A 287,830-nucleotide genomic window follows, 5' to 3' on the forward strand; every position below is an offset into this window, starting at 1 on the left:
ACACAAGATAGGCACAGAAGTAATAGACAAAATCTATTAATATTGAACTAAATGGGCAGGTATTTGGGGGTGTGAGCAGCGATTTTCTTTTCAGCTTCCACGTGACCTGGTGACCTGGCCTGGTTTGGGTCTCACTTGCCTGTGTACTGAAGAACCCGCATGCCCAGAGGTCTCTAACCCACTGAATAATTTACAGGGTACTGCACACTTGGTCCCCCACGTGGCCTCACAGTCACCGGTCCCCATCCCCCTCCACGCTTGCTTCCCCTGGAGGTGACCCATCAAATGCCTGGGGACAGAGATGTACCCGCCCTAGTTCTCCTTTTTTCTAAGAGAGATGGGAGTTTTCCTGCTTCGGGTCTGGGGGATGGGGGTGGATGGAAAAGTCAAGATTCCCACCCAAGCCGGGGAAAGGGAGGGGGAAAGGGTGTGTCTATAAATTTTAGGCCTCAGGCCTGCAGCTTGCCCCAGAGGCGGCTGGGGAGCCAAGTGACGGGGTCGCTGCGGGGTACCTACTGGGAACCTCGGGTGGAAAACCCAGGGCTAGGGCAGAGTGCCTAAGCCCCCACTCCTTTACCTCGCGGCCCCCTCCTCTCTTTGGGAAGCCTGGGGGCGGGGTTTGTTTACTCCTTGCACGCACCGACGGCCTGGCCAATCCGTGGGGAGAGGCGCCTTACGTCACTCATCCAGAGGGCCAATCGGCGCTGACCGTGCTGCTCCGCCGCCAAAGCTCGCGCGGGGGAAGCGGGGCAGAGGCAGGCAGGGCCGGGCGAGGGCGGTCGAAGCCGCCAGCAATCTCGGCTGCAGCCGCCGGCGCTGCTCTGTACGCGGGGCGCGCCCTGACCCTTCCTCTTTGGGCAAGCTCGAGGGCGCGCGCGCGGTCGGCGTCCCGGGGCCTCGAACTCCAGGGCGGCGATTGGGCAGGCCGCGGATTGCTCACCCTGCCCCGAGCGTGAGTCCGCCGGCACTCGGCCGCCGCCAAGCGCGGGCGCCACTGGAGCGGCGGCGCCCGAAGACGCGCCTCGGGCTCGAGGAACAGCCCTGCGTGGCCACCTCGTCCTCTGCAGCCGAGCGGCGGTAAGGTCCAGGGCGCGGGCGCGGGCCCCGTGCAGAGGGCCTCTAGACCCGGCCCGGCGTGTTCCGGGGCAGGTTTCCCTCCCTGCGCCTCCGGGCCCCGTGTCACCCGAGTCCCATCTGTTTATTCCCTTGCGTTCTTCCAGGCCTAGCGAGTAACCCTTGAGTGTCTGGAAGGGGGTGGGAGAGTCGGAAATCGGAGACCCCCGCCCCACCCCCCACAGCAAATTGTGGGGAGGCACTGTCCCTGAGTCACGCCTCGTGGAAGAGAGGAAGGGCTTCTTTCTCCTCTCGGTACCTTCAGGGGAGGAGGATGGCTTCTAAGTCTGGTGTTCTGACTTTTCCTCCTTTCATGATCCACACGTCTCCATCTGTATTTTAGTTGTATTTCAGGTGTGTTTCAGAATTCCAAAGGCTTGTGCATTTGGAAGAGCCTCATAGCCCGCATAAGGGAACTTTTCTCTGAGACAGAGGATCACTTTTTGGGCCCAGATGCCTCTGAGAAGTCCAGAGACCCAAGGTCCCTCTCTACAGAAAAGTGTAAAAGGTTTTTGTAGGATCTTGCAGAGACAGTTCAACTAACCGATGAGCTCTCGGCGTCTGGTGCCAGCTTGTGTTACCTTGCCTTGTGCGGTCTCAGTTTCTTCATCTGTAAAATAGTAATATCCACCTATTGGGGGTGTTGCTAGACGGAAAAGGACTAATCGGCAGAATCATTTGGAACAGAGCTTACCCCATATAATGTTACCTGCCCTGCATGCGTTAGGCATTTTTGTTATTGACCACCGTGAAAGATGGTTTAGAAAATTTCCCCGTATTGTCTTTTCTCTTTTTCTGTTGAAATGGTTAACGCTCATCCCTTTCCGTATTCACTGCTGAAGCTCCCTTGAGCCTTTGAATACTTTTCTCTTCCTCATTCTATCTCAAAGGACTCAGACTCCCTGTCCGACTTCTTTACTCTCTTTTTAGTAAATCAGTAGCTCATTCCCTTCCTTCCTCTTTCTCCCCCAAACCTTAATGCTGTGTTTTTTCATTTGCCTTTTATAGCCTAATTTTTTCTGGGCCACTTTTCTTTCCTCTTATTGGCTTGAAATCATCTTCACCTAATAGAGATATAGTTGATCTCTATATAGATCTGTCCTCTATGTGGTGTAATCATGACCCTACCTTCTGTACAAAATTAAAGAGAATAATTAAGTTGCTCTGATATTGCATGTTGCTTTTCCATTTCATGGGTTAGCCTATAATTTAGCTGAGGCTTTATCACTCTCCTCTTACTGTAATAAATCTTTAATGACAGTGTCCATTCTCAAGTAGCACCCGGAGAAAAATCAAATGCCTAGACCCCGGATTCTGTCACACTTGAGTGCTGGCTCTGGATGCATTTGTTATTTATTAGAACATCTTGTGCCTGGAACTAGAGTCTAGGCTCAGGGCAGACATGGTGTCTGTAGCACTGCTCTGGCAGTGCACTTGCAGCTTCAGCAGTGTGGCACTTATATTGAATAAAGGCCCAAGACTTATTAAACTCTCCTTTTTCAGTTCTCTTTATTTCTGGTTGTTTAATGAAGAGAGAAAACAGAATTTTCAAGTGTGTGATAACTTCATATTACCATTTTGTGATCATGTAACTTTCCCCCCAACTCTTGTAAATATGTGGTCCATTTGGCACCTTCAAGTTTTTCCCTTGCAGCCAAAATTCTTAACTGTCTGAGCTATGTCCTCTTAATACAGCTTGAAATTGGATGTACAGATATGTTTCTCCTTAATGTGGAAAGCATTTGTGGATGAAAATTATACGCTGAAACACACCCTGAAGGATTCAAAGATTGGTTTTTGTAATTAGGAATTGAAATGTGAATATACCTTTACTTTTTTTTTTAACGTGGTAGAAAGACTGCTTTGTTTTCTTGCTGTTGCTGTGTTATGTTTTATAAATCATGCATGAGTTATTCATATTTACGTAGCACTTTACCATTTTTGAAGCTCTTTTAGGTACATGAAAGTTCTTAGAACATGGAGAAGAAACAGACTAAGCCAAAATTAAATTCATGGCAAAGTTAGTGAATTAGAACCTAATATTCTGACTTCTAGTCCACTGTTTCTTCTTTTGTCAACCTTAACTGTTAACTACAGATAAAACTTGAAAAGGGGGAGTTTAAGATGAAGTCTTAAAGAGGGGGAAATACCTAATTTGGCCATTAAATGTTAGATATTGAGTAGTATATTAGTGCCTTTTTTTTTCACCTTTACACTGAGGTATGTTTCTTTTAAAGATTAAAATAAGCCATCCTATATATGAACTTACTTACAGTCAGTTTACGTTGTCACTTAGCAAACTTGATTTCACTGTTTTTCTGAACTTACCATATTTTAAACTCTTATTGTAAGAGGTGTGTATCTTAATGTATCTTAGAAGAAACCAGAAAGCATAGAGTTGAGTTTTCGTATGTCATAAAATTTTAAGTTGTAATGAATTTTAAAGATAATTAAATACATTCATCTCTTCATACTTGAATCTTTTCCATTTTAACCTGGGATATATGACTCTAGGTATGGGACATGAATAGATTTAAAAAGTAGATTTGTGAACCCTTGGAAATTTTATACAAAATTATATGCATTTGTATATTTTTCTGGAGAGAAGAGCCATAGTTTCTTAGGCAAAGATATTTGGACAACTCTAATTTTTATAAAATTATTTCTTTCACTGAATTAGAAGTTATATCTTCACTGGTGCTAGTTCTGTCTCCTCTATATGTTTTCAGATATTTAAAGCTACTTCATATATCCTACTGATTCTTTTCTTCACTAGACAAGATATTCTCAGTTTTTACCTTCTAATGATTTTTGTTGTTTGATCTGCATCTTCTCACAATACTGATGGCTTATTTGTGGGTGTGTCTGTTCGCCCAAATTCTTCTTAAAAGTGTAGTAGCCATAGGGGTTGGGGTATAGTTGGTAGAGCACATGCTGAGCCTGCCTGAGGTGCTTGGTTCAGTTCCCAGTACCTCCATTTGAAAAATAAAAATAAAAAGAAACTGGAAGTGTAGTAGCCATAATGAGACATTAACCAGTAGAGAAGACCATAAGTTATCTTTCTGATTTTAAAGCATGTACTTTAAGAGTAGACTTGCTTCTCTGGCAATGATATTGCACTGTTAATTCATGATAATGTCCTGTCTAAGAAGATGAACTCTGGGTCTAGCCTGCCTGGGTTTAGATCCTGGCTGTACAGTTTATCAGCTGGGTGACCTTGAGTAAATTTTGTAAACCTTTTGGGGCCTCAATTTTCTCATCTGTAAAATGGAATTTATAATAGTACCTATTTCATAGAGTTGTTTTAAGGAATAAATGAATGCATATAATGTAGAGCATTTAGAGTGGTCCCTGGCATTTAAGTGCTATGTACATTACCCATTATTGACACTGTAATCAATTAGAATCTTTGAGTTGTTTTGTCGGTGCTCTCCCAGGTCTTTGATAGAACATTTTTTGGTAGGACTTTGCATTTATCTAAATTAAATTGTATCTTGTCAGGTTGGTTCCAGTATGTTGACTCTAAAAAAAAAATCTTGATTTGGTCATTCAGTACAAAAGACTTGAGAAACTATACGTTTGATAATGCTGACAGCCTTCATTTAAGTCTTACGAAAATGTTGCCTAGGCAGGCCTAAGAACAGAGGTCTTGCCCTGCTGGAGACCTCTCTTAGGATTGATTTTTAAAAACTTGTTTATTCTTTGGTTCAAGTTGTTCAGCCAATTAGAAATCCAGCTAATTTATCATTATCTACCTCAGATAGTTCCAGGTTTTCACAAGGAATATGTAAGAAATTTTAACACTTGCCTTCCTAAAGGCCAGATAATTTTATATACTTCATTTAAAAACTCCTGTCTGTTCAGTAACTGTCAGGAAAAGAGCATTAATTTGTCATTACTTGTCCTTAATGAAACTAGACTGGTTTCCAGTGGCGTGTGTTGGTTACTGCTTTTTTGTGTTCATAAAGTCCACTCAGTAATTGATTCTAACATCTTGCCTAGAGCTACATTTAACCTAAATGGTCAGTAGTTGGCAAGACCCCCTTTCCCCAGCAGCGGTGTGGACATTCCATCTGGAGTGATAAACCTCACCGAAGGTTTGCTTGGAGCAGTTAGGAACTCTCTTTAAAAATACTCTCATCCGTATTGAGCTTTGGTTTCCATTAATTCATTGATTAAATTTATTACATGACCATTTTGCGCAAGATGCCAATGCTTGTTTAACCCCATCCAGTCTGAAGAGAGTTTTTCTTGATAGAGATGCTGGAAACAGGTTAATCGACACCCATTTCTCTCCATTTCTACAGTTGTTACTGTAGCCTGGGCCTCCATCTCTACAGTAATAGCTTCCTATTGATCTTCCTTCTTTCCATCTTTTTCTGTCTCCAGTCCCTTAATCATTGCAGCCAGAGTCATCTTTGTTTTCAAAATGCATGTATCTCTTTAAAGTCTTTTCTTCCCCACTGGAAACATCTATAATGATCTAATGAGATTTTTTATTTTTGAGTACTTTCCAACTTCCTTATTCTGTTTTCTGTTTGCTATCCTTTTAAACTCAAGGTCCTCCCCTCACCCTTTTTTAACCTCCCTTATTCTTAAAGATAATACAAACCATCAGCCAGATAGCAAGCATGGAGAGGTGGTGTTCCCCCCCCCCCCCCAGCTGGACTTTGAGCTGGGCTTGTGCGTCACTCAGCTGACAGATGTGCAGTGCCTGCTATGTCACAGGCACAATGTGAGGCCCTGAGTTGACAGAGGAACATGACATTGCCTCCACCCTTGACGAATTCTAAGTGCAGGGAAAGATAGAATAGGGGAAAGTATTTGGAGAATCCAGAAATCTTTTTTTTTTCCAAATACTCAAAAGCATAATAAGTTTATGTAACAGATTCCATTTTACTTTGAAAACAGCCAAGTTTTATTAAAGAATGAGCTTGTTAGGGGGAGGTGTAGCTCAGTGGTAGGATGCAAGCTTAGCATGCAGGAGGTCCTGAGTTCAATCCCCAGTACCTCCATTAAAAAAAAGAGTGCGTTTGTTAAAGTGACCAACTCAGTTCTATGTAAGTTAAATCAACAAAATAAACGTATTTTGTAAAATAACAAACCTCTAAGTGTGGAAGAACAGTGTGTATTTCAAAATTACCAAAATAAAATATTTAATAAAAACTGGAAGCATTAACTCCCCTCTTAGACCACTTGAGAGTGAACAATTAAAAAAATCAATCTACTAAGTTTTTTTTTTACTGCATCCTTGAAATTGTAATAGTGTGATATAAAACTACCTATAAAAGAGAAAGATTTATTACATGCTATTGGAAGACGTGGAGGGAGAGGGAGAGAAAGAAAGGGTAGGGGAGGAGAGGAGAGGATGATAACCAGCCACTATTAGAACTAGGGATGTAATGTACAACATGATGAATGCAATTAACACTGCTCTATGTTATATGTGAAAGTTGTTAAGAGAGTAAGTCCTAAGAGCTCCCATCACAAGAAAACATTTTTCTCTCTTTCATTTTGTATTCTATGAGATGATGGATAGTCACTAGGCTTATTGTGATAATCCTTTCATAATGTACGCAGATAAATCATCATGCTGTCTACCTGAAAGTTATACAGTGCTGTTTGACAATTGTGTGTCAGTATAACCGGAAGAGAAAAAAGAACGTATACAACTAACAAATAACAAGCTAATGAAAGTTTGGAAAAACTGTTAGATAAGTGATTCTGCACTAATTGTTACATTTTTAGCTATAAAGTCTTTACAAGTAGGAACATTATCTGAGCATGGTGATTATGTATTTTTAAGCTGAACAGATCAGTGTTCAAAGGTAACAGAATATATTACCTGTGCAGTCATTCTAAGAAACATCTGCTGAAAATCTGTGAAAAATGCCATCATATGTGAAAAGCAATAGAATACTTACTGATGTTAACATTTTGCCTACAATTTTACCGTTAACTTCATACTGTTTAAGACATTCTGTATCACAGTTGCTGTAAAAAATAGTTACTAAACATAGATCTTTAAAGAAAATAATTTGTGGAACATTAACAATAGTGGTCAAAAAATGATTTCAGAAGGGTTTTTTTTTCCAAGAGAGCTTATACATAGGTAGTTTTTCAAATAGATTTTCGTAAGAACTATTTTGGTTGGAAAAGAAGTGGATGAGGGCAGCTTAAATTCTTATCTAAAAAAACCAATTACAATATGAATTCCTTGATTATTATATGGAAAAAGAATCATGAGCCTTGTTCTCTTGAAATCTTTGTACTGTCATAATAAAAACTTTAGATAACATGTCAGACAATTAAGATAACTTATTAAGCTTATTTTGAAATTGCAAAAATGAAAAAGCAAAAGGCAAACAATCATCTGATTTTAATTCAGGTGCCAAACGCTAATCATTGTTTGGAGGTTTTTGTCTTTTTAAAAAAGTGAAACATTTAATAAAGCTCAGGGATAAATGGAATAAATGCAGCTGTCTGATTTTCAAATATACAGAGTGCATGGTTTCTGTACATGTGTTTTGCTTCTTTCAAGTTTCAACTTTTCAGAGCTGGAACTCAGCAAAGCAGCTGTGAATAAGCAGGATTACTGTGGAAACAAGTAACGCAAAAACATTGTCAAAGAAAAATTCAAAACTGAAATTAGTTCAGTAGTACTATCAATGAGTTATTTTAAACCTAGAAAATGCTTTAGCATACATTTCTGTTAGGACGTAGCAGTATTTAGGTGTTAGCTGATGTTAGATTCTTTTCCAATTCATATCAGTGATTTTAGGTCTCTCAGTAGTAATAACTTCTTCCATTGACCTTAAAATTTGAGCAGAGATTAGCTAACGTAATTAGTAAGCTAGCTCATTACAAGGTAAAAGTGGCTAAATATTTTTTTTATAAATGGGCTCTCTCTGAAAGAACTAAAAAAAGTACTCCCTCTTCCCAGGTCAAATTAATTTCTTGTATTTTTACTATATCAGGTCCAACAGTATTCTTGGGACAATATGGACTATCAGATTCTATAACTCTGAGAAAGATCTACTCTGAGAAAGATCTGCTCTGAGTTGTTAATTTCATAGGCTAATTGAAGTTTTACTCTAGGGAAAAAAGTTCAAGACAATTGAATTTCCTCTCTTGACATAAGTGATATAAAATAAGAATAAATTTCAAGAAACTGAAACACTAAGCAAAAGCGTGTTAAACTAATGCTGAGGAAAAGACTTTTTAAAAAGGGGTCACCACATACAAAACCCTTCTTCCCCATAACAGAAAGAAATTTTAAGGGAGATGAGAGAGATTATAGTAAGTAAAGAAAATAAGGGATTCTGTTAAGATAAGCAGCTCGTTGGAAAAACTGAAATCCTATTTCCAAGGCTATTCTTTCGTAACCTACAAAATGTAAAAGACTTTAACATGTTTTCTAGGATTAAGTTAGAAAATAAAGATCCATAATCTGAACACTCTGTACTTACTATGAATGTTAATGGATTACTTTACCCAACACGTGCAATGTGATAAGGATCTCGTTTAATCCTCCCTGAAGTGCTTGAGATATGTTCAATTGTTTTTCATTTTACAGAGGACATACATTGCTTTACTGGAAGGAGAAAGACAATGATGGCAGAGTGGGGCTCAAACATGAATGTCTGTGACTGTGGAGCTAGCCATCCCGCTGTACTGCCTTGTTCAGATACTTAGGCCTTCAGACCCTGCAAGAACCCAGGCATCTTTATAGCTTATTCTTAGTTAGGTCTTCCCAGTATATAGTTTCTGTTTTCCCTAGAGTGTTGTGAGTTTATCCAAATATAAGTGTGTGATTTGAAAATTAGCCATCGTTTTTGATTGATTTTCCTTTCTCTAGTGTCACTGTTTACTATAATTCCAAAATAGACCGTTTCTGTATAATGTTGTGTGTGGTATCTTAAATTGAGCTGTATTTCAGTTAATCAGTTAAATCATGATTATGAGCTGTGTGAATCTATTATACTGACTGGTTTACTGTGAATAGAAAAAGTAACTGCTTAGATAAGTTATTAACATAACTCCTTCATAACATAAATTCATAATTTTGTTTTAATGCTGATGCTATATGTGACATGTCCTTTTGACTTGTTCAAAAATTAAATATATGCAGGCTGAAAGAAACATGGGTATTATGAAATGTTGTAAAATCATCATTGTCATGAAAGAAGAGAAGGCTAAAAGTGTTCCAAAAAGTAATAAAAATTAAAATATAATAGCAAATAATAGAGACAGTGTTTATTGTTAGTCACAGAGTGGGAGCACCATGTATCTTGTGGTCAAAGATGTGGTGGCTGTTATCAACGGTGGTGTGGACTTATCTGGGAAATTCAATATGCAACAAGGAAATGTGTATTTGAAAATAAGAATGATAGTACATATCTTTTCACTAAAGTAGAAAATATTGTTCAAAAGGATTCTTTTCTCTTCACCTTTAACTCTAGGTATGTATGGAAGCATTCTGACCAGCTGCAGAAAAGAGCTCAGACTGGCTATCCATCTAGTTAGGTATCTATCTTACAATCAAAAATCTCTGACTTACTTAATACTCCTTCCTGTTTGTGTAAAATTCACTCCCGTATTTCACCCTGGAAAGAAACACTTTGACTTGGATTTCCCTTGAGTGGAAACAGGCAACTATTACATTCGACTTATTTATGTGAAACTTTTTCTGACTATTCTTATCATCTTAACTACCCCAAGCTTAGAGTAATTCTCAGCCTACTAACTAGTTATTTTTTAGGCTTTCCATAACAATATGCAGAATAGGAAGCATTTTTTTCATGCTGTGGCTGGAAGCAACTTTGATGAATTTTTTGCATTTAATCTACATCTATTTCAAATTTTTTTAATGTACAGTCAGTTACAATGTGTCAATCTCTAGTGTACAGCACAGTGTCCCAGTCATGCATATACATGCATATATTCGTATTCATATTACATCTATCTTAAGTAACCAGATGTGTTTGGTAAAATTTTTATGTCCAGTGTCGGAAACTCTCACAGTTTACATTTATGTGTAAATCTTATTGTGTCTGATAGTCCCCCATGAAGATACTCCCTATTATGTCTGCTCTTAGTCTTAGCCCTTGGATATCTTACACGAATCCCACTTTTTTTCAAGAAGAATATGGGGGATCAGTTGCTAAGGGCGAGGAATTAAAATAGACCAGTTGTGCTTTCTGAATTCTCCTGGGTCTAGGGTCTCAGGTTTGCCTTTCTGACTTGTATTAACATTTGGCAGTTATCAATTTAAAATTTTTCTAAAGGGAAAGTCTTCCTCATATTTTAATCCCACTCTCCAGAGGTAAAATTGTCTTTTAAAAAAATGCTTTTTACTGAAAGATTATAGATTTCTAAAATTGCACAGATTCTCACTAACTCAGCCACACATCTGTGTAACCAGCACCCTAGGTCCAGAAATGGACCGTTACCTCCTGTCCCTTTCCAGTGACTGTCCCTTTCCAGTCACGAACACCTCTTCCCGAAGGGAGCTATCCGGAATCGGTAAAACTACCTTTAACCATATCTACTTTCAGTTCTTTTGATGGTCATCGCTCTTAATGGTATAATTATTGTTGTATTTCTTTTTTTTAAACTTTTTATTTTGAACTAATTTTAGATGTACAGGAAAGACGCAAAAGTTGTACAAAAAGTTTAATTGTATCTCTCAGTGCATTTCCCCTAGTGTTAACATTTTACATAACCATACTATAGTTACCAAGAGCAAGAAGTTAACATCAGTACAGTATTATTAACCAGACTATCGACCTTATGTAAATTTCATCAGCTTTTTCACTAGTGACATTTTTCCGTTGCAGGATTCTATCCAGGACCCCACATTGTGTTTAGTTGTTTCGCCTTGGTCTTCTCTATTCTCTACTAGCCTTCAGCTTTTCTTTGTTGCATGACCTTGATGTTTTGGAAGAATATTAATCACATATTTTTCAGAATGTCCTTTATTTGACTTTGTCTAATGTTGTCTTGTGGTTGGAGTACAGTTATGCTTTTTTATAAAAATACCACCAAAAATGATGAGTCTTTATCTTTCACAGAACTCATCAAGGGGTTCATCATGTCAGTGTGTTTTATTGTTGGTGATGTTTGCCTTGGCTACCTTCGTTTACCTAGGTTAAGTTGATGGATGCCCACTTTCATTTTTTACATCTTAATTTCTAATCCTTTTGGAGTTATTTGTGTGTGTGTGTGTGGTGTGAGATACACGATCTAATTTTATCTTTTTCAAAATGGCTACCCAGCACCATTTATTAAAAAGTCAGTCTTTTTCAGTTGATACAGAAAAACACTTGACAAAATTTGACACTCTTTATGATAAAAACACTCAACAAACTAGGAATAGGAGGAAACTACCTCAGTGTAATAAAGGCCACATACGAAAAGCCCACAACTAACATGACACTCAATGGAGAAAGACAGAAAGCGTGTCTTCTCAGTTCAGGAACTAGACAAGGATGTCTGCCCTCACTGCTTCTATTTAACACAGTCCTGGAAATCCTAGACAGAGCAATCAGGTAAGAAGACAAAATAAAAGCTATCTAAATTGGACTTATATGTAGAAAATCCTAAAGATTCTACATACATACGCCTATTAGAACTAATAAGCAAATTCAGCAAAGTTGCAGGATAAAAAACGTGCCAAAAGCACAGGAAACAAAAGTGAAAATAGGTAAATTGGACTACATCAGAGTTTAAAACTCGGGTGCATCAAAAAACACCAGTAATAGAATAAAAAGGCAATATATGGAATGGGAGAAAAATTTTGCAAATCATGTTATCTCACAAGGGGTTAATACGTAGGATATATGAAGAGCTTCCACCAAAAACCAAACAACCCAGTTAAAAAATGGGCAAAGAACTTGAATAGACATTTCTACAAGGAAGATATACAAATGGCCAAAAAGCACATGAAAATATGTTCAGCATCCACTGATCATTAGAGAAATGTAAATCAGAACCATAGTAGGATACAGTCACATATCTGTAAGTTTGGTTCCTATCAAAACCAGAAAATAACAAGTGCTGGGGAGGATTGGAACCTTGGTTGGTGGAGCAACTGGAACCCTTACACTGTTAGTGGGAATATAAAATTGTACAGACTGTGTGGAAAACAGCATGGAAGCTCCTCAAAAAATTCCAAGTAGAATTACCGTGTAATTCAACAGTTCCACTTCTGGGTATATACTCAAAAGAATTGAAAGCAGAGTCTCAAAGAGATATTTGTATACTTAGGTAAGTATCCATGTTTACAGGAGATAGAAGCAACCCACGTGTTCGTTGACAGATGAATGGATTAGCACAATGAGGTATATACATGCAGTGGAATATTTTTTAGCCTTAAAAAGGAAGAAAATCTTGACACATGCTGTAACAAAGATGGACCCTGAGAATATTATGCTAAGTGAAATAAGCCAATCACCAAAGGACAAGTACTGTATGATTCCATTTCTGTGAGGTACTTAGAGTAATCAAAATCACAGAGACAGAAAGTAGAGTGTGGTTGTCAGGGGCTAGGGGGAGGGGGTGAATGTGGACTTATTGTTTAATGATTATGTGGTTGCAGTTCTTCAAGACAAAAATAGCTCTGTGGGTTGGTTACAGGGCAGTGTGAATGTCCTTGGTGCTACTGAGCTCCAAGCTGTGAAATTGTTAACGTAGTAAATTTTATGTTATATTTTACCACAATTTTTAAGAAATCAAAAAAAGTGCATCCTTACCCAATGATTGGAGATGCCACCTTTGTCATATACTAGATTTTCGTATGTATTTGGGTCTAACTCTAGACTTTTATTCTATCCACTAACCTTTTGGCCTGTTTGTGCATGTGTACTACAATGTTTTAATTATAGTATGTTTTAATGTCTGATAAGGCTATTTTCCCTTTGTAGTTGTCCTTTTTCAGTGCTTTCCTAGTTATTCTTGCATGTTTGCTTTCCATATCAACAGTAAAATCAACTTGTCTAACTCTGTAAAGTGACTTGTTAGTGTTTTTATTGGGATTACATTGAGTTTATGAATTAAAAGTTTACGAATTAACTTAGAATTTATATCCTTATAATGTTCACTTGTCTTAGCCAAAAACAGGATATGTCTTTCCATTGTTTAGGTCTTCTTTAGTGTCTTTTAGGAGTGTTTAAAAACTAACTCAGTTGTTTTTTTTAAAGAACTTTAGTATAATTCACCTATCATAAAATCCACCTTTTAAAGTGTATGATTCAGTGTTTTTTCCTATATTCACAGATATGTGCAGCCATCACCACTACCTAATTCCTGAACATTTTCATCACCCCGAAGAGAAACTGTACCCATTAGCAATCACTCCCCCTTCCCTTCTCCCTCCAGCCCCTGGCAGCTACTGATTTACTGTTTGTATGAATTTGCCTACTCTGAACTCTAGTTCATAGAAATGGACTCATACAACATGTGGCATTTTGTGACTAGCTCCTTTCACTTAGCATGATAGTTTCTAGGTTTGTACATGTATCGTAGTTCACCTCCTTCATATTGCCAAATAATACACATTCCCTGTGTAGAATCAGCCCATTTTATTTATACATTCATCAGCTGGTGGACACGTGGGTTTGTGTACACTTTTTGGCTACTACAATAATGCTTCGGACATTCATGTGCAGGCTTTTGTGTGGATAGAGGTTTTTAATTCCCTCATACAAGTTTTATACATGTATTATTAAGTATTGTAATTTATTGTAATTACAATACTTATAATTTATTATTAAGTATTTAATATTTTCTGCTATTAGGTTTCCTTTACCATTATAATCCTCCTAGTGTTTATTGATCTCTGTGGTTTTCTGTATTGATTTTGTTACTGTACATAAGTTAAATTTGACTGTAATTTAACATACTGTTCCTTTTCTTAACTGACTTTGGTGTCCGGGTTATACTGACCTCATCAAATGAGGCATTGTTTCAAAAGAGAATTCTTCAGGAGACAGTGTACATTCTCCCATTTTGGGGGCATGTTGCTACACATGTCTCTTAGATCACACTTACTAATTGTGTTGAAATTTTATGTATACCCTTACTGACTTTCTTATTTTGTCTGCTTGGCTCATTATTATTAAGAGGTGTGTGTGTGTGTTTTGTTGTTGCTGGTGGGGGGGAGGTAATTAGGTTTAATTATTCATTTATTTATTTTTAATGGAGGTCCTGGGAATTGAACCCAGGAGCTCATGCATGCTAGGCATGCACTCTACTGCCGTGCTATACCCTGCCCCCGGGAGATGTATGTTAAAATCTCTTTTTATAATTGTAGATTTATCAGTTTTTCCATATAAATGTGTCATTTTTTTTGCCTTACACATTTATGAGCTATGTTGTAAAATACATTCCAATGTAGAATATTTGTGACTTCCTGCTGAAAAGAACTTTTAATCATTGAGTCCTCTTTATCCTCTCTAATGCTCTTACCATAAAGACCATTTGTCTATTTATAGAGTCACATTGTCTTCTTTTTTTATTCTATTACTTTCTGTGGAGGTAGGCTTTAGATAGTGCAAAGAGCGGTTGGGTTTTGTTTTGCTTTGTGTTGTTTATTTTAAACCCACTGTGACAGTCTTTCTAACTAATGAGTTAATTTATGTATTTGCATTTCTACCATCTACTTAATACTGCCTTTTCTGTGCTGCTTCTGTGCTTCTGTCCTGTTGGCTTTTGATTATTCTTTTATACTTCTCATGGTTGTCTTTAAATTTTTAGTGAGCATATTTGATTTAGCACAGTGTTTCCTAAACAGCACAGGCTGTTGGAATCCTTTAATTCTGATCAAATGCTTCCCTTCTTATGTTATTGTTGCCCTGTATTTCCTCCTGTTTTTTCCCTCACTTTCTTTGTCTTCTAAAATTATCCAGTATAGCTATATACAGATGATGGTTGTTTATGTACACTCATATCTTTTTGTTTGTTTGTTTGTTTTGTTTCTCTTTTTTGAATTCCCTTGGCAATTTCCGTTTAGTTTCCATTTTCCTAAAGTAAATCCCTGGGATGCCTTTTTATTGAAAGTCTATTGAAGGTAGACCTACGGAAAATGTTTTTTACTTCATCTTTATTTTTGAAAAATAGTTCAGAATTCTACTTTGCTATTATTTCCTTTAACACCTTAAGGATATTACTTCACTATGTTTTTGCTTTTACTGCTGTTGAGAAATCTTCCGCAGTCTAATTGTCATTCCTTTGTAGATAATCTGTTTTTCTCTCTGCCTGTGTTTTTCCCCTAACTTTTAAAAATTGTGATAAAATACACATAAAGTTTACTGCCTTAACCATTTTAAAGTATACAGTTCAGTGTTATTAAGTACATTTGTATTGTTGTACAGAATCACCTTCGTCTCCAGAACTCTTCATCTTGAAAAACTGAACCTCTGAACCCACTGAACAATAACTCCCCATTCTCCCCCTCCCCAGCCCTGACAACCACCGCTTTACTTTCTGTAGCCACATAAATCATATAAGTAGAATCATACAGTATTTGTCTTTGTGTGATTGGCTTATTTCACTTAGTCTCTTCAGGTTTCATCCATGTTATAGGATGTGTGATCATTTTCTTCTTTTTTAAGGTCAAATGATATTGTATGTATATATGTACCATATTTTGTTTATCCATTCATCTGTCCATGGACACTTGGGTTACTTCCAAGTTTTAGCTGTTGTGAATAATGCTGCTATGAACATGGGTGTACAAATATCTCTTTGAGACCCTGCTTTCAGTTCTTTTCAGTTCTACTCCAAAGAAGCGGAATTGCTGAATCACACAGTAATTCTACTTTGAATTTGTCCAGGAACTTCCATACTGATTAAACTCCACACTGGCTGAACCATTTTATGTTCCTACTACCAGTGCACAACCATCTCAGTTTCTGTACATCCTCGCCAGCACTTCCTGTTTTCTGCTTTTTTTTGTTTTTGTTTGAGAATAGCTATTCTGATGGGTGTGAGGTGGAACCACACTACGGTTTTATTTTTCTTTTTTCTAATGATTAGTGATGTTGAGTATCTTTTCACCTGCTTGGTGGCCATTTGTATATCTTCTTTGGAGGAAGGTCTATTCCAGTCCTTTGCCCATTTTTGAATCAGGTTGTTTGGTTTTTTTCTGCTGTTGAGTTTTAGGAGCTCTCTGTATATTTTTGGATATTGATCCCTTACCAGGTATATGATTTGCAAATATGTTCTCATGTTTTGTGGGTTGCTCTTTTACTTTGTGGATTGTGTCTTTGATGCCCCAAATTTTAAATTTTTCATGCAGTCCTGTTTGTCTGCTTTTTCTTTTGTTGCCTGTGCCTTGGCTTGCTCAAAGATCTCTTTATTTTGAGTGTTTTGCTGTGTCTGGGTAATTTATTTTTGTTTTTGTTTTTTATTGGAGATCATTGTGATATCCAAATCTGAGAATTTTAGAAGACCCTTTTCCCCCTGGTTTCCAGAGCCTGGAGACATTTTCTTTGTTGGTGGTTGATTTCTTTCCCCTTCCCTAGTCCATCCTTTCACTAAGTGTACCAAAGGGGTGGATCCTCAATTCCAACTTTTCACTTCATGAAGTTCCCAAGTCCTTGTCTCCTGTCACTATAAGCCCATTAAAAGCCAAAAATCTTGATTATTTGTGTTGACAAATTCCTCCATGGCAGCTAGGTTTCTTGTGAGCTCAGCATTTGAGAAAATATTTATTTTAATATATCCAACATTTCTAGATGTTTGTTAAGGTGAAGTTTACAGACCATTTAGTTCACTGTGTTGCCAAAAACAAAAATGTCACTTTGGGGGTATAATTTCTTTCTCTTTACTTTTTCTGAAATTCCCTTTTAGGTGAACATTCTGAATTAGTGCTCTCATTTTTTTTTCTAATTTTTAAAAACTTTTTGTTCTAGTTTGTAGGAGATTTCCTGCCCTTCCTTTGCTTTCTTTTTCTCTGTCTCCTGTCTTCTTTTCTTCCTTCCATCCTTTCTTTTTTTCTTAACTTGTTCTACTCTTGTTTTGTTAATTTGGTCTCTTTATTCCATGTTAGAGACTTTCCTCAATTATTCAGTAAACTTAGGTCGTCTGTTGAGATTAAAGAGTGAGGCGGTAAAAACTCTGTCCACGGAGTTGTTAACTGCAAGTCTTAGCACAGAGTGATTGAGTGATTGCGGGTCTTTTCTCTGGGGTCAGATTCTGTGTGGAGGAATCTCCTGGTCTCCTGCTTGATCGGCCTGTGTTCTGGAAGCTGATTTGGGGAAGAGGCTGGGGCCCACTGCTCAGGAGGTAAGTCTTAATCTCTTTGTGGTCTATGACACACAACCCCTGTGAGTACCTGGTTTCTACATCCTGTCTGCTTTAGTGTCTTAAGGCAAACCACTTGTCTCTTGCTGGAATACAGGAGAGGCAGTTTCTTTGCTACATGGTAAGGCTTCTGGGGGAAAACTGTTCCTTATTCGACTGTCTTCCTATTTTCAGCCCTAGCCTAGACCCCTGCCTTCTGGGGTCTCCAATTCTTAAACCTTACTATTATGTTTGCAGCTTATTGGTTTTATACCCTCACCCACCCTTCCATGCATAGTTTGGCTTGTTCTGTTTCACCAAGCCAGTTACTGTTCCACTATCCTCTCTCTGGTTTCAAAAAGCTTTATTTATGTCCCTTATCAGCTGTTGTCTTCTTTTATGATATAAATGTGTATGTTTTTGGATAGATTTATCCTTTTTTTAGTCCTTTAGCTTCATTTTAGTGTAGTTTCAGAAGAGAATGGATATAAACCTATGTTTTTATATTTAACAAAAAGAACCTTATGGACAACTACATATAAAAGAAGATTTTCTCACACAATATTTAAAAATAAACTCAAAACGGATTAAAGACTTTGTAAGCCCAGAAACCATAAAACTAGAAGAAAAACATAAGAAGAACACTCTTTGGTATAAATCATAGCAGCGTTTTTTTGGATCTGTCTCTTAAGGCAAAGGAAATACAAGTAAAAATAAATGAGACCTAATTAAACTTAGAAGCTTTTGCAAAGCATAGGAAACCATTGACAAAACAAAAAGACAACCTACTAAATGGGAGAAAATATTTGCAAATGATGTGACTAATAAAAGGTTAATATCCAAAATATATAAATAGCTCATACAACTCAATATCAAAAAAATTATCCAATAAAAAAATAGAAGATCTGAATAGACATTTTTTCCAAAGAAGACAGACAGATGGGCAATAGGCATATCAAAAGATTCTCAACATTGCTATTCATCAGAGAAATGCAAATCAAAACCTCACACCTATCAATGTCTGTTGTCAAGAAGACAATAAATAAGTGTTGGCGAGAATGTGGAGAAAGGGAAACTCTAATACACTGTTCGTGGGAATGTAAATTGGTGCAGCCACTGTGGAAAACAGTATGGAGGGTGCTCAAAAAACTAAAAATAGAACTACCATGTGATCCAGCAATTCCACTCCTGAGTATGTATTGAAAGAAAATGAAAACACTTAATTTGAAAAGACACGTGCACCCTCATTGTTCATAGCAACATTATTTTCAGTAGCCATGATATGGACGCAATCTAAGTGTCCCTCAGTAGATGAGAGGATAAAGAAGATGTGGTATATATATTCAATGGAATACTATTCAACCATAAAAAGAATGAAATTTTACCATTTACAACAACATGGATGGACTTGGAGGGTATTATGCTTAGTGAAATAAGTGAGATAGAGAAAAACAAATACTGTATATTATCACTTATATGTGGAATCTAAAAAATAAAACAAACTAGCCAGTATAACAAACACTCAGATATAGAGAACAGACTAGTGGCTACTGGTGGGGAGTGGAAGGGCGAAGATGGGGCAATGGGATTAAGAGGTACTAACTACTATGTATAAAATAAATAAGCTACAAGGGTATGTTGTATAGCACAGGGAATATAGCCAATATTTTATAATAACTGTAAGTGGAATTTATTCTTTAAAAATTGTGAATCACTATATTGTACACCTAAAACTTATATAAATCAACTGTACTTTGATTTTAAAACAAAAAGAATCTTATAATACATTTTAATTATGCTATATTCACTTAAAAATAATATTGCTATAAATTCAGGAATTTCTTCTCTCTTCCCTTTCTACTAATGGGTATTTAAGTTTCATATCTTAGGGGGAGAGTAGAGAGGATAGATAAATATATGAGGGAATGTATAAGGACAACGAGAGAGACATAAAGAGGAGGAAAAATAGGTCTGTTCACGGCAAAAGTAGAGAGGCTTAGATGTCGGTGCCAGTGAGACTTTAATGAAGTCATACTGCCATCTTCTGGCCTTTTACAACCTGTGTCCCTATAATTTTATCCTGGAGTCCCTCAAGTTGCTGCATTGCTTTATGTGTAAGACACAGTGAATTTGGTCTTCCTTAGTTGTCTTCCTTATTGTAGGAACAAAAAACTTATTTACACAGAATTTAATTACAGTATATTAATTACAGTTTTTCTCCCTAAGCAAGAATTCTATCTAAAACATTACAAAAACCATACCCTGCCCCTCTCTACCTCAGGTGATTATTTCTGCTTGTATTTTGAAAGCGGAAGTATTGTTTCTGTATGAAGGAAGGTACAGAATTAAACAATTTAAGCTGGTGTGTTACAGAGCTAATTTGTGTTTATGGCAAAAATACAGAATGTGTGAAGAGTGTAAGTAGCTCATCATATTATTTCATTAAAATTAATCAAAGAAAAGGAAAATGTGTTCTTACTCTGTCATAGATCCAGCCATTTCTTTGCCTCGGAGGTGGTCTTTTTATACAAATGCTGAAGTGCTACACGTCCCTCTCTATAATGTGCTTCCTGTCACCCAACAGTTTACACTGGGGTCACTCTGTATCAGTCCACAGAGAGCTCCCTGATTTGTGTTTTCAGGCCATGATTTGGTTAACCAGTCTACTGTTGATAAATAGGGTTTGTCTTAACTTCTGCTGTAACATTGATACCATAGTGAGTGTCCTTGTATAGCTATGGTTTCATGTGCCCCTGTTAAGAAAAAACCTCATGGAATATATGCATTTATAACCTTCATGGATGTGGTGTAGTTACCCTCCATAAAGATTGTCCTTATTTATTCTGCCACCAGCAAGTATAATAAAGTCTGTTTTCCCGCATCCTTCTCCATACAGTATACTGGTGTCTGTATTTTTGACCTTGTATATTACAGCTTTATTTTGTATTTCTCTTAACTTTTTTTTTTATGTTTAAAAGCCATTTGTGTTTTCTGCTATGTATCCTTCGCCCATTTTTCTTTAGGCTCTTGGTATTCAATTTATGTATAGGAGCTTTCATAGGTTAGAAATTAACTCTTTTTCTGTAATGTGAATTGCAAATACTTCATTCCAGTTTATTTTTCTTATGACTTGCATTATGATCTTTTCTTTAAATGTAAAAAAAAAAAGGTAGTCATATCAGTTTTCTTCCTTTGATGACTCCTGAGTTTGGGTTCATATTTTAGAAAAATTTTCTACACACAGAGATTAAAAAATGTGACTCTTATGTTTTCTTCTAATACCTAAAAAATTACCTTGAATTTTTGATCTATCTGGAGTTTGTTTGTTTGTTTATGGGAATTTATTTTGAAAGAGGTGTAAATTATGGCTCCAGTAATTCTTTTTCAGATGGTTACTCAGTTGTCACTTATCCCATTGCTATTTATTGAGTAATCTACCTAACACATTTACACCTTATTGAAGTGTCAACTTTGATACATACTAAATTCCTTTGTGGATTTAGGTCTATTCTGGCACCTGTCCTTCTGGTCTGTCAGTCTGTATGCTTTTTCATTTACAGTGTATAATATTTTAATTATTGTGACTTTATAATAACTTGTTTTAATAGTTAGATGGGGCTAATCCTTACTCTGTGTTTCCAGAATTTGTATGACTATTCTGCTTATTTTTCCATGTAAATTTTTTTATGCTCATCCCTACTTTATTTTCTGTCCATTAAAGAAAAAAAATTTTGTTGTGGTAAAATACACATAACAAAATTTACCACTTTAACCATTTTTAAGTATATAGTTCAGATTGTCATGCAGCCACCACAGCCCATATCCATAACTCTTCATTGTGTAAAATGGAAACACTGTGCATTAAACAGTGATCCCCCATTCCTGCCCCGTTCCCCAGCCCCAGCCCCTGGCAACCACCATTCGACTTTCTGACTCTGATTTTGCCCACTCTGGATACTTCATATAAGTAGAATCATACAATATTTATTTATTTATTTATTTTTGTGACTGGCTTATTTTGCCTAGCATAATGTTCTGAGGTTCATCCATGTTGTAGTATGTGTCAGAATTTCCTTCCTTTTTGAGGCTGAATAATATTCTATGTATAACGTACCACATTTTCCTTATCCATTCATCTGTCGATGAACGTGATTACTTGGGTGTTTTAGCTGCTGTGAACATGGGTGTACTGTATCTCCCTGAGACCCTGCTTTCACTTCCTTGGGGCATATACCCAGAAGTGGAGTTTCTATATCATCTAGTTATTCTGCTTTGAATTTTTAATTATTTGAGGAACTGCCATATTATTTTCCACAGAAAGTATACTATTTGACCTTCCCGCCAACAGTGTGCAAGGGCTCCAGTTTCTCCACATCCTCACCAACACTTACTGTTCTCTTTTTTTGATAGTAGCCATCCAGATGGGTGTGAGGTGATACCTCATTGTAGTTTTGATTTGTGGTTCCCTAATGGTTAATTATGAGCATGTTTTCATGTGCTTATAGGCCATTTGTGTATCTTCTTTGGAGTAATGTCCATTCAGGTCCTTTGCCCATTTTTGATTTGGGTTGTTTGGTTTTTTGCCATTGAGTTTTAGTTCTCTATATATGTTGGATATTAATCCGTTATCAGGTTTTTGATTTGCAAGTATTTTTTCTCATTCTGTGGGTTGAGTTTTTACTCTGTGGATAGTGTCTTTTGATGCACAGAATTTTTAAATTTTCATGAAGTCCCATCTCTGTTTTCTTTTGTTGTCTGTACCTTTGGTGTCACATTCAGGAAATCATTGCCAAATACAATGTTGTGCAACTTTTGCTGAATGTTTTCTCTAAGAGTTTTATAGTTTTAGGTCTTGCATTCCCAATTAACTTTGGAATCAATTGATTTGATTAGAAGAATAAGATATTATTAATTTTATTGTAATTCATTATATGTGTTGATTAATTTGGGAGAAGTTAATATTGTTATGATTTTGTATCTTGTTATTCAAGAACTTGGCATTTTTTTTCTTTTTAAAAAATCCCTATATTTTTCTGGTTGAGTTTTTCCCTAATTTTTGTTTTCACCTTTGACACTGTAAATGGGTAAATTCCTCCATTATTTCTTCTATGTTATGAGAAGGCATTTTTGTATATATATAAGAAAGTTATTAATTTCTGAGTATGAATTTTGTAATCTGCCATACGATTTGTTTGAAAGAGGTTTCCAGTTGATGCTCTTGGGACTTGTCTGTAAACAGTCATATTGTAAATAATAATAACTTTACCTCTTAGTCCACTTTATATACTTCTGTCCTTCTCGTCTAATTGCATTGGCTGGTATCTGTAGTACAGTGTTAAATAATAGTGGCAGTAATGAACACTCTTTCTTCTTATTCTTTAATGAGACTCTTCCTTTAATGATAGCTAATGAAAAATATATCCATAGATCCTGAAAGGACATTTGATAAAATTCCATATGCACTCTTCTTAAAATACAGTCATATTAAGTATTAATCATTTTTTCTATTATTGAATATTTATCATGAGAATTTAACAACTGTATAATTAATGCATGTTAAATCTTATCAAATCATTTAAAAGTGTATTTTAGCATTTGCTTGAAAGGCATTATTAACAGTTAAAATTAATAATAATTATTAGTAAATGCTTAAATTTTTTCTTTTTGATAGAACTTATTTGTAAAAGTATGGCCCCCCATTGGTACTTAGATTGGCAACCCTTTGACAACTCAATTTTTTTCTATGTTAACTTGACAGCTTAAATTTTCTGTCTTCTGAAGGTTGTTTTTGGTAACATATTTTCCTGGAAAATCATCCATTTTGTCCAGGTTCTTAATTTATCTGTTTCCAGGCTAAAGAGTAGCTCTTACCATTTTTCAGTTTCCTCTGGCTTGGTGTTATTTTTCCTTTTTTAATCTTTCATATGCTGTGTTTGTGCTTTCTCCTTTTTTGTTTTCCTATTTAATTTGCTAGTGGCTTATCAGTTTATTGTTTTAAAAGACACAGATACTGGGTTGTTGCTGTTTTTCTTTTTCTTTTGACTTAAATGTTTGCTACACCTGGGATATACAAATAAATAAATGTATGGGATAATATAAGGAACCCCCTTTGTAACTTGTAACTGCATATACATCCAACATAAAACCTCTTTTCTGCAGCTTAACTGCTTTCCTTCTTTCGCATGGGGAGGGGATTTGGTGTCTGTGATTCCCGTGTGCTTCTTATATTTTTACTCTTAAGTGTATGTCTCTAAGCATTATGTATTTTTTTTGCATGCCTTAACTTATGTAAATATAATCATGTTGTCCATATACTTTCTAACCTGCTACTACATTTGCAAGGTTTACCCATGTTGTGACATGTTACTCAGTGAATTAATTGTCATTGCTGTATAATTGCAGTGGCTATTCCGGTGCTCTGCCCAGACCTTCTCTTTACAACTGAGTTACGCATTCTCCGCCGATGCAGGCTGGTGGCTCACAGCTGCATCCCATGCTGGGAACTGCCCTTGGCCAAGGTTATGCTCCTTCCCAAAGGAGGAACTAACTTGGTGCTGCAGGGCTGTAAGATCCAACCATTTGGGACAGCTCTGAAGGGCATCAGCTCCAGAGTTCAGTAGTATCAGCTGAGGCCCCAGGTGTAACCTAACTGAACCAGTTTCTCCCCAGTGCACTGCAGCCTCCTTCTCTTACAGGTGTGTCTCCTTAGAGCACTTTCCAGGAAACTTCCTGCATGCTAGTCACCCTCTCTCTTTTTCTAAGGAATGAATTTAAGACGAGTTGGTATTTTCTTTCAGATGAATAATGAATTGCGTAATGAACCCTTTATTAAATCAGCTCTTATAAAGCATAAATACAGTGTATTATGTACCCTGTAATGCTACCTGTTTGTCATTACAATAGGTATTATGTTCTATTTACTGTGTTTCTCTGTTTATATGTTCTCTTTGCTTTGTATTCCTAGAACATTTGTTTTTAATTGAATAGTATTATTATATTAATCATTTTAATTCTGCCCTCAATCTTTTTTCTTACTTAACTTTTTACTGTCAGTTTTAAATGGTATCATTTGACTCCCACGTATTAATTATATAACAGTCAGTGATCTTATTTATTTTCCTCCTTTTTCCTCCAGTTTTTGGTTGCATTCTTTCTATTTTGTCAAGAACATACACTGTTTACACATTATTCTTTACTCCATGACCTCAATCTTACTTTATTTTTCACTTTACAATTGAATATATAAAATGATCACTGCCAGTCTTCTTGCAAAATTTTCCCAGGCATATTTTGGTTGGATGAAGCTCATTCTCTAGCAGATTCCTCAAAAGGGATACACACATCCATAGTATTACCATTCAGACTTTTTTCTTCCAGCTTTATTGATGTAATTGTATGAGTTTAAGGTGCACAATATAATGATTTGATACATGTTTATATTGCAAATGATGACCACAGTAAATTTAGTTTATCAATTCACATAGTTAAAAAAATTTTTTTCTTGTGATGAGAACTTTTAAGATTTACTGTCAGTAAGTTTCAGACATGCAATACAGTATTGTCAGCTGTACTCACCATGCTGTACTTGACAACCCCAGAGCTCAAATTTATCTTGTAACTGGAAGTTTGTACCTTTGACCGCCTTCACCCAGTCTCCTCCCCGCACCCCTGCCCCAAACAACCACCAGTGTGTTCTCTGCTTCTATGAGTTCAGATTTTTAATATTCTACATGTGAGATCATACAGTATTTGTCTTTCTCTGTTTGATTTATTTTGCTTAACATAATACCCTCAAGGTGCATCCACGTTATTGCAAATACAGGATTTATTTTTTTTATGGCTGCATCATACTCCATTGTGTATATATACCACATTTTGTTTAGCCATTCATCTGCTGATGGACATTTACATTGTTCTCATGTTTTGGTTATTGTAAATAATTCTGTAGTGAACATGGAAACATGCAGATATCTCTTTGAGATAGTGGTTTTGTTTCCTTTGGACACATACCTAGAGGTAGGATTGCTGGATCACATGGCATTCTATCTTTTTATTCTGTTTAAAATTTTATTTTCTGTGTTTTTGATAATAGCCATTCTGACAGGGGTGAGGTGATATCTCAGGATGGTTTTGGTTTGCATTTCCCTGATGACTAGTGACTTGAGCATGTATTCATGTTCCTCTTGATCATTTGTATATTTTCCTTTCTTTTTTTTTTCTTTTTGAAAAATGTCTGTTAAGATCCTCTGCCCATTTTTAATCAGATTATTTGGCTTTTTACTACAGAGTTGTGTGAGTTCTTTATTTATTTTGGGTATTAACTCATCAGATATATGATTTGTAAATATTTTCTCCCATTCAGTAGGTTGCAATTTCAATTTATTGACGGATTCTTTTGTTGTGCAGAAGCTTTTTAGTTTGATGTAATCCACTTGTTTATTTTTTTGTTTTTGTTGCCTTTGCTTTTGGTGTTAAGTCCAGAAAATCATTACTAAGACCAATGTCAAGGATCTTACCCCAAAGACTGTTTTTTGATGTCCTCGAGGCTTGAAGTACAGCTTGGCAGGTTATAATACCCTTGATTTACATTTTGTCTTCTTAAGTTTCTTGAAAGTGCTGCTCTACTGTTGTCTTGCTTTATATGTTATTTTTGAGTAATTTGATACTGGTCTCATTCCCTTGCCTTTGTAAATTATTTTATCACTTTGTCTGAATGTCCTGTTTCTCTTTCCCTTTAAGCAGCTGTACAGGGATGTGTGTCACAATTGATTGTTCTGGGTCCACTTTTCCCAAGTATCTGGTAGTCTCGTCAACATATAGATTCAGGTCTTTCATTTCTGGGAAGTTTTCTTTTATTGGTTTAGTTTTAGTGCTGACTCACTGTTTTGGTTTTCCTCATTAGAGATGCCAGTAACACCATGTAATGTCCTACCTCCTTTCCCTGTCATCTGTGTCAACCCATTTCTCTGACCCTTTTGCTTCTTTCTTTATTTCACTTTCACTCTGTTTAGTGTTTTCCTGCTTTTCTTCAACATCCTTTATTAAGTTTTCATTAAAATCTGTTCTCCCTTGTGTGCCTTACAATTTGATTTTCATTTTTTATATGATTTTTATCTTCTGTTTCCTCCTGGACTTCAGTCAACTGTATTTAATTTTTTTCTGTTTTTTCTTCCAGTTTTATTGAGATATAATTGACATACAGCACTATGTAAGTTTAAGATAAACAGCATGATGATGTGCTTACAGATAACCACAGTAACTTGAGTGAACATCCGTCATCTCATACAGATATGACATGGAAGAATAGAAAAAATTTTTTCCTTGTGATGAGAATTCTTAGGATTCACTCTCTTGACAACTTTCATATATAATGTACAGAATTAGTTATTTATCATGTTACATCCCTGTCTTTCTGTTTGTGTCCATTTTGGATCTTAGTTTTTGTGTTTCCAACTCCAGGTTTTTTTCATACCTGTAAATTCTTACTTGAGGATACTTAATTCCATGTGAGATGTGCGTTATAGTTTTTCCAGCCTTGTAATTAGATTTGCAGAGAGAAAACCATCAACAGAAAAGCTTTTATTTATATTTTTCTGACCTTTTGCCTCACTTTTACCTGCGCATTGTCTACTTTCGTTGGTGGTGCTGTCTATTCATTTTGTGGGCAGAATTCCTAGTTTGAGATTCGTTTGTCGCTCTTCCCTCTTCTTTTCAGTTTCTTTTATGAATCTGTGGTGTTAATGGTGAGGGAAGTGAGTAGACGAAGGGTTGGTAGGTTTTGTTTCTATTTCTTTTCTGCAGGATCCTAAATTTCCCCCCTCTTTCCTTGTCTCCAAGAGGTACCGTCTCTTCTCTTCCGTCTGTGTACCTGATTCTCCCCCAGAAGCAGTTTCTGGGAGGCTGCCATTGCTGGTCTAGCAATTTCTAGACACTTCCACACCACTAGGTCTCTGAACTCTCAAGTCCTAACTTGTGTCCTACTCTTTCTCTGGGGGTGATTTTGTCTGTCCTTCCTCTAAGTCCCCTAGACCCCTCTGCTCTATTTCCTGGAGGGTTTTTAGCCTCCTCTCACTCACCCTCTGCATCCACAGACTTGCAGAAGGTAGGCAGTGGGATTTCTTATGGAATTGATTTGTTTTTTTCCCTCTGCTTATAGGTAACTTGAAGGTTGCTGTGATCTGTCTTCTAGTAATGCTGCTGTTGAAGGCGTGGGTTCTGTGTGGTTTTATTTATTCTCCTTGCTTATTTTATATCTGAGGAGGCTGAGGGAGAGATTTGTACTTTGAGGGGAAGATGGGCTACTTCCATTGTTCTACAAACTTGACAGTTTCAGCAGTCTCTATTTTCATGTAGTTTTATACCTGAGAAAATCCAAAAGACCACCAAGCCCCAAACTACTACAGACAGTAAGAGAGTTCAGTACCTACTGAACTAGTAGTTTCCCAGGGCTGCCATGGCAAAGTATCCCACACTTGGTGGCTTATAACAGCGCAGAGTTTTCTCTCACCGCTCTGTACACTGGAAGTCTGAAATCACGGTGTTGGTAGGACCGCTGTCCCTCTGGAGCTTTTAGGGGAGGATCTTCTTTGCCTTTTTCAGCTCCTGGTAGTCCCGGGCATTTCTTGATGTGGCAGCATAACTCCAGTCTGTCTCCATCTTCCCTGTGGCCCTTTATGTCTTTCTCTCTCTTCTATTCTCATAAGAACACCAGTCGTACTAGGTTAGGACTCACCCTAATTCCAGTGTGATTTTATCTTAAATTGATTACATCTGCTAAGACCCTATTTCCAAATAAGATCACATTCATAGGTACCAGGGGTTAGGTATGTATCTTTTTAGGGGACATGATTCGACCATAACATCTATATAAGGAAAATGTTAAAATACCCCTGAAGGACACAGAAGCAAATTTGAATAAGTGGAAATAATGTTCTATGTTCTTAGATAAGACAACATTTTGAAGATGAAACTTATAAATTAAATTAATTTAGGGAGGATTGACATGATCCAATAAAAACACTGACAGGTTGTTCCCCACCCCCTCCCAGAACTGGAGATGCATATTGCAAAGTCCCAAGTAGACAAGTAATGAAAGTCAAATTTTGGAAGAAAAGAACAAAATAAAATTGTAAGCAAATGCCATTTTAAAAACCTATTGAATAAACACACTGTACTGGTAAGGCTATGGAGAAATGAGTACTTTTATATACTGCTGGTTGGAGTGCCGATTTGTACAATGCTTATAGAGGACAATTTAGCAATATATCTAAAAATGCATATATCATTACATCAAAGAATTTCTCACGTGAAATTACATGTATATGTATATATAAAGTTATTCATTGAAGCATATTCATTGTTCCTTGTTTATAATAGCAAAAGATTGGAACCCCAAATTCCAGCCAGAGGAAACTGGTTAAATAATGTTACAGTCTTACAACAGTACGCTAGGCAGTTGTAAAAGGGAATGAAGGTGTCCTCTTGGCACCAGTTTGGCAGGATCTCAGTGTTACATTGTTAAGTGTAAAAAAGCAAAACACAAAAAAAAAAAAGCAAAATAAACAACTAAATATTTAGCTTTTTACAAAGTGGGAAAACTAGAGTGTTTCATATTACTTATATATGCTTAAAGAAACCTGGGGCAGATACATAAGAAATATAAGTATGTTGTCCACGCAGAGGTATAGATGGGGCAGGTGGGAAACAGGCAGACAGGGGAACAATGTTGGGACAATGACATTTTACTGTGCCCCTTTTTGTACTTTCTAGTTTTCTTCTCCTTTTAAAAAATTATTTTTTAACCAGTGTCAAATAAATTAAAAATATATTGTGTGATAGCTCTTTCCAAGTGGGTAGAGGGCACATACAAATAAGACAAGTGCTCTTACACTCTGCTGTTTTTCCAGAAGTCTCTTTTAGATCATTTTAAACTACATAATAATTTATGTTCTTCAACATTTACAGATAACACAAACTTCCTTAAATGGTTTTAAAATTTTAAATTACTTTCAAGTGAAAACTGCTTGGAACTCATCTTTTTATGATATCATGGAACTTGTACTTAGTAACGTCCCACTTATCTAAACTATGTTGTAAATTTTGGTTGTGCATGACCTTGGGCAAGTTATTTAAGCTCTCTGACTCAGTTTTCCCTCCTGTGAAATGGAGATAACTCTTCTGTAGGGTCATTTTGGGTAATGACGTAGTAAATAGCTCTTATGATGATGTTGATTGTAAAATTGTTTCCTTTTCATTTGAATATAGAGTAGGTATTTATAGAAGTACAGTGCTATTCTACATGAGGGTTAGAAATTGTGCTATTTTCTTCACAGATTGTTTCCTTTTGATTGCCCCCATTTTTCTGTTCTCCTTGGACTCTTAGAGAAATTGAACATTTGCTGCTTGTATAGTTTCTGTACGATGCTTTGTCCGTAAATTATATTAATACCCAAATGATGTTTTAAAAGCTCGTTTAGCCTGTTGTGATGGATCAAGTAAGGCTAAGTCTTACCATTTGTATTACTAATCTAAAGCTACATTTATCTGGAAATGAGACTTTGCTAAAGAGCATATGGGCAACAGGTGACCTAATCCATGAAGTCATTGTGCATAAACTGATGAATGATTTAAAATTTGGCTTGTACCACTTGGTAAAAGAACCTTTCTGTTAGGTTCTTGGCAGGATCTTGAAATGTGGTTTTGTTCTAAATTCTGGTAATCTCTTCTGATGTTACTTCTTTAGACAGGCCAGAAATAAGTTTTATCTCTAAGAGATTTTTGTTTTTAGTAATTAAGAAGTAATAAATTTTTTTGTGGGGGAGGGTGTAGCTCAAGTGATAGGGTACATGCTTAGCATGCACAGGGTCCTGGGTTCAATCCCCAGTACCTCCTCTAAAAATAAACAAACAAATTAATTAATTATCCCCCCACCAAAATAAATGTTATACTCTATGAAAGTATTTGAAACAAAAGAATCCCATGGGTTTTGTCCTGGAAGCATGTGTAAGAACATGTCATTAATCCAGTTTTGCCTGGGAATGAGGGAGGAATTCTATTTCAGTGCATTTACCTAGTGAGATATAATAATAATGTCTAATTTTCCTTAGTATTAAGCTGCCAGTTGTCAATTACTGTGTCAGTGTGCTCATCTGTAACAGTGCCCAGCCCCTGCTCCATGTGATCTGCATCCTTTCTGCTGAGTATAATTGGCTTCAAACCTGAAAATCAAGATAAGCAAATTTACTGAGAATTTTATGTTAAGTAAAGTCAATAAGGTGAAGAAAGGCCTGTGTTCTTGAGTTACTGACTATGCATAGGTTTTGTGAAAGTTAATTTGAGAGTGGAGGACTGTTTTTTTCCCTTAATTCTAAGCTTTGAGTTTTGTTCCAGTAGAAGTAGGTGTTTGTTGGATGAATGGATTGTAGGTGGTGAATACACATTCGTCTGGCATAGTCAAGAAATGAGTGAGCATTTCTGTTACCAAAAAATTATAGAATATTATTGCTAATATTGCCAATTTTTAAAGGATTAGAATTCAAATACATTTTACCTAATCTTTGGTGAACATAGTATTTCTGGTTCAGATGTTCAGCTCTTAAAATGTTTTCTGAGGCTTCCCACTAATCTAATCAAAAAGAAAAAAAAACAATGTCCTGCATGATCTGGCTTCCATCCTTCTCTCTCCCTCTTGCTTCTGTCTTGCCCTTTGTTTTCATGTACATAGACCTTCCTTCAGTGCCTGGAACTGCCCATATGCGTTTCTTCATGGTTGCACCCTCGGGCTGTGAGGTACCTCCTCTCTTTGCCAACTGTTTGCTCTGTTTGTTTCTTTGTTGAGCTCTGTTCAAACTTCAGTTCCTCAGAGAAATCTCTAAAACCACCAGCGTTCCAGTCCCTTTTTGTATATGCATCCTTTATATCTTTTTTTCTTTCTGTAGTAACACTGAAAGTAATTGTAATTAAGTAGTTTAATTGAGAAATTCATTGTTTAATGCTTGGCTTCAAAGTTAAAGTGTAGGCTCCCTGAAGGTAGGGACTGCGTCTTGTTTCTCGGAGTATCTTTAATGCTCATCCTAGTATTCGACATGCAGCAGGCAGTCAAGAAATATTTACTGAATAAGTGAACCCATGAGTGGTGTCCAGACATCAGGACCCATTATTCCTCTGCACGTGTGTGGAAGACTCTGGTGAACATTGTTATTGCTAGTTTATAGTGTCAACCAGTTTTTATCAGTGTAAAGGGTCCTGGGTAAAAGCTTGTGTAAACCTGGATAAATTTTTTTCAATTCAAAAAAGTGAGCAGTGAATATAAAGGCAATTATCTTTTTCTTTTTCTTTTTTTAATGTAAGATGTTGCTGGTTCCTTGGGAGAGCAGCTTTTAGTAAATAAGTGTTTTAAAATTTATCTCTTGCCTACTCTTCTTTTCATCCTAAACATTAGTGAAATTAAATAAACTCTATTATAAAAAATTTTCCCATAATAACATTTTTGAAATTAATGAACACAAATATGATGCTGGCTCCAATATACTTTTTGTTTATGATAGGAAAGTGGCATGCAAAATTCTGCTATATATATGTGTGTGTGTGTGTGTGTGTGTGTATATGTATATATTTTGTAAGTATACACACACACACACACATAGTGATATTTCAGATGTGTGAATGTGTTAAATGTTTGTTTTCTCATTTTCTGCAGCCAAGTCGTATTAAATGAGGTTATCATACATTATTAAAGGAAGAAAGTAAATAAAATACTGAGTATATAATTAATTTAATGAATATTTCTTTAAAAACAAACAAAAACCAAGTATTTCTTGAGTTCTAACCACGTGCCAGACACGGGATATTATAGTGAACAAAATAGATAGGTCCTGGCCCTCATGGAATTTACTCTTTAGTAGGTAGAGTGGGCCAACATCTGATAATCACATAAACAAATAGATAGTGACAACCAGCTGTGTACTGTAAAAGGAGAAGCATTAAGTAGAGACCCCTGACCTAGACTGAGGAGTGGCAGAGAAAGTGACATTTGAGAAGAGATCTGAAGGAAGTAAAGTTAGCCACTGGTGAACGTTCCAAGCAGAGAGAACAGCACGTGCAGAGGCCCTGAGACAGGAGCCTGTCTTTGAGGAATTGCCGGAAGGCCAGTGGAACGAGATGAGAGAAGGGAATGGGAAAGTGATTTAACACAGAACTGGCCAGATGGTCAGAGAGCAGATTAGACTTTAAGGACTGAGTCATTAAAATATGATTACCATCACCAGTGTAGAAACTTAGGATATCTAAATGTCCATCAGTAGAGGAATAGTGGAATAAGGTATGGTGTAACAATCTAAAGGAGTACTATACACCTGTAAAAATGAGGAACTTTACTTTCTACTCAGAAAAATAAAGAAATGTAAATTTAATATTGAAATTTTAAATAAAAGAACCTTTAAAAAAGGGAAAAACCTGATCCAGTAATACATGGTTTGTCCTATATAAAAAGAATTCTTTTGGTGTAGAAAGTTATCCTTTTATATATAGATTTATTACAATAGTAATTATATATTTTGTTATCTTTTGAAGATATACTTTTAAAAAAATTGAAGTGCAGTCAGTTACAATATGTCAATTTCTGGTGTACAGCACAATGTCCCAGTCATGCATATACATACATATAATCATTTTCATATTCTTTTTCATTAAAGGTTATTATAGGATATTGAATATAGTTCCCTGTGTTATACAGAAGGAATTTGGGGTTTTTTTTGAGGATGTACTTATTATATCTCAAGGCAAATATATTTTGTAAGTTAGCATAGTAGTTAAGAACATGTCTGCTCGTTTGAGGTCCTGGGTTGATATTCTGGCCATTTACATAGCTGGTTAACTGGGTAAATCACTTCCACTCTCTAGAACTCAGTTTTGTCATCTGTAAAATATGAACAGTAAAAACATGTACCTGATAATGTTGGGGTATGAACTGTATGAGATTATACACATGAAGCGCTTAGGAGAGTGCATAGATATGTTCATCACCTAAGAAAATGTTCTGTGCTAGCATTTTCTATGAAAATATCTTCTAATTAGTACCACTTACCAAAGGTGAGAGTGCAGAAAGAGAATACTGAAGGAAGTTATGTCAAAAACTTACTGTAGTTGCCTTTGTGAAGTGCTGTTTGTGCCCCGTTTTATTGCTTTGTGTATTTTCCAATCTTTGACACGTGAGCATGATATTTAAAATTAGCATTGTCTTCTGTTTAAATATGCTGGCTTTGCTGAAATTTAATTTTTAGTAGCATCTTCTCCAGCAGTGTTAGAAAGTTTACAAACTTTATTCAAGTGATGTTAGTTGTATACATTTATCCATAATTATTTTTGCTTTCTTCCCTATATTTTGATTACTGTTGTACCATTTTAAAAGGCTTTGTGCCCACAGCTGCTAAATTGTGATTGGAAAGGAAAGAGGCTTGCATTTTGAGACCATCTGTGGGAGTTGCATTGTCTGAATCTGACAAGAGATCATGGCAGATGGTGAGGTCACTAAGATTGACTTTTTGAGCTTGACATAATGTGTTCATGAAGCTGGAAGAAGAAATCCGACTTATTTTTTTAACCAACAGAAGAGCATGGTGACAGGAAGAAGTGTGCAATTGTTGAGTCTGGATGAAACATAAATGCATCAGTGCACATGACTGGTTTGTCTCTGAGAACCACCACTACTGCCAAAGACGGCAGTTTCTGGAAACATTTGGTGCAATGTTTATTTACTTTCTAGACACTTGGTTGAAGTCATATAAATCTAAATGATTTTTAGATTAAAGGCAGTGAAAAAGAGAGATGAAAGGCTTAAAAATACTTAGGCATGTATATTTTTTAATTAAAAGGTTATAAGCTGTCACTCAGTACAGATTACTTCTTGATTTTGAATTGAATGAAGGAGATCTCTAGCACAATCCCATTTCTTTTTATAGCATTTATCTTAATGTAATTTTATACAATTTAAGTTACACTTAAAGGTTTATGCTTACTATTTCTCTCATCTCCTAGGAGGTCTCCAGTGTCTACATTGGTATTTTGCCCATAGTGGATGTTCAGTAAATGCTGGATGAATAAATTAATGAAGTTAATTGCCTACTCTTGTTAATTTTAGACTTTTTCTTAACCACAACTAAACATTTTTTTTCCTGCTTTAAAATTGGATTTATGTTGTGGTTCTTAGCACTTCTACTATATGTGAATTATGTATTATTTGTTTTGGAGGAAGAAACCTTAATTTGTCATGAGAGGTCAGTGAACCACTTTTTCCCTTAACATTGATTGAGTACTTTACCTTTTGCAAGGCAGTGTCCTAATTATTTTTCAGTTCTTGACTCATTTAATTAAGTAGGTGTACCATTACTATTTTGCAGATGAAGTAAATGAGGCGCAGAGATGTTAATGTAAATTTGCTCAAGACATTCATGCACTTTGGCTCTATTTCAAACATTTATTATTTAGGTAACATTTAGAGGTTGCAGTTTATGCTTATGTCTGGTGAGAAGATGCAAAGAGGGTACTAAACAAAATGTTTTGCCTTATCGAGCTCAGTTTTGTGGCTAAGAAGTATTTTTACTGGTGGCTTCTTGTTACAGTGTGTTGAAAAAGTAACGCCCTGTTTATTTCTTTTTATTTGCGTGATTAGCAGTGCTATGCAATAGCCCACCCCTTAGGAAATATAACCCCATATTGAATGCTGATTATAATATTGAAGCAGATGCATGGAGACAAGGAGCTCTGGCCATTACAACCACATTCTGGAAATGAAGAAACAGGGAATGGGGTGGAAAGGGCATTTGCTTGCTGAATCTGGTAGCCCAGCCCAACAATGTCTGCTTATATTTCATTGGCTGGAATTATGTCATGGTCAAGTCATCTGAGAGAGAGACTGAGAATGTAGCATTTTCAGTTGGGCACATTGCCATCTTCACCTTCTCCTAAAGAAGAAGAGGAAAATGATCCTGGGTGGGTAACAGGATCTGCCATAGGTAGATAGAAGAGGTTTTCTAAAATTTAACAAGTACTTTGGATAGAAAAGACTTCATTGTTTTTTGTTATAACTGTATTTCAGTAGGTCATAAGGCAATCTAAAAATATTTACAATTGAGTTTTTTCATGGTTTGGAGTGTTCAGTGTTCATGTGTAAATTGGTGGGCATTTGTTACATTGACTTGGGATCTGATGCTTTTCACTTCGACACAACGCCTGATTTACTCCTACCATAACCCTGAAAAACTCTACGTATCTATTTTCCCAATGAGGACACTGAAGCCCAGAGAGGTTAAATCACTTGTTCAAGGTCACACAGCTAATAAGCGTCAGAGCTGAGACAGTCTAAATTAAAAAAAAAAAAAAAATCCAGGCTGTCTCCACGTTGCTACACTGCTGCTTTACTTGCAGATGTCCACTTGCAGCAGGACACTTAGAACCAGCTGTTATTTTGATTTTTTTCTATTTCATTAATTCTTTTTTTTTCTTTTTGGGGAGAGATAATTAGATTTATTATTTTTTTATCTGTTTATTTTTTAATGGAGGTACTGGGGGTTGAATGCAGAACCTTGTTCATGCTAAGCAGACACTCTACCACTGAGCTTTAACTTACCCCTTCTATTTCATTAATTTTTGCTCTTTGTTTCTTTTCTTCTTTCTTCGAGTCCTTACTGATCTTTTTTTTAAACATAATTTAATTTATTTTTATATATTCATTTATTTTTAATTGTACATTTTTGTTAACTGATTTTAATTTTTTCATTTTTTTAAATTGAAGTCTAGTTGATTTCCAGGATATTAGTTTCAGGTGCACAGTATAGTGATTCACTTACACATATACGTATATATTCTTTTTCAGATTCTTTTCCATTATAGGTTATTACAAGATATTGAATATAATTCCCTGTGCTATACAGTAGGACCTTATTGTTTATCGGTTTTATATATAGTAGTGTGTAATAGTTAATCCCAAACTCCTCCTTTATTCCTCCCCCACTTTCCTCTTTGGTAACCATAGTTTGTTTTCCACGTCTGTGAGTCTATATCTAGTTTCTCGCTGATCTTTTTAAGCTTTTAAGTTGGTCACTTAATGAATGGAAAGAAGTGTAAATTTACTTCTAAGTGCTGATTTAGCTATGCTTTACAGTTTTTATTATTTTCATTGTCATTCAGCTCTAAATGTTTCGAATTTCCTTTTGTTCCTAGGTTACTTGAGCAATAATATAGTTTTACTTTCTAAATATATGACTTCTTGAAAAATAACTGATTCCTAATTTAATTGCATTGTGGCCACAGACCATAACCTGCATGATGTTGTCTCTTTGCAATTTGCTACTACTCTCCTGGTGACTTTGTATGTGGAGAAATTTTGTAAATACGTGTTTAAAGAGATGCTTTATATCTGTTAGGTACATAGTTTTATGTAGATCTGTTAAATCAAGCTTGCTTAAATAATTTATCTTCAAAATGAAATACATATATTTTAGCCTTAAATTCTTGGTTTGAATATGGTAGGTAGTTTGGTGAATGGAATATCAGGAACTTATGCTTCATTATTTATCTCATGTTTGTGACTCTGAAGAAGACGTAACAGATAATTGATAAACGTGAAGCAGCTTCAGTGTAGGAACATGATTTTCATATCAGGTCATGACAGACGTGAACAGATCTGCAGCTACAGTGGGAAAGCAAAAGTCACAGTTGTAGTTCAGATCTTACTTGGCTTTTTAAATATATGTTTTCTTTATCATTGAAAATTATACTGTTTTATTGAAAAGTAGAAATGTTCCCCCCCCTCCCTTTTACTCATAGATTCAAATTCTAGAATATAAGGCATATTTGGAGCCTCCATCTCTTCAGGCTCTCATTATTTATGGTCTTTTTGAAGTTAAGTTTTATTTTATCCTTCTCCTTGAATGTCTTATTAAAATTTTAATTTTGAAATAATTTTAAAATAAGAGAAAAGTTGCAGAAATAGGGCAAAGATTTCCTGAATAGCCTTTACCCAGATTCACCAATTGTCACCATTTTGCCAGACATGCTTCCCCTTTCTCTATAGATACGTATTATATATTTTTTGTCATTTGAAAGTAAGTTTCTGCTGTCACACCCTTTGACTCCTAAATATTTTGGTATATTTTTTTCTAAGAACAAGGACATTCACTTAAAAAAAGAACATGATCCTCTGATCAAAAGCAGGAAATGTAACAGTACAGTTATCCAGTCTGGGGACCATATTTTGATTTCTCCAATTGCCCCAATAATGGTCTTCATAGCAATTATTTTTTGTGGTCCAGATTCCAGTCCAGGATTATGCATTGAATTGATTTCAAATGTGACTTTAGTCTTTTTAAATCTGAACCATTTCTTAAGCTTCCTCTCTCTTTCATGATACTAATATTCTTTAAGAGTTCAGGCCATTATTTTGTGGAGTGTCCCTCAACTTGAATTTTTTTTATTATTTCTGCATGATTAGATTTAGATTATGCATTTTGGGAAGTACCTCAGGAGTGAGACTGTATCCATCTCAGAGCGCTTGAGGAGATGCATAGTGTTGGTTTGTCCCGTTGTGGGTGGTCATTTGTAGCTTTAATCACTTTGGCTAAAGTGGGATGTGCCAGGTTTCTTCACTATAAAATTCGAATTAATAGGTATTTAGTGGGGAGATAATTCAGGACTTTGTAAATACCCTTTTTCTCATCAACTTTCATCTACTAATTTTTGCATCTTTTGATGATTCTTGTCTAACCCGTTAATATCACAATGTTTATAAAGTCATGGTTTTCTACCTGCTTTATTTCTTTATATATGTAAGTTGTCATTGCATTATAAAGAAGAGCTTTCTCTTCTTTCTTATTATTTGTTTCGATCAGTATGAATTCCTGGATTATTTTATTCAGTGGGTTTAGAGTCTGTTAGTGTCTGTTGTTATCAGTATATACTTTGGTGCTCAATTGCCCCTTTAAGTTGGCTTAACTTGTCCCTCTGAGTTGTAGGCCCGTTAATCTGGCTCTTGTGGACTTTTGATATGTCGCCATCATTTTTTTAGCCCTTCTTTACTTTAGGTACAAGAAAATGTTTTAGCTTTATCTTGTATGTTTCCTGCCCCAGTGCTGGAATTGGCTGTTTCTCCAAGAAGCCCTGGTGCTACTTTCAATGGATTATGTACAACAGCATAGTTTAATATTTCAAAGTCCAGACTCTATCACTTCTTAGCTGAGTTGATTTGCTCAAAATATTTAGCATCTCTAAATCCCAATTTTTATCTGGAAAATAACAATTAAAATGGTACATAATTCATAGTGTTGTTGTGAAGATTAATTTAGATAATTTACTTAATGATGCATTTCACAGTAAATATGACGGAAACGTTGCTTATTAGTATTATTAATATTATTATTATTACATTACTATTTCCTTTTTTTTCCCTTTGACAGGACGTTCTTTTAAAGAATTATTGAAGACGAAGTTTTTTTGTTTTTTTGTTTTTTGCTCTTTGTTTTTTAATGGCTTTACAGAATTTTAAATTGAATACAGTTTGACATGACGGCAAAAAATGTAAGTATTTGTACATTTTTACATGTAAGTATTTAAAAAATGAGTTGTACTTTTTCCTACACATATTTCCTTTCACCGTTCTGATTAATCAAATTCAGTTTACTGACATTGATTTATCATTGTTTTTGTTTCTGTAAAGAACAAGGTAGTAAACTCTAATGCTATTGAATGCCCAGCTCTCACCTGCATGGTAGCATTCTTGTAAGTTGCTGCCAGGTTGCTCCATCTCCACAGCTGCAAAACTGCCGTCTCCAGAAAGTTTCCCACCCCTTCCTGTTCTGGGGACTGTAATAAGTTTGTTTGGATGCTTTCTGAACAGTTACTTGGCCTTATTGAGAGAAATCGTTTTCTTTGGCTCGATTTTTTTTCTTTTGAATTTACTCTTAGAAATGTCTGTACTCAGACATTGTTCAGAAGAATCTTGCTATCCTTCCTGAGATGATTCCTGGGGGAACATTAGACTTCAGATATTTTGGAGAAATTATTCATTTTTTTCTTCTGCTCAAGACTGTTGTTTCTGAATCTGCTTGCTTTCAAGTTAACACTCTTGTCACCTTGTACCCGTGGATTTGTTTCCAGCTGCGGTGAAGGATTATGCCATGGAGAAAGTAAATACTGCAACATACAGGGGAATGACTTATTGTAATTGCCTTACTGTTCCTAGGTTATTATGTTGCAATGTTTGTTTGCAGGTAACAGAAACCAGTTTAGGCTACCTTAAAAGGGAATTTTTATAAGGATACAGGGATTTTTCAAAGGAGTCAAGAGCGGGAATTTAGCAGGCCCTCATAAAGATCCGGGTCCAGAAACTTGAAATCTACCAGGAATCGAAGTGGGAATTTGATATCCATTTGTCATCTCTGTTTGTTTCTGTGCATCTGCTTTGTTACTTGCTGTTTCTCCACAAATCATCTTCCTCAGCATCTTAAGCTCCGTGGTACAGTACCAGCCTGCTCAGAGAGGGAGAGAGGTGCAAAGGAAGGGATGGGGCCGCCTGACAAATCCTGTCTGCCAGTGTCAGCGCTAATTTCAAACTCCTCCTTAGGAAGGACCTCTGGCCCAGCTCTAGTTTCACTCATATCCAATAGTGGTTTGGTTAGTTGTGACCAGAGGCAAGCGTTACATTGTGAGCCAGACAGGTAGTTCCAGATATGACCCCATTATACATCTAAAGAAGAGCATTACAAAAAAACACCCTGATTACTTATCTCTATCTTTTCATTAGTGACCTTGCTTTTAACCTAGTGCTAGTATCAATAAGCAGGTACAGATTTTGCTTCATTATCGTTTAATTAATTTTGTTAGGATAAATTATCAGTAGTGGTCTACTTCAGTCCGTTGCTCTTGTTAAAGTGCTGTTTGGGAAAAAGAAGAAGGAAAGTTTTAATCTGTGTATTGGGAATTTTCTTGTAGGATATTATAATGGTTTTTAGAAAAAAGAGAACATAAAAGTTATCCTGAACAACAAGATAGTGAACATTCCAGTAGCGAGTATATTTTGGCTTAAAATGGACCTGGAATCAACCTTAACCTTCCTAGCCATATGCACAGTTTGCTATATTCAAAGTTGTTTCCCTAAAGCAACAGAAAGCATTTGAACCAGTGGTAACAGTGCTCCCATTATTTTGTTTGTATATTTGGGAGAAATCACACAGCATGCAGTTCGTTTCTCCTTCTGCTACAGGAGCCTGGGGGATAGGGATGCTTGATGAGCTGACCCTCTTCTGATGCCCTGGAGCCGGGGACGCAGAGAGGTCAGGTCTCAGAGTGGGCTGAAGCATGTGGGCAGAATCGAAATAGGCTGTCTGAATAGCCAGTCATGTTCACAGGCCGTTTTGCAGTAGATAAGACCATTTTCGTGGCTTTTAGTGTATTTTGTCAAGATACTTACTGGAATGATTATACCAGTTTAGAATGCCACGAGCAGTTCATTCTCATCTCTCCCCTCCTCCTTTCTCCAACAAATATGTGTCTGACACCGTTATGCTCCTGCCTTCTTGGGGTTTAGAGTGTAGACAGAGAAGATGGTAAATACATAGATAATGTTTGGCAATGATAAATGTTACAAAGAAAAATAAAACAGGAGAGAGAGTGGTAGTCGTGAGGGAGAGCTCTTTCAACTAGGTGTTCAGGAGAGTCCTCTTTCAAGAAATGACGTTTAGACAGAGAAATGCTCTTAAGGTCACAGTCCAAGAGGAAGGTGCCAGCCATTGTGAATATCTGGGGAAGAGCATTCCAGTTGGAGGCAAGAGAAACTGTGGTTGTTCGAAGAACAGCAGAATGACCCGTTGGTAGATGGAACTAAGCAAGGGAGAGTAGGAGGAGGAGAGAAGAAGTCAGGAACAGAGCAGGAGCTAGATCATGGGGTGTGTGGGGGGATGGGGAGTGGGGGGGAGGGGAGTGGTATATATTTTAAATGTCAGTGGGGGAGCTGTTGGAGGTGTTGAGGATGGTTGTGTGACCTGACTTAGCATTTTAAGAAGTTTGTTCTGGCTGCTGAGTAAGGAGACTGAAGGGGACATGGTAGTAGGGGAGACTCATTTGGTCCTTATCCCAATAGTTTGGACAGCAGAGCTTGGTGACTTGGCCTGGGGTCATGATACTGGAGATGCGGAAAAGTGACTGGATCTAGGATGTATTTGAAGGGACGGCCACCAGGACTGATTGAGTAATTAGGCTATGGGGACAGGGAGAAGTTAAAGATTTCTCAGCATTTGGCTTGTGTAAGTGAGTAAGCAGCTTTGTGGTTTAATGAGAAGAGGAACTCTTGGGGAAGTGCAGGATTTTGTGGCAAACTCAGAAATTGTTTTGAACATATTGAAGTTGAGGGATCTGAAAACATCCAAATGGAGATATTGGCCAGGCAGTTAATATAATGAGAAATAAGTGACTCTGGAGCTCAGAGGAAAGCTTGGGGCCAGATACAGAAATTTTGGAATCATTTCATATTAAATTATTGTAAAGCAGTGGGACTGCCTGAGGTTATATAGGCCCTATGTGGCTAGAGGATACATGAGGACCAAAATCTGAAAGCTCTCCCATCAACTGGGGAGGAGGGGAGGCAGCAAAGGAGGCTGAAGGAATGGATGAAAGGAAGTCAAGAGCATGACCCTGATGGTGTGGAAGCCAAATGAAGAAAGTGTTTCAAGAAGGAGGGAGCAATAATTGTGTCACACAGCTTTGGACGATATTGCCCAGGTCTTTTTGTTTTAAAGTGTTTTCTTTTCTTTTTTTGGGGGGGAGGGGGTGGGCAGTTTATTAGGTTTATTTATTTATTCTTAGAGGAGGTACTGGGGATCAAACCTCGGGCTTCATGCGTGCTAAGCATGTGCTCTACCATTTGAGCTATACCCTCCCCCCGCCTAGGTCTTATGGAGGTGTTATTACATGTACGTTCAGGTATGTACATCTTTATTTTCTGTTCTCCTTTTGCATTCTTGCAATCTTACAAGAACAGTTTTTTTTTTTTTGTGAAGAGTCACTTTTACCTTATCACAGCCATTCCAGGTCTCTTATGGTTGCAGGTGTTAGAAACCTCATTCAAAATAGCTGAAGGCAAGAAATGGAATGTTGTGATTGACATGACTGAAAGTCTGGAGTACTCGGCTTCAAATACAGCTGGATGCAGGGGATCGAGTGGTGGCATCAGGGCTCTGTGTCCCTTTTTCGGTCTCTTGGCTCTATCTGGTGGCATAGTAGCCTACACTGGTCTCATAATGCTTATCTCAGAAGAAGAGAGGGAACTTTCTTAGCATTTATATTTCAAATTCAATGGAGGAACTTTGGTTGACCCTGCTTGGCCCACAGGCTTTGACAAGTCATTGTAGAGGAGGAAGTGGGGTACCATAAGTGGTTTGCTGCTTTACTCTGTGTTGTGGGTCCACTTCTGCTGCTGTAGAGGCTCTAAGATGAACAGTCCGCCCAGAACTGCAGGGATTGTGGGATGGATCATTTTGCAAAAGTAAGTTCTGCAGAGCTGGCAATATATTCATTGTGTCTGGGATAAAATTGTTGTCAAGTAGTATCTAGTATCCAGTGATACTCTTCCAGACCAAAAATGCAGGTGTGTTTTAACTTACTCACTCAGTATACAATAGAGAATTTGAAAGATAATTTGAGGTATAACTTTTTGTCTTGCCAAAGAATCTTTTAAAAATATGTAAGCCATAAAATAGTCCTTACAGAAAAATGAGAAAATACAGACAAACAAAAGAAACCAGTTTAGAGATTATCAGTAAAATTCTGCCTATGAAGCCATCTGGTATTACACAAATGTTTATACATAAAAACCAAAATCTATGTATGTTATATGTTTTTTAATAAAAATGAGGCCAAGCCTGTTTGTAACCTACTAGCTTAATCTCTATGATGAATGTCTTTTCTTGTCTTGATAGCTCTTCAACATCATTTTATTTATTTATTTATTTTTATTTTATTTTTTGTTGAGTGGGGAGGCAATTAGGTTAACTTATTTATTTATTTGTTTTTAGGAGAGGTTCTGGGGATTGAACCCATCACCTCATGCATGCTAAGCATGTGCTCTACCCCTTGAGCTATACCCTCCCCACTTCAACATCATTTTAAATGGCTCTTTTATGTTATCTATTATATGGACATTACACCAGTTTCCTAAGTTAAGTTATTTCCATTTTTTTAACTTTTTCTCTATTTTTGCTTACCTGTTGGATTATTTAAATGAAGCAAAATTCTTAGGAAACTACTGGCACAAGGGACGTGTATTTTTCAAGGACTTTTGATTCATATTGGTAAATTGCATTTCAGAAAGATTGCACCAATTTATATATTCACCTTTGGTGTATAAGAGTACCATTTCCCTTTATTTTCTCTTTAATCTTTGTCAATCTAATCAGCAAAAAAATGGCATGTAATTTACTACATTTCGCTGATTGCTAGTTAGGTCAGACTGGTATTCTATATGTCTATTGGTCATTTGTGCTTCTCTTCTATGAATTGTTTATATCAGTGTTGAAGTATTAAAGCCATTCCCATTTGAATAACAGCCCACACTTGAATATTGCTTTGCCATTAATGAACATGTTCACGTAATTATGTAATTTGATCTAAAGGGCTGAGTTTGTCGTACTCATATGTACTGTTGTCCCCACTTTACAGTGACTGTTTCAAGATCACGTTACTCGTGAATGAATGGTAGAGCTGAACTTTGAGCACAGATCGTCTCACTTTGAATCCTGTTTTCTTTCAGTTAATATCAGTCTGAAATGTTAAATATCAGTGAAATTATAGTGCCGTTATTGGGGAGTATGGTTTCTTAACATTTGGGCTTTGGATATTTTTTATTCAGTAGATATTTAATGACAGCTTGTAGTATGCAACATAGTGTTTGAATATTCAGATAGAAAAGTTTTCTCAGGATCTTATTAGATGAAAAATTTTGTGTAAAATGAGTTTACTTTTTTCCTCTTGATCTGTGAAACGTAGAAATATCCTTTTTAAATAGAATAAGGAAAGAAGAGATAATATTCTAAATGCTTTTCCTAGTCAACTTTTTCTATTCTCAAATAATCTACTTTTTCTTTGAAACTTTTAAACTATACAGTGTTTATGAAAGCAGAAATTCATACATTTTTGAAGTTTTAATTAAATTTCGGTAATATTTAAGCTATAAATACAAACATCTCCCCTCCATCTATGAGACTGAAATTACAGCATTATTGGTTCACAATTGACCATTATCCTCTTAGTGTATAATCTGTTGGTTATTAAGGTGCAGGTGTACAGCTACTTAGGAAGTTTCTGAATTCGTTTGCTACTTCACTCTGCAGAAGTTGGACTGTAAAAGCAGGTGTTTAAATGTAACAGTAATCCGGTAACTGTGAACTCTCGACTGTGAATATGTGGTTTTAGTTGCGGTTTTTGCCGTTGTCTTTGTATCATAACAAAGGGATATAAACGGATGCTTTTGAAGTTATTGTAATTCATGTATTTCATGATCACATTGTATTAAGCAGGGGATATATTAAAAGCTGTCTTTGCCTTCTTTGCTTTCTTTTTTCAGTAGAACACCAACAAAAATTTCGCCTTCCTCTTCTTTTTATAGGAGAAGAGCTTTAAAAGGGGAGGCATGTTAGTGATGCCACAAAAAACTCTTGGCATTTACAAACTGAACACTTAACAGTATTTGTGAGCAACTCTGGAGATCCATGAGTGATGATTTGTTGGAAATTTTGTTGCAAAAGGTTTACTTTACTTCTAACATATTACTTATAAGAAACTAGACAGGATTAAGGATCTGCACCATTATCTACATAGAATTAGGAAGCCATTTTTTTGTTGCCTTTGTCTCAGCCACTGCGATAAAAATTTAATATTAGGTGCTAGAGATTCATTTGCATCAGAATTACTTTTCTATGATATAAACAATATTTAGAAGTACTTCTGGTAGCATCTCTTGACAAAAGGAAATAGGTATTAGTAGAAATTTGAGTTACCAAATAATGAAATAGGTAGCTCTTATAAAGTATCAATTGAGTGGTTTTGAAGGGTATATAATGTTAAAGCAATGGATAGTTTAAAGACATAAAGCAAGTACATAAATAGAAACTTACAGAGCATTATGAGCCTGGAAATCCTTTCAATGTGATAGTACTTTGAAAGAATGTTTGAGGTACCGAATTAGCATTGATATTCAAGATTACAAATCTGTAAGGATTAAAGCAGCAATATAGTAGTAGTAGTAGAACCATTAACTGGATACTTTTTTGTGACAAATTTTCAAAAATGATGGGTTTTCCCCTGCTGGCTCTTTAATAAAAATTTAAAACTCCATTTGGTGGTCCTACACTGCAGTTCTATGATTTCAAGTTGTCCAGTGGACATCACATTGAAAGAAATAAATTATTTAAAGGAGAATTTATAAACACACTTGCTGTACCAAGTATCAGATAAACAGTAATGAGTGTTAACATGGATTGAGCAATTTGTGCCCAGCACTGTGCTTTATATGAATTATCTTTCTTAGTCTTTCTAACAAACTGAATTGGTGAGTACCTCTAGCATCCTCTAATTTATAGATGAGGAGATCGAGGTATAGAGAGCGTGTGTGACTTGGCCACGTCCAGGCACATTGTAGGCTTGATGAGCTGGAGTACGAACCTATGCAGTTGGACTTGAAGCCAGTGGACCTCACCTCTGCGTTGTGATAGTAATGGTCTTTATTTGATCCTTATGTGTCGTAATGTTGAAAAGCATTACAGGCAGTGATGCTGAACAGTAAAACTTAAGGGCAGCAGTGAGGGTGGAATTTTGGTCTATCTATCGGCAATTGCATGGCTCCCACATTACTTGCTTTCAAATAACCATCAGTAAAATCTGTAGATTTCATTTCTGCTCATAAGTAACATTATTTCATTAATTTTTGTCTTAATCTGGATAATTCATATTTTTCCCACTTCAAGCAATATAGCAACATTTCCTTTTTAATCTTATTCCTATAGTTGAAATAATTAACTCATCTTTATGTGGCTACGTATAATATATGATATGGACCTCTGGTGGAAGGTTATTAATAATAGCTTATTAAGTGATCATATAACATTAAGATCCTATTTTTAATTTTTTAAACTATTTTATTCAGGTTGGTTTGACTTCCACAAATGCAGAACTAAGAGGATTTATAGATCAGAATCTCAGTCCAACAAAAGGTAAGGACAGTTGAATAAAAATTTTTTGTATTGAGCTAGTTTTATTGCATTTGTTTTCTAAAATAAGCAACCACATTAATTACTTTATGTATAATAATAATTATGTAATACTGTTGTGTTGTGCTACATAATACCATAACTTAATCTTACCAAGTTATGTGTTACCATATACCAAATAACTTGTATCATGTAAAAGCCAGCTACTCTGAGAGATGGAGACAGAAGGAGAGAGCGTGTATTTTGTGTGTGTGTGTGTATTACTTTATTCCATTCTTTCCTAAGAGATCTTTAAGACCATCCTTGATTGATGATCATGTTACAATTGAAACTGACTGTTCAAGTGACTTCTTGATTTTTTGGTTTGAGAGCCTTGCTTCCTAGTGGGTTAACAGTAGAATGAATGAATATATATGTAATTCCTTTGTCTAATATGTGGTTTACTGGGGAAATGCTTATATCAGAAATCTGATCCATCAGTATAGGAGCTTATGCAGGACACTGCCATTATTTTGCAATATGTATCTTTCAACGGTATCTTTTAGTATGTAGAAAAAACATACTGAAATCTTTATGGTTAAAATGATACGATGTTTTTGGGGGGAGTGGTATAACTCAGTGGTAGAGTGTATGCTTAGCATGTATGAGTTCCTGAGTTCAGTCCCCAGTACGTCCATTAAATCAACCAATCAATCAATCAACGATCTAATTACCTCCCCCATAAATAAATAAATAAAATAAAATAAAATAAAATAAAATAAAATAAAATAAAAAATTACCTTCCCTTCACAAAATTTTTTTGAATGGTATGTTTGGGGTTGGCTTCCAAATAATCCACTGGGGGAAAGAAGAGTAAAGTGAATGGAATTGTAGAGAAAACAGAATGATCTATGAGTTGGTTGATTGTTTAAGCTGGGCAATAGCTATATTGGGTTTCATTATTCTTTTCTCTCTTCCTTTGTGTATGTTTGAATTTTTCCATTGTACATATGCAAAGGTGGAAACAAAATGTTTTCTATTACAATACAGATGGCTATGAGAGAAACATCAGCTTCCTCAAAGGCTTATGTCTAAGGTAGGCTGTATACTCTGGAGAAGAGGCTAGAGAAATCTGTTTTTCAATATAAAAATGCCTAGCTTAGTAATAGTAATGGTCTGTAGAAGTATACTAAGAATTTAAACATTTTTATGAAGTAGTGAAAAAGATACTTGAAGTCATGATGCGTCTCATTTTTCCCCCAATTTTTTAATTGTGATAAAATGCACGTAACATAAAATTTACTACATCAACCATTTTTAAGTGTATAATTCAATGGTACTAAGTACATTCATATTGTGCAACCAATCACCACCATCCATATTCAGAACTCTTTTCATCTTGCAAAACTGCAATTCTGTACCCATTAACAATGACTCCCCATTTCCTCCTCCTCCAAGCCTCTGCAACCACCATTATTCTACTTTCTGTGTCTATGATTTTGACTACTCCACATAACTCATGTAAGTAGCATCATACAGTATGTGTCTTTTTGTGACTGGCTTATTTTGCTTTGTGTGATGTCCTCAAGGTTCATCTGTGCTGAAGCATGTGTCAGAATTTCCTTCCTTTTAATGGCTGAATAATATTCCATTTTAAGTTTGTACCACATTTTGGTTATCCATTCTTTCAGATGGACACATGGGTTACTTTGATATTTTAGCTATTGGGAATAATGTTGCTGTGAACATGGGAATATAAATATCTTTTCAAGACACTGCTTTTATTTCTTTTGGATATATTCCTAGAAGTGGAATTGCTGGGTCATATGTTAACTCTGTTTTTAATTTTTTGAGGAATTGCCATGTAGATTTCCACAGTGGCTGTACTATTTTCCATTCCCACCAACAGTGCACAAGTTTTCCAGTTTCTTCACATCTTTGCCAACACTTATTCATTTTTATTATATTCATCCTTATAATTGTGAAGTAGTATCTCATTGTGGTTTTGATTTGCATTTCTCTTAATGACCAGGAAGTTGAGCATATTTTCATGTACTTATTGGTCGTTTGTATATCTTCTTTGAAGAAATGTCTCTATCCAACTCTCTTGCTCATTTTTGAATTGGATCATTTGTTTTTGTTCTGGAGTTTTAGGAATTTTTTTTATGTGTTCTGAATATTAATTCCTTATGAGAGAAATGACTTGCATACATTTTCTCCTATTCAGTAGGTTGTCTTTTCACTGTCTTGATAGTATACTTTGATGTGCAAAAGTTCTTTGTTTTGGTAAAGTCCACTTAATCTATTTTTCTTTTTATTGCCTGTGCTTTTGGTGTCATATCCATTAAATGATCACCAAATCCTGAGTCATGAAGATTTCCCCCAGTGTTTTCTTCTAAGAATTTTGTAGTTTTAGCTCTTAAGTTTAGGTTTTTGATCCATTTTGAGTCAATTTTTGTGTATGATATAAAGTCAGGGTCAAACTAACATTTGGATGTCCAGTTTTCCCAGCACCAATTGTTGAAAAGACTGTCCTTTGACTATTGAATGGTCTTAGCACCCTTTTCAAGGATCAGTTGGCCATATATGTGAGGGTTTATTTCTGGGCTTTTTATTCTATTTGGTTGGTCTGTATGTCTGCCTGTATGTCAGTACCATACTTAATAACTAGTTATTACTGTAATTTTGTAGTAAGCTTCAAAGTGCGAATCCTCCAACATTATTCTTCTTTTTCAAGATTGTTTGGGCTGTTGAGGCTCTCGCAATTCCACATGAATTTGAGGATCACATTTTCCATTTCTGTGAAAAAAGCTGTTATATTTTTGATAAAGATTGCGTTGAATTTCTGGATCACTTTGGTTTTATTGACAGCTCAACAATACTATGTCTTCCTATTTATGAACATATTCCATTTACTGAAATCTTCTTTCATTTTACCATTTCTTTTTGAAGTAATGAAAATGTTCTGGAAATAGTGGTTATGGTTATACAACTTTTTGTATATACTGGAGACCCCTGAATTGCACACCTTTTAGGTGAATTTGAGGGTATGTGAATTATACCTTGATTAAAAAAAATAAACCAACAGAACACTTTCTTTACCTTGATCTCTCCTTCCAGCTCTGATTTGTTCTCCCCATCATTATCAGACTTCTTGGAAGAAGCTATGTGCTTGGAGTCCCATTCTCGGCTTTCATTCACTCCTCTGCCCGATGTAATCTGGCTTGTTACTCCTTAATCCATTGAAACTGCTCTTGGTTGTGTCTTTTAAAAATTTTTCCTGTTTGTCAGCTTTTGACAGTTAATGTGCCCCCTCCCATGTAAAAAATAACCTTTTAAGTTTTGAACAGTTTAGGTTTACAGAGAAATTACAAAAATAGTAACAGTTTTCACAAACTCCTTACTCAGTTCCCCTACTATTAACATCCTGCATTAGTCTAGTGCAGTTTTTACAACTAATGAGCCAATGCTGATACATTATAATAAACAGAAGTCCATACTTTATTCAGGTTTCCTTAGTTTTTAGCTCATGTCTATTTTCTGTTCCAGGAGAGCTTTGAGGTTACCATGTTTCATCTCATGTTGACGCATCCTTAGCCTCCTTGGGCTTTGACAGTGTCTCAGACTTCCCATGTTTTTGATAATTTGACAGTTTTGACGTGTACTGCTTGGGTATTTTTGCAGAATGTCCCTCAACTGGGATTTTTCTGATTTTTTTTTTTGTCATACGTAGATTGGGATTATAGGTTTTTGAGAGAAAGACTGCAGAGATAAAGTGCCTTTGTCATCACAGCGTATCAAGAAGGCATGCCACCAGCATGACTTATCACTGTTGATGTGAACCTTGGTCACTTGGCTGAGGGAGTGTTTGTCATGTTGTAAACTGACTCTCCCCTTTCCGCCTTTCCCATACCATCGTCTGGAAGGAAGTCATTATGTGGAGCCCACGCTTGAGTGGAGAGTTTACTCCACTTGTTTGAGGTGTGAGTATATACATAATTTCTTTGGAATTCTTCCACGTTAGATTTGTCTCTTCTCCCCTGTTTATTTAGTTAGTTAGTTAATTCTTTATTTATAGCAGTATGGACTCATGGATATTTAGTTTATACTCTGGGTCATAGTCCAATACTACTTTTTGTGTGTGTGTGTGTGTGTTAGAGCTGTGGCCATTGGGAGCTTTCAGTTGGTTTTCTGTATCCCTTTGACATATTTCCTGCCCACTCCTCAGATCAGCCATTTTCCCAAAGGGTCCTGATTCTTTTTTAATAAAGGATGTTATTAGAAATCAAGATAATGCTAGCTGAGCTCATTGTTACGGGGGTAGTGTCTTTTGAATCACTGTATTCCTTTGTGTCCATGATACCACACTTTTTAAGTCTTTGTAGAAAGCAGTACAGTGTAGCAGTTAAGAACGAGGACTCTGGGGGCCGGGGCATCGTGGTAGAGCGCATGCTCATTATTAGCATGCAGGAGGTTCTAGGTTCAATCCCCAGTACTTCCATTTAAATAAATAAATAAACAAACAAGTTAATAATTAAATGAACCTAATCCCCCCCCCCCACAAAAAAACAACCAAACAAACAACAACAAAAAGAACGAGGGCTCTGGAGGTCTAGGGTATAATCTTGGTCATACTTCTTACACCCAACCAAGTGTGTAAACCTGAACAAGCTGATCCCTCTATGCCGAAGTGTCCACATCTGTGATGATGCAGATAATAATGGTAAGTTGCTCATAGGGTGTGTAAGGATTAAATGAGGTAATGCACACAAATCACTTAGTACAACAGCTGCCACGTACCACCGCATGCTAAGCATTCATTAAGTACTTACTCCTTTTCCTCTAAGTTAGTATTTTTGGCTGTTCCGTTTCCATCTACTCTCCTAGCTCTTCTTCTGTTTGTCTTCTAAATATTAGTGTTCCATGGAGTTTTGTCTTAGGTCTCTTTTTCTTACCTTGCACATTTTCCCCAGGCAGTTTCATCTCTTCTCATCCCCCAAGTTATCATTTACTTTGTATGTGGTTGATTCTCAACTCTGTGTCTCTGGCCTGAACCTTCATCTTGAGTTTTTGTATATTGTGTATATATTCAGTGTTATGTTGAGTTTTTGTATACGTCTTGAGTTTTGTGTATTTGAAGGTGCTTATTGGACACTTTGATTTGAATAACCTATATGCATCTCAGTCTTAATCTGTCCATAATTAAAGTGATTATTTCGTCCTCTCAAAACCTACTTTCCCCCTCTTTTTATCTTACTGAATGGTAGTACTGTAGACCCTTTGCCCAAACCAAAAACAAAAGCATCATCTTCGGCTCCTTCTTTTTTTCTCTCTACTCTCAATCAAATCACTTACAAGACTTGTTGATTCTACCTGAACCTCTCAGCCCTCGCCACCCTTTTCTCTATTCCGTTGCTATTCTCTTAGTTCAGACTACTGTGAACTGTTTCTTGGGTCACTGCAGCTATTTTATTTACTTTTAGATTTTATTTCTTTCTGTTTCATTCACTGTATTATAGCTACATATTTTTTTCTCAAGCACAAATCTGAACAAGTCTTTCCATGTTAAGAAAAGACACTTTTTGTTCCTTACTGCCCTCAAGGTAAAGTCCAAGCTCCAACTTAAAAGATCCTTTATGACATGTTCTTGCTTTCATCTTCAGCCTTTTATCTCAGACAGTTATGCTTCTGCCACATTGAACTATATTCTGTCTGTCTCCCTCTCACCTACCTTCACCTCTTCCTTTCCTCTTACTCTCCCCCTTTCTTTCTCTCTCTCTCCCTCCGCCTTTTTTAAGGCACTTCTCTGTGCCTGTAATGTTCCTCTCTGACACTGTGCTCCATTCACTCCTGATGTGTGTACATTTCACCTGGCTAATTTCTGTTCATTCCTAGCATCTAAGTTTAGGTCTATTTCCACTTGGCCCGTAGGCCTCTGATACTCTCTTCTTGTCCCTATTGTGGTATTTATCACTCTGGACTTCACTGATTTACTTATGGACCCCACCTGACTCTATGGAGTCAGAGACTTTTCATCTTATTCATCATTGTATCTCTAAGAAGGATGTTTCAAAGTATCTATCTCATAATATATGCCCTCAACTAGGAACTTTGTTGAAAGAATGTATGTCTTTTCTTCAGTCTGTAATTCTCTTGGCCACTGGTCACATTCCTTTTATTCTTTAAAATCTAGCTGACCGTGAATTCCTCTGCTTTCCTCCTTGTTACTGTGTCTCCCTTGTGTTAACCTTTGGGCCCTGTACGTACTTTATTATTGTCCTTATCACATTATATCGTATTTCTTTATACTATCGTCCTTTTCTTTTACCAAACTATTTGCTCCTCAAGGGTAGGGTCTTTTTTGTATTTTTGTCGTCACAGTCTAGCTTAGTGTCTAGTACAGTTATACATGCTCAGTGAATATTGAAGTGCAAAAGCTTGTTTTGCCATAATGTTCCTAGGCTTTTAATGAAAATGTTTATTTATCTAACTTTTGAGAAGTGTATAAAAAGAGGGAACTTATCTTCAATACTTTTTGAAACAAAGCATTAAGGTATTCAGTGAGGAAGGTTTCTGAGCTTTTTGTCTTAAGGCATATATCTAAGAGTTGGAGGTTTAAAAGTTACATAGTTAATTAAAATAAGAACAAGCCTGAAGATAATTATATTCACTCATAACCAGGGGAGTAGGAGAGGATTTAAAAGCAGCCGAGTATGTGAGTATATTCCTGATAAATCACATAATTATGTATTATTTTTTAAAAATTAAAAGAAAAAAATACTGTAACTCAGGGCTTCATTATCCTATGGTGTTGAAAGCCCAGCACAACCTTTGTTGAAGATCAGAGATTCCTCAGTTATCTGAGAGGCACATGCTGTTGGGTGGACTGTACCTTTGGATGGTTCTGGCCTGTGAAAGAGGCCATATTTGCCTGTGAGCCATATGCAGTCCTCTGGGAAGCGGCCGGCTCAGCGGCTGCTGTGGCTGAATTGTTCGTGGCCCCGCAGGTAGATGAAAGCTGTCGCGTATCCTCCTCTTGTTCCTTTATGTCCTAAGCACAGCAGTTCCACTTTGCCAGCTCATTCATTGCTTGCACATCAGATTTAAAATATGCATATCTTATACTGATTTCCAGTTCTACACCATCCAAGAGATTACAGTAGCCTACAGCTGTTACAATGACAGCCTATTAAAAGGAATGCAGCAACTCCAAAGAGGGAATATCACTGAATTCCTCCTGTGGAGGCAGAATGAATGGAAAAGGCAAGAGAAAGCATGATGTGAAGAAAGAGGAATGGAAATTCTCAAGAGGATACAGTTGCAATACAGAGACAGTTGTTTTGGAACTAAAACTGTATTCAGTATTCTTAAATCTAAGAAAGATTGAAAATTTAAAATGGCCAAAGATGTACCGTGAGCAAAACAATATTGATACCAAATAAGATGTACTAACAGCCACAAGCTATTAAAGGGACAAAGAGGAATATTGCGCATATATATTTTTTATTGAAGTATAGTCAGTTTACAATGTTGTGTTAATTTCTGGTGTGCAGCATAATGTTTCAGCCATACATGAACATACATGTATTTGTTTTTATATAACTTTTTCACCAGAAGTTACTACAAGATATTGAATATAGTTCCCTGTGCTATATACAGTATGAACTTGTTTATCTATTATATGTATATTAGTATCTGCAAATCTCAAACTCCCAGTTTATCCCTCCCCTCTCCCCCATAACCATTAGTTTGTTTTCTATGTCTGTGAGCCTGTTTCTGCTTTGCAAATAAGTTCGTTTGTCCTTTTTTCTGTTTTTAAGATTCCACATATACGTGATATCATATGGTATTTTGCTTTCTCTTTCTGGCTTACTTCACTTAGAATGATGATCTCCAGGTCCATCCATGTTGCTGCAAATGACATTATTCTTTTTTGGGGTACAATTTATGAATAAATGGTTCACATAAACATATTAATGGTTCTCATACAGATGAAGAGGCACACTCTACCTCATTCGTAAAACATATGTAATTTAACATTATACTAAGTACCATTATTCACTCTGTAAGATCGGTGAGTATTAAGAAGTTTGATAAAACACTGTTGTTGAGGGTGTAGGATAACACGTGCTTTCTTGTACTGCTGATGGGTCCTTTATGGGGAGCAATTTCACAATATTTATTAATTTAACATTCACATTTCCCATGATTGAGCAGTCCCAATTTTAGGAATATATAATCTACTGATATGCTTGTAAATTTGGGAAATAAAGCTTAATCTTTGCAGTATTGTGTGTAATAGCAAAATATTGGCAACAGCAAATATCCATCAGTGAGATCTGGTTAAATGAATTGTGTGCAATACACATAATGGCATACTATGCACATGTAAAATTGGACGTGAGAAACCTATGTACGAATATGGAGTGATCTATAAAGACACATTATTAAGTTAACAAAAGAAAAGTGGAGAACAGTGTCTTGAATATATAACCATTTGTTTAAAAAGAAGTGACATATAAGTACACGTATGTTTCTTGTAAGGATGTATAAAGACTTGACATTCCTTATCTGGTAGTAGAGAAACAGTATCTTTCACAGAAAAGTTTTAATTTTAATGAAGTCCAACATTAAAGTCCAGTATTTGTCTTTCATGAATCAGGCTTTTTGGTTTTATACTCTAAAAGGTCATAACTACACTGAAGGTCAGCTAGAGTCTCTCCTGTTTTCCTTTTAGGGGTTTTAAAGTTTACATTTAGGTCTGTGATCCATTTTGAGTTAATTTTGTGACAGATGTAAGATCTGTGTCTAAAGTCTTTTTTTTTTTTTCTTTTTTGCAAGTTCCAGCCTCATTGGTTAAAGGGGCTAACTCTTCTCCATTGAATTGCCTTTGCTCCTTTGTCAAAGTTGAGTTGAATGTATTTGTGTATAGGTCTGTTTCTGGGCTCTCTGTTTTATTCCATTGATCTATTTTCTTATTCTTTTGCTGATATCACACTGTCTTGATTACTGTGGGTTTACAATAAATTTTGAGGTTGGGTGGCGTTAGTCCTTCCACTTTTCTTCTTTAATACTGTGTTGGCCATTCTGCATCTTTTGCCTTTTCATATGAATTTTAGAATCAGTTTGTTGATATCCACAGAATAACTTACTGGGATTTGGATTGAGATTGCATTGAATCTGTACATCAAGTTGGGAATAACTGACATCTTAACAGTATTGATTCTTCCTATTCATGAACATGGGCTGTCTCTCCATTAATTAGATCTCTGATTTCTTTCATCACAATTGGGTGGTTTTCCACATATAGATCTTATACATATTTATTGGATATATTTTTTGGTGCTAATATAAATGGCCTTGTGTTTTTGTTTTCAAACTCCAGTTATTCCCTGCTGGTATATAAGAAAACAGTTGACTTTTATATATTAACGTTGTATCTTGCAACCTTGCTATAATCATGTATTAGATCCAGGAGTTTTTTGGTTTTGTTTTTGTCTTTGGTAAATGGTATTTTTAATTTCAATTTCCAGTTGTCTTTGCTAGTATGTAGACACACAGTTGGTTTTTATATTTTTCTACCTTGTGAAAACTTTATTTCTAGTAATTTTTTTTATAGATTTTTAAAGGATTTTCCACATATATCATATCATATATGAATAAAGGCAGTTTAACTTTTTCTTTCCAATTTGTATTTCTTTTTCTTTCCTAATGTCACTGATTAGGACTTCCAGTTCAAGGTTGAATAGAAATAGTGAGAACAGAAATCCTTGCCTTGGTCCTGATCTTAGGAGGAAAGCATTAAGTCTTTTATTATTAGGTATGATGTTAGCTGTAGAGTTTTCATAGCCACCCTCCATCTAGTTGGGTAAATTTCCCTCTAAGTTTCCTGAGTGTTTTGATAATGAATGGTTGTTGGATTTTGTTAAACTCTTTTTTTTTTTTTTTTTTTTGCACCTATTGCAGTGATTATATGGTGGGGTATTTTTAACCCATGAATATGGTAAATTACATTGATTTTTGCATGTCACAAAAACTTTGAATTCCCTGGATGAACACCACTTAATTATGAGAGAAGCTTGTGAATTCTCCATTTGGAGAGTATTGTTGATTAGAGCCTGTTTTGTGTTATTTTTAATCCTTTATAATCTAGAGATGATTCTGGGGTCCCTGAGTAACAGCAGGGACCCAGTCAAGATTAGAGTACATACATTTATAGTGAAACCAATTGTTCAGGTTTTGTAACTTTTTTTTTTAAAAGAGCTTCAGAGCGTGGAAACAGGAATAAAGGAAAAGCCTTTTGTGTGCAAGGCAGTAGGAACAGAAAGAAGTCAAAGTTTTCCCAAAAGTGTTGCTGGAATGGCTCCTTATAGGGACCATATGAATGTATGTCTGCCAAGAAGAGAATGTGAAAACTTCACTTTCTTGATGAGAAAAAGTTTAAAAGGAGCTGGAAAGGTGAAAGGGTAGGGAATTAGTGTTACAGATAATTTCAGTGCTCAAAATCTTAAAAAATAGAGTAGCTTGTGTATTTTGGAGTTATATGTTTAATTAATTCTTTTTTATTTTAATTCACAAATTCACAAAGCATCTAGTAAGCTTTTGTTTTATTTTATATTACTTTGATCAGAAGGTATATGTGACATTTGGTTGTTATTTCTATTACAGTTCTTTGGCAGGCTTCTAAATCTGAGGTCATGTTAGGGTAAGCTTGGCCTCTCTTACTGTGTGAGGCTTAGTGAGAGATTGTGTTTTAATAAACACAGTGAGTGGTTCTGGCTTTGCCTTTTGAATCTAGGTTTGGTTTCAGGATATTTTAAAATATCTTAATGATCTGAAAATAGACGACTAACCCATCCTACAAGTAGTTTTAGTGCCCTGTTCAGTTCAGCAGCTTGCTTTTCCTGTAGGACCTGTGCCATCTGATCTTCTCACTTGTATTTTCCTATGTTCATCTACCATATAAGTTTTATTTAAGTAAAAGTGTTTAGTTTATCATATTACATAATTAAGTACTAAACTTAAATAAAAATTATCTTTCTGAAATAAAATTTGAGTTCCCGATTCAAAAAAAATAAAGGAAAAAATGAAAGTGCTTTAGATTAGACTGTAGTTACTGCATCTTTTATCTTCCTGTGAACTGCTTTCACAGTGGATATTGTGGTCAGGGAGAATTATGTAACTTTGCTCTGTGTTTTGATTGCACTCTGTGGATTTATAAATAGTTTTGATAACACAGTATGTTATACCTGAGCCCCAGTAAATTTACATGGCTTTTTTCACTTTAAAGTTTTATTCTCTATTCTGATAGTTCATATAGATTGCTTTATTATAGAGTATCACATGATGATACCTATTTTTTATAGTTCTTGAAATAGCCATTTACTGTTTCTAAAGACAGGATGATAAATGGATATTATGATTTTTGGAGGAAAAGATTTTTGCAATCTTGTTTCTGTAGTATTTCAAAATTCACTTTCAGTGAATCAGCTTGTAACTCAGTTGGCAGAGTAGAATATTGTTGATATTAAAATATCTTTCTTTATATGATTCCTTGTTTGCTTAGTAGTTGGAAAAATGGAGTTGATCTAATTACCTGTTTTTATTTCCTCTTCCTCTATGGCCCATTGTCTTCTAGAAGAAAACTTCCACACCTCGAACTTAGCCAGCAGTCTTGCTTACTGTTGGTTAACAACTGTTGATACTGGTTAATTTCAAACCCACAACACTAAGGGAAGAGGGTAATTTTGATAGCCAATTGGAATTTAGTTCTAAAATCAGCCTCTTAAATGTTTTCTTTTATGAATTTCCTCATTTAAATTCGTCTCATCTATGACCAACTTAAAATTTGCATGAGTTGCCAAATTAAAAACAAAAATATAAAAAATCATACCATAAAGCTGTTTAACAGCTTTGTTGCCAACACAATGTTTTTAAAATTAAATCTAGCAATTTAAATCATACATGTTTATCTTTTAGGAGAGATTAAATTGCCTTTTATGAAATTTAATCTGGTTTCTCCTCTTCTTTATAAATTACATAGTAAAAAAAATAAGGTAGCCAGAATATTTTTTAAAGGTGTATATGTCTTTAAAAAGTACTAAATAGGAAAATTATTAAAAGTTGCTAAAATTTTACTAACTATATCTGTTTCTTTAGGGTTTTTTATTCACTAATGCAAACACACTGTGTTTTGCTACATGTTGTAAAGTTTGATATATTTGAAATGGTTTTGGAACCATTGAAGCACAGCTTCAGTTGTCAGCTTTGCTGTTTACTAGGTCTACGACTGGTAACATAGAAAATTTACTAAATCTCTCTTTGATTTTCACATTTGTGTTTTGGTGATAGTAATACCAAGGGATTGTATTTTCTCATCTAACTCTCACATGTAAGGCTTTATACATAATACTTAGCATGTATGGGGTGCTCAATAAAATATTAATTCTCTTCTCCTTCACTTCCTTCACTGTTCTTTTGATATTTGAGCCTTTCTTTATCATGATATTAAATATGTAGAAAATGTCTGCAAGTTGCTGGTTAAATTATTGAAGACCAGCCTGAATGCATTTAATTATAAGCCATATTTTGAAGTAAAAGGAAATTGCTACCTGGATTTACTGGTAATACAAATTACTTCTTTCATTTTCTGCCTGTGAAACTAATTAAGCCACAGTTTTTTGCACATCACAGAATAAGCTAGGAACTCTTCCGTCATCCCTTTCTTCAGTGACATCCTTTACATCCCCTGTAGTGAGTTCATTTGGGACCCATTAAAGTATGAAAAGCAGCATGACTGACTTTGCAGACATGTAAATCACAAATCTAAAGAGAGTGGAGCAAACATAAAACTACTTATCCAACAGGAAGGTCCTCAGTCTCCCAGATGAGCAAGATAGCAATTAGAATAATAGTGTCAAAAAATTATTTGTCTTTTTCCATTCCCTGATTAATAAAGGTGACGTTAAGTATGCCTGGAGGTTTAGAATGCTTTAGTCCAGTAGTTCTTAAATTTTAGAATCACTTTGAGGGCATCTTATAAAGATAGCCTCCAGACTTCTGATTCAGTAGGTCTGAGGTGGGGTTTGAGAATTTGTATTTCTAACAAGTTGCTTGGTGAAGCTGAAATTGCTAGCCCTGGACCGGACTTTGAGAACTCCTGTTCAAAGAGTATATAAAAGAAGTGGGGATTAAGCAAGAGGTAGCATCAGACTGATTTTTCTTGCCTAAAATTTTTCACTCAATTCGGAAAGCTTTTTTCTGTCAGTACCTTCTATGTGTCTAACACTGAATTACCATCAAGCTTTGCATGTCTTAGACTTTTAGACCAGGGATTTTTGTTTTACTGAGGGGCTCCACTGGCTAAGGAGCACTTTCTAAAAGAAAAGACCAGTGAAGAAAGCAGGAAGGGCTATCTATTTTGTTGCCCCCCCCCTTTTACTGCTGTTTTAAACTTGTGTCCTCTTGTTATAGTAATATTTTGTCTTTTGCTAATTTTATTGCAGAAACAGTGGCTCTTGTAATTCTACCTCTATGTATCTATCCCAAGAAAGTAAATTTTGAGTTTTAATTAATATAGACAAAGACAGATACTTATCAGCGCATTTTTTATAAATAGCAAAAAAAGTGGCTCACACAGAAGTATATCTCTAGGTCATTTTAAAGTAAACTTTGTATGTATGTATATGATAGCTAATTTTGTAGTCAGGTTTTGCTTATGAAGAGAAATATTTTAAAGATGGATAATGTTTGATATATACATAATTGTTTTATGTAGAGATATTTTGATGTCATTTAACCACCCACATGTAAGTAAAATTTTGTGTATTATATGTTCTTAACCATATGAAGTGTATAGAAAAATGAAGACATGTATCAAACTGCAGGCATCTTTCAGAAGATGAGATTATGATTGATTGGTACTATATATTCTTTTTTGCATTTTGTAATGCATCCATAATGAGGTATTTACTTTTATAATGAAAATATTCATGTCATATATTTACATGCATATATATATTTCAAATTTTAGTTTAAATACCTAGAGAAAAGTACACGTATAGGTGTACAGCTCAGTGAAATTTCACAATCCAGCACTTAAAAGCAGAATATTAGCATCCCAGACTCATGCCTTGTGCTCCCTTTCAAGGCTAACTGCTACCTTGACCTCCAACAAGATGGGCTATTTTTGTCTGATTTTGTGCTTTCCATATGGAATAATACACTGTTTATTCTTTTGTGACTAGCTTTTCTTGCTCAACGTGTTTGTGAGATTCATCCATATTGCTGTAGATATACGTTTCTCATGGCTATGTAATATTCCATTGGGTGAATAAACCATAATTTATTTGTTCTAATGTAATTGGGCATTTGGGTAGGGATATTATAGTGAGTGATCTTATGAACATTCTAGTTCACGTCCTTTGGTGAACACACATATGCATTTCTATAAGACATGTACCTAGGATCAGAATTGTTTGGTTGGAATATACAGATGCTCAGCTTTAGTAGACGCTTCCAGACAAGTTTTTCAAAGTGGTAAGGCCAATTTTCACTGCCACCAGTAGTGTAGGACGATTCCCTGTGGCTCAAATCCTTGCCAGTATTTGATATCTTTTATCTTTTTCCTTATGCTCAGTCTGGTGGGTGTTTAGTGGTAATGCATTGTGGTTTCAATTTGTATTTCCCTGGTGGTTAGTGAAGTGATGAATCTTTTCCATATTTTTGATTGTAAATTGTGAAACAATGTTGTAGTGTGGAGTTCTGTATCAGATATATTTTAGCTTCATTCCAGAGTGCTGAATACAATATTTTACTAGTATTTAATGCATTTAAGGATGTAACCCTGAAAAACCCAATCAGAAAATCAGTAGATCTAAATAGACATTTCCCAAAGAAGACATACAGATGGCCAACAGGCACATAAAAAGATGCTCATCATTGCTAATTACTAGAGAAATGCAAATCAAAACCACAGTGAAGTATCACCTCACACTGGTCGGAATGACTGTCATCGAAAAGTCTACAAATAATAAATTTTGGAGAGGGTGTGGAGAAAAGGGAACCCTCCTACACTGTTGGTGGACTGTAGTTTGGTGCAGCCACTGTGGAAGACAGTATGGAGGTTCTTTTAAAAATAGACCTACCATATGATCCAGCAATCCTGGTCCTGGGCATATATCCAGAAAAGATGAAAACTCTGGTTTGAAAAGATACATGCACTCCAATGTTCATAGCAGCACTGTTTACGACAGCCAAGGCATGGAAACAACCAGGTGCCCATCAACAGACAATTGGCTTAAGAAGATGTGGTATGTGTATGTGTACACACACACACACACACACACACACACACACACACACACACAATGGAATATTACTCAGCAATAAAAAGAAATGAAATATTGCCATTTGTGGTAACACAGATGGACCTAGAGTGTTATGCTTAGTGAAATAAGTCAGAGAAAGACAAATACTGTATGATATCACTTATATGTGGGATCTAAAAAAAAATTACAAATGAATTGATTACAGAACAGAAACAAACTCACAGACTCTAGAAAACAATCTTAAGGTTATCAAAGGGAAGAGGGAGGAGGGAAGGGACAAATTAGGAGTATGGAATTCACAGGTACAAACTAGTGTACATAAAATAGACAAGCAACAAGGATTTACTGTACAGCACAGGGAATTATATCCAGTTTCTTGTAATAACCTATAATGGAATATAATCTTAAAAAACTAAATCACTGTGCTGTTCACCTGAAACTAATGCAGTACTGTAAATCAACTATACTTCAAAAAAAGGGATATTACACAAGCCAAGGTCATGGGTGTGGATCTTAAAAATACCACACATTTAATACTTGAAGTGTTAAATATAATGACTGAAGTGTTAGTATAGTGTCCTATAATATGACATATAATTAGATTTGGTTTGAGTCTGTCAAATGTATTTTTGTAATTGAATTTTATCTTCCTGTTAACTTCAGGTATGTAATTGGAGATATGTTCTCATATGAAAATTCTTCAGTAGAACTAGTTTAAATTTTTTGGCAAAGACAGGTTAGTAAGTTGATAAGCTTTGTTGGTGATTGTAATCAGGAGTGTTGCTAGACTCGTTTAAATAATATTTATAAAGCACTATGCAGATTTTTGTATTACTTTTAGAGCTTTGATAACTTTGAAATGTTCTTATCATCTTGGTTTTCTTTTTGTTTTATCCACTGATACTCTTATTCCTAACCCTACATGTGTCCTTCTCAGAATTTATTCCCTTTTTCCTGTTGGTTGAGTCTTTAGAATAAGGTGGAAAGCACAAAATAATTAAAAAACTCTCCACCAAAAAAAAAAAAAACCAAACCCAGTTTATATACATATAATACATAAGTTTTATATATATGTATAAAATTTCATTAGCCTCATTGGTATTTTAAGATTATATCATAATGGCAAGCTCTTGAGACAAAGTAGGGCTTGTACCTAGCACAGTGCCTGACTCTTAGGAGTCAATATCTATTTGTTGAGTAGATGAAACAATGACAAAATTCCACTGTCAAGTTTTTCTCCTCAGGTTTTGTTGGAGATTCCACTTGTCCCCTCCAGTTTTACATCTTTAGTTTAAAAGGGCGTATTTGAGACAAATAGGAGAAAATTGTTATTAGTAAAACTTTTTAAAGTGGAACTTTCAAGGTAACCCCATAGACAAGTCGGAAAAGAGAAAGGTAAAACTGTGAAATCACTGGAGATATTGTGCATTTTCGTGATTTTTTTTTTTTTTTGTAGTTACTGATTTTGGAAGAATCTATTCAAATTTGCATTAAAATTATAAACAAATAGTGTCATCTTAATGTTAATTAAGATGTATCAGTGAAATAATTCTACAATATATATCGATCACTTATGAGCAGAGAACTAGGAAAAAAGTAATACTTTAAGAGGAGGAAAATAAAAGAAGTTCCAAATCTGAGGAAAGAGAGCTGGAGGCGGGAAGACCAGAAACAATGAAACTGTGTCTGACTCGCGTCTGTTGTCCCAGATGATATTAAAGAGAGTTCTGTGCTGAATGTTTTTTTCCTGACTCTCTTCTACTTTGGATCACAAAATTTTATAGTGTATTGTTTGGTTAGAAAAGACAGTTAATCCTCTAGAAACTGTTGATTATTTGCTGCCAGTTTTTAAAACTTTCCTTGGTTTTTGGTTCCAGATCTTTAAGCCTCACTCTGAACTGACCCAATTGTTGAGAAGCATTGGATACAATCATTGGAAAATCTTGACCTTATGTGTTAGAGTGGCTACAAAGCAAATGCATAGGGCTTAGGCCTGAAACTTCAGTGCTTTGTTTATTTAATATGTGTAACAATTTTATATAATCAATCAAAGCTAATTATAACTGCTGCTTAATTCTGTATCAAAATATCTAAATGTTGCTTTGTACTGTAATATCAGATACTCGAATTCAAAGATATTCTAGGTTTTATTTGTTCTGATCTCTGTGTTCTCTTTTTTAATATCTAGGATTAGTTATACCAAGGTAAGTTTTAAATGAATTAGGCATTTAACAAATAAACTATACCTGAAACTAATATAATATTGTAAATCAAGTAACTTCAATAAAATAAAATTTTAACAGACTACTTAAAAATATTAATTTATGTAGAAATGTCTAGGAAGACAGGTTAGATCAGGCTTTATTTAGATCAGTGAATTGTACTATCCCAAAGTTGTAAGCTTTTTAAGGCAATGTCCTTATCTCAGTTTCTATGAAATTTGAATTGGGGATCTTGTAAGATAATTGTGACTGTTTTGCAAGCCATAAGGAGAAAAGTAACATCTGATATTGTCTGGAACACAGATTTTAAAGGATTCCAACGTTAACACATACTAAGCGCAATTGGTATTGAACTGGCTTGCGGAATGATGTGTGTTATAATAATATATGAACTCTGAGATGGTTTGGATAAAAAACCTTATTATAAAGCCAAGAGGGCTGAGTCTGGGTGCTGTGGTCATGGAAAACTTCTAGCATCTCCCTGCAGCCACGTTTAGTTCTACAGTTATTACCCACTCCCTTCTAACTTATCCTGGATTTTTTGAAAAGGAGGGAAGTGTCTTTCTCTGAGATTTTTCTGTTCATGTTAGATAATTGGAATGTAATCCCTTAAACTTAATCTATTGGAATAAAATAATGTACTCAAAATTGTTTCAGCAAAGTACTCTTAGAAATTCTTAGTTGATTAACCACAGTTCACAGCTCTTCCACTGCACATTATCCTTAAATTTCAGAAATTCCTTTCTGGATGGAAGAGTCAAAACAACCCACCCAGGAACAAATTATTTTCTTGGTTGGCAGAGCAATCTCAATTCCTAACATACATGAAATCAAGCTGAGAACCAAGATTTAGAGTTTTCTTAGCTCTGCTGATTTTTGTTATTATTGTGCTTGTATTTCTATTTTCACACAGTTCCTTCAAGTGATTAAGCTGATCTCAGAAAAATATTTTGTATTTTGTGATTGTAAAAAAAACTTGTAAAATTATTTTGTTTCAGAAAGGCTGTGCTATTATTCATATACTTTTGTTATCCTGTGGAAGCTATGGAAATGGACCATTCAGATCTCCTGCTGGAGGGAGGCATAACTGATTGACAGTGACAGCTGGGACCCCTCTGGATCCATCACCTCATTCTTGCTGAGGCCACCCACACGAATTGTGGCTGTTCTCAATAATGAGTGAGCATGATTGTGTCCATCCTTACAAGATGCAGAACTCCTCTGATGGGCAGGGCATTTCTATTGCTACATAACAAATTATCCTGATACCTAACAGCTTAAAACAACAAATATCATCCCACACAGTTTCTGAGGGTCAGGGGTGGCTTAGCTGGGTAACTCTGCCTCACAGTCTCTCATGTATTGTAAACAAGCCGTAGGCCAGGGCTGTAGTCATCTGAGGGCTGGACTACGGCTGGAACGTTTGGCTTCCAAGATGGCTCACTAATGTGGCTCTTGGCAAGGGTCCTCCGTTCCTCCCTGGCTGTTGTCAGGAGGTTTCAGATCCTTGCCACAGGGCTGTCTCCATAGGCCAGCAACTAATACACATTTTCAGGGGCCAAATTTGTCAGGGATTAGTAATAATTTGGTTCTCATCTTAGTTATCATTTCCTCTAAGACACTTCTCTAAACAACATTCCCACCTAGGGTTGCCAGATATACCAATAAACATACAGGAAATATTTGGGACATACTTACTCTAAAGATGTATTCATTGTTTATTTGAAATTCAGATTTAACCAGATGTCTTGGAGCCCTATTTTACACCCTCTCTGGGTTTAGTTTGTCTTTTGTTTTGTTTTGCTTTTTTTAGTGGAGGTACTGGCGATTGAACCCATGACCTCATTCATGCTAAGCATGTGCTCTACCACTTGAGCTGTACCCTCCCCACCTCTCATTAAAGTTTTGATTTGCATTTCATGTGCCTGTTGACCATTTGTATGTCTTCATTGGAGAATTGCTTGTTTAGGTCTTCTGCCCATTTTTGGATTGGGTTGCTTGTTTTTTTGATACTAAGGTGTGGGTTGCTTGCTTTTTTGATATTAAGGTGTATGAGCTGTTTGTGTATTTTGGAAATTAGTCCCTCGTCTGTCGCATCATTTGCAAATAGTGTGGCACCTTTTTCTTGACCTTGAAAGGTACTCAGTAAATATGCATGGGCTATTCGAAGAAGGAAAACGCTTGGTCTTATAACTGCATGTACTTTTTCTCCTCCTCCATCTTTTTTTACTTTTCAAGTTCATCACTACCATGATGAATGTCAAGGGAATGCTAATGCAGAGAAAGGGCTAGGAACTCCAGCATTTAAAAACTTACTTCATATATAAGTGTTTGTTTCCCCTTCTGATAGCTGGAGGTAATACCTATTTCCTGCCTACCTAAGATAATACCTGCCTCCTGTCTACATTTTCAGAAGAAAAATAAAAATTATTAAGCCTACTCTCTTCTAGGAACTGTGCTAGTTGCAATAATTGGAAGCTAGCCTTTTTTATAGTGGTAGTAGGTTTTAAGTAGTGGTAAAGGTATGGAATCCAAAGCTCTGAGTTTGAATCTTAGCCTTGTTGCACTGATGTCACATACTAATGAGCAGATTACTAAATTGTGTTTCAGAATGTCAGTTTTCTCATCTCTGAAACAGGAATAATAATCTCATCTCTAAAACAGCTACCTGATAACTGATAAGGGCAATTGTAAAGATTAAATGGTAAAACGTGTGACCTTGCACATATTTTTGGCACATGGTAGGTACACAGCAAATCCCTAATGAAGCTTCTCAGCCTGCTGTATTGTAATTCCTTGGGTGACTTTGACTTTTGATTTATAGGCATTCATAATTCCACCAATTATAGATTCTCAATGGAGCACATATATGAAATATCTGATCCTATGATTTCTCTAACCGAGAGCATTACTATGGCAGCAACACATCCCTAGAGCAAAACTAACTTACTCTGTATCAGTCTAAAATAGCTAATTTTCCATATACGTAGTGCTTGTTAAATCCTGTCCCCAATGATGGAAGGAAGCTACACTGAAGAATCAAAAATGGATGTTTCTCTGATTGGTTGTCTGCCTTGTGGTTACTTACAAGACAGCTCTCAAGACTCCACTTTCTCAGTTTGTGGTTCTTCTGAAAAGTCAAGTTCAAGTGTAACTTTTGGCCCATTGCTTCTCAGGAGGTTTCTTTCTTACTGGCCTCCCATGCATTGGGATTGCTGGTTGTACCACCCCAGTGTCCCCAGTACTGTCTTCCCCCTCTTGACCCCAGAGCTTTTCAGTTTAATGAATAAGGAAAGTGAGTTTCATATGGATTAAATGACTTACCACAGGTCACCCAAGTAGTCAACTGGGATTTGAATCCAGGTATCCTGACTGCATTGCAATATGTATAGTACATTCTAGTTGTTTTATTAAATGAGAATTATGGAACCTGTGGATTGATAAACAAATCAATGAAGTGAGATGTTAGTATTGTGAAGTGCTATGCAGAGATGCACAGTAATCCCTATGGTAGAAAAGTTTGTAGTTGATTTAAATCATAAATTAAATAACAAAAGATAGTAAGTGCCAATGATTTATATAACAACAACAACAACAACAAAGAAAGCCTATTGAAAATCAGAATTATTTTTAGCCATATGGAATACTTTTGTATATTTTATTAATATCATTTGTGTCTAGATTCTTATACTTAGGATAATGCTTTTGAGATTTATTCATGTTGTTGTGTGTATCAGTTCTTTTTTTATTACCAACTAGTGTTCCATTTTATGGATTGTACCACAGTTTGTTTATCCATCCATGAGTTGATGAACATTTGTGTTGTTCCCAGTTGTAGACTTATTATGAGTAAAACTACTGTGATTAACATTCAAATACAAACTTGTGTGTTGATGTAAGTTTTCATTAGGAGTGGAATTGCTGGGTCAATAGTAAGTGTATGTTTAACTTTATAAGAAATCACCAAACATGTTTCCCAAAGTGTCTATACAATTCAGTCATGCCATTGGCAATATATGAGTTCTAGTTGCCTTATATCCTTGCCAGTGCTTGATAGAGTCAGTCTTTTTTTTCATTTTAGCTGTTCAAGTGGGTTTATATGACATCTCAGTGTGGTTTTGGTTTGTATTTCCCCAGTGAGTAATGATGTTGTGCATCTTTTCATGTGCTTATTTGCCATCAGCACATCTTTGAAAGGTAACAGTTTAAATTTTTTGCCTATTTTTTAATTGGGTTGTTTATCTTATTATTGTCTTATTCTGTGTACAAGCCCATTATTAGATATTTATTTTGCAAGTATTTCTCCAAGCCTGTAGCTTGCCTTTAATTTTCTTAACGTTAAGTTTTGAAGAGCAAACATGTTTTCTATTTGAAGGTACAACTTGTTAATTTTAAAAAGTTTGTTCTTCGTTATGTCCTATTTAACAAATCTTTGCCTGAGCCAAGATTACTAAGGCTTTTGCTTTTTTTTTTTTTTTTTTTTAAGAGTTTAACAGTTTTTCCTCTTAAATTTAAGTCTTGGGTAAGTTTTGAGTTAAATTTTTATGTATGGAGTGAGGTGAGGGGTGAGGTATATCTTTCTTACATATGAATAACCAATCATTACAGCATCATTTATTGAAAAGATTATCCTTTCCCATAGAATTATTTTGTACCTTTGCCAGATATCAAATTGAGGGTCTGTTTCCAGGTCCTGTTTTGTTCCATTGATCCAAATGTCTATCCTCATGACAGTAACACACTGCTTAGTGCAGCTCAGTGGTTCCCTGCAAAGGGCAGTTTTGCCCTCTGTAGGATATTTGGCAGCTTCTGGAGATGTTGTTGATTGTCACAACTTGGGGTGTGGAGGATTTGCCTCTGGTAGAGGACGGGATGCTGCTAAGCATCGTACAGTATGCAGGACAGTTTCTCCATCACAAAGAATTAGCCAGTCCAAAAAGTCAACAGTGCCAAGACTGAGAAACTCTGCTGTAGCTGTATGTTAGGTCTTGAAATCAAGTAGTGTAAGTCCTCCAACTTTGTTCTTTTTCAGAGTTGTTTTGGCTTTACCAAGTCTTGTATTTTTATATAAATTTTAGAATCAGCTTATAAATATCTACAAAACTGCCCGCTGAGAGTTTGACTGGGATTACACTGAAGGTACAGATGAACTTGGGAAGCTTTGACATCTTAACAGTATTGAATCTTCTGATTTATGAGCATGGTTTATCTGCCCATTAATTGAAATCTTTTATAGTTTGTCTCGGAAGAATGTAATAGTTTTCATCATACAGGCCTTGCACATATTTTATTAAATGTATCCCAAAGTGTTTCATATTCATATTTGATGTTACTATAAATTACATGTTTTTGTTGCAAACTCTGATTTTTTTAGTTGCTAGAATATAGATATATAGTCGATATTTTTATATTGACTTTGTTGCCTGTGACCTTGCTAACAAACTTACTAGTTTACTAGTAAGTTAATTTTTATAGATTCCATAGGATTTTCCACATAGACCAACATTTTGTTTCTAAAACTTACTTCTTTATTTTTGTAATGCCTTTTTTCCTTCTTCTTGACTAATTGCACTGACTAAAACTGCTGTTCGCTGTTGAAATAGTGAAAGTGGATATCATTGTCTTGTTCCTGATCTTAGGGGAAAAGCATTCTTTTTTTTTTTTTTTTTACCATTCAGTGTGACTTTTAGCTATAGGTTTGTGTAGTTGCCTTTTAGCACCCTGAGGAAATTCCCTTCTGTTCCTTGTCTGCTGAAAGTTATTATCATGTATGGTTGTTGAGTTTTGTCAAATACCTTATCTGATGATAATGTAGTTTTCCTTTTTTATTCTTTTGATACATGGTGAATTACATTGATTTTCTTATATTAAACCAATATCAGAACCAATATTAAACCAATGGATATTGCATTCCTGGGATAAATCCCACTTAGGCATGATATATTGTCCTTTTTATATATTGGGTTCAATTTCCTAAAATTTTGTTTGGAATTTTTGAGGGATATTGATCTATAATTTACTTTTAATGTTTTTGTTTGTTTTTTTGTTTTCTTTTGTTTATTTTTATTCTTTTTCTGAAGTAGTCTTTGACTTTAGTTGTCACTTTGTTTACATTCAGCATTTTAAGGGATTAACACTGAAACAAGAGGTCAGTTTACTTAATGTAAAAAGTCTGTTGTGTTTTGAGTGTCTTTTGCCAAGAACTGTGCCCAATTCTTTGTGTTCATTATTTCCTATAATCCTCACAACCTCCTTGTAAAAGAAGTGTTGCACCCATTTTAGAGATGAGAAAATGGAGGCTTTGAGCAGTTAACTAACTTTCTCAAGTGGTAGAGACAGTTCAGATCATGACTGTGAGATCAGGGATCAGTCTTCTAAACACATTGCTCCACATTCATATGTTTCTCAGGAAATTTTTGAGTAACATGGAACACTATTGACAAGACTAGAAGGAATATAGAGAACTCTACCTCTAGGTAATAGCAGTCCACCTTGATGTGCTAATTGATTATAGTATTTGTGTGTTAACTTATTTTTCAGTTTATTTTGAGAGTGTCTCTGGTAACTGGCATATTATCTCACCAGTTTGTAAGTTTTGTCATGTACATTTTATTTTGGAGGGACTTGAATATTTCTAGTTGGTTGCTGCAGTGTTTAAGTTTAAATCTTACGTCTGTTGGCAGTTTCTTGACATTTTAATCTGGATTAGAGCTTCCTTGAGAGAAACTAACACTTCTCTTTTTATTGTGCTTTATTTCTATATGCTCACTAATATCAATAAGCATATTTCTGTTTGTGTACATTTGTAGTGTGGTTGAGAGTTAAGGGAGGCAAGAGTAGATAAGAAGCTGTTTCTTCCACCTATCTGCTGTCCCTCAGTTGAACATGTGCCAGATCATTGTAGGACCTTTTAGCCTCAAGATTTCAACTGCGGGAAGGAAGCTTGGGTTTAGCCGGCAGCCAGCTAGTGGGCCCCAGCTTAATCTCCTCTGTGATCCCATGATCAAATAGGTGAAAATACACAGAGAAGCAGAGTTACAAATAGAATCAGAAACTAGAAATAAAGATCAAAATATGCCAGGCATAAGGAGGATTTTCTATCAGTGAAAAGTAAAGTCAGATCCCTGAGACAGAAGGGCAGGGACAGACAGGAAAAAGGTTGTTTTCTACCCATCTCTACTGCTTCCCTACAGTTTAAGGAAGTGGGGTCTTTGCCAACCAGAAGCGTGGCAACTACCTCCTGCGGTGTTGCAGCTGCTATCTGCAGCATCCAGGGCTCTTCTTCTCCCTCCCATCTCTTTTATCGTTACCTCTCCACTTCCTTTGGTGACCACAGTTCTGTAAAGGCGGGCAGAGCTGGACTGGTTATGGTGCATTTCCAGATGTGAAGTGGGAAGGGGCAGAGAGAGAAAGATCCTTGGGGTTGCATGCATTTTTTCAGGCCCTACTTCAAATAAACACACAACTAAAGCCTTTTATTTTGAAACTGTCAAATATTTACAAAGCATATAAACAACAGCTTAATGAACTCCTTTGTACCAGTCACCACCTTAAGCGCTCTTGGTTAGGCCCTACTTTTGACCAGGGAAGAACTATATTCTCTCTCGAAGTAATCAGGATTAAATTATCACCAGACTGCCTAACACCACAAGTTTGGGTAAGAGTTATGTGAATCAGTCTTTTTTCCAACTTAAGAAAAGAGTTAAAAGTCAAATAATACCCAGATGAATAGTAAAGGGAGAGCCTAAGTAGAATTTGCTTAACCTTTTTCTTAGCAAACACCAAACCCAGAAAGTTTTCTCAACTTTCAAGTAATTTTTTAAAAGGCATCATGGGTTTTATAAAGAAATTCTGCAGAATAAAAGAAGTTTTATATTTAAGACAGAAGAAAATCATACTTGGAAAAAATTGAGAAGGGAAATAAGATAGTATTAGATGGCATATGCTTTCTTCTGAAAATTGTTCAATCTGAAATAGTATGTGAAAGATAACAGACTGACATAGAAGCAAGCCAGCTGAGATATCAATGAAGATTATAGTAATATAGCTAAATATTTATTGAATGCCAGATACTGTGTCAAAACCCTTCATGAATTAGCTAATTAAATAATTAAATGATTATTCCTAAGAAAGTTGAAGTAAATAGGTTAAATTACTTCCCCTGAGATTATACACCTAGGCAGAGGTAGGTCTCATATTTGAGTCCCGATAGACTGAATGCAGGGCCCTGAACTAGAGGAAATAAGGATGATTGCAAAGGATCTTGAATCATTCTTTGTGCTTTTCTGCATTTAAAATTTTCCTCAAGACTCCTCAAAACTCATAAAGATAGTGAAATTCAATGCACTATTCAAATCCACAACGAAGATGTCAAAAGATAGTCAGTGGTGAAAATCAAGTAAATGATGTGGAAGAGAAGCTGGAGAAGGTCTTCCAAAATACAGCTGTTGAAAAGAGTCAAAAAGATGAAAGTGATAGGTACAGAGGATACCCAGTAGGTAGATTAAGTAGTATTCCTGAATAAAGGAGACTATAGATAGAAGAGAAGCAGTAATCAAAGGTGAGATGGACAACAACATCCTTAAGCTCAATGGAACACTATTTATGGTGTTGTTAGGAAAAAGAAAATGTCTACAGTGTGATTAGCAAAGGACAGAAAATAAAGGAGATAATATTAAAGAGCATCGAGAATAACAGAGTGGCAGAATGTGAGACCGCAGTATCAGTAATTAGAATGAAAGCGAGTACATTAACACATACGTTTAAAACTTACAGACTTGGGTTGGGTCAAAAAAAAAAAAATCCAAGATTCATGCTACCTGGTTTTGAGGCTTACTATAAAGCTACGGTATCAAGACAGTATATAGTATTAGGAAAAGAATAGAAATAGATCAGTGGAACAAAGTAGAGAGCCCAGAAACAGACCTATTTATATAAACGTATGAGTCAACTGATCTTTGACAAAGGAGGAAAGGCAATTCAACGGAGAAAGGAGAGTCTTTACAAGAAATGAGACTGGAGTAATTGAAGTCCATGGGCAGAAAAATGAACCTAGACATAAACCTTACACGCTTCACAAAAAGTATCTCAAAATGGATCATAGACCTAAATGTAAACATAAAAAGATAAAACTTCTAGAAGAAAGATAGGAGAAAATCTAGGTGATCTTGGGTGTGGCAATGATTTTTAGATACAACAGCAAAACATCTGATAAAGGACTTCGCATAGTTGGACAATTGCTAAGTTTGGGAGTGGTGCACAGAAGTCTGCCTTTACTTCTGACACCAGTTGCAAATTGAAGGTTCAACAAAACCACCTTTTAGGTTTGCTAATTCTCTAGAAAGACTCATTGAAATTCACTGAAAGTTGCTATACTCATAGTTATGATTTATTACAGATTAAAATCAGTCAAGTAAAAAGATACATGGCGCAGAGTCCAGAAAAGTATACTATACGTGGAGTTTCCAGTCGTCCTCCCCATGGAGTCCTGGACAGCATTACTTTCCTGGTGTTGATGTTTGACAGCTCACTTGGAGTATTTCCAACCAGAGAAGCTCACATGAGCTTTGGTGTCCAGAGTCCTTATTGAGGTTTGATCATGTAAACCTGACCAGCTGCTCATGTGGCCATTTTAAATTTCTAGTCCCTCAGGAGGTCAAACTGATACCACATGGCCCAAATGTCCATTGTTGATGTGACTCAAAGCCCACCCTAAATTACACTGTTACTCTGTGGCTGGCTCAATGCCCCCCGTTAAAGACACTTTTATCAGACAAGACTTCCCAAGAGTTTAGAGATTACCCTCCCCCAGGAGCTAAGGGCAAAAACCACACCTCTTTGGGTAAGGGTAAATTCTTTATTAGTTAGACTTGTATCCAGAATATTAAAAGACCTCAACAACAAGAAAACAAACTACCTAATTAAAAAGTGGGCAAAAGATCCAAACAAACACCTCACCAATGTATGTATACAGAAGGCATACAAGCGTATGAAAAGATACTCGATATCTTTTGTAGTTAAGGGATTGCAAATTTAAACAGTTGTGAAACAGTGATAGTGAAATGGTGCTGAACACCTTTTAGAATGGCCAAAATCCAAAAAACTGACAATACCAGATTGTTGGCAAGGGTGCAGAGCAACAGGGACTCTCATTCATTGTTAGTAGGAATGCAAAATGGTGCTGGTACTTTGGGAGACAGTTTGGTAGTTCCTTATAAAGCTAAACAGTTTTCTACAAGAAGTCCTTCTGGATCCCATTACCTTTTTTTTTTAATATATTTTTGTTGAGTTATAGTCAGTTTACAGTGTTGCATCAGTTTTTGGTGTACAGCACAATACTTCAGTCTTACAGGAATATACATATATTCGTTTTCATATTCTTTTTAACCATAGTTACTATAATATATTGAATATAGTTCCCTGTGCTATATAGTATAAACTTGTTTCCATTACCCTTTATATGTCTACTTATGTGATTAATCTGTATATAACCAACTTCTTGTCTCTGCCACCCTGCTAAGTGAACACCACCCTCCCATTACTTCAACTCTGACACTGGGTACCTTACAAAGAATACCCCTTCTTCTCGAACATTCATGGAACGTTTATAGAAGGTAACCATGCTAGAAAACAGGAAAATCTCAGTATAGTCCATATAGTTGAAATTTGATAGACCGTTGTATCTGGCCACAGTGCAATAAAATTTGGAATTAATTAAAGAAGCCCACTTGTCATTTCTTTCCCCCCAAATAGCTGTTGAATCAAGGCAGAAACCTGAATCTTAATGACCATCAAAAATAATAATAAATTACAATTTTATATAAATACAGACATACACATATATACAGGATATAGCCTAAGTTGTATATATGCATTTATTATTTTGAAATGAAATAAAACAAACAAGATATTCACCTCCCAAAGTTAGCCAATGGTTAGCAAAAGGAGGCATATAATAAAAATAAAACCAAAATTGAACAAAATCAGAAGATAGAGAAGTATTAAAATGGAAAAATCCAGGTAGATTGCCCATAATAAACTCTAGGAAGTCATTGAGCAAAATGTTGGAATATTAGGAACAGTAGAGAAATATTAGAAATATTAGAGGATTTTTTAAATATAGAAATGTTTAACTTTTATCAGATTACCATATAACAGTTATGTTGAAGAATTTGAAAATACTGGTAAAAATTATTTGGTGGAAAATAAAAATTACCAAAATTGATTTTTAAAAAGTAAAAAGTTTGTGAAGTCAGTAGAAATAGAAAATGTTGTCTAAAAAAAAATCACTTAAAAAAAAAAACAAACTATTCTTGACAGTTTATGGGCAAACTTTTTCTTGTTTCTGTGAATAGATAATTCAGGCAATAAAACATGAAAAGTATAAAACCAAAGGCTTCCCAGTACATGGAACAAAACTGATTTAACTCATAAGTAAAATTGAATGGTACAGAAGGTTATAAAACAATCACATAACTGTAGAAACAAAAAAACCTAAGTACTAACTAATAAAATTAACATTATATCAAGAGAACTATATATCATGAACCAAGTAGAATTTGCCTGAAGAAATGTAAGGATGGTTGATTTAATATTAAGAAATTACCAATAATATATTTACATAGGTAGATTAAAGAGGAACCATATTTTTGTCTGAAATACTTTTCAGCCTACATTTAAAAAAATTTGGTCACTTAAAAAAAATCTTACAAAATAGAACTTAAAAATACTTATAAATGTGTATTTTTAAAAGTCATTATTAGCCAGTACTGTATTTAATACATTTCCATTAGAAACATTCTCATTTAAAATAGGAACAAGATAAGGAGGTCCATTAGCACCACTATTATTTGTTTGATTTTCTGTTGTTTTTTAAAGTCAGATTCATTGAAGTATAATCTATGTGCAGTAAAGTTTACTATTATTTGGTATTTTTTGTATGTTGTATATTTTGGGCAAATCTTGCTAAACTCATTAGTTTATTAAAATTTATTACTTTTGATAGCTTTTTTGTAAATTCATTTGGATTATCTGTGCCAACCAGCATTCTTTGATAGATCCCATTTGCTCATCATGTATTACTCTTTTTTTAATCTGTTGTTAGATTCAGTTTGCTAATATTTTGTTAAGAAATTTTTTTATGGTGGTAAAATATACATAACATAAAATTTACTGTTTTAACCATTTTCTCCAGTGTATAATTTGATGGCTTTAAGTAGTCATTATTGTTGTGCAACTATCACCATTATCCATCTGCAGAACTTTTTCATCATCTCAAAATGAAACTCTGTAAACAATTGAACAATAATTCCCTATTCCCCTTCCTCTAGCCAGTGGTAACCGCTGTCTCTGAATTTGACTATCTAGGTACCTTATATAAGTGCAAACATTCATTATTTGTTGTTTTTTTTTTTTTTTTGTATCTGGCATATTGCACTTAGCATAATGTTTTCAAGGTTCATCCATGTCATGGCATGTGTCAGAATTTCATTCCTTTTTAAGGTTTGTTAAGTTTTTTTGCAACTATTTTCATGAAGGATATTGGTTTGAAATTTTCTTATATATAATTTCTTTGTCTAGTTTTGCTATCGGGTTATGCTGGCCTTATCAAATGAGTTGATAAGCGTTTTCTACTATTCTGTTTTCTGAAAGAGTTTGTATAGTGTTAGATTAGTTTTACTATAAATATTTGGTAGAAATTGCTATTGAAGCCATGTAGGCCTGGAGTTTTCTTTTTCAAGAGGTTTTAAACTGTAAATACAATTTCTGTGATAGGTATAGGGCTATTTTGGTTGTCTGCTTTTCCTTGGCAGAGCTCTGGTAGTTTGTATCTGTCAATGATTTTGAAATTGTGTTGTTTAGTTTCTAAATATTTGGGGATTTTCCAGAGATTATTCTGTTACTGATTTTTAATTCAATAATACTGTGATCAGAGAATATCCTTTAGGGATTATTTAAATTGTCCCACAGTTTTGAAGTTTGCTTCAAGATTTATTGTGTGCTCTGTCTTAGTAAATGTTCCAAGCACACTGAAAAGAACATGGATTTTGCTGATGCTGAAGGGAGTGTTCTATAAATATCAGTGATGTCAAGTTGATTGCTGGTGGTGTTCAGATTTTCTATGTCCTTTCTGTCTGCTTGTTCTGTTGATTACTAAGAGAGGAATGTTGGTCTCCAATTATGATGTTGATTTCTCTATTTCTCCTTTAAGTTCTATCAATTTTTCCTGCATATATTTTGGAACTCTGTCATTGGGTACATCTACATTTAGGACTGTTATGTGTTATTTTGTTCATTTGTTTGTGGTATTTTCTTTTATCATTATATAATACCTGTCTTTATCCCTGGTAACATTCCTTGTTCTAGGAATCTCTAGATTTTAATTCGAGTCTCTAGATAATTTGTATTTAAGGTAATTATTGATATGGTTGGATTTAAATATGCTGTAGTGCTTATTTTCTTCTCTATGTCCCATCTGTTTCCTGTTCTGATTCTTTCTCTTTCTTGACTTATTTTGAATAAATTGAATATTTTTTTCTGATTCTATTTTATTTACATTCTATCTTTGCTTATTTGTTATACTTATTTTTAAGGTTTTGTTTTGTTATATTCATATGTTTATTTTTTAGGTTCTACATATACGTGATACAAAGATTTGCTTTTCTCTGTCTGACTTATTTCACTAAGCATGATACCCTCCAGGTCTATCCATGTTGTTGTAAATGGCAAAATTTCCTTTTTTTATGGCTGAGTAGCATTCCACTGTGTGTGTGTGTGTGTGTGTGTGTGTGTGTGTGTGTGTGTGTGTGTGTGTGTGTTTGACGTCTTCTTTATCCATTCATCTATTGATGGACACTTAGACTGCTTCCATTATCTTGCCTATTATAAATAATACTGCTATGAACATTGGGGTGCATGTATCTTTTAGAATTGCTGTTTTCATTTTCTTTGGATATATACCCAGGAGTGGAATTACTGGATCATATGGTAATTCCATTTTTAGTGTTGTGAAACCTCCATACTGTTTTCTATAGTGGCTGCACCAATTTACATCCCCACCACCAGCAGTGAGTGAGGGTTCCTCTTCTCCATATCCTCATCAGCATTTGTCATTTATGGTCTTTTTGATCATAGCCATTCTGGCAGGTATGAGGTGATATCTCATTGTGGTTTTGAGTGTATTTCTCTAGTGGTTAGTGATTCTGAGCATCTTTTCATGTGACTGTTGTCCATCTGTGTGTCTTCTTTGGAAAAATGTCTTTTCAGGTTTTCTGCACATTTTTGATTTTTTTTTTTTGATATCGAGTTGTATGAGTTGTTTATGTATTTTTGAGTTTTAACCCCTTATCAGTCATATCACTTACAAATATTTTCTCCTATTCAGTGGATTGTTTTTTCGTTTTTTTGATGGTTTCCTTTGCTGTGCAAAACCTTCTGTTTTATTAGGTCCCATTTGTTTATTTTTGCTTTTGTTTCCTTTGCCTTAGGAGACAGATCTGAAAAAATACTGCTACGATTCATGTCAGAAGTGTTCTGCCTATATTTTCTTTTAGGAGTTTTATGGTTTTAGGTCCTACATTTAGGTCTTTAATCCATTTTGAGTTTATTTTTGTGTACAGTATAAGAAAATGTTCTAATTTCATTCTTTTACATGTAGCTGTCCAGTTTTCCCAGCACCACTTATTGAAGAGTCAATCTTTTCCCCATTATGTATTTGTGCCTTCTTTGTTTTAGATTAATTGACCATAAGTACATGAGTTTATTTTGGGACTCTCTATTCTGTTCCATTGATCTATGTATCTGTTTTTGTGTCAGTACCATACTTTAAAAAAAAAAAAGTACCATACAGTTTTGATTACTGTAGCTTTGTTGTATCGTCTGATACTACCAGCTCTGTTCTTCTTTTTCAAGATTGCTTTGGCTGTTCAGGGTCTTTTAGATTATTTGTTCTAGTTCTGCAAAAAATGCCATGGGTATTTTGAGAGGGAGTGTATTTAATCTGTAGATTGCCTTGGGTAGTTGGTCATTTTAACAATATTAATTTTTCCGGTCTATGAACGTGGTGTATCTCTCCATCTGTTTGTGTCATCTTCAATTTCTTTAATCAGTGTTGTATAATTTTCCAAGTACAGGTCTTTTACCTTCTTAGTTAAGTTTATTCCTAGATACTTTGTTGTTTTTTGATGCAATGATAAATGGGTTTGTTTCATAATTTCTCTTTCTGATAGTTCATTATTGATGTTTAGAAATGCAACAGATTACTGTGTATTAATTTCATATCCTGTAACTTTACCAAATTCATTCATAAGTTCAAATAGTTTTTTGATGGAGACTTCAGTATTTTCTGTGTATGTCATGGCATCTGCAGACAGTGACAGTTTTACTTCTTCCTTTCCAATTTGGCTTCCTTTTATTTTGTTCTTTGTCTGATTCCTCTGGCTAGGACTTAATATTATGTTAAATAGAAATGGCAAGAGTGAAGTGGCAAGAACAAGTGTGTCTTGTTCCTGATCTTAGAGGAAATGCTTTTAGCTTTTCACCGTTGACTATGTTATTAGCTGTGGATTTGTTATATATGGCCTTTATTATGTTGAGATCTGTTCCCTCTATAATCATTTTAATGAGAGTTTTTATTGTGAATGAATGTTGAGTTTTGTCAAAAGTTTTTTCTGCATCTATGGGGATGATCATATGATTTTTATTCTTCGATTTGTTAATGTGGTTTGCTTTAGGGTTTACCGTGTGCATCTTTATGTTGTCACAATCTACCTTCAAAGAATGTTATATAACATACTATGTTATGTTTCCATTTCCTGTCTTCTTTTTGTGCTTATTAGCATATATTTTATTTTTACATAGTTATAAATCCTATAATACATTATTAGTATTCTGGTTTAGACTCTCAATTATCTTTTCAAATGATTAAAGATTAAATATAGGAAAAATTTTTCCTTCCAGTCTAATAATGAGAAAGTTGAAATAGTTAAATTTAAGCCCCTGTCTGATACTTCCAACCTCCAGGTCATATGTGAGTCTATTTCTATTGGTTGTTCTATCTTTTGCAATGAGTTTTTTTTCCTTCTGTGTGTGTTTTACAATTTTAATTTAAAGCCAGACATCTTGTATAGAAGAATGGCAGAGATTGACGTAAATAGTATTTATACCTGGAAATGGGCACACTTCTTCTGTTAGGCCATTTGTCTGTAGAAGATGAGTCAGTTAGTTGAGCTGGATGTGGGTTTTGGATGGTCCCGTGATTGTATTTAGTGTACCTCAGAGGAAGAAAGACATTGAACCTTTAAGAAAACTCTTGGTCTTTAGAAAGGGGAAATGATCCTGAATATTGCATGGTGCTCATTACTAGGGTTTGTCTTATAGCCAGACCTGTTCAAGTCATGTGTGAATCCTATGAGAATAGGGTGGTATATGCTTTTATGAAAACAACAAAACAGTTTTCTTTTAAATAGAATTTAACAGGAATCATCTCATTAAGTTACAAGCAGTGCTGCTTATGTGTATCTTTTATAAGATAAACTAGTAGGAAGCAAAATTTCTTCCTTATTTCAAAAAAGGAAGAACTTGAAGCTTTGGCATCTTAGGGATGCCCCGTGTTTCTGCAGAGGAAGAGAGAGATGGTCTGTGCCTAGTGGCAGCAGCATTACTCAGCAATACTTACTGGCAATGAGCCTTTAATGAGGCCATGTAAAAAGACTTGGTGGTGTTTCTCTAGCTTAGATACACATTGGAATCACCTGAGACCTTTAGAACTCTGCTTCCCACCTGAGATGCCGATGGAGTTGGTTTGAGATGTGACTTGGACATGAGATTTTAAAGGTTCCCAGCTGATTCTAATGTGCAGAAGACTAAGGATCCTTCCTCTGAAGGCTCACAGAAACCCTGTGGGCTGTTGGAGACTTTGGAAGATCTGGAAGATTTACATTAGCAGTTGGAGGAAATATCAGTGATATTGAAATTACTATCATTGCTGTGATATACAGAAAAAGCAATTGTTTTACTAGGTACTAAGAAGCGTAAAAGACAGCTCGACAAAGGAAAATCATCCAGTATTCCTGGAAGAGAAAAATAAATATTTCAAAGTTGACAGTTCTTTCCAAAGCAAATAAAAATGATGTAATGCTATTTCAACTAAATATTATTAGAGTTTTTAAAAGCCAGTAATGTCACCTACCAGTTGGATCTCGGTTTCTAATACTATTCTCCAATAAAAGGATCCAAGGCTCCTTGGAAAACTGGCTAATCTGGGTTTGGGCAGGAAATAGCTAAATCAACCTGGAGTGTCTTTCTAGTACCAGAAAGTAAGGAAATGTTGAGAAAGAAGAAAAAGGTGGCGCATGCCAAAGCAACACAGAAGCCAACCTGAAAAAGATCCCAATGGCCAAAACTGGAGCAGTTTGAGCGACAAAGTAAATAACGTAATGTTGGATTTTAACCTAAAGTATAAAATAAAAATACACAGGTACGTACTCATGTATATAAGTGACTGAATAAATAAGTTGGGGAGAAGAGAGAATTATTCCATACAGAATTCCAAATGATTTATGTAGTTACTCCCCACTCAAGGAGGTAGAGCTTAAACCCTCCAACCCTTCCTTGAGTGTGGGCTGCATTTTTTGCTGTGCTTCCAAAGAGTAACTTATGTCAGCTAAAGGTAATGCAAATAAATAAATTAAATATTGGCATTACAGGAAAAAACTGGGCTGCAGAAGGGGAAGTTCACAGAAGAAGTGCAGATGGCTCATGAAAATATGAGTGTGTATTTAATTAGCCAGTAATCAAAATGCACATTTAAATGATGAAAGTCCATGTTTGCCAGTCACATTAGCAAAGTGATTTTTTTGTTAATACTTTGGGGAGGTAGAGGAGAGTATGGGAATTCATGGAGGGATACAATCTCTTTAGAGGATAATTTGCTTAGTACCTATGAAAAAAATCTTTAAAATATGCAAACCCCTAACTCAGCATTTTCTCTTCTGTGGGTTTCTCCTAAAAACTAAAAGAAAGATCTGTGGGAAGATTTTAGCAAAGTGTGTTCACCACGACATTGTTGATAAGAATGCAACACTGTAAACAGTGTGATAAATAACTGAGTATATTGTGACATTCTTGTCTGGGGGTATTCTACAGATATTATAAACTGAACAATTTATTAAGTTCAAAACATTACACCAGCATGTATAGTATGATTCCTCCCCAACTCCCCCTTTTTTTGGAAAAAAGGTAAATATGTAGCATAGAAAAGGACTTGATATATGTGTGTAAGACATTAATTACAACTGTTTCTGGGTGTTTGAATTATAGGTGATTTTTACTTTCTCCTATATGCATTTATATATTTTGTAATATTTCTGTAATGTGCATGTGTAGTATTTTGTTCATCATGTAAATAGCTATTTAAAAGCAAAATCATCTTCTATCAAGTTAATAAGATTTTTTTCTTAAACTTATGACCTGTGTTGAAAGGTAAGAAAAGTTGGTGTCTTCATTTCATATCAACTTCTTACTCCGTTTATTCTTCTTACCCACTTCTGTTACGAGGGTGAAGCAGCACAAGCACTCTGGGGAGCAAATTGGTAACACCTGTCAGTCTGCTCAAAGACATTTATGTTCTTTCACCCAGTAGAAGCCCTTCTGAGAGTTTGTCATTAGAGAAGAATAAGAGATTTGAGTGTAGAAGTGCCTTTTCCATAACTGTTTATAATTGCAAAATAGGGAGATTGTGTAAATATCCATTTATGGGGAGATAAACTATGACACATCCATACAGTGGAGTATGAGACATTCATGATAGTGTTTAGAGAATATTTATTGAGGTCTGATGATCTTCATGCTCCTTTTTAGTCTTCTGCTCAGAGTGGCATTCATAATCCTGATTTTTTTTTTAGATACCTGGAGTAAAAAATTTATTGATAGCTGCAACGTATCGTTTTATAGATGAGGAAACAGAAACCTAAAAATGTTAAATAAGGTGCCCAATTCACATGGCTAGTAAGTGGCTGAAGTACGACTTTTCTTTTTTTAATTGAAGTGTAGTTGACATACGGTAGTGTGTTAGTTTCAGGTGTAGTACATAGTGACCTGATATTTGCATACATTATGAAATGATCACCGTGATAATTCTAGCAACCATCTGTCCCCATGCAAAGTTACTATGATATAATTGAGCACGTCCCTTATGCTGTATATTACATGTCTGTGGCTTATTTATTTTATAACTAGAGGCTTTGTAGCTCTTAACCCCTTTCGTCTATTTCATGCCCCCCACCCCAACCCCTCCTTTTTGGCCACCACCCGTTTGTTCTCTTGTATCTATGAGTCTGTTTTCCGTTTGTTGTGTTTGTTTGTTTTGTTTTTTAGATTCCAGATGGTCCTAATTCTTTCCCTGTGTTCTTTGCTTTAGCCCCAGAGAAGACAGTAAGAAGTGGGTTCTTTCTATTTTGTGTAAATAATCAAAATTAGTAAATTACTTTTTCCCCGAAACTTTCCCTTATGTATATTTTATTTGTCTCCTTCAGTTTCAGTTTATTTAGCTTTACTTTTAGTTATGGGTGTTCTGTGAGCCTTTTCATGGTTCTGTTCTGCATGAAATGCTCTTTCTTCTCCTTGTTTTTATCACTGCTGACACCTCCTCATCTTCCAGATTGCAGCTTAAATCTCACTTCCCTCAGGGAAATCTTCCTGGACTACCTTGTCTAAAAGAGCTACATGTAATACGCCTTCCCAGCTCTCTAAGGTCCACTCTAATGCTTCTTTCGTAGCAATGAACACAACTGATATTTTTGTGTGTGTTTGCTTGTTTATAGTGTTTCCTCCAGTAGACTGTGACTTCCTGACACTTTTCCTTCACCGGTGTATTTTTAGGTCCCCTTCTTATGGCTAGCATGTTATAAAAAGTTTGTAAATGTGTGTAGACTGAACCAACAAACTTGATTTTACAGCTTTGACAACAGCTCATTAAGAATTCATCATATAGGATCACTGGTTGCCCGGAGGGTAGGGGTGGAGACGGGTGAATAGGTGGAGCGCCTAGGATTTTTAGGGCTTTCAAAATAGTCTGTATGATACTATGATGATGGATACCTGTCATTATACATTTGGTCCAAACCTACAGAATACACAACACAAAAGCAAACCGTAGCACGAACTACAGACTTTGAGTGATTATGGTGCATCAGTGTAGGTTGATCAGTTGTTACAACTGTACCACTCAGATGGGGGAGGCTATGCATGTGTCAGGGCAGGAGGGATATAGGAAACCTCTGCACCTTCTCTTTAATCTTGCTGTGAACTTAAAACTGCTCCAGAAAACAAAGTCCTAATAAATGGGGGGAAAAAAGAATTCATCATGTAGTTTAATTAAGAGTTATTATATCTTAGATTGTACCAATGTTATTCTTGCACCACATATTTAATTTATATTAGCTAGATTGGTCTTAATATGTTAATGTATTTTATGTGGGAATTTAGAGGAAGTAAGTTAGGTTAGACTCAAGGGGTACGAGAAGCTCTTAAGAGTGGAGGTGAACTCTTACGGGTGGCTGAGGAGTGCGAGACTTTGAAGAGGGAAAAGATGTTTTGGACAAGAGTGTTGTATACTTTTTAAAAATAGACTTTACTTTTATTTTTTTAAGCACAGTTTTAGGTACACAGCACAATTGAGCACAAGGTACAGATATTTCCCATGTACCCTCTGTCACCACTCCTACAAGAGTTTTTTAAATTGTGGTAAAATACACACAACATAAGATTTGCCATCTTAGCCGTTTTTAAGTATGCCGTTCAGTGGTACTGAATATATCCATAATGTTGTGCACCCATCACACCATACTTCCCCGTAACTCTTTTTCGCCTTGTAAAACTGAAGTCTATACCCATTAAACAGTAACTCCTCATTGTCTCCCTCTCCCGAGACCCTGCTAACCACCATTTTACTTCCGTCTCTGTGATATTGATGACTCTAAGTACCTCATGTAGGTAGAATCATACGGTCTTTGCCTTTTTGTGGCTGGCTTATTTCATTCAGCATAATGTTCTCATGGTTCATCCATGTGCATTTCAGAATTTCCTTCCTTTTTAAGACTGAATGCTGTTCCATTGGATGTATATATCACATTTTGCTTAGCATTTATCTGTCAATGGACAAATGGGTTGCTTTTATTTTTTAGCGGTTGTGAATAATGCTGCTATGAACATGGGAGGACAAGTATCTCTTTAAGACCCTGCTTTTATTCTGTGGGGTATATGCATAGAAGTGGACAGTTCCCAGCAGAATCATATAATAATTCTATTTTTAAAAATGTTTTTATTTTGAGAGGGTGGGTAATTAGGTTTACTTATTTATTTATTTTTAGAGGAAGTACTGGGGATTGAACCCAGGACTTTGTATATGCTCAGCATGTGCTCTATCACTAGAGCTATACCCTCCTCCCTAATAATTCTATTTTTACTATTTGAGCAATCTACAACCCAATTTCAGCAGCAGCTGTACCATTTTACATTCCCAATAGGGTTCCCAGTTTCTCTGCATCCTCACCAACACTTGTTTTCTGCTTTTTTTTGATAGTAGCCATCCTAATGGGCATAAGGCAATATCTCATTGTACTCACTGTAAATTTTTTTTAACTTCCAAACTTACAAAGGAAAGGGTTTTTTTAATTGAAATATAGTTGATTTACAATGTTGTATTAGTTTCAGGTGTACAGCAAAGTGATTCAGTTATGCATATATGTATATATATGTGTGTGTGTATATATATTCTTTTACAGATTCTTTTCCATTATAGGTTATTATAAGATACTGAATATAGTTCCCTGTGCTATACAGTAGGTCCTTGTTGTTTATCTATTTCATATATACAGTAGTGTGTATTAATCCCAAACTCTTAATTTATCCCTCTCCCTCACCCAGTTTCCCTTTGGTAACCCTAGTGTGTTTTCTATGTTTCATTGTAATTTTGGTTTGCATTTCCCTAATGGTTAGCAGTGCATCTTTTCATATGCATATCAGTCATTTGTGTATCTTATTTAGAGAAATGTCTATTCAAGTCTTTTGCCCATTTTTTAATCAGGTTGTTTGCTTTTTGTTGTTGTTGAGTTTTAGATTTCTTTATATATTCTGGATATTAATGCCTTATCAAGATGGATGATCTGTATATGATGATTCACTTTTTGCTTGATGCTTTCACGATCCTCTCTTTGTCTTTTTCAAGTTTGATTATAATGAGTCTCTTTGAGCTCATCTTTCTTGGGGTTTCTTGAGCTTCTTGATGTTTATATTCATGTCTTTTATTAAATTGGGGAAGTTTTCAGCCATTATTTCTCCAAATATTCTCTCTTCCCTTTTCCATCTTCTCCTCCTGGGAGCCCCACAGTGCTTCCTGGTGTCCCACACATCCCTTAGGTTTCACTTTTCTTCATTGGTTTTTTTTTTTTTTCTTTCTGATTCTCAAACTTGATAGTTTCCATTGTCCTATCTTCACGTGTGCCAATTCTTTCTTCATTTCAGTTATTTTACTTTCTTAACTCCAACATTCCTTTTCAGTTTCTTTTTGGGATTTTTCTCTATTGATATTTCCATTTTGTTCATATATCATCTTCTTGACTTTCTCCACATCTTCCTTTAGTTCTTTGAGCATCTTTAAGACAGTTGTTTTAAAGTCTGCCTGGTATATCTGCCACCAGGATTTTTTCAGGGAAAGTTTCTGCTGATTTATTTTTTCCTTTTGAATTGGCCATAATTTCCTATTTCTTTGTGTGTCTTGTGATTTTTTGTTGTTGTTGTTGAAAACTGAATGTTTAAATCTAATACTGTGTTAACTCTTGAAATCAGAATTTCCCTCTTCCACAAGGGTTTGCTGTTGTTATTGTTTTTGTTCATTTAAAAAAAAAATTGTTGTAGGTTGTCTCTGTGCTAAGAATTAACCCAAGGTGCAAACTTAAGTTCTTCTCAGGTCTTTTCGGAGCCCTTCCCTGGGCACGTGTGGTCACTTTCTAATTATCCCCATATATGCAGTTGTTTTTAAATGTCCCAGGCTATAATGCCTGGCTCCCAAAAGGGTAAAAAGAGAAAAAGGAGGGAGGGAAAGACACCAGTCCTTTAAATCCCCTGGAAGTCACTTCAGCCAGAGGGGAGGGTTGGCACCGTGGGGGCAGTCACAACAGTGGCTGCTCGCTTCTTTGTCTGCATCTCTGTGAGCAGGAGCAGGAATCCCCAGTCAGAACACAGATGTCTGATATTTGGAGACAGGGTCCTTTTCGCCCACCCTGGCTCCCACATGCTGTGTGCAAACTGCTCCAGGAACACGTGCACAGCTGCCTGCCACATGGCTGGGTTTGGGGGAGGGGCGGCCACTACTGGGCCACCAGCCATAAATTGACCAAAATTAGCTGCAATTTACCATCCAAATCTTCCCCTGGAAGTTATAAGACTTCATCAGGCTCCAGAGTTTCAAAATAGTTGCATGAGACAGATCCTACCAGTGCAGTTGCTGCCCAGCTGAGGAGACAGATCCCTGATGCTTCCTATCCCGCTGTCTTCCCAGAGTCCTCTTTCCTACGTGGGTCTCTAGGACAGGACCGCAGGAATATCTGGCATGTTTAGGAAATCGTGACAGAGCAGAAGACAGCTAGTTGATAGATGGTAATTAGTAATGGAAAGGTATTAGTTATAAAAATTAATCTGTGTCTAATAATTAAAAGCCTGGAAATCAGGTCAAAGTAGTTGGAATTTCTTCTGCTGTCAGTGGAGTTCTTTCAACAGATGGGAAGTGACTCGCGGTATTTGATCAGTAAAGGATACTTGTTCATTCATTTATTTGTTTAATAGATATTGTTTGAATACACACTGTGTGCTATCTGGTTTTCTAGGCAGGAAGCGGACAGGGATGGAACTGGGGGGCTGGAGAGTCAGAATCCTGATGTAGAGGAATTCACATACTATTGGAAATGGCATACACCCAGAGGAGTATGATAAATGTTATAATAAATGTGTGTCCACAGTGTTATGGGAACTGAAAATAGGACCAGATCTGCTTCAGGGAATTGGGAATATTTTAACTGAGCTGGTGACATTTTATAATTTTGGAGTGATACTAGTTTACAGGGTGAAGAATATTAAGAGCTTAACGGTAAAGTCCTGGGCTGTTCAGGGTGTGGTAAATAATTCATGCATCTGGAGTTGCGGGAAATAAACCTAGAAAAGCAATTTGGGACCCAATCACCTTCTGTGATCTATTTGATGAGGGAACCATCAAAGATTTTTAGACAGGGGACTGAAATGATTTTCTTTATGTTTTTTCTCATCTGGAATAGTTTGGCATTAATAAACTAATACATGACATAGAAAACAATACTAGATTTTTAGTAACCCTTTTAATTACCTCTACTCATTGAGTTTATATTCATCATTAATACCCATAGTCATTAAATGTGTGGGTTTTGAGAAGTTACGAGCTGGATTAGAATCGTAGTTCTACCACTTTGTAGCATTTATACAAGTTATTTGATGCAGTAAACCTCCATTTTCTCATCTGCATAATGAGGCTGCTGAGTAGTTTCTGGGCCTTGTTGACTGGGGGAGTAATGAGGAGTTGGGCGGAGAGGACAGTCAAGGGAGACTCTGCACTGGACATGACATAGTCTGCGTGTCCTCAGAGGACTGAGTGAAACAGGCTTTGAGGTAGATTTGGGAGTCAGGCATGAAAAGGTGTACATTTAATCTATAAGAGGTAATTAGTTCTAAGTAGGTCTTTGTATTCTATATTTAAAGATTTGGAGAAGGGAGCCAGGGAAGGTTTGAAGGAGGAATCCATATGATCCAGTTTTCCCAAACAGCTTCAGTTCTATCCCAGCATAATTATTAATAGTGTGACCCCTTTCACTCTCAATGGTTAACCCAGCTTGGATAATAAATTATGTGGTCAGTCACCTTCTAAAGCAAAAAGATACTAAGAACAAAGGGCCACGGTTGAGCCATTTAGAATACAAGTAATGAGAAAAAAAATAAAGGAACCAGCCTAGAAGGGTTGGAGTAAAACAGAGAAGAAATAGTCTTGACAAAAGCCAAGAGAGGACGGTTTTAATGGTATTAAGATGGTGAGATCTGTAAGATCAGCAAGGTCAGGTGGAGGAAGGTTACGGAGCAGAAGCATACATTGACTTATCAAGGTGGAGCTCCGTGTTTACTTTAGACAGTGCAGTTTCATTTGAGTACTTGGAGAGGAGCCAGATTGGGTTGTTTCTTTGAGGAGAAGGACTGTGTCTTTTATTTTTATATCCCCGGTGCCTGGCACAGTAGTTATCATGTAGGAGGTACTTGGTGCATTTTTGAAAAATTGAAATACAATTAATAGTTGGTGAAAAAGGTGAGATAGTAGCCGTGGATAATCACTCTTAAATTAGGAAGGGAAAGAGAGACAGAAAGAAGGATGTTTTTAGTTTGGCAGCAGTTAGGAAATATCTCTGCATTTTAAAAGGTAAGATGAACTCAGTGGAGAAGGAAAAATTAAAGTTTCTGAAGATAGAAGGAAGTTTAAAAGCTAAAGTCCTTGCTGCTTCGGGAAGAATCTGTTACAGAGTGAACAGTGTGGCCTTAATGAGGTAAGTGGCTAACTCCCCTCACCTCTGCCCCACAACCCTTTGATGATTTAGGAATATTCTAATGAGAAGAGTCCAGTCATGGAATCAGAAAACCCAGAGCTAAGTGTTGACTTTACCTCTTACTAGATTAGTGGCAAATCATTTACTCTCTTATGTTTCAGTGACTTGGCTAGAGATTTTAGTGGCATCTGAGGGGTACCTAGAAGCTCCTCCACCATTCTCTTCCTCATCTCCCTAGCTATTACATTTTACGTGATTATGTCCTTCTGGACAGTTGATTGTCCCAACACATCATTGCTTTGACAACATTTCATTGGCCAGGAAGAGCGCCTGACTCACATTCAGCCAATGAATGTCTTCCTGGTATTTTAAGGCGCAGGATGAGAGAGGGTTAATGGAATCTGTAAGAATAAAACCAGTGACACATCAATGGCCATGTTTCCCACCATTTAAAGAATGCTGATCTATAGTGAAAGAGAATGATGCTGACAGGAGAGAAAATCAGAGACAAAAGAAAGGGAGAGAGACAGACAGACACAGTCCTAGCAACCGTAGAGTTACGAGACCTGACTGCATCCCTGACTCCCTAGTTTGGTTCTCTGACCCTTCTTTGCCTTCTGTGAGCCAGTGGAACCAACCAATTTCTTTTCAAGTCAGACTAGTTTGAGTTGAATTACTTTACCTTATGACTAAACTAACATGTCGAATTTGACTCCAGTGCTCATGCTTTCTCCATTTCCATCCCTTCCTGACTCGTGAGGGCTTTAATGAACTGTTTCTGTCCTCTCTCACGTCTTTGGTTCCTTCCCTTTCCGTAGAGCCTTCTCCGAGGGCCTGGCAAATGCCTCCCTCATCTTGTAAAGTCTTCAGCTTGATTCTTTGGGCTCTACTAATTCAGTTGTGACTAAAGCATGCATAGGGATTTTGGTAGAAGATAAAGTTATAAAGGTGGTAGACTGGGGCCAGACTGAAAAGCATTGAGGCTGCAGTCTTAAGTAGTTTGCTGTTATTGTCTAGACCAGAGATGTTTAATAGAACTTTCTGTAATGATGGAAATGTTCTGTATCTGCAAGTTGTTGGCCACATGTTGAGGACTTAACGTTTGTCTAGTGCTACTGGGAAATTGAATTTTTAATTTTATTTAACTTTAATCAATTTAAATTTAGACAGCCACATGTGGCTAAGGCTACCCCTGTAGATAGTGTAGCTCTAGACACCAAGAGTTCATCAGAAGTTATACTTCTTAATTCTTTTGATTTTAAATCAGGGAAATGATGAGTATTTTAGGAAAAAAAAAGTAGAAACAATGTGAGCATCAGATGGTGAGGAAGAGGCAAGAATAGAAAGTTACTTTCTATTCTGGATAATGATGCCTTTAACATGGATGGGGAACATAGGAGGATGAGCTGGTCTGAGGCTGTAGACTTGGAGTTCACTACTACACAAGTTGCATTGGCACTGTGGGAGTGTAGACATAGACATCCAATAGACGATTGTGAATAAGAGTTCAGAGCTGAGCAGAATAGAGAAGGCTAAGACTAGAAGTGTAAATTTTTGTAGTTATTTCCACAGAGGCGATGAGCCATAGAGATGGGTAATGTCCTCCAAAGAGGGAAGAGAAATCTCGGGGGAAAGGAGCATCAAGGAGAGAACCTTGAACAATGTCCAAATTTAAAAGGTAGGAGGAGGAGAAGGAGGAGTGAAGGGGAAATCACTTACCGTGTGATAGTCTGAAGAAACCAACACTTACCCATGCGGGTGGTAGCAGTACCCTTTGCTTTAGGCATAGACCTCATCAGGGAGATTAGACATTTTACTTGCAAATGTGAGTAAGTGTATTGTATCCCTCATAATATGGATCTGGCAGGTAGTTATGCAGGCGTGGGGCATGTAAAAACTGACTGTGCTATCATAGTGTCACTTCTGCCTATAAAATCATCAGTGTATCTGTGAAAGGTGGTTAATCTTTGGTCAGGTTGCCAATAAACATAGCAAACCCTAGTGCAAATGAGCTTATAAACAAGCCCCCTTTGGTGTTTTCTAGATAATCAGTAGCTGTAAATAATATGATGCTTAGGTGGATTTTCTGTCTAAGATTAAGGAGAAATTGTCTGAGAGAACCTACATAAGATGTATTTTATTATGCCAGTGGGAAGACTCACTAATTTCCTCACAGTCTGGCATACACTTACGAAGGCATTTAGAAGGTAGTGATTAAGCTGCCTCCCAAGAGCGGCTTGGGAGTAGATTGAAGGGCAGTGAGAATGAAGAGTTCGGGGCTGGAAAAGCGTCACTGGCAAGGAAGGCAAACGGAGAAGAAATGTGGAAGACTAGAGGGAGGCTCCAGGTCAGGTCTCTGGAGTAGACAGGAGGGAGCGGGTCAGTTTGCTGCCTCGCTCAGGTGCTGGATACGTAAGAGGTGCTCAGGAAGTGTTTGTTAAAGGAAAGATGAATGATGGTTAGGGGGAAGAAACGCTGCTGCTGCAGGAACCGTGGAATCCTGCTTTGACCCCGCTGATATTTTATCCATTAGTTGACCGTTGCCATCGCCATGTCTTCCTGACCTTGGGTTGCTGTTCATTTATTGAAGGTGTGACTATTCCAGGTAGAATATTTGAATTAGTAAATCAACATCCAACTCCAGGAGTAGGGGCATGGGATGCTGTGCTGTTTAGAAGTAGGGGCGAGTGCACCTCAGTACGGGAAAGTTTAATTGCCTTTTGTTGTAAGACTCACAGAGTAGGTGTGACCGTATCTAGCCCCTGCACATCCTGGCCTTGGGTGACATGGAACAAGTGCTTCTGGCTGGTCTGAGAGGTTAGAGGGGTGTGCTTACTCTCTCCGTGTGGGTTCCAGTAAGGCAATCAAGAATGATGGGAAGCAGCATGAGGAGACAAAATTAACTCCAAATGTGGGTATGTGAATAGATGTAAGCATATTAGATTTTACTACACAAAAATGATTGGATGCTATGTAGTTTTCAAGTTTCTTTTTTTATTCAAAACTCCTCTGAAGTCTGATAGTCCACAAAACCTTAGTGTATAGAATTTTAACTGATTCTTTTTTTTTTTCCCCCAAAATATAAGTTATTTGTTTGGTCACAGAATCTGCGGTCTGACCCTGCATAGAGAGGGCATTCAGGAAAGGAGGCAGGGGCATCGCCTGGGCTCCCACCACCCCTGCCGGCACCAGCGAGGTACTGAGTGATGGCCCAGGGCCGGGCTCAGTGAGAACCTCCTGTGACCTTCGATTTCCTGCTCTGGGGAGGTTAACTGATCCTTTTACTCAGGTATTTTAGTGACTTCATATCTGATATTGAAAACAGATTTTAGAATAAGAAAAGATACAGGGCCATATAGATTGTATTTTCAGTTTTAAGCTAATATGTATTTGCAGCCTAATTTAATTTATACCCTGTGCTGTATCATTTCTGATATCTGTGTGTATATACGTGTAATATGTGGTGCATAGTCTGTTTACAAAGAAAAGTTTGACTAAGGAAAAGCTCTGTTTGATGTTTCATTCAGTATATATTTATTTGAGTGTCTAACAGGCACTGTTTCAGATGCTGGGGATACAACAGCGAACAAAGCAGCATATCCTTGCCCTGCTGGAGTTGTCATCAAGACATACTTTCAGAGAGGAATATTTCAGATTGGGTGATACCTACTCAAAGAAGGAAAGGTTCCTTAATCATCCAGCAGAATTGTACTTGCAGGGAACTGAGACATAAGCTAATAAACCCCCTGAAGACAGGGATTTTCATTTGGCTTTTGTCTCCTGTGCTCACTGCTGTGTCCCCAGAGCCCAAAATAGTGCTCGGCTCATATGTCGTCGATTGACATGTTTATTGTTGTCAGTTTGTATAACCAGAGTTGTACTTTAGTAAATGATTTCTACACCTAGCCAGTTGAAAATTTTACAATCTCATTTACCTTATTTTTGTGTCTGTTGCCTACTTCTTATTTCTCTTTGTGCCCACATATCAGGACACAGGAGTAGCTTATTAACATTAATAATTAGTCATATGGTAATTTGATACTGCAAAGGTTAGATTTGGGAAGGAATTTAAGAGGTCATCTTTTGTTCCGCTTCCTGCCTAGGAAAAACTGACTAAGATAATTAGGTATGTATTTTTAATTAATCATTTAAAAAACTAGGACAACATAATTGTGTTTTCTCATGAGAAAATGCAGAAAGGTACTTAACCCTAGATATAAAGGTACTAACCTGAAAAACTTAGAACTTCTAACTGTGAGGGAAAGTGAAAAAAAAAAAAAAAATCGAGCACCGCTAAGCTGCTCTTTGTTGATATCAGAAATGGGCCTGTCATTCATTTTGGCATTGAAGCATAGCCTCCTATCTCACGGGGCAGAACCAGGGCTTTTTTTCCCCTCTCAGAAGAGCTGGACAGTTATTACAGGTTGAAAAGCCTGACCAGTTTTTCAAGAGTTTCTCCTCCTATTTTTTTTTTTTTGAAACTCATGGTGCTTTTGCTCCGCTTTCAAGATGCACTGAGGTCTCCTGCTTTGTGACTGCTTTGGAGCCAGCAAATGTACAATTCGAAATATGCAGGTTTCATGAGTAAGTTCCATCTTATTTTTTTTAGCCAGTTAAAATTCAAGTGATTTTCAGAAAAATGTTAGTGTGGAGTCCGACATTGTATTGTTTCACCACTTTAAGCCTATTTCTGAAACAGTCTTTAATAAGAAAGCAAGACTCTACATAAAAAGACCCCTTGGTCTTTTAAGACCTGTACTTTTGGTTCCTTTTTAAGTGTCTTTGTTGCATCAGACAGTGTTCATGTATCTTTTAAAAGCCAGTAGCTGAACAATTTTCTTGAGCATCTTTTTAGTTTTACTGAGAAGTATTTTAAATTGAGCGTGTCTGAGCTCGATTGCTTATGTCTGACACAGTCTCAAGTTTCCACTGAATGGTAACAAAGACTGGAGAGTGTTGTTGGTACTGCAGTGAGAGGCATGCTCCTTTAGACCAGGTAAGAGAGATCATTTTGTTTCTTACTGCTGGGTGCGTTTTTTGTGGCGTTTATTTTATAATCTTTCAACAGCAGCAATGTTAAACTGATAGATAGCCAGGAGCACGCTGAATTCAAGACGTCCTTGCTTGTTGCAGACAGGAAAACTACAGGGTATGGGGGTTGGGATGGGGGGAGGGGTAAAGTAAGCTTAGTTTAACACTCAGTTACTTATATAAGTCAATTAAAATGTAAAAACAATTCTGGAGCTCCATTTTCTCTGTTCAAGAACTAAGGAAGCAGTTGAGGAAAAAAATCTTAAAGGTACTTCGTGGTTACTTACTTGTGAGAGCAATTCAGATGTGAGTTTTTACTTTCATTTCTTTCCAGTAGTGAATAAAATAAGCTTTGCCTCTAACTATACATTTTTTTTCCCATTTATGAAAACTTTTAAATTGTCAGTAGCAAAATGAGCTTCCTCGGGATCTTTGGAATAAACCTGACACTTAAAAAAACATTTCAGCTTTTATAAGCTGTTTCATTCCCTTTTTTCCCCCCTCCAAGTACATTTTTCTTAAAAGTATTTGTGCTTTGAAAATGTCAGCTGTATTCTAATGAGGCTCAGGCATTGTTTGCTCATAAAGGGGTCGGTGCATTCCAGTGCTTTATGGTTTATTATGAGGCACAGTGTGAGAGTGGGTGGCACCATTTGGTGTCTGCCTCTTGGGGTAGTGACTGCCATTATGCTAGCGTTGGAGTGGCAAAGAAAATATAGCATGCAAGATCCTATATGAATCTGGGTGCTGTGAAGCACAAACAATACTGAGTGAGCCCAGAATGTGTGACAACTTAAGTTGATCACTTCAAGTGTGCTCTCAAAGCCTGCATTTTAGTTACAATGAATATTCTGCCAGTCACATCTCTTGTTTTTTGATGTGTCTATAACATTTCCTCCTTCTTTGAACTTTAATAAAAAAGTACATGTTTCTAGGTAAACCATGACATTTTAAATGGAGACAGTACGATTTTCAGTAATACATTGTCTTTGAAAAAAGTTTTAAGGAACTTGGGGTGGGTGGGGAGGGGGTGGGAGAGGAGGTCAGGCAAAGAGGCTTTCTTTCAGTTAGGAAAGCCCTGCTGAAGAAAAAAGCAACAGATGTTTCTTCTGTTACAATTGAGGTGGTTTCATTCAAAATTCACAGTAGCTGGAATGGGGAGGGGAGGTCATAAATCTGACTTAATCAGTGAATAAATACAACTTAGTCATTTAACATTTATTCTTTAATATTCAGGGTTTAAGAAACTGTATAGAGTAACATATTTGGAGTTAACAGACTTTTTGAAGAGGCTTTTTAAAAAAATTATGTGTAATTAGAGGAAATGTGAGAAAGTTTAGTGCCTTTAAATGATGGAAAAATTAAATCGTATAGAATATTAGTGAAAAAACTAAGCCATTATAAAATATATAAAGATTACTTAGGTGGCAAAAGTTTGTCATTGCACGATAGGTTTTAAGTCTCAAAATGAAATTGCAATATGAAACATTATTTGCATTTAGAGATAGATTATTTTACCTTCAATGAGAAGCATGAGACTTATTCCTAAAGATCTTTGAACAAGAAATGTGGGGAAAATATTTTGAGTTTCATTGAAATGCAGGTTGCAGTTTCCTTCTTTAAAAAAAGATATGAAGCTTAGAGTAAGTAAGCTAATCGAAGGAGGGGAATGTTTATCTGCTGAAAAGAGTAAGAAGAAAGAGCTTGGAAGCGATATGCATGTAATGAAAACAGTCAAAAAGTAGTTTTTAAGTTTGTGGAGTTGCTAATGAGTAAAGTAAAAATCCGTTCTTTTACAAGTAACACAGAAGTTCTGTGCTCTCAGAGTGTGTGTTTATATACATTACAACTGTATGCATTTCTTTAAGTTAGCTCTTAGAAAACCTGTACTGAGCACCAGATCTTTCACATATGAGGCACTTAATAAAATTTTGCCCTACCCTACACTGTAAAGTTAGTAATAATATATAAGAGCCCCCAAAATTCTTTGAACCTTCTTCTTTCAGAATTTACCTATGGAGCAAATGTTAAGCAGTTTCCCAAATGTTTAATTGGTCTAAGCAGAAGACTGGGAAAGATAGCAACATTCAGGGGGATTATTAAAAGTTTCTCTTGTTCTTAGCTAGGGCCTGTGAGCTCCCCTGAAGATTTCTTTGCTTCAAATAATGACAGCAGAATTTAGAGATACTGAAACTTTTCAGATCACTATTTGAATTAAGATTGAGTCTAAACTGTCTATGTACATTTTGCTTTTTTAGGAATAGCAATATGTAACTATTCCTTATTTTTTTTTCCTCTCTAAGATAACTAACTTACATGGAGTTTAAAATGGATTTACAGAGTTGTGGATTTGATTAGAGTAAGAACTTGTATTATTTTGCACAAAGAATGTGTAATTCTAATGGAACAGACAACCCTAAAGAAAGCTGGTGAGCTCGCATGTGGTGTGTAACTATGACAGCATCATAGGTCGTAGTTATCAAAAATGTGTGTCACTTACAGATGTAGGCACGACAGTCCTGTACAGCAGCAGTGCAGAAAGAATCGAGACTGTTAACCCTTCAACTTAAGAACAATACACTGAAAGAAGACTTGTGGGGTGAGGTGCGCGTGGTTCCTGCCTTACGTATGAGCTCTAGCACAGAACTGAGGCCTGGGGGAAGGGGGGCCTCCCCCTTTTGTTTTTCTCCAAGTCAGAAGATGCAGAGAGTGACTGATTGAGACGTTCTCTCTGTCTTACATACTTTTATGGAGTTGGAAGCTATTGATGGCGACCTAAAATATCGCATCTCTGGTGCAGAGGTCAGAGGGAAGATTTGCCTGAAGCCTGTATTTTTCTGAGAGGAAAACCTTTTATGTTGCTGTTGAGGAGCAGCTGTGAGTGTTGTGCTTTAAGTGTCTTCTGAGTTAACTCTGTTTTGCAAGTGGCTCCAGGAACCTATGAGGTAATAGCATTATTTCTTCCCACCAAGTTTTAAGCAACCAGTTTTCAGATGAACTTCTGGGTCTTGACTCTAAAGCTGGAGATCAGCAGCAGGGGCTTTGTCTGTGCATTTTGCTCACTTTTGCAAAGGTTGGCAACTCTTCGCAATTTCTTTGACAGAAACATGAAGAGACATCTAACTGAGCACTTACTGTGTGTCAGGTAGACCCAGTGGAACTTATTTATAAAAGTCTGCAGAATATTTTAATAGGTAAGATTTTAATACAAAAGATTTTGTTGATATTGATGTAGAAGATTTCTTGCTCTTGGCAATATGCTTTAGACGTAGCTTCAGTAATAGCTCTCCGGTGGAACACGTTGTTGAAATAAGAATATTGATGGCAATGCAGTTGTGAATGAGCTACTTGGTATGGCAGATGGAATACAAGGATCCCTTTTTTTTAATCTGTTAAGTAATGGAACTGCTTTGAAATTCTAATTCACAGGTGGCCTTCGGTCTTTTTGAGTGTAAGTGTCCTAAAGTTTTAAAATTGATCTTAAGAAGGCAACTTCTAAATACTAGATCTGTCTGCAGTCGTTGCTGCCTTTTGTAACTTTTAGAAAAATATCTTCTGACTGTAAATTTAAAATGATTTATTTGTTAACGCTGTCTGTGGCAGGTTACCATCTCACAGGGGCTGTGGGCTTATTCATGAGTGATGTCCACTTAAGTGCCCTGGGTGGCTGGGTGTTCTAGTGCTCATTGGCTCTGATCCTTGTGGCGCACCCAGCTGCGATGATCTGCTCTAGCCATTCAGGGCTGTTGGTACAAGATAAAATGGGCTACTTTCCGCTCACTCTTTTCTTTTGCAGTCAGCGTCTATGTGCCATCTGTTGGGTGTATCGGCCGTGGTGACGGTGCTAAAAGTAGTGGTTGAAAATAGGCTGAACGTTGAAAAGATACAACATTTAAGAACAAGCGACTGAATAAATAAGGGTCACTCGGCCCTTTCTCTCTTTAAAATGAAAACAGAGATAAGTGGAGTGGCATCTACTTAGATGCTGTTGCTTCTTTAATTTGAACACAGAGAAGACGGGAACTTGAAGCAGCCTGTCCCTGTCTCGCTTGAGCCTAAGAATCATCTGAGGCACTTGTTTAAAATGCGCATTGCCACCTGGTTTCTGATTCTTTAGTGTCTAGTGAAGCCCACAAGTATGTATTTTGAATAAGAGGGACATTGCCCTCTCCCACTTTTGTCGCCGCTTTGTGTCTTATGGCCAGGCACATGCGGGAAGAGTTACTGGGAAGGCCTGGAAGAACCAAGTTGTTTGAGGCCATATGGCAAAAGCTTCAATTACTAATCAGAAGATACAGTGTCCAGAAATGGGAAGATCTAATTAGGCAGGTGGGAGAGAAGTGAAAAAATTAAGAACGAAAAGATTTCCTTGTCTGAGCAAGGTAATCGAAAAGGGACAAAATTACATGTTTTAACTAAAGATAAAAAAAGCCAGGGAAGAAGCTGTGGGATCGGACTTCTAGATGAGACAAACGTCTTTGGATGGACATTTAAAAAATACTGGAAGGGGAAGGTTCTGCAAAAGAGACCTAGTGGGAATGGACTTCATAGTGTCTAAGATCTTTTAGCTTTGAGGTTTGATAAACTAAATGAAAACAATGATAATTTTCCAGATACTAGAGCCTGAATTAAGGAATTCATTTGTGAAGAAGCACTATTTAAGTCCCAGCATGTGGGAAGATGGAAAAAGAAAATTTTTTCTCCTTTCAAATTGAAGAATCTGGGGCATTTATGGTTCTGGATACCAGAGAAAGAGGGAGGTAGCTAATTGTTTTAAAAGGTGTCCTCCAAGTGAAAATGCTTATCAAAGCCAAGAGAACAGACTTGATCCTCTAGGGAAAGTATGTAGGAAAGACTGACATAAAAGATTTATTGTCCCATTAGGGCTGTGCCCTGAGGGCTGGAGAGCTGTTTTTTGTTACGGTCATTTCAAGGATCCTTTCTGTGGTTCGTTGGAGATTCTGGTTAGGTGGTCCACTTGGGGGAATCCTAGAAGTCCTGTGTTCTGACCGCTGCAGAAACATCCGCGCTTTGGCTTCCATGCCCCTGATATGAAGGAATATACATTTCAGATCTTCTGTCTATCTGTGCACGAAGGATGCTTGATTGCCATTTTTGGAACCACATAGAGAGAAGGAGGTCACTTTAACCATTATACTTTGGAGCTATTATGAACTTTTCTCTTCCTCACCGTCCCTATTTATAGTGATGTGGTCACCCACGTTAAAAAGTTTAGTAATGATGTTGGCCTTTGGATTTAATCTTAGCAATTTCAGTGAACCTGAGTGAGTCCACATGCAACAAAATAGAACGTAACAGTATTACAAGGTGTGTGTAGTTAATGCATGTTATAACTTTACTAGTAGCTAAGCTATAAATAGAATAAAAACTTAAAAAAAAAGATCTGAACATATTTAAAGGTAACAATGAAGGAAGTCAGAGTGACTGCAGTATTTATTTATTTATATTCACCCCCCCAGTCCTGACAGGCACATTATACATGGATGTGCTGTATGTTACTGATCTTCCAGATTTGCTATTTCCAGTTGGGTATGCTGTCTTTTCAAATTAATTATGAGTTGTTTATATGTGTTTCATTTATGAAGGCAAGTGCTGTTGATCTACTGGGCCTGAGTTATTTTTCAAATAAAAGTGTTAACTAGCTATCCCCTGAGCCATCCATATTGTTTCTCCTGCCTCTACTCTGTCTCCAGTGACATCTCTTGCTTTCTAGATGGCCGGCTGAAATTAGAAGTGCAGTCTGAAGGTTGTGGAATCTTTGCTCTTTGCAAAATGAATTGGCCTATTCCAGAATTGACCTGGGACTTAACCTCATTAGTATTATATTTGAAACTGGTCAAGTCCTTTATAACAGTTATTAACAAATAATTAAAAGGTATTATAATTTGTATAGTTATATAATATAAGGGAAGGAAAAAAGTACTTGACACTTTCTTTTTCTGAGTCTCTCTGTTCTCTGTTGGAAATGTTAATCATGAATAAAATAAATCTGGTGATACTGTCGCGTAAATAGGCAGATCAGTGGAGCAGAATAGAAAGTCAATAAACAGACCTAAATAAGTAAATGATCAAGGTAGACTCTCATATTAGCATGGGAGAAGGAGGGTTGATTATTTATTAAAAATAGCCATCTAGGAAAAAAAAAGATGGATCTTTCACTTGTCACATCAGATAAATTCTAGATGAATCAAAGATTTATAATTTAAAATGAAGTCATTGAAGTATTATAAGAAAACATGGGTGATGTTTAATACAACCTTTAGCATGCAACTAATGATAGGTAATTTCAAAGAACAGCATATCCAACTGGAAATACCAGACTTGTAAGAGAAGTAAAACACAACACATCCATGCATGATGTGGCCCTCCAGGGTGGGGAGCAAAGATAAATACATAAACTGTGCAGTTACTCTGACCTTCTTTATTTTAATATTTAAACATCCTCACGGACCTTTTTTTTTATCATGACACTAAAGTCATAAAAGGAAAGAACCATAAAATTGATGACATTCTTTAAAAATGTGCGAAGGAAATCATATATAAAAGCAAAAGACAGGTGTCAAATTGGGAAAAATATTTGCAGCAGGTAAGAAAGAATATACTCATTCCTTCAATATTTAAAGAGGATCTACCAATTTAAAGAATCACCAACAGCCAAGAGAAAGATGGACATAATTCTCACAAAGGAAAATTTAGAAGATTTTTAAACCAAAAAAAAAAAAGGCCAGTCTTACTCATAATAATAAGTTTAAACCAAAATAAAATAAAATCAGAATGAGGTACTTTTTTTAACCTAAAGGTTGACAGAAATAAAGTTTAATGACACACTGAGTAGGTAAGGATATGTGGAAATGGACAGTAATGCATTTCTGTACGGAGGGTTGAATTGGTGTATCCAGTTGGTACAACCAGTATGTGTGACGACTTATGCGTAGTCATTGCAGTATTGTTTGTAGTAGTAAAAGATTTTACTATTAATAATGTTTGTAATACTGAAAGCTTTCCATTTTAAGGGACTTAAACTGTTCGAGCCATAAAAAAAAATGCTATGTAGCTAACAAAGTAAGTATTAAAGCAGAACTACATTATACAGGATGGGAAAGACATCTAACATAGATACAGTGTTATGAGGTGGGAAAAAAGCAACATGCAAACTAATATAATATTCAACCATTTGTGTAAGGAGAAAGCATATTTAGGTACATATGTTTGTATATGCCTAGAATATTTCTGGAAGGTTATGTATAGACTGGCACCAGTAGCTGTCACTAAGGAAGAGATTGGTTTAAGTGGTGGTTGGGGATGGGAGGAGACTTAGTTTTCACTGTCTACTCCTGTCTCATGAATTTGTGTCGTGCGCTTCTCTGCAGACATTCAAGCCTTCATTCATGTGTTCAACAAATACTTGTTGAACTCTGCTAAAGCCCAGGCACTATGCTCGCTGCTGGAGATAAAGTGGTGAATGAGATAATGAATCCCCCGTTCTTGTAGAACTTAGCATTCTGGGAGTGGGCAGGCTCTGGACAGATAATAATCACATAAGAAGTAAATATAAATATGCCATACGTTGTATAGAGAAAAGTGCTCTGGTGAAAAATCGTAATGAGTGAAGAAGTGTGTATACAGTGGGGTCAGACATCTCTGATGCAGTGACAACCTAGTGGAGACTTGAAGGAAGCTGGAGAGTAAGGGCTGTAGATAGCTCTCTGGAGAAAGAAAGTTCTAGGCAGAGGAAACTTTTAAGGACAAAGGCCATGAGGCAGAAACTTGCTGGGCATAGCTTGAGGAATAGCAGAGAGGCCTGGGCGAACGTGGTGGAATGAAGGGAGAGATTGAAGAGAGACTTGACAGATGACAGGGTCATAGAGGAATGAGTTGGGTGGCATAGGGCTCTGTAAACCGTCATGAGGACTTACACTGCCTGAGATGCAAAGCCAGCTGGGGAGTTCTGAAGAGAATTACTCCACAAGGCAGGATCACACTGCCTGCTGTGTGATGGTGGGTACTGCAGTGCTGTTTAGTAGTACAGTGTGAGTCACGTCGTTTTAAGTTTTCTAGTAGCCACATTTAAAAAGGCAAAAAAAGAAACAAGTAAAGTTAATTTTGATGATAGATTTGTATGTAACCCAGTATATCATTATCATTGAACATGCAATCAGTAGGAACAGATTTTTAATGAGATATTGTACACATTCAAGCACTTAGCCTTCAAAAATCTGTATTTTACACTTAAAGCACATTTCAGTTTAGATGCTAAATTTTCAACAGTTGAGGTGAAATGTAGTTCTACCAAAACAATAATACTGTTTTTTAAAGACTTACTTTAAATAATATTTTCATTTTTTGTTTGTTTTTTACTTTTGTTTTTGTTTGTACATCATAATCTTTTTTAAAAAAATAATGCTGTTTTTAATGGGAAAATATTTTATACTGCTTCAGTTTTTAAATTTAAATTAATTAAAATTCAGTAAATTTAGAAATTAGGCCCTTGATCACACTAACTACATTTCAAGTGCTTAATAGCTACTGTGTCTAGTGACGACAGTATTCGAAGGCTGGGAGCAGAGCTGTGGGGTGAGGTGGGCCTAATGCAGAACAGGTTGATGAATCAAGAAAATATTGCAATAATTCAAACAAGAGATGGTGACTTGGATCAGAGTGGTAGCAGTGGAGTAGTGGTTGTATTCAAGATACATTTTATTTTATTTTTTGTAAATATTAAATCATTATTTTTATTGTGGGTATGAATACAGATGTATAACAAAGAACTAAATAAGATTTTAAAATAAGGACCATCATCATAAATGTAAACCAGTGATGTTCTGACCCAGCCACCTCTTGTTACATAGGTTTTTTGTTTTGTTTTTTTACATTGTTCATCTGCTTTTAAAAAAATTGTAATACAATTTATAAAGGTTACTTTCCATTAACAGGTATTACAAAATTGCTTGTATTCCCCGTGTTGTACAATGAATACATCCCTGAGCCTGTCTTACACCCAGTATTTTGCCTCACACGCCCCACCCCTGTATCGCCCCTCCCCACCCCTCCCCACTGGTAACCACTAGTTTGTTCTCTATTCAAGATACGTTTTAAAGTCAGGGCCAACAGGGTTTATTAATGGATTGAATGTAGGGTATAAGAGGAGGTCAACAGTGATCTCTTTTGGTCTAAACAGTTGAAGAATGGAGTTGACATTTACTGAGGTGAAGAGATGGGAGAAGGAGGTTTCTGGTGGGATGGAGAGTGATCAGAAGTTAGATTCTGAATATGTCAAGTTTAAGATATCTGTTAAACATCAAAATGGAGATATGGGAAATGACATTTGATATGTGACTCTGAAGTTCAGGAGAGAGATGTAATCTGGAGGGATGTACACAGGAGCCATCAGATCACCTCGTGAGGAAGAGTAGACAGAGAAGAGTTGGAGCCCCGTTATGAGAGGCTCCTGAGTTTTTAGAGAGGGGATCCAGCAGTCAAGACTGAGAAGGAGAAGCCAGTGGGTTAGGAGGAGAACCAAGAGAGAATGGTGGCTTGGGTGCCAAGTAAAGAGTTTTTGAGAGAAAGGTGAGATTTTGAAAAGTGTCAGATATGGCTGGCAGGTTAAGATAAGTTGAAAACTGAGATTTGACCGTTGGATTTAGCAAAGCAACATGGAGATGATCTTGGAGGAGCAGTTTCAGTGAAGTTGGGGTGGGAAGTGGGAGTGGGTTAAAGAAAATAGTGGAGAAGTGGAGACAGCAAATGTTGACAGATTTTGTGAGTTTTGCTGCAGAGGGCAACAGACATGAGTTGGTAGCGGGAAAGCTGTGCATGATTAAGAAAAATTGGTTTTGTCTTTTGTTTTTAAGATGAAAGAAATAGTGAGTGTTTATGTGCTGAGGAGAATCATCCTGCAGAGGGGGGAGATGGTGATGCTGCAGGAAGACTTTCAAAAGAGAGGGTAGCTGGAGGAATATAATTTAGACAAATACATGAACTTCCTGTTTATAAATTAAACTTAAAAAGTAGACAACAAGGTAACAGAAGAGAAAAAAGCACAAGGATTGTATAATCCATAATTAACTTCTTACTAATAAATATGAAATTGCTTAGGTCACTTTTCCCCCTTTTTTTAAGGTATAATTTACATGTAATAGAATTAATCCTTTTTAGCCTAGAGTTCTCTGAATTTGACAGACACATACACCACCACAATGTGGGTCATTTTTAAACATTTATTTAGGGCTGCAGGTTTAGCTTGTGAAGTTTGGGCCCTGTATAGAAGTGATGTGGGATATACATTATTTCTGATTTGAGATATTTATAAACCCATAAAATAGGTGTATTCTTTCCTACAGTAAGTTACTAATTTGGTTCTTCTAGGAGGATATGATACAGGCTTGGGTAAAAAGGTTTTCTCCAAAACTAATTCAGACCCCCCCAAAATTTTTTTCCCCCAGAAAGTCAGTGCTGTGAATAAATAACTTATACTGGCATCATGTAGGCAAACCACAATTATTTGAGTGAACTTTTTCTTTTTAATTGGACATATTGAAGGTGATTAACTATATCTGGAACCCCCTAAAGAACTTTGAGGGAAAGAAATCTTTGGTGTCTGGACAATTCTAATGGAAAACAGAAAGATTCCAGTTACTCAAGAAATTGAAATAAAATTGGAGCCAAAATTTGGTGCCTGTGCCAAGATTTGGCATAAGTTTTTAGCTCTTTTTCTAGCCCTTTTCGTAGGTGATTGATCTCATTTAGTCAATTCAGGGACTTACCAGGACCAAACTCCAGGCAGGTCTTTAAATTTTTGTTTTTTAATAAATACATCAAGTACCAGGAATTGGCTTCTGGACAGTGTCAGGACCCTGTTGCCAAGGAGCTGTGAATTAAGGCCAGGTACTTATGAAAAATTGTTTAGACTTGGTTTGGGTTACTTCTGATGTGGCTGAAATTTCCAGGAGACCGGATGTTTATAGCCTACTTAGATGTCCTTTTGAGTCCAAAACATGATGTTTCTGCTGCTGAGCCTAGTTGATTTGATGAAGGTAAATTGTATCTAAATACATGGCTTTTATGTCTGGGTATTACAATTACTGACGTCCCAGAAGAGCCCCTTTAACTGCTTCTAAGGCAGATTTCAGTTTTACTAATCATAAAGCACAGATCCCTCACTTATAAGTGCTTCAACTTGCTTCAGGGGCTGTGTGATTCTCTCTCACTCTCATTCTCACTTTGTTTTCCCCTTCAGAATGGCAGTAGCTTTTTACATTATAAAACAAGTGAATGCTTGTTCATAAAACATTTTTTAAAGTGTAATTAAAAAGTATAAACCAGGGTAAAACATTTCTCTGTATTACTCACCCAGAACTAACCTCTATTAAATTTGATGTTTATCTTGCCAGACTTTTTGTGCACATGTAAACTCGTGTGTACGTAGTTTTTAAGGTAAATGGTAATCCTACTGTCTTGTGATAGGAACATTTTTTCCATGGCAATATATACTTGTATTTTTTTAAGGCACTTCATAATATTCCGTCATACACATGTACCAAAGATGTTTAAACATTTAAATTGTTTCCAGGTCTTTGCTTTTATCCACAGTACTGCAGTCCTTGGACATGTGGAACTGTTCTTATCTGCTTAGTTTATTAGGCTACATAGCAGACCTGCGATACATAGCAGAGGACCTGCTGATCGGGGGAAGGCACGTTATTAATTGTGGCGTTTCTGCAGGGCCAGGGGTCAGTTGCCACTTAGGTGACAGAGGGCAGTTGAAAGAATATTTGTTGAGATGGAAAGAAACTTTAACATGTGTATCATTCTTTTTAAAGCACTTATTTAAAATTTTATACTCTAACACAGAGTCCCTAAGCCCCTCAATTACACTGTAGGACTGCCCTCCAAAAAGGCTCTCCCGTGGATGTATTAGCTTGAGTGCAGTGGACAGTTCACTTGTCCTGAGTGTCTGTTGGGCTTAGCATTTGTACTTGACAATCAGTAGGTGCCAAGTAAATATTTTTTAAATGAATCCATTTTGCCACTTCTTTACTAACTCAGGACATTATCAAACTTCTTCATCTTTTATCAGTCTGGTCCATTGAAACGTTTCTTTTTTTTAGAGTATTAATTTTTTATTATTGAAATTCATCACCATTTCTGTGTAAATTTCTTTTACCAAGTCTGTGATTTGTCTTAAGTATATTGGGTCTTTTGCCATTTAGAAAATATTTATATTTAGGTAGTCAAATCTGTTTTCACTGAAGATTTCTAAATTCTGTAATGTACTTAGAAGATCCTTCCTCATCCCCAGATTTAAAAAAAAACTACTATGTTTTCTAATACTTTTAGGGTTTAATTTTTATATTTAGATATTTGATCTGTCTGGGATTTATTGTTTGCAAGATGAGAAATTGAAATCTAAGATTTCTTTTATCCAAACGGACAATTTCTTGTCTCAACAACATTTCTTAAGTAATCTACCCTTTCCCCATTGGTTTGAAATGATACTTTTACTGTATATAAAATTTTCATATATAAATGAAATAATTTCTGGACTCTGATGTCTGTTTTGTCAATTTCTTTATCTGCTTCTTAGCTGTCACATGGCCTCAATCCCTTTAGCTATGTAATAATTATGAAATCTGGGAGGCTAAAGTTTCTCTCTTCCTCATTGTTCCTTTTTTTCAAATTTTCTTGGCTGTTCTCTGTCTTTACTCTTCCAGATACACTTTTGAATCAATTTGTCAGATTTATTAAGTTCCCTCTCAGTTCTCTGATATTAACTGGCATGACAGATCTGGCTCTAATGATGTTTTCCTTTTTGTTTTTGACCTAGTTTTATATTCTTCATTTGCCTTTACTGTTAGGTTTACAATTAGGGTCAGTCTGTTCCCTAACCTTAAATACCTTATTTTGTGTGTTTCTTATTTCACTGTTCTCAAGCTTTCAACTTTTGCTTCCAAAACAGGGTATCAGAGATGATCTTAAACATTCAGCCTCATTACAGTCATTTTGAAAAACCATCTGAGCCAGACTTTCTCAGGGCTGGGTCCTTCCTCTCATGAATCAGTGGCTGGTCCTTCTCCAGCCTGGACCGAGCTTATGGCATGTGTCTATCATTCCATAGCTGTGCCTCCCTCTAGAATCACAGATTCGTATTCTCCAGATAAGTAGATTCTTTAACAGGTGAATAACCATAGTTGGGGAGTTTTGACAACAACCTTAATTTTTAATCTTTGGCAATTGATAAGATTTGCATGTTATGCATTTAAGAAATCAGTTTCACAGTCTCAGAGTAAGGAAACTTTATTTGATAATACTGATTGTTCAGTCATGTTTTAAAAACAATAAACAAAGGTCCTGGTGTTTAAATTTACTTCAAACTCAGTGTAAGTTATAACACCTGTTAAAAAGTAACAAAAGATACAATTTAGGCCATATTACAGGAAGTGTGGTATCCAGATTAGGAGAGGTAACAGCTCCAATCTCTGCAAGTCAAACAGTTTTTGTTGTTTCATGCACCTATTTGGTGCCAGGGACCAAAACCGGGTGCTAGGATACGAAGCTGAGAGACACAGCCTCCTTACAGTAGGTCATAATAAGAGTAATAATAGGTTTGATGAAAAATCAGAAGAAGGGCATCCAAGACCTAGACCATTGAGGCTGGAGATGCCTTGTAAGGAGGAGGCAGCACGGAGAGCAGGAGCTGCGGCCCTTTGCTCCCCGCGGGACCTCGTACAGATTCTTCCACCTCCCTCTGTCTTCATTTCTTCATGTGTAAAATGGAGTCAGTAATCATGTATTTCACACTGTTGTCCCAAGTGTTAGTGAGATGATGTATATAGGGGAAGCTTCTGGAGCAGACCCTGGCACGTAGTAATCGCTCAGAGAACGGCGTGGAATACCAGTTTGGAGTGCAGGAAGGCAGCAGTGAGCTGTCCCAGCAGAGAGAGACTTCCCAGCAGGAGGAAGGGTGTGCACCAGAGCTGGAGCTGTCGATTGGGGGTCTTTCTGGAACTGCAGAGTGTTTAATCTGATTGGAGCAGAAGGTGCCTGTGGAGGAGCAGTGGGGAAGAGGGGCTGGGGTGAGAGCTCCAGACGGGCTTTTGGTGCCACGATGAGGAGTCTGAAAGGCCTTGAAGACATGTTGTGGCATCTTGGAAGACCTTAAATATGGGAGTGTCCAGAACAGTTTCACTGGTAGAAAGACTGGTTTGTCACAGATGCGCGGAGTGGCTAGGAAAGCGGTTTGAAGTAGGGCATCCAGTTGGAGAAGTAATGCTCAGATCCGGCTGTACCCTGGAACCATCTGGAAAACTTTTAACTGTCTGATGCCCAGTTCACTCCGAATCTATTGTATCAGCAGCTCTGGGGGTGAGACTCAGGCATTGGTGTTTTGATTGCTTCCCAGATAATTCCATTGCACAGCCAGGGCTGTGAACCTCTGAATTAGAGGGTAACTGTATTCAAACCAGATCTGATAAAGTTTCAAATTAAACAAGTGCTGGCCACATAAAGGAACCAGGGTAAGGAGATAGCAGGTAGGATACGGTGGTCAGTTGAATGGGGAGGGGTTGATTATTTCTGAATTGTATCACTGGGTGCGTGATAATCACATGTGACACCAAGTTCAGTCCTGTACTAAGACTGAAGGAGAAGCAGATTTGGGTCCTAGGCCTTGCTGGGTGGGCATAAGAAAGACAAAGAATTTGATTTTTGGAATGTGGAATTGGAGGGGAAATGATAGATGACAAAGGGGCAGAGAGAGAAACTGAAAAGAAGGAGCCAAGGCTATAGTTGAAAACTCAGGAGACAGAATAAATAATTGATGGGTGAGTTCCCTTGAGGAGACCAGAAGTACAAAGCAGACATGGAAGAAGTAATTTATATGAGACTTTCTATTCAGAGAGAAATACGGAAAAGTATGTGAGAGCACAGATCAGGGCACAGGTTGAGGAAGAAAAGCTGTAATTTAGCCTGGTGGCCTGAGCTCCGTGCTGCAGGCGTTGTGAGCATCTGCTGAGAGTTAGGAGATCAGAGAAGGGCATTAAGGAGGTGGACAAGCTTTGGAAGAGCTAAGGTGGGGAGCCAGCTGAGGAAGGAGACTGAGAGGAAGGCGTCTTTCTGGTCCCGCTCTTCAGTGTTGGTTTTTCCCCAGAGTTTCAATATTGACCCTCTTGCACACATTTCCTGTGTGACCTCCTTTGCTAAATTGGATCCCTACTGTTACCTTCTAAGAGAAACACTGATAAACTGAAGTTTGTCGGGAGGAGTTAAGTAGTTGATATGGGAGTTTAGAAAATTATTGGTTGGTTTTTCATTTGGGAGGATAGCACTTTGCTACCTTAATTTGAAATTTAAGTGGTTGAAATCACTTGAAAACACTATACAGATCCCACGGTTTCCAACATCAGTAACTAGGTGGCTTGTTTATTTCTCTACTAGAATAAAGCCTCAGAAAACTACCAAGTCAACATTTTCAAAACGTGTTAACTTTTAGTATAAAATTTTGTGTTATACTGTAAAGAAATTCTAATAGATATTTATCTTATTTCATGTTATACTTCATGCATTTTTTTCTTGTTCTATGATTTCTAATAAAGATCTAACTGGAAGTCTCAACTCTGATATAAACTACGATTTGCATTATGTGTTCTCTAAATATTTTTTCCTCTAAAAAACCAGCTGAAAGTCCAGTAGTTGTCAGATAGACCGAACTATTTATTCTGCAGATTTGCTCTTCAGCAGAGCTAATTGTATTCCCTACAACAAAGCGTTACTTAGTATGGCTTTTCAGTATGGCTTCTTGTTTCTAACTTCCTTATTAAGGTAGTTGGAAATTACTTAAGCAAAGCTAGGCTTAGGACCAGGGATGGATAGGTGGACAGAAGGTGCCCTTGATATCGCAGAACATTAACCTAGTGTTTTGATATCATTTCAGGTAACATTTCATTTGTTGCATTTCCAGTTTCCAGCACCAACTCACCAACAAAGATTTTACCAAAAACCTTAGGACCAATAAATGTGAATGTTGGACCCCAAATGGTAAGAAAATCATCAAATCTTGGGATTTGAATCTTCGCTTAGGCAAAGCTAATTTAAAGGGTAGTTGTCCTAAAGATGCGTGGTCAAATATTCCAGTTAATTTCTTATCTCAGTCACTTATTTTTTAAAGTTTGGTTTTTATCTGCATGTAACTGATTAGTCTTGAGAAAAAGAAGGGCATTATGTTCCTCAATGTTTAATTTTCATGTATTTGAATGTGTTAAAGTTTTTGCTCCCTATATGAGGCTTCTCTTGTTTTCAATTGTTTAATTAAATGGATTTGAAATCTGTTTTATGTTCTCCTTTTTGCTTTTTCTTGTAAAATAATCTTTATGGTCTAAACTGTGTACTCTCATATAAATTGAATATGACCCAACAGTTAATCTATCTGAAGCTACTAATTTAAAGCTCTTTAATTAGAGAAGCAACACACCAATTGGGAAGAAGCAACACACCAATTCATTTTAATCTTTAGTAGTAGAAATAATGGATGAAAATGGAAAATATTTAACTATTTCTCTGAAGATAGCCCATTCATTATACTAGAGTTTGAAATATATAGCACTTTTAAGAAAGCCTTATTTTTAAACAAAGTTGCATGCAGCTACAAAACAGCAACACAACTAATTTAAATGGCTTCACCCACCATTAACAAAAGTACATACATGTTGGAACAATAATTCTTCATTCTGAGTGCTTATATCTTATCTATAGAGCAATAAGTATAAACTTTGTAATGTTCGGGACTCTGGACTATATTTAGACAAAAATCTCTTTGAACATACTTAATGGCTTCAGAAAATCTTTAAGAGCTTAAGACATTCTAGACATGACATTTCTCTCTATCCCTTGAGGACTGTTAATCATCTGCAGAATTCAAGCTAAAGGTGTTGCATAATACTGTAACTATGTGAAGAATGTAGTCTAGCTCCAAGCTTCCTAGAAACTTCAGTTCAGGTAGAGTATCCCCATTTCAAGGTAGTTCAGGGTATATTTTCAAACATTTGCTAAACATTTGCCCCTCACCAGCCTCTACGGTAGGTGTAGATGGGATTGCACAGCTGACTTGAAAGTCTGTATTTTGAAATGTGATTGTATAAACATCGAAACCAAACAAACATACCCAAACTTTCATGAGTTTGGCCCTTACAGTATTCCTCTGTTTTGAGAGACTGTTTCCTCTGCGTATTTTAGTGATGCTGCTATGGCTCAAATTTGATTCTTCTTTTGGAAGCATAACTTGTCTTCCCACTGTCAGTTTGAACTCATGTACATGTAGGTCTTTATGCACTTCGGTTCTGACACTGAGAAGCAGTCACATATATTACCTACTCAATTGCTGCAAACCTCAGAGTCAGCAAAGCAAAGATGAGGAGAAGGAGAGGAGATCATTTGATTTCCTAATATATTGTAGAACCCCAACGAGAGCCATTTCTCTCTTCTCCTCTTGCTTGTCTCTTATTTTGGGGGGTTAGAGGAAGTGCTGGGGATTGAACCCAGGACCTTGTGCGTGCTAAGCGTGCGCTCTACCACTTGAGCTATACCGTCCCCCTCGCTTGTTTCTTGAGTGTTGTCCTCTCACCTTCAATCTGCCATCTGTGATTGTAAAAAACATTTTGTTGTAAAATTCTTAAATAAAACCTCACCTGTTTGTTTCTTCCAGTTATCTTTCTCTACTTGCCTTTTAAATTCTACATGTCTCTTTGGAAGCCAAACCTTACTGGTAGATAGAAATTTCAAAAAGTCTCAAGAAATACGTTTTCTGTGTTTGTAGGAAGTAGTTTAGCGGTAACTGTTTTAGTTTGAGATACTTGCCCTTTTCTTAAAAGTACTTTTTAAAAAAGTGGTTTTATGTAAGTAAGATAATCTAATGGTTATCTTTATTTTAACATGGTTAAAAACTGCATATTTCTTACAGTGAAAACAAAAACTTTGTCAAATCATGAAACCCTTTAATATAACACTTTATATAGATTCTTTCTCTTTGGAGTATAGATGCCCTCTTGGCTTTTCTTACTGTAGATGGCAGTAGTACATAAGAGATCTTGATTGAGGGCAGAAAATCTTTAGAGGAGGTTCAGTTGCTGTGTGATTTTTCACAGGATAACTGTAATCTGTTATCAAAAAACCCACATAATTACATTTAAATTAAGGATGTCTTTGGGTTTTTTTGGTGAGGAGGTGGGGGAGACTAAAATTTAAAATGAATGTTCATTCTCCTTTATCAGGTCAACTGAATCTTATATTAATTTGGAATTTCAAAATAATGGTTCAGTTTTATAAAGCATGTATGATCTATCACCTGTATAAACTGTTCTGTGTTCGTTGGTTGACCAGGTTCTGTTGACTTTCCTTTGGGTTTGTTTCTTAAGGCTCACTGTCACAGTCCTCGTTTAAGAACCCATTGCATCTCCTACGAACTTCTAACTTATGGCTCCAACGCAGGTCTACCATGCCTCCAGTTTGTTTATTCACGAAATGTTTATTAAGGGCTTGCTGTGTACCAGGCTCTGTGCCAAGAGAAAGGAACAGAGAGTGTTGCTGGTCACTCCCAGATCAGCAAAGAAAACCAGCTGACAGTCTGATATTGAGGAAGAAAAACCAAACTAGAATATAACAATTTATTTTCCAGAGTCATTCCCAGTAAGATAACTAGCTTTTCTCTATGCCCCGTTTGCCTTCCCCTTTTCTTCTTTTTTTCTTCTTTTTTTTTCTACAGTGCCCTTTAAATCAGGTAAAACAAAGCTTGTAGGCTCCTAATAACAGATAAAGAAAACAACTCCTTAGTAATAATACTGCACAGGTAATGCAGTCTGTTTCAGGGGTGAGTTGGAATGCTTAGAGCTGATTTGTGGAGACTGCTGTTCTAGGAATAGAGCAGACCAGAGACTGATCAGATACTCAGAGTGTCCTTCTTAAGCCGCCACACTCAGGGTCAGCATGATAGAGAACATTTAAATGTGTGATGCAGTAATTGATGGGACTATGCCCTTTATATCATATTTCCTTACTGGATTTTATATGAGCCTTTCTAGCATATCAGTGAACAAAGAAGCAACTTTTCCCCCATCACTTTAAAAGCTAGGTGTTCTGTCTCAGTGCAGTCATGTTTACTGCACCTTTCCTGTGAGCGTCTCCTAGCACTACGGTTGGTCCCGCAGACACTGTCCACCCTTGAAAGATCTTGCGTTGAAATGGAGGTGGGGGTGCAGGTGGCGCACGTGGAGGGCTAGGCGGCATAAACACATTGTGTAGTGTTCGTGTTTTTTCATGAGGCAAGCTTCTGAATGCCCTGTTTAATAATCCTTGGTGTATTATGAGAATCAGATTAGGGGAACCAGACGTCTGTCACTATTTGTTGTATTTTGTTTTTCTATTTTTCAACTATAGAATTAACTTACTAAAATGATTTCTGAAGCATTTGTATGTAGCAGCACCTCTCTGGCCCCATTAATTCCCCCATTCCCTGGAGCATGCCCTTACTGGTTTTTTTTGATGAAAATATTTGTAAAGATATTCTTATGGTGCCAGATTGTTTTTTTGTGTTGTCATAAACATTTTTGGAAAAAAATGTGTTCTATTCACCAATGAATATTCTAAGACCTGGAAAGCAATTTGATAACACATCTCAAGAAATTTCTTAAAAAGTCAATATCCTTAGTTCCATTAATTCCCTTTCTGGAGTCTACCCTTAGGAAGTAGAAGTTAAGGCCAAGATCATTGTACAAAAATGTTTATCACAGCATTATTTATAATACTGAATAATTGAATAGTCATAAAAATCTAATAATAGAGAATAATTAATTTACATGGTGAAATGTTTTGTATCTTTGAAGAGTATTTAATAGCATGAGAAAATGCTTTAAAAAAACAGATAAATTGCATCTATATAATAATACAAATTGTATAATGTCTTTGCATGTATTTCTGGACTGTGAGGACCTAATTTTCTGTTACCCTAGTTCCAGTAAATCAAGTTCAACTGCAATTAGTTTTCATAATTTCAAAGAAGGCTTTTCATTTTTCTAATTTTTAAGATACTGTCACTTGCCAGTTTAATCCTTCCAAATTGCTGTTCACTTGCTGCAACTTACAGTATAACTTCACAGCAGTATTCAGGATACTTGTGCTGTAAGATCTCATGACATAAGTGAGTCAAAGGCATCGCTTACATTTTAGGTGATTGATATTAAGTGCTTCTTAGACAGGAAGTGTTCCTCCTTGTACATAGGTTAGCCTTCAGCATTGTTTTCTGCCTGTAAGCTTTTCTTAATAACTAAGAATATTATTTTCTTTGTCCTGACTTTGCAGATTATAAGCACACCACAGAGACTAACCAGTTCAGGAAGTGTTCTGATTGGGAGTCCGTATACCCCTGCACCAGCGATGGTTACTCAGACACACATAGCAGAAGCCACTGGCTGGGTCCCAGGGTAAGAGTGTTGCTCCAAACTGCTATTTTTAAAAACATTTTTTTAAAGTTCTGATCTTTTTTTCCTCACTGTCTTATCTTCTGTTCTTGTTTTATGTTGTTGAAAACTAATGTGTCTCCTTTAAAATCGCCTGTTTTATTCCACTTTGTATCTTAGATATAAATCAGCTTTGGAGCAACCATTTTTAAACAGAAGAATAGAACAGTAACTTGTAACTGGATCTTCTGACTTTCTGCAACTCTGAAAGACCTCTTTATGATTATGACATTTAGCTGCTTTTGAGATATAAAAGCTGCACTTTATACTGATTTAACAAACATAAGAAAGGAGTGATATGCTGAGTTGTAGACGTACTCAGAATTTCTCCAATGCATTCTTATTTCCTTTAAAATCAGAAAAAGAACTAGGAAAAAGAAGCCATATTTAAAACTTTCATTGAATTTTATATTGATTCTTTTTAAACACTGGGGTGTTGAATCAGTACCCCTTCTTTGTTACTCATTTGCCACTTTTAGTATCAAATCTCTACCTTTCATCCTGACCTGTAAAATACCCTTACCCATCCTTTCTCCACTCCTTTATCATTTCAGCATCTCAGCCTTCCGTAAAAGAAAAAGAAATAGTGAAATAAATGACTCAAGACTTCATTTGGTCACTTTAGAAGTTACTTCCAGAGTGGCATGCCGCGCTGGTGGCTCCACCACTGACTTATAGCTGTGAGGTCTAGCAAGCAGACAGTAAAGCTTGGTCGAGTAAGAATCTCCTTGCTTCAGGAATATTGGAGAAATGAATGAAATAACAATCCTAGCAAAGAGCTTTAAGAAACACACGCACACACACACACACGTACATGTGTGTACATATTTTTCCATTATCAAGTGAGATGAAGCGACAGAATCACCTGTAATCCCATGGCCTTTATTCAGTCCTTAACAACGTTCTCTTGGAGATCTAAAGGTTACCTTGGATTTTTGCTTGGTCTTGAGAGAGAGTTACGTGAAAGCCAAGCCTGTGCCAGCAGTGCTGGCCCCCTTTGGAGATAACCAGGGCTTGGGTATTTTCATCACCAGCTGTGCTTTATATTGGGGGTAGTATGATTATCTAGTGTTTTCATGGCCATTTAGTCTAGACTGAATAAAACTTTTCTGTGCCTCCTCCTCTATAAATCTACAATAGTTTCGTTTCTAAAGATTCATTGAGCTCATTTCAGACTATGAGTATTATGTTGGGATTTCTTGGTCCAGTGAGTGATAAAATTCAACTTTTTATTTTAAGTATCTGTCTTTTATATTTGTTGGTTTTGTGTTTAGATATATTCAGTGGAGGATTAGACAAGTTACAAGAAATTATTCATGAAATAATAATGCTTGTGCTCTTTTGACGGTTATCTTTTTTTCTTTTCAGTGACAGAAAACGGGCTAGAGAATTTATAGACTCTGATTTTTCAGAAAGGTGAGTAAAAGTTTAAGTATTTTGTTTGGGACATGCTGCTGCATAGAAAGGGGTTTGGTGCCCAGACTCTTAAGTAGTGAGATATTTTTCTTCATATAACTTTTAACTTCATTGAGTTTCTACCATCATTTCATTCTACACTGAGTATTCTACATCGCTCATCATTACTTAAACTTACTGTATTTGTATGATTTCAAAAGATACTATTCTGTGAGTAGCTTGGCCATTGGCAGTATGGCATTTAGCCCCCTTCCTCCTTTTGGGAGTTGAAGTATTCTGTCAAAGTGAATACTCCACATTACCCTAAGATTCCCAAGCTTTTTAAAAACAAGTTTTATTGAACATATATAAAGATCATAGTAAATTCTCACTTTTTTTCTTTCAGTTTTATTGAGATATAATTGACATACAGCACAGTGGAAGTTTAAGGTGCATAGCAGAATGGTTTGACTTACATGCATCATGAAATAATCAAACCCTCCTCATTCACATATATCATGGTTTACATACATCATGATACAGCCTATCATCACAGTAATTTTAGTGAACCCCTACCGTCTCAAATAGGTATAAAGTTAAAGCAGTAAAAAATATTTTGTAAATATTTTTGTAAAAAAATGCAGTAAAAAAAAATTGTTTCTTATGATGAAAGCTCTTAGGATTTAGTCTCAACAACTTTTGTAAATAATATACAGCAGTGTTAATTGCATTTATCATGTCATACATCACACTCACTTCTTTCTTAACTAATGCATCAAGTATAATATAGCCTTTCCTGAGACTGTTACAACAGTAGTTCTCAGCTCTTATGCATTAGAATCACAGGTGGTCTGGTGAATAAATTGTAAATGCCTGTGAAGTCAGAAACTCCAGGATTAAAAACTATCACTTTAGGGTCGTTATTTGAACCTCAGTTCAATATTCCACGCAGACCACTGTATTGAGTATCATACTAATACCACACGACGTTAAGACACACAGTTGTCTAAAAGGCAGTTGAATTTTGTAAGATTGTTGCTATTTTAGATAAAATCTTGCCAGCAGTGCTTTTTAAAATTTAATTTTGATTCTGAGATTTTGTAATTGCTTTTTTCCATGATGGTTCTCCTGTTAGGTCACCTGCTTTCAATATAATAGTTTTCTCTCTCCTCCAGTTGCTCTGTCTCATTTGCTATGTACTGAGAAACTGGATGGCCAGATGTGTTAGAATTCTGTCTAAAATAAAAGTGAATAGGCTCTGAGTGAGGACCTTGGGGCTCTATAAAAGATCGTGTGTTTTCTTACATTGAGACTAGCTCTGCTTTAGTTCCTTGGTGGCCTTTGTTGCTTACTTCTTGGATCTTAACTGTTTTGAACAGACAGAATCATGTCTGAGGAACTGCTGTAGGTTGTACAAGTATATGACGAGATGGTCTTTCCTGGTCTTCGTGTTAATCCTTGGAAAGGGCAGCAGTACAAATTATAAACATGTATTTAGCAATGTTTAAGGCCTTAAAAGAGAACTGTTCATTAGTTATGATTGGTGGCACCTATGTATTGCGAATATTATTAAAAAACAAGATTTTTTATTCTCCTTGAGAGAAAACTCTAAAGATCATGTATAAAACTACCAGATTAAGTCTGTTGGTACAGACGTTGATTTAACTTTCCCTTTCTGCATTTGGTTCAGTGCCCCTTTTTCCTGTGCTTTTTGTTCTCTTTTTATTCTTTAATATAACTTTCCTGTAATGAGTCCCATCCCCCTCCATAACCAAATCTCAGACGTCTGGTTTTCTTTTTTGTTCCTATTCTTCCAAATGTTATTTTCCTCCAAAGGTATGGGTTTTTATGTAACGCTGTGGTCTTCAGTTTCTTTCTCCCACAAGCTGAACTTCAAAAAGCCAGCTCTCAACAACAAAATAATCTTCCTCTCTTCATTGTCTTATATGTTGATTTGGTATCGTATGTAAGTATTTGTATTAGTGTTTCTCAAGGATATATGTGTCTCTCACACACACAGACTCCCACATACATAGATGTATATAAGCTTTTTATCCTCATCTTAACCACTTGGGTGTACAACTTTGTTTCACACAGCTGTCTCTTTGTCAGGTCCATTTGCAAGAGCAAGTCAGTTTCTGAAGAAGTTTCATTGTTTTTTCCTTATGTTCTGATTCATTGGACTTATTTGCAAAGAGCTTGTGGATGGAGCTGTGAAACCCCCCTTTCTGGTCTTTTCTGGGGTTTTGATCCTGAAAGATGTCTGTTCACTTTCTCTTTCTTCCTTTGGACAGAAACTGGTGGTGTCTTCTAAATGTATCTCTTCCAAATAGGGAAGGGGGAGACCTATTTGGGACCTTTGTTGGGGGAGGAAGGTCCTGGGTATATCGTGGGCAGCGGCGGTACCCTATGTGTGTTTTACTTTATTCCTGCCTGAAATCAGTAGAATTTACCACAGTGGTGTGTCACTCTTCCTTTGTACTCATGTAAGCTTAAGATCTTTCTTATTCTGTTGGAGTATAATTAAAACCCTTTTATTTACAATAAACTAATAATCTTCTAAAAAACTAATATAATTTAAACTATAATAAAAGTTAGTGTAATTAATATCTGTACTGCTTCAGTGAGATTTATGAATTTGTTTGTTTATCCAACAAGTATTTTAAATATCTGCTAAGCATTGGTATGTTCTAGGCATTGGTGGGAATAATAAAATAGATACGTCTCTCCTATTAAAGAGCTTATATATTTGGGGTGAGAGAGCAATAAATAAATAAGATAATTTTAGATTGTGATGGGTGGTATGCAGGAAACTAAGAAGGATGATTTGTAAAGTATTGGAAGGATGGTGGCTACCTTAGAAAGGCCTCAGTAAGGAGGCAACATTTGAATGCAGAGAAGTGAGGTATGGAAATAGCTGGGGTGAGATGAGGAGGCAGGGCTTCTACGCACAGGGAATGGCAAATGTAGAACCCCTAAGTGAGGAAGCAGATTATACCTGGGGAAACACAGGGGCTTGGAGATGGTGAGAAAGTCCGAGTGATCAGAGATGAGGATGGAGAGGGAGGCAGGGTCAGAGTGTAGGCCTTGTCGGTCATGCTAGAGAATTTGGTTTTTATTCTAAACAGGGTCTTAAGCAGGGAAATGACATGACTGCTGAGGGGAAAACAGATCCTAAGGAGACAAGGGCAGAAACAGGGAAATAAGTTAGAAGGCTGTTGGAGGGGGCAGTGGCCTGGCAGTGGAGATAGGGAAAAAATGGGTAAATTTTGCAGGTAGAACCAACAGAATTTATTGGTAGATTGAATGAAGGAAAGAGAGAAATAAAGGATGGGTTTTGGGTTTTTTGCAGTAAGAGCTGGGTGAATGTTGATGCCATTATGTTTACTGCAGTTAGGAGTAGGTTTGGAGAGGAATCAGGTTTTGTTTTGGACATACGAAGTTTGAAGGGTTTATGAGGTATCTAAGTGTTGAAGTCATTAGTGTGTAAGTAGTATCATCAGCATGTAAATGGTCACAGGCCTGGATGACATGACCCAAGGAGGGGAGATAGTGAAGACCTGTAAATGATCAGCATTTATTTCCCACTCCATGTCCCCCACCCAGAACACACACACAGTGGATGCATATTTACAGGAAAGTGGGGTTTGATTTGGGTTTTTCCCTAAATTATTTTACTAAATTACTGAATTATTTCATTGATTTAAATATTCTGGTTGACTTATTTTAATGGGAAATGAAGTTTTTATTGTATGTTATATATAATTTCTTATTTAAGTGGAATATATTTATTATAACTTAAACCTGGGGTATACTGTTATACTACAAATTTTAGTTTTATATTACTTTTGTAAATAAATTATTATGGGAAAATATAAAAAGACAGTGGTTGTGGATTCTAGTTAAGTGCCTGGAAAGATAAATACTTTTTTATTCTTTGGGAACAGTGCCTTTAAACATTTCAAATGAAATTATGAATACTTCAAATGAAACAAAATGTAACATGCTTTTCAAACTATGCTGTATTTATAGTTTTATTTTCTTAAAAACTTAAAAAGTTCTCAACTTGGTTTTATTTGTTAAAGAATGCTTCCTACTAGTTCCCTTTTTTTGACTTAGGGACTAACAGAGATGATAATGTTTACATCCCTGTGGCCAAATGTTGGTGTTATTTGGAAAGAGGGTCTTGGTGTTTCAAAGAGCTCAGGTTTTGAGAAAATGTGTAAACTCTATTTAAGATTTAGATAGAGAGCTTCCAGTTTGAGATGATGGACTGAACACTAATTTCTTTTATCGCGGTATAGTTGATATACAATGCTGTGTAAGATTTAGATGTACAGCAAAGTGATTCAGTTATACATATATATAGCATTTATATTCTTTTTCAGATTCTTTTCCATTATAGGTATTATAAGATATTGAATATAGTTCCCTGTGCTATACAATAGGTCTTCATTGTTTATCTCTTTTACATATAGTAGTATAAACACCCATGTTTAATCCCCAACCCCTAGGATCATATTGAAATTTTTGTGTGAAAAAATAATAAAAGAAATCTCTTAAATTGCCATAAAACATGGTAGAGATATAGATTTTCCAAAAGTTGGAAGATGAAAGGTGATGTGATTAGTGATGGCAAGGAAAAGTAGAGACATCCACGTCCCAAAGTATCTATGGGAGAAGTCAGAGTTGGAGCCAGAAGCCGTTCTCACCTGCACTGACATGGGGAGGCCCCACGCTTAGAGCTGACAGGTATAAAAAGCAAGAATGATTCGGTGGGGGAAGTACTGAGGGCAATGAAATGAAGACATCCAAGGAGCCCTTGGGCCAGCAGAACCTTCTTAATCCTCCAGATCCTCTGTACCTACCATCCCATCTCCACACACAGAGAAGTTACATGTTGTGGCATATGTTAGTATTCATATATTCCATTGTGTGGCTGTACCAGATTCTGTCTATATTCATTAATGATGGACATTTGGGTTTCTCCTTTTTGGCTATTATAAATGATGCTGCTTTGAACATTTGTCAACAAGTTTTTGTATGGACATAAGTTCTTCTGTCTCTTGGATATATACCTACAGTAGCTGTACCATTTTATATCCCCACCAGCAAAAGTTTCCAGTTTCTCCACATCCCTGCCAACACTGATTATCCATCTTTTTTTATTATAGCCATCCTTGTGAATGTGAAATGGTATCTCATTGTGGTTTTGATTTGCATTTCCCTGATGGTTAATGGTGTTGAACATCTTTTCATGTGCTTATTGGCCATTTGTATATCTTCTTTTTTTAATATCTTCTTTTTTTAAAACTAGTACAAATATTTTATAAATAATTCTTGGCAGTTTCTAACCAGTGGAGTATATTGTACAATAAGCCACCTTATATCTTCCAGAAAAAAAAAAACCAAAACCTAAATTTGAATAGTAACAACATCACCCACTGAATTAGGACACAATTAAAATTTGCTTTAAATCTTTCTCTGGGGGAGGGGACACCACACTTCTACTCAATTAAGAGAAACAATTTTCAGTTCAGAGGTCTTAGTTTTTTCACACTTATCATGCCATGAATTCATAGGGACCGGGTTCCAGCTGTTCAGGCTCCTTTCTGTTGGTTCTTACAAAGTGTACATCTCTGGGTGGAGAAGGCTAGTACTTCAGTTGAAACCCAGTGCCTTTCTCTTTGGCTTTTTTCTTTTTCTGATCATTTTCCTTCTTATGTTTCAGAAAGCTATCTCAGCTCTTAAGAGTGCTTAATATGCTCTGTATGTACATTAATTCTCTTGGCAGGGATTCTCTTGTGCTTAACGTGGTTGTTTACAACAGTGCCAGCAGTGGGCTTGGTAACATTATAGACTCTTCCAGTTTTGCCATGATAGCATTTGTGGGGCCTTCCTTTTTAGACAGGGCCCATTCCCTTGATGTCTGCACTGACACCTTGTAGATTTGCGTGTTTGTGGCCAAAGGATTTGTTTTCTGAAAGGCCTAGAGAAATATATAGCAGGTGTCTCTCCTCTTTCCTTTTGTGTTGGTCATTTTGGCGAATTACTGGAAGATGGCAGTTCCAGCCAAAAGGAAGGCTATTATGTCTTCTGAGAAGAACTCTATCCAGATTCTTTGAGTTTTGTTTTTTATTTTATTTGTCTTGCTATTGACCTGTGGGAGTTCTTTATGAATTATAGTTACCAGACCCTCATCTGATACATAATTTGCAAAAAATTTCTCCTATTCTATGGATTGTTCTTTCAGCTACTTGAAGCACAGAAGTTTTAAATTTTGATTACGCTTATCTGGTTTTCTTCTTGTGTTACTTATGTTTTTGCTGTCATTTATCATACTTAAAAAAAAAATTGCCAAATAGAAGATCGCAAAGACTTATACCTATATTTTCTTCTAAGGGTTTTATGGTTTTTGCTCTTATGTTTAGATTTTTGACCCATTTTGAGTTAATTTTAGTAACATGTGACATTTTAAGGTTGATATATCAAATGTAACCCAAAAGCATATAGAAGATCTGTGAAAATGTAGGCATTTATTTTTATAACATTTTTCAACCATTTAAAAATTTTAAATAAGCCTGGTTTTAAGTTTAGTATTTTAAATTATTAGCTAAATTAGAAAAGTAAACTTTATGTTATTTTTTTTAACCCTCATTTTGTGTTGGGGAAACAAACATTCATGAACTATTTTTGTCAAGAAAAGGCACATCTTTTCTGAATGTGGTGACAGTAATAGTAAGTCAAGTGTGACAATAGAAGAAATTTAAAGAATGAAGAACAATTAAGTTTGTATTTGTTTTGCTCAGAAGCATGATCCCTTGTATATTGAATTTGGTTTTTTTTAGCAATGATTAATGATGAAATGCTAAAACCACAACATCTTGTTTTACAGAGATATACTGGCCCATGAAGCCATCAACAGTTAAGCATAAAAGATGACAAAGCATAAATAAGTTCAAAACCAAAAAAAAAACAAACAAAAAACAAACAAACAAACAAAAACCTCACACAGAACAGAAAATAACCCACTGAGAAAACAAATTATTGTCCACTATCCATCTCTAGAACTTGTCACCATTCCACACTAAAACTCTTTCCAGTGTCTAGTAACCATAGTTTTACTTTCTGTCCCTATAAGTTTGACTGTTCTAGGTACCTCATATAAGAGGAATCATACAATATTTACCCTTTTGTATCTGCCTTATTTCACTTATCATGTCTTCAAGGTTCATTCATGCTGTAGCATCTATCAGAATTCCATTATTTTTCAAAGCTGAATAATACTCTGTTCTGCGCATATACCACATTCTGATTATTCATTCATCTGTTGTTGGATATTTGCATTGTTTCACCTTTAGGCTATTGTGAATATTGCTGAAATGAATATAGGTATACAAATACTCTGTCTGAATCCCTACTCTAAATTTCTATGGATATATACCCCAAAGTGGAATTGCTAAATCATATGGTAATTAATATGCTTAATTTTTTGAGGAACTGCCATAGTATTTTCTATAGTGGCTGCACCATTTTACATTCTCACCAGCAGTGCACAAGGGCTCCAATTTTTCTATATCCTCCCAACATTTTTTTTTTTTTCAGTAATAGCCATCCTAATGGGTGTGAATGGTATCTCATTGTGGTTTTGACTTGCATTTCCCTAATGACTAGTGATGTTGAGCGTCTCTTCATGTACTTATTGGTCATTTGTTTATCTTCTTGAAAGAAATGTCTGTTCAAGTGCTTTGTCTATTTTTAAATTGAGTCGTTTGGTTTTTTATTGTTGTTGTTGAGTTCTTTATATAGCTTTTTACCTTTTAATGTTCTTTTCCTAGAGGCATTATTCACTTAACTTTCAAAGAAGTGGTTTATAGAATTGGTTGCAGAATCAAATCTCCTGTCTGTCTACTGCAGGTATTAGCTATCCTAAATTCTGTTGAATTTTAACGTAGACATTGATTGGGTTTTGGCATAATGCTCTACAAACCGTCCAAAGATCAAACTTAATTTCTTGATTCAGCGATGTTGAGTAGTATCCTTTGGTTTTGTATTGCTTGTGAAAATGTAGCAGCTTATGAAGAGAAAGATCATCCATAGTCTACCATAGTTTTATGCATGGTGTATAATTTAATCCTCACAACAAGACAGGTATTTGTATCTCTTTTTCAGATCAAGGAGGATTGTGGGTCGAAGTTAAATGAAGTAAACTGCTCAAAATATATAGCTGATAAATGATTTACCAGTGTTGATATTTGACCATAGTAATTTTCTTCAAGTCTCTCATTTCGTATACTGAACCTAATCTTATAAAATGCTTACTGTAGTCTTGTATCTATGTTTTAAGAATATGTTTATATGCATTTAGTAGTTGTTAAAAGTCTAGTTGTTCCTGTTTAAGGACTGTGTTTAGTTTCTTTATATATTAGCCATGTATGACTGTAGAGTCAAGTAAACACCCCAAAAAACTAACCCTATGATTATCTTACTACTTTCAAAAAAAGACCTAGTATTACGAAAAACAACAACCCTCCTTCGTCCTTGGCTTTTAATAAGTAATGTAAACACTAGCTGAGAATTTTATTTACTTTAAGCCATTGTCCAATTGTTAGCATAACTATAAAATCCCATACACAACATACTTCTTTCAGAATAACTCCTGTGCTCTGATTTTTAGCAATTCTTAATTACTTTTGTCACCTAACTTGTACTAATTATATAAATTTATCTGTGATTAGCCATTTGTATCTAAATACACTAAAATCTAAGGGCAAGTCAGCATAGAGTGGGCTTTGCAGGGAAATGTACGTAGCAAATGGGCATTAATGGATTCTTGTCCAAAATGCAATTACTTAGCACAATGACTGGCACATCCTTAGCATTCAGTAAGTGTATAGTATTGACCACACCAGCACTGGGTTTATCAAGTTTATGTAGGAAGATCCCCCTAATGGCCACATGGAGGAAGGGTTGGAATGCCTCTAGGCAGCACAAAGGAAAACAGTTACACAGCTCTAATTATTTTAGAGAGAGATTATGGGGGCCTGAACTAGGGCAGTGGGAACAGAGAGAAGAGACTGGATTCAAGAGCTGTTTTGGACAAGACTAGAATTAGATTACATACGATAGCAGCAGATTGGTTAGATAGAAAGGGCGTTTGAAGAGCATGGATGACTGTGTTGTTTCCTGTTTGGTGATTGGGTGGCTGGTGCTGTCACTCATTCAGATGAGACCTGTGGTAGGATCAGGAGTTACATGTTGTACATGTGGAGTTCTCCCTTGTGTTTATATCAGACTGATGTATGAGGACCCCTTCCTGAGAAGGCTGAGCTGAGTGTTGGAAACTGAGCCTATGAACTAATAAGCCTGTGTAAATAACCAAGGGTATGCTAGAACCATTCTTTTTCTGTTAAAAAAAAAAAAACTATTTTAGAGAATTTTAAATATAAAAATAGATGATTCATGTTGTGAGCCTCCTGTGTGCCTAGTTCTGAACTTCAGCAATCATCAATTCATGGTGTCTTGTTTTGTGTATACCCCTTTTATATTATTTTAAAGCAAATCCCAGACATCCTATCATTTTCATCATAAATACCTCAGTATTTATATCTAAAAATCTTCCTTTTTGCCAGGAGGGAGGGTATAGCTCAGTGGTAGAGTACGTGCTTAGCATGCACGAGGTCCTGGTTTCAGTCCCCAGTACCTCCATTAAATTACTAAATAAATAAATAACCCTAATTACCTCCCCCCAAAAGCAAGCAAAAATTTTTAAAGATTCCTGTTAAAACATATCAACAATATCATTATTAAACCTAAGAAAATTAACAGTAAATCCTTAATATCAAATATCTAGTAAGTATTCAAATTTTGAGTTGTTTCAAATGTCATTTTGTTTGCTTTTTGTGTGTGTGTGAAATAAAATACCAGTACAGAAAATCACCAAAAAGCAAATGGATAGCTAATGAGTTACTTTAAGGCAAGCACTCTTGTAAACATCACCAGATGAAGAAGTAGGACCCCAGAAGCACCCCCATGTACCCATCCCAGTCACTACCACCCTTTCCCCTGTAAATAACTATTATCCTGATTTTTATATTATCACTTCTTGGCATATTTAAATAGCTTTATCCCCTAAACGTGCATCCTTAGGCACTACATTTTAGCCTTGTTCATTTAAAATAAAAGTTGATACATCTTCTATGTATAGGATTTTCCTCTGTTTCATTATCTTCCTATACTTAAATCATTGAAGGAACTAGGCTATTTGACCTGTTGAATTTCCCACAGTCTAGATAGATTTTGCTGGTTGCCTACTCAGGTGCATCTCAATATATTCCTCTATTTTCTGTATTTCCTGCAGTTTGGCAGTGAGATTCAAAGGCTTTATCAGACTGATGTTTGATCCTTTGGCAAGTATGTAGATAGTGGTGTATTCTTTCATTAAAAGGCACAAAAGTTTTATTTGTCTTTCATTTTATGATGCGACCACCACTGATGCTTAATGCTTGTATCTGTGAATTCGTTGTGGGTGGCTCTTAGTGTTATTCTAATTCTGTCACTTCCGCTTCCTTTACTACTGGCACTTCTTTTATATAAAGACCCTTCCCACTTCTGCTATGAGTTTACCTGGAGGTATAGTTTATATAGGAAAGCAGAATAAAACTTGATCTCTTCCCTTTACCAGTTTTCAAGACGATGAGTTTGTGCCTGTCTTCCTACAAAGGTGAAAAAGTCCTCCCTTTTAAAAATAGCATTATAAGCTCATGAATTTAACATAATTTGATGGGTTTCATGAATTGTAGTTATTACCACTATTGAAACAAAAATTGTCCCATCTTTGGCCTGTGGGAGCCTCTTCTAGCTGGCCCATTGAGTCCTTTTGGCATGACCCTAGTTGTCTTTGATAGCTTCGCTGTCATCTGGTATGACAAGATGTTTCAAGTTCATCTTGTACATCTCCTGCCCTGTATGTGGAATCAGCCATTTCTCTTCAAAGACCTGGTTTCCTTTAGGGAGAATTATATGTCAAGCTCAAATTAGGGGCTGGGGATGCTCATTACTACTAGGTTGCTCATGTTTTCTAGTCCTTTTAAGTGGACAGAACTTAAGATACACAGAATCAAAGATACAGTACTTCGTGGGTTCCTATTGAGACTTCCAGTTCAAATCTTACTAAACCTCTTCTCCATTACATCCAATTTTCTTTTTTCCATATGGAGAATCCTGATTTTTTAAGGACATGGAGGATGAAAAGGATGATAGAAGTAGTGAATATGGTAATTACTCATTGACTTTGTCCCATATTATGTGCTTAGCAGTCTCCAAAAGTAATCCTAATATTACCATTAGTACGATTATTGAAAACATTAAAAATTTGTTTTTCATACGCTCTCTCCATTCTCGCCCCATTTTTCTAACAGTCATACATTAATAGTCCCACAGTGTGGGAGCATATACCTATTAATATGTTATACCCTCTGCCTCTTAGCCCTTTAGTCTGACCCCTGCAGGTAACTATACATTAAATACTCATCAGGCCTTCATGTCAGTGTCCCTCTAGTCATTCTGATTGCCTAGGTCGGTTTTGCTGGATACAAAAATCCTTGGCTCACACTTTCCTTCCATTTCTTAAATATATTGATTTTCTTCTAATGTAACACCTTGCTGTTGAAAAATCTGATACTCTTTTTTCCTAGGTGCCTAAAGAATTCCTTTTCTTTGAAACCTAGCAATTTTACTAGAATGTTATGGTATTTGTTGTTCTGGGTTGATCTCTTTTTTTCTTTTCTTTCATGAATGTTTTCTTGACTCACAGCATTTAGTATTTATTCTGTTCCCTTGCCTTGATTTTCTTCTTCAGATACTCTTGTTGTCTGTATACTCTGCCTACCTCCAACATTTTTCATTTTCTCTTGAATATCAGTTGTGGGAGTCATTCAGACTAGATTGTTGCAGTCGCTTCGGTCTTTGTTGTGGCCTCTTGCACTCAGCTGGTATTGAAGAGGGCAGAACGCCTTCTCATTCTCAAAAAACAAACAAACAAAAAACAAAAAACTGCTCTCAGATTGGCCTGTTGTGCTTTTTAGCAAATTCTTTTTTTTTTTTTAATTGCAGTATAGTCACTTACCGTGTGTCAATTTCTGGTATACTGCATGTCTCAGTCATGCATATACACATATATGTTTGTTTTCATATTCTCTTTTTAGCAAATTCTTGTTGGCTGTTTTGGGATTATCCTGTTCTGAGTTCCATTAGATGCAGCCGCATTGGGTATTTCTTTTTCTGCCCACACAGACATTACTGTGTAGGCCTTTTGACTGTTGGTAGTTTGTATTCTGAGGTTTGTTGAAGATCCCTTGTCATCTAGGTTTGTTGTAAATGTTGTCAGGGGTTCAGGTTTTGCTGTCTAGTTGCTCCGTCTGTTTTCATGTAGGGATTTAGAGGGTTTGAGAGCGCTGCTGCTGTTGCTGTCTTCCCAGACTTCCCCATAACTGGTGTGTGTGTGTGTTTACAGTCTGTATGAATCAGAATTTAAATAAATTGGTAGGTCTTTTATAATCTGTAGATTTCCCCTCTGCATCTCTCTCACTCTTTCCCTCCTCTTTTCCCATATAAATGATTTGTTGAAGAAACCACATTAGGTCCTGAAGAGAAATCCTAAAGATTTTGCTTGTTGCGTCCCTGTAGTATAGTTTTTTCTGTCCTCGGTATTCCTTTTAAATTGGTAGGTGGATCTGGAGTCCCGATCAGACTCAGGTTCCATGATAGGTTGTACTTTAAACATACAAACAAACAAACAAACGAGTGGGCCAGCTCGTGGAAAGCAAACAATACAGAATTAAACACTGGAGTGAAAAATTCAAGTTGAAGAGTTGACATTGAAGACTAGGCAAATCCAAAGAAACAGAAAATAGAATAGTGGCTTGCCAAGGGCTGGGGGTAGGGGGATGACGACTGATTGCTCATGGGTACAGAGGTTTTTTTTTAGGGTGAAGAAATTAGATTGTGGTGACGGTTGCATAATTCTTAAAAACCACTGAATTGTATACTTTAAAAAGAAGTTTATGGTATGTAAATTGTATTTCAATAGAACTGTTATCTTGAAAAAGGAAGTTAGATTTGAAAAGGAAGAGGGTTACCTAATCCTCTGAGGCTGATAGGAAGGAAGTCAGCTTAGGTACACAGGTGGTGAGTTTGTTAGCTCTCCCGCAAGCCATAGACTTACATATTCAGCTGTCTGTTGAATATACCTACTTGGATATTCTATAGACATGTCAAACTCAACATCATTGCTGCCCCATAGAATGTAATAAAGCCACATTTTAATTTTCTAGCAGCCAATTTAAAAAGTAAAGTGAAACACATGAAATTGATTTTAATATTTTTTACATAATTCTGTATGTCTTAAATATTATGTTTCAACATGTAATTAATATAAAAATTATACATGAACTATTTTACATTCATTTCTCACAGAAGTCTTTGAAATTCTGTATGTATTTCACACTTCAGCATATCACAGTTCAGACTTGTCACATTTCAGATGCTCAGTAGCTACATGTGGATTATGCCTAAAATATTGGACAGTACAAATGAGAAGGTTTAAAATGGAATTCATGGTGGGTAGGTATAGCTCAGTGGTAGAGCGTGTGCTTATTATGCACAAGGTCCTGGGTTCAATCCCCAGCACCTCCATTAAAAAGAAAGAAAGAAAAGAAAATGTCATATCATATAATAATGCCTGCAATAGAGAAAAGAAAATAACATGATGAAATAGGGAATGATGAGAGTGGAAACAGTTATTAATAAATAAACAAAATAAAATAAAATGGAATTCATGAATTTGTTCCTGTCTCCTTGATCTCAGTAAATGACCCCTCCTTTTAAGGGTCATTGTCCTGTTTCCCTCTTCTTTAACAACGACATCAGTCAATCACTTGGTTTTACTGATCTTTGTCTTTAATGTTTTTGCAAACCTGTCTCTTCTTACTCAATCCTACCTGTTGCCCCAATTCCAGGAGTAGCATTTCTTGCCTGGACTGTTACAGAAGCCTCTCAGCTGGTCTTCCTGTTTCCGCTTTTGCCCTCTGTAAACTACTTTGCAGCCAGAATCTCTACCTAACAATTTCCCACTTAATACCATTTAGTGGTATCACAGAATGTCAATAGTAATCTGTGACCTCAATGAGTACACAGATGATTCTGTGGGAATGTGGGGGAAAGAAGGTAGATATCTGTCTTTACCTCATTCTTCTGAAAAGTACATTTAGTGTCTATTTCTTAATGGACATGACAGAGTAGAACATGTGAACAAATTATAAATGAATATAATTATACTGATGGAATATGATAAAGTCTAGGTTCCTTTGCAAACTCTCCATTTCCCCATTCCCTCCAGCCTCTGGCAAGCACGGTTCAACTCTGCTTCTGTGAACTTGACTATTTCAGATACCTCATGTAAGTGGAATCACGCAGTGTTACAGGTCCTTCTGTGACTAGTTTATTTTACTTAGCACATTGTCCTCCAGGTTCATCCATGTTGTTGCATATGGCAGGATTTCACTCTTTTTTAAGGCTGAGTAATATTCCATTGTAAGTACATACCACATTTTCTTTATCCATTCATCTATCTATGGTCATTTGGATTTTCTGTATCTTGGCTATTGTGAATAAAGCTGTAGTGAACATGGGAGTGCAGATATCACTTTGAGATTCTGATTTCTGTTTTTTTTTTGGATATAGACAGAAATGGGATTGCTGGATTATATGGTAGTTCCACTTTTTATTTTTTGAGGAACCCCCATACTCTTTTCCATAGCAGCCACACCATTTATATTCCCACCAGCAATGTACAAGGATTCTAATTACTTTACACCCTCACACTTTTTTTTTCAATAATACTCATCCTAACAGGTGTGAAATAGTACCTCTATGTGGTTTTGATTTGTGTTTCTCTTATGATTAGTGATGTTGAACATCTTTCTGTATACCTGTCGGCCATTTATATCTTTTCTTTGGAGAAATATCTATTCCCGTCCTTTGCCTATTTTTTAATTGGGTTATTTGTTTTGCTGTGGAGTTGTAGGAGTTTTTAGGTATTTTTAGATATTAGCTCCTTGTCAGATGAAAGATGGGTATTTTCTCCCACTCTGTAGATTGCCTTTTCATTTTGTTGGTTGTTTTCACTGACTCTTACTCCAGCAAGTCTTCATCCTCTACGTTAGACTAGGTCTCCCTCTCCCCAGTTCCCATAGAACGTTGTGAACAACTCTACTTGGCACCTATTATATCGAAATTACTGACCATTATGTCTGTTTTGCCTCTCTTCCATCCCTAAGACTCATTGAGGGAAAGGATTTTGCCTCAGTTGTCGTTTTTGACCTTCCAGTCCCAAATACAGTTCCTCGCATGTAATTGGTACACAGATATTAGTAGAACTAAACTGAATCTCTGAAATTTTAATGATTAAGTTACCCAAATTTAGGCCATGGCATTAACCAAACTTAAGATAATTGAAGATGTAGATCCATTATAATACCAATAATCTCTGATTGAAAATTGAGCAGATAAATGAAACTGAGAATAGTATACTTTTAATTTTCGGTGAAAAAAAAACCCGTAGCGTACATAGACTACAGAAAATTAGTATTGAGAATACAGACTCTGCACGGGCCGGGCTTTTGTCTGTTGTTTTCACAGATCTTTTCCCGATGTGTAGAACGGTGCCTGGCACGTAATAGTAACTGGTCAGTAAATAGTAGTTGAATAAATGAGTGATGGGCATAGAAAAGCACTCTAGCTTCATACTTTATTGGGCTTTTAAAGCAAAAATTAAGTTTAAAACACTCATCTCTAATTCAATTTAGAATTTACCACATGGGGCAAAAAATCAAATTGCTGTCTTCTCACATTATTTTACAGCTTTGTAAAGGAAGTCTCTAGTAAGTATAATAGAATATAGTTTTGTTCTCTTTTAGCAAACGAAGCAAAAAAGGAGATAAAAATGGAAAAGGCTTGAGACATTTTTCAATGAAGGTGTGTGAGAAAGTTCAGCGGAAAGGAACAACATCATATAATGAAGTAGCTGATGAGCTGGTGTCAGAGTTCACCAATTCAAATAACCACTTGGCAGCCGATTCGGTAGGTAGATCATGCACTTGACATTGCCTGTGATGCGTCATGCAGCGGGACATCTCTGGGTTGTGTGTGTAAGTCTGAGGACTCAGACAAGCCAGGAAATCCCCAGTTCCTCCTTTATGTGAGGGTTTCATACTGTCTGTTGGGGAATCTTGTTGTTCTGTTTTAAACAGGATTCTTTTATTATTTATTTAAATATAAAGATGGACAAGTCTTTTAAAAACATCCTTTTGGGGGTTACTGAAGCAATATACTTTTAAAAATATAGTTTTTATATTTGAATAGCTTGGGATACATTTCTGAATCTTTTAGTGTTTGTTCTGTGTCTAAGTCAGTAAGAAAAGTTTATCTTGTTTTTAATTGAAAAAAAAAACTACATGCACATGTTTATAACAGTTCAGTTGTACCAAAGAGTATATAATGCAAAATATCTCTCTTCTACCACAGACCCTAATGTACCTCCCCAAAGGCACTATTCACTATTACTGGATACTTGAGTATCAGTCTAGAAATTCTTTATGCATATATATAATAAAATTTATTTCAAACGCAAACATGATTGTGCTTTGCCTGCTGCATTTTTTTCTTTTTGGCGGGGGGGAGGTAATTAGGTTTATTTGTTTATTTTTAGAGGAGGTACTAGGGATTGAATGACCTCGTGCATGTGCACTTTACCGCTTGAGCTACACCCTCCCCCTGTGCCTGCTGCTTTCTCAATTTTATTGTCTTAATGTATCTTAGGGGCTCTTTTTAGCACATAGAAATCATTCTCTTTTTTTTTAATGGAGATAAAATTACATACAGGGAGGGAAATGTACATGTCTTAAGTGAACAATTTATTATTTTTTTCCTTATTTATTGTGGAATAGTTTACGTATGATAAGATGTATCCATTTCAGGTATAAAATCCAGTGGGTTGTGACGGTTGTTTGCGCCTGTGTAGCCCATAATCAGGACACACAGCATTTTACATCACTCCCAAAAGGTTCTTTCCGCCCTTTGTAATCCATTCCTCCCTCTCCCCCTGTCCCCAGGCAACTGCTGTTAGGCTTTTATCATTATAAATCAGTTTGCACTTTACGTAAATGTAATCATACTATATGTATTCTATAACAATATGAAATAATAGGAGGAACTCTAGTCATACTGAGTCTTTAATTCTTGACGTTAATGGAGATACTTACAGTATTGCAACCTTAATTATGATAAAGGTTTTATTTTGAGATGTTAGTAACCATAATTTGATTTTTCAATAACAAACAATTATTTATTTTTTCTTAATTAAAAAAATCAGAAATGGATGTTGAATTTAATCAAATTCTGGATAGTTTCCTGAAAATTAGGATTTTTACACTAGCGTTCATGAATGAGATTGGTAGGGGGTTTTTTGCTTTTGTTTTTACCATCTTTGCAATTAAAAAAAATTCTTCCCCCTTTATTCTGCAGTTAACATATGACAGTCCCAAGCCCAACCCTTGGTTTTTCTATTCTGACTTTGTTATTCTTTCAGCGTCTGTGTCAATACAGACTATTTCTCGCAACAGCGTATGCAGTTTGATCCTCATCCAGTGGGTACACGTAGGCCCTCAAAGATCCTGCCTTTCCAGTATCAGAACCTGGGTCCTCCCTTTCCACTGCACCCATGTCTGTCTGTGCTGGGGCTCTGCCGCCTTGGTCCCAGCACCGCTAAGGCATCTTTAGGCTGGGAATGCCAAACATGTTAGGTGCCTTCTCTGAATAAATACAAGGGCTACTTCGATCCTAGGACTGAGGGTAAGGAGACAGACTGTGTCTGGGTTCTGTTACAAAGAAGGCTGTGCTCCGTCAGCAGTGTCTGCCATGGCAACACTCAGTAGACACTCTGGCCACTGGTTCAGAAAGGGACAAGGCATGTATTCCATCCTTGCCTTAGGGTTGTCCTGTTTCCCAGGCTGCATTGTCTCACTGGCCAGGTGTCTGGGGAGGCAGGCTGAAGGCCACGAAGCTTTGAATGGTTTCCCAGGTCCTGGATGGAAAAGCATAAGCCCCAAGCTAGAGGGAGCTTAGAAGGGCAGCCCATGCAGGGCCCTACAGGGGTCTACATGCTGCAGGCCACCCTGATAGCTGCTCCTTATCCTCTGGACTCAGCTTCATCCAGGTGAAGCTAGCTGGCCAGCTGTCAAAGAGTTAGATGGAACTGACGGTTAGAAACACTTTTCCATGGCACTCACACAGAAGTAACCTTAATCTCTGCGTAAACTTTCAAAAATTTGCAGTCCAGACTGAAATGGTTTGTCTCCTATATGCTAATGAGAAATCAAAATAGAGTAAAAGAACGGCCTTGATTTAATCAAGTTCCAGAATGAGAGTGCACTGCTTTACAGAGCACTGTCTCAGCAGAAGATGCAAGAGTGTGTGTAAAAGAATGTTTCTAGAAAATACCAAAGGCACCAGACGCAACCCCAGCTGCACCTTCTGCTTCCCCTCGGTGCCGCTCCGGACCTGGGGCAGGAGGGTCCTGCGTCCCGCTGACTCTGGGAATGTCATCCATGAGTGTGCCCAGGAGTCTGCTGAGTCCTCTGCTGTCTGCTTGTGGGTTTGGATGCTTTCTTCAGGATCCTTTCCATTTGCTGCTTCTCTTGCATCTTCTCAAAGGCCACCTGGGCCATTTATTCACTGCTTTGTTATTTTTCTATCACTATTGGAAGGGGTATGAATTCAAAGCAGATGAACCAAGTAATAGTTTTGGCATAATATGTTCATTTAAAGTCGTAAAAACAAGTATAATAACAACTATAGTAATAAGATTCTTTTAACAACTGCCACTGATGTGTATAATCTGAATCCTGCGGTGGAGGGAAAGATGGGAGATGGGTGTAGATACAGGCATGTTAATTTCTTTTTCCATTCATAATCAACACGTACTGGTCTATAGGTGATAACTCAAGAAATAAAATAATGAAGTTACTTAAATTTATAAAAATAACCAAGAATACAGACTACAAAACTTCCAAATTATTTTAGTTCTCTCTCTATATATATATATTCTAGACTCCACAAGATGTCATGGTTTATACCGTGAATATTAATTGCGATTTACCTTTTGAGTTGGTCTTCAAGCCACCCTATGTCTCCAAGCTCCCATCTTGGATTATCTGTCTTTTACCTACAGAAGGCCCTTTAGTGTTGTTGAATTTAGATCTGTTGGTAACATACTCTTTAAGATTGTTTTCTGTTTTAGGTTGTTTGAAAGTGTCTTTATTTCATCTTACCTTTTGAAGGATACTTTCACTGGGTGTAGAATTCTTTCAGCACTTTGAAGATATTGATGATAATATTAATTAAAAATCTTAGTACCCTGTGGCTGTATCTTAACCTTCAAAATGTATCACTCAATAAAAATATTTTTTAGCAGGCTTATGACCAGAAGAACATCAGGCGAAGAGTTTATGATGCTTTAAATGTGCTAATGGCGATGAACATAATTTCAAAGGAAAAAAAAGAAATTAAGTGGATTGGCCTGCCTACTAATTCTGCTCAGGAATGTCAAAACCTGGAGGTAAGTCAGGAAAATCTGTTTGCAAATAGTAGTTTACTTTATTTTACATGAGACATTTTAATTTAGAAATATTGTCACATAGTATTAAAATATTCCTAATTGTTTATGTAGGCTATACCTTTTTTTTTTTTTTGTAACAAACTCTTCTATGTAGAATTTTAGAACTGAAAGGAGATTTAGAGAGGTCTAGTCTGAGTGATGTCCTGATGAAACTGAGGGATGGAGAAATTAAATGACTTGATTTTTACTGTATTTTTGAGATCTTTATTTTATTCTGACGTAATTCTGAGCCCTCTCCTAATAAATGCTTGGTGACTCATGTAATAGAAATGGTATCGTATTTGACAAAATGCCTGCTGTGTGCATCCCCCCAAAAGAGCATCAAGTTAGCTATTTATTTCTTGTATTTAAACTTCGACCTTTGACTCTAGAACCAGTGTCAACAGGATGGTATGACATTTCATTTGAATTTCTGTCAGAATGGAGAGGATATTCATTTTACGTGAATTGGGGGATGATGTGCGCAAAACTTTTTTATTCTGTTAACTTTAGTTGTTACAGAAAGTCTCTCTGAAATTAGCATATGCCCTGACATACTGTTTCTAAATTGATTTGACATTATTTGACTGTCATGGCCGTAAATGTTATAAACCCTGGCTGACTGTAGCTTATAGAGCTGAATATGGTTGATAATCATGTTTTGTTTTTTAGTCCCTTCCCCCCGCAGCAAATCAAAAAATTTTGGTATTACTATTTTTGTGGATGGAGGGAGAAGCCAGGCAGTCACCAGAAGTTATAGAATAGTGTTACTATAGAATAGTGTTACTCCTGTGCTACAGTGGAAATGTCCTTTTTTCTCCTTCTGACAGAGTGGAATTTGAGGGTCATTTAAATTACCAGTAATATTAAGCTGATGATTTACTGAGACTTAGTAAGCAAAAATCTGCTAGCATCTACCTTGTGCTTAACCGAAGATTATACAAGACAAAATACTTGACCCCAGGGGGCTTTCATTCTAACTGAGGAGAGGAGAAATGTAAAAAGAGTCACCAAAAATGTGATGACTCCTGTGAAAGAAGTAGGTAGAGATTCTCTGGAAAGGGAGATAAGGGAGGGCTTTACCAAGAAAAAAACAGTCTCTGTGCTCAGTCACGAGGGAGGAGTGGGAGTTTGCCAAGTGGTGTGGGGCAGGGAGGGCTTTCCAGGCAGAGGCGCTGTGTGGGCTGAAGCTCGCCCACAGCCAAGTGGGGCCAGAGTCCAGGCCAGGAGAGAGGGCCTCGATTTCTGAGTGCTGAGCAGTTGGGACCCGAGGACCCTGTAAGCAACGGGAAGCTACTGGGGAATTATAAAGAGGAGGTCCATGAGGATGTGGTCTAAAGGATCCTCTCCTAGGGTGTTGGAACTTGAACTGACAGGAAGATGAGGAGGGAAGTTGAGGGGTGGGTGGACCAGCAATGGTCTGAGTCACGGTGGGGGCAGTGAGGCTGGAGGAGTGCTTTAGAGGTAGAATCAATCCAGCTTGGCCTGCTTGATGTGGGGCACGTGGGGGCCGCCCTGCCACAGCTTCGGACGCAGGGAGAAGCTCCTGCAGCATCCTTTCAAGTGCAGAAGACTGCCTAGACTTTACAGTGGCCCTTAAGTGTTTTAGGATTAAAGTGTGGGAGTGGTTAGAGGAAACCGTGAGAGGAAACTCCTGGTGCAGAGTAGATGGGGAGCGAATAAGGAAGGACGCCGTTGCAGCAGACAAGAAAATGTCTTACTTGATGTCACTGGCTTTTGCCCAAAGAGGCAGTGAGGAACTGGTCTACAGGAAACTAGACTCCAATATATGTTTTCCAGCTCATTGTAAGAGTGAGGGAAAGAGTTGTTTGAAGCTGGGAAATTTGTCCCATAGGCCTGTTTCTGACTACAAGAGGAATTGTATATTGAACACGTAGGCTCTCTGTATTAGCAGCTGTGCCCGTTTAAAAGTCAGTTAAACAGATCTTAAATGAGATCTTCCCTCATTCTTTCTTTTTTCATATCCTTTTCCATTATAGGTTACTACAAGATATTGAATATAGTTCCCTGTGCTATACAGTAGGACCTTGTTGTTTATCTGTTTTATGCATACCTTGGGGTGGGCGGTGGTCACTATAGCAAAGTAATTAGTGATAGAATCTCCGAAACCGGCTGGCTGAGGTTCAGATCCCAGCTCTGGCCGTTCGCCAGCTGTGCGACCTTGGGCAGGCACTCAGCCTCTCTCTGGGCCTCCATTTCTGTAGGTGCGAAGAGGGTCACAGGAGGCCTCACCTCGTAGAGTGTTGTGTGTGTGAGGTGCTTCGCTGCGCGCTGGCAGGCGAAGTCTTGCCGGGTGTTAGCTGTAGAACTCGGGCCATTCGTAGTAATAGGTCCTGCGGAGCGAGCATTTGTCAGGTGGCTGGATTTCATTACTGATGACAGTTGCCACAATTCTGCTGTCTTGCCTGCTTGCCTACCAGCCCCTGCCCCCCGGAAAGGGTGATTTGCCTTTATTGATGTTAGGAGTTAAAATGGGTTGAATTTCTCTAAGGAAAATTCTTGACATCTCAGAACCGGGGCCAGAGAGTGAGCAGCGCTTTAATACTCTACACACGTTCATGCTGTTTTGTAACCTATGTTTTAAAGATCGAGAAGCAGAGGCGGATAGAGCGGATAAAGCAGAAGCGGGCCCAGCTTCAAGAACTTCTCCTGCAGGTAAAGAAGCTGGGACGTGTTTCATCACCTTCCCTACCTATATTCTGTTTCTTCCTTACTTGATTTTAGTCAGTGTTTTCTACTTTGGGTGCCTTTGAGCGTCTGGTAGGGGGAGCCACATTAAGGCAGCCGCCTCCACGTCGAGGTCATTGCCACCGTACCGTCTGCCTTTAAGATGGTCCCAACCTCCCACTATCATCGGCCCCGAGGCAGCGCCGATTTGTGACTTACATTATGCAACAGTTTACTTTTGACTCTTCTCCTTACTCTGAACCGTAATTATTTTAGCCCTAATTTGAAATATCAAGGAGTCAGTATTACTAGTTAATTTTAGTTGCTTTGAGTAAAATAATTCAATCCACGTGTAATACTTACTTTCTGTAAATGACATATGATTAACAGCTCAGCTTCGTAGAAATGCAAAACTTAAAATGCATTTCTGTTTAAGAAAGTTAAATTGTACAATATAATAAAGATCTCTGTATTTATGCTTTTTTGATAATTGTGTAGAATTTGGATAATTTTTAAAAATATAATAGATTCTTTGGTTAGCCTCTGAAATAGATGTTAGTAAGCCTGGAAAAGAACAAAAGGCTGAAGGAAATCAAAGGGCAACAGATAAGGAAATCAGTCCAAAACAAATGGGAAGTGATTTTTCTTTGTACTCTCAAAATAACATTATATATGTCTTTATTACTCTCCTCGCATGAAAAATCTTTGATGCTATTAAATGTACACAGTATTGAACAGTGAATCAAATGTATAAAAACTAGAGGGGTGGGTATAGCTCAGTGGTAGAGTGCATGCTTAGCATGCATGAGGTCCTGGGTTCAATCCCTAGACCTTCACTGAAAACAAATAGTATGACTGAAGCACTGTGCTGTACACCAGAAATTGACGCAACATTGTAAACTGATTATACTTCAATAAATATATATATACAAGAAAAAATTAATAAACCTAATTACTTCCAAAATAATAAATAAATTGTACAAAAAATAAATGTTATAAATAAATAAATATGTAAAAACTCTTACTTATCAATTGTTTATATTCCCCCCATAGCGAGGCCCTCTTATGGCCCTGGACCACAAAGCTAGGTAAATTATGGAAGTGTCTCCGAGATTCTTCTTCTGGAAGGGAAGGGAAGCTAGGCAGATGTATTCAAACATAGAAATCTTTTTCCCAGTTTTACAGTTTCAGCATACTTTCCCTGAACATTAAGTGAATTAAGCATTGACCATAAAGTAGCCTTAGTTCGTTAACAGTAGAAAATAACAAAAAAGTGCGGCGTAGGCCATGTTTGGTAATGAATGATATTGATAGTGATGGTTTTTTGATAGTGATTTTTTGGACCCACATTTAGGGCTAGAATAAATTGGTGTCCCATCTGTTTTGTGCATTTTAAAAGAGTACATGTTCACTTTCTAGACAGAGAGCACCCAGCCCTTTTAAGATAACAATAATTTTAATCAAACTTCAGTTAAGGCCCAGAACCTAAACAGTCCTGGGATAAGGTTGCTAAAACAGAAAAGAACTGAAATTCATCACCAGTGGGTGAGAAGATGGAATGAGCTGATGAAAGGGATGGAAGGCTCTGACTGCAGGAGCTTTTGAAAAGCAGTAAGCAGGATCTGTTTCCAGCAAATGAAAGACTTCAGCCGATAAGGCCTTTCTAGCTGTGGAATGCTGCAATACATCTGTCTTATTACAGACGGGAAGGGAGGGTCGCTTTCTTTTTCTTTTGCCTAATGGTTGTAACTAAAAGTAGCAGCAAATTTCAGTATAAAGATTCAGGCCTCAGTATACCTTGGAATCAGTGCTAAGTGTCAGTTTCCTCATCTGGAAGATGTCAGGTGGGGAGACAGTTGGGCCAGATTCCAAACTGTGCCCTAAAAGATGCTTAGAAGTTTTTCTGTGAAGGAACCAAGGTGGGTCAGGGCAGAACTGACAGGGCTCAGCCCTCAGCCCTCAGCCTCACTGCAGCCAATCAGAGCAATGCTACTTCCATCTCTTTTACAAACAGTGGGTGGCTCGTAAGATTTCATTTGAAGAAAAGGTTCTGGGGCTTTGTAAAGTTTGTATATTTCTAGGCTGAACAATCTAAGAGGGATATTTAACCCTAAACTCTCAGGAGTCTGTGTTAGAAAAATGGAGAACAAGTTCACTGGGTGTCACTTCGCTGTATCACTCACTCGAAGAAGAGTTGCAGGTGCCACCAGGCTCTCACAGGTTTGGAAAATCCTGTTTCTGTGGCTAATGGAAACCATGGGCCCCATTATTTATACTAGCATATGTTAGACACGTTTAAATGTATATTTTCCCCTTGATACATAGAGTTGGCTAATTCTGATCTTTTTCTGAAATGTTTAATTTTAATTAATTCACAGGTGGAAGACCTCTCTAAATGCTCTAATTTTAAACTATATTTTAACTGTATTTATCTTAATTCATTTAGTTCCAACTCACCTATCCACATTAAATGACTATATATGTTTTTTTTTTTTTTTCATTGATCATTCCAGCAAATCGCTTTCAAAAACCTGGTACAGAGAAATCGGCAAAATGAACAGCAGAACCAGGGCCCTCCAGCTCTGAACTCCACCATCCAGCTGCCATTTATAATCATCAACACAAGCAGGAAGACAGTCATAGACTGCAGCATCTCCAGCGACAAGTAAGTGGAGAACTGGGGAAGGATGCAGGGCTGGCCTCCTGTGAAGGCATTCCTTTCATTTGCAAAATAAAGAAGGTTGTAGTCCATTATCTGAGCCCTCCAGGGCTGACTTCCTAGGGCAAGAGGAGGAGGCTTTGCAAACGTGGTGCACTGTCATGTACTAGCACATGCTTCGTCATGCACGCTCGCAGCCCCCTCCCTTGGGCCTGCCACCCTTCTGCCTGTGTTCCATGCATAGCGGTGCCTGGGCCGAAGCCAGGAGGTGTGTGTATGTACGTGTATGTGGTGTAACTCCAGGCAGGTACCTGCAGTAAGGTAAAGCATCATTGAGGGTCTAGGACAGGGTAGGTTCGCTGGTGACTCACTACCATAGTTCATTGTGGAAGTAGTTTAAATCAGCATGTGGCACTGTAGCTGTTCTTTGTTTTGTTATATCATAACTGAGTGTGCTTCTGCTTACTAATGAATAGATGTGAAAATGCTAGATGCATTCTCTGCTTGCTTGCTTTCTATCTTAAGTTATCTGATTACTTGAAGTTTTGTTTTGTTTTTTTGACCACCTTCCTTCATTTCACTTACCACCCTCATCTCTGGCCACCACCAATCTGTTCTCTGCATGTAGGAATTCAGTTTTTTTTAGATTCCACCTACAAATGAGACCATACAGTATTCGTCTTTCTCTGACTTATTATTTCACTTAGCATAATATCCTCAAGGTCCATCCATGTTGATGCAAATGGCAGGATTTCATTCTTTTTTTAATGGAAGAATATGCCATTGTGTATGTACACCACATCTTCTTTATCCATTTATCCAGTGATGGACACAAGCTGTTTCCGTGCCTAGGCTGTTGTAAATAATGCTACAGTCAATGAACACATGTGTGCAGATATCTTTTCAGGATAACAATTTTATTTCCTTCAGATAAATATCCAGAAGTAGGATTACTGGATTATATGGTAGTTCTATTTATAATTTTTTGAGGAACCTCCATACTGTTTACCATAGCAGTTGCACCAATTTATATTCCCACCAACATTTAAAAAATTTTAACTAAGATTGATGGCGATATTTATCATAGTGAATAAGAAGAAGCAGTTTTCAAAAATACAGAATTTGTAATTTATTTTACCCTTCCTGACAATAGCAGTGGTCTTTAGGCCGTGACCACTATGGAGGTGGTTAAGGCATAGGGTGCAGAGTGAGGCAGGTGCAGGTGTGGATTGTAGCTGCCTTGTGAAATTGCTCCAAAGCCCTGTTTCCTGAAGAACAAGAAGGGCTGAACAAGAAGGGCCTCTGTTACTTCCTCAGCCTTGTTGTGAGGGTTAAATGAAATAGTGCCTGAAGGGGTCTGACTCAAGGCAAGTGCTTTGTAAATATTATCTGCTGTTGCAAGGAGTCAGCATATAATGAATCACCCCAACTGGGGTATGTTTGAGAGTAAAAGAGGGCTCAGTGATCACATGAGTACCAGAGGCACAGCTCAGGGCTGTCCCGGGACCACCTTCTGGTCTCCTTAGACCCACAGCGTCACCCTTGGGCTTTACCATCCCTGGTTTTTCCCACTGTTTTCTCTGGCAGTGTTGCTTCCCTGTCTGTCTTGATTGCATACAGAGATTCTGGTTCACTTAAATAAGAAGGCACCGAAAAAAAAAAAAAAAAGATGAGGAAGATAAATAGTGAGCAGGGATTTAAAAAGCATTTGATAATTAAGACCGTAGACACAGAAACAGTAGGGACCACGCAAGCTGTAAAGTCTGAAGACCCACCTTCCGGTCTTCCTGCTAGCTCCATAGTTTCCTAGCTTGTCTGAGATCTCATTTCTTCCTCCATAAAAACAAGAACTGTAGTACTTAACCTGCTGGTTTACAAGAGTTAAATTTGCAACAGACTAGCCCAGGGCTCAGAAAATGGCAGATGCCTGTATTATTGTTCACATACTTAAAATTCTTTACAGAAACCTATGACTAAAAGGACTGTTAACATTATCTCATAAATCTGAGAATTCTGGAGAATGGTTAACATATTTTCGGGAAAAACAAACTGTTAAGAGTTCTAGTTACTCTCTCTAGTTAGTCTCTTGTTTTGTGGGGAATTGTTAAATTCTCTTCTTTGGTTAGTTATTTAAGTCTTAAAAGAGTAGCAGCAAGGTCGGGGGACCAGTGGCCCAAGGGAATGATGGATTCTCTTCACTCCAGGCTGGGGTCTAGTGAGGCTTCCTTCTTGGGTGGTTATTGACTCGTGCCCTTTCCTTGCCTTCTCCTGGGCGCAGTGAAGGAGGCTGTGAGCTGCCTGTACAAGCTTGTTATTCAAGGTGGGTCCTAAAGTCTTGTCTTTCAGTTACTTAGATGATGTAACCTTTCCCCTGAGGTAGCCAGGGGGCTTTCCCACAATGAGGATTAAATTTACAAAACCATCAGCTTTTAACACATGCCTGTCATCCTTGGGGTGGCATCTCTCCAGATTTTGGGAGGTTTTTTTTTTTCTCTGAAGATCTGTTAATGTACTTTATTCAGATTCATGTACTTAACTTAAATATGGCATTCTGCTTTAAATTGTAATTTTTGCCCTGATCTAAGATCTAGCATTAAAAAGTTTTACCCTTATGTGATTTTAATAGAATTTCATGACAGCATTTAAGTCCACCATTGTCCCAGAACACCCACCTGCACCCTGTCCTGGAGGGGCCTCGGTCTGTGAATGAGGTGCCCCGGGGCCGAGCCTGGGAGTCAGGACTGTTTCTTCTTATGTTTGCCTGTTTATTGAAAGCCTGTGCCAGGCAGCTGGGCATCTTGATTTGGTACTTTTCAAGAACATTTGGAAATGGGCTGTGTAGGATATGGGGCACTGTTTTCTTAAGGCATTTTTACTTCTTAGGCCCTCAGGGCAGGATTTGGGGGCTGGTTAGTTTATGAGAAGTCTTCCATTTATTGATCATCTTAAGTGTGGTGTAGCTAACACTTGACTGTGAAAATGAAGTAGTAAGCATCCAAAATGCTTTTTTCTCAATCCCAGTACGCGAACTCATAGTAGAAATGTTAGATATTAAATTGGAAAGGCTTTCTTTGTGTGTGTGTTTTTAATGAGTGCTTCACTTGCTTTATATATTTTTATTGAAGTGTAGTTGACATACAATATTATGTTAGTTTCAGGTACAACTTAATGATCCGACATTTGCATACATTACAAAATGATCACCACGATAAGTCTAGTAACCATCTGTCCCCATACAAATTTATTACATTATTGACCGTGTTCCTTATGTTGTGTGTTATATCCCCGTGGCTTACTTATTTTATAATTGGAGGTTTTCACCTTTTAATCCCCTTCACCTGTTTCACCCACCACCTCCTCCCACTCCGTTTGTTCCCTGTAACTATGAGTCTACTCTCATTTTACTTGTTTTTTTAGATTCCACATGTGAGTGAGGTCGTATGGTATTTCTTTCTCTGTCTGATTTCTCTTAGCTTAATACCCTCTAGATCTATCCGTGTTGTTGCAAATGGCAAGTTTCTTTTTTTCATGGCTGAGTAATAATATTGCTCTACGTGTGTATGTGTGTGTGCATGCGCGTGTGTATATATGTGCACACTACACCTTTTTTTTTTCCACACTACACCTTCTTCATTCATTCGTCTGTTGATAGACACTGAAGGTGCTTCCGTATCTTGGCTTTTGTCAGTGATGCTGCAGTGAACACTGGTGGGCATATATCTTTTTGAATTAGTGTTTTTATTTTCTTCAGGTAAATACCTAGAAGTGGGGTTGCTGGATTATATGGCAGTTCTATATTTAACTTTTTGAGGAGCCTCCGTACTGTTTCCCATAGTGGCTGTACCAGTTTACATTCCCTCCACAGTGCTCCCTTTTCTCCACATCCTCGCCAGCGTTTGTTACTTGTCTTTTTGATGATAGCCATTCTGAGAGGTGTAAGGTGGTAATTCATTGTGATTTTTGATTTGCATTTCCCTAGTGACTGGTGATGTCAAGGTTCTTTCCTTGTGTCTCTTGGCTATCCCTAGGACTGTCTTTGGGAAAATATCTACTTGGAAGGGCTTCCTTAATATTTCACTTTTTGTGACAAAGCTATTAGACAACTTTGAAAAGTATTGGATTTAGACCAAAACTTCTGTCTCCAGTTTGCAACAGCTTAATGAGGGCTGAAATTTATGAACTCCTGTTGTCTGTCGGAGGAAAATTGTTTTAACTGGGAAAGTAGTTTATTTGAGATGTCATTCTTCTGAACGCAGCAGAATGACCCATTGCTCTCAATGGTAACAATTTCTAGTATCATAGCTGAGCTTGGGTCATTCTTTTATTGACTATACACAGAGAACAAAACTATTCAGGCCTCTCCAATACCACGGAAAATCCCACACTAACTTTGTTTCCTGATGCAGGTTTGAATATCTGTTTAATTTTGACAACACCTTCGAGATTCATGACGACATAGAAGTACTAAAGCGGATGGGGATGTCCTTTGGCCTGGAGTCAGGCACGTGCTCCCTGGAGGATCTGAAACTCGCTAAATCGCTGGTGCCAAAGGCTTTAGAAGGTTATATCACAGGTATGTCAACTAACGCTTTCACATACCAGACCCCAACTTGTTAAAACCTTTCTCGTAGGAAATGAAAGCTCACTGAGTGCCCGCCCTCGAGTCTGTGCTGTCCCTGTCCCCAAGTGTTCCCACGCTCCGCTCCTGAATTTCTTGTTTATCACCACCTGCTTTTCTTTAGACAAACACAAACACAGTGAGCTGGAAACAATTTGTTAGTTTTGCCTACTTCTCACCTTTATATAAATGGAATCGTAATGATAGATTCTTTGGTGACTTGATGATTTTGTCACGTAACCTCATTTTCTTCACGTTTGTCCACGTGATGTAGGGTAGCTATCACGCCTACACTTTCACTGCTGTGTAGAATTCCATTATGTGAATATGTCGCAATTTACTTGTTCATTTTACTGATGATAAACCTGTAGTTTTGTTTCCAATTTCTTGATAACAGCGCTACTTTGAGCATTCCTATTACTGTAGCCCTGGGACCAGGTGCAGGTGTGTAAGTGAGCCTGCTGGGTCAGAGCCGGGGGCATCTTCATTTTCACTAGATGACGCCACAGTTTTCCAATTTGATTTTGCCAAGTTACACTCTCATCTGCAGAGTGGAAAGGTTCTACCTTCCCAGTCAAGTGGATGCGAAATGATATCCTTGTAAATTTTTTTTTTTTTTGAGATTTAGCTCACATAAAATGCACCATTTTAAAGTGTAAAAGTCAGTGGTTTTTAGTATATTTACATTATGCATTTCTCACGTCTAATTCTAGATCATTTTCTCTCTCCAACAAGAAACCCCATATGTATTAGCAGTCACCCCCTATTTCCCCATTCCTCCCAGCTCCTGGCAACCACTAACCTATTTTCTGTCACTGTGGATTTGCCCATATAAACAGAATCATACAGTATGAAGCCTTTGCGACTGACTTTTACTTAGGATAATGTTTTCCAGATTCATCCATGCCGTAGCACGTATCAGTACTTCATCCCTGTTTATTGCCCTTTTGTGGATATAGCACACATCTTTATCTGTTGATTGGAGGATATTTTGATTTTTCTCACTTTTTGATTATTTACAAATGATGTTGCTATAAACATTCTTGAACATGTTTTTGTGTGAATGTAAGTTTTCAGTTCCGTTGGTGTCTACCTGGCAGTGGTGTACTATTTCCCAAAGCAGTTGGACAATTTTACAATCCTGCCAGCAGTGTAAAAGGGTTCCGATTTCTCCACATCCTTCTCAACACTTGTTACTGTTCATCTTTTCTTGGTGGAGGGGGGGTAATTAGTTTTATTTATTTTCAGAGTAGGTACTGAAGATTTGAACCCAGGACCTTGTGCATGCTAAGCCTGTGCTCTAGCACTTGAGCTGTACCCTCCCCCTGTTCATCTTTTTCACTAGCCATCCAGGTAGATGTGAAGTGGTATTTCACTGTGGTTTCCACTTGCATTTTCCTAATGACCGATGATGGTGAGCCTCTCTTCATGTGTTCAGTGGCCATTTGTATATCTTCCTTGGAGAAATGTCTATTCAGATGCTCTGCCTATTTTTAAATTGGGTTGTCTTTTCATTATGAGTTATAAGAGTATGCTGAGTAAGCAGCACTGTGGTTTGCATGTTCCAAAATGCACATTTTTTTCCACTAATTCAGAAATCTTTGTGATTGTCCTCTTTCCTCAGACTGTGGTATATTCTGGACATCTAACTGACAAAAGCATTCTTTTGCCTTTGCTTTGACCAGTTTCCTTCATTTATAAGTATTGCTACCTAGAATTTAACATCATGTTTTAAAGGCATTAGTTCTAAGGTGCATTAAGCCAAATATAACCAAAGAGGTGGTTTTCACTTTGTTTTGGTTTATGAGTTTTGGCCCTTTGGTCATGACGCAAGAGTCCGTTGATTCTTTTGGTCACGACACAAGAGTTTGTTGATTGAGATTTGGTATCTGTAGGATTTAGTTCTGAAATTCGCACCATCCACCTCCTCTAAGTGTGAGTCCTGTTTGCCTCCTCACCCGCTTCATCTTCACCCCAACCCTCTCCGTTTTCCCTCGCTCCCCACAGAGGAGGACCTGCTGTTTTAGTAGCAGCTCAGTCATACTGGCAGCCTCGCAGGATCTGCATAAAGGTCTTGCTCCATAAATCACCAGAACTTTATTCTAGCTTATTCTCAGTGAAAAGACTCAGGGCCATTAGGCAGGCTCTGTGGTTTTGATCTGTGTGTGACCTCATTTGCAGACTAGGATAGATTCTTGTTGGTTCAGAAGCAGAAACGTGGGCCTTCAGTGTGCAGAGTGGCCCGTGAGGACGATTGTGAGAACCAACGTGTGGGCCCCGTGACAGTGTCAAAGAAATGCCGGCTTTTCAGAGCCACGGTGAAAAGACAACGTGAGGCAGCGCGCTCACAAGTCAGTAGCTGTGTTCTGACAGTGAGTTTCCATACGTACTAATTAATATTTAGCACAGGATTCTGGCTTTAATTTCATCGTGTACAGACTTGCTCTTATTTAATGTATTTGAAGTCTGCTATTCTTAGCATTGAAGGCTTTTGGGGTTTTTTTTTCTTTTTTGTTTTTTTTTCCCCCTCTACGGCTGCCTTAGCCTGTGAAGAAAAGGTTCACAGGGCCGTTCTAAGATTAATGTAGTCATTCAATTTATTTTATTTTTTTAATGGAAGTACAGTCAGTATTTTTTAATAGATTTTTTTTAACTTTGGGGGGGTAATTAGATTTACTTATTTATTTATTTAGAGGAAGTATTGGGGATTGAACCCAAGACGTCATGCATGCCAAGCATGCACTCTACCACTGAGCTATTCCCTCTCCCCCAAAATTTACTTTTTTCCTACATGGGAAGCCTCTCACTTGGGCAAATAGTGCCAGGATAGCAGAGTTTCCAATCCAAGTACACACTTTATTTTTTGTTTTTATAATTTTTGCACAATAATTATTAAGCACATTTTGATTAAATATAATAAAAGCTCATTATGGCAAATTACCTTTTCTGAGCATACATTTGGTCTTACCTTACAATGTAAGTCAAATGATTTCTTTCTAGGAATGCATTTCTAATATATTTACCACCGACGTAACCTCACTGTTGAAAGAGGATACTCACTCATTCACTAACATTTCCATCATACGTGTGCCAGTCACTGCCTTCTCTGAGCTAACATCCTAGATGAGGAGACGAGGGTTACACAAGTCCAATGACAGTGAGAATTGGTCAAGGTTGTGATGGGAGAAATGTGGTAAATGCATAGCAAATGAGATAGCAAGGAGATATCCAAAATATGTTATGCAGACTAAAACTGTAATGCCTGTCTCACGCTCATGAAAATCTGACTGCCTGTGGCATTTTAAAATAAGGTTTAGTTCAGAGTTGTAAAGCAAAGGATACCAGGAAAAAGAGTAGATCTTTGGCGAATAATAGCAGAGTTCACCAAGGGCACTTAAAAAGATGGTGCCGTGGGGGGTCTGGTAGAAATGTGTGTGTCCTTTCGGCCTGAGGTATCCTGACGCGGCTGTCTTCCCCTCCTCCTGCTTGGTTGTTCACACCCCAGTCAGAGGCTTTCGTGCTGAGTCCAGCAGGTGTCCAGGGATAGTGCAGCAGTCCTGTACTCCGTGAGCTGCCCTCTCGAGGTCTTATGTAAGGAAAAAGAATGAAAAAGGTCTGTGATTGGTTTCATTTGAATTCTTTCTTCCTGTATTTATTTCCCCCACGCTCATGTTCTAGAAGTTTCTTTTTCACAAGCTGAAGAAACCTGGGTTCTTCCCTGGGCAGGAGACCCATCTCTCCAGCTGTAATTTAGAACAGGCTGGCTTCCTTCCTCGTCTGTGCTTTCTCCAGGCTGTAACAAGGGCTACCTCTGTTTTTTGGCATCTCCTGTAGATATCTCCACAGGACCTTCTTGGTTGAATCAGGGACTGCTCTTGAACTCCACCCAGTCAGCTTCAAATTTAGACCTGACCACTGGTGCCACCTTGTCCCAATCAAGGTACGTATTTTTTCAGGGTGAAGCAGGCCAGCCGTGGAGCCGGGGCCTCTCTGGAGGGGGGAGCCAGCGTGTTGCTGCCAGCGTGGGCTCTCCTTCCCCCGTGCTTTTATTCCTGTGTTTTACCAAGCTTAAAATGGCCAGCGCATTAATGAGCCTGTGTGTTTTTAATTGTTTGCTAGCGTAAACCAAGGGTTATGCTTGGATGCTGAAGTGGCCTTAGCAACCGGGCAGTTCCTTGCCCCAAACAGTCACCAGTCCAGCAGTGCGGCCTCTCACTGCTCTGAGTCCCGAGGCGAGACCCCCTGCTCATTCAACGACGAGGACGAGGAAGAGGACGAGGAGGACTCCTCCTCCCCAGAATAAAGACAGGCCAAAGCCCGCGTCTTACTGTTTGATGCTCATGTGTGTTTTTAGTGTGAGCTCTTGTTTTTGAAACGATTGCTTCAGTCTTTGCCTTTGTTTGCACTGTGTGTTCAGTGAAAACTAGGGAAACACAATAAGCAAATTACACGAAGGCTGAGATGATTGGGATGAAAGTTAACGTAGTGTGAATGGAAACTCTGGACAACAGAGCAATAGATCACATCGCAAACAAAGCGTGCTCTCCTGAGGTGGCAGAGGGGACAGTCCCCAAGGAACTGGCAGCATGAAAATAGCGCATTTATCTTCCGTGAGGTGGGGCCTCTGTGCCCCCCGCACCCACACAGCCCTCCTTAGCACCGAGACTGCCCCGGGGCCTGTCCCCGCCGCTCACGTGCCTCCCGCCCCCGGCCTGGGCCGCCTCTCACCCGGCGGCCGTGAACGGGAAGGGTTCCCGCGGGGAGGGGATGGACCGTGAGGGTGAGACGCAACCCCTGTGGCCCGCGGAGCGCAGACCGAACCGCTGAACTAGTTGAAAGCCTAGTTGAGGTGCTTTACGCATCAGCTGCCTTAGACGGCTTCTAGAAAGGAGTGAGCGTGAAATCTTAAGTACTTAAGTGACATTTAGAATAATTTATAGTAAAACAGAAATTACCATTAGCCAATGCATTGGTGCATAGAATTTTCTAGGGCTACTTCTGGAAGCCAAAATAGAATAGCATTTCCACGTGCATTAAACACTTTGCCAGCACTGCCTTTCGCCAGCATTCTAAATCTGGAGTTTTAACAGAAGGAAATTGTGTCTCGTTTTAATCAAGGTCAAAGCTATGCATTTCACACAGCTTTTTCATTTAAACAAAACAAACTCCTATGACCGAATTGCTTGCTTACAGTTCCCCATAATAATTGTATGACTTCACCCAATGTGCAATTTGTGAAAATGAACCAAATGTCATTACTTTTGTCTTAAAAGTATTTCAAGAATATGAACAGCAATTTTCCTGTACATGTCACCTTTCCTACATTTTCATCAATCAGAATGACCATATTGGGTTTAGTCTGGGGTACATTGCATTTCATACTAACCCGACATTCGGTGTTCACAGAAATACAGAGAAACGTTGACCACTCCAAGTGACCGGGTGTGTGGTCGTGGGTGTTTAGACAAATGTTATCTTGTAGCCAAAGGTGCCACCAGGACCCTTGTGGTGCTGGGCTCGCGGTTACCGCTCCCCTGAATGGGGCATGGAGGCAGGTAGGAGCCTCTGTCCCTCATGGAGACGCCTGCCCCGTGGCCAAACCCTGACCTAAGCTTACATTAAGGCCTTGAGAATGAGGAAATGACCATGGAAAATGAACTCCAAATCTTTGACTTGAAGCATTTGGATTTGCCCCTAGATTCTGCATCTAGCGTCTGTGGCCTGGGCCCTGAGCTCAGCCCCAGCCCCAGCCAGCTCTTTCTAAGCCCCTGGGAGTGCAGGAGCTGTGTGCAGGCTCTTGCACAAAAGCCCTGTGCCTGTAGACAGTGAGCTGGTGGGGAAGGGGCGCCAGCCAAACAGCTGACACCCTGGGGCGTGCCGTGTTAAGTTCCTTTGAGACAAAGCTCAGTCTGTCAAAAATAAGCCATAGTGCAGACCCAGAGTGTTCAGGGCAGAGGTGGGGCAGGTGGGGAGGGGTCTGAGCACACTCCGGGGGCCTCCCAGAGACAGGCAGACTGGAAGGTGGTTGGCTGCACAGTCAGGGAAAATCGGGTGGCCCTTCAGACTCTCCTGAGAGGCCGCCTTTCCCTTCAGCAACCCTCACCTTCCTCATCCCTGTACTTGGAGGGGGACCAGCAGGGACCCAGAGAGGCCAAGAGCCACAGCTAGCTTTTCAGATTCTGAATTTCGTGCTACAGGTCCCAGGCCTGCACATCAGCATTGGTGGCAGGCCTGCTCATCATAACCATCGTGCAGAGGAGCAGGGTCCTTGCCCGGGTTCTAGGAGAAGGCTCCCTTCTCTGTTCTCTCTGCCGCTGTAGTGCTGTACATTGACGAACTGTGGGTGTGGAAGAAAAAGCAACCAAAGACTCCTGTCATTTGTTTTTGGTGGTGGTGTTTGGCAGGCAGGAGCCTCTGTCCCTCAGTAAAGTTTGGCTTCCTGCTGAGGACACCCCACAGAGCCGCACTGTGGTCACCAGGACACATCACTGTGTAAAGCTTTACCTGAGCAGAAAGCTAGATGATGAAGTTTAGAAAGAGAAGTTTTGTTATTCTGTTTCTCCCCTAAATAGGTTTATCTGGTCTCAAGTTTATAGAAATCGGAGAGAAGAAATGTTAGGAGATTGTGATCACAGCCTTCAGGCTTCCTCAGAGGAGTGGCTTGGGGTTACTGGCCCCACGGACACCCCTCTCAGAGGGTGCTGGTCACAGTCTGCTTTGGGGGCAGTTCAGGAGGCCTTTCCCTCCCCCCTTCTCGGGCCAGCTTAGCTGGTGACCTTTCCGGCACATAGTATCACCCAGTCAGTGCATTCTTGCCCTGTTAGCACTCGTGCGGGTGGCACACAGCCTGCGCTGTTTGGCCCTCGTGTGGAAGTGTCCACAGCAGTGCTGACGGCGCCCCGGCACCTGCCCAGCCCTCCCTGCCCCTGCCCCTGCCCCAGTGTGATTCTGTCTCATCCACTTCATGTTGTGATGACACGCTGATGAAGGCAGCTTCAGTAAGTGTGGATATAAATTGTGCCTTATGATCGTGGAGGTCCTGGGGAGGGGCCAGGAAAGGAGGTGCTAACAGTGACTCCTCACCGCTTGGTAATGCCCATCACTCCCCCCGCAGAACTTCACCAGTGATGGCACTGGGTTTGTTCCCTTCAATTAAATGTCTTACAGAAGCAGTGGGAAGAAAACTATACACGGCTTCTGCCATTTTACCAGGTAAAGAGGGTAACTCCTCATAGTTGTAACCACACTCGCCATACGTGAGATGATGCCGGGTGAGCCCCAAACACAGGCGAGCCCCTGCAGGCGATTCAGATGGAGCGCTTCCACCACGGATGGCCCTGTTCAGCTGTGCAGACAGCAAAAACCTGGCTGTTTGCTCAATCACAGCCCCTCCTTGGCTACTTGGGTTGTAGAGACAGCAAAGTTTGGATGAAACTTAGGCCCTGGTCGGGGTGGGTGTCCGTGGGGGCAGGGTTAGCCCAGGAAGGGAACTGCCTCAGCTGCTTATGCTGTGACCACACTCAGGGAGAAGCCTGTTTGGCTGTGTCAGTGATTGAAGGCCTGTCTGGCTCTCTCCCCTCGGGCGTGTCTGGGAGGTGGATGCAAGACTGCTGTGAAGTGGTCCATTCAGGTGGGGGTTGGACACTGAATGTAGAGATTGAATCTTTCAGTAAGTGTTTGAGGGAATACAGAACAGAAAACATTCAGATTGATTAGTGCTGAGAAAAAATGACAGGGCCATGGGACAGTGGGGGAAGGCTCCTATGGTTGGGGGTGTCCATGGAAAGCCTCCTGAGAAAGTGACATTTGTCAGGCAGGTGAAGGACCCCTCTGCCACGCCACCCTGTCCCATGACATGCACTTGGAGTCACTACCGAATTCCAAAGGCCCCACCGTTCCAGCTTTAAGAATACATTTTGGAGTCTGTTTTGGAATTTTTAAGATTTAAAAGAAAACCAAACCTAGCTACCAGCAGTATCCACAAACCAAGAGAACAGCCTCCCTATGAAGTTCTCGTCATTGGCTTTGTCACCTTCCAGCTGAACCTACACAACAGAAAAGTGACTAAAATTGAGAACTTTTCTAGGTGTTTTCTTCTAGTTTTACAAGTTGTTAGATACATAAAGATCTACTTTTTATATTAGATACACAAAAGAGAACCTTTTATTCTGCATTTGGACTGGCTTTAGTGGCACTCAGGACTATCTAAGGACCATTTTCCCAAATAGGTTCCCCATTTTCAGGCCCCCAAGGCAGTGGTCCCCCAGCACTGACGGTCACTGGTGTGTTTATCAAGCCCCACGGTGTGTGCGCCAGGGGCCTGCACCATGCCTTTGACCCTCAGAAACGTTGCCTCCCTGCTGTCTAATTCTCAGTTCATCATTTGTTAAACTTCCACTCAAGCCAAACACTGTTACCCAAAAGGAAAGAGTCTGATGTTTTACCTTTTTCTAAAAAATCCAAGCTACATGCCCACATAAATGACATTTCTCAGGAATTAGTCAAGATAGCTCTGAAATTTACACTTAGATAAGCTTCGGGACCCAGTTTTCCCGCATACATCTAACACACACTGTGCTAAGAAAGAGAAGGCAGGGCCACGAACTCTGCCCCTCCAGTTACGGCCTGCGAGTCCCTGGCGAGCGCAGGCACGAGGTGGCCGCGGACGTGTGTTCACCGTGTGCCGAGACGGGAGAAAGCATATTCACTTGTGTGCAGCTGTTCTTTCAGACAAAACCTTGTGGTCTTACCTGGCCTTTGCTTTACACTAAGGTCCATGAATTCCATGCTATCCTGACCCCTTGCTGTTCCAGCAGACTGGACTTTGGTCCTCCCTGCTTATAGCTGCCTTAGAAGCCAGTGTAGCTGAAACGGAAGGGCAGGACTCGCCCCTGCTCCACCAGGGGCCTCGAGCCGGGGGAGAACCTCTCTTCCACCCGCTGACATGAAACAAGCCCAGAGCTTGACTTGCCGGACGTCCGTCAGCCTGTCTGGCAGAGTCTGCACCACATCCAGAATCTCTTCCTCCTGTGGGGGCTGCACTGCCCCCTACCAAGTGTGCTCTCACCACCATCCTTCCAGAGGGCTTTGGTGTTGGCATCAGCCCCTGTCACAGCAAGTGCTGAGCAGCTGGGGGGCAGGGGGGGACTTTGCTCACAATTGCAGCGTCAGGCTGTGGTGTCAGCTCTGGGTCTCTCCACTTGGACGGCCCAGGCTTAGACGGTCACACCTGGGAAGAGACCTGTTCCTGGGCAGGACCAGCCTGCACATCGGAGGGGACTTGAGAGGTTAAGTTACCGACTGACCCTTCTGTACCACGTGAGCTTGGTGTCTGTCTCAGCATAACAAGGAAACGTCCTCAGATCATGTTTGGGTTTTAAAACCCAGCGGTTTATCACTTCAGACTCCCCGTTTTGTCACTTACCGTGTGTCATCTTTGACATGCCAGGCACCACCTAGTAACAAGTGGCCTGATGGTTCTGCTGTTCGTGACCGGAGTCAGAGGTGGGCCTCACGCTAAGTCCCTGGGGATGCAGGCTTTTCTAAAAGGCTGCCCCGAGCACCTCGCGGTTGTGTTCCCGGGTCGCACCACGGCGGGCCCAACCGTTCAGCGTCCTGAAAAAGGGAACCGCTGGCCGTGCCCAGCCCGGAGGAGCGGTTCAGTACTGCACGTTCCTCCAGGCGGCTTGTTTGCCATCGCCACCCTGTTAGACGAAAAGGAAAGGTCGTGAGCCCAGATCCCCAGTTAGCTCACCTTTTCCTTTGGCGATGCCGTACTCTGACCATATGCTATTAGGTTTTATTTCCAGAAAATGTAGTTCTGCTTTTTTCTGCATGAAGGAAACATCATGGTGCCACATGCTTTAAGCAGTTTAAACAAGAGAAATAAGGGGGAAATGCAAACACCACATCTGACCTGCCTAATGTAGACTTTATTAGATTGAAGTACCTAACCTAAATGATGTATTATTTTGTAGCATCTCAAACTTTGTAAATAAATACCATTATTTTTATATGGAAATTTTATAGAAGAGCTATTTCTGTATACTTAATTATTCCTGGATTTTCTGAAATTGCTTCCAGTAGGTAAAGGACAAGTCCTCACTTGTGTTCCTATGAGGATGGTTCAAGGACCACCCGCAGCAGAATTGATGGGGGTTAGTTTTTAAATCTTGCATCCCTGAGGCCCACCCCAGAAGCTCACTCAAAATCTCTGCGGGTCGGGCCTGGGAAGCTGTATTTTTAATAAACTCTGAGTGATTTTTTTTGTCCATTAAAAAGTGAGTATCTCTGTCCATCCTGTAAGATTAAAAGGGATGAAAGAATAAACATTTGAAATGAGTGTAAGTGCCCGAGGAAAAAAATGTTACCAGATTGTTCTGTGATTTGAATGAGATGTACTATAGAAAAAATAAATAATTTAAAACAACAGTGGTCTCATTATTAGCGGGCTGATGGAGGGGGTGGTTAGTGGCTACTGCGGTGCATGCCCAGCCTCCTCCCCGAGGAATCGCCCTCACCCAAAGTCACACCACACGCAGCCGGTTAGGGAGTACAAAAGCCTGGCCTCCTTCCCCAGCTCAGGGTGCCCGAGGGGCTGCCTCATGGGGATTGGCCGACTCCTCCCACAGCTGTGTCAGGGCTCAGCTGCCTGCACTGGCCGTTTCCTCACACTCACAGGGCGTATTCCCCGGGCACGCCAGTTCACGCACACCACCTGTCCCACCTGGGATGGAAATAGATCAGGTACTTAAAAGGCTTCCTGTATTAGGGACCTTTGACTTTACCTCCTTACAAGGTCACTACAGAACATAATTGCATAAAGAAGAATAATGTCTTTATAGCCCCAGAAACAAATGACCTGAATACATTAGTTTAGGGAAAATGCTTCCTGATCTTCCCTTTAACCAGGCCAGCATCGGGAGAACAAGCACCGCGATGAGTGCAGCACTCCCAGGCTTCAGGTGGAAGTCGCCTGGCCTCCGCAACCGCAGCAGCCCTGGCACCTCCTGCTCAAGCAGTCTGCCTGCCTCGGGGAGAAGCAGGGCCCTTAATAATGCTACCTGATACCACAGCCTGAGCTGGGCGCAGGGTGGGCACCTGGGCAGTCGGAAGCAATTGGGGGATCACAGAACAGGGCTGTGGCTTAAGGAGGCACTAGGAAATGGTTAAGGAGGCACTCACTTGAATGTTAGTGTTAGGGAAGAAAGGCATCGTCCCTTGAAGGCTCTCACTTGAATCCAGGAGACCAAGTAAGGATGGTGGTGTGGAGAGGGCATGACACCCGCTCGGGCTCAGCACTCCAGGGGGCCCTGGGGTGAGGGGGAGGGCTCTGGCTCCCCTCTACCACACCAGACATTCCACACCAGCATCCTACTTGGTACTTCCTAGGGCCATTTGTCAATGTATCCAAGGACCCACGTGAGTAGCCACCAGATCATTTATTGGCCATGAGAAAATGCTTTTGCTTGTGGCCACAGGGGGATATTGTGAATGACTGTTGAGGGTGTCGTTGGTGGCAGTCAGCATGGCCACTGGCCACACTGCTGACCAGGGAGGATGTCCACAGAGCCCATGGAGTTGTTTGCTTCAGCGCCCAGCTGCCTGCTGAGCTGGGCTCTGCTGAGGTCACAGAGCATCAGAGAGAAGCCAGCCTCAAACAAGAGCGTCGTCTTGGTAAGACAGCTCATCTGACAACCCACTTGCCTTTTTCGGTTCCTACTCCCAGAAGCTACTTTTGGCCCATACCTTTGGACGGACGAACTGCTTCTGTAGTCCCAGGCTGCTTCCATCTCTGTCTTCCCTGTGAGCGCTGGCTCTTGCTGCTGCTTACGCCCGAAGACACCTCCAAGCTTCCCTGCACTCCTGCCCGGGAAGAGGGCCCCGTGTGTTCTCCCTGGGGACACCTGCCAAGGGCCCGGGGCCGCCGCTCACTGCCAGCTCAGCTTTCTTCCTGAGAGGCCTTTCCAGCTTCTTGCTGAAACTTGCTTTCGGGAAATTGCAGAGTATAAGATGCTCTGTGGTAAAGGCAGGCCTGCTTGTATCAGGGTGGGTGAGACCAGTCCCCATTAATGCAAAACACACTTTGTCATAACCTCTTTCACTTCCATGCAAACCACTTCCTGGTATTCTTGCCACTGGGGCACAGCGCCCGCGCCACCTCCTTCCTTCTTGCCGGTCTCCTGCCTTGCTCAAGGGCCTCGGGGACTATGCTGCCTGCCACACTGAGGTCAGATTTGTCCTCATGCCTGAGCACTTGGCTGTGGCCCCCCAAAAGCTAGAACTCAATTAGAAATCCTGAGAAGAGAGAGCACTAAAGCCCCAAAATGATGGCCCTGCAAGGTACCATCTCCACAGGAATTATTTTCAGGTCCCTTTTTTGCTAGTAAAGACTTGATTTTTGAGCCTCCAGTTAACAAAGGTGTGTATTATAGGATCTTCCATCTGAATACAACAAAAAGTGCTTTTTGCAGATGGTGTTTTTAGAAGGTCCAGGAGCTGTGTGGTGGGTCCGTGCCATGCAGACCAGGCCATTTTGTCACTGGAACTGTGCTGGGCTCCTCTGCGTGGAGGGCTTCCCGCATCCTGCAATCACCTAAAAGATGAACCTTCGTCTCCAGAAGTTTTATCAAAAATTAGTTTATAAATCACTATTAACAATTAAAGATGGGAACAAGAATGATAGGTTTTTATTTCAAAAAAATACTTGCGGAAGTTATTTTTAAGAACAAAAACCAGAAGAGTGGACACTGTCACATGTCAGATTAAAGGCACGTAAGATATCGACCATCAAACTGCAGGTCATGGGGGGTTAGCGTCCCCCACGTCCTCCCACCTGGGGCAGGCAGCGGGCGGGTGGTCAGGGCGTGGTGCTGACTCAGCCCCGGGCAGCAGGGCACAGCAGGCAGGCAGGCAGCTTCAAAGTCCCGGGCTCTGGCCTCCTCACCTGGATTCCTGGATGGAGCGCTTTGGCGGGGGAGGAGTCTGTCTTCAAAGACAGACAGCGCCTGTGAACGGACAGCACCTGCTCCAGGGCTTCCAGAGCCGGGTTCTCCAAAGACATTTCTAAAACCTCTTGGTTAAGGATCGGTATCAGCGCAGCTGGTACCTCTCTGTTGGGCCTGCGCCAGGAAACTTGCCTACACATGGATCGTGTGGGTTAAAGACAGGCCTGGCCAAGGAAATGCGCAGGCGGAGTTCCCCACCCCTTCCCTTGTCCTACCCACCCTGAACCCCTTTGAAAGGCTTCTCAGAGCCTGGAGGGCAAAAGCTTGAGCAAGCGGCAAGGCCAGGGTTAGGCCTGGGAGGTCGGTGCCTGCTAGGGCAGGCTGGGACCACTCCCAGTCATCATGACAAATGAGACAAAGAGCAGATGGGAGAAAAAAGTTTGGGGAGGAATACCATGAGCAGAACAAGCACAGAAATGAAAAACACCCACACATCATTAGCTCTGTGGGCCTTGGAGGCGCTGCTTCTGGCACCAGGTGCCGAGGGAGCATCGGGCTGCAGCTGGAGAGCAGGCGCGCAGCCTCCCGCCTGGTGCTGGTGTGGTCTGTCTGGGCTTGTGTTTGTAACAAACACTTAACAAATACCAACTGCTGCGCTGGGAGTCCCTGCACGAGTGAAAGTCCTGCTGGGGACAGTTAACGACCTGACGAGACAAGCCAGTAACACAATCTACTCCTTTGATGATGCTGGATGAGCTGCCATTTGAGAAATTTTAGTTGCCATTTCTTTACGGACACACACACACACAGTCCAGATCCCATAAAAGAATTCCCATGCATAATCCTACAACAAGATTCCAATTTTTCTGTAGGCTTTTGTCATGTTCAACAAGCAGTATTAGAGCGCACTGTGCAGCTGCCAGTCTGTTACCTTTCTCAGCAAGTGTTTAAGTGGTGACGCTGTCAGCAGGGAAAGTAGGGAGTGTACTTTGCACACCTTGATTTGTCTTCCTCCCCCGGACAAGATTGTGTGTGTGTGTGTGTGTGTGTGTCGCACATGCCTAGAGGCACAGACACTGTGGGTGGCTGGGGATATCTGGGACCGCCATGGCTGGGACACTCACTCACATGGACAAGGAGGGAGGGAGGGAGGTCACTGCAGCGCAGGGCCGGCGCCCACCCCACTCAGGAATCCTCAAGCTTCACTGTGAGTGTGAGGGGACCCAGTGAAAACCTGTTTCTCAGAAATCAGAAATTCTCTGAAAGTAACCTACAATCAGGAACTTGTTATATATGGACTTTCATCTTTGTAAATTCAGGGCCTGGTACAGTAGCTGGCACGGAATGACTGGTTCTCAGCTTTACTGAATGAATAAATGAATGAATGAGTAAGTGCATTACTCAGTCTTTATGTTGACCTTTTTGTTTGAATAAACAAATGTCGCTCTCACCTTCAGCATGGATGGTCTGGCCAAAGCCTGGGTCGGCTGGAAAGCCTGGCCCTTCATCACCCTATGTTGTGCTGGATTGAGTCAAGAGAGGCAAGGGAGATGGAGAAAAGAGAGAGACACCTGTCTGGCTTAGGAAGTGACTCGGGGTAGAAATCAGCTGATGCAAGGAGAACAACATGGCCTCCTGGGTAGGAAGCCTAGGGGCCCAGACCTCAGTCACCACGTCCGGGCAAGCCCTCCTAGTACCCACCTGACTGCGTCTCCAACCAGCCCCGGCCCTGCAGCCGCACCCCTTCTCTCCCCATTAGGAAGGTTGGGGGTTCACTGTCTATGAGCCAGGAAGAGACCACGGAGAGATGAAGGCTACACATCTTTGATAACTAAGTACCAAATCAGTATGGTCCGTGTTTCAAATTCAGAAACAGCGGCTTCATCCCGCACCCCACCCCAAGGCGAGGACCAGCTAGTTCTGTCTTCCCACTGCTGCCACTGACACACATGCTCTAATCCGCAGCCACTGATTTTTCCATTCTTGAGTGTGGGCAGCTGTTAACAAGAGAACACTTGCCCAGAGAAGCCAGCAAGCATGGGAGGGATTGAGCTTTTTATGCAAAGACAGATGAGTAGGCACTACATCAAGAAGTCCATGACACCTCCAGCTGCTTTCATGGGAATTTATCAGTAGCATCTCCCCAGGGGGAGCCTGAGCAACAGAGAAGGTGAGTGACCATCCCAAGGTCATGAAGAAACCAGATCACTTGCAAAGAGAGAGTTCCAGCCAGAGAGCACCCACCACCCAACCTCTGTATCCAGGGAAGGAAAGGATTAAATGCCAGAGGGACCAACACGAGGCTCAGGCCACTGGTCCAGGCCTGAGTTCTGAAGGGCATGTCAAACACTCCCCCCAACCTTACATTCAAAGACAGTCATGTTTGAAATGCCTGGTTTAAAAGGTGAACCCAGCCCAAGAACATGCACTTGGAAGGCCACTGAAGAAGGCCTCCCGGGCCAGGCTCAAGCCCGTTTTCCTATCCTCTGCACTCACAGATGTCTTCACAGGCCAGGGAGGCACCTCTCTTAGGGCAGAACTTTTAGTCATTTGTATGTTGACTAGTGACCAGTGACTAGTATTTGACAGGGCAAGATGCTTCTCTGCTACCCCAGGGAACTGCTACAAACCCTGTGAGTCTCCCAGGCTGAAAATGAAAAGCGGGTGCACTGGCTCCAGACAGATGCCCACGGTGGTGAGTGTAGGGATGAACCCAGGCCAGGGACTCCTGGAGCCAGGGCAGATGCACAGGAGGGGAGAGAGGAATCACTTGTTCCTAAATGATGAGTCTTCTGAAACAGTAGTAATAGGTAGCTAAGACAGCTCGCACTAATTGCCAGGCACTATTCAAAGCACTTAGCCGTACTTTACACACAAAAACTGAAAAACAGAGAGGTTATTATTGTCCAAGATCACACAGCTCGAGCAAGGGGCACAGAAAGGACAGAAGGCAAGCAGCCTAACTCCAAGTTGTGCTCTTAAGGATAAATCAGAATCGCCCCGGTCCCCTCCTGGGAGTCTTTTCAAATCTGGTAAGTGTAAGGCTTAGTTTTTCACAAAGAAATCCAGGTCAAACAGGCTGTCTGTCATTTGGCACAGTTAGTTGTGGGAAGCCAGGGGAAGGTGAGTTTGGGGTCCAGTTTTGAGGTCTGTGCAATTTTAGTTGGGATAGTTGCACAGCAAAGAAAGACTAAGGCCTAGACAGAGCCCTTTCCTCCTCCCCCAGTCTCTCCCAGGGAGGGCCATGTCTTTTCGAAAATGGGGTCCCCAATAGGCAGTGTCTGAAGGTGGCACGACTGTGCCCACCAGTCTCCTGTGTTGGCCTCCCTGCCCACCTCTCGACCCTATGGGTTTCCTTCTCAGACAAGCTCTCCCAGGTTGGTGATAGCATGGGTCCCCCACAGCTGTGGGATTACTCGCTGCCCTCCGGTCCTCTAGCCCAGGGGTCAGTGCTTCTCCTGGCCTGGGGTTCACTCTCTGTGGACCGGCCTGGTCCAACCCGTGTGGCTGGGAAGGGCACGCAGATGAGCTTGGTCTGGGAAACAGGTCTGTGTGGCACCCCACCGGGACCGCGTGGACTGAGGTGTGGAACTCCAGGGGCGGTGGGTGACCAGGCCTGGCAGGAGTGAGTCAGGGCAGGCAGAGACCACGAACACCCCCACTCACACAGGGCAGCCTTGCTGGAGAAGACCCACTTAAAAGCAAAAGCATTTGCATCCCAGCAGCAGCACTGTTTTCAGGTACTGCTCTGAAGTTAAACACAGTGGTGGCAGATCAGGTGCTGATAAAAATACACATACTTTTCCATAGCGCACTGCAATGCTGGAATTCATGGGCCAGCAGGTCTGGAGCACCTGAATTTCTAGTGTGGCTCCACTAAAAAGTCAGAGGGTCCTAGGCTGGACTAGTCTCCATCCTTACAGAACGACAGCCTCACCTCTGCACTCCCTGCGTCACAGGCATTTCAGGGTAAACTATGAATTCCTGTGCAGAAATGTTGACTTCTGAGCAAAATCCCTCAGGAACAGGGGCAAAGTGAATACGGCCAGAAGTCAGCCTGGTAAATGACGAGTGCAGGGACAGCTGGATGTCACAGGTGGCACTAGGTCAGAGGGGAGGAGACCAAAGGCCCAGGCTTCTGGGCTCTAGGCCCTGACAATCACAGCTTAGAAAAAAATACACACTGCACAGACTTGCTAATCCGGCATCACAAAACAGCACAAATGATCAGGTCTAGATAGAACAGAGAAGGGCCGCTGCCTGGACAGGCCTGCGAACACAGCAGGCAGGCACAGAGGCAGTGGACAGAGGCACCCTCCTGGCAGGTGGGGGACAGTCGTGTGCTGCCTCAGAGGACCACTCATTTCAGAGTGATTATGAGACACACAAAAGATGGCGCTTTAGTACGTGGAGAGAAGTGAAAACGGTACCAAGCCAACCTCTAGAAGATCGGACTGGGTGTGCCTGCACCCGGCCCAGAGGACAGGCTGTGCCCAGCTCCCGTGCGGCCCGGGCCACCCCTAATCACAAGGCTCATCATGGAAACCCATTCAGACTGTAAGAATGGGAAATGGGCCGGGGGCTGCTGTGTGCACCTGCAGTTTGAACACAGGAGAAAATCACTAGCTGGGGTTCTTCTAGTAAAGCTGTCACAGAGGCTGGGCTCCCCGGATGTGGCTGATGCTTCGGGTCTGTTAGGGAACCGCTTTACTTAAAATGCCTCATTAACAAACTTCCTCAGATGGATTTTGGGACAGAGCTGCTTCTCTGAGGGATCCAGATGACAGTCAAAGTACCACTGGTGAGGTTTTCAAGGAGCCCTTGCACTACTTTTAAACCCTAATACGTTTCTTAGACTTGCAACACAACTATCAGCATCACAATGTTCTTTTCCAACTAATAGGGATTTTTAAAATTCTGCATGCTACACAGGCTAACCCTCTTGTCCACTGGAGCTATCTGTTAAGGATCTGACAGAATCTTCTACAATCCTTTGTCTCAGAGGCAAGGGTCCTGAGGACTGTGTGTGCAGACACGGTACTGCCAGCTTTCTGAGCGGCTTCAGAGTTAAAGCCATTGGAAGTCAGTTTCAACATGTCTCCTCAGAAAGAGGCTCCCCAGACCTGCTGAGCGCGGGCGGCCGAGGGAAGCACAGCATGCGGACCCACCCACCCTGGCCTCGGCACTGGCGGCCAGAGGCCATCACCTCCTGGAAGAGCAGAGGGGACACCACCACGCACAGAGCCCATGAGAAGCACTTTCGGCCTTCCTGTAGTTGCCCGTCTACTGTCGGTGCCACGGGGCAGGGGTCGTTTTCACTCCCCAGTGTGTCCCAAGGTCCTAGCACACAGTGCCTGGCACACACTGGGCGCTCAATAAATATTTTTTAACGAATGAATCCATTCATTCCCATTAACTGCCAGCAACTTTACAGAGTTGTCTTTGTTGATGAGGTGGGTTCCCTTTACCTCCAAGCTGGTGGCCTCCAGAAGCTGACCTTCTGTTCAGCTGAGAGAAAGGGGGTGCTGGCAAGGAGTGCGCTAACTGAATCGGTGGTCACCTCCGTCAGCTTCTTCACCTGCCACACCTCATCAGTCCCTCCTCCCTGGCCCTCACCTTCATCCCAGGCACCACTGACCACCCTCCACCCTGCCATACAGTCCCTCAACACATCTCAATTCCCTTCCCCACCAGGAGAGCCCTTATTTGAGGACACACATAATTCTGCAGAAAGTCCACCCTTTTCACACCATCCCCAGCCATTCTCAGCCACCCAGAGGGAAGGATCACAAGGAACGAGGCTAATGCCAAAAAAAATTCAGCACCCACCCTGCCACTTCATGGCAGCCCTCACTGCCCTTGGGCTCTAGCATTAGAGATTGGAGGCTCTGACCTGCAGGACAGAAGGGGCACCGGAAGCGTGTGTGGCAGCAGAGTTCTCAGGGAGCTTGGTACCATCCCAAGTTCACCTGAGCCAGCAGCCCTGCCTCCTGGCTTTCCCAGGGTCTTTTGCCACCAGCAGGACTGTGTACTCTGCCAATTCCAGACAGACTCCTATCTGAGTGGATAGAGTGGCCTCGTCTTCAAGCAAATCCAAAACTAATGCTAGCCTGTCACTAGCTGGTTGGTTACCAGTCAAATCCAATTCATCCTTCAGGCCCTTCTGAGTCATCCCCAGGCCACACAAGTAATCTAAGTGTGGGTTAGGAGACATTCTCTTATCAATCTAGGCGATGTTTTTCAACCAGCCCTTGCCATCTTGACTCCCTAGTGAATTCTGATTGTTTCTAAAAAGCAAGTCCATCCTCGATGGACAAATCCTGCCACTTCTAACAGTGGTCAAATACTGCCCCACGCTCCTGTAAGCAAATCCAAAAACCATTCCTGAAAAGTTCTCAAGGGACTTACTCGAAGGACAAGTCTCGGATGTGAAGAAATCTGTTTGTTTGCAAAGCACTGACCGATCTCTGTGACCTCAAGCGTGAAGGAAGCCCTCCTGGGAACAGGTTCCCTCTGCGGCACCAGCTACCCCGTGGGCTGGCCTCAGGAGGCACACACAAAGACTCACTGCTCAAAACACAGCCCTTCCGTGCGGGAACTGATGGAGCTACAAAACTCTGCTCAGCCTTCTTTAAACTCCAACCTGACAACTTTATTAAAGCAAGAAAAAACTCCACGTGGACTGGGTACTTCAAATTCACATATCTGTGACCCCCGCCTTCCATACAAACCCGCTGCACAAGGCTGTAGGCGGCCAGGAGACTTTCAGCTCCTTTCCTACCCCGCCCCTCTCTGAGCGATAAACAATCCTCCAACATAGCAGCAAAACCGTAGTTACACACTGTTTCCAGACACCAGGAAGGAAACACTGGCAGGAAAATCTGCCAGCCCAAAGGGAGGGGGAGCCCTTGGAAACTCTCCTACAAGTTGGCTCTGAAGGCTCAGCCCCCGGCCGAAGGCTTCTCAGCAGTCAGATGCACATCAGGATTTCACACCGATTCCTCTCCCTCTCCTTCCACCATGACTGACCTCGAGTTCCACCTGAACGTCCCCTCTTTTGGCAGACTCCACACACAACCTGGGAAGTCCTCCTCACGGGTGGTCCTATTACATTTGGATTTTGCAAAGAGGGCAGACCAGCCTCCCGTATCTCATCACTGCACGCACGGGGGGTTTCCACTAAGAAAGGACAACAGGGCTTATGCTACAGGACAAACGACACACATTCGAGGTAGAGTATCTTGTACAAAAAACCCTACTAAGAGACCCTCTGACAGTCTAAGGCTGAGGGCCTGTGTGTCCAAAGTGGGACAGACTGAACTCCACAGTAATTTGTTCCCTCCCATCCACAGAAGTGATCAAAATGAGAGTTCATTTGTATTAAAAACAGAAAAAAAAGCTTGGAGATATAAGCCATAATTTTCTTGGAGCTAGAAATAGAACATACCTGCTGAATTTTAAATATCAGCAAAAGTCAACCAACAGTTGAATCTTTTCCATCCGGTAGTCCAACTAGTGCCAGACTCGACCGCTGAGGGCACGTGGCTGGTTGTCTTGAGTCCTCTGTCCCTTGCTATTTGAATTGTGGTCTGTGACCAAGCAGCCAGGCATCGCTTACGTGGTTGCTGAGTGTACAGAATCTCTCCTATGGAATCAGAATCTATGTGTTAACAAGATGCCCAGAGAAGTTCTGAGGAAAACTTGAAATGTAGCAGAAACACAGACCCAAAGAACGTCCAGGGCCCCCTTCATTCCTAGTCAGCCTCTTCACGGGGCCCCACACAGATCCCACCCCTCCCCAGTCTCCAGCAACCTCTGGAATAACCCGGCCTCCCCGCCTTCTCGGCCCCTTGCACGCACCTGCATCCTGTCGACAAATCCATCTCAGAGCTGCTCCCTCCTAGTTTAAGATCTTCAAGAGACCATGGCTTTTTCTCTCTTCACCCTCAGAGTCTGGCATCTCATTACCTGGCCCACAGCAGGTTTGTGATAAAGTTGCTAAACTCCCCTAATTTCAGTACAAAACAGAGTCGGGAAGAGTTGGGTAGGTGAGCTCCAGTCACGGCTGTCAGGGGCTGAGCCACACGCAATCTTCAGAACCAAGGAGGCACAGATGTGTATCTCTTTTAAATTTCCCTCCAAAACCCACTCACCCATCGTGGATCTCTCAATTCTTGTTACATGTCCTGAGAACTAGTTTGCTTTTACCTAAGCTTATTAAAACAGAAATTCCATCCACACTACACTTCAAAAGATACAAAAACACAAATTTAACCAGATATTCAATAAGCTGACAGCTACTGAGGACCTGGTTACACTGGGCCAACTGAAGTGCTGTCCTAGTTGCAGCCCATGACCCCACTTGAGCAGCAGGGACAGGGGAGAGAAAAAAATCAAGGAAAAGGTCTGCTTTAACAACTCCAAGAATCATTCTTTTCACTTGCAAAGGAGACTGCTAAAATGAAAATCTGTTATCACCAAGATCTTAGTGACAGAGCAGTAAGCAGGTCTGCAAAGGGGGCTGAGTGCCCACTACCAGAGTGTGGGGGCTGCCCTGGGCCACGGAGGCCCTTCTGGTCAGCCAAGGCCACCGGAGCATGCGTGTTTTCTCCAGACAGCCATTCCCAAGACAGCTGGGTCGGGTCCCCCTTGTCCTGGCTCGCAATAATACAAAGAAAACCTCAAGAATATATATATATATATATATTTTTTTTTTTTAAGGAGAAAAGTAACAATAAAAAATAGACTTTAAAAAAACCAGAGATCACATGGGATACACACCCTTCTCAACAAAGAAAGTAGCTCACGTTGTGAAAAGAACCATGCCAAACACCTTAGACTGAAGGAGGATGTATGTCACGACACTAATCAAAGAATACTGAAGTAAAACTACAGTTTGGTTTGATGTTTTGAATGAGTTCAAAGGTTTTATATTTCTTAATTTGTATTTTTATTAGGATCCACAGTCTGCTAAATAAAAGCAGTAATAAGAAATTTCACAAACTATTATACAATTTAAATCTTAAGAATTTCATTTCATAAAAAATCAGGTGCATATTCCTACTGGCTAACCTAAAAATGTTGTTTTTAATCTATAGTCTAATATACTTTAATCTTAATACTTTAAAATATTTAGTCCCAGCACTAAAAATAATCCCATTTTTTTTCTGTTTTGTTTTTACATGTTTTGCAAGAAAAACGTTATACTCTTAGTCAAAAAGACCCACAGGCTGATTCAGTATGTAAAAAATAATTTTACAAAAAACCCAAGACAACCTTTCAAATCCATTTTTATTTTCCTTCTACAGAATTTCTTCACACACCACATTTCTTGCGGCTATAAAGTCATTAGATGTTGGCCAGGTATCATTTTATCCCCTAAAACTTTGCTGGCATCAAAGTATGACAGTTAACCAGTGTTAAATCTATAAAATATTTACATAGCACAGCACATTAAGCTTTAGACACTTGGCAATTAAACCACATAAAAACTGGACAAGACCTCCCCATCCTCCATGTTCAGAACCAGGTGCTCACAGTCCCCATCTGGTGACTGTACAGGGTTCAACATGGTTCAAAAGGCAGCAGAGGCAACAGGCAGTTACTTCAGACGACACTGAACACTATGATCTGGAAGCACGTTGTGATGTTACCCCAGTGTCATGTACCACTCCACCCTTCTCCAAGGTGGTCTCATAATTCTGGAATGACAGGTCCAGCTGATACAAAATGAAGACAGACAACACAACATTTACTCTGTGGAGATACTGTAATTCCTACTATGGACGTGCGGTGATTTTGAATGCAACTCGTCCCAAAAACTTGTCGCGATCATCCTGGTTTTTTAGGTTGGGTGATCCATCAATCTTGCACTCAACTGTGGCTTCATTTATGGCATTGTTAGTTTCAAAGGTGACCTGGACAGCAACTAATGGCTGTAGATAGTTCACCTGGCAGATAAAGGAAAATACATTAATTCAAATTCTACAGTAACTTTATCTACATTTTATCAAGGAGTTGGGTTTTTTGGTAAAATTAAAAACAAGATTTTAATTTATTAATTAGATCTATTATTTTCTATCCTCAACCTTTTTTCCCTTAGCTGGATATTAATTTTCACTTTAATTTTTATTGATGAAAGTGTTTATGACTGAATTTTCCTCTTAGCGCTGCTTTAAATGTATTCCGTGATTATGTTGTGTTTCATTATTATTTTTTAGATATTCTATAATCTTGGTTTGAGTTCCTCCCTTAACCCAAGAGTTGTTTACAATAGAAAATTTCCACCTCCTCCTTTTCTGGAAGGGCTCATTTAATAATTTCTAGTTTTACTGCATAGTGATAAGAATGTACTGTAACATATTTCTATTTTATGAAACTTTAGGATGCATTTTTTAATAAACTTTTGTGACCGTTCCAGGTCTGCTTGCCAAGGATATATATCATATTATCTATCTATTAGTATGTTTGATGAACATGCAGAAGATCTACCTTACTGATTATGTTCCTTAGGTCTCTCATATCCTTACTAATGGTTGATGTGTAACTTGGTACAAATATACTCATAATTGTTTTGTCATCACTGTGGTTTCTAAACACAATTCTTCACTAAAAGGAACTAGGGGCTGATTCCAGGGCTTGAGGCAGGGAAGTACAAAATGAACCTGGAACATCGTTGTGCCAGAAAGTAAAGAAATGCTATAAAAAGCACAGGAGCATGTCAAAAGGACACAGGAACCAGAGCCAGCCTGAAGGTCTCCCACCAGCCAAATCAGGGACAATTTGAGCACCAAAATAAATTATTATAACCCCTGAATTAAATAAAAATCCATGAGAATATACTCATATAAATGGTGGAGAAGGAAAAGTGCTTCCTTATAGAGGAATGCCAAGTAGTAAATGGAAAAAGGAAAGACAGAGTCAGAAAAAAACATTTGGGAACAATTCTATTGGAACTAATTCAGGAAAGAATTAACAAATGCTAAAGCTATAGGAGAAACAATTTTATAGACTCTCAAACTACTCTCCCAATATGATACTTATTGATTACAAAGGAAAAAAAGAAAAAGAAAAACCGTACAGTGGAGAAACCTGGCTGACACCACCACAACCAAGTGTTTGAGGTTAACATCGCCATTAATGGGACCACTCAGCACATCTCTCCTGATACGCTATTCTGAAAAGAATTTAACATTTCTTCTGAGGCATTTTTGCCAAAAATGTACAACCTACACTTACTCATGAAAAACATCAGATAAACTCAAATTGAAGAATATAAAACAACAAAATGAGCCCCCAAAAGGGCCCATACTCATCTCTGAAGAGTACAAGGGCCTGAAACAGACAGGCTGAGATGTTTCAGGCTATATGTGACGAAAGATGCAACAGTGTAACACCTGGATCAGAAAAACACCTTTTCTTTTGCAATAAAGGACATTACTAGAACTGGTGAAATTTCAACAAGGGCTGTAGATGGGGTAATTATAATAGAGTTATCAATGTTAATTTCCTTTGGTAACTATATGATTATATACGATAAAGTCCTTATTTTTAGCAAATTTAATGTTAAGAGCATTTAAGGTACTTAGTATAAAGAGGTATCATGTTTATAACTTAGTGCCAGTGGTTCAGGGGTTGCATGCAAGTGGAGACTGGCAAGACAAATGAAGGAAAATAGTAACACTGGGAAATCCAGGCAAAGGGTCTGTAGGAATTCCTTGTACTATTCTAGCCGCTTTAAGTTTCAAATAATTTCAAAATAAAGTTTCAAAAGTATGTATATAAAATACTATTTACATACATATTCTTAAAGAAAAAATATGGAAGAAATTACACTACAATACAGTTGTCTCTGGGTATTGAGCTTTTTTATTTCTTTACTACTTCCTTATATTCTTTAAGTTTTTAAAATTTTTTTAAATTGAAGTATAGTAAATTACAATGTGTCAATTTCTGGTGTCAATATTCTTTAAATAAGCACACTCTTAAGTAATGAAAGAGAAAATAGTATTTTGAAAATAATAATCCTTTAAAATCTACTTGAGTTTTGTGTTCTCAGCTGTAGATCTGGAGTCTCCGTTTGCCATCACCATTTGTACTTAAAAACCAGAAGAGATGATGCACAAGTTACACACGTCTACCTAACCCAGACAACTGACATTTTAATACAGATGTGCCAATTTCCCAAGAGTCACAACCACTTAAGAACTTCTAAATACTTACATGCAGTTTCTTTCCATAATACGGAAAATATTTTAAGTCTATGTTTCCATTGGGAGGGTAGGTGGCTAGAACTGTTGTTTTTTCACTCTAAAGTTGAAAGCAAAAGAAATGTTATTTAGGTCACAGAAAAGTTTTTCAAAAAGCATTTTTATTAAAGCAGTATCAATTAAGGACAGTATGGAGAAACTACAATGTTGCTCCAAATGCAATAATTACAAGTGTATTTTTGAAAAGAGACTTACTCATGGTGACTTAAACCCTTTGACACAAGCTATGCTGATTTCCTGATATATCCTATACACTTCTCCTTGACAATCCCTTTTAACTTACAGCCAGATCTACTCATGTACTGTCTGTAAAATCTTATCTGCCTTCCAACTACCAAATGCCAGTTCTCCAGCCTGACAGCAGGAATGTACCAGTAGGTTAGGGACCAACGTATCCCTAAAATGAATGAAATATTGTGCTTCCAGACTGGAAAGGAATAGCCTCCCCAACCTAGAATGTACCACTCGGGCCTGGGAGGCAGCAGGACCAAAAGTTTCACTTGATTAACAACCATGATAACTGTAACCAGAAGGAGAAATTATGATACAGCTAACAAAAACTGTTAGGGAAAATTTAAAGTATTCGAAGAAATATCCTTCTTAACCAATTTAAATAACACATTTCCCTTGAAGTATTCTATGACCATACATAAAGCAATTAAAAGTATTATATGTCTACTGCAGTTACATTCCATGTACTTAAAAAACTGATGTTAACAAAAGAAACAGACTCTCAGATATAGGAAATGAACTAGTGGTTACCTGTGGGGAGAGGGAAGGGGAGGACAAGGGGGTTAAAAGGTACAAACTACCATGTATAAAATAAAAAAGCTAAAAGAATATATTGCACAGCACAGGGACTATAGCCAATATTTTACAATAACTATAAATAGAGTATAATCTTTAAAAATAGTGAATCACTGATGTACACCTGTAACTTATATATAATACTGTATAAACTACATCTCCAAAAAACTGATAAACGTGATGAAACATATACAAATCCAGTATTCTTGAAACGTAAACAATTTATGCAAACTCTCATGTAACACATTCTCAATAGGCCTAATATTAACGACTAAGTTTAACACATACTGAGTAGGTAACAGAGGAACAATAATTAAAATCAGTGGCAACTTTATTAACACTAATTTAAAATAAAACATTACTAAATGTTTGAACTCCAGTTTTGAATAAACTGATGTCTGTTTTTGAAAGCAAACATAAACACTATAGCAAAACTAAGACTCTCCTGTAAGGGAAGCCCTACTCTCCGCTTACTTCACTTAGCTCTCATGAAGGAGCACGTGGACAAGTGAGTCAGGCAAGACAGCACAGAGTGATGACACCCACAAAGAGGGAACATCGCAACAGTCCAGGTCACAGACATGAGAAAAGAACAGGAGACAGCAAGGCCAAGACAAACTGCAGGAGCCACTGTCAATCACTATTCAGACACCACCCTATGTTTGTACTCCTTAATTTTAAAAAGTTGCAAGTCTAAAATAGCATTCACTTAGGAGAGAAAACAATAATCACTTACACGTAAGTGCTTTTTTACATTAATTACTTTTGTGTAACCTACTTTCCCTTAATATATTGAGCTCAGTTCACAGCAACACAGAGACGTTCCCCTTAACTGGTCTTCTCTGGGCTACAGTTCAGAGCACTTCAGGGTGTACTCCAGCAGATACCACACTCAACTGATATCTACCTCATTTGGGCCGAACAACCCTTAAGTGCATGCGATCAACCACAGCGAGGGGAACGGAGGCTCCGAGTTAAGGTCACATGCTCAATTAAAGGCTCTCTTGGCTTGTACCTAGACCATAACGTTGGCAGGCTTTTACTTAAACTTGTGTTTTATACCTTCTGTGAAAACATTTAGAAATTGCAAAATAATAAAATGCATATCTGAAAATGATGAGATATTTTAGGGGAAAACTACACATCACGGTTTTTCTACACAATACAAATGGAATGATACTGGAAACTATGAACTAAGTCCAAGAGCCCATTAGCACTAAGTTCCACTGAAAACAAAATAAAGTTTTAAATTTAATGTATTTTGTTTCTTTTATACAGTCATCACCTGTAAATGACTTGAAAAATATAAACCGAATGTTCTAAGCAGTGGTAATCTCTGGGTAGTATTTACCTATAATTTTCCTTCTGCATTTTTCTAATTTTTCTTAAATAAAGTTTATTTTGTAAGAAGATAAAATACCGGAAAAAATTCATACATATGAGTGTTACATCTTTTGCAGGAACCATTCTTTAAAATTAAAGGCCACCTCTAAGAGCATGCTCTGTCATCAACGTTCTAGTGTTTCCAGGACTCTTAACTTGTATAAAATCAATTAAAGCAGATCAAAGTTAAGGATGCAAGACAAAATAAAAGACAAATGTATTACATAAAAAGTAATTCAGCTAAAGAATTTACAGTAAAGAACACCTGATATAGGCAAACCTAATGGAAAACAGCATTATAAAGATACACAGCACATGTTTCCGTCTGTTCAGAGCCGCGTCTCTAAACTTTAATAGATCCCACCTGATTACTCCTTTGCGACTAGCCTGGGAGTAAAATGCAGTGTTTTACGAACATTTCTTCCAATTTCACGTTTTTCTAAAAACAAAAATATTCCACAACTAAATAAAACAAAACCCCCATCTATTTTGGTTATTTTCTGTACTTTCCACGTAATTCTTCACAACAAAAGGGACAGCAAACAGATATCCAAGTCCAGAAAGTTTCATTAGCATTTCCCCCAACTATTCTAGGAGTAAAGGATACATAATGGATAAACAAGGAGAAAAATCCATTTAAAATCTCAAGGGAAGAGTTACATGGAGTTGTTTATACCAGCCAAAGGCTTACAGAATGGAACCCTTAGGAGAAGAAAGCTTTTGCCCTTCTGCAAAATTCATGTGTGTATGTTTCCTTTCTTGGTGGTGTTGGCTCCACAGACCCACTGTTTCAAGAGTATCTCAGGGGTCTGCTCACATGCAGAGGCAAAATCTCCTGTACACAGGATACTGGCATAAAACCATCACTTCCACCTGGCTGAAGCCCTGTGTCCAGCCTCGGGAACTTTCTATTGGAAAGACTTGCAAGCAAGGGGGATCACAGAGTTACACAATACTTTTCTAAATCTGTCTTGTGGCCGTAATGTTTTCTTCTGTCTTAAAAAGATAACACTAGATGCTCACTAGATTTTTAGAAGGATTTGTACACCAAGAAAAACTCGCCTTAGACATAGCATCTGGTTTTAAGTGAGATTCTGTTTTTTTCTCCAAGTTTCCTGCTGAGCTAACTATGGCATAAGGAGATAAAGTGAATTGTCTATGATCCCACATGCATACTTCGACTCAGATGAGAACCACAAACTTCCTGGCTTTTTATTCTACCCTAAACAGTGAATAAATACTCCACATAAATAAATAAGGATACTCTGAAATGGGAGTTCTCAAAAGTGTGGGTCCCAGACCCGCAGCATCAGCAGAAACTTCAGTGAGAAATGCAAGTTTCGGGGCCTCACACCAGACCTACTGAGTCAGAAACTGTGGGACTGGGACCCAATAAGCCCTCCAAGTGATTCTGACGCATGACCAGATTCGAGAACCACCCAGCAAGAAGCTCCTGGCTAAGTGAGAAATCCATTCATAGTTAAAAGGAATTACAGCTGGTTTTTTTTTTTTCACAGACAACTTTAGAAGTGATTTCAACGTAACATTTCAAGTAAGATATTTCTAACATATAACGGAGTTAGAATGCTAGTATTTCACACAACGATAAAATTAGGAATGTACAATTTAACAGTCTCTCCTAAGAACTCTTACCCATCATTTACATATCTGTCTTAGTTGCACTTTGCAGCATGGAGAGAAAACAAAAGAAATTATGAAATGAAAACTGCACAGCACTCTGGAAAAAATAAAGTAAGGATAGGAGACCAAAATAATGCCTATACTCTAAGGAAAACGTATCATGTTTCATTAAATCTCAGATGCCATGGATATAACGGATCTATGTACTATTAAGAAAGAAAAACTCTTATACACCATTAAGACACTATGAATTATAAGGCCAACCCCAATTTCAGTGTTACTAAGCCAGAAAAAAAAAAAAAGAAAGTGAATCTCAGAATCAATGAAACATGGTATATCTAAATACAAAGGCCAAATATATGAAATCAAATGCAAATGGAAAACAAGTCTTTTTGAATTATCAATAGCAAACAGAGAGGGGCTACCCCCTAGGCTGGTAAGGTTGGTGGAGTTCTTGTCTTCTAAGAATGGCAATACAATGGACTTGGGAAATGTGACAGGGAAGGAAAAAAGATGACTAACCTCGTTAGACTTTTAAAGAACTCTTAAGACACACTAAAGCTTTAACAGAAATTGGATTATTTTCTGAATACTAACCTTCAAAATACATTCTATCCTTGGTTCTCCTTGAGGCTTTAATCCAATTATCTATGGTAAAGAAAAATTGATTAATTGAAACATCACAAATGTATACACAGAACCTCTTCCTTTATTGCTGGGGACCAGGGATGGAAGGGCTGAGATGACTACTAACACTGTATTAAAACCCCGTTACATCTGCCCTTTAATTTTATTTTAGAAGATTAGAATGGGCTTTTCAAGACAATAATCTCTACCAATTAGCCATCTTATTATAATACTGGGGCAATTTAGAAAATAAATCAGTTACCCAAGAATTGACCAAAACAGAGTATTGCAATTTGCTACCCTTAAAACAGAAACCTTTAAATTTCATTATATATATGAACAAATCATTAATGAAAACAAGAACTGCAGAGGTAGTTTAATGACTAACTGGTCTTCATGAAAATATAGTTGGTCACAACCCTACCACATGCTTCCATAAGGCTTCCACAGAGCCCCACCATATTTCAAATCTGTCTGCTCTACAAAACGCATACGTTGGGAGAATCCCATTTTAAGACTCTCAGCGTCATTCAGTTCTATGTAACGAGGCTACTTAGTGTGTAAGTAGTTGATATAACTAACTCTGTATGAATGATAACATATTTATCTATTTTGTGAGAGGACTTTCTAGCATTTTGATCTTACGTGCATCTTACATGTGAATGCCTGTAAAATATAAATACTCCTCCCAAAAGACAAATACTGTTGCAACCTAAATAATAACTTCAGGAGCAGTAACTATCCTTGCCCTTGTAATGACTTTGGAACAAACTCTACTGGGACTAAATGCCCTGCCTACAAATGTGGGTAACATCTCATCACTGATTTCCCTGTGCCTGATGTCTTCCTGCCACACCTATAAAGGTCTGTCCTTATCAGCAAGAATAATCTTAGACCCTGAACATTTAAAGGACATACTGACAAAGAATATAAACAGAGGACTGGTCCTAAGGGAGAAGGCACTGGAACTTCTCTTGCCTTTACACTGGAAACAGATTTTTCTATCAATCTAGGTGTTGTGAAGATACTCCCAGGAGTATTACATGGATTTAATCCTGTTAAAAAGAATACATTTAATTATCTTAACAAGCTGGATCATCTAGTTTCACAGTATAGTTGGCCCTCCCTATTTACAGGCTCCACATCTGTGAAGTCTACCAACACTGGATCAAAAACATTCAGGGGGAAAAATTCCAGAAGTTCTAAAAAAGCAAAACTTGAATTCGCTATATTGAATTAGGTATTATTAGTAGTCTAGAGATGATTTTAAGTGTATGGGAGGATATGTGTAGGTTACATGCAAATACTACACCATTTTATATAGGGGCCTTGAGCACCCCCAGATTTTGCTATCCTTAGTGGTCCTGGAACCAATCCCCCACAGATACCGAGGGATAACTGTATATGACTACAAGGATCATCTCGTGTGGATTATGAAAACCCATTTCTATTTTATTATAGAAGCTCCCACAGCATTTCTGGGGAAAGAATAGGCATCTCCTTGAAACAGTTGTTTACTTGCTCCTACTTCCCTGTCTACCTAGTCTTCAGCTCCATCTCCACTTTGTTAACCTTAATTCTTTCTCTTGCTAAAACATCCCACTCATCATTTATTGAGCACTATGTATCAGGCAATGTTTCAGAATGATCCCTAGAGTGCTATGGCATAATCAGAACCTAATGGTGGGGGTGGGGGAGGAGAGGATGGAGTCTGTTTAGGAAACTGCCTTTTCTCTGAGTAAATGAACAGGAATGACCTCCCTCTTCAAGGCAGACCTTGCAGGCCTCAACAGGTTAACTGTACCAGAACACAACTCTGCAATACATTTATAGAGCAGCACGGGGCAGGGTTGGGGACACTTCATGACGCAAGGGAAGCGCCTTCCCTTGCACAATGACCCCAAGACATTACTACTTAGATGCAGAGAACATTAGCTTCTTGATGTGCTAATGGTGATACAGTTTAGGCACCCCCTCTAGACCATACAGTAAAACACTGCTGAGCTCATTTTAACACAATTCTATTTGTACTTTTACTATTTAATTACATAGACATATACTATAAAAATATGCTTTGCTACTAATCCAGAGAAGGTTAAGCAAGACAAAACTTTATAGATTTGCCGTGGGATTTTAAATTACCATACAGGATGCAAAGATGAGCACTGCACATTAATACAACGATGCTGTGGGCGTCACCCCCAGAACACCGGACCCCTGAAGCACTGATCCATGCTTAAGTGCACATGGCTAGTTCCAAAAGGAAAAAGCTAAAGTTGTTTTCCTCTCTAATCCATGACTAATTTATGAACCAACTGGTTTTTTTCTGTATTAATTTTTCAAAGGTCAGTATCACTGCTAGCCTTTTACACAAGCTACCCCTAGGTGAGACAGCATTTAATAAATAGTTGCCAGCTTCTTAATAGAGGAGATTAGAAAAAAGCAGCAGCAGCAATAAAATATGTACATACTCTGTTCATTTTCACAAGAATACAAGGGCTTCCTTTGGAGTAGCCAAAGTCGGGGTCATCCACACCACTGCATGCTTCAAGTAAGGCACGAGGAAACGGACATGCAACGTAAACTGGACCCTTCTGTTCATTCAGTTTTCCATCAGTACAAACTGTGAGATTCTTCTGTTCTTCTAAGTCATATGCTAAAAAAGGAAACATGTATGTGTGTATAAATCAGCCAAGAAAGGACCTTAAACACAACCAGAAACATATCATCCTTTGCATAATATTCTTCAAAGACAAAAACAGCACTGCTAATTACTGGATAATTTTAGGGAAAGAATGTTAAGTTTGTTCCTTTAACTTCTAACAGATGTCTAGTGCTCTGCACTGTACCGCACTTCAATGATACAGAACTGGGTTACATATCAATTTCTTTTGTCACCATTAGGTGGCACCAGCCATAGCTACAGCATTATCTGAATGCCTTTGATGTTCTTGGCCCAAAAGATACAAAGTTGAGGACAAGGGCATCAGAGTCTTGCCCTTACGGAGCTTATGGTGTAGTGGGGAAGACAGGTGTTAAGTATAAAATCATAACTGCAGGGCCTGAAGACACACAGGGCTATGGCAGCCCACACTACAGGGGGTGCACAGAGATGAGAGGTAAAGGCGAACGTGTGAGTTAATGTTAGCTTACAGAAGGGTGTTTTCAGCAGAGACGGAGGTAACTAGATAGACTCGAGGATTACAACTTGAAGATGGGAAAGAAAGGAGAGTGAGACATATATAATGGTTTTTAGAAATGTGCTGTGTACTGGAACAGTGTGGACAAGTGGCACAACAGTGAGCAAGTCTGCTGTGGTCCCTGCCTCGGTGAGTTTGGGCTACTGAAAGACACTCACTAATAAACAGGGAAGACAGGGTGCCACAATGTCTCGTAAGAACTGTGGATGTGTGGGTGTAACTGGTACCAGGAAGAGGCCACCTAAAATGAATTCAACCCAAACAGGAACCAAAAGTAAATGCATTTAAAAGGAAGTGTGGATCCTTCCCTTGGGAAAACTTTGTCAAAATTTTTGGTTTCATCTTAAATTTATCAAAAATTAGAATATCATGGGGACTATGTACCCCTGTGAAAGCCAAGAGTGACTCAGGTATTGGGATGGGGGGATGGGGGAAACTTTCACAATAGAATAGCACCTTATGAAATTCATCACTTCCTTTTGACTTTCGTGGCACAACCATAAGGTCATTTTGCAGGAAACACTCAAGGCCTACACCAGTTTCCCCCAAGGGCTTCTCTCGCATATCCCCTGCTGATAGAGGCCAGTTCATCAGGGACCATTTTTCTATGATGTCAACTTTCACTTCTACACAAAATTGCTCTAATTACAAGAGTTGGATGATGAGTGTTCAGAATGAAGACCACTCATCCAGGGCACAGTGGGAATGGAAAGACCACTGACCCAGAGAGTGTAATCAAAGAGCCCCATACTCCTGAGGAAAGCCTAACATAAGAGAAAGAAAGGTGGAAGGGGAAAGGGAACAACAGCTCAGTGGTAGAGCATGTGCCTAGCAAGCAAGAGGTCCTGGGTTCAATCCCCAGTCCTTTCATTATAAAACAAACAAACAAACAAACAAACCTAATTCCCTCCATCAAAAAAAAAAAAAAAAAAAAAGAAAAAAGGTGCAGGGGAGGGTAGGGAAGATCTGAAAGAGATAAACTAAACAAAATAAAACTTAAAATTGTACTTAGCATTTAGAGGAAAAAGGAAAAAGAGAAAATAATGTATCTCTTAACAACAGACTGTATCTTTTAAACATGAGAAAGGCATTTCTAAGAACAATGACAACTGAAAGTTTCGAAAAAGAGGGAGTGGGGGTTCAAACATTAAATTAAGTAATTAAGTAAATCCTCATTATAATAAAGTAAAAACAGAAAGTAAGAGAAAAACAAGAGATCCAATATCCAATGACTAATGAATAGTTCTAGCAAGAGAATCAGAAAGCTGAGGTGAGGGAATTTTGAAGTAATAATAGATAATTTTCCTCAACTAGAGAACCCAAGTCTTCATCCTGAAAGACCTCAACAAGTTTCCAGCAAAGTGATGTTTTAGAAACTGACACCAGTATACAGAACTTTTAGAACGCTAAAATTTTAGAATATTTAAAAAACAGACAAAAAACCAATTTTGCAGAGAAGAAAAAGGCAAACACAAAGGAACTAAAGTCCTATTCAACTTCATAGCTAAACTATGAACGATAAAAACAGAATTAGGTCACATTCAGAAATAAAGGGACTAAAAATTTACATTTATCTGTTTAACTTCAATTTTTTTAAACTGTGATATAACCCACATGTAACATTATATTCATTTCAGGTGTACAACACAATGAACGACTGAACATTTGTATACGTCGTGAAATGATTACCGTAAGTCTGTTAACAGCTGTCCCCATATAAAGTTACAAAATGTTTTCCTTGTGATGAAGACTTTTAAGACCTGCTCTCTCAGCAACTTTCAAATACGCAATCCAGTATTACCAACCATAGTCACCATGCTGCACGTTAGATTTTATAATTGGAAGTTTGTACCTTTTGACTCCCCTTCATCATCTCATACAACGCCCACCCCCTGCCCCTGTCAACCACCAATCTGTTCTGTGAGCTTGGTTTTTGTTTTGTTTTGCTTTGCTTCTTATATTCCACATGTAAGTGAGATCATGTCTTTGTCTTAGCATCACGTCACTTAGCATCAGGCCCTCAAGATCTGTCCAAGTTGTCACAAACAGCAAGACTTCATTCTGCAAATACTATAGTGGTAATAATATATATAACGGAATATTATTCATATATCTTTTCTTATAAAGTTACTTGAGAATATGCCATCAAAACTAGGGAGTAAATTAAGAAAAAAAGGCAGGAGCCAAGAAACAGGTGAATCCAATCCAAAAGTAACCAAGGGTACAAATAAAGGAGTCAGAGGACAGTCTCTACAGATGATAGAATAGGTCGCAAAGACAAAGTACAACAAGGCAACCAACAATGAGACTAAAAATAGTAATTCAATTACCTTCGAACTGATGCTAGGGAAAGGTCTGAGTCATGTGAGCTAAGTCCTCTTCTAACATGGCAGGAAGTAAAGACAATGCATAAAAGTGATAAATCAAGAACCATCAGAAAAATATAATAAAGACATAGAAGAAAAATACAGTAAGAAAAAGGTAAAAAACATGAAGGTATTTCCTATTGGAAATGCATCCAAAATCAGACAATTTCTCACAGCCTCCACTGCTCCCAACCTTGCCAAGACACTACTTCCACTCATCTGGACTCTAACACCCTCCAAACTAGCTCCCCTGGTTCCCCCTATAGTCAAGTCTCAAAAAGCAGCCTAAGTGATCCTTTAAAAATTTTTGAGTGAGATGATGTTACTCTCTGCTTAAGAACCTCCATCTTGGTCACTATGAAAGTCAAAGAACTCAACAAAGGCCTCTAAGACCTGCAAAACTGGTCCTCCTTTAACTCCCTGACCTCAGTCCCCTACTATTCTCTCCCCACTTACTCCACCCAGCCCCTCTGGCTTCCTTGATGAACCTTGAACACACTGGACATGGTAAGCCTCAGGGCCTTTACACCTACTGCTGGACAGTTCCATGGCTAGTTCCTTCCTCTTCAGGTCTTCCCTCAACATTCCCTTTCAATGAAGCCTTCCCAAACCACCCTGCTTAAAACTGCAACCCTCTGAACTCTCCCTACCACCCTTCTCTGTATTACTTTCCTCCACAGCACTAACTACATTCTAATACACCACTGGATTATAAAAATTCCATGAAATTTCTCATTTGTTCATGGATAGAAATTAGAAGAGTGCATGACACAAAAAAAGGCCCTCAAAATATATTTGTTGAATAAATTATTAACAGGACTGCAGCTAGCAAGGAGTAGGGCAGGGAACTACTGTTTTTACCATAGACCTTTCTTTACTATTTGGTTTTTAAACCATGGATTATACTCTCACAAAAACATCTATGAGTTATTCAAATAGTAAGCGGGAAAGAGCTTCAGGAAGGTAGCCAGTAGAAGATGTGGGATCAAGAAGTTTCTGACTTGAGATAGGAGACAGTTGAGGATGTCTGCATGTTGACAAAAGGATCCAATAAAGGCATGATGCTAAACATACGTGAGAAGGACCTGTAATCAGAAAATGTTCCTGAGACAGTGAGAGGGGATGATGCAAAGCATGACAGGGACAGGGGGCCTCAGGTGAGATAAGGGCAGCTCCCTTGGTCAGAACAGGAGGATGTCAGACAATGGCTGCAACTGAAGGTGTGTTTCACTGGTAGTGAGAAAACAGAGGGAGTTTCCACCAAGTGTTTCTGTTTGCTCTTGAAGGAGGAAACCAGGTTACGTGAAGAAAGTGAGTTAAGGGGAAAAAGGAGCTATAGGCTTGAGTAGAGGTTGGCAATAATCCCTTCAAAGAATTATCCAGGGAAATCCAGGGTTTGCCAGGGAGTGGATCAGGTCCATTTGAGGGAGGTGTTCAAGTACTCACAAAGCTAATCAGTCCTCCAGATCAGGTGCAAAGGAAGAGCTCCATCCAGGAATTAAATGGTTTCGAGTAAGAGCATCATATGGCCCCATCCATTTGCAAGTTTATGACAAAGGGACTGGGAGGCAAGGGGTTTTAGAGTACTGGCAAAATTAAAAATGAAATGGGGGGGGTATAGCTCAGGTGGCAGAGTGCATGCTTAGCATGCATGAGGTCCTGAGTTCAATCCCCAGTACCTCCTATAAAAAATAAATAAGTAGACCTAATTACCATCCCTCTCTAAAAAAAAAAATGAAATGAAAAACTATGGGACTGATAAGCTTGACAAGAAGGGAAGCTGGGGGTGAGTCAGGGAGCTGGGATAAAACAAAAGGGTCAGTGAACAGGAAGTCCCAATGAGGTAGAAGAACAGCGAGGGCAAGTGAAACAAGGAAAGGAGAAGGTCATCTTAGGGTAGCCCCATCAGCGATCTTGGCAATGGAGTCCCACACGTTCTCAGGGCAACCGCAGGTGAGGGTGGCTGAGGAAGAGCTGAGGCAATCAAGAACCAAGAGGTCAGGACACTGATGATTATTTGTGTGAATGTTAATACCACGGAGTTAAGCCAAGCAAACCAGAAGGGAAAACTGGGCCAGGATGGCTATTATAAGCCAGTTAACTCCAAAAAACTCACAACTGATAAAGACATTTTTTTAAAAATGATAACCACCATTCTTTGCACCCACCACCACAAACACTAAATTGGATCTAAAGACCCAAATACTTAGAGGCATTATTTTATAATATAGTTTTGCTCTATTAGTCAAGTACTTTTCATTTCAATGCAGATATAAATGTTATGTCTCAATGAGCTTACTCATGTAATTATTACAGGAAAAAAACCAATCAATTGCCCATTAGGTTTAGGCCCCTGTGCTTTCCGTAAGTTAGAATATTCTCATGACTAATCATAAATCCTACTTGCCAAGTCCTTGGTTGACTGTGTTTTAATAGAAAGAGAGAGAGAGAGAAAAGATAAAATGGACTCTTAAGAATAATGTTTCTAAGAAGTAATCGTAAGTTGGTACTGGTTTCTTTAATAACTAAAATCTTTCACCTTACTCTAAGAAAACATACTTACGCTTTAGAAACTTCTTAAGGTCATCAATGTACCCTTTATAGGACTGTGGATCAGACCTGCTGAATGAATAATCCAAAGCAGTCACTGGTTTTGGAAAAACCATAAGTCCTATAAAGAGATAAAAGAAAAGAGGGGAAATTAACTGTAGCAAATTCCTTTCTTCCTTTCTCCTTACTCTTATCTCTAAAAGGGACGATCTCAGTAAATTATGTGAAAATTGTGTTCACAAGTAGGTTGAAATTATCGTGAACTTCCAACTTCTGACTTATGAACTACAGACATCTAAAATGAAGAATGCCAAATCTTCAAAATCACCTCATTACCAGTTAGAAACCTCCTCTCAATCTGATTACCTACAGTTAATTGGAACTGCCCTGTTCCGTACTTTAAAAGATGCAAATTTTACTTTGTACATTCATTTTTCTAACACACATTTTAAGGTTATGTCTGAAAAAAAAAATCCTAAAATTTTCCCTAGCCTCAACATTTTCCATGTAGCAAAGTTATTACAGAGATCACCCTTGCATTGACTTTAAAAATAAATAACAAGTGTTGGTTTAGTTTTCATTAAAATTGCTGGTCACAGACCTCTAATTCATTTTCAGTGAGATCCAGATTCTTTCAGATCCTAAATACTTGCCTGTGTTATCTGCATGGCTCTTGAGTTAAACTAGGTCGGGTGCTACCCAACAATGGCAGAGCAAATCTTATTTACTCTACATGCAGCACAGAGGAGCTCCAATTAAATTCCCCAGTCCACCACTTCTACATGCCACATCACTTGGTTTGGATGATCCCATATGGCTATTTTTCCTTACCACTCTACCTACTGCAAAATCAGTGGTAACTTTCTAATTTTTTAAAAAAATGTTCAATGTAGGAATAAAACCTGACCATCCAGCATACGGAGCAACCATCTGTGCATGTCTGAAACTGTTTTCATTGTTAAGGTTTTATAGCAGAAACAAGACAAAATATACTGTAAGTAAAAAAGTAACAGAATCAAGGCAGCTTACACAACTGTACAAAGACATCTAACTTTAAGAAAATCCAACTTTTTATAAAACAACCAGATGTAAACTAAAGAAATTTTTAAAGAAAAATATAAAATTATCTATAAATGTTCTATAAAATGTTCTATAAATGAAGATTACATTCCTTAAGGGATAAATTTCCATGGGAATTTTTAAATGACTCAATTTACAAAAACCTTTGTAGATTTGAATGTCTAAAACTGAGTTTCTGATACAAGGCACTTCTTAGACCTTGCCTAGCTAGCAATGCTCTTGGAGCCTTAGTTCCTGGTATTTAACAGCCTGCATGAAACTCTTAAGTAAAAAACCACAGCAGGAGTGTGCAGTACAGCTGCATTTTTGACACAGTACACTTCATTCCTCCAAATAAAGTCTTGGCTTACCCAAAACCATGAACATCAACCGAATGTGAAGACTACAATAACTCTTACCTCTTCACAGCATGCATGTGCATGTGTATGTGTGTGTCCACGGGGGCGGGGCGGACAGCATATTTATGTGATATGTATGTATATGTTAATATGCATGCCAATTTCAAACTAGCATTTATTTTACTGGGCACAAACACATTATTGAAATGATGCCATTTAAAAATAAAACTAATATGGCCATTGTTTAAAAAAGAAAAGAAAACCTTAGAAAATAGAAGTAGAAAGAAAATTTTAAATTACCCATAATCCCTTTATGAAGAGAAAATCATTTTTGACAAACTAGTGTATATTCATCTAATATATAATATGAATGTGTGTGCATCTATATTTATTTAAACTAGTAAGGTTTTTGTTTTTGTTCATTTTTTTTGGAGGGAGAGGGCTCATCAGGTTTACTTATTTATTTTATTGATGGAGGTACTGAGGATTGAACCCAGGACCTTGTGCATGCTAGGCACGTCCCCTGCTACTGAGCTGTACCCTTTCCCCTTATGATAAGTTTTTAAGTACTACAATATACTTGGTGAATAATTTTAAGGAACTCAGTTTAAAACTATACACTTAAAAGTACACTGAACACATTTTACTGCTTGTATCATTCATGTAATTAGAAACAGTTTAATATTTCTGAAATAGATCAGATTATATTCAATGGTAATATAGTCACATAACTTAGGCAGCAAGAGGAATAATTATCTTAGAATTCGTCTAGGTAGAAAGAAAACAGGACTCCAATGAGACAAGGGAAATATTAGCATGGAGCTAGTCTCTGATACATGGTCAAGTAGACTGAAGGAGTTATTCATGATATTTAGATAAATACTAGCTGCAAACAAAGGAAAAGCCGTGAGAACAAACTACTCTAAGAACATGGGTTGGGGAAACTGGTGCACTTGGGCTGCTAATGTGGCTGAGAAGTCCGTGCAGTGAGCAAGGCTCTAGATCAGGGTTTCTTAGGCGTGGCCCTCAGGACACTTTGGAGTGGATGATTCTTGGCTGGGATGGGGGTTGTCCCGGGCACGGTAGGCATGCTTAGCAACACCGCTGGCCTCTACTCAGTAGCACCTCTGCAGTTGTGACAATCAAAGACACCTCCAAACGCTGCTGAAGGCCCTTAGGGGCAAATTACAGCTGGATGAGAACCACTGGTCCACACAGGAGCCCCCTGCGGACACCCACCTTCCCTGGCTGCACGATCACCCTGCCAAATTGCACTCCTCCACAAGAGCCTTCCGCTCGCTATCATCTCTGCAAGCTGTTCACGTTTTTGGGAATCAGATACACAGGTGTTCTGCACATTATTGTTATCTTACTTCCATAAAACTTGCCAGCCCCTCAAGGATAAGAGCCGTGTCCAACAATGAAGGCAAAGCTGGCATTCAAAGAATAAAACCAGGAGGGAGAGAATGTGATTTAAACAAGTGTTTCAGTTAAGATTTTTTCTGTACTAAAGTATATTCTCCAGTATCCTGGAGGGTTTTTTTTTCTCTTACTACAATCAAAAGAGAATAATTAAAATATTGAGGATACTCATTTTATTCTCTACTGATACATCACTATTTAATACTTCTTATCATTTCCATACTAAGCAATTAAAATCATGAAGCATGTGTATTTTATAAGATCAATGCTCTAACCCAAGCTAGAGCTGAAATATATACTTTATAAGTAAATTACTCAGGGCAAAGTAATCTGCTACACAATATTCATAAATGCCACTCATAACTATAACTATATTTGTCAATCTGGCTTCACTTTAATTCTCAATATTCATTTCTGCTTACCTGGAAAAGAACTCAAGACTTATCAGCCATGTTTTTGTATCAGTATGTAAATATTAAAGGTCTTTACATCAGTGTGTAAATATGAAAGCTCTTTATATCAGTATGTAAATATTAAACAAAATCAAAACTTTCACATTATCTAATCCTATAGTTTAACATCTTTTATCTGCTATATAATAGACATATGGAGAAGATAAAGTATAATCTAATTTTGTTAAAAGCCACAATAATCACAACATGATTACCTGGACTAGGAATCTGGTCACGGTATTTTGGAACCTCATCATTCAGAGTCTGAAGCATAACCCACATTGTGAATGAAAAGAGTGCAGCCAGGAACCCATAAAAGACTAGGTAGAAGAGCAAGATCAAACCTGTAAAAGAAAATGAAAGTCATAAAATTTGGAGATGTACACGTTGCATGTGTCGGGTGAGGGGGCCAGGTTAAAAAAACAAACCAGCCATTGCAAGGCTAGGATTCCAAGCTCTGCCATGCACACAGCCAAGCATCTTCATATTCAGACCGATATAAATTTGTCCAAGCAAGGGGTATTTCAGCAGGCAGCACCCCCCCATCCGGTGACCCCCTCCTCTCCTGATGCTTGAGAGTACAAGCAGTTTCCACAGATCATTCTGATTCAAGGTCACAGCTTTAAAATTCCAGCATATAAGGATGTGTTTCCCAAAATGGGCTATGTCCTCTAGAAAGGTAAAGGATGATTTTAGGTTGGACAAAACTCCCAATATGTATATGTCCTTTTAAGCAACAAACAGAAAAGAATTAGCACATCAACCCCACATTTCACACAGTAATTATCTGCATAAATTGGGTTTTAAAAAGTGAGTTGGTTTAAAGACTAGCCAGGAAATGTACAGAGAAGGCAAATCATGAAGATGGTATTCAATGAGTAAAGTTTAGGAAACACTGGTTGAATGGAAGCCTCATGCAAAAATAAAGAGAGGACAAGACCAGAAACAAGCCCCCGACCCAACGGGACCTCGCAATTCCACTGCTGAGCACAAAGCAAGAGCTGGCAGACGCAAGTTTCAACATCGAGGGCTTAACTTTTTTTCCCTTCACAATCTGGAAACACTAAGATCTATCCTAAGCCACTGATTTATTTTGAGAACATCTAGAATTATTTTTCTCAAATGTCTATATTCAAAGTTCTAACATCACAAGTGGTCACCATCTAGATTATACTAGGATACACTGTTAAAGTCACACATTTATAGTTGAACGTTTAAAAACTGATCAAATAATGTTAAATCCCCAGGGACAGCAATAGTAAAGAACACTTAATTCCCCAGAGATCAGCTTTATTTTCCAGTCTTAACAACCTGTCATTAATATTCGTTTGCCTCACTCGCTTCCTAGCAGAGGGGCTAGAGCAGGGGTTCCTAACCTAGAACCTATGGACTCCCTTTTCACCCTCACCCCCCAGCCCCAGCAAGGACTAACTTAAGAGCTTCTAAGATTTCTGTAATGATACATTTCTGAATATATCCCTTTTTCTTCTGGAGAGTGGCTCTACAACATTCTTCTGATGCTCAGAAGACCCCGTGATCCCAAACAGATTGCACCAAAAGCTAAATAACTTCATTTCTTAACTGCAGGCCAGGAAACTGCCTCCCCTCTTTTTAAATAAAGAGGTAACAGTTAAAGCAATTTCAATTTAATTTAGACTAGCATTCCCCGTCCTCCCCCTGCCCCAATTACCAGAAGGCCAAAATAGGGAGCAAAAGGACAGAAGGAAGAAAGGCACTCAGCACGGCACCTCCAGACAGCATCACTTCCCTGCCACAGCAGGGGTCCTGCTGCAGAAAAACAAAGGAAGACCAATCTCAAAGAAGTGATCAGTTTACTACAGAGGGAATGAAATACGTGCAAACCTCAAAGGCGGGTTTAATGAGATACAGGAGGAAAATGATTCTTTCAGATCTGGATATTTGTAGGAAACCAATGGGTAAAATGCTCCATACAGCAGACCATGGCTGACAAATACATAAATGTAACGAGTGGGGGCTGTGCTCCAATAAAACCTCACTTACAAAAACAGGCAGATTGAGGCCACAGCAGTTTATCAACCAATGCAAGAGATTTTGAACTGGAGAAGTTTAAAACAAAAGTACTAAAAGTTAAATTATTTGGCAGTGTTTTTAGGTCATCTCAAAATATTCTTATTACTTTCAACTTTGATTTTAAATTTCTAGGAAAAATAATATAAGTGAAATTTATAAAAATGGTTACAGAGCAAATGAATGTATAGCAGACAGGAACAAGCTGTATCCAAATATGCTTTCTAAAGAACCATCACACAATGAAGAAAGTGTTAAAACTTCCTATGAAGAGTTTCATTCACAAAACAGATACACAAATTAACAGCCATGTCCCAAACCTGCCTCCACGCACTAAGTGGCTATAAAGTCAGTTTTGAATGTAGAGTGTACAAACTAGTAAATAGTGATTTCCATTGAAAAGATTTACCTACTTGCTAACATCCTTCTGCCAAGACCCCAATTAAACACTTTAAAATTAAAATTAATCTCACTTAATAATTATCATATTATGAAATGATATCATATATGAAATACTACTCACAAGGGTGGCAGTACTTTATCAACTTAACCTCCTTTTCCCTAGTAAGAAAAAAATACGGGAAAATTTTTAAAAAGTTGTAAATGGCTGGCCTCATACAGGGGTAAACCGGCATTCAGTGACTCAGATGCAGATCTGCTAATGGGCTTAACACGATGAAGGGATGAAACTGGGGGTGCCCTGGCTCAGCAGTGGGTAGTGCAGACGGGACCTGTTCAGTGTGCCACATCTGCCTCACTGCTCGTTAACGTGAGTGGGACACAAATGAAGCTTTAATAGCGCTCATTATGTTACTAATGTTCCCTAGCATAAAGCCCAAGCATTTTAAGTCATTCACCAACTAAAGAAACTAACATGGACTAAAATTCTGATGAAACATCAGTATTTTAAACAGTCTGAGGTCAACAGAATCATAACCAAAAATGTTTACTCAAAATAAATACCAAAAAGTTGAGTGTAACTGGCATTCCACATCAACACGCTGCCATCCTAACAGTAACGCAACACAACTAATGTTACCTCTATACTTTCACTCTGACATCTAAGGGCACATAATGGAGAGCAACTGTCAAAAGACTCCACCCTTGCCTGATGCAGGAACTGACCCTCCTCCTTTCTCCATTTCTGGTCCTTAAGAAGCCTCAATTCTTAACCGGCTTTTCCTCTCTCCCCCCTAGTTTGGAGGGGTCAGCTACAGGATAGACACCGCTGGAGGCCGCGCATCAGGGCGGTCACAACGGGCTGCGCAAGACTCAGGCTTAGGCTCAAATCCCAATGTGACTTGGGGCAAGTACCCCAATCTACTCCCACCTAGAAAAAAGGTCTAATAATACCTAACTGAGCAGTCACATTATAAAGGAAAATAAGAGATTTAAAGACATAAAAATGAAACTGTCCGGGGGTTGGGGGGAGTGGGGATCAACAACAAACTAGAAACACTGCTGCACTGATACTGCAACTAGGCTTTAAGGCTAAACCCCAGGTTTAATGCTTAACCTAGTCAATTGTATTTACATTCTCAAAAAATGTTTTCGCAAATGAGATTTGATTCATGCAGACTCTATAAAGGAAACTAAGCAGCAAGAAATCTGGCCAAGGTTTAAGCTGTATCACCCAGGGGAAGGAGAAATGGATCCTGTCCAAACCCCCAGCTTCAACCCTCAGTGGGCGCCCGACGATTTAGTTCATGCACCAACCACCTGGCGTAGCAGAGACCCCACTAGGGCTTGGTCCTCCACAAAAATGCCCTCACTTCAGATGACACCCAAACTTCTGACAAACTGGCTACCAATCTGGGAGGGTCCCATTACCCCCAGGGGTTTGATAATTCACTAGAATGACTCAGAACTCAGGAAAGACTACATTTAGGATGACAATTTTGTTACAGAGGATACATGTGAAGTGAGGTCTGGGAGGGAATGCAGTTTCTATACCCTCTCTTGGTGGAATGTGAGCACAACACCCTCCAAACACATCAATGTGTTCCCCAACCTGGACACTCCTCTAACCTTCAGCATTCAGAGTTTTTACTGGAGCTTAGTTGTGTCTGTCTGATTAAATCAATGAACTTTATTTCCAGCCCCTTCCCTGACCTCTTGGTCAGGCTAGCTTCAAGTCCCAACCCTCTAATCACATGATCAGTCTTTCTGGGGAATGGCCCCTGTGGAAGGTACCTATAGGCCCACCAGGTATTTATTAGCAAAATGAGATATTCCTATTACTTCTAAGGGTCGCTCCCCACCTCACCAAAGCTCTCACCAGGAACATGAGACAAAGACAATACAAATTCTTCGCAACACCAGCACACATCTAGACAAAGGGCAGTCCTCATGCTTCACTGGGCTGGACACACCTAGCTCAAGATGCTCTGAGACCCTGTAATCTGACTCCTTACTTCTGCAACCTTCCTAGTTACCTGAGATCACCTAGAAACTAGAAAGACTGCACCTCTCCTCAGAGAATTCTGGTAAGAAACTATTCCCCCTTGGTAAATAAATATGCATTCTGTTTACACCTCAAAAAAAGAAATTAAAGCAGAGGCAGGTATGTTTTAAAAATCAATTATATGGACAAGTATAAGTTTAAAGTCCTTTGTATATTAAAATTTTTTAAAGGAAGTTTTTATTGAGGTGGAATTCACATTCAATTCACCTGTGAGTGGAAATGCTTGGTCATACGGTACCTCTCTGTAGCCTTTTAGGTTAAGTGACAGACTGTTGTCCAAAGCAGCTGCAACATTCTACATTCCCACCAGCAGGATTCCAATTTCTCCACACCCTCACCAACACCTCTTATATTTTTCAGAAAGCCATCCTACTGGGTGCGAAGTGCTATCTCACTGTGGCGTTTAATCTGCATTTCCCTAATGGCTAATGATGAGCATCTTTTCACGAGTTTATCGGCTCATCCAAATGCTTGGCCCATTTTTATACTGGGTTATTTGTCTTTTCCTTTGAGTTCTAAGAGTTCTTTTATACTGACACAGGCCTCTTATCAGCTATATGATGTACAATTATTTTCTCCCATCCTGTGGGCTGTCTTTTAATTTTCATGATAGTGTCCTTTAAAGCAGAAAAGTTCTTAATCTCAGTGAAGTCCAATTTATCTATTTTTTTTTTTTGCCTTAGTTGCTTGTGCTTTTGGTGTCATATAAGACACCACTGCCTAATCCAAACTCATGAAGACCTGCACCTGTTTCCATCTAAGAATGTTCAGTTTTAGCTCTTAAGATTGGATCTTTAGTCCATTTTGTGTTAATTTTTGTATACAGTATGAGGAAGGGGTTCAAGTTCATTGTTTTGCATATGGATACCCTGTTGTCCCAGTATCATTTGTTTAAAAACCAGTTGTTTCTTATTGAAAGAATTTTCTTAATTAATATTTACTATAATTAAAAAGTGTGTGTGTATATAGGCACATACACATTTATATTTTTTTTAAAATCATGGTATTATAAAAATATTAAACAAGATTTAAAAACTTGCCTAAGAATAACCTTCCAGTAAGAGAAATGCCCAGACCAGTACTTCTCCATGTGGTACCTTACCTGTCCTGCTTTCCCTGCGAGTCTCAAGCTGTTACCTTTTGTAATTAAAACTCCCATTCTCTGAAAAAATATCATTCACGCATTCTGTGTTACTCCAGGTGATCAAAATCTACATAGAATGAGATACCTGTTCCTTCTCTCCAAGAGTCTGGTTATCACAAGTGGCAGACATATAAATAATTACAGACATCGAGTACTAGAAAAAAAAGAAAGAATTAACTGTCTCTGGCAGAAAGAGGAAGGAAAGGGATTTCATCAGAGGACTCCCAGAAATAAGCGAGTTGGCTCAGCAAAGATGGAGAACAGGAGAGAGTTCTGGGTCAAATACTAGATGACTCCACAGCAGGAGCAGACAGATGCGTGTAAATCTGACCCTACCTCTAATACACGTATGCCTCTGGTGCCCAGCACCTACTAACAGTAGCAACAGCGTCTGTTTTGAAGTGGGAGCAGGGAGCATGGGTGCTTGGAAGAAAAACTGGGCAAGGTCTCAGATGAGGTGCTGAAAACCTAAAGGAGCAGAGAGTCTCCATACTTAGACCAGCTCTTGGCGGCCTATGCCTCTTTTCTGAATGCTGTGATGGGAAAGTCTAAACGCGAAGAGGTGGCAGGTGCACAGAACCAATAATTATCAAACATTTGAGGAAAAAACTAATTAAATAAAGTGTCAAACACAACAAAGAAAGTAACGCCTGAAAAAAATGGGTTATAGCAGCATATAGAGCAAAGAGGGAGAAGTGTTAACTGTAGCTAAAATACAGAGTAGAAGCTGAAAGGGTAGTTTTTAAAAATCAGAGTTCCTATTCTTACTGTTGAAATAAAAAAACTTAGTAGATAAGCTGAACTGGAGAAAAATCAAACTAAAGAAAAATCCAGACACCTAAAACAAAAAGCAAACCAAAGACTGGGAAAATTTTTTGCGTAACATGTAATCAATAAAGGACTTGCATCTAGAGTACATAAAGAACACTTACAACAAATTTCTAAGATGAGCAAAAGTTTTGAACAGAAACTTCAAAGATGTAAAGATTACAAAAAATAAAGCTCATGAAAAGGTACTCAACATCACTAGTCATCAGTGACGGGCAAATCAAACCACTACATGTTCACAAGAATGCTAGGAATTCTAAAGACTGACCATACACCAAGTGATGGCCCAGGAGTGAAGCAACTGCAACTCTAATACACTGCTGGTAGGAATGTACCAAAACAAACGCTAAAACAACGACCCATTTTGGAAAACAGTTTGACAATTTTTTGAAAAGTCAGCAGTATACACCGATGATAGTATCCAGCCAATCCATTCATTCCTTGATATTTAACCAAGAAAAATGAAAGCACATGTTCAGAAGGAAAGGGATATGAATATTCATAAATGCTTTATTTATAATTACTAAAAACAGGAACAACCCAAAAGCACATCTACAGATGAATACATGCCTGGCATATCCATACACTAGAATACTATTCATGAACTATTTCTCAACATAATCACGTTGAATTAAAGAACTCAGCTCCCTCAACCCCAAAGAGTACACGCTACATGATTCCAAGCATTTAAGTTTTCAGAAAACACAAACTAATTTAAAGTGTCAAAAACCAGATCTGTTTTTGCCTGAGGAAGTAGGGAAAGAGGAAATTCAGGGGGCGATGGATGTTTTGATTATTTTGATTAGAGTGACAATTTCATGAGTACTGTATGTGTATGTATATAGGTTAAGTATTCATCAAAACTCAATTGTATGAATATGTGCAGTTTACTGTACATCAATTATACCTCAATAAAGCTGTTTAAAAAACAAAAATTAGGAAGAAGGTCTAACCTAGAGAACTGGCCAAGCTGAAGAAAAATTCAGTGAGCTAAAAGACCAAGCCAAGGTGTTCTAAAACACTAGGCAAAAAGGTGGACAGGGAAAGTATGGAGATAGTTTGGATAGAACATCAACAAATCTAATAGGAATTCCACCAGAAAAGGGGTGGGGGTGCTCAAAGAAATAACCCATTTTGTGTCTATATTGGAAAAGATGGAAAAATACTGGAAAACATCCTATACCTAGACACAAACAGGTAAAATTTCAGAATGCCAAAAATAAAATGATGTATTCCAAGTTGAGGAAAAACGATTATAAACTAAAAGATGAACCAACCAATAAAACAAAAGGACTTCTCCAGACACACAGGACTCAGAAAATCTACTACCCTCAATTCTGCCTGAAAGAATTGGTCATACAACACAAAAAAACTGAAGCATAATAGCAAAAAAATGCTAACAACCTAAGTGTCCTCAAACAAAGCAAAGAAGAAATGAAATATAATATATAATGGAAAGCTATACACTGTAGTTAAAAAAGGAATGAAACAGATCTCAAAAACTCCCAGTGGGAAAAAGTAACTTCAGAATGATACATACCACATGTTTAAATTTAAAACACTCAAATGAGTTACAGAATTCTATAAATTTATGTATAAATTTACAAATCAAATTCATAAACAGTGGTTATCTCTGAATAAGGGAGGAAGGGATTGGAGTTGGCAATGTGGTAAAGGAAGATGTGAGTTTTGGCTACATTGTCTTCATTCCTTTTTTGGGGGTGGAGGGTGGAACTTATATATTATCTGCCTAACCTGGAAAAAAGGACAAAGTTCAAACACTAAATCCCAGAAAGTTAATATAATTGTACATTTTCTATTTTTTAAAGTTTTCTTTTAAAAAATCTAAGGCAAGAAAAATATATAAAGCAATGGTGAGCAGAGAAACCAGTAAGACTTACTGGTAACATCTAAGTAAGTGTTGGTAAACATTTTCAAATCAGAAGTTCTTAGAAAAAACAATCAGAGCTCTATCTCTTATGTCCAAATGCCTTTAGTTCATTCTCCCAATTTTCAAGAAATACATTCTTTTTCTAAACATTTTTTCTTTTTCTACAAGTTACCCAAACAGTTTTAATAAGGCTAGTACTATCCAGATACCAAAATTGGAAAGACAGTACTCACACAAACTTCGCACATTTATTTTATTTTACAAACACTTACACAGAGGTTACACACTACAGTGTGACAATGACATAGAACAGAGATACAAATTAACAAAATAGAACAATGTCTAAGAAAGGATCCACATAAAATGGAGTTTTGCATGTAACAAAATTGGCAATTCAAATAGTGAGGAATGCTGGGTTATTCCATATATTTTAGGGTAAGTGATTAGGAAAAGCCCATAAAAACTGAATTTGTAATGTTAATTTAAAACAAGTACAATTTCTAAAACAAAGGAATTATGAGACTAAAGAGAGCAAAAAAATGAGCAAGTCACTGTAAAGAAATGGAAACTGAGCAAACAAAAATATGCTCAGTTGCAGTCATCAGAGATACTGCAAATCAAACCAACCAGATACCAGCATACTACCAAACTAGCAGAAAAAATTTAAAAAGGGATGATAACCAATGCCCAGAAAGTTGAAGGGAAACAGGCAGCAATCTCTGCTGGTGGGAGTGTACACTGGTACAGCTTTACAGGAGGACAATCTCAGTAGAAAAATAAGCATATACTACAAACTGGTGATTCCATTTCTCAGTGTCTACCCAAGAGAAACAAATTGCAGTGCAATTTGTCAGAGGAAAAATGGAACAACCTAAATATTCATCACCAGGATATACATCCCTACACTATGGAATACATCCCTACACTATGGAATATTATGCAATGATTCAAAGGAGATAAATATATATAAAGAAAGACATGGAAACACAGTCAAGACATATTAAGTGGGGAAAAAAGCAGTTTAAGAACATACATTCTTCCTATTACTCATGTAAAAGTGGAAAATTATTCCTACACATTCCATACACACACACACACACACACACACATCGACATATATAAATGTGTTGGAAAAGCACTGATAGTAAAACTGATAAGTAATCATTGCCTGCAGGAAAGACTCCATAATTGGTAGAAGACAGTCAAAGGAAATATGAATATATTGATTTATTTTTTCCTGCAACATTCAATTAGGAATATTTACAAATACACACGAAGGTTAGAAGAAACATAAGTGAACATCCATAAAACCACTCATATTCTACAGTAAACAGTCTACTATATATATTTCATATCTATTCACCATCTGTTTTTTAAGTGCATTTCAAGTTGCAGATATCCATACATTTTACCCCTAAACACTTCAACATGCACATTAACAAAAACTGAGGAAAAAATTACATTCAGTGAAATACACAAATCTCCAACGTACCATTACTTGAGTTTTCACAAATGCATTCACCTACATGATCCAAACTGCTATCAAGACAGAGAACGTTACCATCACCCTACAAAGTTCTCTCAGGTCCCTTCCCAGTCAACCCCCATGCCCACCATCCTAGAGGCAGAAACAGTTTTAGGCTTTTTTTTTAAGCACAGGTAAGTATTGTTTGTTTTAGAATTTCATAAAAATGAAATTATATATATAGTATGTTCCTTTTGGTAAAGCTTCTTTTCTGCTCGGCCTAACTGTGGGATTCACACATGTTTTGTGTATCTATAGTTCGTTCTTTTTTACTGTTGAGTGGTATCCCACTGTGTGGACATACCAGTCTGTCTGTCCATTCAGCTGTTGGACACCTGGGCTTTTCCAGTTTGGAGCTACTGTGAATATTTCTGTGTACTTCTGTGGACACACGTTTCATTCTCTTGGGTAAACACCTAGAACGGCTGGGTCATGTGGTAGATGAACACTTACTTTTACAAGAAACAGATCTTTATCCAAAGTGGATATACCACATGTTTTAAGAAGTATCACAGGTAACAGTGGTTACCCAGGGAAGAAGCTGAGGATAACAGTGGACATACTGACTACTCACATCTGTACTGTAAAAATTCAAATAATGATGTTACTTTTGTTGTATGAAAAGTACAAAGCCAAGGGTCCACATTCCACTTAAGACTAGTTTGTATTTCTTGGGTCAGCCTACATTGACCATCAACTTCTAAAGCAGAGGTCAGCAAATCATGCCTGCTGCCTGTTTTTGTAAATAAATTACTGAAACACTAGTTTACATATTGTTTACAGCCACTTTCAAGCTACTAACAGCAGAGTCGAGGAACTGCCGCAGACACTATACAGCTAGCAAAGCCTAAAACACGATCTGGTCCTTTAAAGAAAAAGTTTGCAGCCTCCTGTTCAAAAGCATTTATACAGGCTTTTTCATTCCAAACTGACTTTTATTTTTGGAGGGGGGCGTAATTAGGTTTATTTATTTATTTACTTGTTTGTTTCTAGTGAAGGGACTGGGGATTGAACCCAGGGCCTCATGCATGCTAGGCATGCACTCTACCACTGAGCTATACCCTCCCCCCTCAAACCGACATCTTGAAACTATCTTATGCAACTTTTCCCTTATAGAGGAAACTAAGACCAAAAGATTTTAAATGACTTGTCTAAGCTTAGATGGAAATGTAGAATTCGAATTTAGGTCTATATTCTGAGTCCTAGCCTGACCATCTACTCAATATACCGATAAACTTCTATGACTTATCAAGTAAAAATACATATGCCCACTGGCTCACTTTGACTATGATGCCCTATCTGGAAACTTCAAAATGAATTAGAAGTTTAGTGGAACAGAATCATGGTAAGCTAAGGGAAAGTATGCCTTTACTAACAAGTTTCTCCACAAAGAAGACTTTCACAGTGTGGAGCTATACCAATGAATCCACAATACTCTCAACTTAAACAGGTGACTCACAAGCGGAAACTGATTAAATGACAATTTTTTTCATCAAAAAAATAGTGTTTACTATGTGCTAGATGCTGCAGGGCTCTAAGTCCTGCTCTGTGAGACTATCCAGTTATTAGGAGTAGTGTATAGAAACAACTATAATCCAGGGCGCAAAGTTTTAGGTGTTACAGGTGATAAATGTGGTATTATTTTTCACCTGGGCATGTCAGAGGCGGCTTATGGCAGAGCTGGCACTAAAGCGTTTATGACACAGAGCAGGGCGGGCACGGGAGAGGGAATGAGCCAGACCTCAGAAACACCCACCTGGATCTGACATGCAGTATACAGGGAGGATGGTATAAAATGACAGGTTAAGAGGTTGGAAACGTAGTTCTAAGCCAATGTGTAATACACCTGGAATGCCAGGATATCTGGAACTTATTTAAACTTTCTGAAAGCAGTGGGAATCCAAATAGTCCGGGGTACAGGGAAGTAGTGTGATCAAAGCTAAAGCCTTAGAAATAATCTGAGAAACGCTGGTTTAGGTCACAACGATTCTGACTGATTCCTTGGGTCTTTCCCGGGATGTACCAGTAGTTAAGAGCCTACCTTCCCCAGTAAACAACATTACCCTTCTTTTAAGCAGCAGATAAAAGCTGGAAAGCCAAGGGTCTATTTAAACTTGGAACAATTTTGAAAGAAAGTTACGAAAGATCTTCTGGTGCTTAAGTTTTTTAATCAGAGAATTTACATGAAAAGGCACTATCAGATCCTGATAAAGAGGGGCAGGATTGGTGGGAATGTTAAGGAAATTTGCAACAGGTGGTTAGCATTATGAAGCTAGGAAAAACAAGCACCCCGGGATTCCCTGTGAATGTGCGCCTTCACAAGGTACTGGAGGATGGGGTGAGGCGGAAGAGTGGTGAGCGGGTCAGAAAAAATTAATTCCTGAACTAACTGTAGTAGGGCGTGGGTCGCAGAGAGATTCAAGCGATGTTATAGAAGTTGAACTGGCATGATTTGGCCAGGTTCAGAACCCAGATCACAGCAATGATAGTGACAGTCTACAAAAATTAAAAATATAGGAGTAACTCAGAACTCCAGTGAAGGAAGGGGAAAAAGCTCTGCTTAATCACTTGATACATAAGGTACTGGAGTTATCTAAGCCTCACTCTCAGGTTTATGGGATATGTAAGAAGCAACTGGAATCAGAGATGATGCCAAGAAGTAAAATGTGTCAGTAATCTCTGCAATTGTTTTGAGATGAAGATGAAGAGAAAACAAGGCCAAAAACAGCACCTGGAAATACACATTCAGGAAATAAGAGAACCAGGAAAGAAATGACTAGAGAAGTGTGGAGTGGGGGTAACGGCCACTTTTTATGGGCCAGATACTGCCAATGGGTCAGAAACCACAAAAGAAAAGTACCTCATGCTGTACACAAGGGTCAATTCCTTACCACAGCATTAGCAAAATACTAAGAGGAAGTCATAAATAAGAGCCAGCTCCACAAATGACTCGGTAACAAAGTTTAAACAGATATGGGGAGGTTGTCAGGTTAGAGAATTCTTTTCAAAAATATTATTAGCTAACAGCACCTTGTAGGGAGAGGATGACACTATTAAATTAACCCCCATTAAGTCTGAGAGCAGATAAGTTAAAAAAGAATAAAAAGCCTTTATGAAGTTCTCAGAAGAGCCAAATAAGCAGCTAAATACAACAATAAACCAGGACACAGGAGACCTAGATAGTAACTTTGGTTCTGTTATCCTAATCAGATGCACCACCCAGGCATGTCAAACTCTGCTGAGTCTCCCATGAGAAAGTTAAGGGGACGCTTCTTCTGAACACTGAACTATGAACCCATCAGTGCTGAAGTCAAAAAGAAAAAGAAAGGACACTGCCCAAACACTGAGTGAACCTTTATGCTATTATATGTCAATACCATCAAAGACATTAAAAATAATGTTGTAGAAGACTAATTACATCTAATTAGACTGGGAACATTCCATAATACTGCTCACTCATCCAATCGATTTTTATTATATTCCTGCTAAGGGCCAGGCCCCAGGCTAGGTGTTAGGAAGATGTGAATAAGAAGTTTATGTCTAGTAAACAGGCAACAATAATACTATATGAAGTGACAAATGCTACACTAGAAAAAGGTTTCACAGGACACACTGAAGCACTCATTTGACCCAGTCTTAAGGCAAAGAGGGGCTCAAAAACATTTATCAGAGATCAGGCTATGAAAGCTGACGTCTGAGCAGCCAGGCTAAGGTGAAGGAAGGAGAGGCTCAGAAGCTAAGAAACAGGCCCAGAAGGGGTGGGAGAGAACTCTGTGGAAAGTAAGATGACAGGAGAGAAATACACAAACGAGACTGCAAAAAGTCTGCAGGTCATGCTAAGGAGCCCTGGAGGACAGTAGAAATTTACATGAAGAAGTGCCTATAAAACATCCAACTGAAAATTTCTGACAGACAGTTGATTAGCAGAATATAAAAAAGCCTCAGGGACTAGAAATGCAGATTTGGAGTGCCAACACAGAGGCAGTTAACTAAAGCCACAAGAACACCAAAGTTCCAGCAGGCTGTGTGGACCGTATCCACACTGAGAGGTGATGGAGAGGCCCGGGGATATCCCCAGCACGTCAACCTCTAAGGAGATGGCCCAGGAATGAGAACCATTCCCCTTACATGTTAAGTGATACAACTAGGAATCTAGCTGAATATTTTAAAATTTTATTTATACATTAAAAAAAACTTTATACATAGGTAAAAAAAGTTAGCACTGATTATTCTAAGTGGTTAAAGATTACAGATGTTACTTCAAAATCAATGTAATAAATGCAGATTTAGAAAATAATAAATTTAACTTTCAAAGTTAAAATGTTTTTTTCTTCTACTGCAAAATCAGTGTTAAATGGTCCTTAATCAAACATGATGACAAATCATGGTAAAGTTGTTATTAAAGATAGGAGGGTTTTTAAACTTCTTTTAATACAACTAATTTAATTCTATAGATCAAAATTCAATTTCAAAGAAATCAAGTTATTTTGGGAGTGAAGGGAGAAGCTCTTTAACATAGTAAAGCACATACTACACTCATTACAAAGGTACCTGGAACACAACATACACTCCCTCCCTTCCACTACCAGTCCAGGAAATGCTGCCCCCTGCTGGGTGGTGGCTCAGTGAGCCTCTGCAGCTGCCGGGCCACACCCACCACTGACCTTCACTTACAGCCTGCACACGGGGTAAGGCACGTCCTGTTACTTTCTCAACAGCGCAAATTTTTGTAAAGTTTCTCTAAAACGTCACTCCACAGGACAAAGAACACCCTACAAAACTGCGAAAATAAACACATATGCCTTCTTGCCTACAGTCAAACACCTAAGATGGGATGGAGTCTGATCTCCAAAGCATTTACTGAGGCATGACATAGAAAGGGAGCAGGTGACTGAAAATAATGGCACTTCATGGATCTATAATAAAAGAAAAGCACATGAACAAAATGGAGATGTTAATAGTTTTGGTCCAGAATTTGGACCCTGCTTGGAATCAGTAACTTGAGTTTTCAGTTAATTTTAACATAAAATATCTATTAACAGATAACCTTGAAGATCATGAATGCCAAAGAAGCCCACAAGTGGATGTCACTAAATGACACCATGTCATTACATAGTTTAAAAAGAAAAGCTCTGTCCTTAGAGGGAGTCAAGGCCAAGGATTCTATTACTGAGTGAGTGAACTTTGATAGATCAGATCTGTGGGTTCAATTTTTACACCTATCAAACAAATCAGGGCACAAGGCTAGTTTAGTAACTTTCGAGATTTTTTTTTTTTTTTACTGTAAGAAACACATTTTACACCAGAGTATATGAATATACAAAACAAACAAGTTTCATGGAACATTTCCCCTAAGATAAACTTCTTTAGGCAAAATAAACTGATGTTTTTACTATTCTACCTTATTATTTTTTTAACTGTTAATTGCAATACACTGTCCACTCCTTATAGTTTAAAAAACACTAGATAATCTCTAAGCTGTCTTTCACTCTTAATTCTTTATAATGCATTTAGGTTTAATATTTGCAACATCAGTCACAAGGTGCTAAATTTTCTTTGTCCTCTGTTTTTATAAATGGCAACTACTTATTCCTGATGTGTCCTTACTGTTCAGCTTGAGAAGCCAGCTCTTAGGTACACTTTGATCATCTACATAGTGTGCATTAGAAAGTTGTGAAAATCGAATGAGTTAAGTACATATATGTAAGCATTTTGAAACTGCTGTAACCAAGTGTAAGGTATTAGCCAAATATACAAGAAGCTACTCAAAATCTTTACATAGTTGTTTTAAATAAGATGATGCGGTGGAACATACAGTATTTTCACTTTAACCCAAATGTAAACAGCAAAATTGCTTTTTAAATGTGTTTTTAACATACATATTGCACTTGGAGAGGAACCTCAGATTAAGTGGGACAAATGTACTAAAGACTTGAATGTAAAAAAATAAATTTCAGGAAACATCTTAAATCAATATCTTTATAAAATCTCTGTGGGTAGAGAAAGCCTTTCTCTATATGCTGGCAGGCCCAGCAGCTTTATCAAGGTCAAAAAATATACAATAATCCCCACCCAGACCCACATTAATTTCAAAAGCAACTAAAAGAAAACATTTTGCACAAATGAGGTTTAAAAAAAAGGCTGTAACATGTTTTCAAAATGCAATCGGTCCATATATTATCCACGACCTAGAAATATCACCAATAAAAATATGTCAAGGAAATAAATTTGCAAAAATGTACAAGAATGAAGAAAATGGGACGAGGAAAAACCAGGACATACAATGCTGCACTGGTTTAAAAAAAAAAGAATCAGGAGTTGCTCATATTACCCCAGGTACCTCCCATGTATATATCAGGTACACGTATTAGTAAACTTGTTTAAAAAAAAAACTTCCAGTCCATCTGACCATATAATGGAATACTAATCAGCTTTTTAAAATGGTGATATAGACCTTTATTAACGTAGGAAAATGCCCACAATATACTCAGAAGATTATAAAGCAACATTCACTCTATGACCTTTATGTTAAAGAAAAAAAATTAGCATTATATACATTTCTTAAGTCTTCCTCGACATATATCGAAATAGGAATCCTGGACATCTTTGGGGTGATGAGATCAGGCAGCTAGCCCACATACTGCCTTTCTGAGAAGTACAAGAAGATACACTTTGTCCAGGCAGACCTCACCCTGTAGGGTACACAGCTCGGTGAGTTGAGTATGGATTTCAACCTCCATGCACCATTCCTCTGCACTTCCTTGGAGGTGTGCCCTTATGTTGGGATAGGGTTATGGATAATTTTCATCTATTTATGCCATTCTGCACTGGCTATTATTACAATAAGCCCTGGCATTTACTATTTGTTGGTATTTTCAATTTTGGAAAAAAGGTCTTGCCTTAATCCTCCTAAAACTAATCCCAACCTGACCTGTACTACTTCTACTGCCCTTATATAATGATTCATACTTGGATCATTTGTGCACATTATCTGTTAAATGCACATACCTAATAAAACCCCTACCTCAACAGCATACAATACAAAGGTTCGAAAAGGAGCACAACCCGCATTAAGAAATGTCATTCTAACACAAAGTGAAGATACTTATTACTGGAAATGAGAAGGCACTTTGGAAGGTAGTATACACAAACTAATCCCTCTCCACCACTAAAAAACTCCCTCAGCAAAAAGTTAATACACTCTAGAAACAATAATCATTGTTTACCATTTTTTCCCTATTTAATTCCTGATGCAAGATTTATTTCCTCATCACACTAGTGGGCTCCCCAAAGACAGTCATTTGAATAAAAATCGTTGAGTGATTACCATGCAGTTAGGCAAGGCATCTGTAAAATAATACAACCGCTGGACTAGGATTAAAGGACAACTGGGTTCTTTTCTTGGCTGTGGAATATGTAATTTTACACAAAGCAAAATCACAACCTCTCTGGGGCTCATTTTTCTCGTCTCAAGCAGAGTTTGGGCTAAAAAACCTCCAAGGCCTTTTTCAGCTTGTGATAGGACTTTAACCAGCCTTTCTACTCAGGAGGAGCAGGTTTCAGGCAGCAGCAACAGTTTATTTTCTAAGTCAGAGTTAATTTACTCTCTTCATGCTCCTCTTGAAAATGTCGTGACCAAAGAATTCTCCACTCTAGAAATTTACTCACTCAGGGGAAAAAAAAGTCTGTCATGACCAACTAACAAAATATTTTTTTAAAAGGAGGGGAGGAGAAAAAAAGTAAATCAGTTTACGTAACTATAAAGGGAAGAAAAAACACTAGTCCTTATTCAGACAGTAACATAATTTTTCCAAAAAAAGAGTCATTCTAATGCAGCACCGCACTGGCGGATGGTTTAAATATTTCTTTTAAAACAAAGAACTCATGCATAGAAAAACTGTTAATACAACCATCACACGTTTTGAAGGCACAGGAGAAAACTGTGCCATTCAGACAAGATTTACTTTCCCGCAATGAAGCACGCTGGTAAGGAAGAAAACCAGTGTAATTAAAAAGGAATTAGGGAGAAAGCAACCCTTTCAACGCTCTTTTCACTGTTCAAATTCAAGTGCATCTTCGTGTGCCGAGGACTTGTGTGCTCAACACGCTCACGATGCCCACCCACACTTAACCCTCACTTGCGCTCTTCCGACCAGCTGGGGCGGCAGCGCGGACGAGTCACAAGATAGCGGCGGGAGTGGAAATTTCCTCTCCGCGGGCGTGGGGCAGGGTCTGGCTTCCCCGAACCGCTCGGCGCCGCCGGCCGCCTCCGCCAGGGCCTCTACGGGCCGGCGCGCTCCGTACAAAGAAGGCCGGGCGTACGGCCCCCACGCGCTCGGGACTGGGCTCCGGGACCCGGTCCCCGGCTTCCGGCGCCGCAGGCCGGGGCAGCACGTGCGCCCCGCTCCCGGCACGGAGGAAGGAACCGGGGCGGCCCGGCGGGGGCTGCCAGTGGGCCCCGCACCCTCGCCCACCCGCCGGCCTTTCGAGAAATGAATGGGGTCGCCCTGCTCCGCCGCTGCTGCAGCCGCCGCCCGTCTTAAACCCGGCGGCCACGGTGAAAACCGCTACGGGCGGCGGAGGCGGAGGCGGCTCCCGGGCCCCTGCGCGGGGAGCCGCCTCCCGCCTTTCCCTTCCCACTAGACCCCGCCCGGCGTCCCCCAGGACCGCGACTGGCCCCGGCGCCCAACAGCCTCCCGCTCACCCCAGCTCTTGGCGGTGCGCCCCAGGAACTCTCCGGTGGTCGGGTTGTAGATGAAGAGCTTCCACTCGGCCAGGCTTTGGTTGAAGGACTTCTTCTCTTTCTTCGTCATGGTGTGTGTGCCGACGGCGAGGGGAGCGGCGGCCGCGGGGGTGGAGGCGGCGAGGAGCTCGGAGGCGCGTCCCGGCTCGAGCGGCGCAGCCCGGCGACGGCGGCGGAAGGCGGGATGGCAGAGGAGACCTCCCGGTTGCCGTGAGCGCTAAAGCCGACTGCGCCGCGCCGCGCCGAGCCGGGCGGCCGCTCAGGCCGCGGGAGCCTGACGTCTCCGCCCTCCGCAGCCAATCCCCGCGCCGTTCAGGCCGCGCCGCCGCCGCCGCTACCGCCTCCCGCCCGCGGCGGGGCGCAGCCCTACGCGGCCGAGACGCCCCGCCCACAGCCCCGGCTCCGCCCCGCGGTACCCGGTGGGGCCGGGACGCTCCGGGCTCTCTCGGCCCTGGCCAGAGGAAGCAAAAATTGCGCGTAGCAACTTTAAAAACCATGAGGGCTTAATAAGAAGCAGATTGACAATGACAAGCAAAAGATGAGCGTCCCTGATCCTCAGGTTTTTCAGAAGGAGGACTCGGGAGACGCTTCGGGCAGCCGGGATCCGGATTCCCCCCCAGTTCCTTGGCTGCGGCGGCGCGGGACCAGGAGTGCGCGGCAGCGACTCGGGTCCGCTAAGTCGCCTTCACCGAGGAGGGGACTTCACCACCCTCTCCCCAAACCGTCTCCGGGCGTTCTCCTCTGGGCTCTATGACGTGACTAAGAGAGTCAGCTGTAGTATCCCGTGTGTGATGTATTACAGACTGCTGCTTAGAGAATGTCCTGACTTGGCTCTTTTGAAGGATTTACGTAGGATTCCCGAGTCAATAGGAATTTCATTCTAAATATGACAGTATTAAGTAAATGCAGTATAATTTTCTCCAGCTTTAATTGAATTTATCAATGAAATCAATTTACATGCTTTCCTGAGGTTCCTGTCAACTGTAAGAACTTTTTTTTTTTTTACCACTCGGTCTCTTAATCTACAGGAAATCAATTCCTCGTTTAGTGTTGATGCCTAAGTAATTTTCCCGACTTTTCATCTTTTTCACTGCATTGCTTGCTCCCCTAGGTCGGAGCTGAGGGTGCAGTCGATGCTTTCCTACACGAGATGGAGCTGAAGAGTGCAGTGCTCTGAAACTGTTGTGACAGCATGAAATGACTTAAAGAGGAGTTTAGGCAGAAGGTGCTTTTCTTTCTTTTTCTTTTTTTCTTTAAGAAAAATGAAATGAAGCACTGCCTCTGTTTTATTAGCAAATAAAACATTCTGAATGAAGAAATGTAGCCCACATCTTACTGTTTGGAACATTGCATTATAATCCATCTGAAAGTTTAAACACAGCCTGCAAATGCTTTAAAGGAGTTAATGGATAACGAAATTCTGGAATTTCTCTTGTTTCCTTACTTTGCTTATCATAGCAAGGAATTATGAATTACGCCTCCTACAAATGGAAAAGGGATAGAAAAATATATTATTATAAAGTGACTTTTTTCCCTGCACGTAGGAAAGCTAAGTTTATAATTATGACCTTGGGAATGATAACCAAAATCTAGTTACTTTGTTGAGCCAGTGACAGCAAAGGATTTGCAGAAGCGTTTTGTAAGATTTGGCATGGAAATAGTATTAGAAATAGCAAAACACCATGCAAGCAGACTAGAATGCATTTCTCTAGTTCATAAATAAGGTTGAAAGGGAACTGAGGAATGGAATTTAGTTAACTATTTTTGTCATATTAAAAATCTAACTACAGATTAGAGGACAGGTGAAATATTGGTAGAATTAATAACAGGCTTTCTAGTTTCGGTAAGAGGAAAGACACAGAGTCTAGAATAAAATCTAAAACCGTTGGCTTTACTGCGTGTGTGTGCGTGCGCGCACGCTAATAACAAGCACATTTTGAGAAATAATTACCTGGCACACACAAAGAAAACATGGTAAACAAGAACATTATGAAACAGTGTTTCAATGATATTGAATGCTGTCACGTATTTGTAGTTTGTATATTTTTAGTGGTCATTAATATGCCTTTCATTTGTAGTGCTTTTCCAAATAATTCTGTAAGCAAGTATAATTCAGTATTTTCAAAACTCATGCCCAGCTTAATATAGTAACTGATCCATCAGATTCCAGGCTGGGGAAAAGTTTACATTCTAATCCAAAATACGGGAACTATTTGTTTCTCTGATACATACTTGAGCACTACCTAGAAGAGAAAATACTGAGTGTATTGGTGGGTATTGGCCTAACAAGTATGAGCAGATGCAATATCAAATTTAATCACAGCTTTATTCCCTGCAGATTTACTTTACCAGGCCTAAGTCTCCCTTTTAAAAGAGAAGTTATTTTGCCAGATAAAATGCAGGATGCTCACTTAAATTTGAATTTCAGACAGGTGATGGATACTTTTTTAGTGTAAGTATATTCCATGCAATATTTGAGACATACTTACACTAAAAGAATTATTCTTATCTAAGATTCAAATTTAACTGGATATCTTGGTTTTTTTTTTTCATTTGCTAAATCTAGCTACCCTACTGTAGAGGATACCTATGAATCAATCCCACAGCAATAATGACAATGATCATTTATACATATTTAAAAGTCCTAGGCCCTGGACTACTTGCTTAGTATGACTTATTTCTTAATCTTTACAAATACCCTAAGAAAGAGGTGTTCCCTAATTTTGTAAATGAGGAAACTGAGGTTAGGAAAATTAAGTAACTTGCCCATGGCCAAAAAGTTATCAGACAACAGCACAGTGATTCAACGCCTATCTCTCCTCCACCACCCAGTACTGCCTCCATACTGAATGATGACAGAGTTCTGGGGAAACTTCACAAAGCTGAATGGGGCAGAATGAGAGAAATGGTTGTTGACCACTGGTTGAATATGCTATCCAGTGGGCAGAATCCATTTTCTATTTTCTGTGGGCATAAACAAGATATTTTGGTGCTTAATTGCTAAAACTCTTCATTTTTTCCTGAAGTTTAGAATCATGTATACAGATAAAAAGTATTTGCATAGCAGCATCTTATTTATAACCTGCTGTTATAATGATGATTGTGGTACTAAATCACGGAAAGACCATTGTCTCTCAGAGAATAGATATTAAGTTTTCCTTAGAAATAGTCCTTCCTTTCCCACAAGCAATAGCTATTATTGTGTTGGCATTTTATTGTATCTGAGAAACACAGTCGTGAATAGATGTTCCTCGTCACAGAAAATGTCCTTTTCCACAAATTGATTCTAATATTGAATGCTTTTACTAATCCTTTTAACAAACAGCATCTCTACATCCTTTGCAGGTTAAAGGACAGACACTTGCATTATTGATCATCTTAAATTAAATGAAACAGTGCTTTTGTAAAGCATGGGCACAGTGTCTGGTATAGAAAATAGTCTGTAAATGGTAGGAGTGTTTTGGTTATGATTTTTAATACTGGCATCCACTGTGTTAGGTGTTTTATGAAAAAGTGTGTGTTATGATCTAAAAGGCTTATTTACTAAATAAAAAATAAATTAGAAAAAAGTAAAAAATAAAATAAATAAAAACAAAAAATAGAAAAAAAGGGAGAAAAATTAAAAAATAAATTCAAATAACCAAGTCAATGAGAAAGATTATTAATAATTTGATTATAAAAATTTACAGAAGTGGATGGAGTTATAGGTACAATAAGAATGGCAGAATGTTAATATTTATTGAAGCTGGGTGATGAGTACATTACATGAAGTTCATTATACTTTGTTTACTTTGTACATCCTTGAAATTTTCCAGAATAGAATGTTTTTTAAAAATGAGGGCAAAGGATAAGTAATTTTCTTGTTGCATATTTTTCTGGTTCACTTAGTTGAAAAGTAACCAAAAGAAGGTATAGATGTAATGTTTTCAGAAGAACATTTTTTTTTTAAGAAAAGCTGGACTAATAGGAAACAGATAACTCTGGAAACATAAGATAATTTCCTTGTATTCTAATTAGTAACCTTAGGTAAATTTGAGATGCTATTGTATCCATAAAACAAGAACAAGTGTGTGTATCTGAGACCAAAAAATTATTGAAAATTTAAAATATAATGAATTCCTTTAATTAAAAATCAAGGTAAGAGTTGAAAAAAAAAAAGGTCAAATGACTCTCCCAGAGTGTAAAGCAAAAAGACAAAAGAAAAGAAATACTGTATTTTTAAAAATTCAAAGACTATCTAGGATCAGTCCAGGAGGAACAATAGTCAACTAATATTTCCAGAAGGAGACAAGAAAATGCAAGGGGAAAAATAATGAGAGAAATACAGAGAAAAAGATAATTCCCGAGAGTTAAGGGAAGATAGGCGTCTTCAGACCAAAAGAGCTTACTGAGTGAGTGCCAAGCAAAATAAATAAAAATAGACCCATACTTAACTATAACCTTGTGATTTTATAGTACATCAAATACTAAGAGAGGATCCTAAAATCTTCCAGAGAACAAATAACAGGTCAACTACAACAAAACAGAAACCTGACTGGCACCAGTCTTCTCATCAACAGTATTCAGTGCAACAGTGCTCAGACGGCAGAGCACTGCCTGCAGTTCTGAGCATCAGAACCCCACACCCAGCTAAGCTACCACTCAGCTCTAAGGGTAAAATGAAGACACGTTCAGAACTCAGAAAGTCCACCTCTCACAAATCCGTTATGCAAACATCAATTAAGCATGGACCAGTGAAAAGAAAAAGGAATCCAAGAAAGAGAAAAACCTGGGATGCAAGGAACACTGGTCCTAACCTAGGAGTACAATGAAGGGAAGGCCTAAAATGACAAGTGTACAGCAGGTCAAGAGAGCAACTGGTTTCAAAGGCAGAAGAATGTCTTCAAGCAGAAGGTCGATTCCATGGCCACAGAGACTGGGATTAAGATCCTGAACATATTTAGTCACGTGGTTGAAGGCATGTGCTGCTTTTGTTCAGAAGGAAAATGGAAAGCAATTAAAATGAGCAGAAAATTATGTTCCAAGTATAAAGCTAACTAAAATGTGGTATTATTTTGAGCAATTCATGGAGTTTTGAAAACGTAATTATAGAATCTCAATGTTGGAGCATCCTTCCTAGTGGCACAGTGCTATTGATATAGATTTACTTTTTCTAGTCTAATGGATGCATTTTGCTCTACAATGAGTACTATGTTCATGATCAAAATAGTATAATTGCAGTTTATTGACTTTCAAAACTCAGAGTCAACCAAATAACCATTCACAGAACAAAATATAATTGTTATAAATTCAGACAATGTAAAAGTGATGGTGGATTTGACAGAAGCCAAGTGTCTCTGGAGGAGAGATCTGAAGGAAGAAAGTTGAAGGGAAATGTTATCCTGTACTGTTTTCTTAGCTCAGAAATTCACCATCAAAAATATCAGGGTTTTTTTTTTTTAAAGAAAGTAATTTAAAGTGGACTTTTGTAAAGCTGGAAAATCATGATTCTCCAGAAATTCTATAAATTAAAAAAAAAAGTTACCCATCAGAGGTCAGGAATAAGGATGGTAAACAAAATACTTTCCATATCCTGAAGTCTAGGGCATCGTCCAATGAATAAGGAAGTGTGGGCTAAAAGAATAGTAGGTCCTGTCTTTCCATATTTTATCTTTATTTGAACAAAGATGTCTCCAAATAGTGATTGGGACTCATTTCCCCCTATTCAAATAAGCTGTAGTCTTCTGGCATGTTTGCCAGACAACTTCTAGGGAAAAGTTGGAACAATTCAAAACTTGAATCCAATTTTCTAGTTGCCAGGGTTGCATTATCTGATAGCATTAACAGACAACTGACATTATTTAAACAATCTCTTTTCCTTTCAGTTTGATGGTTTGTTCTTAGTGGAAAATAATTGTGTCAGAGAATTGACTGTGTTCCTTTAAGCAGGAACTATCTGTCATAATCTAAGAGGAACATGAAGGAAAATTTAAATGTCACTTGAGGCAACATCACAACATTATTTCCTAAGAGATTCGACAATGTCTCTAGGGACATGAGAATTCAAGCTCCTTGATTCTAATTTACTATGTTGCAACCAACTTACTGTATGACCATAGCTTAATTACTTTTACACAAATTCATTATCTCCAATGTATTATGTACAAGGATATAACTCTGCCTGGCTGAGGATATTATGAGGAGAATGATCTTTCGGTTAAATGACAGTTTGGGAGTTAGGAAATCCCCATAAATGCATATTGTGTTTCAACTTCCTGCAAATCACATAAGCTTATATTAGTTAATGATCTTTCCTTAGCAAGAAACAGAAAGTAAACTCTAATTGACTTAGACAATAAGGAAAATTTATAGGTGAACCTAGCTTAAAGTCCAGCTTTGAAAAAGGTTTAACCCAGGGCCCAAAAGAACTCAATAAATCCTGGATTCTTGCTTTTCATTTATTGGTTCTATAACTTTAGGGTTAGTTTCCAGAAGCTTCTGGGTCTTCATAGTTCCAGGTTCAAATCCAGCAGAATAGAGAGATTCATCACCCTCAACAGCTTAAATAAAACCCCCCAGTGTTGTCTCATTGGCTCCCCCACTGCCCTGACTTGGGTGCTGTGTTGACTTAAACCAACTATGAAGGCCAGGGGGATGGGATATGCCAATTGGGTCAAGGCCAGGAGGGTGTACGCTTGCCCTGGGGATGGGGTCACTCCCTTTCAAAAGCTAGGTTCAGAAATTTGGAATAGTGTTAGGAAGGGGCAATAAAGCCTACAGCCTTCTATCTAAATGCCTCCAAAACCTAATGTTTCAACCTAGAGTCATTCTTGTCTTCACTGATTCACTCAACTAACATTTCTTTAGGGCTCCCTATATGTGAGGTCTTGACACCATTCTGCTTCACTCCATTTCCAGGCTCCCTTTTAAGGGAAAGCACCAAGAATTAGAGCTCAGACTGGAGGCAGAATTATGAGGTTAAGAAAACTGTTCTCCCAAGAACCTCCTCTTTTGGGGGCTTGTTCCTTACATTTGTGGGTTTCTGGGAAAGAAAGAGAAATAGCTACCCGACCATCCACATACCCTACCCACACACACCTTCCAGCTGTGTATTTACAATTTGGGGGTTAATAGACTCCTCCTAGCCCATTCACAGGCCCAGGTTAAGAACCTTTGGGCTACAGGATCATTAAGATATATAAGTAATCATCTTCTGGATATAAGATTTATAATGATACTATGATTTGATAGTGACATTTGAAACAGAGCCTTACTTTTCTGAGTGACCAAGGAAAGATAAGCACATTCTACTTCTTGGGAGAGACCACCCCTTTACCTACACTGAGGGGAGGGGTGGCTACAGCATCTCTGGCCTGTGGGTTGTGTACAACATAGGAAGGGACAGGAATTGTTCCTCTATTTCTGATGTCCCGCTGGCTGAGTAGGAAACACAAGAGAGATAACAGATGATTAAGGCCTCTCCCCAGGTTCCTTTGTGAAAGCAGCCTTTGGGAAAACACAGAAAATGAGAGACAAGTACAACTGAAACGTTTTCAACCATGCTTTGACCTGTGCCTGCCCCATTTACAAGGCACTCAAACAACCGCATGAAGTTGCTACACATCTAGGATGTCATGAAACGAGGGAGGCCCTGGTGATTACCGGACCAACCATGGCTTGGTGTTAAGCGCAGCTCTGACTCTGTGTCTCTTTACTCACTAAATCTGTGGACCCTGAGGATCCATTTGTATTTTTTTTTCCTAGGGGGAAGACAGGTTTTCATGTTCGACAGGATGCTCTGGTCCTCCTAGTGTAGACTTTGGGGCTTGTTCCTATGCCCTTGTAGGGGGGCAGCTGTACCTAAAGTGAACTTGAAAAGTGGGAGAGAAAATGGAAAAGTAGAAAAAGACCTGCTGATCCAACTTGGCAAAATAGCAGAAAATAAGACGTCCTTGGACTCTCACCAAGATTGGACTCTATGTCTGCAGTCAACATTTCAGTGGAAGCCCTTTGGGTGCTGTTGAGGGAGAAAATGGCAGAACATTAGAAAGATAGGATCTTATTTCTAAAACAAACGCACGTTGGCTGGGAGGAAACAATCGCAGCTTTAGTTCCCACCTTGGCCCCGCGCTCTTCCTCTGCAGGACACCCCCCAGAAGCCTGGCTTCTGGGCTTCCGCTCCTGCTCACTAACCGGAGCTGTGAGGGATGGGTTCTTTCAAACAGGCTAATCCCATTGGAGATTAATTTCCTTTTGTGTTCCCAGATTTAGAAATAGAGCTGGTCCTCAAAGGTTATTTTGGAAGTTAGGGCAAAGCGTTTACTTGCAAATCCTTGTAAGTGGGGCTTAGTCAAGGGGTATCCCACAGGCACTTTGGACTTTTGGGATGAGCCAGCCTTCCAAAGTGAATGTGCTTTGATTTCTGAAGTTAACTTGTAGGTTGGAAGAGGGTTTACATGCACTGAACACAAGACTTTGTCTTCAGAATTTTTTTCCAGATTTCAGCACTTTTGAGACTCAGGAGAGAATTAGGTCTTTTTCTTATACCAGTAGTTTGTCAGCTAGCTGAGGTGCTGAGAAAGCAGTTCATTTGTCTTAGAGCTTTTCCTTGGCTCCTGACTCTTCCCCACCCCATCCCGCACCCCCACCGCAGGTTCAGTGCTGCCTCTCACTCCTGGGACGATGCGGGTGGCAGGAGGTTCCAACCCTCACTGGAAATTCACTGGCTCAGGATAGAGTTGGTCTTGCTCTTTCCTGCCACTGCCTTGATCTTGGTTTCTGGATTTCTAGTAACCAAGCACCTGCCTATCTTCTTGTTCCAGGCTGACCCTTGCTCTGTTCCTGAGTTTCTGGTAATTATGTTTCCTTCCCAGCTTCACAGGGAGGTTATTGCCCTCTGTTCTCTCCAGTAACTCCATTTGTCTGACCTTGACTCCTCTTTCTGAGTTATCTGCATCCATTTCACGCCTCCTCGGCACATAATCACTCACCTACCACAGGTGTAAGACTGTTCATATTTTCATTGGGGGCACATATTTTACTGAGCTTTAATTTTTTTAATGAGCAGAAAGTCCCCCACCTGAGCTATTAAATTTATTGAAGGCTCTAAATCTCACTGAAAACAACTAGTTAACTTGCTAACATTGAATTGCATCAGCTGACAGAAACACAAACAAGATGAGCTTAAAAAAAAACAAAAAATCACCTAACACCTCATAACACAAGCAGAGGGAAACTTAACTATTTTAGTGTGACAAGGCAACAACCAGCGCAAACATTTCAATAAAATCTGAACCAGCTGTAACAGCCACCCAGCGAAGAATCCCATTTTAGTTTTTACGAGAGATCCAAAGTTTAAGATTAAGAGTCATAGTCATAACAATTACTATAATCATCTCGCTGTTTAAAACCAAAGGAAAAAAAAGACATTGATACACTCTGTCTTTTTCTCTAAGTTATCTTGGCAGGAAAAAATGAAATGTGGTTCAACTTTGCAGATAAGAATGTGGAGCATCTTTCTTAAAGACGGGGGTTTCTTCCTCTATTTTATCATTGAAACGCTTCAATAGACCAATTGCAGTATAGAGTTTAAAAGACAACATTCCCTTTAGAAATGGTACAGGAAAGTTTCTAGTTGTAGTAATGGGATTATGCAAGACCAACACATGCAAAATTAGCTGTAAAGCTCTTGAACTTTTTCCTGGCCTCTGAAACCATCGATATTACCTGGGGTACTTATGCGGTCAAAGTCTGATAGAGCTCACGTAGTTTAGTTAGGATTTCTCAGCTGCCATTCACCAAAAAAAAAAAAACAAAGAAAAGTGGTTGATACAAGAGTATATTTTTCTCATGGAGGAGGGCCCAGCGTTGGCTCAGCACTCAACATCATAGAGAATCTAAGTTCTTGCCATCTCTTTCTCAGTGGGTCCGCTGTGTGTTCCCTCGGGGTTTCACGATGCCTGCAGCAGGTCCACAGGGACAGGTCCCTAACCAGCAAGGGGGAGCAGGGACTCCTCACATATCCCTTTTTATTGGAGAAGAAATCCTTTCCCAAAAGCACCTACCCTCTGCCCTTCACCATTCTTTCATCTCATTGACCAGAACTTGGTCCTACAGTACATTTTGCTAAGAAGTGGCAATCTGCTATGAGCAGATTTCCACCTTTTACTAACCCATGGAACATTTCGTAGCACATGGGGCTTATTTCCTCCTCAAAGAAGTCCATAGTACTCAACCTTACAGGCCACGTGGATTTGTTTTCTTTTTTCAAGGTAGACCTTTATCTGTTATGATTAGCAATTTCAGGCTTTCTATTTATGTAGTCCAGTTTGGAAATGTATGTTTCTCTAGAAAGTCATTGCCCATGGTCTGGTTTTTCAGTCACTGGAACAAAGCTGTACCTAAAAAAAAATTGAAATCCCTGCGTCTTGTTTTCATTCCTCATGTTACTGTGTCTTTTTGCTTTCTTTCTTTTCTGGATCACACTTGCCAAAAGGCTTTCTGTGTTTTGATCTGGTCAGAACATGGAATTTAAATCTATTGTTTTGGGGTTTCTATTTCATATTATCTATTTTATCTTTATTGATTCCTTCCTTCTGCCTTCTTTGGTTTATTTTTTGTCGTCTAGTTTCTAGAGTTGAATGCTAAGTTCACTTATTTTCAAGCTTTCTAGCTTTCTAACATCTGGTTTTAACATCATAATTTGCTCCCTGAGAAGCTACTTTGTTATGACTCAGAGTTGAGATGATTTGTTCCCATTGTCACTGGTTTCTGAAAAGCTCTACTGCCCCACCCTGTGGGAGAATTATACTTCCTTACCCCATTGTTGCTAGACTTGGCCATGCGACTCATACTTTAGCCAATCAAATATGAGCAGAAGTGAAGTCTACATTTTAGGAGTCACAGTGTGGTTGCATCATCTTCCTTTCTCTTTGACAAAAAAGACCAGCGAAGTCTTAGATAGGGCTGCTCTTTTGGTCCACAGACCAGACTGAAGAGGACACGAGAGAGGCAGCTGACCTGGAAGAAGGATATGGTATGAGTAAGAAACAAAATTCTGTTGTTCTCAGCTCCTGATACAGCCTTAAATAGTTCAACATGCATTTCTAAAGAATAAGAACACCTTCCTCTATAGCCAAAAATAACATTTCACATCTAAAAAAAGTAATGATGATTTCTTAATATTAATCTAATACTTAATACATATTCGAATTTCTTCATTTCGCCCAAAATGTCCTTTAGAGATGGTTTGTACAAACCATGAACCAATCCAGAGCCACCTATACCATGTAAGTGTTATGTTTTTAAACTGTCTTTTAACCTAGAAGAGTCCCTTTTCTTATTCCAGTGATCTGTTGAAGAGCCCAGGCCAGTTGTCCTTTTTAGGACACCTTTTAGACTTGTTTGTTTCCCCATGCTGTTGTTCAGCATGTCCCTATATCCCCCACATTTCAGTAAATAAGTTAGATGTAAACATTCGGTTAGATTGAAGTTAAACATTTTGGCTAGAATACATATACATGATATTGTGTACTTCGTATTGTATCACATGGGAAGACACACAGTTGGTTATGTCACCATTAGTCATGCTAATGGGATGGAGGACCACAAGGTTCAGGTGAGAACAGCCTGATCCCTCTGATACATAGTCATGTTTTTATCTTGTGACCAGAAAGTAACCCAAATGTTATCACTCTGATACCATATGAATAACCATTACCCATCCACAGAGGTTTTAGACCAATTGATAATCCTTGCTTGAATCAATAATTTCATTAGGGATTATAAAATGGCTCTTCTGTAGAGCTTCCCCTTCCTTGTTTGTATGGGTTTTGGGGGGAGGGAGAGATAATTGGGCTTATTTATTTACTTTTAATGGAGGTACTGAGGACTGAACCCAGGACCTCATGCATGGTAGGCATGTACTCTATCACTGAGCTATACCCTCCCCCAGAGCTTTGCATTCTTAATGGAGCCATTTGGTTTCTGCCGTAGAGTTGCTACCAGCAAGGCAGGATAAATACTTAATTCTTTCTTCTTAGTTATCCACTTCCAAAGTACAGAGTTGGTTTAAATGTGACAAATGAGTTTTTCCCTGGATTTCACTTGTCCTTATGGGCTTCTGAATTCTCTGAGAGTTGATGTGTTTCAATCAACAATTGTATTCCTCTTTTCAATGTTCTAATTGTGTCTAATGCAATCCCTAATGAAATGATTGATTCTAGCAGGATCCTTCATGTAGGGGAAACAGAAGCAAAGAAACCCAAGACCTTGGACTCAGTAAGTCAATGGAAAGGTCAGAAGGGAGAAAAATGGGACAGATAGCCAGGATATAGCCACAGGTCTCCATTTTCCTGAGAGGTTCACAGTGCATCACTGAGAATAAGAGGGATCTGTTTTGTCCCTTTGTACAACAACCCAAAGAAGGGAAGTTTATAGGCACCATTAGTTCTCAGAAGGAATCACTTGATGGGACCAAGCATCACCATCATTTATCAGATGTACCAAAATGGCCAGTTTCCATCAGCTCTTGCTCCTGAGCCAGGGGTGATGGGTTTATTTCTGGAATGTAGACGGCAAACATCATTGGGAAAAATCAGTCAATTTATCAATCACATCCCCTTCAAAGTGACACGTCGTGTTGGTGAAATAAAAAACTGCTTACACACGTCCAGTGATTTACAGTCCACTTGGGAATATTCATTCAGTTAGCATATACTTATGAGATCAGATGATGGGACAATAAATGTTAGCTATCAAACCATCAATATAACTGAGATTCATAAGAGGGATTCTTTAGAGGTCAGGGGACTTTCACTGAGAGAGATGGGGTTGGAATGAGGCCCTAAAATCTGGGAAAGAGCTTACTGTAGGAAGCTGAAGGCACCAGCTGGAGAGGGCAGACAGTTTCATACAGGATCCTGTAATGCCTAAGATTTCAGACACCAAGAATAACTTGGAGGACTGAGGAGCCCCTGCTGGCTCTGGCTGGGATCTAGTACAGAAAATGGTACCATGTACTCTGAATCACTGGTCAGTCACAGTGACTCTGTGATAAAATTAGCTACAGGAGGAAGTCGTACTTAATTTCATTTTGGTTTAGTTTAGTTTTTAATCACAGAGAATGGGCATTGTGCAAGAACAAGGGACTTGTCATCAGGGGGCCGATCTGGCCCAGCCTCTGCTCCCCTCTTATCTCCATGTGACCTTAGGAAAACCACAACCTCTCCGAGATTCAAGTCTCTCATCTGTAACATAAGCATGAGGATGCCTTCCTAGGGGCTGTGATGAGAACCCAAGGAATTTGCTGTGAAGCCCCAAGTAAATGAAACTTGTGAAAAGTTAAGTTAAAAATGTTTCGGGTTCTGGAAGTGCCTGGAACTTCTGGATTCAGTTCTGATTTTTTAAAATCGGGACTTGCCTGTGACTTTCTGGTACAGAATGGTGAGGGTGGGTGGGCAGGTTGGCAGAGTGCCTTGGCATGCCAGACTTGGTGGATGGAAACTCAGAAAACCATCACAAAGGGTCTCAGGATTCCCCTCTCCTAGAACAAGTCACTTATTAGGGATTTTTTTTTAAATTATGCACAGGTGGAAGCTTTCTAACTGATAGGCTGGGTTTGGGTTCTTATCTAGCCATGGGGAAGGAAGAATCACTTACCTCTTTTCCTAGGCTGAACTTTGACTAGCAGCTGTTCCCTCTCAGACTCACATTTTAAAGGACTGTTTAAAAGAACTCCTTAGTTTATGGTGTGAGGTTTGAAGAATGATTTGCGGGGTGTCCCCTCTGGAAAGTAAGCGGTAATACAGAGCACAAATTTCATTCTTCTGCCCAGAAAGTTCTGCTTAGATATCTCATTATAGATGACCTTAACGGAAGCTATTGTTTCTCTGGGCACTGCTCTGAAAATGGTGTGAGAAAAATGGAACATTGGAAGGACTGCCCCAACATCTCTCCTCTTTTTGCCATTTATATAGAAGTCCTTATTAGGCAATAGGAAAAAACTCTGCAGTTTCATCAACTGTGATCTCAAAAGTAGCCACACCCTCCTCTCAAGACTTCCCTCTTCCCACACAAAGCTTTTTCCTTTTGGAAATGAGATTTTTATCCTATTTATAGAAGAAATGTGTGCTCCTTTCTCCAACTATAGTCTAAGATTAAATCAATTCCACATCACGCCAAAGCTGATCCTTTCTTCTGAAAGGGCAACATTAATGTTCATGGAACCAGTGAGTTTTGCTAGTGAATTGGGTCCTAGAACAAGGGCACAACTAACAGATTGCTTTCATTTATCTGAGAGCAAGGCCAGATGAAGGCACACAAAGGAAAGTAAACACACAAAGGAAGAAGATATAAACAAAAGAGAAACCAGTGTGATTTTAGGAAATGATTTTTATGTAGTCATTTCTACATGCTAAATATTTTATAGGTATTTTAGCATTTAATACAGCAACACTGTGAGATAAATATCATTATTATCCCTATTTTAAGATAAGGAAACCTCAAACAGGATGGTTAAATAATTTGGCTATGGTCACACAGTGAACCCTAGTCTCTGATAAAGACAGTGCTTCCCCAGAAACACTCTCAGGAGGGGTTTTTTCTCTCACCTCCACTGCTTGGAGCCTTGGGCCTGGGGGCAAGACAGGTGCCTTCACTTCTCCTGATTGCTGCTTCAAGGTCATGATCCCACTCTCCTCAAAAGCTTTTAGCTTAGAAGCACATTATCAGACTCTGTTGCTAAATATTCCTCTTGGTTGAGTCAACTGTAGACCCTGGGGGTCTTGAAGATTTTTGTTCTCTGTCATTTTTTTCCAAATTCATGGTCATTTCAAAACCCACATGGACCAGCTTGCCAACACCTGTCTGCCAGCACCTCGACCTTCTCTTTTCAGTGGTCTTGTTCATTCACCCTATCTGTGCCAGAGGCCGGCTTGTGACTCCTCAAATCTGTTTCCTCTTTTTCCTGGGTGGATGGCACTTCCCCTCCTCCTTTGTAGCTAGATGTGGCATCATGACTGAATTCTGCACAAAGGAATATGGAAAGAGCCTGAGCAGCCCTCTGCTTGGTCTTGCTGTGTCTGCCGGCCAGGTGGAGAGCATCTGATGGAGGTTTCTGAGGCGCTAAAACACCACTGTTCAGCAGAAATGTAATGTGAGCCACATGTGATTTAAAATTCTCTAGTAATTGCTTTAAAAAAGAAAAAGAAACAGGTGAAATTGATTTCAATAATAGATCTTATTTAACCCAATATATCAAAACCATTATCATTTCAACATGTAGTCAATATAAAAATTATTAAAGAGGTATTTCGTATTCTTTTTTCATATGAAGTCTTTGAGATCTGATGTGTAATTTACACTTGCAGCACAAATCAATTCAGATGCTAAGTTCCCATTAAAAAAAGACGCTCTATTTATAATTTCATAAAGCAGATGCACATACTGAAGTCATTCCAAATATTCTTTCCAATTTTTAAATGAATGAAGCATAAATAAATTCAGTTTCTGAGTTGCACAAGTCACATTTCAAGTGCACAGTACTGCAAATTGTGGCCCTAAAGTCTGAGCTGCATGGAAAGACCTTAAGACTGGAAATGACTTCAGGGAGCCAGCTTTCACCCCCACCCCATCAATAAGCATAGGGCTGTGGTGTGAGCAATAAGTAAACCTTGTGTGCCAAGCCCCTAAGCCCAGGGTCATTTGTTACAGCATCTGGTCTGACCGATACACAACCTCAGCCACCCACTCGTGTTTGGATGTTGTTATTACCATCAGCTCTGCCTCCTCCATAACCTTCATTTCAATCTTCCTCCTCTCTTCACTTGCTATATTTTCAGCTCCCTTCTTCTAATATTAAAACTCTAACGATTTGTCACCCCCAGTTTCCTCCTCATTCTCTGGCTTTTATTCCCTTCTATAGACCCTTAGCTCCCTTGTCCCTGCCTCTGAGCCAAGCTCCACTGGAGTGGAGTCCACAGAACCATGATGAGTTGCCTCACTTTAATGAATGACCAGATACTTCAGCTGGGCATTTAGTACTGCTGGGAATCTTCCCACATGTCCATCCGACACTGCTCTTTCTCAATTGTTCTTCTTTTCAACCCTCCACCTCTCCTCCCTCTCCCCTGTATCAGTGCTGACGGGCTACCTGTTTCCAATGAGAAGATAGCAACAATCCGAAGAGCAATTCCGTGCCTTCCCACCACCACACCAACCAACCTGTGCACTCATCCCAACCCTTCTTACCTCTTACACAACCTCCCAGCACAGCCCACTTTTCCTGCATCATTTTTGTTTTCTTTTAGATTTAAAAAAAATCTACTTTAAATACAGCAAAGAACACCTATCATAAGTATGATAGTTGGTGAATTTTTGCATATGTATATACCTGTGTTATTACCATCCAGATCAAGACAAAGAACATTTCCAGCACTCCTGAAGACCCCCCATGCTTCATCCAAGTAAATACCTTCTCAAGGGTATCCACCATTCTGACCTCTATCAGCCTAGATTGATTATGCAGATAAAATTTCATAGAAATGGATTATTAGGATGTATTCTTTTGTGCCTCACATTTCATTTAACATCATGTCTGCAAGATTCACTCACTGCAAGTAGCAATAATTCACCTTTTGTACAGCACTGCAGTGTTCCATTGTATGAATATACAACAATTTATTTTCTGTTTTACTGGCGGTGGCAGATATAAGATGGCTGAAAATTCTTTGACATTCCTCCCATTAAGAGTGGGATCCATGTCCCCTTGAATTGGGCTGTCCTGTGACTGCTTTGACCAGTAGACTATGGTGGAGGTGGGTCTAAGATGGTTCCAGGTCTAGCTTTTAAGAGGCTAGGTAGTTTCTGCTTCCTTCTTCTTGGAGCCCAGAACCACTATAAGAGGACTGAATATTTGGAAGGAGCCACGCTGCACGGAAGCCCAAGCTTCCAAGAGGCTAGGGGTAGAAAAAGAGAGTTTCCTTGCCAGTCCCCACACGTTCAAGTCATCCTACCAAGGTCCCAGAGATCATAGAGCAGAGATGAGCTGTCTCTGCTGTGCCTTGTCTGGTTTCCTGACCCTCAGAACCATACGATATAATAATGCTGACATGTTGTTTTAAGCCTCTAAGTTTTGGAATTGTTTGTTACACAACAATTAGTAGCCAGAAAACTACTGGTAAATATTTGAGTTGTTTCCAGTTTCTGGCTATTATGAACAAAGTGGCTATGAACATTCTTGTATGCGTCTTTTGTAGATATAAACCCCCATTTCTCTTGGGTATATGCACCATCACCAGTTTTTCCCTCTTTCTTGGATGCTTCCCATCAATAGGCAAGCATGCTGCAATTTCTCCCATTTAAAAAAAAAGAGGGAAATGTTCTGAACCCCAGCTACTGCCCCCTTTCTTTGCTCCCTTTAAAGCAAAACTTGAGTTTTCTACACTTTCTGTCTTCACTTCTCTTCCCTTGCATCCACTCCAGACATGCTTTTATCTCCTTGGCTCCACAGAAAGAGCTCTTGTCAATGTTCCCAGGGCCCTTATGCTCCCAAATCCACTGGGCATTTCTTAGTCCTCATTCTCACTAAACTTTCTCAGGAGCATAGGACACACAGGATCCCTCTCTCCTTGCTGTCATACGTTCTTTGTCTGCCTTCTAGACTCCGTTCTTAGTTCTTCTTCCACTTTTCTGCCCATTCCTCTTTAGCCTCATCATTCCAAATCGCTGAAGACTGACATTTCCCCAAGCTCTAGCCATACTCAGTAGATGTCACACCCAATCTCAAGGCCTTAAATACCATCCGTTTGCTACTGACTTCCAAATTCATACCTCCAGCCTGGACCTCTTCCCTGACCTGTATTCAACTGCCCACTCGTATGACCTCATCTCTTACCTCTCTTCCCCTCACCTTCCCATGTTATAGATTCGCTGGTCCCTTGCTTTCTCAGGAACTTCCAAATGCAATTACACTTAGACCCTTTGGTTTTGCTGTTTCTGCTCTCTGAAATGCTCTTTCCTAGATCTGTGCATAGCTGGCCCCATATCTTTCAGGACTGAATGAGTGAACAAATGAATGAATGATTTGAAAGATGTATTTTATAACTTTAACAATATTCTGTTACTAGCATCTATTTTTTTAGCCTATATCTTGAATATAAAGATGAAAAGAGTGACTTCAATCAAGCAGCTATTCAGGGGATTTTTGATCTTCAAGACACCAAATAGCTAGGTTGATGGCCATTTTTATCTGCAGGGTGTTTTGGATCAGAAATAGACTAGAATATTTAAATCAGACATCATTAGGGGAGGGTATAGCTCGGTGGTAGAGCTCATGCTTAGCATGCACGAGGTTCAGGGTTCAATCCCCAGTACTGTCATTAAGTAAACAAACAAACAGACAAACAAACCTAATTATCTCCCCCCTAAAAAAAAACAATTTTTTTTTAATTAGACATCATTAGATCTCATACTTCTTGTTTTCTCATTTATAAAAGGAATATAACTTGGAATTTTCTACCAGTCTTGCCAAATCATCACCCTGAGTCACTGAATCTCATTTGGATACTGCCCATTTGGCAGATGTTTGTACATGTGTGTGTGTGTGTGTGCATGCATGCGTGTGTGTGTGTGTCACTGAATCTCATTTGGATACTGCCCATTTGGCAGATGTTTGTACGTGTGTATGTGTGTGTGCGCGTGCATGCATGTGTGTGCGTGTGTGTGTATGTAGAAGGGAAAAGACAGCATCAAGTACTTCACTTTACGATTTGGTATAATCAACTAACCTCCTTCTGGTTCCACTAAATCAGGAGGAAGCTCAAGGAAAGAACAAGAGCTAAAAGTCAACCAGATATTTCATTAAAAAGTCTGCTTTCCTTAGAGGTAGAGACCATTCAGCCTTTACAGTGTATCCCTTTGTAGCCCCAAAGAAGACAGGCATTTACCAGGCTGCCACTTAGCTAGCATGGTAGATTGTGTGTAAAAATTGAGCTCCCACATCCTTTAAGGAGACTGGAGACCTTTTCAGTGAGATGTTTAATACAACACAAAGATATAAAAAATAGTGCAACAAATGCCCAGGAACCTACTATCCTTTATTAATGCAGGTAAAATCCCTTGTGCCCTACCCACAATGAACAAATTACAGGATAGAACTTGCTTCCAGTGACTTGTTTACATGGCTAATTAAAGCCAAATTGACAAGGAAAAGATTCAATGCACCATACATCCAGAAATATTAACTGGATGGGAAAGGACATCTGACCCTTGCAGGGACATCTTATCCTTGCAGGGGTGTTTAGAAGAGAAGATTAAGGTGAGTCATGATGGGAGGAGGGGTGGTGTATAAATACTTAGATTGCTCTTATGTGGGAGAGCGGGCGAATTTCTGCATCGTTCCAGAGTGACTAGCCCAGTTTTATGCAGGGCTCGATGTTGGATGCTGTCCAGCACCAGCATGCTTGCCTTAACACACAGGCAACTTCTGAACAGTTTTTTAAATTTTTTCAGCCCCCAGTTCATTAACTCATTTTTCATCTGGGGCTTGGAAGCTGGCTTTCAAACCTGACCCTTGGTCCAGCCTTCGATCTAGCAACTTCTTCCTTCATCAAGACTGCATTTTCTCCCTAGAATGCTGCCTCCAGCTCTCTGGGTAAGTAGCTTGCTGGGTTTGCCAGGACTCACCAGTAGGACTTGGACATTTGAAGAGAAACTGAGGCCAAGGAATTCAAGTTGCAGAGGGCAGGTCTCAGCCCCATGAAGTGAAGGAGGCTGTCCTTCACCCTATCACTGAGCATGAGCAAGCAATGGCTGGAGGGCCGCCTCCCCAGATGGAGCAAAGGAAGCTGTGAAGGGGTTGAAGGCCAACACCTGTTCCAAATCTAATCTCCCAAGGGCCCAAGAACTGACAATACAAAGTGGTCTAGAACCAGCCAAGGATATGGCTTTTTATGTTGATGTCCATTTTATATTCCATAAAATGACAGTGTTCCAGATCTAACCTTTCTGAGTCTGTTTCTTGAGCTGTAAAACTCGGGAAAATAAAAATACTATACTCCTGGGGTTACTGTGAGAATTAAAAGATGTTTGTTTTGTACATTGTAAAGTGCTTGAAAATATAAATAGGTCTGGATGGAAACAGACCAAACTGTTGACAGCAGTTGTCTCCAAGGAGTGGTCCTGAATAAAAATCTTTGAATTTTTTTCTATGAGGATGTATTAATTTTGCAATAAAAAATTAATATTTTAAAATATTACATATAGTATATACTGATTCTGTAATTATATATGAATCCACAGATATGTTTCTATGAAAATACATCTCCTTTCAGTCTTTTTCCCCTTTGGGGATGATACATTATAATGTGAGTTAACATCATTTCAAGCTATTAAACATTCTTTGATAACATTCCTATAAGGATGTACAGAGATTTTTTATTTTAACTAGTTCCTTATTGTGGCTGTCTGGGTTGACTCCAGTTTTTCCATATTATAAGCAATATTGTGATGAATATTCTTGTGTCTATTTCTGATTATTCCCTTAGAATGGCTTCCTAGAAGCAGAACTGTCAGGTCAAAGGGAAAGCATACTTTTCAGCCTTCTGATTCTCATTACAAAAAGCCCTCTAGAAAGATGGTACCAATTACGTTTCTGCCAGCAGTGGACTGTCGAAAAAAAATTTAAGTCTGGCGTACTGAAACAATGAAAATTTAAAATAAACAACAGCAGTTGGATGGTTTCTATGTCAGGTGATCCAGGAAACTTTGAGCTGAGGAGGGAGCTTCGTGGGTCGGTTCAGGCCCTGTAGGAAAGACTTACTCTGCTTAAAGCCTTGTCATCCATAAACTACTTTAAGCCCCCCCATGTTTCATCTCCCCAATGAGAAGCCTGTTGGATCAGATACACTCCCTCTCCTCTTAGCATCTGCAGGAGAGTAGACACTCTCTCCAGCTCATCCAGGCCCACCTTCTCTGAGCCAAGTTGATAGAGTGAACTGATGGCCCGGCCAGCCTGGCCAGCTTCCTAGAATGAGCCCCTTTGCTGCTGGTCTCACTGTCCTCCTATCCCCCCAACCCCCAAATTATTCGAAAACTGGCTGTGGATCAGGCCCTGCATGGGAGTAGCCCAGCCCTTTCCCCTCCTCTTGTGCAGAAGTGGGTCCCCACAACCCTGCTTGAGGTTTTTGTGAACCTGGGTGCAGCCCCACCAGCAGTACTAACATGCTCAGCGCTTTCTCCCCTATTTTCCCCCAAGACCTGGAGGAAATGAATAGGAATTCTTTTCATGCTTGTAAGTATTTTTTGTTGTTGTTGCTTTGTTATCAGAAGTCCAATCTGAAGCAGAAAGGAAGGGAGGCCTCCGGAAAGTCTTTGACCTCTTATTTCTGCAATAGCTTTTGGTTCCCAGCTTGTACGGTAATGCTTTGACATTTCCAAGCTAAACAGCAGACGATGTGGTAGGAGTGGGGAGGTATGTGTTGGGGAGAAAGTATTTCTGGACAGTGGAGAGATAGAAGACACCTGTGGATTAGTGAAAAAGACCCCTGGACTCAATAAACTAGGGATCTTCACAGTATTATTCATCATAGCCCCAAGGTGGAAGAATCACCATGTCTATTCACAATAGAGTAGATAAACAAATTGTGGTATATTCATGCAACAGAATACTATATAGCAATGAAAAAGAACAAATCCATTCACACAGAACATGGGTGGCTCTCACAAACATAATGTTGGGTGAAAGAAGCCTGACCCAGAAGGATACATATCTTATGACCCCATTTATATAAACTTCAATAACCGGTGAAATGTAACTATAGTGTTTAGGAATGCCTATCGGGCAATACACCATTAGGAAAAACAAAGGAGTGATTTCCATAAAAGTCAGGATAGTAGTTGCCTCTGGTAGAAGACAGGGTTATTGGGAAGGGGCATGAGGGGGCTTCTGGGTACTGAGGATGAGCTATTTCTCTCTTCTTTTATTGAGATATAGTTGAGATATACAATACTATATGCTTCAGGTGTACAACTTAGTGATTCACAATTTTTAAATATATGTTCCATTTATAGTTATTATAAAATATTGGCTCTCTTCCCCATGTTGTACAAATATTCCTTGAAGCTGATTTATGATGATGAGCTATTTCTTGAGCTGGGAGGTAGTAATTAGATGGATTTTCACTTTATAATAATTCATTAAACTCACATTCTATGCTTTGTTCATTTTTAGGTATGTGTGTTTTTTTCACAATTTAAAAAGTATGTCTGTGTTTTTGTGTCTGTGGTTTAGAAAGATTAAGGGTCAGTATTTTCTGGAGTCAATCACTAGTTGATGCAAACATTCTCTGTCTCTGATGTGTCTCGGAGGACCCCTCTGAGCCCACACCTGTTAGACCGCCCTGGTGAAGGAAAATTAGGACTGTGTGACAGTGCAGAAAAAGAAGACCAGCCAACTACTGAGTCACAAAGCTGTTTACATACTTACCTATTTTACCTTCTCAAAGACTGGAGCAGCAGAAGTCACAAAAGAATCCTTTTGTTTAAAAGGTGGAGGATATCTATTACAAAGATAGTGATTGCAGTTCAACAGCCTGGAGTCAAAGCGTGTCCAGGCCTGAGAGATCTGTAAAGCCGAGCAGAATGCTTCCTTCTTCTAGGGCTTTGGGGAGGAATGAGTGAGCTACTTTGTAAAGTGCCTGATACATGGAGATAATAAATAGTAGAAATATTATCCTCACTTTACTCAAGAAGACACGGAGCCCGGGTCTGGCTGGGACTTGTCCAAGGTCACCAGCTGGCAAGGAAAGGACTAGAGATTCAAGCCTGAGTGTTTCTCTTTTGGAGGTCATGTCCCATCAACACACACACACACTCTGTGGGAGGTCAGGGGAGGGAACAGGTACCTGGGCTGGGTGGGAAGGCTTGTCACAGAGGATGTGACTTTTGAGCTAACCTTTGAAAAGGAGGAGGGAGTTGTTAGGCCGAAGAATGAGCACAGACCAGCCGAGGAGGTATGAACGTTTGTAGAATCATAGGGAAATGGTGGGTGCATGGTGGGTGCACGAGTAAGTCATTGAACTTTCCTAAGTGTCAAGCTCTACATGCGTCGGGGTGAAGGTAAGGATAGCTGCGCTGCTTATTTCAAAGTGTTATTCCAAGGACTGAAGGAGAGTATACTTCAAGGCTCTTTATAAATCCTTCAGCATTATGCAAACTTAAGACTATGCATGGGTTTCTGCGCACGAGCCCGTGCATGTGTACCCTGGGGAAAATTAAAAACTTGGCTTATGTCTATGGGTAAAAGAAGAAATCAAGACCTTATTTTTTGCCCTGTAGAGACCACTCCCAAGCCCAGGGCACAGGAGAATAAAGAAAAATTCCTGTGAATACTAACCTGGAAGATACTTAGCACATCCAATTAAACCTAGTGTGTGTGTGTGTGTATATATATATATATATATATATATATATATATATATATATATATATACTGTTAGGTCATACATTGGTACTTAGAGTTTATTATTAATAAGCAAGGAATTGTTAACACACTTTCGGATGTCTAGTATCTGCTGGCAGCAAATTTAAGGAGCCAAGGATGAGCCCATCTTCTGGGAAAACTTTATGGACAAAGGACTGACTCCATTAGCAAAATCATTCACAATCTCCATTCATCTTGTGATCCTCTGAATGTGTTAATTGCTAACACTTTTTCTGTGCTTACTATGTCAGACACTTTTTATAAGTACTTTATATGATTTCTTACTATTAAATTAATAATTATAAACACATTGTTAATCATCACACAATCCTGTGTGAGATATGCTATTCTGCTCCCTCCATTTTAAGATGGAGAGTTTTTAGGTAACCTGACCAAGGTCAAATAGCTAGTAGGTGGAATTTGAACCTAGGCAGGTCTGATTCTAGAGTCCACATGCTTATCCAGTTCCTGCTACTATCTTTCAGCCTGGTTAATTTATCAATGACAGTGACCATTTACAAGAAGAGACTGATAATTTATCTTTTTCGAATTCAGCATAGACTCTCTACACTTCTTAAAGCCAAACTTTCATCACCAATTTTGAATTCGATGCAGCATATAGAATACAGGTGAGGGTCACCTGTATCTCTGAGAGGTGTTTCTGAATGTTTATTTACTTGTTCAAAGTTTTGAGAGTTTCAAAAAGTATAAAAATGGCTGACCCATGTTCAAGAACGTTGAGAAATCCTATCGAAACCACTGAGGAGAGAGGAAATGGACAGGACAGAAATGGAGCTCTGTGATGATGGTGAAGACGGAGGAAAGAGAAAGAGGACAGAACAGAGCCAGGGAATGATTCAGAGCCTGAGAGTGGCGGGCCCCACGTGAGCTGTAATCAACAGGCATAACTCCTGGTAACGCGGGATGTTGAAGACCGCATTGTACTCTTGGACGGAAACAATATTTAATTAATAACCATTAAGAGTTGCCAGAACAGCCCACCAGAACACGTAGATAGCTGAAGGCAATTTAGTTGGTTTGTCTGAGATATTTTCTATCCTGCTTTCTTAACACCCCTTTTAAAATTGCCTTCTAAGCTTCAGCCAGAAGTGGGTGAATTGGCAACTACCCCATGGCAAGTGAGCTGCGTGGCTGGCTCTGCTGATGCCCTGGAGAAAGTGGGGGTGTCCAGGCTCTCCGTCCCCCAGTTTGCAGCCCCTGACATCACTGAACCTGTGGACCATGACTCCTTTCTGCCACAGATGATTCAGATGTGCCCTACCTGGGTTGTGCTGCTGGCAGGCTTTGGCACCAGAGACAGAAGATTTAACTCAAAGTGAGGTTTTTCCTCCAGTAGGAAAAAAAAAAAGTTGGCAATTGACAGAACTAAGGAAACGAGCTGAGAAAAGGCCAGACAAAGAATAGTGGTCAGATGATTCATGAGGTGGGGCACTCCGCTCTAGGGAAAAAAAAAAAATTATTATAAGATTGGAATCTGCTAGTGGTTGTCTTGTTCTTTAATGACCATGTTCTCCTTCAGAATTCTAAGTGTAGGTTAGGTCTGGAAGGGGGAAAAAGTTAAAATGAAGGACTTTTATTATAAGCCCGTCCCTTGCCTCTGCCTTCCCCTCCTGTGAGCACTGCGGACATGACCACGTTGTCAGCCCTGCGACTGAGTTGCGGCTGCCCCTTCCCTGGAATACGATTCACGCTGCCACCTTGGAAGACACAAGGTGGAAAGAGCTTTATAAATTTGGCCTTGGTTTGCTCCAAAGAGACCTGGGGATTATTTGCAGGTTACATGATTTCCAGGTCCAGTAACTTTTTCCTCTGCCATTGTGAGTACTTTCATTGTTTTAAGCAACTAATAGCCCAGGAGTGGCCAGGACTCTTTCTTTCTGACAGGAAAACCCCAGGAAGAGCTGTCAATTAGTAACCATTCACAAGGTACAGTTGCTGGGTGTCTGTCATTTCCAGAGTTACTGAAGAGCTTAAAGTCTGGACATCCAGCTCTAACTCGACTAAATCACACACATTGTCCCCTCAGGCTGTACCCTGAGATGGTTTGCTTTAAGAATAGGGGGTTTCTATCATCAATCAGAAAAGAAGTTTAAAAACCACGAAGTGCCATAAAAATCTTTCCCTTAGGAGGAGGTGAGCAGTGACAGGCATGAGGGTAGGTAAAGGTGAAGAGAAGTGGGGACAAGATTCCAGTTACACAGGTGTTCCTGGAAAATTGGGTGGAGACCAGCCTGGCCTGAAAGGAATTATTAGTCATTAAATTTCCCTTCCATGATTGAAAATAAGGGATGTGCTGATAATCTATGGTTCCTTTTGGGTTTTGGACGGTATTTGTCTGGATTGGAACCTAGGATCTTCAAAGTATTTGTTGTGGGTCCTTTGTCTAGCTGCTTCACCTCCTAGTGCCTTCTTAATTTAAATGTAAAATGAGGATAGAATGGTAGCAACTCTAAGGGGATGGGGAGGGATCAGGTAATTAATTCATGAAAAGCGTATAGAGTTGGTGCTCAACAGATGTTAGCCATTATTATTAGGGCTACAACACTGTAGTAAGTATTCTGTAGCACAGAAATTCCAGAAAGTTTTTAGTTAGCTGTGCGAACTTTGGGGCTGAAGTTTCTCTTCAGTAAAATTAGGGAGTTGGATCAGATAAGGTCTATACTGGCTGTAAAGTTCTCGAATTACATACTTTGTATTTTCCTAATGGAAATACTGAGACATGCATACAATTAGTACCTGTTCTTGACACATCTTAGCAACAGTCAGGCTGGGGATGTAGCTGGCCACCGAGCCTTTGATGCTACTAGATTTCTACTATCAGAAGATCACAGTCCATGGTTCATGGGAGTGCAACCTGGCATAATCTTACTAGAAGTTTATCCAAAGCCATAAAATTATGTATTCCCCAGAATTCCATTTCTAAGACTATATACTAGGACAATGATAAATAATAAATAAGGGTGCTGCAAGATAGCTACAAGGATATTTATTACAGGACTATTTATAATAAGGAAAAACTGAAAAAAGTATTGATAATCAGAAGAGAGGGTTGATTAAATTATGGCGCATCTGTGGAATGAAATGCAGTTGCAAAAGTGATTAACAAGGAATGTTTTGACATGGTAAGATGCTTCCAATATACTGTTAAATGGAAAACAAGTTATCAAATAATATATATACTATGACCCTAGAGTGATTAAAAACCAATCTGGTGGGTTGCGCATAGCTCAAGTGGTAGAGCACATGCTTAGCATGCACGAGGTCCTGGGTTCAATCCCCAGAACCTCCGTTTAAAAAAAAAGTTTCAGAAGGGAGAACTTACTGGTTAGGAGGGATTCTAATATCTTCTCAGTGATGTTCAGCAGCCCAGCAGCTCATAATTGTGGCTTTGGGGTCTTTGGGTTTAGGTCTGTAGCAGATACTTGGGGTGGTGTTTATGCCTTCAGGACAGAATTCGTATCAGAAGGAAGTCTTTCTGTGCAGTACACTTTTAACTCTGTGTGTTTTGTATTTTTGCAGATGAATGAATCATGTTTGCTTTAAGTCAGTGCGTATGGAAGAGGTGGCAGATCCCACTAACGTGAATAACTTCCAGCCCTCTTTAGCTTCATCATCTCTTTAATGAACCCTCACTGTGGCGTGATGATTCAAGCTCTCGGGACATTATGCAAATATTTTCTTATGAACTTATGGACCACTTAGCCCATTTCCCTCTCTCTGACTTCTTTTCCTGCCCTCTGGTTTTGGTGCCTGCACCTGGTTTTCATGTTCTCTTACTGTCCTCTGTCAGATGTTGGTAGCCTCCAATCCTCCGATCCAGCTTCCCCTGGGATTTCTCAGCCTCTGAGTCTAGTGAGTGCCTCCCATGAGCAGTGGCCTGTGACTGGAGCTGATGTCTCTCCTCTGGGCTTGCCTACCCCCTGCAAATGGAAGCAAAGCTTGGGGCAGACCTTGTGGGGTCCTGGACAGAGTCACAACCTAACAAGCCACCGTATGTCTCAGGGGGAATTCAGCCAAGTCCTGGTAAATGCTTAACAATCCGCTCTCCAGAAAAAAACAAACCTGATGTGTCAGATTTGCCAGTTTTCGTGATGCAGCTACACCCACTGTGGTCTAAGCCCGACTACCAAGGTGAGGTCATCCCGACCGCGGAGCTGGGAAGAGGTGCACATGCCGCAGGGCCAGAGCAGGCACGTCCTCATGATACAATATTTCAATCGCCCTTGTCTTCCAAAACAAGGAAGAGCTAGTCAAGCACATTCTCGCTGGAATTTTTTCCAGAGAAAACCTTCCTCACACTCACATTCTCCCTGAGTTAGTCTGTGGCCAGGGGGATGATTAGAAGGAAGCTTTGATTTGGAATTGCCTTTTGCTCTTAGTCTCCCCAGTGGTCCTCCTTCCTCCTTGAGTGAGGAAGTGCTGGCTTAGAGTCACTTTTCCTGGCAAGACAGTCACCATGCAAGGGAGGAAAGGGGCTAAATACAGGCGATCTAGCCCTTGTGTGTCTCAAGTGTTAACAGGCGAGAGATTGCCAACTTAATGTAACATCCAAGGTGAATTAGCTGAGTTATCTGTGGCCATGACAGAAAAGGGTGGAAGACGTGAGCAGATAGAGTATGTCATTTAAGTGCTCAGAGAATCCAGATTTCAGTGAATGGTTTGTGCCCGCTTTTAAAATTCCTGTTCCTGAAGCAAATAGATGGATTTATTTCTCTTCCTTTCGGTGCCCCTACACAAACCAGGGTGGGACACGGTCAGTGACACAAGGACCAAAGGTGGACTGTGGGAAGGGGAGGCAGGGTGACAGAGGGACAGATAGTCCACAAACTGCGTGAATTGATCACTCAACCGTGACAGGAAGGGTGGCCGACAGAGTCATGAAGTAATAACAAGCCTGAGAACTCCACATGCCTGGACCGAGCTCTGCCCTGCAGGATCTGCTGTGCGGTTTTACGGGCCCAGCCCCGAACACAAGCAAGTAGAGGTGAGGGCCGGAGGGCACCCCTGGGAAGTGAGGCACAGACAAGGCATCGGAATGTTTGGTTGAGCCGCTGTTTCACCATTGTCTGCCTCGTTACCAGTTATGACATGTGCCAGGGCAGGCTTTCCCCTTCATTCCACTGGCATTTGTTAAAACAACACACACCAAGACCCGATCTGGATGTGTCTTTTGGCCTGCCTGTAACTTTCCACTTTGAGACATAGTGAAGCGCTTACACGTCTTGATTTCACAGCTTTGATACCGACTAACAGAGATATCCAGCCAAAGGGGGACACCTTCAGGACAGGTGTGGTCTGTCTTGGGCCATATTCCTACAAGGCCCAGTACGTGATAAGCCCGAAATTAGAATCTGTTGTATGAGTGAATGAAGATGATTGTTTTTGAAGATGCAAAGAAATAGAGAAATGTAGTTTCAAAAGGACTTTTCTAAGTGTCTACACCTGAGCTGGCTGGTGCACAGGCCGAGACTTACAGGGAGCAAAGTAAAAGGTCTAAGGCGCAGAATAGAAGGAGGCACTCAATTCTGGTTTTGTGCAAGTTCAGAGGCTGTGCTTCCTTGCGTGATCCTGAGAGCAAGTGCCGTCTTAAAGGTCCTAAACCCTGTGCTGCAGCTGACTCGCTCACCTCACTCTCGTCCTGGCCCTGCTAGTCCATTTAGGGCCAACAAAATATATTTCTTAAAATTCTCTCCTCCTTGGGCTCTGTCCACTAACTCGTGCCCTGAGTCCCATAGGAGATATTTCAGGGAATAGGGAGGGATGGGGGCAGTTCCTACCTAGGAAACCAGTGACCCCCAGACAAGAGCTACCAGGTACACCTGGGTTTACTCAAAACTTACAGTGTACTTGGGTAAGTCTGCTAACCTCTGAAGCTTGTCTTCTTCCTTGATAAAATGCAGGTAATAATACCCACTTCACTGACGAGTGTGCGCATTGGGAGTAACACACAAGAAGTGCTGAGGGCAGCACTCCACACATGGTAGGTGCTCAATAAAAGGGAGCTTATTATTAGTCATTATTAGTGGTGATGCTGGTGCCGCTGCCCAGCCAGCTCTTAGGTGAGACAGAGCACACATGTGGGCTTGTAGAAAAAAATTCATAGCAGCTGTGGAGGAGGACAGACCCAACAGGTGTGTAACCCAGGCAGCGCTCTGACTGTGTGCCAGGTGTGGTGCTGGGGGTTCTCCTGCATTTTCTTTCATCCTGGCCACTGACGATTCTTATTCGATGATGTGTACTTGTGGACAAGAGATATGTTTTTATATAAGTATGTCCCATGCAACATTTGGGACATACTTATACTAGAAAAAATGAATTGGAAAAAAATTAATGAATTTCTGCAATTTAAATTTTACAGGACATTCTGCATTTGCATTGGCAAACCTCGGAGGGGACTCATTAGTTCAGGGACTCTGAGATGCTGGGTGTGCCTCTGGAATGCATGTTTGTACGGATGGCCCTGGCTCAGCAGACGGCACTACCAGCCGGTGAATTTCTGAAGCTGTCTTTGGTTCTTGTGGCTCCTGGGTTTCTCCTCCCTGCCTCTTCTTCCCTGAGGCTTCTCCCGCTGCATGTAGGAATGGTGGGCATGGCAGGAATGCACATCCAGCTGGCCGTGCAGATGGGAGAGTCAGGGTAAGGCGAATAGGTTTAAAAATAGAGAAGAGTCAGCTGGCCCCATGTACCTCAACCAAACTTCCTGGGAAATGCCAGGGGCTTTCTGGGCTCACCCCTACTCCCACCAGCCCTCTGGTTAGGGCTCTGCTCTTTGCTGTGTGTTTCATGAGAGAACAAAAAGAGAGATGGCTCTTGCTGAGAACTTTATCTCATGGAAGCAGAATTTTTAAAATAGGCCCAGGTTCCCTGACGGCCTTGTGACATTCTGTGTTGTGTTAATGGATAATCCTCAAAATAAGAAAAAGCCAGAAAGAGAAAGAAAAATACCATATGATATCATTCATACGTGGAATCTTAAAAAAAAAGAAAAAAGAAAAAAGGACACTATGAACTCATCTACAAAACAGAAACAGACTCTCAAACATAGTAAACAATCTTATGGTTACCAGGGAAAGGGGGTAGGAAGGGATAAATTTGGGAGGTTGAGATTTACAAATGTTAGCCACTATATATAAAAATAGATTTAAAAAGTTTCTTCAGTATAGCACAGGGAACTATGTTCAACATCTTGTAATAACCTTTAATAAAAAATATGAAAATGAATATATGTATGTATATGTGTGACTGGGACATTGTGCTGTACACCAGAAACTGACACATTGTAACTGACTGTACTTCATTAAAAAAAAAAAAACCATGACTGTTATACAGAAACAAAAATGAACACATGTTAAAGACTTTATTTAAGTCTTTAATGAGGAAACTGGCATTACAACCAATTCAAAGAAGTAATAAAACCCACACATTTATATGAGGTAAAGGAATGTTGAAATGAATGAGTGGACATAAAATTGGCTTGAGGGACTGTTATAGGCTGAATTGTGTCTCCCCAAATCCATGTGTTAAGTCCTAACCCCCCAGGTACCTTGGGGTACCTGTGACTGTATTTGGAGTTAAGGTCTTTAAAGACGTAATCAAGTTAAAATAAGATCATTAGGATGGGCCTTAATCCAGTATAACTGCTGTCCTTGGAAGGAGAAGAAATTAGGACAGAGATCACAGAAGGAGGACGTGAGGCAGAAGAAGGTGGTCATCTAGAAATCAAGGACAGAGGCCTCAAAAGAAACCAGCCCCAAGGACACCTGGATCTAGCTTCCAGAACTGAGATAAATTTCTGTTGTGAAAGCCACCCTGTCCATAGAATTTTGTTATCATGGCCCTAAGAAACTAATACAGTGGGGATGGGTCATTTAAATATTTATAGACAAGAATTATTTTATATCTCAGTTAGTTACCTATAATCTACAGAGCTGTAAAAAGCTCTGTTAGAATCAGATAACCCAGTCAGTTTAATCATGAGACTTACGACTATAAGCAGTAAACCTGAGGGTCAATCCAGCTCCACTGCCTGTTTTTGTAATTAAAGCTTTATTGGCACACAGACATATTCAGTCCTTTCCATTGTCTAAGGCTACTTTCCCACCACAAAGGCAGAGTTAAATTGTTGCATCTACACAGTCTAAAATATTTACTGCATTGTCCTTTTTTTTTTTTTTTTTTTTTAGTTGTTTGGTAAAAACTTCACCACCAACCAGCCACAGTTCATGGTCTGGATTGTGGAACCACTAATTCGGCTCAACCTTAGGCACCAACTGCTGGCTCTGTCCAGGGAGAATCTGCCGGCTCAGACCAGGAGCCCTAGACTTACTCCGCCCCACCCCCATCCTTTCAGCTGGGGAGGGCATCTTTGGGGGTTGGTTTTGGCCAGATCCAGCTTGGGCACACATCCAGATCCAATTAGGACAGTTCCTGCCTTGCTTTAAATGATATAGTTTTTGTTGATTCTGAAAAGAAAGATATGTTCAGTGCAGAAAACTTAGGAAAAAATGGAAAGAACAAAATTTATCTCTACCCAGAGAGATATAAAGGTTTACTGATGCACAAGGGGAACAAAAGCACTTTCCAATCTAAAAATTTTAAAGAGGCAAAACCCAGCATATCTTCCCAAACTGAAATGGGCCTGGTGCATGGCGGGCACCAATATTTATTGAAAGAATAGTTAAACCTAAATAACTACAATTATTTTTCCTAGATGATCCAAAAAATTTAACAAGTCTTTTTAAAATTTTTTTTTGATAATCAAATGGCTAATATGGTCAGTCTTCCAGCCCCTTCCCCCCTAAATATTCTTGTACCTATTTTTTCCTTTATCATATTTTTTCCTTTTAGGGCTTATAACTGCCAAGAACAACCATTCAAGAAGCAAGGATTATAGGGGGAGGGTATAGCTCAGTGGTAGGGTGCATGCCTAGCATGCATGTGGTCCTGGGTTCAATCCCAGTACCTCCATTAAAAATAAACAAACCTAATTACTTCCCCCTAATAAATAAATAAATGAAAGATAAAAAAAGAAGCAAGGATTATATATTCTCACTATTTCCATCATGTTTTACTGCCCAATTTACTTAAGTTAAACTGCCCTAATGATAAATACAACATAATAATGATCTTTAAAAACTGATCTGGTACTCATTCATGATTTCAAATGTGTAATTCCTAAGAAGCAAAGTTAATATTCAGTTTTTTTCACTTCCATGCCTGGTCACCTAAATGAAAAACACCTTAAATTTGATACTCAACATAAACAATTGAGAATATTTTTTAACACTTTGTGGCTTGCAGTCCCAAAGTCAATAATTCACCACTGTTTCCTTTCAAAACATCATCCATACCTTCTGCTTTGCAAGGCACTTCTAAGCCCTTTCAAGAAGTTTATGAAATCCATCTCCTTCTTAAAGAAACAAATATTTCAAATAATCCCTAACAAGCTAGAAGAGTGAAAATGACTTCTCCCTGGTTCTTCTTTGTCTAAATACTTCACTCATACATGTCTTGGTTTCCCCTGATGTTTTTATTATGTTTATAGAATTTTTCTCTAAAAACATAATCTCATTTTAACTTTCTAAAAATCAGTAAGCATCATCTCTTTACAAAAATCACTTCTTTCCTTTGATGAAATATCTGGTTGCATCTTTTTTTTTAAATGGAGTTATGGGGTTTGAACACAGGACCGCTCTACCACTGAGCTATACCTTCCCCCCATTTTTTAAGTGGAGGTACCTGGTATTGAACCCAGGACCTCATGTGTGCTAAGTGTGTGCTCTATCACCTCCCTCAAGTTTGCATCTTATTTAGGTCTCGAATCCGACCACAACCTGCACAGATCCTTCTGCACTGGCTTATTTCTCTCCATTTCCAATATTTAATCTCTGCGCTGAAGTCTGAACCTCACCTGCCCTGCCCTGATAGAGATGAATCTCTTTCCCTCTGACTTGGCTCAGGTGGATCCCGACCTGGCATAGGATGAGAAAGAGGCCTGGGATGGGCCCCCATGTCTCCACTTATTCCAATTCGATTTTTCTTTTGCTCTGCATAAAAAATTTCCTTCTCAACCACTCCCCAGGAACCAGCTGTCTTGCTTCTCTCACTTCCTCTGAAAGTTTTAATGAAGGTGACTGGGTTCAACTCTTAATAGTTTGTCCTTCGACCTAGAGTCATTTGACCTGCTGCCACTTACTTACCATAGTCTTCAATTTATTTTGCCTAGTCAAGCACTATTTGCTTCCTATACACTATTTCTGGTCTTCACAACAACCCTGCAAAGCTGTGTGACCTTGGGCAAGCTATAAAGCATCTCTGAGCATCAGTTTCCTCTTTTAAAATGTGAATAATTACACCCACAGGAGTCTGCATTCTACACTACGCCACAGGGACTTTCACAGATGGTTGTCTTGTTTCTCTATTGTGTCCTCAACACCACTCAGTATAGGGCTCAACGTATAGTTAGAGCTCAACACATACATACTTGGTGACTGTTTGAATAAAATTTTCTTATTCAATTGTTTTCCTGAGTTACTTCTAAAACATGAAAACAGAAATTTGTATATTTAAAATTTATCAAAAGCAGTTGGCATTCTCATGAAAGAACCAATGCAAGAAAGAAAACGTCACTTTTTAAATGTCTAATGTTTATAAAGTTAAATCCTGAGGCCTCTACTCTTGGAATACTCTGGTTAATTGGATTTCTGTTAACTGTTGATTCTTTTTTTGTTAAATAGACTCAGAAATTTTATCAATTTTTGAGCTATTTTCTTGCCTTAGGAAAAAGAACCTGCTAGACACACCTGAATTCTGCTTTGGTGACTCAGGACTCTGCAATATTTATTTCCAGGGTGGGGTTTGGAGCACCCCGAGCTCACTGAGGATGGAGGAAGAGCAGGGGGGTGAGTGGCATGTGCGCTAACCCAGGACTCAACTCCAACGGAGTGTCTTACGCCTTGTTTCAGATACGGGTGATGCTGTCTTATAGCTGAGGATTGTTGGTAGCTGGATCCCAGCTGACCAACTTTATTTTATTTATTTATTTTTTGGCCAGTGTTTTTGTAACTCTTGTCAAGGATTAAAACTTTTTGAGTAAGTTCAGCCAGGTTTCTCACCATTGGGACAAGTGAGATTTCCTTACGTACACATGTATCTTTTTAAAATACATATATATAATCACCCTAGATTTATATTTGTGTCATCTCTCTCTCTCTCTCGTCAGCCTTAAAATTCTCACTTTGGCTGTGCTTTTGAGAAGTGCTAACCCTACAATAAGGTGCTGGCTGGGCAGCCACCTGAAATGAGGGCCACTGTTTGTTCAAATCATATTTCTTGAAATAGCCAAGAATACTACTTCCCAAGACAGGTGTGAGGAACTAAAGTGTGCAAAGACAAGGAAATCTACAAGATGAATACAGATCATCTTCAGTTTCATTGGCACTACAATTGCCAAAATTACATTTTTAGGATATTTGAAAAGTTGCTATCAAAATGTATGACTGGAGTTTTGAGCAACCAAACAAGGTCCCATGTGTAATAACATTTACATCTACATGGTCATGGTTCCCAAACTTTGCTGCACGTTGGAACCACCTAGGGAGTTTTGAAAATCTAAGTGCCCAGGTTCTATCCCAGACCAATTAAAGTCTGGGGGTGGGAGTCACACATTAGTATTTTGAAAGATCCCTAGGTGATTCCAAAGTTCATCAAAGTTTGGGAACCAATGGCATATGGAATTACATGGCTAAGCAGTTTGTAGAATGTTATTTAAAGGACTCAACATACAGAATACTTTAATCCACAGACCTCATGTCTGTTTACATGCTGTTTAATATGCTGCAACATTATAATGGTAGAATATTTCAAAAATATGAAAAAGAGACATTCAGTAAATTAAAAATTAATTTGTAATCTGAAATATTGCCAAAATATTACAATCCACTCCTTTTTGGGGGGGGTAGAATATCAGGAATATTATTTCCAGCTTCAAAATCCTTTTTATAAGTACAGAAGCAGAAGACATAGTGAAAGATGAAGGGAATAAAAGATATAAACAGAGAAAAACTAAAATGATTATTTACTAAGAATTGCAAATGCTCATTTTCTGAGTACACCACAAAGTTCCATTCTCTGTTCCTAGGACTTTGCGTAATTTTCAGGAACACAATGGTGAGGGCTCATGCTTTTAGTTTATCAAAATAAATCTGAGCGTTCCTTTTCCTAGCTTTCAGTGAAAACTGAGACTTTACTCTTCTTTATGAAGGAAGAAAGAAAGAAAGAGAGAGAGAGAGAGGAACAAGGGAAGGAAGGCAGGAAAGAGAGGAAAGAAGGAAAGAAAGAAAGGAAGGAAGGAAGGAAGGGAAAAGGAAGAGAAAAAAAGGAAAGGAGAGAGAGAAGAAGGAAGGAGGAAGGAAGGAAAGAAAACACATCCTACTATTGAGCTTGCCTGTCCTTTGAGCTGTTCTCTGGTTGAAATGCCCCTCCTGATTGATCGGTCCTCAGTCAACAAATTTTTGTGGGTTAGGATTCAAGGATTACACATGTCAGCCGAGACTCCTACTGCCTGTCTGGTGGAGAGAACAACTTACAATAACAAACATACACCAGACTTGGATGAATTACCCTCCCCACAACCTGCGGGCCTGTTGGGGTCGTTCAATTCTTCAAACAGTCCTGTTTCTATAATCTCTTCCTGCCACGCAATGGGAACGGCGCCTGTTGCAAATCTTTGGAAGAACTGCTTATCTTTGTCATCGAATTCAACTCCTCGAACCTCAGAGAAATCTTCAATTTCACCGATGTCTTTGGCATAAACCACTGAAGGGTCTGGCACAAATGGAGGTTCAATGAGGCCAGCTTCCAGGCGAGGAAAGTTGATGGTTTTGAAGAAATGGTGTTTCCTGGGATCATCAGACTTTTCTCTGGGAAGAGAGGGGATGGTCAGCCTAAGACACAGTAATAAACCAAAACAGGAGATGTTCTAGCAACACAAAGTGTGTGGCACTCTTTTCCTATGTTTCATTTTTAATTGCAAAGACGATATAAGTGAAAAAATAATTTAGAAAAATAACTTTAAAAATCACCCACAATTCGACCATTCACAGACAGTAGCATTTTCATTGCTTGCAGACAGCCTTCACCTGCAGATGTAATTTTTGAATAGCCAAGCAATTGACATGAATTTTATTCTTGGTGTTTCATGGAAACACCAGCAAAATTCAACAGGGCCAGCATATATTTGCCTGCAACTTTCAGTCACTGCCTCTTGCTCTGTCCTTCAGGGTCACACAAAGCAAGTTAAGCATGTCTCTTCTCATCTGACCACCACTCACATTTTAAAAGATAGCAGTTGTATCTCCTCACTCTTCATATGACATGATTTCTAGGAGCCCCACCTACCTCTCCCAACGGCCACAATAATCTTTAAAGTCCTTTAGAAAATTCATTCATAATATTTAGCAGCATGAATGAGCATACCTTCAGTGCTCAAGACTATGGTTATTTGTTACCAAACCCTCCTTCCCTATGCTAGAAATTTTTCTAGTATTTGACTTAAAATAAGGGGGGAAAATGTGTGTTTCCAATTGTGTAACCTCTTGTATTAGTTATCTATTGCTGTGTAACAGATTGGCCCAACATTTAGTGGCTTAAAGCAACAAACATTGACTATCTCACAGTTTCTGTGGGGCAAGAATCTAGACTTGGCTTAACTGGGTGCCTCTGCATCAGGGTATCTAGTGACGTCACAGTAAAGCTATTGGTCGGGGCTGTGGTCTCATCTAAAGGTTCAACTGGGTGAGGGGAGGTCAGCGGTGGGGGAATCTGCTTTCAAGCTCACTCATGATTATTGGCAAGCTTCCATCCCTCACCATGTGAGCCTCTTCATAGGGTTGCTGTATACCATTGTTAACAATCTTTCCTCAGGACAAATGGTCTTAGTGAGAGAGACAGAGAGAGAGAATGTGAGCTCAAGACAGAAGACAGTATTTTTATTACCTAATCTTGGAAATGACATCTCATTACTTCTGCCATTTTCTATTAGTTAGAAGCAAGTCAATAAGTCCAGCCCATCCTTGAGAGGTTACTCAAGGGCATGCATGCCAGGAGATGGGGATCTTTGGGGACCATATTAGGGGTGGCCTACCACACTCTTCTCTTGGTTCCTCTTAAGTCCAGTTTTTAAAGAAAATGAAAAAGAGCTCAGTTTTGTGGCATCAGATTCAAATGATTTTTTTTCCCCTTTTTCTTTTATATGAGAAGATATGCTGGTCTGTCTGAGAAATGTCTTTCTTTTGGAAGAAGTCAATTTCTGTCATGAGTCAATCTTAATAAAACTAATCACATTTATGGTCTTCCCTTTTACATTTTCACTCCATTTATCAAAAAAAAAAAACTTTTAGGAAAAGACTGAGAACTTCTCACACATAACCCCTTCAGAGACTCCCCACCACGTCTGATGGTTGCTGCAGCAGACTCTGCCCAGGAAGATGACTGGAGTCTAAACACAATAATGACATTGCCAATAACAGTAGTGAAAATAGGTAGCATTTATTCAGAGCCTACTCCTGGCTAACACAACATTAAGCTCTTCACTTACTTTATCACAGTTAACCATCACCACAACCCCATCTGTCTTTTAACTGTATTTTTTAATCTCTTTATACTTGCTTTTGCTTTTATAAATAGCTGTGCATCTGAGAAAGCCAGAAAATACAGGTGAATTTTTCAAAGGAAAAAATTGTAGTCAAATGTTATTATGGAAAAGAGAAACTCAGTTGAAGGTGTCTGATGTCCAGCCATTCCCCAGTGGTTGTTCTGGATTGAAGCCCAGCCTTATCCAGAAAGACCCATCCAGGATTCCTTGGACTTGCCCCACTATAACCCCGCTGAAAAGACAGGTATGGAAAGCTGCAACATCATAAGATACTACAGGGTATCTCTTTTCTCCCCAAACCCACTGAGTCTCCATCAATTAAAAGAAAGGAAGATGTAGGCTTGCCATCTACCAGAACCTACTGACCAATTTCTGTGTGATTCACAGCCTGGAGAGTAAGAGCCTTGACGGAGGGTTACTGAGATAAATTGAAGCTTCAAGGATGGATTTTTTTTTTAAAGTCGGATTTACTGAGGTATGATTTACACAGCAACACTTTAAAGTATCAGATAGATCCAAGGAATGGGGGTTGGTATCACATAGATTTTAAATGTGATAGAACAAGGATAGAGTGAAAATTCCACCCAAGGAGATCAGGAATGAACCCCAGGCCTGTATGTCTCAAGAGAACAAAGGAGTTGGAATGGGACTGGGTGCCGGGAGGAAGGAACTTGTACCACGCTGATGACCACTGGCAGGCATGAACACCCTGTACCAGAGGCCAAGAGCGCACCTTTAAAGTCACTTTGAGCAGATCTAACGTGGACAAAGGAGAGTGCCTGGGGGTTCAGTAACCTTGGGGAACTTGCCAGGCCAGTCTTCACATCAAGATGCACTGTTCTCAACTAACATCTCAGCAACCAGGCTCCGATGGCCTTGGCTTGTCCATTAGGGATGGCCAACCACAGCCCTTCTGCAACTAGTCACAGAAGACAGGGAACGATGGGCCACTCAGAGGTTTTCTTTATGTTCTTCAACATCCCCACCTGGATGCCCCTGGAGGGCAGAGCCCACGCCTTATGCCCCTTTCTAATAAATGTCTGTGGTTGTTGATGCAGATCACTTGGCTCTTTTGCACTAGTTCTCAGTTCTGTAGTTAGAAATAGCACGAAGGTCATTTTACTGTTGAATTTTTCCCTGGCAGCTTTTTTGTTCAGGGCTCTTTTGGCCCGCCCTCGTGCAGTGCACTTTGGACAAATAGGAGAGGCCATCGGCGAAGGCAGCACCTTCTGTAATGGTTGGATCGGCAGCAGCAGGAAGACTTCTGCTTGCTGAACACATTTCAGAGCACTGACGGGGGCTCTTGTGTTACCGAACTCCATACAGAGATTACAGTGGGTCTTCTTATAACAGTCAGTGAAGAAAAGATACCAGCTGCCCATACACGAGGGCCACAGTGTGGGATTTGCCAAGAACAATGGATTTTGGCAAACTGTGTGTTGGAGAAGCACTTAAGTCAGAGACTTGCATGGTTATTTGCCATTGTTCTGCTGCGTTGACTGATCAGAATAAACCCTGAAAAATACTTAAGCGGTCTTCACCTTTTATTTTATTGGAAAACACCATAGTTGACCTTGTCTGGAGACCCCATAAGATGCTCAGAAAAGCTTCTGGCTTTCTCCACAAAATTCATTCACAAACTCGTAAAAGCAAAGGAGGAGATCATCTTCAGTGATGTCTAAAGAAGGAGAAGAGTTTTTAACTGATTTCAAATGTTTGTGAATGCAACAGGGAGGGGCACTTGACCTCTGCTGTGTAACATGCTGTCTAGGCATTTGCTACACTTTGGAGGACGCGCACAAAATGATTCAAATGTTATCTCATTTGAATGAATGTTTAAAAACATACAAAGAGTTGAAATGAAAAAGTTGGAAGGTTTCCTGTTTCACCGAACAGCTGGTTTTTATATGCCTTCTCTCTAATGTTGTAAACAGTTTTATTCAAAACAGTCACAACATCAAATGCTTTAGCAAAAGGTTTTGCTGGATGGAGCAGCTTCGGGCCATGATCTGGTATTTTAAGGTGGCATTTTCCTGAAGAAGTTGGTCAATATTTCATTTTATAGACTCAAAGTGTGCTTATAAAGGACTGAGATAGATGTGTATTCAAACACACCAAGGGGGTGGTGTTCCCTTCAGGGAAGTTGTCTAAAGAGACCATTCGCTTCTTCCACTGCCTCGGCCACGGTTGGTACCGCCTCTGATACTCCCCGAGTGCACTTGAGAACAGGATGTTGGGGACGGTTAGTGGTCACCATCTCAAGCTCTCCTCTCCTTCCTGGGCAGACAGAAGGTAACACTAGCCAGCCCCTTGCCCTTAGGCAGGGCCTGAGGACGCATCTTGTCTGACAGAAGTGTGTCGGAAGTGATGTGCTTAGTGGGTCATTGCTGGACAAAGCCCTTCAGGTTTCTGCAGGCTCTTGTGTTGCCATAGCAACTGAAAGCCACCAGTTTCAATGGAACCTAAAGATGCAAGCAGCCTGTAGCTCTGAGTCACTGCTCAGAAGGGAGATATGTTGGAGGAACACTGGATCCATAAAGGACTTCGTGGGATTGAGAAATAATCCTTTGGTTTTAAGCCGCCGAGACTTTGGGATTTGCTTGTTACCACCACATAGCCTATTCTGACCACACTAATATGACAAAGTTGGAATTTACATGAGAAAAGCCAGTTTCATGTTTTCCATCTGATAAATGTAGAACTCCACCTCGTTTCAAAAGACACATTTGTTTGGTTATCTGTCACGCTTGGGAAGTTACTATACATGAATTTTGTTTCGCTCCTTAAAAAAATCAGGTCAAAAATAAAAAGCTTGCCTCCATACACAAACATTGTGAGCTAAGGCAGCCCTGTTCTAGGGCCACACCTGGCAACTACTTGGAAGATTTGGAGTGACTTGGCTCCCTAAGTTCTGGTGTAATATTAAAAATCAGTCATATTATTTTATGGTGTATCTTTCATATTTGTATGTATTTTTAGATTTTGAAAATTCAGTCTAAGGAATTTAAGACACTCAAACTCATAGTTTAATCAAAATACTACCTGATATCACCTTTAGAGCAAATTAATAATTGCTATTACTTATTGAATGATTCCTAACATAACGTTATATGTAACTTTGCATACATTATATCTAAATCTCAAAATACTCCACCTGAATTAGTCAGAGTTCTTTAGAGAAACAGAAGCAAAAGGATGTTGAAGGGGTCCAGGATGCACAAGAGTGGTCTAACATTATTTTGAGCCGAAGGTATTTGAGAGTTAACAGGTGCCGGTTTTGAACTCCCTTTGTCTGCCTTTAAGATAAGCAGAGCCTTGGAAAATAACTGAACTCATAAATCCTCTCCCCAGGAGTTTCAGGAGTTTTGGAACCAGGAAAGATTGACTCTTATCACCAGTGACAGAAGTCAGCACCACACCTAAATAGACATTGTCAGAAAACTATCATATCTCTCATCTATTCTCCTAAGGGCCATTTATCTTTTCTAAAAGTCAACTGTTCTCCCATAACTGCCCTTCCCCCACCATTTCTAAGAAGTCATTTGTTTTCCTGTAAGTGATCTTCTCCCAGTCCCTTCCCCTATTAAGATGACATAAACCCCCAATTCTAACCACCTCCTAGTCACATTTTTCTGTGAACTCATTTGTGTGTACATTAATAAAAATCTATCTTTTCTCTTGCTAATTGTCTCTTGTGGGTTTAATTTTCAGCCTCCATCCCTAAACCTAAGAGGGTGGAAGAAAATTTTTCCTCCCTGACAGTGTGTGTGTATGTATATGAGAGAGAGAGAGAAAGAGAAAGGTTTACGTTAAGGAATTGGCTCACAGGTTCATGGAGGTTTGGCAAACCCAAATTCTTCTAGGTAGGCTGTCCAGCTGGAGACCCAGGAAGAGTCACAGTTCAAGTCCAAAGGTGGTTGGCTGGCAGAATTCCCTCTTCTCCCAGTCTTTTTCTGTTAAGGCCTTCATCTGACTGCACAAGGCCCAACCACATTATGAAGTATCACCTGCTTTACTCAAAGCCTACTCATTTACATGCTAGTCTCACCTGAAGAATCCCTGCACAGAAACATCTTGAATAATGTTCGATCAAAATCTGAATGTTGTGGCCTCATCAAATTGACACATAAAATTAACCATCACAATCACAAAACCCCATTTTATATATGAGGATACGAAGACACACAGAAAGTAATTCAATTGCTTGAAGTAAAATGACTAGTACATAGCAGAGCTGGGATGTGGGTCTGTCTGTGACTCGAAAACCCTTGGTTTCCTTCCTGCATAACACAGTCACCCTCTGCCAAGGGTCTTTTCATAGGTCAGCTTTTCTTATTTTTTTCTTTTGAAATATCTTGATCTTGAGGGGAGGGTATAGCTCAGTGGCAGAGTGCATGTTGAGCATGCATGAGGTCCTGGGTTCAATCCCCAGTACCTCCTCCAAATATAAATAAATAAATAAACCTAATTACCTTTCCCCCTCTTAAAACAAACAAACAAAAAATCTTGATCTTACTATTCCATTGTAAGCAATAAAGCTTGACTTCCCTCAAAAAATTTCAGCTGGACTTAATATAGCTGGCAACATCCTCTGTATTCACTAAATATCTGTTGACTGATTAATGATATGGTACAGAGATGTATAAAAGGGACAGAATTTTCCAGAGCGTTGGCTATCAGTACTGGTGGTTTTTACTTCAAATTTTCATTTTACTCATTTTCGAATAGGTAGTTTATTCACACGGTTCAAAATTTAAAAGCTAATAGAATTAAGTAATGAAAATCCTCATTTGCATAGCTGTCACCAGCCCCCAATTTCCCTCTGTTAAAGTTGATGAATCCTATACATTCCTTGTATACTCTGATTGAAATATTCTATGCAAGTATTTGAATTAGTATTCTTTTTCTTCTTTTTTTATGTATGCTGTTTCCACTTCACTTTTTCACTTTAAAATGTATCTTGGAGGTTGTTCCATATCAAGAGTTCATAGGGTTTGAAAGTGTTGAAAATACTTAATCACATAATATACAAATAAAAACAGGAAAACACTACTAATACTTAATCACAAGGCTTTGTCATTAATCCAAAGTATTCTCCAAATCCCTGTGGACAATGCTGACTTCACTAATCACGTCTGTTATACAACAGTTTACCTGCTTCCTAAGCGTTGCTCTGGTGTCTTAGCCAAGAAGAGTCTGCAAATATCTTTCACTTCCTCTGTGAAGTTATCGTGTTGGAATCTGACTTCCTCTTTCAGTGTTCTTTGCTTTAAATCCTCTTTACTGACTTTTTCCTTGTAATCTCTGAATGGTGTTCGTCCAGCAACCATTTCATAAATACTGCATCCCATTGCAAACCAGTCCACAGGATAGGAATAACTCGCTTTTTCCATTAGGATTTCCGGAGCCATATAACCATTGGTTCCAGCCTGTAAAGCCCCAAACAAAAACAAAACAAAACAAAAACACGAATGTGAGCGTAACAGACGCTGCTGATTGCCTACCCAACCCCCCTTCTCCTTTCCTCTCCTTGCTGAGGGAGCCCTCATTTATTGGGAGAGGCCACGTGTCTAACCTATTGTATTCCCTGCTTTTCCAGCAGCCTCTGGTGCAGTCAGGGCCCTGGAATCCGTTCTGGCCAATGAGACACGAGGATCTGGCTGGAGTGCCCTCTGAAAGAGACAGATGAGGCTGTTCCTGCAGTGGGAAAATCACCTGGACTCTCCCAGTCTCCTCACCTCATCTCTCAGGTGAAAAATGGTTGTCTCTAAGCTCCCCTAAGCTCTGCCTCTGCTTTTTACTCACAGAAAATATAAAATTAGATGCCTGATTTTTTTTAAGGTTGAGCACTTTATTCCTGGATGTTCACATAATATTATCCAGTCTATGATGCTTCTTACTCTATGTGCTACGTAATGACATTGTTATGACACATTTTTGCCTCTTTGTCTCTGCATTGAAAAATTAATACTGTCATTTTAATCCAGAAAGTTTCACACATTTAACTTCATTTAACATGCATGACTATATATTGTAGGTACACTTATACTGACAATATATACCAAATGACCATTGGGGTAATATACATATATTAATTTATATATAATATATAATTATATATTAATACAACATATACTTTTGGTAAAGTATGCATAACTTACAGTTTAACATCTTACCATTTTTAAGTGTACAGTTCAAGAATATTAAGTACATTCACATTGTGCAGTGAATCTCCAGAACTTTTTCATTCATCTTTCATAACTGGAACTCTGCACCCATTAAACAATCCCCCATTGCCTGGGTTCCCCAGGCCCTGGCAACCACCATTCTACTTCCTGTCTATGAATTTGACTATTCTAGGTTCCTCATACAAATGGAATCATGCGGCATTTGTCTCTTTGTAACTGAGTGTGATTTTGTTACATCCATTCATTCAACAAATATTGAATGAACACCCACAACGTACCTTGTAATTATAAAGTATGTATTTCCATTATAATATGTTTTCACAAAAACTAAATTGCATTTGGTTAAAGTATAACGTATAACCTCTGCAGCATTAAAAAATGCAAACAACACTCTAAAATGACAAGAAGCTTCTAGGAGTACATAAAAAGGAGAACACAAATTATTGGCAAAGTTGTGAGAAAAAAATACGCTCTGTAATTTGACTCAGATTTTTAGGAGTGCAGGAAGACACAGAGCAATAGAGAGAGATGCATCAACGGTCCCTGTGTTTTAACCAGGTCACTTAACTTGGGAGCACATATCTCCAAATGTACACAATACCTTAGGAATATTAGATTATATGGATAAATTTTACATGGGTAACAACAATGAAAAACACAAATGACCCAAGCACTAATGAGGAGTAATTGGCTTATGCAAGGAAATTCTGGAAGTGACCAAGATCTGACAGGCTGGGCATGAGTCAGCGTGGCACTGCTGTTTTCATAGAAGTGGGTATGTAATTTGGGTGACCATATGTTCCGGTTTGCCTGGGACAGCCCCAGTTTACATCTGTTGTCCTGGCATCTCGTCCAGTGTTGCATCTGCCCAGACAAAAGGGTGCTGTAGGCTCCTCTGAGGCCCAGGATCTAGTCTTACTCATCTTTGTATCCAAACCAGGTATTTACCTCTGGGCCTCCCCTGTTGCCCAACAAGACTTTTGTTATGTAAACAACAGTAAAGATGGTAACGAAATGTTTTCCATTCACCATCCAACAAATATTTGTTGAGCCATGTTCTGCAGTGATTTCCAGGGATTCCAAGACATATAAGACCTGGCCCCTGCCCTTGAGGATTTACAAGCTGGTGGAGACAGGTCAAAAGGTTAATTCAATATAGGAGGGTCAATGCCATAATGGGAGTGTAAAACAAACACAGGGAGGCCAGAGTGTGTGTGTGTGTGTGTGTGTGTGTGTGTGTGTGTGTGTATGTGTGTGTTTGTGTGTGTGTGTTAAGGATATGTCACTGAAGGGCAACCGCTGAGCTGAATTACAAGGGAAGAACACAGAGAAGGCCGGCCAGGTTAGGGGCAGGTACAAGAATGGAGTCTGGAAAAATGTGGGGTGCTCAGGGAACTTTAAGAAATTCGGCCTTTCTGGAATATAAGATCTGTAGGATGCAGTGGTGGGAGGGGTGACTGGGAGGGGAGACTGGAGGGGGAGATGTGGATGAGAGTGAGAAACGCCATCTACCAAGACAGCAAAAGCCTGTCCCCAGGCTCCCTTTTCTCTTTGTTCTTCTCCTGTAGAGCCAGGAGGCTAAGTACTCCATCTCTCTGCCTCCTTTGCACCTAGGGTGGCCACGTGTATGAGCTTTACTTAAGAAGTGTGCAACGCACAGAAGGTTGGGGAAAAGGGAGGTATGCTTAAAAAGAAAAAGGGAAATACATAAAAGTTATAGGATGGATTCATGGATCAATAGAAGGAGGGATAGGTGAATAGACACACGATAAAGCAAGTTTAACAAATGTTAATAATGTACAGTGGAATACTGTTCAGCTACAAAAAGGAATGAAGTATTGATACATTGATGAACCCTGAAAACATTATGCTAAGAGAAAGAAGCCAGCCACCCAAGACCACTTACTGCATGATTCCACTGATAGGCAATGTCTAAAATAGGTGGTTCATAAAATGACTATACTTCAATAAAAAATAAATAGATTTCTTTTAAATGGGGGGGAGGGTATAGCTCAGTAGTAGAGTACATGCCTAGCTTGCATGAGGTCCTGGGTTCAATCCCCAGGACCTCCATTAAACAAATAGATAAATAAACCTAATTACCCACCCCCCTCCACCCTCAAACAAAAGGTAACAAAACAAAAAATAATAATACCACCACCAAAGTAAAAAAAAAAATTTAAATAAATAAATAAAGCGATTTCATAGAGCCAGAAAGTAGATTAGTGGTTGTTTAGGGTTGGGAGAAGGGGAATGGGAGTAGCTGCTACAAGGTAGGAGGTTTCTTTTGGAGATGAAGAAAATATTCTAAAATTGTGATAATGTTTGCATATCTCTGGGAATATATTAAAAGCCATTGAATTGCACACCTTAAGTGGGTCAATTTTATGGTATTTAAATTATATCTCAATAAAGCTGATTAAAATGTCAGTGGTAAACTCTAGCTAATGGGTGTACAGGGGCTCTTGCTGTGAATTCTTGCAACTGCTGTATGTTTGGAAGTTTTCATGATAGAATGTACAGGGATAAAATGAATGAGGGATGGGGATGTAAGGCTAGGTGTTGCAAGACTGGCTGCTAGTTCACCAGGCACATGGGACTCTTCTGGAAGGGTCACAAGGAGGAACCACAGGGAGAGAAGGCGGGGAGATGCTATCTCCCCCTCCCTCCCATCTCCCATTTCCATCAGTCAGTAGTTACCCTGTGTGATATCACTTACATGCAGAACTTAAAAAATACAACAAACCAGCGAATATAACAAAAAAGCAGCAGACTCACATATAGAGAACAAACTCATGGTTACCAGTGGGGAGAGGGAAGGGGGAAGGGCAATATGGGGCAGGAAATTAAGAGGTACAAACTACTATGTATAAAATAAATAAGCTACAAGGATACATTGTACAGCACAGGGAATATAGCCAATATTTCATAGTAACTATAAATGGAGAATAACCTTTAAAAATTATGAATCACTGTATTGTACACCTGTAACTTATATAATATTGTACATCAACTGTACTTCAATAAAAAAAAGAAATGTCCCTTTGAATTCTCTCACATGTAAATGTTTAATCATATTTTGAAATTATATATTATTAAAAACAATAAAGAATAGAATTGTTAAAGCAAGAAAAAAAAGTAGGGTTACCCCAAGGCTAGCTTGTCTATATTTCCAGGTATGTCATCCAGAGCCTTAGCACGTGCCCTGGAAGCCGGGTCCCACACCCCACAGTGTGGCATTTCATCCAGTTGTAGAGGTGGAGGAGCACCTTAGCCTAGAAGCTGTGCCAACACCGTGCTGCTTGAGAGAGAGAAAAGGAGGCAGTCGAGGGACTGTAAGAATGGGTGTGCGGTTTATGGCCCAGTGCACCAACTTGGTGGAATTTCTCAGTGACGGGCTTTGGTGTGGGGCACTTTTCATCCACAGTGCTGGCAACTGGCTGGTCTCTCAATCCAGAAACTAATGGCTGTCAGTACTGGGGAATTTTCTCAAATTATTTCTTTGATCATTTTCTCCCTTCCATTTTCTTTCTTCTCTCTCTCTCTCTCTCTCTTTTTTGAAATCCTGAATTTATCCTTTGTATTTCTTATCTTTTGCTCCTATTTTCATCTCTTTTGTCTTTTTTCTTTTCTTTTTTTTTTCTGTGAGACTTCCTCAATTTTTCTTCTAATTCTTCCATTTTTTTAAGTGCTTTATTGGGAAATTTCAGACATACACAAAAGAAAAGACACTAGAATAATAAGCCCAGTGTACTCTACATCCAGCTTCAGCAATTATCTATCTTATTTCGTGTGTCTCTACTCACTCCCAAAGCTCCAGTCTATCCTAGATATCATTTTTATTTCACTATGAACCTCTAAAAGATAAGGTCATTTAGAAAACAAACCCAAAGCACTACAAACACCATTATCTCACTTTAAAAATAACAATCATTCTTTATTATCAAATATCTGGACATGTTTACCCTCTCCAATTGCCCTAGGAACTTGTTCTCTAAAGAATTTGTTTAAATTTAGATCTAAATAAGGTTCATGCAATGAGATTGTTGATATCTCTCTTAAATCTCTGTGGATATATAAGTTTCTCCTTTATCTCTCCCTTGCAAGTTTTTGCTGGAGAAAACTAGTTAAACTGTAGTTTCCCACAGTCAGATTTTGCTGACTGCATTCCCGTGGTGTCATTTAACATGTTCCTCTGTTCTCCATATTACCTGTAAACTGATAGCTAGATCTAGAAGCTTCTACTGAATTTTTTTTATTGAAGTATAGTTGATTTACAATGTTGTGTTAGCTTCAGGAGTACAGCAAAGTGATTCAGTTATACATATACATATGTGTGTGTGTATATATATATATATACATGTATGTATGTAAGTATGTATGTGTGTGTGTGTTTATGTGTATATATATATATATATACACACATACACTTTTTCAGATTCTTTTCCATTATAGGTTATTACAAGATATTGAATACAGTTCCCTGTGCTGTACAGAAGGAATTTTTTTTAATCTGTTTTATACATAGTGGCTAACATTTGCATCTCAAACTCCCAAATGTATCCCTTCCCACCCCCTTTCCCTTGATGACCATAAGAGTGTTTACTATGTCTGTGATCTGTTCCTGTTTTGTAGATGAATTCATTAGTGTCCTTTTTTTTTCTCCTTTTAGATTCCACATATGAGTGATATCATATGGTATTTTTCTTTCTCTTTCTGGCTTACTTCACTTAGAATGATGATCTTTAGGTCCATCCATGTTGCTGCAAATGGCATTATTTTATTCTTTTTTATGGCTGAGTGGTATTCCATCATATATATATACCACAATTTCTTTATCCAGTCATCTGTTGATGAACATTTAGGCTGCTTCCATGTCTTGGCTACTGTAAATAGTGCTGCTGTGAACACTGGAGTGCATATATTTTTTGAATTAGAGTTCCCTCTGGATATATGCCCAGGAATGGAATTGCTGGATCATATGGTAAGTCTATTTTTAGTTTTTTGAGGAATATCCATACTATTTTCCATAATGGCTGCACCAAACTCCAGCCTTTATTAATTGTAGACTTTTTAATGATGGCCATTCTGATTGGTATGAGGTGATACTGAACGTTTTTATTTCTGCAAGTATGTTTTATTAATGTATTATTAGCAGAGAATAATGTGCACAGATCTTATATACTCAGTATCAGTAAATTTTGATAATTGAATACAAATTGAGTACAAAATTATCAGTGAGTTTTGATAACTGAATACACCCATGTAAATACAACCCAAACAAGTTAAAGAACATTTCCATCTACCCAGAAAGTTTCTTTGTGTCCCTTCTAGTCCATCCTCCTCCCCTCTTCCCAGGCAACCCACTTTCTCACTTCTGTCACCATAGATTAGCTTTGTTTGTTCTAGAATTTCATGTAAATGGAATTGTATGGTAGATACTCTTTTGTGTCTGACTTCTTTTTTTTAAAAACATTATGTTTTTGAGATTTATCCATGTCGTTCTGTAAACATATTTGTATATTTTTTTCTTTCCAAATGTCCTTGTTCTTTTCAGAATATTCTTTGTTTCCCAGCATCTGTTCTTCTTTCATGGACGCAATATCTTCCCTTAAATCTCAAAAGATACTAATTGTAGGTTTTAAAAAATATTATTTTCTATCCCCACATTGTTCCTGTTTTCTACAAGTTTCTTTCTTCTGTTTGTTTGGGCACCATCTTTCATTTTGGAGGATTTTTTCAAATGACAAATGATCTTTGACTCTGTTTATATTTAAGAGGGCAACACCAAAATCTGACAAGAATCTTGTCAACTGATGGGCATCACTGCAGGGTGATTATGCCAAGCCACTTCACTGCGATCCCACCTGTGAGTATCTGCAGGCGTTTTTTTTCAGGCTGCTCAGTTTCCCCAGAGGGAGATCATCAAACACCCCGCCTGAGGGTGTCAGCCTGCTTGCCCTCACCCTGGGAACTGAGGCGGGGAAGGGGCTGAGGGTCTCCCTGTACGTAGTCGGTCACTCTCCACAGCTCTGAGTTGGGCTGTCTGTTCCTAGGGTAGGCTTCTCTCTGGTTCAGTCTCCTGAGCTGGGGTGAGAGAGGCATGAAGAAAGACCATAGTGGGGGAGGGTACAGCTCAGTGGTAGAGCGCATGCTTAGCATGTACACGGTCCTGGGCTCAATCCCCAATATCTCCACTAAAACAAAAACTAAAAATTATAAGGAAAGACTATAAACAACATCCCACTGCATGTCTGACGGTGGTGATAGGTAAATTCTACTCAGCAACAATTACTGTGAGCTTGCTCCTTGTGTGGCAAGCTTCCAAAGAGCAGATTTCAGAGGCGAGTGACTTTAAGGATTAACATCGCTAATCAGAGCACTGGATAAACATCAGTCGCTCAGTAGAAGGTGTGGGGTAAAAGTGGAGAGCATATGTCAGTCCTGAACAAAGGATTGTGAGACACACGCTGGGAGAAAAATTGGCAATAATAGTGGACAATGCTTATTGAGTGCTTATTACATGCTAAATATTTTCTCAAGTGCTTAAATGAATTTCCCATTTAATCTTCATGATAACCCTATGAGATAGAGGATGTTTTATGCCCCATTTTTTAGACTAGAAAACTAAACCACAGAGAGGTTAAATCTTGCCCAAGGATACCCACCCGAGATTCACACACACAAGCCTCCACTGTGAACCAATACACGACACTGCCTCTGAGGAAACAGGTGAGGTAGATTTTTTTTTACCCCTCCAAATTCCCTTCAGGATTTCTGTTCTCCCCTTGGAGTGCCCTCCTTCCCTCTCTCCCTTCTGCCAAATAATACTAAGTCCTCATCGTGGTCCATTCTTGCTTAAGCTACTTCTCTTCCTCTTTTCCTAACAAGTTCTCCGTTCTCTGCCCATATCCCTGCTCACGAGTCTGGCCGCACTTCTCTACACGACACGAGGTTGCTGCTTGGTGGGGACCAGACCTTGAGCCCTGCCCTGGGACCACCTTGCTCTCCCCACTGGGGAAATAAGCTAAGAATTGGCCAGCCGTCTTTACAGTCCCATAGCCCTCTCCGTGTAATGGGAAGAACACTGACAGCAACCAGGGTAGCCTTAGTTCATTCCAAATAATTTTCAGGACTAAATTTACCTCTTGGTCCTAAAAACAGAGAATGTCAGTGATGGAATTTTGAAGGGCACCACCTCCTTGAAGAGTGGAGGTATTTCACAGATGAGAAGAATGGAATTAGAGGCGCACGCCAGAGTCTAAGCACCCAAATTCCATCGCAGCCTCCAGCTGAAAAAATTAATTGCCTGCCCTTTATGCCATTTGTCTTCTGCATGTGAACTGCCTCCTCCAAGCAGGGTGGGAGGAGAGACCAGGCCAAGCAGCATGGGGCAGGGTCCAACCACGCTGACCTCTCGCGGCTCAGTTTAACTCCTGCAGTTACAAAGGGTCCCCGCACATCGGTCTCTGTGGCATCAAAACAATCTCCTTCAGTCGGGGGACCAGAACAGCCGTGGCCAGGGCTGTGGGGATCACTCAGTGTCAGCAGCAACAGAACTCAGTGGAGGTTTTTGTGTAAAGTTTATCTTTTTGTTTTTTTGGCTTCATTTTGTTTTGCTCCGCCCCCCTCCCCGCAGCTTTGGTTTCTACAGTGCCCTTTGATGGATCTACGGAGCCAACACCTGGTTAGGGTTAGGCAAAACAAAGGATATCCAGCACTCAGGGCATCAAGCATCAGACCTCACAGGGTTTAGGAAGCCAGATGATGTCTGAACTCCTCCCCCCCCGCCCCCCCCCCCCCCGGGTGGGCAGCAAGTCCATCTCCCACTGTCATCACACATGGATTGCTTAGTCCCTTCAGGGCCACCTGTCGCCTACAGGTGTCCAGACTTTGAGGAAGGTTGACAGCCTAAGCCGAGATCAAAATCAGAGCCAGCTTGTGGGGACCTGTGCCGACACCCCCTGACTCTCTCTTGCTGTTGGATGCTGGCTTCCACTGACCCTGCAGTTGTTGTCCCTCGCATCCCTGGGGGACCCATGGGAGCTAAATGGCAGGGCCCAGGCTGGGCGGAGTCTACGCTCTGAGGAGTCCCAAGGTGGCTCTGGGCAGGAGTGCACTGTGACCTCGCAGTGATCAGAACAGGGAGTGGCCTTCCAGTGGGGCTGAGAGGGCACAGTTCTCATCTTAATAGTTTCACAGGTCCATAAAAAAAAAGGTTGCCTCCCGGTGCAAGCATGCAAGTGTCTGTGCTGGTCCTTCAAGGTCAAGGTCACCTCCAGCTCCCCGTGAACTTGAAAAGTTGACAACTTTATATTCCATCATTAAAAGAAATGCCTGTATCATGGTGCCCTTGGTAAGGCTGGATTTATTGGGCCGGGCGGGGAGAAAAACGCAGTAAAGGAAGCTCTCTGCGTTTCCCGGTGGCCCAGCAAACTGGCCAGCGGAGCAAGAAACCGCCCGCGGATGCCTCTTCCCCACAGCTCATCACAAACCAGATCCACTCGAGAGCACAATCCAAACAGAAGAGGGAATCAGAATGTACATCTTTTGTTTGCCGTGGCAGGAGAACTGTTGAGCAGAGGAAAAAAACAAGCTGAGCTTAGCGCTATCAGCTGTTTCCTGGGGCTCCCTCCTTCCTTCCTCCGAGGGGGGCCCGGCCGCTTTGTTCTCGTTCCCAGCTGCTCCTCTGCGCCTTTAAGCGGTGGCCTTTGCAGACCTCGGAGGAATGCAGCCGAGACCCCAGGGGACTTTGCTCTGAGGCTCCGCCCTGTGTGCTCAGCCCTGGGCTGCAGCCTCCAGAGCACCCGCCCCGCCAGGGCCTACTTTTGCTCCGCGCCCACACCTGGGTCCACTTCCTGGGAGGGAGCAGGAGCCTCCCCCATGGGGCCTTCCTGCTCTCCCTGACACCCCTGGGAGAACTGACATCTCTAGGTTCTGACACCCAGAGAGCACCCACCCACTCCCCTCCAGGGGATCCAAAAGAAAGATAAATAATTCTTTTTGCAGCTATACAGTCTGGCATCAGTCTGCTCTGGTACAGATCCCAGCTCTACCAATTATTAGCTGGTCACCCCAGGCCAGTTACTCAACCTCTCTGAGCCTCACAGGACTGTGATGAAGATTAAAGCAATAAGACACACTGCGTGCCCTTCCAAAGCCTGACACATAGCAGGCCCTCAATAGGTGTTAGTGATGATGGTCACCAAGCCAGGTTCTGGTTGTCTCAGGCAGGGCAGCTACACAAAAAGAAAACTCCAGGAGGCTCTAAGGTTGAAAGATGGGCCTGTCACATCATCAGAGATCAACAGATATGATTCCTCTACTAGAGTGTGTTCTTTGGTGGTTTCGTGTTCTGCGAATCTGCCCAGAGGCAGACTGAGGCCGATTTTCCGTGGTGCCTGTATGATGCTCAGAATAAAATCACACACGAAGTTCCATGCGCCTGTAAGGAAGCAGGACAATGGTGTGTGCCTGCCCAGCTCAGCCTGAGGCCCTCACCCACTGCCCACTCGGCTGCAGCCTTGGGGTCCTGCTGGCTCCTCGTGTCCCTCAGAGAACAAAGCACAGCAGCAAAGGTCCCCTGAGCAGCGATGGTGCCTTTCAGGTGAGGCAGAAACAGGGCAACAGTGGAGATCGTGACAGAGTCTGGTGCTCTGCTTCTTGCAGAATAATCAAAGCAATCAGTCCTTGAGCACCTACCAAGCGGCTTACCCTCTGCTAGGTATTGATCTAGGCATTTCTTAATCTTTTCATCAAGCCCAAGAGGTGAGCAGTATTAACCAGACTCAGAGAAGAGGCACGACCTCCCTGGGGTTAAGTGCAGGGCAATGGCCAGCCGAAGTGGCATATCTGGGCCAATGAGAAGAAGGCACTCTGCATGGCTTGGTGGGTGGAGCACAGGTTGGTCCTCTGTCCTCACTGTCCCTGTGGCCAGGTGCCCCAGGTGCTGGCACATCAGCCTGCACACCTGTACACAGCAGCCATAGTAAGTGGCAGACCCAAATTGGCACGCTCACCACCCTTCCATTTCGTTGATCCTGTGGACCATATCTCATCAGCTGCATTTGATCTGAATGGATGCTCTGAACTTCCAATACATGTCTACATCAAATCAAATGATACGGCAACCGTTTGTTCCCCGGGCTGCACCATCCTGCATGATAGCCCCCTTCTGCCATACCCTGCAAGCCTCCTGGCTCTCTCTCCTCACTGCCACAACTCAACAATGTGCCAGCCTGCCCAGTTCCTGGCTGGACCAAGGGCCAACCCGTGCTCTGTTCACCAAGCCATGCAGAGTGCCAGACCCTCTTCCCTCTCCCCTTTGGTAACTACAGGTTTGTTTTCTATATTGGTGAGTCTGTTTCTGTTTTGTGCATACATTCATTTGTTATTATTTTTTTACATTCCCTCTATAAGTGGTATCATACAGTATTTGCCTTTCTCTGTCTGACTTGTTTCACTAAGTATAATATTCTCTAGGCCCATCCATGTCATGGCAAATGGCAGTGTTTCATTCTTGTTTATAGAGGGGTAATATTGCATTGTATATTTACCACATCTTCTTAAGCCAGTCGTCTGCTGGGCACTTCCATGCCTTGGCTACTGTAAATAGTGCTGCTATGAACATTGCACCCCACGCCTCTTTACCTTCATCCCAGCTCCCTCTTCCTGATCATCCTTCCAAGGCTGATTTTGTCGCTTCCCTGCCTGGAAGCCTTCAATGGCTCCCCAACACCCTTGGCATTGAGTGCAATGCCCTTGTCTGACTCCTCCAGCCCCCGGGGGCCTGTCATATGATACACTTTCCAGTTGCACCCACTGTCACCCCTCACTCCCTGTGACTGCACACTCTAGGCAGCTGCAGAGCCACTCTGTCCTGGGACTAAGCCCCAGGCTGCTGGCTCCAGGCCTTTACCTCAGCCAGGGCTTTTGGCCCTACGCAGCACTACGGACATGGTAGATCCTTCTTTACGGTGCAGGGCTGTGCGGTGCATAAGATGTTCACAGCATCCCTGGCCTCTAACCACTAGATGCCAGTAGTAGTAAACTAGCCTTAGTCGTGACAACCAAAAATGTCTCCAGACATTGTCAAAGCACCCTGGGGGCCAAACTGCTCTTAGGTAAGGACCACTGCTCTGTGCTGACAACTTTGCCAAACCTACTCTCCTTTCTCTTCACCTGTTTCACCTCCGTTTGCCTTGTAAGTCTCGACTTGGTTGTCATTTCCTCTTGGAAGCCCTTCCTGGCCCCGTGTCGGGCTGGGCGCCCTTCCTATGCACCCAACTTGGACAGCTGACCACCGTATTGTCACTGCCCTTTTACTTGTCGGTCACTTCCCTGTCCTGGGCTTATGAAGGCAGGCATTTGGTTGCCTGGTATCCAGTTGTACTCAGGGCTCAAGTCTGTACCTGTGACATGACCTCACCTAGTAAATCATCCTTGACACCCTCTCTCCGTTACCCCAAGTCCAAACCATCACTGAGGCCTAGTCACTCTGAAATCCCTTCCCAGTTCAAACACTGTGCTCTGGCTCTACTACCTGCTCTGTGGGCAGAGCTGCCGTCCTCTCTCACCTGGATTACAAGTGACCACAATCCACAGGAATCCCCTCCCGTCTGTCCTCACTTCAGATGGAGCGATTTGTTTCAAAACCGAAGTCTAAGCTTGTTGCCCCCTTGGTTAAATGCTTTCAAAGGCTTCCCAGTGTTCTTAAACAAAAAACCAAAGTCCCTAACATGGCCTGTCACACCAGGCTTGGCCTGGCCCCTGCCACCCTCCAGTTTCATTAGAACCACGCCTCCTCTTGCTTTGTGCTTTCCATGCCCTGGTTTCCTTTCATCTCCCCTGAGCAGCCGGCACTTGGCACTGGCTGTTCCCACTACCTGGCTCTGCCCCACCTGGAGGGGATACTGCGGTCCTCTGCCCAGTTCCCTCTTTGGGATCTCAGCCTCCACCCAGCAGCTGCTGAGACCAGGGCCAGCCTCCAGTGCAGTCGAACTGGGCCCTGTGCTCAGGAGCAGCCCGGTGCTGGGGGTGAATGCTGTGGGAGGCTATCTCGACAAGTTTTTGAATTTGTATCTTGTAAGTTAAGTCCAATGAGACCACGGAGCAAGAATCTGGATCTTGGAGTCTCAACTCACACATGCAGTGCTGTCTCCTGAACTTTCCTGCCTCCCAGTGACGGGGTCTTGGCTGTCTGCTCCCCCGAATCTGCTCAGCGACTGTTGGCTACCCTGGACTTGGGGCAGGCAGGGCTAGGGGCAGACACGTGCCTCTTCAGGTCTAGTTGTAGAGCAGGGCCCTGGGTGTCTGTGAGTGTCTCCACTTAGTCCTTGCACATCTCAGAGCCTGAGGGAGTGCAACATTAAGCAGCAAATAACAAAAATGCCTTGACTTGTTGAAAGACTGAGCATGGAAGAAAGGAGAAGGCTTTTCCTTGATATTTGAAGAAGAGGCCCTGCATTTTCATTTTGCTATGAGCCCTGAAAATTACGTAGCCAGCCCTGGCTGGGACCATGGACTGCTGATGGCTCAGAGCCTCCCCCTGCCCCCCGCCACTCACCCTCCAGAATTGCCCTCTGCATCAGGGAACAGCTTCACTCAAGCTTACGCCCCCTTCTGGCAGCTGACCAAGGTCACTGACTGACCTTGGCGAGACACAAAAGCCTGGACCCCTCCTCAATTTGGGACAACTTGGAAGGGCCATCCCAACTCTAGAGCTTGCTGAAGGATTGACTGGTATCTTAGGTCCCGCTCACTGTGGGTTGGCTTCTCCCTCTGCCCAATCCTGCCTTCCTCAAGCATGTATCTTAAGAGAATGAGACCTAATAAATCTTCCACATGTAGCTCTGTCTCAGTCAGTTTCCAGGGAACCCAATCAAGACACCACCCCAGCTGCTTTACTGAGTGAATTCCTCTCTGTCTTTCTGATATTCGTAAGTTGTATTTCCCCTGGGCTTGACTCTCTGATCCTCACGTGTTAAGATCAATCCTCCCTGGAGAGCCCCCTGTACCACATCTCCACAGCATTTATCATGATTGACATTTTATGTTCATTTGGGTGATTATTAAGTTCTGTCTCCCCCACGAGACTGTAATCTTTAGGAGAGCAGGAAATCATCATATCTGTTTTTGCTTATCATTCTGTGACTCTTCTTTAGCACAGTCCTGGCATGTGGGAAATGCTCAATTTATATATATATATAAATATAAAAATTTTTTTATAGAAATATAGTTGATTTACAATGTGTTAGTTTCTGGTATACAGTGTAGTGGTTCAGTTATATTTATATATATAGATACACACACACATATATATACTTTCTTGTATTCTTTTCCATTATAGGTTGTTACAAGGTACTGAATATAGTCCCCTGTGCTATACAGTAGGATCTTGTTGTTTATCTGTTTTATATATAGTACTGTGTATCTTTAATCCCAGACTCCTAATTTATCCCTCCCCTACTTCCTCCCTGGTAACTGTAAGTTTGTTTTCTATGTCTGTGAGTCTGTTTCTGTTTTGTAAATAAGTTCATTTGTGCCATTTTTTAGATTCCACATATAAGTGATATCATATGATATTTGTCTTTCTCTAATATATGTTGAATGAGTGAGTGAATGAATTGATGAATGCCTTTTTAATGAGGAATGATAAAAATAATCCTAACACTGTAATGAACATTTTTGAACACCCTTAATAATGGTAAACACTTTAAGAATGGATTTGAAACTTTTGCAGTGGTCAAAAGTTACTAGGAACTAAATTTAGTTAATGATGATGGTTATGATTTTGAGGGAGACCATCATGTAACCATGAAGTAACCAGAATGCCTGTCCTGTGTAATTTGTCAGAAGTAAATTCTCGAAGAGAAAAATTTTGGGAGCAGGGTCATGATGGTTGTGATGTATGTAGGTGTTAACTTCTGATGAAACACATTCAGAGATCTTTTTGTTGTTGCTTTTTGGGGGGTAGGTAATTAAGTCTGTTTGTTTGTTTGTTTTAATAGCGGTAAGGGGGATTGAACCCAGGACCTTGTACACGCTGAGCATGTGCTCTACCACTGAGCTGCACCCTCCTCTGCCTCAGAGATCTTTTAAAAATCACTTATTCAGTGTCCCTAGCATGGTATTTGATACAACAGAAGCTTCCAAATAAAAATAATGCCCGGACTTTGTCACCCATTATCCCTCTGAATGTGAGGAGTTGGTCAGAGGCAGGACAAGGTAAGCAGATACATGACAAGGTTTTGGGTCACTGCTGTAACTTCATCCCAATTCCTGACAATATAGCAAGTTTTAAGGACTGACTCATATTCCATAAAATCTGAAGGTCACTGAGCTCCAAATAGACTGTGGTACTTGAAAAGTCCCAGCACGAGTCCCACTGCTCGATTTTCCTATTATATTGGAATATATATCTATATTTCCTGGCATCTCTAAAAATGCTATGAGTTCATTTATTGTGTGCATGTGGATGTCAGCTGAGAACAGGCAGAAATGCTTATCACATTTATTAAAGGTGGATGTCGACAGTGGCTGGGAGCACGTTTAGGCATACTGTGCCTGTGTGTGGGAGGCTGGCTCTGGGATGTTAGTCACATCACTCCCTGAGAAGCTGGGGGCACTCCTTTCTGAAGCCTTAACTCCGACAGACGTTCAGCTAGGCTGAAGGCTGGTGTCCACATAAGACCAGACTGAGGAAGATATGCTATGTTATCACATGCCCTTGCTCTGAGTTTTACTCAGTAGAGGGCCTTTCATGGCATTAAAAACCAGACGCCACATTCTGCCCCGTGTGTGAACTTAACAAGGTGGAGTCAAAACCACACATGCTCTTGAACCTGACATACCTGGGTTCATCTCACATACGAGCGCTGTGACTTTGGGTAGGTAACTTAACCTCTTGGAATTTCAATTTCTCCATCTGTAAAATGGAGCGAATCATAGTCCCTACCTTGTAGAATCTTTTTGTAAAGGATCTCATCATCCCTTGATTAAAAGGTCAGAAAGAAAGAAAAATAAAGGTCGGAAACTTCCAAAATTTTCAAACCATTGAGACAACAGCAGTCATTAAGTGTGTCCACTGTTTTTCCCTATTTAACATCCATTTCTCATTCTCTCCCATCCCGATTTTCCTTTGGAAAACACTCTCCTCTGCCCTCAATCTGTGATATATATGTAGGGCAGATCATCTCCCTGGCTCCTGAGGACAGCAGTGATCTCATCCTGGCCAGTGGAATTGGCAATGGTTGGGCACGTGACTTGAGCTGTTACTGAGAGTCTCCCCTGGGAATCTGAGGGAACTCTCTGTCAAGAACTGTTCTCTTTCCACGGGATTACTCAATGGGTAGGACATGCATGGAGCTGCCAGTGGCCTCCACGCAGGAGCCCCTGAGAGTGAGAGTGAGGTCAATACTGAGGACAGCAGGGCTGGGACACAGAGGGACAGCTTCCAGGGACACTGTGGGCTATGTAGTTACGTAAACCGTCAATTTCATTTCCTTAAGTAACTCCATTTTGTCCCATAAGAACCCTGACTGATAGCCCAGTAAATCATAGTAAAACTTGTTCCATATGTTAATCTTTTGAGTTTACAAGTCTTTTCCTACAAATAATTCAAAGACTATCTTAGAGACTCATAAAATCTCAGAGATTAGAGCCATCCCGGGGCCTGCCTGAGCTGGCAGACACAGTGAGTCAGTGATGAGTCTGGGAAAGGACCCCAGGTTTTCTGCCTCCCGGGCCAGTGCTTTTAAGCATCCCTGCCTCTCTTCATGTGTCTGCCTCAGTCCTTCTCAGACTTGGGCAGAGTTACCCCCACCTCTCCTCCCTAAGTCATTGCCCAGCTACCAGCAGCCAGGGGGCCCCACAGGGTAGAAAGCACCAGTTTTTAGAAGTGGCTCCAGCCCCCCCCACAACCCGCCCCTTCCCCAAGGACAGCCGTGTTTTAAGAGAAGTAGGTACCGATGTGGGTCTTGATGGAGCCTAGATGAGGCCAGGGGGCTGAGCTCTGGGTATAAGACTGTCCAGAGCCCAGAGCCCTAATTCAACCCTCATTACTGCATATGTGGATTCTTACAGCAGCACCTTACAGCCCCACCCCGTTTCTCCTCAATCCCCATCCCTTTCTCCTTCAATTCATCATATATAGTGTCAGCGTCACCTCCTTAAGGAATTACTCTGGTCATGCTATTTTCCTGTTGAAAAACCTTCAGTGGCTCCCTACTGCCTATAGAGCAATGTCCAAAGTACTTCGCCTGGTGTCCCTGCAATAGGCTGTCAGGGCCTGTGTCCCTCCAGGGAGGCCCAGCTCATATACCTAGGGAGGGGTTACCCACTGTGAGAATCACATCCGCAGCTTTAAATTCAATTAACAGCTTTGAGTTCTGTTATAGAGGTGTGTCTCGTTTCATTGTGCTTTGCTTTATTGCGCTTCCCAGATACTGCGTTTTCCACAAACTGAAGGTTTGTGGCAACCCTGCATTGAACAAGTCTGTTGCATCATTTTCCCCAACAGCATTATTTTTAAGTTGAGGTGTGTACATAGTTTTTCAGACATAATTCTATTGCATACTGAGTAGACTATAGTACAGAGTAAGCATAAATTTTATATGCACTGGGAAACCAAACAATTTGTATGACTCACTTTACTGCAGTATTGGCTTTACTGTGGTGGTCTGGAACCAAACCCACAGTATCTCTGAAGTGTGTCTGTAATAGGTTGTAGGTGTTCTGATCTTCGTTGGAAAGGAAAGCATCGTCCCTAACAGTGTCCAGTACTTTGCTATCATCTCCATTAATTTTGATGCTATAATACAAAAAATCTTTCCACTACCTACCTTCTGTACTAACGACTTGTATGAGTTTTCTATTGCTGTGTAACAGATTACCACAAACTCAGTAGCTTACAACAGCACCCATTTACTAGCTCACAGTCCTGTAGGTTTGAGCACAGCATGGAGGGGTTCTCTGGTCAGGATCTCACAAAGCCAAAGTCAACACATTTGCTGGGCTGTACTCTCTTCCGGAGCTCAGGATCCTCTTCCAGGTTCACATGGTTATGGCAGAATTCAGTTCATTGTGGTTGTAGGACAGAAGTCCCTTTCTGGCTGTCAGCCAGAGGCAGCTCTCAGCTCTGAAGACCACCTACGTTCCTTGCCACATGGGTCACTCCATCTTCAGAGCCACCAGTGGTGTGTTGAAGCCCTCTCATGCTTTAAATTTCTGAGTTCTGCTGCCTCTGACCCCTATACCCATATTTAAAGGACTCATGTGACTGGGTAAGGCCCACCTGGATACTTTCTCTTTTGATCAACTGAAAATCAATTGCTTGGTCATCTTAATTGTATCTTTAAAATATAACCTTGGGAGTGACATCTCATCATATTCACACTCAAGGGGAGGAAACTCTACAAGGGTCATTGGAAGTCATCTTAGAAATCTGCCTACCACATCACTGTAACAATTATTGTCTAGCTTTAATGCCTATGTGAGTTAAGAAGTTGAATCAGATTTCCTCATCCTTGTCAATATTTTTTTCCTGGGGGCAAATGTGACAGATGCCATCAGCTCACCCAACACCTAATCTTACTCCTCCCTTATCATTCCCTACAATAGAGGCTGGGAAACTATTTTTCAGGCTCCCTTGCAGCTAGAGGTGGCATGGTCCTGGCCAATAAGATATAAGCAGAGTCTGTTAATATTGTTCCTTTCTACCTCTTTCTTCCATCCTGGAATGTGGACTTGATGTCTGGAGTTGCAAGAGCCATCTTGCAATAAGGAGGAAAAGGCCAGAAGATTTTCACAGAGACCTTGGTTCTGAAATTGTTGACAGCCTGGTATTCTTTTCTATGTAGCAGAAAGCAATCCTAGCTGACACAAAGTTGAATGAGAAGCATCTAGCCACGTCTCCAAAGCCATGATGCCTTGACTTTCCTGGAAGCTCTGCACAGGAAAGAATCCATGCAGGTATCAGCCTTCATAGTCAGAGTGATTTTCCCTTTGCACTTTCTTCATAATGTTCATGGTAATTCTTTTCACAATCTCTTGACATCAAAACAATGTTAGTGGTTACAGAAGCTCTGTAAATGTGTTCCTTTTCATTTCTTCTATGAAATGTTGTGAGTATAATAACTTCAAAATCCACTTGGGGGCCCAGTTATATGTGCCGGAGCTGCAGAAAATAGGAAACTGAGGGGCTCTGCTTAACTGTATAGAGGGGTAAACAGTGAAGGAGAGAGGCTTTCCTTTTCTCTGTCTTTCTTTTTATGGTTTCTTTCTTTTTTTAAAATCTATTTATTTCTATTGCTTTTTTTGGGGGGTAATTAGGTTTATTTATTTATTTATGTTTTTAGAGAGAGTACTGGGGATTGATCTTAGGACCTTGTACACACTAAGCATATTTCCCAGTGCATATAAAATTTACAATACCACTTGAGCTTACCCTCCCTCCTTTTTATGGCTTCTAAACTTTCTCTCTGACTCTTTCCCCCCACCCTTCCTGATGATCATCTGGACTTCAGAGGCAGGCTTGGGGACTAGGGTATAAAACTTCTTGGAGAGAGCAAATGAGTTTGGTCTTATGGAACAAAGAGGGACTCAGGAAAGGCAAAAGGGCCAGAGATCTCTAGGCAGGAAGCTTCTCCACCAACTGCATTTGTTATAGTGGACGATACTGAGGAGGCACAGAAAGTTTCCTGCGGGTTTCACAAGTGCTGGAGAGCTGGACACAGGAGACACTGAAGGAACTGTACAGGAAAATTCTCTTGGCCCGTGAACAGAGCTAGAGGAAGACTGAGAAGGGATTTACAAGAGAGAGCGCTATGTGTCTCCTTAACCTCCAGCAAGGCAGAGATGCATCACCAATTAGCATGATACACACTTATGGGACACTTAGAAGGAACATTTCCCCTCTGCATAACTGACAATACAAATTCAAAACCCTGAAGTAATACACTTCGATTTTTTCATGCAGAGACAGATACAGATTCATGACATTTCTGTTTTTATAGTAAAGTCCCAAGGAGGCAAACACTCTGCCTCCTCCCTATCTCCCCATCTCTGCTCTGCCCTCCCCCCACGCCCCACTTAGGAGATAGTGAAACTTCCATTTCTCCACCATCATTCAGCCTCTTTCCTTCCTACAGAACCAGCACTTTCTCTCCTGAATCTTGTCTCAGCATCCAAATCTCCACTCTCCCCACCTTAAAACTCCATTCTCCTCCCTGTGTCCTCCTCTAGCAATGAACCTCCCTCCTTCCTTAGTCTCACTTTCTTTTTCAAGCCAATCAAACTTCCACTGTCTGAGTTTTGACCTTGAAAATTACTCTTCCTAATTAATATTGTTAAAATGGCCATACTACCCAAAGCAATCTACAGATTTAATGAGATCCCTATCAAATTATCCAGGACATTTTTCACAGAACTAGAACCAATAACCCTAAAATTTATATGGAATCACAAAAGACACAAAATTGCCATCTGCAATACTGAGGGAAGAGAATGAAGCTGGAGGAATAACCCTTCGAGACTTCAGACAATACTATAGAGCTATAGTAATAAAACAGCATGGTATTGGTACTAAAACTGACATATGGATCAATGGAACAGAATAGAGAGCCCAGAAATAAACCTACAGACCTATGATCAATTAATCTTCAACAAAGGAGGCAAGAATATACAATGGAGAAAAAACAGACTCTTCAGCAAGTGGTGTTGGGAAAGCTGGACAGCCACATGTAAATCAAACTCAAAATGGCTTAAAGACTTAGACATAAGACAAGACACAATACACCTCCTAGAAGAAAACATAGGCAAAACATTCTCTGACGTACATCTCAGCAATGTTCTCCTAGGGCAGTCTACCCAGGCAATAGAAATAAAAGCAAAAATAAACAAATGGGACCTGATTAAACTTATAAGCTTTTGCACAGCAAAGGAAACTACAAACAAAATAAGACAACCTATGGAATGGGAGAAAGTATTTGCAAATGATGTGACTGACATGGGCTTAATTTCCAGAATATACAAACAACTCATACAACTTAATAACAAAAAAAAAATCCAATCCAAAAATGGGTAGAAGACCTAAACAAGCAATTCTCCAATGAAGACATACAAATGGCCAATAGGCACATGAAAAAATGGTCAATATCGCTAATTATCAGAGAAATGCAAATCAAAACTACAATGAGGTATCACCTTACATCAGTCAGAATGGCCATCATTCAAAAGTCTACAAATGATAAATGCTGGAGAGGGTGTGGAGAAAAGGGGACCCTCCTACACTCCTGGTGGGAATGCAGCCATTATAGAAAACAGTATGGAGATTCCTTAAAGAACTAAAAATAAACTTACCATATGATCCAGCAATCCCACTCCTGGGCATATATCCAGAGGGAACCTTAATTCAGAAAGATACATGCACCCCAATATTTGTAGTAGCACTATCTGCAATAGCCAAGACATGGAAACAACCTAAACGTCCATCAACAGAAGACTGGATAAAGAAGTTGTGGTATATTTACACAATGTAATACCACTCAGCCATAAAAAATAATAAAATGTTACTGACAACCACATGGATGGACCTGGAGATTGTCATTCTATGTGAAGTAAGCCAGAAAGAGAAAGAAGAATACCGTAAGATATCACTTACATGTAAAATCTTAAAAAAAAAAAAAAAAAGACACAAATGAACTTATTCACAAAACAGAAACAGACTCACAGACATTGAAAACAAACTTACGGTTACCAGGGGGAAAGGGGGTGGAAAGGGATAAATTGGGAATTTGAGATTTGCAGATACCAACTACTATATATAAAATAGATAAACAAGTTTCTACTCTATACACAGGGAACTAATTCAATACCTTGTAGTAACCTATAATGAAAAAAGAATGTGAAAAGGAATATATGTATGCATAGGTATGACTGAAACGTTATGCTGTATACCAGAAATTGAAACATTGTAAACTGACTAAACTTCAGTTAAATAAAGGAAAAAAAAAAAAAAAGGTGCTCTCTTCCTGAGGACACTGTGGTTTCCTAATTGTCAAATCCCACAAACTACATGACCACTTGGCTGCATTTGACAGAGCTGACCACTCTCCTCCCTTAAATCCTCTTCTCCTTTGGCTCCTCTGGCAGAGGCTGCCAGTTACTGCTCCACATCCTGCCTTTCTCCTTCCTTACTAATGAGAACTCCTTTCTCCTCAAAAAAAAAAAAAAAAAAAAAAAAAAATTAAGTCATTTATCAGCTTCCCCTGCAGATAGGATGGCCAGATAACATTTCTAGACAATGAAATTTAAATGGGAGCTGTCAGATGGGCTTTCTAGGGAAGCTCCTTAAAGGAAGACATATTCAGTCATTGTGTGCATACCCATTTACTCCTGATCCTTCCTCCTTTCTCCTGCCTAGAACATGGACATGATGGCTGGGGCTAGAGCAGCCATCTTGCAACACACAGGAAAGGTCAAAATCACAGAGATGTCAATCCCATCATCCTGTAGCTACAGAATGAATGCCAGCTGTGCTCATTTCCACACTGTTTGTTACATAAGAAAAATAACTCCCTCTCTTGTTCAATCTAGTGTTATTTTGGTTTTCTATGATATGCTGCTGATATCAACCCTGAACTGATACAGCTCCCATGACTATGCCACTCTCGCCCTACTTCTTTAACGTCTTCAAGGGCCCTCTTCTTCCATACCCCCTACATGTTGATGTCCCTGGTCCTCTTCCTCCACTGTTTCCCAAATGACCCAGTGGTGTCCACTGTTTCTCAAGCCACAATGACTCCCAATCACGATGTCTAGCCTAGGCCTTTCTCCACAGCACCAGACTTTAGATCTAAATGTCCACCTGCCTGTCACACAGGAACCTCAATACAATACAGTCACAATTAAACTTGCCAGCCTTCCCAAAATTCTGCTCCTCCTTCTAGTCACTGGAGCTAGAGAGCCTCCCCGTCCCTCACCCTCATACCAAGCTGGCCCTGAAGTCCCATCAGGTCTCTTTCCAACTGCTCGAATTTACTCCCACTTTTTCAAGCCTACTGTCTTATACAGGCCCCATCATCTCTTCCTGGGCCACTACCTAAGCCTCCTAACTAGCGCCTCAGCCTCCCATCTACAACCCAAATTGATTCAAAAATGCAAATCTAATCATGTCATTCCCTTTCTTAAAACCCTTCAACAGCTCCTTGTCCCTCACAAGAGAGAATTCCAATGCCTTTGCATGATCTGAGCCCTACGATCTTGTCAAAACACCCCTTACTTTATAGCCACATAAAATCATCTTCAGTTTCCCAGACTTGCCCTGATTTCCCCCGCTTCCTTATCTGATTGTCCTCTCTGCCTTATAAGCTGGAAACTGTGCAAAAACAAAGTTTTAAGAGAAAATTTAGGACCCTGACTTGAGCCCTTGCCTTCCTGGGAATTCTCCCACCTTTGTGCCCAGAAACTGAGTGGTAAAGACATGTCAGAATTCGAGAGATTGTGTATTATTCACTTAACATGATTGCTTAATTATAATTCTCTTTTAATCAAAGAATTCTCTGCAAGTCACTTTGAACCAAATTGATCAAAATAAACATCAGTTGCCTTTGTTCTCTTGTATATATTTTTTCATTTAAAATTTCACCTTTGTCCAGAGTAAAACATTCCCCCATTCCATGCTCAACAGGGAAGGAGATATTTGCTATAATGTGCTAAGTGCTGGGGGATTCTTCTTTTTCTTATCCTGTGAATTTTTACCTCCTAGAATCTTGGAATTTTAGGGTCCAGCCCCTATAATTTTCCAGAAGAGGAAACCAAGGCTCTATGGACTCAGGAACATGGCACCAGAGAGTTGGTTATTGGCAGGACCTACCTAGGTCCCAGCTGTGAATTCACTGTGAAGGCACAGACCATCTCTAACTCACAAAGTAGGATCCCATATGCTTCCGATGAGAGAAGAACAAAGTAGCCCCCAAAGAACCAGTTAAGCTAATCCTCTTATACCACTCTACTTAAAGCAAGATGACAGCATAAGGGCTTTAGGTACAAGGAAATTAGAAGCATTAAGTCCAAGGCTCTGTTCGCCCTGGGAATAGAACAGCTCTCTCCCCATCTTCTCCAACTCTGTGCCCCACCCTTGGGGCCAAGGGAGAACCACTCACCCTCTGCGTGATGGGCTTGCCGTCCTGAATCTGCACGGCCAGCCCCAGGTCGGACAGTCTGCAGTTGCCGAGGTCATCCAGAAGCACGTTCTCAGGCTTCATGTCCCGGTAGACGATGCCGAGGGAGTGGAGGTGCAGCACGCCACAGGTCATCTGGGCTGAGTAGAAGACCACCCTGCTCATGTCCAGGCCCCGCTCGCCCACGCTGTAGATGTGGAACTTGAGGTCTCCCCCGTTCATCAGGCTCATGACCAGGCAGAGATGGGACTTGCTCTCAAAGGCATAGGCCAGAGAGACAATGAAAGGGCTGCTGACCTTCTCCAAGATTTCCTTTTCCAAGAGAGCCATTTTCTCTCCATTTTTCTTCTTCAGCCGCTTCTTGTCCAATTTCTTACAGGCATACATCTTACCAGTGTTTTTCACCTGGACAGCACATACCTTAAGGAGAGACAGAAAGGGCGAAGTAGTCAGCACTGGAGGGAGGAAGGGGAGGAGGTGATAGGGGAGGTGGAGGGGCAGAAGTCAACCAAGGTGGGACGGCAGGCTTCTGAGAAAAGAGATGCTGTGAGTAAGAAAGCTTCTTTGAGAAAGAGCTGGGACCACAATGAGATATCACTTCGTCCCCCCACTAGGTGGGCCATAATACAAAAAAAAGAATGAAAAATACTAGTGCTGGCAAGGATGTGGAGAAATTGAGACCCTCATGCATTGCTGGTGGTAAAACATGGAAGAGTTTGGTGATTCCTTAAAAAGTTAAACATACAATTGCCTTAAGATCCAGCAATTCTACTCCTAGGCATATACAAAAGAGAAATGAAGACAGGTATTCAAACAAATACTTACACATAAATGTTCACAGCAGCACTATTCACAATAGCCAAAAGGTAGAAACAACCCAACTATCCATCAATAGATAACAGATAAATGAAATGTATGCACACATACAATATATATATACATGTGACCTGCATATAACATACAATGGAATGTTATTTAGCCCTAAAAAGGAACGAAATACTGATACGTGCTACAACATGAATGAAACTTCAAAACATTATGCTCAGGGAAAGAAGCCAGACACAAAAGGTCACATATTGTAGGTCACTCCATTTATGTGAAAAATCAAAATAGGCAAATCCACAGGGACAGAAAGCAGCCCAGTGGTTGCTAGGGGATGGGAGCAGGGGGGAATGAGGAGTAACTGTTAATGAGTTCAGGGTTAATGAAAATATCTTCTAACTAGATAGAGGTGATGGTTGCACAACACTGTATTGAACTAAATGCTATTAAGTTGTACACTTTACAGTGATTAACAGTTAATTTTATGTTATGTGAATTTTAACACAAAGAATTTTTTTTCTACTTTAAAAAAGAAAGAATTGAGCACAGCCGTGGTGCAAAAACAGATTCTAGGCTTTACCTCAAGGTGTTTTCTTAACTGAAGATTTTCTCAAATTAGCTCCATTGCCCCAATGAAGGGAAAAGGGAGATCTCCCATCGCATGTTCCTACCATTCTCCAAAGGGGCATCTCAGCGTGTTCCTGCCCGGTGTAGACCCCACCATCAAGATTCTCGGCCAGTTCCACCTTTTGTTGGCTTTTCTTATGACATTAGAGTTTTATATCACATGGTGACCAGAAAGAAGAGGTGAGAGCAAGCTAGGAAAGCTTTCTCCACATGTGGCACTGAAATTAGTTCTTTAATTTCAAAGTAAGTTCGAAAGTAAGTAAGTTCGAAAGTAAGAAAGGAAGGAAGGAAGGAAGGAAGGAAGGAAGGAAGGAAGGAAGGAAGGAAGGAAGGAAGGAAGGAAGGAAGGAAGAGGCAAAACAGAACTCTATTATGCTGTATATTTTATCTTCCAGCCTGGCTATTCTGAGATACTTACCTCCCCAAAACCACCTTTGCCCAGAACACGGAACTCTTCGAAGTACTTTTCTGACACCGGTTGCATCTCAAAGACTTTCCACTGCAGAAACTTGTCATAGAGGGGGCTGGCCAGGAACTCTCGGAAGGGCTGGTCCTGCAAAAAGGCCATGGCCTCGGCCTTGGCCAGCTCCACCAGGGAGGCCCTCTCTTCCTCGGTGGCGGCTGCTTTGCACTTGGTGACCAGAGCAGGGCTGAGGAAGGGGTGTGGCTGCTCGGGGGCTGGGGGAGCCGCGCAAGTGGCCACCAGCCCCTGCAGCATGCTGCCCTTGGCGGGGCCCTCCTCGGCCAGCTCCCAGCTCTGCACCTCCTCCAGGAAGCCCATGGCCTCCTGGTACGCGGGCACCGTGGCGAGGAAGTCCCGGAAGAGGCGGCGGCCGATGGGCTGCTGTTCGCACAGGCTGTGGAAGTCGGCGGGCAGCGCCTGGCGGAGCTGCTCGCAGCTCTGCGGCCCGGGCAGCATCAGGCTCCGGCGCCGGCGCTGCAGCTCCTTGCTGTCGGCGTCTGAGGTCTTCCGGGCCTGCAGGTAGGCCGTGTTGGCGATCAGGTTGTCCAGGCCCCCCATGTCGACCATGGCTGAGCACCGAACGTGCTCTCCCGGCAAAGAAAAGGAAGGCAAAGAAAAGGAAGGCTGGTGGGCGATGGCGGGGACGCGGTCAGGCCTGCGGCCAGCCGGCTGCTTCCCTGTTCCGAGGTTCAGTAACTTCCAGGGGATTTACAGCGAGTCTTCTGGTCGCGGGTGGGACTGGTGGAGGGTGAGGAAAGAGGTTTCTCTTGTAAGAAGCTTTGCTGGCTATGTATAGCCGGGAAGGGCACATCACAGGTCACCCACCGGGGTGAAGGCAGCCTGAAACTCCTGCCGGGTCTACCGGTCCATGATGGAGCCTTTCTCCCTACGCACCTGCTCCCTGAGTCCACCGCTACCAATTTCCAAAGGAAAGGAGTCACAATGAGGTGGTGCACGCTTTGTTGCTGACAGTGGTGTTTTCAATTGAGTCTAATTTTATGTGTTTGCCAGCCGATACAAGCTCTGTAAACTCCTAGGAATGACAGGTCAGAAGAGGAACTTTGAAAAGCTGGAGAGGTTTTCTTCCTCATGTCTAGCAGCCTGACACAGAGCAGTTACAGGACAGGGTGCTCTGAGCGGTGAGTCCCAAGACTTGTTCCCAGAGACCCTTGGGGACCCAGGTCGTGGTTCTCAGAGGGGGCTGTGGCTCTGAAGCCACAGATCCTCCAGCCATGGCCTTCTTAGTTCTGAGGAGTCTGTGACCTAAAGTTAAATGGGTGGGGGAGGGGGTCACCTTGGCCCCCCCCAAAAACGCCAAAAAACATCCGGGGAAGTTACATCAGCAGGAAGAGCACCCCACTGCACAGCACGTGGTGGAGACTGTTCCAAGGGCACAAGCCTAACAAGGGGAATCTGAAGGCGAAGGAGCCACACGTGTGTGGAGACACCAAGCAGTGAAATTCCAGGCGCAGCCCCCCTCCGCATGTCAGCCCAGGCTCCCTCCCGAAGCCGAGAAGCGTCCCTCCAGGAGAGATCGCTCAGAGCCGCCCCAGACCGCGACCTCACAAAGTACAGAAATTGGTTTAGACAGAGATCAGGCTAAGAATCTCTGCTCCAAAAATAACACTTGTGTCCTCCAGGGAAAGAATACTCAGGCTTTTTCTACACAAAGCAAGGCTCAGGGAGCTTAAAAACAAAGTCATTCAATCTTACGCCAGAGTGTTTAAAAGGAAAAAAGAGTGGAAGGAGAGGGAAAAAAAAAAAAAAAAAAAAACCCCAAAAAGCTGGTCAGTCTTTTTCCAAGCAAACAACCTCCAGCACACACTCTGTCCAAACATCATCATGACGGCCATGGTCTGCCTGACAGAGCCGGCCGGCCATCCTCTGGGAGATACACACTTGGCCTCACGGCTACCAAGAATTATGTAATGAACTCGTGGGTGCCCTTTGGCTTTGCCCTGCTGCGCAGTAAATCATCAGCCCAGTGGCAGAGATGGGGGCTCTGCACGAGTGACCACTGCTCGGAACCATGCCATCTGCTTTGAAATCCACACAAGAAATGTTGGTCCTTTTTTTTTTTTTTTTTTTTTGGTTCTTGATATGTCATCCTGGGGCCCACATTTCCGAGTAAAAATCAGTCTGAGACTCTCTCCCGAGGAGGAAGTGCCTTTTCCCGTGGTTCTTATGAATACAGTGGCAATCCAACAGGGCAGAACTTTGAGAAAATGGTAGAATTGTCATCACATCACTATTTAACCTTATTGGTGAAAAAAGAACATTTTTCACTGATGACTGCTACAAACTGCTTGATTCCACTCACACTGATGGATACTTTATTTTACCCCTGGGTAATCACTTAACCCAGCACTGTGCAATAGACACGTGCAAAGCTACATACGGAATTTCAGATTTTCTAGCAACCACATTGAAAAGAGAAAAAGAAACAAGTGAAATTAACTTTAATAATATATTTTACTTGGCCCAACATATGCAAAACGGTCTCATTTCAACATGTAATTGATAGAAAAATTGCTAAGGGGATATTTTACATCCTTTTTGTTTGTGTGCCCTGAGTTTTCCAAATCTGCTTTGTATTTTACTTACCACACCTCTCAATTCAAACCAGCCACATTTCAAATGCTCAGCAGCCACATGTGGCCAGTGGCTACCTTGGTGGACAGCACAGACTTAGCCCTTCTTTTTGTAGCTTTGTCATTCATAAATAGGAGGAACTTTTTCTTCTGTTTTGTTTTCTAATCAGTCATACCACAGATCATCTGGGTAAAAACACTCACTCCCTTAGTAATTAAAGATGATCTAACTGATGAGAACAGAGTTTAGGTAATATTTGAACACAAAGTCTAGAAGTTATGTTTTTATGTTGACTGCTGGCAATTTTAAACAGAGTACCATTATTTTTAATGTTTTACCTGCCTGAAAAAGAAAGAGATCTATTTAAAATGGAACACTTTATTTGATTCACTAACAATTAGGGTTCAGGGCTTTTCCCAACTTAATGAAATAATAATTGTAGATCCAATGAAGAAATAACACTGAATCCTTAGGTTAGAAGCAGAACTAAGTGCTGGGCACATTCAGGATATCCTATACCACTGGGGAAAAGTATCAGAAGTCTTGGATTGGAGATGTGGCCCTACGTTTACAAGCACTAACTCCAGCACTGCTTAGGAAAGTGAATTCTGGCTCTAGCAAGTCCTAGCTGTGTGACTTTAGCAAGTTACTTAACTTCTCTGAGCCTCAGTATAATTATGGGAAAATAGAGAAAATCAGTGTTGATTCTTGAGTAAGTCCTTGGGAGAGTTAAATGCCAAATAGTGCCTGGCACAAAGAAGTGATCAAAAAGCATTAACTTTTAAATAGTGACTATCAATCATCAAACCCTGATTCAGAATTATGCTTTTCTTATATGCATATTGGAGGCAGGAGAGAACTAGGCCAAGCGGTAGAAGGTGGGTTCTGACGTCCCATGCCCAGCTAGCGCAGAGCTGCCAACTCAGGGTCTCACGTGACTCTGGAAAGCTGTGGGGCCTGGTGGAGCTGGAAGACAGGGAGGTCACACTCATCAAGTGACATGAAAGATTTGTAACAACAAGCTATTGCAACCAAGCAATTTACTATATGCTGCCATAAAAAAAGATGACCAAACTCTGTCATGTGAAAAGCAGAGATATTTCACTTTGAAAGAAAAAGCAACTGTGATAATAGAAAAAAAAAAAACACCCCAAAAACGAAAATATCTTTGTATCTTTTAGGACTAATTCTGTAACCTAAAGAAAAGGAAAAATGCTCTTTACTCAGGTCTTCCATTGCATTTTGCCTCGTGTGGTTTAAAGCATTATTGATGACATGTATGCTTTTAAATTTTAAAATGCTCTGATGTCATACAACACTTAAAACATAAGGACCATAAAAAAGGAGTTTAAGTTACTGATTAGTAATTGAGTCCTGGTTTGTTTCTCTTTCTAAGGATTTTTAATTTTGAAAATACCCCTATGATAAGGTTAATGTAAAGCTAGGTCTCTAAGGAAGAATATGACCATCCTTTATACTGCACAATTCTCTGCATGGTCCAATAGCCCATCTTTTTGAGGTTCAAGAATTATGAAATAATGTAGCTTGATACTGTGTGATCTCAGAAGCAGAAGCTATGTTGAAATGTGTAAGTTCTGAAGCAGACCAATATGTCAGCATTAGGATACCCAAAGAGTCTGAATTATTCTTTTACTTCTGATTTAAATTGGCTCACAGTGAAGATTTTGCTTTTTTCGTTCAGTAGCAGCCGTCTACTGGAAGAAAAAGCAAAAGGGTCTTTATCTTTCCAACAACAGCTGACCGCACTGCACATTTTAATAATCTAAAGAAATCAAGTGTATCCTTTGTTGGTTAAAACATGTTGACACTAAACAGAGAAGAGGTGGAGCTAGATGAGTTTTAGACTGTTGTTTCAATGTGATCGTAGTTTTCTCACAGAAATTCAGTTTCCAAGCAGTTTGTCTTTTCTATTGAAATATTGAATAGTAAGACCAGTTGGTGGTCCTGCTAGATTTTCTTCAACAGAATTCTACAGATAATTAAGGTTTTCTTAGTGAAATTAGAAAGGAGTGATACACAAGTTATTTTCGGAGAACTAAGTATAAACATCATATAAGGGATAAAATCACCATTTTATCACACCATTTTTGGAGATCTTTTTGTTACAGAAAACCCCAAATGTGCATAAAAGTAGTGAGAATAATAAAATAAACTCCCATACACTCATCCAATTTTGTTAAAAGCATTATTAGCATTTGCCAATTTTCTTTCATCCAACTTTCATCCAACACACCCACTCATTTTTTGTTTTGTTTTGTTTTAAAGACTTAATTTTTTGAGAGTAGTTTTAGATTCACAGAAATATTGAGAAGGTAGAGATTCCCATCTATTCTCTGTCCCCACACATGCACAGCCTCCCATATTATCAACATCCCCCAACCAGGTACTTTTCTTACCATTCATAAACCTACATTGACATATCATCATAATCATCCAAAGTTCACAATTTACATTAGGATTCCCCCTTCTCTCTTGCTCTCTCTCCTCTTTTCTTTCTTTCTTTTTTTTTTTTTTTTGCTGGAATATTTTAATTTTTTAAATTCTTTTTTTGGAGAGGGGAGAGATAGTTAGATTTACTTACTTATTTATGTTTAGAGGAGGTACTGGGGATTGAACCCATGACTTTGTTTATGCTAAGCACACACTCTACCACTTGAGCTATACACTCCCCTGCTGCTGGAGTATTTTAAAGAAAGTCCCAAGTCTACATTTGTAAATAATTTGGTCTCTGTCCTAACAACAATGGGAGGCTAGAGTTTTTAGCCATGGTTATATTTGTGTTTTTAAAAAGATCTCACTGGCTGCTGTGTGGTGAAGAGAGTGGGGGCAGGGAGTCTGGGGGCAGGGAGTCCAGGGGAGGCAACCTCGGCAGCCCAGTGAGTGGCAGTCACGGTGGCAGTAGAGATGGGACAAAGCAGAACGAGCCTCAATCTGTTCAGAAGGCAAAATGGACAGGAGATGGGGAGACAGCGGGTGAGGAAGAGGAGATGACTTCTCCCTGCAATAGAAGGACTTTGGCTGTGACGAGAGAGAAACGATGGGGGGTGGGTGTGCTGAAGGGGATGTGGGGGAGAGGGAAAAAATGAACAGTAGTGTCTTCTGCATGGGAATAGCTGATAAAGACCCAGTGTAGAAGCCAAAGTTATAGTATGAGAATAAATGCATAGGATTCCTGAGAAGACAGGGGGAGTTCAAAGCACAGGTGAAGGATTTTAGGATGAAGGACTGATCAGAACAAGATAGAAGGAGGGTGGGTCTGGGTACTGGGGTTTTATGTTTGGTAGCTCCATTTAACATACTTACCATGGTACCATGTGGTTAAAAGTCATCATAGAGGCAAGTACCAAATCCAACAGGAGCATTGAGGAGGGAGCAATTCATTTTATAGCTTTCAGGAAATGTCAGTTTAAACCAAGAATTTTATTATTAATTTCAAACATTATCTAACAGTCACAGACTCAGAGTTAAATATAATATAAATGACCTTAGTGTTGACCTGGTCTAAGCTCTCACTGTACATAAAGAAAACAGACCAGAAAAAAAACCCCAAAGCCAAAAACAAAACAGGTGCTAGATTTGGACTAGGAACTTGGGGGTCCTACCTTCCAGTCTAGGGCTTTTTTCACTCTGCACTGTCTTCGTGGCACAGAGAAGCTATGGGGTCAAAAGAATCCAGTCTGGACTGGAAGACGCTAGGGTTGTGTTTAGAAACGATTCTTGGGCTTTGTTTCCTGTCAAAATGGCAGATTTTCTAGTTCTAGGGCTTCCATGGTGTCACGGTATAACAGTAAGCATTTAGCTCAGTTCTGTTCCGACTGACAGTGAAACAGTTACTGTGCATCTGAAGGAAAAACCCTTTTGTCTACAGAAATCCTGACCTTCTTGAAAAGCCATACCAAAAAATTGTACTTTTGAGGCTACTCAAAACAGAAGAAGTTGCAAATACTTTAATGAGGCCCAAAGAATCTGCAGACCATTTTAAAGTCTCTTGTTTTTATCCTAAATTAAATTCATAAATATTGAACCTTAGGATCCATAATCTGGTATAACATCAACATCTTCCTCTCTGAACAAGTCTCTAATTATTTTAATAATGACTATGCACTCATAAAAGAGGGTATTCTTCTTAAACAAGGAGCCACGGTAGCTGAGAGAGAAAATTAAGCCATTGGTTCATTTGAAGCACATAGAAAATACTTCCTGATAGGGGTTCCATTTGGAAGTGGATCACGGCAGATGTACAGAAGAAAAGGACTGTATGTGTTCACACAATGAGATTTTAAACAACTCTCCAAGAAGTAAAGAGATTTTATTACAGAGATTATTAGAGGAGACGAAACAAGTGTAATGTTAACAAAGAAAAAACAAAATAACATCCACAAAACATATTTTTGATATGTGGAGGAAATGGTATCGCCAGGAAAAAGTTCCGGGGGGTTATAAAGAAGAATGAAACAAGGGAATAAAAGTGAAAGTTATTTTTGGTAGAACATAAGAGACTGTATTTGGAATGATGAAGCGTTAAGTTTTTGTTACAAATTTTGTTAAGTCTGCTTCTAAAATATTTCCTTTTTTCCTGGTCAGTAAAGAATAAAAATAATGGTGAGTTGAGAGAATAAGAGGATTGTAAGGAAAGGTGAACCACTCAAGCATTAGACCCCAGCTCCGTGTCCACTGGTAAGGTGGGAGGGTTCTGTTAACGATATTTTAGTGGGGAGGGTATAGCTTAGTGGTAGAGTGTGTGCCTCACATGCACAAGGTCCTCAGTTCAATCCCCAGCACCTCCACTAAAAATTAAATAAAAAAGATTAACTACCCCCCAAAATATTTTAAAGTATATGAGCAACATCAAATTTAACAAATAATGGTGACAGTAAGGTCACTTGGTAATAGCAAATGAGAGGAAAGCCTTACTTCCACATATCTTAGGGCCATAATAGAAGGCTGGACTCTGACATGGGGTAAGCTAAAGAAAATGCAACACCAGATTCAGCTGGTGAGACTTTGAACATTGAAAACCTGACATGACATTGCAAGTAATGACCCTGATGTACAAAATCGATGTAAAAAGAATTAGTAAAGGTAGAATTGAATACTAAGTCATACATATCAACTAAAATCCACACATAATTCTTCTGACATCCTTTCATTTGTCTCTTCAGTCTATTCATTCACCCCACAGATAGAGAGAGGGGACACATTATGTCAGTTATTGTTCTAGGCACTGATGCAACAGAAAACAAAATTAGAAAAAAAAATTCCTGCCTTGATGGAGATTACATTTTAGTGGGTGAGACTATCAATAAACAAAATAAGTAAAAGATATAGTATATTAAATCGTGGTATTACAAACTACCCCGAAACTTCATAGCCTAAAATCATGATTTAGAATTTCTCAGAAGTCTGTGCTTCGAGGTGGCAGCTTTTTGCTGGTTTTAGTGGCTGTTCATCTGGGGTGTTGATAGTTGGCTGAGCTCAGCCGGGAGAGCTGGGAAGCCACTGGAAGCTTTTAGCAGAGGAATGCTGTGAGTAGATGGACGTTTTGACAGGATCTCAGGTGGAATTGGGCAAGGGTGAAAACACAATTATTTGTTTGTAAAAAGAAAATTTGGAATTGATGGCAGGAGCTCTGATGACAGGTCAGTGGAGGGCGTAAGAGGGTTTGCTCAGTAGCTGAATGTGGGGTGTGGCAGAAAGACAAAGGACAAGATCAACTCTTGGGTTTGGGCCAGGGTAACTGGAAGGATGAATTTCCTATAAACTCAGCTGGAAATCCTCTGGAGGAGCAGGTTTCAGGGACGATGCGGAACTCAGTCTTGTACCTGTAAAATTGGAACTGCCTATGGGACATCCAAATGCAGATTCTTAGTTAGTCTGCTGGATCTATGAGTAAGGAGTGCAGGGGAGGGGCCTGGGCTGGAGATATTCATTGGGAATCACCCAGCATATAAATGGCATTTACTTAAATCTGTGAGACTGGATGCAGCAAACGGGGTGAAAGCAGAGAAGGCTCAGGACTGAGCCTAGAGGTTAGGAGGTGAGAAGGGCAGCGAGGAAGAAGGAAAGACAGCAGAGGATGCTCTCCTAGGAGCCACGTGACAAAAGGGCATCCAGGAAGAGCGTGATCAGCTGTGACAAATGCTGCTGGTAGACCAAGTAGTATAAGGACTGAGAATTGACTGTCCTTGACAGTTTTATTTACTGGCTTTTTGTGAAGCTGAAAAGGAACATTAAATGGAATGGAAAAGGCTTATTTTACTTGTAAAAGTGGGTACAAATGAGACATTATATAGGGGGTGGATATAGCTCAGTGGTAGAGTGTGTGCTTAGTATGCACGAGGTCCTGGGTTCAATCCCCAGCACCTCCATCAAAACAGTAAATAAATAAAAAACCGAATTACCTCCTCCTGAAAAATTTAAATTGAAAATGAAAGGAATTTTTGGAGAAAAATGAGGATGGAGGTTGTTTTGCTGGTTGAATATCAGGGGGCAGAGGAAGAATTTCAGAGGCTGAGGAGGAGTGGGAGATAGAGGAATAAACGGGAATCTAAGGAACCATTTGGGATTAGATTTAAGGGAGTGCAAGGTAATCTGGGAAGCCTGGGCTTCTTGCTCTGACTAGGGATGGAGGGCTGGATGAGACTGCTGGTCTCAAAGCAGACGGTGGTGGCCAGACCCTGAGTTTTCCGGGCAGGGAGGTGTGCATGCAGGGTGCTGGAGCTGGAGCTCCCACTGGACCAGTGCAGCCAGAGTGGAGGGACGTATTATGCAGAGCCCTCGGGCCCCTCCTACCAGGTCCATGTAAGTGGAGCTGGCAGAGGGTTGGTCTGACCTGAGCTGGGAGGACCTGGGCATTTGCATGTGTTAGATGGTGGGTTTGAAGGCTGTGGTGGAGACCTCATAAGGACTTTAAGAGTAACTCCTTTGTCTTTGCATCTGTCTCAAGGACCTAACAGCAGGGCTGTGGTGGAGTTGGGGAGACTCAGCACTCCTAAACTTTATTAGGGTATCTGTATGCACTCACAAGACCTCAATTCTGGGCCATCTGTCTGAGACAAACCCAACACCACAGTCTCAGGGCTGTCAAGGGCTATTTTAAGCATTAGGTCTGGGAAAGACGCATATCCATACCTTTCATCCTTAAGAAGATCTAAGACTGTTGAAAAAGTTCAGAGTCTGTGTTGTTAGAGTCTAGAGCTCAGTGAAGAATTTCAGGCTACCCTAAAATTCCCATCTTATGATTGGGGGGCAGCTCCAAGATTTTGTACATTTAAAACCTGGAAAACATTCTAGAAGAGAGTTGGAATGAATAAAACATTTGCTGTTTAAAAGATTTTTCACTTCTTCCTTTACTCATTTCTTCTGCATTTGGATAAACTTCTTGAAAATGTAGCACTTCTAATGAATTCCAAGGAGCTTTCTCAGATTACCTCCACAGGGGACCAGAACAAGATGAGAAACACAATTATTTTGATTTGAGTGCTCTCTTGAAGAGTTGAACAATATGACAAATGGAACAACCATTAATGCATTTTCTTGCATTTTCCACTTAATGGCAAATATAAAAGGGTATTGGTTGTGATCTTAAATAATATGTTTCTCTTTTTAAAAAAAATCAGGTTTATTTTATACAAAGTAAAATTTGTAGATCTTTAAGTGTACAGTTTGAAGAGTTTTGACAAATGTATCAACTCTTGTAACCATCACCCAAGTCAATTTATAGAACATTTCTATCACTATGGAAAGCTTCTTGTGCTTTTGCCAGTTAATAGCCCAATTAGAGGCTTCCAGTCTTCTGATTTCTATCTCTGTAGGTTAGTTTTGTCTCTTCTTGAACTTCATAGGAACAGAATCATACAGTTTAGTACTCTATTATGCCTGGATTCTTTTGCTCAATATAATGTTTTGTGATTCAACCATGTTGTAGCATGTATCTGTTTTTCCTTTTCTTACTGCTATTCTATTCATTCCACTCTATGAATAGAACACTATTCTTCTGTTGATGGACATTAGGGTTATTTCTAGTTTGGGGCTATTATAAGTACAAAAAAAAGCATCTTTGAATATTCATCTATGTCTTTTTCTGGGCAGATTTTTTCATTTTTCTTGGGCAAATACCTAGGAATAGAATTGCTGGGTCATAGGGTAGATGCATATTTAACTTTTTATGATACTGACTTACTACTTTCCAAAGTGGCTGTTCCATTTTTCATTCCCACTAGCAATGCAGGAGAGTTCCAGAGCCTCCAAGTCTTCACCGAGACTTTGTGTTATCAGTCTTTTTAATTCGAGCTATTCTAAGGGGTGTGTAGAGATATTTCATTTTGATTTTAACTTGCATTTCTGATAAGGAATGTTAGGCACCTTATCATGTGCTAACTACCTATCTGAGGTGAATGAGCAGGGCCGTCTTAGATGTGGAGAAAGGTGATTGGAGGTAGGGAGAAGGTGAGGTCATTGGTGATCTGCACTGGTGTATCTGGTTAAATGCTTCTTCAGGGATGCAGGATCAAAAATGGAGGCACTTAGCATGATGGAAGAGTAGAGATTTTGGTCCTCTGACATCAAAAGATTATTCATGGGACACCTGTGTTGGCTCAGTTTTAAGATCAGTGGTCCTAACCAGTCTTAGCTGGCTTGAAGTGGACAAGAGCTGACTCCAAGTTCCTAGAAAACAACTTAAGCCTCTGTTAATAGCAACCCATAGTTCAGAGGTGTTATCCACAGGGGTCGTTAATGAGTTTTGTGATAGATGACCTAGGCTATGTGAAGCTTGGAGGGTGGACAGTTAAAAAAAAAAAACCAGAAGAACTTAAAGCTAGCTTAATCAGTAAAAGCAGGTTACAAGCAGTGGGGTCTTAGCAAGCTTTTCCCTTATTTGTTGTTCTGTAAGACAAGCTCAAGAATTTCTGTTAGTCACCAGCTTCTGTGACCCCACAGGGCATCGTTTCACAGGGAGCAGCAACTCCCCAAGTATAAACAATTGTTATTTGTTAACACGAATTGTGGCAGATAATATAGGTTGATTCATTCAATGCCTATTCCCAATAACTGTTCCTCTTTGTGTGTCTACAATACAAGCTGGGAAGCCAAACTTCATCTCCCTTTCCCTTTGCATCTGGAAGGGGCTCTGTGACATAACTCTGGCCAAGGGTAATAGACTAAAGACATTGGGAAGGGCAGCCCTTCCCAAGTCAAAATCAAAGTCTTGCTAAAGGAAAAAAAAATCTGGGAGGTGGGGATGAGTATAGCTCAGTGGTAGAGCACATGCTTAGCATGCACGAGGTCTTGTGTTCTATCTCCAGTACCTCAATTTAAAATAAATAAAATTTAAAGGAAGAAGAAAAACCTTTTGCCCCTTTTATTTCTCCAAGAATGTAAATATGAGGCATGAAAATACAGCAGCCATCTTGGGGCCATGAGGGAGAGGTGTGAGAATGAGACGTCAAAATGAAGACGTAACAGAAAGGAGAGAGCCTGGTGCCTAATGGCACCACTGACCATTGTACTAGCCCTGGACTTCCTACCTCTCGGCTTCTTATTGTGTGAGACAATCGTCTCCTATCTTTTTAAGCCAATGTGCTCAGGTTGTCTGATATTCGCTGCCAAATCTATTGCTAGCTGATATTCTAGTATTTACAAGAAGATACTATATCTAACATG

The 287,830-nt window shown here is 39.4% G+C and overlaps 3 protein-coding genes, 2 non-coding genes and 1 pseudogene across 18 annotated transcripts; 3 read left to right on the forward strand and 3 right to left on the reverse strand.

Annotated features, from left to right (window-relative positions):
* The first annotated feature begins 726 nt into the window (after window positions 1-726).
* TFDP2 (transcription factor Dp-2) lies at window positions 727-156,845 on the forward strand. 14 transcript variants are annotated; one of them, XM_074370276.1, is made up of 16 exons: window positions 727-1,077; window positions 9,576-9,639; window positions 17,308-17,400; window positions 38,847-38,967; window positions 46,583-46,649; window positions 48,084-48,146; window positions 110,770-110,873; window positions 115,185-115,306; window positions 116,711-116,758; window positions 132,715-132,877; window positions 136,266-136,412; window positions 139,059-139,127; window positions 141,653-141,804; window positions 146,205-146,371; window positions 150,251-150,356; window positions 150,536-156,845. In XM_074370276.1, exons 4-16 carry the CDS (start codon window positions 38,953-38,955, stop codon window positions 150,717-150,719), a joined length of 1,407 nt encoding a protein of 468 aa, XP_074226377.1. In that variant the 5' UTR covers window positions 727-1,077; window positions 9,576-9,639; window positions 17,308-17,400; window positions 38,847-38,952; the 3' UTR covers window positions 150,720-156,845. The 14 variants fall into 14 exon arrangements, with proteins under 14 accessions (XP_074226377.1, XP_074226375.1, XP_074226370.1 ...); XM_074370274.1 differs by lacking the exon at window positions 9,576-9,639; XM_074370269.1 differs by lacking the exons at window positions 9,576-9,639; window positions 17,308-17,400.
* LOC141578643 (large ribosomal subunit protein eL21-like) lies at window positions 122,174-123,920 on the reverse strand (annotated as a pseudogene).
* On the forward strand, window positions 130,360-130,432 carry TRNAN-AUU (transfer RNA asparagine (anticodon AUU)). The gene has a single exon. It is a non-coding gene; the product is annotated as a tRNA-Asn (tRNA).
* Window positions 156,846-168,636: 11,791 nt separating the features above from the next.
* Window positions 168,637-206,346, reverse strand: ATP1B3 (ATPase Na+/K+ transporting subunit beta 3). The gene is made up of 7 exons (XM_074370341.1): window positions 206,104-206,346; window positions 187,714-187,842; window positions 184,220-184,327; window positions 178,562-178,746; window positions 176,061-176,111; window positions 171,586-171,672; window positions 168,637-169,313 (listed from the first exon to the last, which is right to left on the reverse strand). Exons 1-7 carry the CDS (start codon window positions 206,210-206,212, stop codon window positions 169,143-169,145), a joined length of 840 nt encoding a protein of 279 aa, XP_074226442.1. The 5' UTR covers window positions 206,213-206,346; the 3' UTR covers window positions 168,637-169,142.
* A 35,167-nt stretch (window positions 206,347-241,513) lies between these two features.
* Window positions 241,514-276,551, reverse strand: GRK7 (G protein-coupled receptor kinase 7). The gene is made up of 4 exons (XM_010952309.3): window positions 275,510-276,551; window positions 273,625-274,062; window positions 249,429-249,703; window positions 241,514-242,541 (listed from the first exon to the last, which is right to left on the reverse strand). The coding sequence occupies exons 1-4, from the start codon at window positions 276,119-276,121 to the stop codon at window positions 242,205-242,207; spliced, it is 1,662 nt and encodes a 553-aa protein (XP_010950611.2). The 5' UTR covers window positions 276,122-276,551; the 3' UTR covers window positions 241,514-242,204.
* A 7,908-nt stretch (window positions 276,552-284,459) lies between these two features.
* Window positions 284,460-284,535, forward strand: TRNAT-AGU (transfer RNA threonine (anticodon AGU)). The gene has a single exon. It is a non-coding gene; the product is annotated as a tRNA-Thr (tRNA).
* The last annotated feature ends 3,295 nt before the right edge of the window (window positions 284,536-287,830 follow it).

This window comes from Camelus bactrianus, chromosome 1, assembly GCF_048773025.1.
Source record: "Camelus bactrianus isolate YW-2024 breed Bactrian camel chromosome 1, ASM4877302v1, whole genome shotgun sequence".
In the NCBI taxonomy this organism is placed as follows: Eukaryota; Metazoa; Chordata; class Mammalia; order Artiodactyla; family Camelidae; genus Camelus; species Camelus bactrianus.

Excerpts from the sequence above, each read along its gene's own strand:
- TFDP2 (XM_074370276.1), top strand. Across the intron at positions 132,878-136,265 it reads ACCACTTGGCAGCCGATTCG|CAGGCTTATGACCAGAAGAA; the intron begins GTAGGTAGATCA and ends AATATTTTTTAG. Across the intron at positions 141,805-146,204 it reads TGCAGCATCTCCAGCGACAA|GTTTGAATATCTGTTTAATT; the intron begins GTAAGTGGAGAA and ends TTCCTGATGCAG.
- ATP1B3 (XM_074370341.1), bottom strand. The coding sequence starts at position 206,212 with ATGACGAAGAAAGAGAAGAAGTCCTTCAACCAAAGCCTGGCCGAGTGG. Across the intron at positions 184,328-187,713 it reads TGACCAGATTCCTAGTCCAG|GACTTATGGTTTTTCCAAAA; the intron begins GTAATCATGTTG and ends ATCTCTTTATAG. Across the intron at positions 171,673-176,060 it reads GGATAGAATGTATTTTGAAG|AGTGAAAAAACAACAGTTCT; the intron begins GTTAGTATTCAG and ends TTTCAACTTTAG.
- GRK7 (XM_010952309.3), bottom strand. The coding sequence starts at position 276,121 with ATGGTCGACATGGGGGGCCTGGACAACCTGATCGCCAACACGGCCTAC. Across the intron at positions 274,063-275,509 it reads GCAAAGGTGGTTTTGGGGAG|GTATGTGCTGTCCAGGTGAA; the intron begins GTAAGTATCTCA and ends TCTCTCCTTAAG. Across the intron at positions 249,704-273,624 it reads GCAAGCCCATCACGCAGAGG|GCTGGAACCAATGGTTATAT; the intron begins GTGAGTGGTTCT and ends GGGGCTTTACAG.